The sequence below is a fragment of the Monodon monoceros genome, unplaced genomic scaffold (genome assembly GCF_005190385.1).
Source record: "Monodon monoceros isolate NGI ecotype Baffin Bay Population unplaced genomic scaffold, NGI_Narwhal_1 Super_Scaffold_11, whole genome shotgun sequence".
NCBI lineage: Eukaryota > Metazoa > Chordata > Mammalia > Artiodactyla > Monodontidae > Monodon > Monodon monoceros.
In genome coordinates, this window is record NW_021703767.1 from 60,012,505 (window position 1) to 60,258,610 (window position 246,106).

The 246,106-nt window shown below is 39.0% G+C and overlaps 5 protein-coding genes, 1 non-coding gene and 1 pseudogene across 19 annotated transcripts; 5 read left to right on the forward strand and 2 right to left on the reverse strand.

Moving 5' to 3' along the window:
• Positions 1-2,701: 2,701 nt before the first annotated feature.
• On the forward strand, positions 2,702-86,560 carry GRAMD1C (GRAM domain containing 1C). Of its 4 annotated transcripts, XM_029215429.1 has the most exons (17): positions 2,702-2,734; positions 24,000-24,084; positions 28,250-28,353; positions 28,947-29,042; positions 34,086-34,166; positions 55,003-55,121; positions 57,518-57,650; positions 60,931-61,090; positions 67,468-67,605; positions 71,785-71,903; positions 73,343-73,485; positions 74,248-74,351; positions 75,706-75,882; positions 77,012-77,069; positions 79,127-79,237; positions 79,458-79,563; positions 84,863-86,560. In XM_029215429.1, exons 1-17 carry the CDS (start codon positions 2,708-2,710, stop codon positions 84,941-84,943), a joined length of 1,842 nt encoding a protein of 613 aa, XP_029071262.1. In that variant the 5' UTR covers positions 2,702-2,707; the 3' UTR covers positions 84,944-86,560. The 4 variants fall into 4 exon arrangements, with proteins under 4 accessions (XP_029071262.1, XP_029071264.1, XP_029071263.1 ...); XM_029215431.1 differs by lacking the exons at positions 2,702-2,734; positions 24,000-24,084 and having other exon boundaries at positions 28,328-28,353; positions 82,419-86,560; XM_029215430.1 differs by lacking the exons at positions 2,702-2,734; positions 24,000-24,084 and having other exon boundaries at positions 28,328-28,353; positions 75,712-75,882.
• Positions 67,076-67,177, forward strand: LOC114891393. Its single transcript, XR_003792500.1, has one exon. It is a non-coding gene; the product is annotated as a U6 spliceosomal RNA (small nuclear RNA).
• A 404-nt stretch (positions 86,561-86,964) lies between the features above and the next one.
• LOC114890281 (proline-rich protein HaeIII subfamily 1-like) lies at positions 86,965-87,768 on the reverse strand. Its single transcript, XM_029213715.1, has one exon. The coding sequence runs from the start codon at positions 87,766-87,768 to the stop codon at positions 86,965-86,967; it is 804 nt and encodes a 267-aa protein (XP_029069548.1).
• ZDHHC23 (zinc finger DHHC-type containing 23) lies at positions 87,444-110,335 on the forward strand. Of its 3 annotated transcripts, none has more exons than XM_029214468.1 (5): positions 87,444-87,577; positions 88,159-88,353; positions 90,395-91,105; positions 92,062-92,229; positions 94,091-98,709. In XM_029214468.1, the coding sequence occupies exons 2-5, from the start codon at positions 88,193-88,195 to the stop codon at positions 94,356-94,358; spliced, it is 1,308 nt and encodes a 435-aa protein (XP_029070301.1). In that variant the 5' UTR covers positions 87,444-87,577; positions 88,159-88,192; the 3' UTR covers positions 94,359-98,709. The 3 variants fall into 3 exon arrangements, with proteins under 3 accessions (XP_029070301.1, XP_029070302.1, XP_029070303.1); XM_029214469.1 differs by having other exon boundaries at positions 87,457-87,577; positions 88,184-88,353; XM_029214470.1 differs by lacking the exon at positions 94,091-98,709 and adding an exon at positions 110,278-110,335 and having other exon boundaries at positions 87,477-87,577.
• Positions 99,602-203,206, reverse strand: CCDC191 (coiled-coil domain containing 191). 8 transcript variants are annotated; one of them, XM_029214467.1, is made up of 19 exons: positions 202,967-203,105; positions 200,464-200,502; positions 197,297-197,383; positions 196,301-196,442; positions 185,059-185,202; positions 181,521-181,699; positions 179,829-180,052; positions 176,302-176,455; positions 158,590-158,780; positions 150,179-150,425; positions 141,248-141,429; positions 140,325-140,437; positions 137,461-137,543; positions 137,154-137,183; positions 136,607-136,708; positions 117,276-117,419; positions 112,799-112,951; positions 112,112-112,257; positions 99,602-100,820 (listed from the first exon to the last, which is right to left on the reverse strand). In XM_029214467.1, the coding sequence occupies exons 1-19, from the start codon at positions 203,057-203,059 to the stop codon at positions 100,676-100,678; spliced, it is 2,598 nt and encodes an 865-aa protein (XP_029070300.1). In that variant the 5' UTR covers positions 203,060-203,105; the 3' UTR covers positions 99,602-100,675. The 8 variants fall into 8 exon arrangements, with proteins under 8 accessions (XP_029070300.1, XP_029070296.1, XP_029070293.1 ...); XM_029214463.1 differs by having other exon boundaries at positions 141,248-141,594; XM_029214460.1 differs by having other exon boundaries at positions 141,248-141,693.
• LOC114890732 lies at positions 127,366-128,318 on the forward strand (annotated as a pseudogene).
• A 163-nt stretch (positions 203,207-203,369) lies between the features above and the next one.
• On the forward strand, positions 203,370-227,524 carry QTRT2 (queuine tRNA-ribosyltransferase accessory subunit 2). 2 transcript variants are annotated; one of them, XM_029215450.1, is made up of 9 exons: positions 203,370-203,460; positions 209,883-210,103; positions 210,849-210,904; positions 212,600-212,676; positions 214,639-214,851; positions 218,852-219,051; positions 221,212-221,363; positions 223,054-223,168; positions 225,058-227,524. In XM_029215450.1, the coding sequence occupies exons 2-9, from the start codon at positions 209,904-209,906 to the stop codon at positions 225,287-225,289; spliced, it is 1,245 nt and encodes a 414-aa protein (XP_029071283.1). In that variant the 5' UTR covers positions 203,370-203,460; positions 209,883-209,903; the 3' UTR covers positions 225,290-227,524. The 2 variants fall into 2 exon arrangements, with proteins under 2 accessions (XP_029071283.1, XP_029071284.1); XM_029215451.1 differs by having other exon boundaries at positions 225,218-227,524.
• Positions 227,525-246,106: the final 18,582 nt, after the last annotated feature.

Below are 246,106 nucleotides of genomic sequence, written 5' to 3' on the forward strand. Positions count from 1 at the left end.
TTTTACTTCACGGCCAGCCATTTGTTCTGCCTAGCCAATGGGATCATCTAATCGTATCTTTTTTTCATTTTATCTATGAAGGGTCTTATTTTTTAAAATTACTTTTATTGAATATTGAGTAGATAGAATAATTATATGATAAGAATATATATATTATATATCTATATATATAAGGTATCCAGAATGACAATACAACAACTTTATACCCCTGTCCAGTTTGAAGTTCCCTATGCACCTCCCTGAATCTAACGCCTTTCTTTCCCTCTCAAAGGGAAATTGTGCTTATTGGGATTTTTTCTTCTCTAGAGTTTTATTATATTTGTGTCCTTTAACTGTATTTGGAGTGTGCTGTTTGGTTTTACATGTTTTGAAATGTTATAAACTGAATCTTACTGTATTTTTCTGACTCACCTCTTTAACTCAACATTATGTTCTTGAGATTCATCCATGTTATTGTGTCTTAATGTTTAATAAATTCTCTATGCATTTAAAGATACCAAAAGTCTTTGTCTTTTAAAAATGTGTTATTTTTTTTAACCTTTGGAATTTTATATTTTAATGGACATTATTAATTTTTCTCTTATGATATATTCTCTTGCTTACAACATAATTTTTACCCTTGCAGAAATTTGATATTCACTGCTATTCTCCTCTTCTTTTTCTTAAAAATTAGATTTTTAAAACCAATGCCATTCACTTTAAATTGGGTCTAAAACCTGAATAGTGATTCGCTCAGCCCAACCACAGGATCTTCCTTTATCAGATGATTTTCATTTTTTCAGCCTTTACAAATAGTTTAAACTGGGCTTCCCTGGTGGCACAGTGGTTGAGAGTCCGCCTGCCGATGCAGGGGACACGGATTCGTGCCCTGGTCTGGGAAGATCCCACATGCCGCGGAGCAGCTGGTCCCGTGAGCCATGGCCACTGAGCCTGCGTGTCCGGAGCCTGTGCTCCGCAACGGGAGAGGCCACAGCAGTGAGAGGCCCGCGTACCGCAAAAAAAAAAAAAAAAAAATACTGGCATTATTAAACTCTTTCAATCCAAAGAAGTGTGTGGCTTCTGGTTCAAAGAATAGACAGTCATTTTTTCTTCAGCCTATTCTTGTACACAACATTGAAGGAAAACACAGCTTATGCAAAGTTTTGCAGGACTAGGACAAGAACCTATCCTTTCTTGATTATCTTATTAGGTAATTTGTCCTTTAGCATGTATTATATATTTTAAAAATACACTCAATATCTGACTTTCTGTGGAACTGGATTTGACTCTTTCCTCCTCCTCAACTTTACATGATTATTTTCAAACATACAGAAATAGAAAGAATCACTGAACACTGGTATACCTGCCACAAAGATGCAATAATTGTTAACATTTTGCTATTCTGCTCTCTATGTATTCTCTTAGTACACTCAGACTGCCAAAACAAAAACACCACAGACTGTGTGGCTTAAACAGCAAACATTTATTTCTCAGGGTTGTGGAGTCTGGGGAGCCCAAGCTCAAGACAACAGCAGATTTGGTGTCTGGTGGGAGCTGGCATCCTGTTCACAGACGGCAGTCTTCTTCACTGCGTCCTCACACGGTGGAAGCAGACTATGCGTCAATGTATGAATTTGGGGGGACACATCCATTCTCTGGCATCTATCTTTGTTGAAGCATTTGAAATCAAGTTGCAGACATCATGACACTTCACTCCTAAATACTCGAGCACAAATTTTCTAATAATAAAGACATTCTCCAACATAACCAAAAGTATTAATTATCCATAAACGAATATCAATAAATTTATCTATGTCATTCATTATTTTGTAACACTAGCTCTAATAAACGTTTCGTATTCAATATTCCTCAATTGTTCTAGAAATGTCTTTTATAGCTTTTTTGGAACTAGCATCTGCAACAACATTCAATAGCTTTTTATCAGTAACTTCAATTGCTTATTTCTTTTAATTTTTAAAACTTTTTTACATCTTTATTGGAGTATAATTGCTTTACAATGGTGTGTTAGTTTCTGCTGTATAACAAAGTGAATCAGTTATACATATACAATGTTCCCATATCTCTTCCCTCTTGCATCTCCCTCCCTCCCACCCTCCCTATCCCACCCCTCCAGGCGGTCACAAAGCACCGAGCTGATCTCCCTGTGCTATGTGGCTGCTTCCCACTAGCTATCTGCCTTACGTTTGGTAGTGTATATATGTCCATGCCTCTCTCTCTGTCACAGCTTACCCTTCCCCTCCCCATAGCCTCAAGTCCATTGCTTATTTGAAGGAACAGCCCTTGCCATGCAATTCACTTTTTCTGCACATTGGAGCAGGGTACGTATAAATGAGAAGCAGAGTGGAGGCTTTTTGAGGAGTGACTTGTGCCTAGAAGCCACTTCACGGTAGGCACATGAGTTTGAGGTTGGGAGGTAGGTAAGGACAGGGACTCATCCTGATTTCTAGCGAAGATAGGCCTGCCGGCTAACAAATTAACATTACATACTGGGGTGGGGGTGTGTGTGGAGGGGGCGAGTCGTGAATGGCCGCCAGAGGGCGCAAGACGCGCCGACGGGACCCAAGGTGGCCCTCGGAGGGCGGGCGGGAGGGACGCGCCGGGCCGGGAGCCCGGAGCGCGCGCCGGGGGGCCGCGGGGAGCGCGCCTGCAGCCCCCTCCCCGCGGCGGGGCGCGCGTGCGCGGTACCTCGGCGGCGGAGGGATCCGCGATGGAAGGCGCTCTGATGGTCCGCCAGGTAAGCGGCAGCGCGCTGGGATGAGTTCCCAAGCGGGGGATGCACCCGGCAGTTTTCTTCACGAAGGTAGTTTGAACCCTCTCAGATTATGAAAATTATTTCGTCTTTTTCCTTTTTTTGGTGCTCTTTAGAGTAATTTGGCAAGTTGTTACCGAGGAAACGGTTTCCTGTGCTTCCTGGGAACCTTTCCGTCTGCGCGGTGGTGGGAAGATCTGCCTGTTTGTGGGCGTGGAACGCTGGCATTTGGTCCCGAGATGTCCTAGTCCGGACGCCCCAGCCTAAGGCCCCACTGTCATGATTCCGACCTGGGATCACGTCGATCCAGTCTCACGCCATTCCCTTAACTTTCAGCTCTTGATAAAAGGGCTGAGAACTATAGATAGTTTAAATCACTGTGCAGTCAACTACGTTTTTGGTTTCAGCTAGTTTTGTTTACTACCTTATTTGATTAATGGAAGAACTTGCTGATTAATCTCTAGGGTGAAAGCCCACTTTTGTTGCAGGAGAACCTGCATTTCTGAACACTATCCTCATTGCTTTTACCTTGGTTGTGTGTGTGTATTTTACTTTTAGAGAGTTGCAGTCAGTGCAGTCCCTTTTAATCGAGAGCATTTTATAGTTTATAAAACGGCAGAGGCACTCAAATAATTGTTGGATGAACAAATAAATGAATGTGCTACGTCAGTTGATTCTCAAAACATTACTACGAAATAGGCCAGGTAGATATTTATGGACCGAAGCAGTCACTCATTCAGCTATGTCCCTGGCACTGCGTGTTTGGGGTAAATGGGGAGCAACACAGACGTGATCCCTGCTCTCAGTGAGCTTATTGTCTAGAGTAGAGAGCACTGTTACCCAGACTGTGGAGTGGAGAAAACAGATTTAGAGAGGTTGAGCGACTGCAAGTGACCGCGTAGCTAATACCTTAGAGAGCTAGGATTGTGCTGTGGCCACTCTGTAAAGCCAGAATGGACTCCTACCCAACATTTGATTTGGAGAGAGAAACAGACGATGCCACACACACACCGTGAAGAGGTTTATTACTTTTATTTAAAGGCTTATTACTTATATATGTACATAGTGAAGAGGGAAGAGCAGGGCAGTCTCTTCAAGAAGATCCAAAATGATTTGAAAGGGCAAGGGAAGGAGACTGGCTCTGGGCTTTTATTGTGGTTAGGGGGTGGGGTCAGGGGTTCCTGTGTGCCTACAGGGTCTTGCTTGGTTTGACTCTCCCACCCACACCAAAGGAAAGAGCACCCAGGCTTTTTTTTTTTTTTTTTTTTACCAACTTGCCCATTTGAGGGACAGAGAGGAAGAAGGAGGGGGTGAGGCCTAAAAGCTGTCAGCAGGCAAACTTAAAAAAATTGAATGAGACTGATTACAATTCACCGTTGGTGTCTGACTGATGACTGAAATGTACCATTTTTCATTGAGTTTAATTTTGAACTTGTTTAAGCCATCATGGCTGTGGTATGAGGGCTGCAACCTGAAGTCAGTAAGGAAAACGTAAGTTCCATGGAATGCCTTGTTCAAGAGCCCAATGATGTGTATTTTGAGAAATAAAATGAGTACCTTGGTCACTATTAGTAATGTCTGGAACTCTTAATGGGGATAAAGAGTGTCTTGGTGAGGCCTTTTATTGTGGCTTTAGTATATGTATAGACATGTGGACCATGATTTATATTTTGAGTATCTGAAAGCAAGAGAGTTCCAGAGTTCTTTACTCCAAATGGTACAACTCCTAGGCAATGGCCCAAGAGTCTGTGAAAATGTGCAGATGGAGCCGATTGTTGGCCAGAGCATTCAGTGTTAAGAAAACTGTGGGAAGTTCAGCCAGTTGTGCTGACCTCTGGGTCCTTTCCTTCATCAGGGACATCCTGGTTAAGGGATGAAAAGCAGTAGGTCTCCAGTGAGCATGTGTAGGGGTCGTGATGCTGTCTACTGAACAGCAAGTTTGTCCATCAGACTTAAGATGGGAGTTAGAAGTGTTGAACTCCTATTGCTTTCACTCAGTTGAATCCAAACTGGTCTCCAGGTATTCAAGGGGTTCGGGAGAGGGGTGACCTCTTCTAGCACCGTGACATCTGAATGAGAACAGGGGAGGGCCATGCCTGCCTGTAGGTGGGATATGCCAGAGGGCCCAGATTTGTTTCTGTCCTGCAGCAAGGAGACCTTGGTGGCTATGCTGAGCTTGCAAGGAGTTGCTTCCAGGACCCAAGGCATAATGGGCAACTGGGTATGGAGGGTCATAGGCTCAGGGCTTGTGAGAGCCTCTACTTCTAGGAGGGTCCAGTGTGCTGTCAGTCATTGCTGTTTAAATGGCATATTGTGTGGAGGTGAGGAGAGAGTTTCTTGCATCAGAAGCCAGTGGACAACTTATGGACACTGTGGGTGGTCCAGAGACTCCAGGAGTCATGAAAAGAGGCTGCTAAAGTCTCTACAGTGAAGGATTCTTTGTGTGTTTATACGTGTGTTTGTGTGTGTGGTTTTTTGTGTGTGGGGGGATAGGGGGAGGAAGTACCACTGTTGGGAGTGTCTGTTATATTATAATTTTGACAAATTTTAGAATCTTTTTTGGGAATCCACCTATTAAGGGTGGATTGACCTGCAAGTAACAGCATAAACAGGCTTAAGTAAAATTTGTAAATGAGTAATATATAACCTCCAGTATCCAAAAGGACCTAAAAGATGTTGGACTTTGTTTTTTCTAATTTATTTTATTCAAGTGTAGCTGAGTTAAAAAGTTGTGTTAATTTCTGCTGTACAGCAAAGTGATATATACATTCTTTTTCATATTCTTTTCCATTATGGTTTATCACAGGATATTGAATATATATTGTTCCTTGTTGGACTTGTTTTAATGTTGCCCCTTGACACTGTAAGGGGTGGAGTGGCCCTTGGTTTACCAAATAGTTTTCACGAATGTAAACAAGGTGGCAGGCCTTACACTATGTGTGGGGCAGTGACCCATCCTCTTTTCATGAGTATTTGTAGGTCCTGAATGGGTGTGTCAAAAGAATGTCCTCAGAGGAGGATGTAATCAATGTAACATCATACCTGTGCTCCTGGAGAGAATTGGATACAGTTACCTATAAAGGTTGTATGTGGTGGCAAGGCTTTTGAGATGCCATATGGGTAGCCAGGTAAAGGTATATCATGTCCCTCTGTAGCGGAAGGCAAACTGTGACTGAGAGGTCACTGAACAGAACATATTTGTCAAAATTATCCAGATATTTACCAGTTTCTGATTGGACGGTGTCAGTAATTTTAGTAGTATTGGGTAGAGGGGCCTTCATGGGTAGGACCATAGCATCAGGGATACAGTAATCAACTGTGAGGCACTATGCATTTTTCCATCTTTACCAGGCCACATTGGGCTGTTAAATGGAGAAGCAATAGGGATAATCACTCTTTCACTAATTAGGTCTTATATAATAAATCTCAATCTTTGAAGGCCCTGTTTTATTTTACATTGAGCTATGTTAGCTATTTTAACTAGGGGTTGAGGGGTGGTCCATAGGGTCCGACTTTTATAAAAGCGTTTTGTAAGCCCCAAAGACTTGATATAAATTTATTACTCATTGGGTCAGAGCATCCTTTGCCACTACAGGATATTTTAGGGCAATGTGTTCTATGACCAGGGAGAATTTAGGCAAGATAGTAGTTCTGGTAGTTAAGGTGAGACATCCCTATTTGTTGTCTATTTTATGTTGAGTAATTCCTCTAAGATTATAGAGGGTAACTTGTTTAAATTCAGTTCTTTAGTTCTTCAGGTATAACTGTAGTTTGAGCCCAATATTGATTAGAGCCATGAAGATTTGCCATTCAATGCATTTCAGCAAATGTTGAAGTTCATTCAAAACCTATGCTGTAAATCCCACTCCTGTGCATATATCTAGAGAAAAGATACATGCACCCCAATGTTCATAGCAGCACTATTTACAATAGCCAAGACATGGAAGCAATCTAAGTGTCCATCGACAGATGAATGGGTAAAGGAGATGTGGTACATATATATATATGCAATGGAATATTACTCAGCCATAAAAAAGAATGAAATAATGCCATTTGCAGTAACATGGATGGATCTAGAGATTATCATATTAAGTGAAGTAAGTCAAGGACAAAAATCATACGATGTCACTTATATGTAGAATCTTAAAAAAAATGATATAAATGAACTTATTTACAAAACAGTAAGAGACTCACAGACATAGAAAACAACCTTATGGTTACTAGAGGGGATGGTGTGGGGGGAGAGGTAAATTAGCAGGTTGGGATTAACATATGCACACTACTATATATAAAACAGATAAACAACAAGGACCTACTGATGTTGAATATCTTGTAATAACCTATAATGGAAAAGAATCTGAAAAAGAATATATATTTAGAACTGAATCACTTTGCTGTACACCTGAAACTGACACAACATTGTAAATTAACTATACTTCAATAAAAAGAATGGTTATATATATTTTAAAAACACTATGCTGTAGAGGTATGAAAGCCCATCTTTACCTTTTGTTGTATAAATTATTTTAATACGTTTTGGATTTCCAACTGTGTCAAATTGTGGACCTCTGTTTCAATTTTTGTTTTGTTTTGTTTTTGGTTGGTTTCTTCTCCCTGTATCCAGCCCTGTTTGTTTCTTTTTTTCTCTCTCTCTTTGATGGTTAGTGAATGTACTTCCTGTGGAGGGGGTCCTCTGTATCCTTTCATATTTGTAAATTTCTTCCTCCAGAGAACCTCAAATCAGTATCACCAGGGTTAGGGGCTTCCCCCATGGCAGTGGTTACTTCGTAGAGTTTAGGAAACTCAAGCAGAAGTTGTGTTTGAATTACCCCTTTACTGTGCCACGTGGGTGCTGTGGGAGCTTTTCCCTGTAACCCTGAGGATCAGCATTTTTGTTAAAAGAGGCATAGGTGGTGACTGCAGTAGCGGCAGCAGTGTTTAAGAGTCCTGGTGAGCTTTGCGGTCTTATGATGGATGCCGCTCCACCCCCGCCCCTTTTTTTTAAACTCCATAGTGACTGCTTTTTCGTGAGTGACCACCCCATGGGCCAATATCTTGCATAGGGTATAACCTTTCCCCTAAGCACTCTATATAGGTTGAGGCCAGTGCCTGGTTGAGACATCTGATTCATTTATTTTATTTCTTCATGTTTGTATAAATCAGAGTTAATTTACCAGTTTCCCTACCAATGGACAGTAAGGTTGTTTCCACTTTCTTAGTATTACAAACATTGTTAACTTCATGTACATTAAATTGCTGGGTCGTAGTACATGTATACCCATCTTAGACCCTACTAGGCATTGCAAATTATTCTCCGAAGAGAGAATGGTTAACTCCCGTTACTTTTTTTTGTTGTTGTTGTTTTTTTTTTTAATTGTTCCTCTAGCTGACTATGAACTCCTGGTTCACTCTAGTGCCAACTAAACTACCTAATAAATAGTAGTAGTTGGAAAATATATGTTGCATGTATAAACGTATGAACTATAGAGGCAAAAACATATTAATTACTCTTTTCTAAAAGTTTAAATATTGTCCTTTTTATATTAATTTGAGTATTTTGAACATTAACTGTTTTCTTTTTAAAATGGGGCATTTCTCAGTAAGTAGTTTAATTGTTTGATACTTGTTTCCAGGTAATAAATGAAAGGGATTCAAACTTTGCTGCTGAGTTACAGGAAGAGTTAGAGGAAAATCTTAGTCCAGTTGTGGATGAGAAAAATATAGTGTCAGCTACAAAACAGGGGCCAAATTTACGTAACTGGAGTGGTGACTGGACCACTATAGTGGTGACTGACTATATTTTCTTTCTTATATCTTCATTTTAATCTTAAATGCAAGATTTCTTTGTCTATAGCAATTCTTATTTATAATATTTTCTTATTAACTTCTAGACTTTAGATATTTTAAGTTTTAATCCAGAGTCCGAAAGACATTTCTGATTATGCTCTCCTTTGGCCACTAGAATGCAGTGTTGTGGCCACTGCATTGTGATGCAGTGATGGAGTAGAATTATCTGCTTCAGTTTCCCTGGGAGAAAACTACACCACAGAAATGGATTCCACTTACATTGTTGTGCCTTATATTGGCAAGAGACTAATATCATACAGAAACTGTATTTCTCAATGTTACTGAGAAACCAGCCACTTTACATAATTTTGATTTAAAGAATTCGTTCCTGTACCTAAAAGGAGGTTTAACAATGTTTGACCTGTAGTGTGTAATGATTATAGGATAGGTTTTAAAGGTAGGAGTTTCATATTCTTTTTGCCCTGTGTTCACCTGGTTGTATATCCTGGATATGCTTCAGGTTTCCCCACTGTAAAATGAGACTCCTGCTTGTTGATTAGGAGCACAGAGTCTTTGGTAAGGACAACATTTCTGTTACCATATGAATGCCAGCAGTTATTATTTTAAAGGGCTCATTCTAAATCTAGCAATTCCTATGAGAGTTATGAGCCATTTGATAGAATCTGGTGTAATGCAACTGTAAGTGAAATTTACATAAGATTCTAAGGCATATGTAGTTCCAATACTAATTCATTAGAAAGCTCGTCTCTTGAGGATTAGGTGTACTTGGTTAGCAGAATTTCTTATAATTTTAGACTAGATTAAGAAAAAACAATATTAACAGGTTATAAGGATCACTTTAAGCACCATTATTCCGTTCATAATTAGCAGCTCATTTATTGAATGCTATTGAAACTTAGCATAAATAACAGGTTCTTACTGCCCATTAAAAAATTTAACATCATATTTTTTTGGAATCATATCCTAAGGAAAATATTTAATTGCTAAGAAATATACTAAAATAGCTACATATCCTAAAAATCATGTCATCTATATTGATTATATTAATTTTGGTCACATTTTGAGGAAGTTTATGACTGCTGTAGTGTTTTCACCCTTCTGCACTGTGATTTTTACAGCTTATGTTATAGTTTGGAAAACCTTTATAGCTCCAAGTGTTATCTACAGGACTAGACTGTAGCAGTTCCTGTGGCAGACTTAAAACAACAAAAAAGGGTAAAGCAAGAAAAGGAAAAAGCAAAGGAATGAGAGGATTTAGAAATAGAAGGAGAGAGAAAAATAGAGGTATGTGTTCTAGAGCTTTGCTACTCTTTAAGTTTAGTATGTGGGGCTAGCAGACTTGGCATTACCTGATTAGAAATGCAGAATCCAGGGCCCAACCTCAGACCTACTGAATCAGAATCTTCATTTTCACAGGAATTCCAGGTGATTTGTATGCACATTCAAGTTTGAGAAGCACTGATTTCGAGTGTCGAATGTTCACTTTGGCTCAGTTTAAGTTTCTATGATGATTGCAAACACTTTATTTTGAGGACTTTTTATATGAATTCACATGGAATAGATTTAGAGACAAATACAACATCTCAGAAGTTTTACTGACTTTTCCAGAGGTCACTTATCCAGAAACTAGAACTATCAGAACTTAGAAGCAAACAAAACCAAAAAAGAACCTGAAGAGCTAAATCAGAGTTCATGCGGATGGATCCTGTAAAAGGAGAATCCCTAAGCCTTCATTTGGAATTTCTTTAATGTATTTTTTGACGTGTTTTTTATAAGCCTAAATAAGTAGGTTCCCATTGTGTAATTGAATAGATTATTGGAGATGGGAATTATTTGGTGATGACATATGGACAGTAGCAAGAAGTGATAGCAGAAGCTCAAAAAGTGTAGGAACTTGGGCCTCTCAATGTGGAGGCCAAAGGTCTATGCAGATCATTGACTCTAATACAGTACTGTAGCTGGCAAAAATGGTTAAGAAGTCTGGAAAATAAATAATGCATTTTTTTCCCTCTGCCATTTTAAATCCATATGCTTCTACCACTCTACTCCACCATGTTGCCATTTTCATGTTCTCCCGGCAATAAAGTAGGAATTGAATGAATACAGTAAGATGGCAGAGTTCACCGACAGATCCAAAAGTAACAGAATGAAGACCAATAGCATAACAGGAAAATATTCATGAGGCACATGACTGGGTAGTTAAGCAAAGAATTAGTAGAGTGTCAGAGCCGTTTCACTGGAACACCCAAGGAACTTAGTTTTGCGCCTTTTCACTTTGGGAAAGTTTGTACCAAAAAAGATTGAGCACTTGTAAACTTTTGGTATTTAAAGTGTTAAGCCCCAGGGATCTGAAAACTTCACTTATGTGGAATATCTCGTATATTCTGGCCCGGCTAACTCTATTGATCTAACTGTAATGAATTTAGAGGCCAGCATGATATAATTGAACAAATTGGAGATCAGGAACAAAACATCTGGGATAGAGTACGTGCTCTGCCCCTGGTGATTTCACTGTGTAGTTCCCTTGAGTATGTTGTTTAACCTCTTTGGCCTCAGGTGGCTCACTTGTAAAATTCGAGATTGGGCCATAGTATTGCAGCACCAGTGTGTCTTGAATCAAGACAAAAGAGGTTTATGGCTAGCAAGTGCTCATAATTTACAGTCCTGAAAGCTTTGTGTCAGTCATAAGACAGTATGTTACATGGGGAACACCTTCCCTTAACATTGTCCCAGTTGTAAAAAGGTTGAAAAGTTCTAGATAAGAGGACATAATATTTGTACTACTGGAAAATTATTTTGATGCTTTTCCGCAAATAAAAAAAAATTGTGAAAACTTAAGAGGATACAAGAAAGTGAACCAAAGTTTAAGGTTTTTTTCCCCCCCCTGAAGTTGATTTCTTTTAGACCCTATCCATTTAATCTTGTGCTACTTAATAGAGTGGCTAGTGTCTTTCTGACAGTAGGACTTTAATTTAAATGAATATGATTAAATCACCGTAGCAACTGATACTGAGATCAAAAGCTACAGATTTTCAATTTCCATCTTATAATATAAACATAGGAATCTTGTTACATTTGTTTTATTTTTTTATTTTAAAATGAAAATATTTAACCCTAATATGTGGGAGATGAGTTTTGTCATTAACTTTTAAATCCTAATGTAACAATAAAAATGATGTGAAATGAAGAAATGAAATTTAAAATGAAGTTAATAGCAAATAACTATTTATGCTTTGCCCTTTATCGGTTAGCAAAAATACATAGCAGAAGAAAAAAACCCAAAATCATAAACTTTTTTTTTTTTTCCTGACTAAATAATGGCATAGTCCCGGTGGATTAGGTCCCAGAGGAAGAGCATACAGAGATCTGCAGCAGATGCATTTATTTAGTGTTAACTTCTCTTAGTGATGTAGAACTGGCAACTATTGGGAGTAGAAAAAAGCCTTTGAGATTTTCTGTTACGTATGTTTAGAAGATGACATCCTTTACTGGATTTTTAAAAATTTTTATTGGCGTATAGGTGATTTACAATGTTGTGTTAGTTTCAGGCATACAGCAAAGTGAATCAGTTTTATATATATATATATATATATATATATATATATATATATATATATCTCCACTCTTTTTGTTTTTTTAGATTCTTTTCCATATAGGCCATTCCTGAGTATTGAATAGAGTTCCTTGTTTTTAGATTCTTTTCCATATAGGCCATTACTGAGTATTGAATAGAGTTCCTTGTGCTATACAGCAGGTTCTTATTAGTTATCTATTTTATGTATAGCAGTGTGTACAGGTCAATCCCAATCTCCCAGTTTATCCCTCCCCACCCCTTATCCCCTGGTAACCATAAGTTTGTTTTCTACATCCGTGACTCTACTTCTGTTTTGTAAATAAGTTCATTTGTACCCTTTTTTTTTTAGATTTCACATATAAGCATGTGATATTTGTTTTTCTGTGTCTGACTTCACTAAGTATGAAAATCTCTAGGTCCATCCATGTTGCTGCAATACTGTATTTTTTAAATAGAAGCATTAGTGCTTTGAGTAAGGTACTTAATAAAGTTCCCATTTAAAAATATTTGTCACTTGTATATATTTATTCCTTAATAGCTGATTAGTTGATGTTTGCATTTTAAAAGTGGAAGGATTTATAAAGTTTTCTGAATTGTGTAAGTAAAATTAAAACTAAATTTGTTAAGAGGTCCTTGATGTGTTTTTCTTTAAATAATTGTGTATTTGGAAATCTTGACAAATATAGAGTAAAGAAGATATGTGATATCCGATCCCTCAGTTCTTTGATTTAGTAAGGGAAATAGGAAAAAGAAAAGGTGGAGTAAGAGAATTTTAAAAGAGATTAGAAAATTTGTTGCTTTTTTTGCTCTAAAACATTTTAAGAGCAAAACAAGTCTAGATTTTTAAATATTATCTACATATGTACAGATAATAAGTAGTATACCTATGTTTTAATAAAAAATATTATGTTTGGGGCTTCCCTGGTGGCGCAGTGGTTGAGAGTCCGCCTGCCGATGCAGGGGACACGGGTTCATGCCCCGGTCCGGGAAGATCCCACATGCCGCGGAGCGGCTGGGACCGTGAGCCGTGGCCGCCGAGCCTGCGCGTCCGGAGCCTGTGCTCCGCAATGGGAGAGGCCACAACAATGAGAGGCCCGCGTACTGCAAAAAAAAAAAAAAAAAAAAAAAAATTATGTTTGAAGTTTTCTAGATAATAATCTAGTTTTTCTAATTGTACAAGAAATCAGAAGTCTTGATTGTGTGCTTTGTCATTCACGTATTGCATGGGCATATTATTGTTATTCACAGGTAAGCTTTTCCACTTGTAACTGGGGGATGAACCAGATTTATAGGTACATCATGACAATTAATTAATGTTGCACTGTAAATTTTTTTAAAAAGCCCACGAGGATTAATTAGTATGTTTGTAACAAACTTTGGCAACTAAGAGGCTTCCTGTAATATGCTGTCCTCCACAACATATCTTGGATTTTTTTCAAGCTAAGAATGATATTTTGTAATTTCACTTTGGAAACTGATAAAAAGAGTAAACTCGTTTTCCAATTTCTGTTGGCTTAAAAAACATATTTTATGCAATTAAAAATTTCAATTTAAAAAAAAATTTCAATTATAGATAGATATTGTTTGAAAAACCTAGATCTCTTTTTAACACTTTTAGATTTAATTATAAAGGGGTAGGAACTAACATTTCTAGCAATATGGAGAGAGGACTGTCTAACTTAAAAGCTCTTTTGCTACCAAGTACCTAGAAATTCTGGGTGAAATGTTACAAACATCTTTTTAATAAAATGCTTTTATGGGCTCTCAAGACAGCAAGGGAAGTAACTAAGGGCTAAAGGAGAAGAGGGAACTGATTGCCAGAGTTGTAAGCATGAGAATTAATGCTGAGGCAGCCCTGAGGAGTTTATTAGTCTCAGTAACCAAAGGTTTAATGGCCACCCCGGGATAGGGGATGATGCCTTGCATTTGTAAGAATTGGAACTGAGAACTGTTTACAAAGCTATGACTCTTGAAGAGTTTTACCCTTTGTGAAAGGGCAGGTTGAAGACAAGGAAGTTTATCTGTCTCAACTTGGGCTTGGGGTGGTGGGGGAAACTGGGACTAACTGTTCGTCTCCCATGAAGTTTTGGGACTTGCATTTAATACTGTATGAGTGAGCAGAAGGAGATTCAATAAATAGCATGTTAGTCCCTCTAAAACTTCCTGTGGATCTACCAGAGTGAGCTTCTATTACCCTAGTCACACTTGGCTCAATCATTAAGTTATTTTAATTGCATTGTTTCTCTGGTCAAGATGTTACTAAGTAGTAAAATGGCCTAATGGTGGGCAGTACAAATAAGGGTACGGGGTATTGACATCTGAATCAGCATTAAAAGCACTTTAAACATTTGCCCCTCTTACATAGAATTAACACCTTTATTCTATCCCTACCAACCTTTCCTTCTTTTACTCTTTTGTTTTCACTTGTAGTTTGAGATAATTTTACATTCACATATAGTTGTAAGAATAATACAGATACTCTGTACCCTTTAAACAGTTTTGCCTAATGGTAACATCCTGCAAAACTGTAGTACAATATCACGGTTAGCATATTGATATTGATAAGGTCAAGATATGGAACATTTCTTTCACCACAAGAATCCTTTTTATAGGCACAACCCTTTTATAGACACAGCCACTTTATTTCTGCCCCTTGCCCCTACTTAACCCTTGGCAACCACTAACCTATTTGCCAGGTTAGTGGAAAACATTTTCCATTTTGATAATTGTTTCATTTCAAGAATATTATATAAAAGGAATAATACAGTTATGTAACATTCTATATTGGCTCTTTTCACTCATATTCCCCTGGAGATCCATCCCTTTTGTTTTATGTACCAATAGTTTATTCCTCTTTAATGCTGAGTGGTATTCCATGGTATGGATGAATCACAGTTTAACCATTCTTCCATTGAAAGAACATCTGGGCTGTTTTCCAGTTTTTGACCATGATGAATAAAGCTGCTATAAACATCCACACACAGGTGTTTGTGTGAACGTAAGTTTTCCTCTGGGATAAATGCCCAGGAGTGCAATTGTTGGGTCATCTGATCGTTGCATATTTAGTTTTTAAGAAGCTGCCAAACTTTTCCAGACTTGCTGTACTATTTTACATTTCCACTAGCAAGTGTGAGTGATACAGTTTCTCTGCATTCTTGCCTCCTTGTGGACAGTTTTTATCGTGAAAAGGGCCCTTACATATAAATTTAAATTTTAGAATATAGCCATACCTTGTTTTATTGCACTTCACAGATACTGCATACTTTACAAATTGAAGGTTTGTAGCTTGTGTTGAGCAAGTCTATCAGTACCATTTTTCCAACATTTGCTCACTTTGTGTCTCTGTGTCACATTTTGATAATTCTTGCATACTTCAAACTTTTTTTATTGTTATATTTGTTATGGTGATCTGTGATCAATGATCTTTGATGTTAGTATTGTAATTGTTTGGGGATGTTTTATGTCAGAACATAAAACGTTTACCTTGATCAGTAAATGTTTTTTATGTTCTGACTGCTCCACTGACCTGCCATTCCCCTGTCTCTCTTCCTCTCTGTGGACCTCCCTATTCCCTGAGACACAATAGTATTGAGATTAGGCCATTTAATAACCCTGCAAGTGTTCAAGTGAAAGGAAGAGTCATACATCTCTCACTTTAAATCAAAAGCTAGAAGTGATTAAGCTTAGTGAAGAAAGCATGTCGAAAGCCGAGATAGGCTGAAAGCTAGGTCTTTTGCGTCAGTTAGCCATGTTTCGAATGCAAAGGAAAAGTTCTTGAAGGAAACTAAAAGTGCTACTTCAGTGAACAGGAATGATAAGAAAACAAAATAGCCTTATTGCTGATACGGTGAAAGTTTTAGTGGTCTGCATAGAAGATCAAACCAGCCACGACAGTCGCTTAAGCCAAAGCCTACTCCCGACAAGGTCCTAACTCTCTTCAGTTCTGCAAAGACTGAGAGAGGTAAGGGAGCTGCAGAAGAAAAGTTTGAAGCTGGCAGATGCTGTTTCATGAGGTTTAAGGAAGGAAGCCATCTCCATAACATCAAAGTCCAAGGTAAAACTGCAGTAAAATTATCCAAAATATCTCGCTAAGATAATTAACAAAGGTGGCTACACTAAGCAATAGATTTTCAATGTAAACAAAAGAACCTAATATTGGAAGAAGATGCCATCTAGGACATTTATAGCTGGGGAGGAGAAGTCAATGCTTGCCTTCCGAGCTTCAGAGAACAGGCTGACTCTCTTGTTAGGGTCCAATGCTGCTGGTGACTTAAGTTGAGGCCAGGGCTCATTTACCATTCTGAAAATCCTAGGGCCCTTAAGAATTATGCCAAATCTACTCTGTGCACAGCAAGGTCCGGATGACAGTACATCTGCTAACAATATTGTTTACTATTTTAAGCCCACCGTCGAGACCTGCTGCTGAAAAAAAAGATTTCTTCAAAATATTACCGCTCATTGACAATGCATCTGGTCACCCAGGAGCTCTGATGGAGATATACAAGGAGATTAATGTTGTTTTCATGCCTGCTAACACAACATTCATGATAGATGTTCTTTATCAAGTTGAGGATGTTTCCTGTATTCCTGTTTTTCTGAGTTTTTAAGATCACAAATGGGACTTCCCTGGTGGCGCAGTGGTTAAGAATCTGCCTGCCAATGCAGGGAACATGGGTTCAAGCCCTGGTCCGGGAAGATCCCACATTCCACGGAACAACTACGCCCGCGAGCCACAACTGCTGAAGCCCGTGCACCTAGAGGCCGTGCTCCGCAGCAAAGAGAAGCCACTGCAGTGAGAAGCCCACGCACCACAACAGAGAGTAGCCCCTGCTTGCTGCAACTAGAGAAAGCCCGCGTGCAGCAACAAAGACCCAACACAGCCATAAACAAACAAATTAATTAATAAAATCACAAATGGACATTGACTTTTGTAAAATTTTATTTCTGTTTCAAATGATGTGGTAATGTGATTTTTCTTTTTCAACATGTTAGTATGGTGGATTACGTTGGTCGATTTGTGAATGTTGAACCTGCCTTAGATTCCTGGAATAAACTACAGTTGGTCATGTTGTATAATTTTCATATATTGCTTTATTGCAGTTGCTAGTATATTGTTGGGAATTTTGCATCTATATTTATGAGGGATATTGTTCTGTAATTTTCTTTTTTTTTTGTACTGTCTTTATCTTGTTTTGGTATCAGGGTAATACTACCTTAATATAATGAGTAGGGAAGTGCTCCCTCCTCTTCTGTTTTTTAGAAGAGGCTGTATAGACTTAGAGTTAATTTTTTTTAAGTTTTATAAAATTCTCCACGGAAGCCATCTGGGCCTGGAGATTTCTTCCTTGGGAGATTTTAAATTATAAATTCAATTTCATTAATGGTTGTAAATCTATTCAAATTATTTCATATTGAGTGAGTTGTGATAGTTTGTGTCTATTCATCTAAGTTGTCATATTTATATGTGTAGAGCTGTTTATAGTATTGCCTTATTTCCTTTTGATGTCTTTGGAGTCTGTAGTGCTATATACCTTGTTTTATTCCTCATATTGGTAATTCATATCTTCTTGCTCAAGGTTTTTTTTCCTTTGTCAGTCTTGCTAGAGGTTTGCCAGTTTCATTGATTATTTTAAAAGAATCATCTCTTTTTTCATCGATACTCTATTGTTTTTGTTTTTCTGTTTCATTGATTTCTCTTACCTTTATTATATATATATATATATATTTTTTTTTTTTTGCTCATGTTGGGTTTATTTTGCTCTCCCTCTTCTAAGCTTTTGAGTTGGACACTGAGATTATTAGACTTTTCCCCTTTCCTAATGTGTGCATTTAGTGCTATAAATTTGTTTCTCAGCTTCAATTGTGTCCCACAGATGTTGATATATTGTATTTTTATTTTCATTCAGTTCAGTATATTTTTTATTTCCCCTGAGACTTCCTCTTTGGCCCATGGATTATTTAGATGTGCATTGTTTAGTGTCCAAGTGTTTGGGGATTTTTGTGCTATCTTCCTGTTACTGATTTCTAGATTGATTTCATTATGGTCAGAAAACACACTCCGTATGGTTTCACTTCTCTTACTTTGTTGAGATATGGCTGAACATATAGTCTGTCTTGGTTTTTGTTCCAATACACTTGATATTATCAGTCTTTAAAGTTTTGCTAACTTTATACATTTGAAATAATACCTGAGAGAATGTAGATGAACTAGACAAATTCCTAGAAAAACACTAACTACTGAAACTCACTCAAGAAGAAATAGAAAATCTCAAAAGACCTATAACAAGGAAAGAGATTGAATTACTAAGAAAACCAAACCAAACCAAAGCAAGAAAACTTCACAGAGTAAAGCTCAGTAGCAGATGGCTTCACTGGCAGATTCTACCACATTGTTTAAAGGAGAATTAACACAAATCCTTCAAAATCCCTTCCCTAAAAAAAAAAAAAAAAAAAAAAAAAAAGGAACACTTCCTAAATCATTCACTGAGGCTAGTGTTACCCTGATTCTAAAACCAAAATTAATTGAAAATCTATACATTGCAGTGAACGACTTGAAAATGAAATTTAAAAAAGAATTCCATTTACAATAGCATCAAAAGAATAAAATACTTAGGAATAAATTTAACAAAAGAAGTGTAAGACAGGAACATTGAAACTATGAAGTCTCATGAAAGAAATTTTAAATTCTATAAATAAATGAAAGGATATTTTTTGTTCATGGGTTGGAAGATTTAACATTGTTGAGATGGCAGTACTCCCTAAAGTGATCTACAAATTCAGTGCCATCCCTATCAAGATCCCAACTGATTTTTTTTTTTGGGTGGGGGGTGGAAATTTACAAGCTGAATCGAAGTTCAATTGGAAATGCAAGGGCCAAGAATATCCAAGACAATCTTGAAAAAGAGTGAAGTTGGAAAATATAAACATCCTAATTTCAAAACTTACTACAAAGCTACAGTAATCAAGACAACATGGCCCTGATATAAGGCTAGACACATAGATTAATAGAATAGAATAGAGTCTAGAAATAAACTCTCACATTTATGGTCAGTTGATTTTTGACAAGGGTGCCAAAACAATTCATTGAGGGAAATAGTCTTTTCAACAGATCGTTCTGGGACAATTAGATATCCACATACAAAGGAATGAATTTGGACCCCCTATTTCATACTGAATACAAAATTAATTCAAAATGGATCATAGACCTAAATGTAAGAATTAAAATTGTAAAACTTTAAGAAGAAAACATAGGTGTAAATCTTCATGACCTTTGGATTAGGCAATAATTTCTTAGATATGATACAAAGCTCAAGGGGCAAAAAAAAAAAAAATAGATAAGTTAGACTTCATCAAAGTTATAAACTTTTGTGATTCAAGGAGTCCATTAAGAAAATGAAAAGACAACTCACAGAATTTGAGAATATATTTGCAGATCAAATATCTGATAAGGGACTTATACTGGAATATATAAAGAACTCATAGCTGAATAATAAAAACACAAATAACCCAATTAAAATGTGAATAGACATTTCTCCAAAGATATGCAAATTGTGAATAAGCACAGGAAAAGATGTTCAACATCAATCATCATTATCTAAACATAAATCAAAACTACAATCGGATACCGTTTCACACCCTCTAGGATGACTGTAATGAAAAAGACAGACATTAGGTGTTGGTGAGTATGTGGAGAAATAGGAACCCTTGTGCATTGCTTGTGGGAATGTGAAATGGTGCAGCCAATTTGCAAAATAGTTTGGCAGTTCCTCAAAATGTTAAACATAGAGTTACCATGTAAGCCAGCAATTCGACTCTTGGGTATGTACCCAAGAGAACTGAAACATTCACACAAAAATTTGTACATCCATGTTCATAGTGGCAGTATTCATAATAGCTAAAAAATGGAAACAACACTAATGTCCATCAACTGATGAATGCATAGATAAAATGTGGTATAATATATTCATAAAGTGGAATAATATCCATAAGCTGAAATGTTGTAATGTTTCATGCTACAATATGGATGAACCTTGAATACATTATGCTAAGTGATAGAAGACAGACACAAAGACCACAATATCGCATGGTTCCATTTATATGAAATTCCCAGAATAAGCAAATCTATAGAGACAGAAAGTAAATTAGTGGTTGATAGGGCCTGGGTGGAGGGGCAAGTGGGGAATGACTGCTAATTGGTATAGGGTTTCTTTTGGGAATGATAAAAGTTTTTGGAATTAGATAATGGTGATAGTGGCACAGCTTTGTGACTATACCAAAACACACTGAACTGTATATTGTAAAAGGGTGAATTTTATGGTATGTGAATTATATTTCCATTTTCAAAGTTGAGTGCCTTGTTGGCATGGAACTCTAAATGACTATTTTCTTCTTCATTGAATGGGTAGAAATTGGCTCTCTGAAGAGATTCATTGCCTCTCTAGTAATACGGTAATTCTTGATTTAGCCCATTCAGTAATCTTAAATAATCATTCATTCTGTTCCTCAGGATTTTTGTTTCATTTCCTTCTGGGCCCATGATAGATATTTGTTTCTCCATGTGCCTGAATTAAGTGTAGCCATGTGACTATTTTTTTTGTCAATGAAATGTGAACAAAATGATGTGTGTCATTTCTAGGGGGCAGCCGTTAGAGTTAGTACACTCTTTGCCAACTTCCTGTCCCTGGATGGTGGAGCCTTTATTAGCGTATGTCCCTCTGTTAGGACAGTGTGGAGCTAAGCCTTTTGCCAACCCACAACTGTTCATTTGTGTTTAAATGGGAAATAAACCATTGTTCTTGTAAGCACTGAGATTTGGGAGTTGCTGCTTACTACCGTACAATGTAGTCTTTTATGACTGATGTACCAAGTTAATTTACTCTTAACTTTTACACTTTCTCTTATTCCAGTCTGCTATCAAAACTGCTTTAAAAATCTGCTTATGAGGTTACGGAGTGCGCCATAGATACTAATCAGTGAGACTCTCCAGATCGTTTTTGACTAGCTGCTGCCAGCCATTAGGAGTTTTGGACTGCAAGATGCTAGTTTATTGAATTTTACTGCATTGACATGTATAAATATGCACCAAAAGCGTTGGAATTACTTAGAATGAGAAGATTGTTATATTTTGAAAATTATTTTAGAGAAAGAAGAAATTGGGACCTTCGAGGACGGATACTTTAAATATATATATATATATTTATATAGACTTCACACACACAAATATATATATATTTGACACACTGCGTGGCTTGTGGGATCTTTGTTCCCCGACCAGGGATGGAACCCAGGGCCCTGGCAGGGAGAGTGCCGAGTCTTAACCACTCTGATTGCCGTGGCTAGGACTTCCAAAACTATGTTGAATAATAGTGGCGAGAGTGGACATCCTTGTCTTGTTCCTGATCTTAGAGGAAATGCTTTCAGTTTTTCACCATTGAGAATGATGTTTGCTGTGGGTTTGTCGTATATGGCCTTCGTTATGTTGAGGTAGGTTCCCTCTATGCCCACTTTCTGAAGAGTTTTTATCATAAATGGGTGTTGAATTTTGTCAAAAGCTTTTTCTGCATCTATTGAGATGATCATATGGTTTTTATTCTTCAGTTTGTTAATATGGTGTATCACATTGATTGATTCACGTACATTGAAGAATCCTTGCAAACCTGGGATAAACCTCACTTGATCATGATGTGTGATCCTTTTAATGTGTTCTTGGATTCTGTTTGCTAGTATTTTGTTGAGGATTTTTGCATCTCTGTTCATCAGTGATATTGGTCTGTGATTTGCTTTTTTTGTAGTATCTTTGTCTGGTTTTGGTATCAGGGTGATTGTGGCCTCATAGAATGAGTTAGGGAGTGTTCCTTCCTCTGCAATTTTTTGGAAGAGTTTGAGAAGGATGGGTGTTAGCTCTTCTCTAAATGTTTGATATAATTCACCTGTGAAGCCATCTGGTCCTGGGCTTTCATTTGTTGGAAGATTTTTAATCACAGTTTCAATTTCATTACTTGTGATTGGTCTGCTCATATATTCTGTTTCTTCCTGGTTCAGTCTTGGAAGGTTATACCTTTCTAAGAATTTGTCCATTTCTTCCAGGTTGTCCATTTTATTGGCATAGAGTTGCTTGTAGTAGTCTCTTAGGATGCTTTGTATTTCTGCGGTGTCCGTTGTAACTTCTCCTTTTTCATTTCTAATGTTATTGATTTGAGTCCTCTTCCTCTTTTTCTTCTCATTAGTTCTTTGAAAATATTTTAAATAACTGCTTTGATGTCTTTGCTAGATGCAGTATCTGGGAACCATGAAAGACTCTATTGCCTGCTTATCTCTTTTCTTATTATGAGTCACATTTTCCTATTTCTTTTCATATTTCATAAGTTTTTTGAAAATTGGACAACATAGGGACTTCCCTGGTGGTGCAGTGGTTAAGAATCGCCTGCCGATGCAGGGGACACGGTTCAACCCCTGGTCTGTGAAGATCCCACATGCCGCAGAGCAACTAAGCCTGTGTGCCACAACTACTGAGCCTGCGCTCTAGGGCCCGCGAGCCACAACTACTGAAGCCCACGCGCCTAGAGCCCATGCTCCACACCAAGAGAAGCCACTGCAATGAGAAGCTTGCACACCGCAATGAAGAGTAGCCCCTGCTCACCGCAACTAGAGAAAGCCTGCGCAGCAACGAAGACCCAACACAGTCATAAATAAATAAATAAAATTAATTACAAAAAAAGAAAATTGGATAATATAGATAACATATTGTAGCAGCTGTGGATTCTGATTGCATCCTTTCTACCGCTAAAGCTTGTCATTGCTAATTTCTGTTTAGTAACTTGCCTAGAGTAAATTTGTGAAATATGTTTGTCCTGTGGTATGTGTAAGCAAATGTCTTTGCTCAGTTTATTATTATTGTTGTTGTTTTACTTTTAAGGCTGGTTTCTGGTGTCACCCCTTATATCAGCCAATCATTGGTGAGAAATTGTGCTCAAAGACAGAGAGCCAGTAAGGCTTTTCCCTTCTGCTGACAGATCTGTGTATAGATTGGGTAGTGCATTCGAAATTCAGATCATTTTCAAGTTTGTCCCAGTTTTAATGTTCCACTGAGACTTCTTGTATCTCCATCCTGGAATGTGTGGATAGTTTGGGATTTCTCCAGTCTCTGTTACACATGCGTGTAGTCCCTGTTTATTTAGGAGTACATGGAGAGTTTATCAAGTTCATCTGTGGCTGTCTCTCTTCTAAGGTCTCTCTGTTACACTCCCTACTGATCTGACAGTCTGCTTGTTTGTTGTCCTAACTGGGACTTCAACCTCCACACACTTGGATAGTTTCAGAATTTTTCCTTTCACTCCTGGGATAGGTTTTCTGCTTTCCACTCTGAATCAGCTGAGTCCTGCGCTGCTAGTTTTCATGGCCTGTTCCACCTTTGTAGAAGTAGTATACTGACTTAACTTGTGGGGGAGGAAGAGTAATGCGAGCAGGCCCAGGAAAGAGTGCCACAGGCTTCTGATGCTCATACGCAGGTTCAGTAGATTTTCCTGAGAAAATATTTCTCCATTTATTGTATGCCTTTAGTCAGTTTCCAATCATTTGAGATGATTGCTTTTGACAGTTGTTTTTTTTTTTTTTTCCGCAACTGTATATTTGACCTTGCAGGGAGGATTTGCCAAAGTCCTCACTCCATCATCCTGGAAGCATCCTTTGCTTCCTTTTGGTGTTTTTTGAAATGTTTATGTGGTTTTTCATATAAAGACAAACAAAAATATTGCATAAAAAGTGTATGATTTTAAAGTCCATTTTAATTTTATTTTCTAAGATACTACAATTCAGTTCATTTAATGATGATCATAATTAAACAGAAAATTAATTTTTTTATTTTTGCAGATTTCAGGTTCTGCTTATAAAGACAGGAATGAGGAGTATAAAAGACAGTTCACACATCTACCTGATACAGAGAAGCTGATAGCAGGTAAAAAACCAGGAAGTTACAAAAAACCCTTTTACTACCACATCAAAGTAGAGATGATGAGTAACAATATTTGTAGGAAATTTAAGCCTTTATGTTACATAGAAACTATTTTTTGAGATAAGCAGCGTCTTATCATCTGTAATTAGACAATGTAAAACTAAGTTGTAATTCAGGGAGGAGTGATTTCTGCGGTATTAAGTACAATCGACCCTTGACCATTGAAGGAGTTAGGAGCACTGACTCTGCAGAGTCAAAAATCCACGTATAACTTATAGTCAGCCCTTCATATCTGCTGTCCCTCTGTGTCTGTGGTTCTGCATCCATAGATTCGACCAACCACAGATCTTGTAGTACTGTAGTATTTACTATTTAAAAAAATCTGCATATAAGTCCAGCCACACAGTTCAAACCCATGTTATTCAAGGGTCAATTATACTGCTAAAAAATAGACCTAAGAGGAAATGATTTGTCAGTTTCTTCTAGTGCTTGTTTCATATGGTTTTGTAGGGAAAGTTTAAATTTGATGTTCAGTATATATTACTGTTCCTCAGAAAAAGGTGCTCCTTAGCAGATAATAGAGCAATTTTATAAAATATTTTAGGGCTTTATCATTATTCATATAGTCTTTCAGGTAGAATTTTTTTGAAATAGGCCTTAAGAGGAAAAATTTAGTCACAGAACTTACAAAAGTGCTTTATTTTTGCTATAAGTATAATATAGATTCTTTACCATCAAAATACTGAAGTTGGCTTTTGTTTTAGTACATATTTCATTTAAACCATTTATTCATGGGAATTTCTCAGATTTCTGGTGCTGTTGGTTAATATTCAATTCAATGTAACTGAATTTCTAGAGAGTTCAGTTTAGTTCTTTAAATATCAAAGAAATGAATCAAAACAATTTTTAAAAAGATTGGAATGTAATATAGTCTCACGATAATAGAGTGTATGGTAAAAAAGTGAAAGATCATTTCACCCAAGACCACTCTGACCTTCTTCCTGGGTGATAACCACTTTTAGCAATTTCTTATGTATATTTCCAGAAATTTTCTGTATGTATATCAAGAGAACTTAAATGGGAGCACACTGTGCTTACTGTTTTCAGTCTTGTTTAGAGCTCTATTAGCACTACTTATGGACCCACTTCATTCTTTTAATGGCTGCCTAGCAGTCAATTGAATGAATTTTGTACCATAATTTGTTTAATAAATCCCCTACTGATGGACATTTTGATTGCTTCCTGTCTTTTGCTATTACCACTAATGCTACATTGAACCTTCATGTTCATTTGTTTTGGCACGTATGTGCCACATGTATTGTAGGTTAAATTCCTTGAAGTGGAATTGTGACTAAAAGGTAATGAGCATTTAAAAGGTTTATACTGTTGCCAAGTTATCCTCCAAAAAGGCTACACCAATATTCATTCTCATCAACAGTGTATGTAAGTATCTGTTGTGGCACACCTCAGGAACTTTGCTTTAGCAAAATTTGGTAGATAGAAATTGTATTTAAATATGCATTTCTTTAATTATGAGGGAGGTTGAACATCTATAAATCATTTGTATTTTTCTGTGAACTTTTCTTTTCATAAACTTTGCCCATTTTTCTAGCAGTTATTTGTCTTTTTCTTGTAATAGCTTGTTAGATATTAAAAAAAATTAGATATTTTTAGGGCTTCCCTGGTGGCGCAGTGGTTAAGAGTCCACCTGCCGATGCAGGGGACACGGGTTCGTGCCCCGGTCATGGCCATTGAGCCTGCGCATCTGGAGCCTGTGCTCCGCAACGGGAGAGGCCACAACAGTGAGAGGCCCACATACATAAAAAAAAAAAAAAAGATATTTTTCACATGTTGTTGCAAATGTGTCTTGCCAGTTTTGTCACTTGAAATCAAATACTTTTCATGGAAACCGTTATAAAATATTTTATACTCATCATTGCTTTCTTGAAAGAAATTAATCTGATAATACAGTGATATATGCTCACTATAAAGCATTAAAGCCATACAGAAATGTATAAAGAAAAAATTGAAAATCATTGGTGATCCTACTACCTATATGTAATTTTGCTTAATATTTTGTAGATATCTTTCAGTATGTATATTCGCTTTTAAAAATTTACATTTTTTGTGTTTTTCCTCACTCACTGCTATAATAAACGTGTTCATTGTATAAAATTTGGAAAATACAGGTATTTACAAAGTAGAAATCTAAAACCACCTATAATTGTACAATCTGGAAATAATGTCAATGACACACATATCTATACAAATTAAAATATCTAATTGGTATCATTCTGTACAAATCGCTTTAAGTTCTTCGATTTAACCACATATTGGATCACTGTCTTCTGAAACAGAGAATCTTAAATTTAATTTAAAGTTTTATTTTAAAAAACAGCTCATTGTCATTTCAAATCCACAATATTATACTTTATAGGCTAGTTCAATAAATATTTATTAGTACTCAGTATGTGCCACACACCATACTGTTTCTGAAGAACTTGGAGTGTGGTGGGAGAGCAAACACATATAAACAAATCACTATGATTCAGGGTGATATGAACAGTTTTAACAAGGTACAGAAGTGGTACAAAGGAAGACATAACATGTTGGAGGAAGGCAAGTATTTTAATTTTGGGCATGTTGAGGTTGAGTTGCCAAGACAACTAAAAAAAAATATATATATATATACATATATATGTGTATATATGTAATATAAATATTATCTGGAAATAAAGATTTAGTGTACACCACAGTAACCTTCTAACTTGTCTCTCCCCTATTCTTATGTGCCTTCAATCTATTCAGTACTGTAGCTATAGTGGTTTTTCTAAGATGCAAATCTGATCAGATTAAAACCCTTCATGGATAGTATTCCAATGACCTTAGAATAAAGCTTGACTGCCTGACTTACGTGGCCTTTCATATATGTTAAATATCCTCTCATCCCTCATCCTCTCATCCATGTTTTGCTGAAGGAAGCACTGTGAAAGACTGCATTCCTTTGCTCTATTTTTAGTGTTTGCTTAGAAATTTACCACAAGCAAATTGAAATATTTTAAGGTTCATAACCTCAATAACTTTTTCCTAAAATTGCTAATCACTTTATATAGTTTTAAAATTTATCAATTAAACTAAATCTCTTCACAGCAGCTCTTTATATCTTATATTATTAATAATTTAGCAATGCTATTTACTTTAGTCACAGAGACAGGTCTTAATCTTAGAGGCATGGTATTAACTTGCTTGTAGACAGTGGCATTTACCAGAGCACTCTTGATTTTGCTGGATTATAGTGCTGAGGTAGAGAGGATCAAACTTGAAACTAAACTTAAAATGTATACAATTTTTAGAGTCATCCTTGCTCCCTCCCTCACCCTCATCCAACATCTAATTAGTTACCAATTCCCCATCAGTACTACCCCTTAAATATCTCTGAATCTAACTACTTCTTTCTCTAGTACTGTCATCTTTTGGTCTGAGCCACCATCAATTCCCCCCTGGATTTCCAACTGATTTATCTGAATCCATACTCACAGTGTGAATAAAGTGGTCTTTAATAACATACATCTGATCATGTCCTCCCACTTAAAACTCATCGATGGCTTTTCATAAAATCCACGCTATGCCATGGCCTGTGAGGCCTTACATGAGCTAGCTTCTCCAGCTTCTCTAGCAAGAGATCTATCTTTGTATAGTTGCTCAAAGATGTTGTTTCCTTCTACCACAGGGCCTTTGCACATGCTGTTCCCTCATGTTCCTGCTGACCCTTTATTGATCTTCAGATCTCAGTTTATAGATTACTTTTTATGGAGAACTTTTCCATGTATACTCTCCCTGCCCACTCCCCCATACCTGTATACCCTTTGCTATATGCTCTCAGCTTTCTCCACACTTTGGTCATTATACTTATTTTTCTATTTGTTTATTGTATGCCTTCCCCTCTAGACAGTGTTCCATGAGGGAAAGGTCCATTTCTGGTAACCCTAGTGACTAGCAAAATATCTGGTGTATAGTGCCCAAAGTATAGGAATAAGTGAATGAATGAATGAATGAACTAATGAACAAAGTGATGACTTTCCATGTGTTCAAGTAGTATAAGATTTATGAAGTTGCCACATTTTTTTGTTACTAACCTGTTCCTTATTATTATTATTTTTTAATGTAGATTATGCTTGTGCTCTTCAGAGGGACATTTTGCTTCAGGGACGACTATACCTTTCAGAAAACTGGCTATGTTTCTATAGCAACATCTTCAGATGGGAAACTACAGTAAGATGTATTTTCATTTGATTTGCTGATACAAATAGTTGCATAGATAGAAATGTATACAGTCCTTCTGAAAACAATGTACTTTAGATTTCAAAGTAAGTTACATGTATTTATCTATACTTGTATACATCTAAATATATTTATGTGTAGTATAAGTGTGTAATATATTTTTCTTAATACATTGAGCTCCATTTGTGTATATTTAATATAGTTGGGAAGAGAGATTTCAGGTTGAAAAAAGCTTGAACATACCTCCTTTTGGCTGCCAAAAGCATGTCTTATGTGACAGACTGTCTGAATTTTTTGTGTGTATTTGTGTGTCTTTGTGTGTGTTAATGTGGAACATAAATACCCATGTGTCTTTTCACACTTTATCCTAATATTAGGTATAGGAGCTGATGGAGGAAATTACTGAAGGGAAGAATATCTGTTCACCGTTTTTATCTCAGAGAATGCGGGCATGTGCTTATTAACTCCTTTAGGTTTTTCACCTGAATATTCTGGACTAGATTGATGTAATATTTGGTATTTTGTGTTGTGTATGTTTCTGAGAAATTCATTTTGCAATTTTTTATCCTTTTTTTTGTGTTTAGATTTCTATTGCTTTAAAGAACATAACCTTTATGACCAAGGAGAAGACCGCTCGACTCATCCCAAATGCTATCCAGATCTTTACAGAGGGTGAAAAGGTGAAAAACTTTTCTACCTTTGCCTTGTAATATAATGTGGAGAAAATCTGCCTCATACTGATCATCAATGTTGGGAATGTAAGCAATTCTTCTTGAAGTTAGGAATATTTAATAGTATTTAATACTAGATTTCTGTATACTTAAATACTTATTGGTGACTAACTTTAAATGACTGCTAAAATTTTTTGTAGTTTATAGTTTACAGAGAAATTTCTCCCATATTTTTCATTTCTTCATTATAAGAGGTAGGTAGGATAAGCCTTAGCAAATATCCTTATTATTTCTAAATACCCTATAATTCCATGATCGTTGTTTGGTCAATAATACCTGCACAATAGCAACTAATAAAAACCAGAGTGAACAGAGATTTGGTAGCATACAAATAAACACATAATCACTACAATCTTTTTTAGAATGGGGATTTTCTTTAATTGCCATCATTTTTATTATCCACCTACAATATCCATCATTTCTTGGTATGAAGAATCTTTTTCTACCCACCTGGAAAATTGATACGGGCTCTGTATGTGACATAAGAAGCATAATGCTGAGAAAGAAAAAGAAATAAGGAAGGAAGGAAGGAAAAAAGGAAAGTATGGAAGGGAATGAAGGAGAAGAAGAAGGAAGAAAGGAAGGAAAGGAGGAAGGAAGGAAGGAAATGAAAGAGAAAAGAGGAAAGAGAGCAGGGGAGAGGGGAGAGAAACACGATCATGAGATTGAATCATTATGATGATACTTTTTAATCTTGTAAAGTTTCTTTCACATGCGCTTTCAGTTTTCTTTTTAAACAATCTCATCCCTACAGAACACTGCCAGGTACAGTACAAAGAACTTTTACCCTCTGAACTATTTGAGAATAAGTTGTCACTCTGAAGACTTATCACTCCAGACATGATCCCAGATAGTTTATCATGTATTTCTTTTTTTCTTTTTTTAACATTTTTACAGTTTAATTTCAAAGAAAAATCTCAAGTTATATTTATTAGCAAACATATTTCAGCTAGGGAGTTTTTCATCCCCCAGAAAGATGGCAGTTGGAAATGAACCTAATATGTGTTTAAAGAAAATATCACATGTATTTCTAACAAAGACATTCTCCTACATAACCACAACATGACCATCAAATTCAAGAAATTAACATTGATCATTATCACTGCTCAGTTCTCAAACCCGCTTCGGTTTCCTCAATTATCCCAATAAAATCCTTTATAGCAAATAGGCTCAGTTCAGAAATACGTATTACATTTAGCTGTCATGCTCTTTAATTTCCTTATTCTGGACTAGTCCCTTAGTCTTGCCTTAACTTTTGTGCCCTTGATGCTTCTAAAGATTATAGGTGAGTTATTTTGTAGGATATCCCTCAATTGTGTTTGTCTGATATTTTCTTATGATTAAGTTTAAGTTATACAATTTTGACAGAAATAACACAGAAGTGATACTCTCTTCTTTCCATTGCATCCTATCAAGTGGTGCATGATTTAATTTCTACCATTACTGGTGATATTCACTTTGATCACTTGAATAAGGTGGTGCCTGCCAGATTTTACTGTAAAGTTAGTCTGTGTTCCTTTGTAATAATGTTTTGTGGTCAACTACTTTGAAACTATGTAAATATACTATGCCTCATAAAATGTATTCATTTATTTACTTATATCAATATGACCTCATAGCTTCTTATTTTATTCAATGAATTATAATCCATTGCTATCATTATTTATTTTGATGCTCAAATTGTCCCAAATTTGGCCAGTGGGAGCCCCCTCAAGCTGGCTCCGGTGTCCTTTTGACCATTCTCAGCATTATTTGAGCACTTTCTTGCTTTTTAGCACAAGATGTTACAGGTTTTCTCTGCCTCAGTCCTGGAATCAGCCATTTCTCCAAGAAGTCCTGTTTTCTTTTGGGGGAGACTGATATTTAGAAGCCAGTTTGTTCATTGCTATAGGGTATCACTGTTTGAGCCCTCTAATTGGGCAGAACAAGGGGATATACAATATATATATAAATTACACACCTATATACATAATACGCACATGTATATTCCCACTTATACATCTACGTTTATCTGTCTATCTATGAATGGTAAATCACCAATTCACATGAATACCTCTAATTCTAGTCCAACAACACAGAGTTATTTTTACTTTTCCCCTTCATTTTTTTTTGGCTGCACCATGTGGCATGTGGGATCTTAGTTCCCTGACCGGGATGGAACCCATGCCCCCTGCATTGGGAGTGCGGAGTCTCAACCACTGGACTGCCAGGGAAATCCCTTTCCTTTTGTATTTGTAACTCCCTTCCCTGACTGAGAGAAACCAGGCTCCCATTATCCTTAATATATTTACTTTGATCAGTGGACCTGTATGTAACGCATCTTCATCTCCTCTGCCGCCCCTTCCCTACACTTGATTTCTGACACGTAGAGTCAGGTTGCTGCCCATCCCACCACCACACTAGGGCTCTCATCCTGAAAAAGCTCTCCTCACCCTGCTTGGGCTCTGATACTCCACACAGGGCAGCCCTTCTACGAGGACAACCTCCTCATTCTTCTCTGGTGCTGACACCCTGCTTTGGGCTACTGCAGCTCCTCCGCCCCTGCCCTTACCTCTAGCGTGGATGCCTTGCTTTCCTCTGTTCCGCTAAACAGCTTTAGGGCCAAACTGTTCAGGAAGGGAACAAGACCTAAAATAAGCTTATTCTTTTATTTTTTTTTTGCGGTACGCGGACCTCTCACTGCTGTGGCCTCTCCCGTTGCGGAGCACAGGCTCCGGACGCACAGGCTCAGCGGCCATGGCTCACGGGCCCAGCCGCTCCGCGGCATGTGGGATCTTCCCAGACCGGGGCACGAACCCGTGTCCCCTGCATCGGCAGGCGGACTCTCAACCACTACGCTGCCAGGGAAGGCCAAGCATTTAAATTTTAATAATGATAACCACAGCTAGTATTTGCCAAACATACTTGTTCTAAATATTGTGCTAAGTTTTTTTTACATGTATTTTCTCATTTAGTTCTCACAAAAATTTGCTACTGAAAGTATTCTCATTTTGTAGGTGAGGAAACTAAAGAAAATAAAAGTGACTCAAAGTCATAGAACTGAGTGGTAGAACCAGGATATGAACCCAGGTAGTTTAATTGCAGAGACACTGGCCCTAACTACCTCACTGTATTGATTCAGTGATCTCTTTTACCATCATCATGGAGAAAAAAAATCTACACTAAGTATTTATCCCTCCATGCACTGTATGGTTAAGGGAAGGTTAATCATTGTACTTTTAGTTGTTTTCGTTTCTAGCATACGTTCTATGCCCCAGCAGCTTAGAGATGTTATTATGCAGAACTCCTCACAAATTAAGGTTATTATTATAATAATTATTATTTATTATTTGGCTGTGCTGCACAACTTATGGGATCTCAGTTCCCCAACCAGGGACTGAACCCAGGCCACGGCAGTGAAAGCCTGGAATCCTAACCACCAGGCAACCAGGGAACTCTCTAAGGTTATTATAGAAGCAAGATACATTAGTAAATTTTTTTTTTTTTTTTTTTTTTTTGCCGTACGTGGGCCTCTCACTGCTGTGGCCTCTCCCGTTGCGTAGCACAGGCTCCGGACGCGCAGGCTCAACGGCCATGGCTCAGGGGCCCAGCCGCTCCGCGGCATGTGGGATCTTCCCCGACCGGGGCACAAACCTGCGTCCCCTGCATCGGCAGGCGGACTCTCAACCGCTGCGCCACCAGGGAAGCCCTATTAGTAAATTTTTGAAGTTGGATATCTAACAAGGAATAAAATAAGATGATAATTTACATGGATTGCCCAGAAAGATGGGAGTGTTAAGGAGTTGAGAATGTGGTTTTGGTATATAAGAGTGGATAAAGTTGATAACAAAGTATTTAGTTTAAAAAGTGGGAATAATAAGCATAACACCATGGTGAAAAAGAGATGGACTAGGAGATTTTTCTTATCTATATATCTACATACAGGGTTGTAAGATTATTAAAATTTGGTCTAAGAAAAGGAGATAAAGGGTAGTAAATAGTGATCATTAGGTCACAATATTATATGTGTAACTGTGTTTGGAAGAGCTCCTAGATATATCCCCATGATAAAAAGTTTTGCTTTTTGAAGAATATTATATAAACTAGGTTTCAGTTTATTAACTGGAAAAATACTACTTTAAAACCTTTCTATGAAAAATATAAACACCTCAAATACTATTTTGTTTGGCATTTTATTTAATAAATCAAAAATGGAACTGAGCTTTCTCATTCCTAAATATAGCCAGTCAATCATGCAAAGTCACTAACTGGGGGATCAGAAGAGACAGTCCACTGAGAGACTGTATTTAGTGCTGCCACTTGTCATATTTTCTCATAAAAGCCTATTATAAGATACGACTTTGCAAAAATCATTTACATGCAGAGGAAGAGATGGGGCTAAAAGCAAACATGGAATTATAGATTGAAGTATGCTAGTTTTCTTATATAACATTGAAAGCAAAGTTTAGTGTTAACATAGGTGTTTTATATCTATCATTAATTGAGATTATGTATTTCTGGATTTTTTTAGAAGACTGTGAAAGATGATATAATTTTAAATTAGGATCCTTAAAATAAATCTATCTCTGAAGTCCACTTGCAGTTTTCTCTTATTCTTTGTGTATATTTGGCTCAAACGGCCACCAAATTATATCTCTCTGCAAAGTTCAGAATAAATAAAATTTTAATTTTTTCATAAGTTTATTTAGATTGATTTTAATAATTAAACTACAATGAATGTAAATAGCTACCCAGTTCAAGCTCCTTTCCCTAGTAAATATTGATAAAGTTTTTTTGCTGTAAGGTACAATTTTAAAAGACACCTTGTTCATGCACCAGTTATGTGGTTTTTTTCTATTATAATGAAAAGTTTAACAAAAATTAGTATATAAAGTAGGCAATGGTGACCTACTAGTTTGCTTTGACCATATCAAGTCACAGCAGACTGTCATGACAGATACTTTCCCTTTTTTTTCCATGACATTAAAATTGTCCTATTATTTGTCTTTGCAGTTTTTCTTCACATCTTTTGCTGCCAGGGATAGAAGTTACCTCAGTATCTTTAGGTTGTGGCAGAACGTACTGTTAGACAAGGTAAGTGTTCATACCAGAGGCTGGTGCTTGTTATAATAGCAACCTCCCAGTGTGTACCTAAACAGTGTTTGTGAGTTGAAAGCTCTTTTTTATTTTTCTGTGGTTAATTTTGACTAGACTATTCAAATCCAAGAAGAAACTTGAAGCAAAACAAAATCCATAGTTACAAGTTAAGATGTTAATTGTAATCCCCAGAGTAACCACCAAGAAAATAACTTAATAATAACTTACCATCCAAAATATGGTAAAAGAAACATAAAGGGAATGAAAATGGCACACTAGAAATATCTATTTAACACATAAGAAGGCAGTAATGGAGGAATAGAGGGACAAAAAAGACCTAATAAGATAGCAGACATTACATTAGCAAGAAGACAAATAGCAAGATAGCAGACATTACATTAAATCGTTAAACATAAGTGGATGAAACTCCTCAAGCAGAAGGCAGAGATAAACATGATCCAACTACATGCTATCTATAAGAGACACATTAGATTTTTTTATTTTTTATTTTTTTTAACATCTTTATTGGAGTATAATTGCCTTACAATGGTGTGTTAGTTTCTGCTTTATAACAAAGTGAATCAGCTATACATACACATATAACCCCATATCTCCCCCCTCTTGCGTCTCCCTCCCACCCTCCCCATCCCACCCCTCTAGGTGGTCACAAAGCACTGAGCTGATCTGCCTGTGCTATGTGGCTGCTTCCCACTAGCTATCTGTTTTACATTTGGTAGTGTATATATGTCCATGCCACTCTCTCACTTCATCCCAGCTTACCCTTCCCCCTCCCCATGTCCTCAAGTCTGTTCTCTACATCTGCACCTTTATTCCTGTCCTGCCCCTAGGTTCTTCATAACCATTTTCTTTTTTTTTTTTAGATTCCATATATAGACACATTAGATTTAAAGATAGAAACAGATGGGAAGTAAAAGGATAGAAAAAGATATACTATGCAAACAATATCCAAAAGAGAGCCGAAGTGACTATAGTAATATCAGACAAAATAAGCTTAAAGACAAAAATTAGTAGAGACAAGGAAGAATATTTTATAATAATAAAAAGGTCAATCCATCTGGAATTCATAATAATTATAGACTTATATGCACCTAATAAGAGAACTCTAAAATATATGGAACAGAAATAAATCACCACATAAACATAAGTAAATAAATAAGATACATGGAACAAAAACTGGCAGAACTGAAGAGAAAAATAGGCAATCTAACAATAATAGTTGGGAGATTTCAGTACCCCACTTTAAATGATGTATAGAATAACTAGACAGAATATCAACAAGGAAGTAGAAGATGAACAAAACTATATAACTAGAACTAAAAGACATCTGTGGAACATTCCACTCAAAACAGAATACACATCCTTCTCAAGTGTACATGGAACATTCTCAGAATAGACCATACACTAGGTCATAAAACAAGCCTTAATAAATTCAAAAGGATTGAAATAATACAAAATGTGTTCTCTGATCACAATGGAATGAAATTAGAATTCAGTAACAGAAGAAAATTTGGGAAATTCACAAAAAAGTGGGTATTAAGCATAACACGCCTAGAAAGCCAATGGTGAAAGAAGAAATCACAAGGGAAATTAGAAAATACTTTGAGTTAAATGAAAACAAAAACACAACATACCAAGACTTATGAGATACAGCTAAAGCAGGGCTTAGGAGGGGAATTTATAACTATAAACACCTATATTTAAAAAGAAGAGTGATCTCAAATCAATAAACTAACTTTCTACCTTAAGAAATTAGAAAAAAAGAGGAAACTAAACTGAAAGCGAATAGAAGCAAGGAAATAATAAAGATTAGAAGAGAAATATATGGGAATTCGCTGGTGGCGCAGTGGTTAAGAATCTGCCTGCCAATGCAGGGGACACGGGTTCGATCCCTGGTTTGGGAAGATCCCGCATGCCACGGAGCAACTAAGCCTGTGTCCCACAACTACTGAGCCTGTGCTCTAGAGCCCGCAAACCACAACTACGGAGCCTGTGTGCCACAACTACTGAAGCCTGCATGCCTAGAGCCTGTGCTTTGCAACAAGAGAAGCCTGCACACCACAAAAAAGAGCGGCCCCTGCTTACTGCAACTAGAGAAAGCCCGCATGCAGCAACAAAGACCCAATGCAACCAAAAATAATAAATAAATAAATTTATTTAAAAAAGAGAAATGTATGAAATAAAGAATAGAAAAATAGTGTTATTCAACAGAACCAAAAGTTCTTTATTTGAAAAGATCAACAAAATTGACAAACCTTTAGCTAGGGTTACCAAGAAAAAATTAAAATTATTACATTCAGAAGTGAAAGTGGTAACATTACTACCGGCCTTATAAAAATAAAGGGTTTATACTATGAACAACTGTATGCCAAAAAATTAGTTAACCTAAATGAAATGGACAAATACCTAGAATGTCACAAACTATTAAAACTGACTCAATCAGAAATAGAAAATCTGAATAGACCTATAACAAGGAAAGAGATTGAATTAGTAATCAAAAATCTACCCACAGAGAAAAGCTAAGGCCTAGATGGTTTCATTGGTGAATCCTGCCAAATGTTACAGTAAAATTAATACCAATCTTTCAGTCTTTCACAAAGTATTCCAAAAAATTAAATAGGAGGGAACACTTCCCAACTCAGTCTATGAAGCCTGTATTACCTTGATACCAAAAACAGACAAAGAACATCACAAGACCAATATTTATGTTCATTGTGTCTATGAATGTAGACACAAAAATCCTCAAGAAAATATTAGCAAACCAAAGTCGGCAACATATAAAAAGATTATATGCCATGATTTATACAAGGTTGTTCAACATATGAAAATTGATCAATGCAATACACTATATTAGAATAGAGGACAAAAAACATGATCATCTCAATTAATACAGGAAAAATATTTGACAGAATCCAACATCCTTTCATGATAAAAAATAAAACAGGCTAGGGCTAGCAGGAAATTTCAACAGCCTGATAAAATTCACACCTACATATTTAATGGTGAGAGACTAATGCTTCCACCTTAAGGTCAGGAACAAGGCACGGATATCCTTTTTTTGCCACTTCTGTTCAACATTGTAGTGAAGGTTCTAGCCAGGGAAATTAGGCAAGAAAAAGAGGTAAAAGACATCCACATTAAAAATGAAGAAATAGAGACAGCAGAAGCAAGAACTACAATCCTGCAGCCTGTGGAACAAAAACCACATTCACAGAAATATAGACAAGATGAAAAGGCAGAGGCTATGTACCAGATGAAGGAACAAGATAAAACCCCAGAAAAACAACTAAATGAAGTGGAGGTAGGCAACCTTCCAGAAAAAGAATTCAGAATAATGATAGTGAAGATGATCCAGGACCTCGGAAAAAGAATGGAGGCAAAGATCGAGAAGATGCAAGAAATGTTTAACAAAGACCTAGAAGAATCAAAGAACAAACAAACAGAGATGAACAATACAATAACTGAAATGAAAACTACACTAGAAGGAATCAATAGCAGAATAACTGAGGCAGAAGAACGGATAAATGACCTGGAAGACGGAATGGTGGAATTCACTGCTGCAGAACAGAATAAAGAAAAAAGAATGAAAAGAAATGAAGACAGCCTAAGAGACCACAGGGACAACATTAAATGCAACAACATTCAAATTATAGGGGTCCCGGAAGGAGAAGAGAGAGAGAAAGGACCTGAGGAAATATTTGAAGAGATTATAGTTGAAAACTTCCCTAACATGGGAAAGGAAATAGCCACCCAAGTCCAGGAAGCACAGAGAGTCCCATACAGGATAAATCCAAGGAGAAACACGCCAAGACACATAGTAATCAAATTGGAAAAAATCAAAGACAAAGAAAAATTATTGAAAGCAGCAAGGGAAAAACGACAAATAACATACAAGGGAACTCCCATGAGGTTAACAGCTGATTTCTCAGAAGAAACTCTACAAGCCAGAAGGGAGTGGCATGATATACTTAAAGTGATGAAAGGGAGGAAGCTACAACCAAGGTTACTCTACCTGGCAAGGATCTCAATCAGATTCAATGGAGAAATCAGAAGCTTTACAGAAAAGAAAAGCTAAGAGAATTCAGCACACCAAACAAGCTCTACAATAAATGCTAAAGGAATTTCTCTAAGTGGGAAACACAAGAGAAGAAAAGGACCTACAAAAACAAATCCAAAACAATTAAGAAAATGGTCATAGGAACATACATATTGATAATTACCTTAAATGTGAATGGATTAAATGCTCCAACCAAAAGACACAGGCTTGCTGAATGGATACAAAAACAAGACCCATCTATATGCTGTCTACAAGAGACCCACTTCGGAACTAGGGACACATACAGAGTGAAAGTGAGGGGATGGAAAAAGATATTCCATGCAAATGGAAATCAAAAGAAAGCTGGAGTAGCAATACTCATATCAGATAAAATAGACTTTAAAATAAAGAATGTTATAAGAGTCAAGGAAGGACACTACATAATGATCAAGGGATCAATCCAAGAAGAAGATATAACAATTATAAATATATATGCACCCAACATAGGAGCACCTCAATCCATAAGGCAACTGCTAACAGCTGTAAAAGAGGAAATCAACAGTAACACAATAATAGTGGGGGACTTTAACACCTCACTTACACCAATGGACAGATCATCCAAACAGAAAATTAATAAGGAAACAGAAGCTTTAAATGGCACAATAAACCAGATAGATTTAATTGATATTTATAGGACATTCCATCCAAAAACAGCAGATTATGCTTTCTTCTCCAGTGCGCGTGGAACATTCTCCAGCATAGATCACATCTTGGGTCACAAATCAAGCCTCAATAAATTTAAGAAAACTGAAATGATATCAAGCATCTTTTCTGACTACAACGCTCTGAGATTAGAAATCAATTATAGGGAAGAAAACGTATAAAACACAAACACATGGAGTCTAAACAATACGTTACTAAATAACCAAGAGATCACTGAAGAAATCAAAGAGGAAATCAAAAAATGCCTGGAGACAAATGACAATGAAAACACGAGGATCCAAAACCTATGAGATGCAGCAAAAGCAGTTCTAAGAGGGAAGTTTATAGCTATACAAGCCTACCTCAAATAACAAGAAAAATCTCAAGTAAACAATCTAACATTACACTTAAAGGAACTAGAGAAAGAAGAACAAACAAAACCCAAAATTAGCAGAAGGAAAGAAATCATAAAGATCAGAGCAGAAATAAATGAAATAGAAACAAAGAAACAATAGCAAAGATCAACAAAACTAAAAGCTGCTTCTTTGAGAAGATAAACAAAATTGATAAACCAGTAGCCAGACTCATCAAGAAAAAGAGGGAGAGGACTGAAATCAATAAAATAAGAAATGAAAAAGGAGAAGTTACAACAGACACCACAGAAATACAAAGCATCCTAAGAGACTACTACAAGCAACTCTATGCCAATAAAATGGACTGGAAGAAATGGACAAATTCTTAGAAAGGTATAACCTCCCAAGACTGAACCAGGAAGAAATAGAAAATATGAACAGACCAATCACAAGTAATGAAATTGAAACTGTGATTAAAAATCTTCCAACAAACAAAAGCCCAGGACCAGATGGCTTCACAGGTGAATTCTATCAAACATTTAGAGAAGAGCTAACACCCATCCTTCTCAAACTTCCAAAAAAGTTGCAGAGGAAGGAACACTCCCTAACTCATTCTATGAGGCCACCATCACGCTGATACCAAAACCAGACAAAGATACTACAAAAAAAGCAAATTACAGTCCAATATCACTGATGAATAGAGATGCAAAAATTCTAACAAAATACTAGCAAACAGAATCCAACAACACATTAAAAGGATCATACATCATGATCAAGTGGGATTTATCCCAGGGATGCAAGGATTCTTCAATATATGCAAATCAATCAATGTGATACACCATATTAACAAATTGAAGCATAAAAACCATATGATCATCTCAATAGATGCAGAAAAAGCTTTTGACAAAATTCAACACCCATTTATGATAAAAACTCTCCAGAAAGTGGGCATAGAGGGAAGCTACGTCAACATAATGAAGGCCATATAAGACAAACCTACAGCAAACATCATTCTCAATGGTGAAAAACTGAAAGCATTTCCTCTAAGATCAGGAACAAGACAAGGATGTCCACTCTCGCCACTATTATTCAACATAGTTTTGGAAGCCCTAGCCATGGCAATCAGAGAAGAAAAAGAAATAAAAGGAATCCAAATTAGAAGAGAAGAAGTAAAACTGTCACTGTTTGCAGATGACATGATTCTATACATAGAGAATCGTAAAAATGCCACCAGAAAACTACTAGGGCTAATCAATGAATTTGGTAAAGTTGCAGGATGCAAAATTAATACACAGAAATCTCTTGCATTCCTATACACTAATGATGAAAAATCTGAAAGAGAATTTAAGGAAACACTCCCATTTACCACTGCAACAAAAAGAATAAAATACCTAGGAATAAACCTACCTAGGGAGAGAAAAGACCTGTATGCAGAAAACTATAAGACACTGGTGAAAGAAATGAAAGGTGATACCAACAGGTGGAGAGATATACCATGTTCTTGGATTGGAAGAATTAATATTGTGAAAATGACTCTACTACCCAAAGCAATCTACAGATTGAGTGCAATCCCTATCAAATTACCAATGGCATTTTTTACAGAACTAGAACAAAAAACCTTAAAATTTGTATGGAGACACAAAAGACCCTGAATAGCCAAAGCAGTCTTGAGGGAAATAAACGGAGCTGGAGGAATCAGACTCCCTGACTTCAGACTATACTACAAAGCTACAGTAATCAAGACAATATGGTACTGGCACAAAAACAGAAACATAGATCAATGGAACAAGATAGAAAGCCCAGAGATAAATCCATGCACCTATGGTCAACTAATCTATGACAAAGGAGGCAAAGATATACAATGGAGAAAAGACAGTCTCTTCGGTAAGTGGTGCTGGGAAAACTGGACAGCTACATGTAAAAGAATGAAATTAGAACACTCCCTAACACTGTACACAAAAATAAACTCAAAATGGATTAGAGACCTAAATGTAAGACCGGACACTATAAAACTCTTAGAGGAAAACATAGGAAGAACACTCTTTGACATAAATCACAGCAAGAAGTTTTTTGATCCACCTCCTAGAAGTAATGGAAATAAAACCAAAAATAAACAAATGGGACCTAATGAAACTTAAAAGCTTTTGCAAAGCAAAGGAAACCATAAACAAGACGATAAGACAACCCTCAGAATGGGAGAAAATATTTGCAAACGAATCAATGGACAAAGGATTAATCTCCAAAATATGTAAACAGCTCATGCAGCTCAATATTAAAGAAACAAACAACCCAATCCAAAAATGGGCAGAAGACCTAAATAGACATTTCTCCAAAGAAGACATACAGATGGCCAAGATGCACATGAAAAGCTGCCCAACATCAGTAATTATTAGAGAAATGCAAATCAAAACTACAATGAGGTATCACCTCACACCAGTTAGAATGGGCATCATCAGAAAATCTACAAACAACAAATGCTGGAGAGAGTGTGGAGAAAAGGGAACCCTCTTGCACTGTTGGTGGGAATGTGAATTGGTACAGCCACTATGGAGAACAGTATGGAAGTTCCTTAAAAAACTAAAAATTGAATTACTATATGATCCAGCAATCCCACTACTGGGCATATACCCAGAGAAAACCATAATTCAAAAAGACACATGCACCCCAATATTCATTGCAGCACTATTTACAATAGCCAAGTCATGGAAGCAACCTAAGTGCCCATCGGTGGGCGAATGGATAATGAAGATGTGGTACATATACAATGGAATATTACTCAGCCATAAAAAGGAACGAAATTGAGTCATTTGTTGATACGTGGTTGGATCTAGAGACTGTCATACAGAGTGAAGTAGGTCAGAAGGAGAAAAACAAATATTGCATTATTGTATTAATGCATGTATGTGGAACCTAGAAAAATGGTACAGATGAACCAGTTTGCAGGGCAGAAGTTGAGACACAGATGTAGAGAACAAACGTATGGACACCAAGGGGGAAAGCCACAGGGGGGTGGTGCTGGTGGTGTGATGAATTGGGCAATTGGCATTGACATGTATACACTGATGTGTATAAAATTGATGACTAATAAGAACCTGCTATATAAAAAAAAATAAAATTAATTTTAAAAATTTTTTAAAAAATTTTAGGGACTATTTATTTTAGTTATTCAAACAGGAGAACTGCCAGGAGATAAGTTCTCTTTGGTAAGTTTATATTTCAACACATGTATCTATTTTATATGCTATAGAGATATACACAACATGAATTAAATAAAAGCTCTAAGAAAGATCTGTCATTTCCAAAAAAAAAAATGAAGAAATAAAAGTATCTCCATTGACAGATGACATGTTTTTGTGTATATGAAATCCTAAGGAAACCAATAAAAATGTGCAAGAACCAATAAATAAGTTCAGTAATGTTGCAGAATGCATGATCAAAATACAGATTACTTATATTTCTATACATTCACAATAAACAATCTGATAATAGATATTAAAAAAAATTCATTTACAATAGCATCAAAAAAGAATAAAATACTTGGGAATAAATTTAACAGAAGTATAAGACACGTACACTGAAAGCTACTGGACATAGGTGAAAGAAATTAAAGGAGACTTAAGTAAATGAAAAGAATCTTATGATCATGGATTAGAAGACTTAATATTGTTAAGATGGCAGTACTCCCCAAATTAATCTGCAGATTCAGTGCAATGCGTATCAGAATACCAACTGGCATTTTGGTAGAAATTGAGAAGTGGATTCTAAAACTCATATGCAAATGCAAGGTACCCAGAGTAGCAAGAACAATCTTGAAAAAGAAGAACAAAGTTGGATGAATTAGTCTGTTAGGTCTGCCATTTAAAAAATGCCATAGACTGAATGGCTTAAACAATAGAAATTTATTTTCTTAGAGTTCTGGAACCCAAAGGCGCCATCGCCAAATACATTGGGAGTTGGGGTTTCAACATATGGGTTTGGGGGGGACACAATTCGGACCATAGCAACTTCATTTAACCTTAATTTCCTCCTTAAAATCTCTGTCTCCAAGTATAGTCATATTGGGGGTTGGAGCTTCAGCATGTGAATTTGGGGGAATACAATTTGTTTCATAATATTGGAGGACTTAACACTTCTTGATTTCAATGTTTACTACAAACCTGCAGTAATCAAGGCAGTATACCATGTTTGGTTCATAACATTGGAGGACTTACACTTCTTGATTTCAGTGTGTACTACAAATCTGCAGTAATCAAGGCAGTATACCTGGCAAAAGTCTAGACATAGATTAATGGCATAGAATTGAGAATCTAGAAATAAAATCTTAAAATTAATTATCAATCATAAATTGATTTTTGACAAGGTTACCAAGATAATTCAGTGGGGAATAAATAGTCTTTTTACCAAATGGTGCTGGAATAACTAGATATCAACATGCAAAAGAATGAATTTTAACCCCTACTTCATACCATATACAAAAATTAACTCAGAATGGATCATAGACCTAAATGCAAGGTCTAAAAGTATAAAACTCTCAGAAGAAACTGTAGGTATAAATACTCATAACCTTTGGATTAGACAATGGTTTCTTAGATGTGACATCAAAAGCTCAAGTGACGAAGGAAAAAAATAGATAAATTGGATTTCATCAAAATTAAAAACTTTGTGTTTGAAGGAGTCCATCAAGAGAGGGAAAAGGCAACAAACTCATGGAGAAGATATCTGCAAGTTATATATCTGATAAGGTATTTGCATCCAGAGTTATATATCTGGAGAGGGAATATGTGCAAGTTAAGAGTATATAAAGAATTCTTAAACTCAACAAGAAAAAGACAAATAACCAATTAAAAAGTGGGCAAAGGATTTGAATTGTAATTTCTCCAAAGAACATATACAAATAACCAAGTGCATGCAGAGATGCTTAGTGTCATTAGCTGTTAGAGAAACATAAATCAAAACCACAGTGAGATACCACTTCACACCCACTGGGATGGCTAAAATAAAAAGACAGACATTACCTCATGTTGAAGATGTAGATAAACTAGAGCCCTCATGCATTGCTGGTGGCATTGTAAAACTTTGAAAAATTTGAAAAACAGTTTGGTAGTTTCTCAAAATGTTGAATATAGAGCTACCATATGACCCAGCAATTCCATTTCTAGGGCTGTATGCAAGAAAATTGAAAGCATATGTTCACACAAAATCTTGCAGTCAAATATTCATAGCATTATTCATAGTGGCCAAAAATAGAAACATCAACAGATGAAAGTATACATAAAAATATACAAAATGTATATTCATAAAATGGAATATTATTCAGCAATAAAAAGGAGTGAATTACTGATACATGGTACAACATGGTAAATCTTGAAACATTATGCTATGTGAAAGAAGCCAGTCCCAAATGAACACATATTGTATGATTCTGTTTTTATTAAATGTCCAGAATAGGCAAATTCATAGAAGTTGAAAATAAATTTGTTGCCAGGGGGAGGGAGGAATGAGGAGTGACTGCTAATGAATTTGGCCACCTTTTTGGGTTGATGAAAATATTCTAAAATTCATAGTGATAGTTGTACAACTCAGGATATGCTAAATACTACTGAATTGTATGCTTTTAGAAAAGTGAATTTTATGGTATGTGAATTATAGCTTAGTAAAGCTGTTATTTGTTATTTAAAAAATTTTTTTAAACAGACACTTATTTCTCTATAGCCATTATTTTGTAAAAACTTTAAAAAAGATTTTTATTTTATATTGGAGTATAGTTGATTTACAATGTTGTATTAGTTTCCGGTGTACAGCAAAGTGATTTAATTATACCAATACAAATACATGTATCTATTCTTTCTCAGATTCTTTTCCCATATAGGTTATTACAGAGTATTGAGTAGAGTTTCCTGTGCTATACAGTAGGTGCTTGTTGATTATATTATATATAGTAATGTGTATCTGTTAATCCCAAACTGTTAATTTATCCCTCCCCACCATCTTTCCCCTTTGATAAACACAAGTTTGTTTTCTAAATCTGTGAATCTGTTTTGTAAGTTCATTTGTATCAGTTTTTAGATTCCACATGTAAGTGATATCATATGGTATTTGTCTTTCTGTGTCTGACTTACCTCACTTAGTATGATAATCTCTAGGTCCATCCATATTGCTGCAAATGGCATTATTTCATTCTTTTTTATGGCTGATTAATATTCCATTATATATAGGTACCACATCTTCTTTATCCCTTCCTCTGTTGATAGCCATTTAGGTTGCTTCCATGTCTTGGCTATTGTAAATCTTGCTGCAATGAACATTGGGGTGCATGTATCTTTTCAAATTTTGGTTTTCCCTGGATATATGCCCAGGATTGGGATTGCTGGCTCATATGGTAGCTGTATTTTTAGTTTTTTTAAGGAACATCCATACTGTATGCTTTTAGAAAAGTGAACTTTATGGTATGTAAATTATAGCTCAGTAAAACTGTTACTTTTTTAAAAAATGGTTTGGGGGAAGAGTAGAGATTTCCAGCTGATAAGAAAGGCTCCTTCTTTGCAGCAGGAGCTTAAACACCACTGACAGAAACTTGACCTCCTCTCCTCCCCGCTACCCAGCTCAGCTCCTCACTGGAGTGCACAGCTTTTGCCTAAGGGCTCTTAGGATTGAATGACTTCCAGTTTTTCAGGCAGCTGCTGAGGTCTGGGTGTTTCAAACAGTGCTCTGCTTGGATGCCTTCACTTTGCAGGAGTGCTGGGGGACTCAAGGTGATCTGGAAGTTGGGAGATGGAGGAGAGAAGTGGGTGGGTGTGGGGGAACTTGCCAAGCACAGACCCTCCTCCCTCCTTAAGGGAACGTTTAAGGCTGGCAGGGCAGCCCCAAGCCCAAGCTCCCCCCACCCCCTTGAGTCTTTCTAGGAGTTTGGGCGCCCAGTCTCCCCATGCCCATGCTCCTAACCTGGGAGATGTTTAGGGCGGTGGGCCCGCGGGTGCCAGGTCCAGCGGTGCATGGCAGCCACCTGGGAGAGCACGGAGCAGATGTGCTAAGGCATGAGCCCCCCGCAGCTCCACTCTGCCCTACCAGTGTTGCTCTAGGGACATGGCATGGCTAACCCTTCCCCCAAATACCAATTTTTTTCGAGTACTCTGGGAGTCCCCCAGGTGCGTTCTCATGCTAACAAGGAACCAAAGACTGCTATGCAGCCTACGTTTGGTTATACCCTAGATCAGAGTGTCCTCTGCAAATCACTTTTGCGCTTACCACACTGGGGTGAGTTGGGATGCATCCTCACGAAAACAAATACCTCCTGGGAAATGATAAAGTTCAGGCTTACAGATGAGCCGGGGAGAAACTGAGATCTGAAATTTAATGAAAAAAGAAGAAAAAAAAAAGCTCTTTGAAGTGGGAGAAAGAGAGGGAATTCCAGACTACTTCTGAGGCCACCATAGCCAAGAAATGTCTTGTATGCTGGCTGGGAGTAAAATCTAACCCTCTTTGAAAAGATCCTCATGTCACCCGTGTTCTTGATGTGTACACGAGGAGTATCACCATCTTTACTGTAGTTATACCTTTCAGATCTTTGGATTATTTGGTTATCTTTAACATTGAACATGCAACTCTATTTCAAGTGGACACTATACCCTTTTTAAAAAAAATTTTTTTGGCCATGCTGCTCAGCTTGCGGGATCTTAGTTCCCCCACCAGTGATTGAACCCGCAGCCTCGGCAGTGAAAGTGCGGAGTCTTAACCACTGCGCCGCCAGGGAATATCGCTATACTCTCATTTTAATAAAGAGAACGGTTACCATTTCTGCTCTATACTATGAGAAAAATCAATGTTTATGCATATACTATATGTTAAGTGCTATACAGACTTAATGAAAGTTGAAGATGAGATGTCAGGTTTAAAACTGTCCTAATTGGAATTTTGAACACTGTAGAATCCACCCAGAAAAGGAATTAGAAAACAAAATCAACAACAAAGCTACCCTTCCTGTGTTCTTCTAGTAATCTTTGAAGAACAATTCTTTTTAACATGGTAATACGTATAACAATAATAGTAACTCCCACTTAGGAAGTGTTAGGTGCCAGGCATAGTGCTAGGTGCTTGGTGTAGTCTTAGTATTGTCTGTAATTTTACGAGCCTCAGTTGTCTTCTAGTTTTTTAAAGTGATAAAGCCACATTGGTTAGATTCTTTGATCTTTTGTAATACTATTTTTTAAAAGAGAAGGTAAAAACCAAAATTCATAAAATACACAGCCTAACTACAAAATTCTAGAAAACAACACAAGTAACTTGAATAATAAATTTTGTATATATTCAAACTATTTTAGGGAATTTAAGTTCAGAATATTATAATCATGTTTACTTTTAATTAGGGAATTTGAGAGTAAAAGTAAATATGTGTTACTTTTGCTTGCTGTTTGCGTAATAAAGCCTTAAAGGTATAGCATATTAATCTAGATAAAAGACTATTCCAGTAAGATTGATTAAGACAATAGAGTGATTTTAAATCTGTGTGTGTGTTTTATTTAATTCTCCAGTAAGATAAATCTACAAAAGGGGAAAAAGCTGGAGGCAAATATATTGCCTTTGAGAAAGAATGCTTTTAAAAGTACATTTGTTTTTAATTCGTAAGGTTCCTCTGATGCATTGCTTCAGAAAGGACAGTTTATTTCAGGTATTTGAGTTAGCTTACCATAAGTCTTCAATGTTTAGACATGTGTCTAAACTGTCACCATGTCATTGATGCTGTAATTAATAGCACTTCAGCTTAGTTCACAACCTTTGAGTTTAGCACCCTTCTTGCAGATAGCACATTGACTATTTGAGATTTGTGAGGCCAGGAGACTGTGGCAGCTCCATTCTCGATTACAAACAATTGATGTTTACTGTCTTTGTAAAGAACCTCAGCCCTTCCCCACTCCAGCCCTCCACATTTTTTTGAGTTTAAGCCCCGCCCCCTTCCATGCTTTGTGTCGGAGCCAGACAGTCTTCCTGCCTGTTTTTGTATGGTCCACAAAGTAGGAGTGGTTTTACATTTATATTTCCTGACAGTTATATGAAATTCAAATTTCAGTGTCCATTAATAAAATTGTATTGAAACACAGCCATGCTCATTCTTTATGTGTTGTCTGTGGTTGGTTTCACACTACAGAGGCAGACTTGAATAGTTGCAACAGAGACTAAATGGACCACAAAGCCTGAAATATTTACTCTATGGTCTTTTACAGAAACAGTTTTTTAACCTCTGAACAATATTAAACCAAACTCATCTTTTTTTGAAAAAAAAAAAATGCATACCTGCTAATGTTAGCTTCCTGCTTAATACCCATCACCCTTGGATAAAAATTTTTAATTGTTTATAGAGACTGTATGATCTGGCCCCAGCCCACCACTCCAGCCTCATTAATACTTTTATGTTTCTAGTGATATTATCATATTTTTAGATTTAGGATTACTCATGCTAATAATACAGGCAGGATGTGTACAGAATGAAATTGTTCTTTTTGTACTATTTTTTTCTCTGAGAGATGTAATAGTGGTATCTCTTGCCAGTACACGGGGGCTACTGGGAAGCTAGCTCTCCATGGAAATTTAAGAGTACATATCGAGAGTAGATGTTTAAATCCGGGGCCTAACAGAGCAGAAATCTGCGCTCATTTTAAATTCTAAAGCTTAAAGAGACAGAATGGCTTTCAGGCTTATTCCCAAAGGCCAGAAGTAGGAGGCATGTGTCAGAATTAGGGAGGAGGTTATGAGGGGTGTTTTGTCAATGTATACAGACCCACCGTCTTCCAATTTTGATACATGTCACTCCATCTTCTATTTTGGGAATCTCTAGTTGAAGGATGACAGGAGAGTATCCTGTTCCTCAAGTGGGTTGGGGAAAAAAGGATTTAAAACAGTTTACTGATTGTATTAGTATATATAAAGAAGGAATGTGTTGGTCTGAAGCGGGCTTGGCCAGACTTAGGCCAAGAACTTAAGACTTAGGCCAGAAAAGCAAAGTCACAGAGGCAGACTTTGACCACTAGAGAAATGTACAAAGATAGGACAGAGATGAATCATCAGGCTCCATTCAGTGTCACAGTAGTTTTTCCTTTAAAACTGTCTACCTTTGCTCTGACTTCATGCTTATCATGCAAATTTCTGATTACTAGTCTGATTTCCAAGGTATTCAGGTACCTGAATACCTGAATATTCAGGTTCTCCAGGTAGGATGAACGAATTCTGATGATTAGAAAAGATCGTTCTCCTACTATGCATTAGTATATTTACTACGGAGCACGTACATGCAGCTTGTGAGTGTGGCTGGTTTGAGTCAGCTGATCTGAGTGCATCTCTAGGATGTCAACAGTGCTGAGGCCATTCTGCAAACAGTGGTTAGTTTATCAAGTTAGTGTCACCTTTGAGACCTTTCAGAAGAGTGTCATACAGCTTTTTCCTGCAGACTCCTCAGCCTTATCAAACCCCTTATTACTGCTTATGCCCCTCTCCAATGATTCTTTCTTTTGGAATTACTTGGAAATCTAGACGTTTTCCAGTAGTCCTATAAATCTAATAAGTACAGTATTCAAATCTACCAGGAAAAAAATGCAAATTGCTAAGTATTTTAGTCACATATTCTATAATAACCTGGCAGTGTAGAAGTATTAGTATTTGTATATTGTTCCCTCTTGTTTACCTTTCTGGTTGGCAGAACTCCTCCACCTATTTTCCCTTGGTCAGTGAAGTATACCTCCTCCTGCCCAGTCACCCAAGCCAGAAACCTGGTGCATCCTTGTTTCTTACCTCTTCTTTGCCAACATGTCATGTTGGTCATCAAGGCCCTCATCATTTCTAGCTTGAACCATTACAGTAGTCTCCTAAGGATCTCTTTTTAACACTCTAATCTGTCCTTTAGGTCAGGGGTCCCCAACCTGGGGACCCCAACCCCCTGGGGGGGTTGTTAGGTTCCTGTTAGGAACCGGGCCACATAGCAGGAGGTGAGCGAGCAAAGCTTCATCTGATGCTCCCCATTGCTCACATTAGGTCCCTGGTGCCCAAAAGGTTGGGGACCACTGCTTTAGGTTGTTACCAAAAAAGAAGTCATTTTAAAAGTGGATCTTTTAAAAACGCACTTCTGAACTTGTTGCTTTTCTATGCGTGACTATTTGGTGGCTCTTTCTATTTGGCATGGAATACAGGCTCTTCATGACCTGGCTGCTTCCCCCTTCCCCACTGACTCTTTCCTTCTTCCTCTCTGTGTCTTCCTCTCCCCGCCCTCCCGAGTCATGGTGAACTGGCTTGCCAGGCCGCTCCACTTCTCTGCACACTTGCATTTGGTGTACATGAGTTCATCTTACTTGATATTTCAGCAGCATTTCACACCATGGCACACTCCCTCTATTTTGAAACACCTTCTTCCCTTGATTTCCATATCACTCTTTCTGAACTTTGCTCTACCTCTCTTGTATTTTTCTGTCCTTTTATCCTCCTCTTCCACTCAGCCTTTGCATGCCAGACTTTCTTTGGGCCCAGTCTTAGGTTCTGTTTTCCCTCTTAAACCTACTGAGCTCAATTCTGCTCCATATCCAGTGGTTTACTATAAAGGATTTTTATATTTAGCAAAAGTATATAAAAATCATTTACAGTACAATTAATGTATATTTTTCTCATAGCTATTTGGTTACCATGGTACAGTGAGGATATGTATCTATGGTTTAGGTCAGTAAGACCTGCCATAATATGCCAAGAGCACTGGTTTTTAGGGAGTAAAAGCTAGCCCCATAGTGAGCTCTCTTCAGTTTGAGCGAGTAGTATCCTCCAGTGTTGCTTTGGTCCCTCATTCTGCTGTTGTATAAAATGATTAGATTTTAGCAACCCTACCTACCCTCAAAAGGTTGATCCTTGCAGTCTATCAAGTAGCGTTTGACATGTCTACACACTTTACCAGACTAGATGGAACAGCTAGGTAGCTGTTTCTAGCTACATAGAAATTAGGGCAAGATTTGATTTTTCATTTAGAAGAAAATTTTTCTTCTGGGAAATAAATTAGAACTGGTAGATGAGACTCTCTATAGTGTTTATTATAGTCCAGGTAGGTCACTGCCAGGAAATTATTCTGAATAAAGGAAAAAATATTTCTAAAGGAAAGAATTATTGAGTAATCAACATGTAAACTTTTCAGTGATGAAAGATATGCCGCCTGCTTCTTGGAATTGCTCCACCTGAATAGCTCATTCTTCTTGACATTTCCTGACGTTCCATTTACAGTACTCAAGAGTTGCAATCCTTGATAGTTGTAAAGGGTTAATGCAGGAGTCTGATGGGGATGTGACATTAGTACTGAAGAAGTGGGCTATGAAGAAGCAATGACATTGCCAGAATTGAACAGGAAGTATTAGCATGGAGAAGAAAATTTAACCCTTAATATATTTAATTTTAAAAATGAGATTAGGGCTTCCCTGGTGGCGCCGTGGTTGAGAGTCCGTCTGCCGATGCAGGGGACACGGGTTCGTGCCCCGGTCCGGGAAGATCCCACATGCCACGGAGCGGTTGGGCCCGTGAGCCATGGCCGCTGAGCCTCCGCGTCCGGAGCCTGTGCTCCGCAACGGGAGAGGCCACAACAGTGAGAGGCCCGTGTACCGCAAAAAAAAAAAAAAAAAAAAAAAATGAGATTAAAATCATATTGCAATAAGCATTTTACATAATTGAGCATAGGCAAGATATTTTCATTTGCATTTTTTTGTTTCTAATCAGTGTGTAGAACAGAAGAAATTGGGAACTGTCTCTTTAATAAAACCCTGTTTACCTACCCTCTTCTAGTAGGAGTGGCTTAGGAACCTGTAGAGTGAGGTGTAACTTCCAATTCTGCATTCTGAAGGGCAGCCTTGGATAAGAGTGCTGATACTACAAACCAGGAAGTGACAAATCATTTGCCTTAAATTATAGTAGAGCTTGTCTTTTATAAGGAAAACTTCTCATAACAAAACTAGAAGATTGAAGCATGGTTGTCACTAAATGTTTGGAACTCTGCTGCAGATAAAGACTTTGCAGCGTACTTAGAATACAAAGCTTTCTGGGCCAGAAATTGATCTGACTTTTGAGCCTTATCTGATTACTGCTTGATTCCTCTTTATTTTGTTCAAGTGCTCAGCAGGTTGAACGGGGAGCCTTCCTCCCTATTGTTAGCAGGTAGGTGGTCAGCCTTTGTTTAAAACTTAGGTTGTTTTTTAAGGTTACTTAACCCTGGTTCTGCTGCTGATTATTGAAAGAATTATGAATATCAGTCTGGGTATATGTTTTAATGTTTGAATATTCAGCATGGCTGTAAATAATCATTTTTGTGACTTTGTAGAAAAAGTCATTTTTAACAAATTAGCAAATCTATAAGGTGACAAGTTAAATGAGTTCTGTTTTGTTTTCTATTAACCTTATATGTTTAAATTTAATTAACAGATTAAAAGTATATTGAAGTTACTCTGCTAATACTCTGCTATTACTCTGCTATTACTGCTATTACTCTGTTACTCTGCTATTAACTTCCTGATAGTATTTGATAATATATTTAAAACATTTATTGATGTAGTCAAATAAAATTGTATTTTGTTGTTACTATTTTACAACAAAAATTGTATTTTTGTTGTTACTATTTTACTAAGCTCATTGTTTATCTACTTGCTTTAGTTTGTTTTTGGAATACTTTGATACCTATTATTTCAGAAGACTTTTTATAAAAGGTTAATCTTCCACAAGTATATTGAAATATTGCTTGTTTCTCTTTATAAAGTTAACCATGTATTTATGACACTAAAATTGTTTCAAAGATAACATCTTTGGAATATTGAGCTAATTATTAGTATGAGCTAACTGCTATTGTGAAAAAAAAAAAAAGCCATTCACAAATGGTTCTTCTGGAGTGGGAATCAGAAGTGTGTGTGGGTACCTTTAGGATCAAGAACAGTGGTTTCTTTCTCTACCACTAGTGATCCTTTTTTTCTTCTATGGACACTATGCTTCAAAAGACTTTTTGTCAACCAAATAAGTGGTGTATATTAAATAATAAAATGTTAGAACTTTATCGTTTGTTAGGGATACATTATTTCCAATGAGAGTTTCTTATCAGCCTGGAATAACCACTCTAGGTTAATATAATTCAGCTCCGAACGAAGAGGCCTTACATTTTACCTAGATTGAAAAACTTTATTGTAGGTAACTGTTTGGATATTTTTGACTTTTTGAAATACTGATAGTAACATCTGAAGTTTCAACACCTGCTCTTATGGAATCTTAGTCATCTGGGAACTAGCAGTCTAAAGTGCAGAAATTCTGTTCTTAATATCTTTGAGTTTCCATGAAATGTAATGAAGGTCATCTAGTATAATGTAACAAACAAAGATACCATAGCTACTAGACCGAGAGGAGAAACAGGGAAAAAGAAAAAAGGAAATGTGGTATTTGTCATTGGGAATATCTGCGAGGAATTCAAGGTGTCTGTATGTTTTTGCCCCATAAAATTTCCCTATATTTATCGCTACTATTTACCCACTTAAAATTTTTACTCTGATTAGTCTGATAAATTGATAACTGACTTCAAAACAAATATTGCTTATGTTTTTCATGTATTTTATTCTATATTTTTATGTAGTTTCCCTCTCCCAAATTTTTTTATTTCTCCATTTCCTCTATTCATGTCCTTCCTTCAGCTTAGCTGAAGACCCTTCTGCAATGTGAAGCCTTATCTGATCACCCTAAACCACAGTAATATTTCTTTCCTTTAGATTTCTATATCATGTTGATTCTACCAGTTCTTTAGTACATAATAATGATATAGCTTGTCATATTTAACTTTTACTTAAAAGTTTGCAGTGTTTCTTCAACTAAATTATAGTTGTTTGAGAGCAAGTAGGACATCATTTTTATCTGTTTTAGCATCTAGTGCAGTGATACACATGTGGTAGTTCTAAATAAATATCTGTTGAATGAAAGAGATGTAAAGAATCTTGCCAACAGTTGCTTCAAGTGTTATGCTGCCTCCCTCTACCTTGCTTAATTATGTAATTAACCATCCATAATGTTTCTAAAAATCAGACTGTTGGTTGTCATACTATTATCGTTTTGGTTTTCCTTTGTAACACATGCATTTTAGATTATTTAACACTGATATATACCTACAAAGAAAGAACAAGCTGGACTTTATTAAAAATAAATAAAAATAAAAACGGAAATATTCTGAATTCCAGACTCTTGCATTTTATATTTTAGGAAAATATAATTTAAAATTTACTGATATGTGAGGTTTCAAATATAGTTAAAATATTCAGATACATTATGAATTAAGGGGAGGGATTCTGAACTGACGTTTGGTATTCTGAATGGTGATCCAGTCATCCTGGTAGACTGGTTGGATTGCAGAATTTAAATCACAGATTAGTAATTGCCAGAAAGGATGAACAAATTATTTTATAAAAAGAGGGTTTTAAATGTCTTACACCCATTGGCAGTAGTTATTATATTACACACTTTAAAATCATCATCTGCCTATTCCCAGTATCAACTATGTCGGATACGTTTTGTTAACCCACTTTTTATAGATACAGAAAACTGATATCTAGAAAGGTGAAATAACTAACAAAGCCATACACTAGTAACTGCATAACAGGTCGTTTTGACTTCAGAATTCATGTTTTGAATCACTATGTTGTATACTATGTTATGTTTTCCAATAGTCAGGGTAATCTTTCTGTCATTCTAGAGCTTGACCAGACAGGAAGTCTGGCAGCTGCTCCAGCAGAACTATGGCACTGAGCTAGGCTTAAATGCTGAAGAGATGGAGAACTTGTCCCTGTCGATGGAGGATAATGTGCAGCCAAGGTACTGCAAAGTGTCTTGAAATGTCAAGATTTATTCATCATTAATCAAAGCAGAATTATTTTAGACTTTACTAATTCAGGCTTTCTATTTATTCACCATCCAGTGAAATTTGCCTCTTGCTTCTCTGTAGTGGAATGAGTGAAAGGTGAGGACAGTGAATAGTTTGCTAAATTGGTAAGCAAATACAGGTCGGATGAGGAAATGTTCACTTTGTAACTGTGTCACCTAGGATTTGCTTAAAGCATGGGGTTAGTAAACCTTTTTATTAAGGATATGGAGAAGTACCTAGTGAAATCTCTGCACCTATAGATAACAATAAAGAAAATTAGCTGGAAGATATTTTAAGGGATAGAAAGATAATATGACTTTTCCTCAAGGATACCCTAGCGTAGTACTTGACATGTAGTTGGCACTCAATAAATATTGAATGCATTAATGAAAGGAGCTTATAGCGCTACAGGGAATGCAAATACATATAATACAGGGTTGGAAATGATAAGGGCCAAGAAGAGCAATAGATAATGTGGGAAAAATTCAGGGTGGAGAGAGATTATTTTTGACTGATGGGAATTCATTTGGAAGAGTGGACATTATTATTAACCTGTACAAATAAAAGTGCTTTTTGTCCAATGGTGATTGAGGTCAGAGCAACAAAAACAGCTAAGGATAATACATGAAAATTCTAGAGCAAACATTATGCTAAGTGAAAGGAGCCAGTCACAAAAGACCACATCTCGTCTTCATATTTATACGAAATAGAGTCCAGAATCAGTAACTCCATAGAGATAGAAAGTAGATGGGCAGTTGCCAGGGACTGGGAGAAAGGGAGAGTGGAGAGTGCAACTGCTGATGGGCACAGGGCTTCTTTTGGGGTGATAAAAATGTTCTAAAGTTAAATAGTGGTGATGACTGCACAACTCTGTAAATCACTGTATTGTACACTTTAAATGGGGTGAACTTTATGATAGATGAATTATACCTTAATAAAAAATTAGGTAAATTATTTATTTAAAAATTCTGTAGTAAATAAGTCTTAAGGTGGAAATCTTTCAAAGTCTCATGTGTGTACAAAGATTTTATTCTATCTAGATAAGCCTTCTAGTTATACTGATCCTATTTATATTGTGTCAGCTCAGCATTAATATTTTACAGTCTTTTTTACATGGTTACACGTGTATATTTTATTAGTTTAATGTAAAGTTAAAAATTTCCATTAGACTACTCTCCTTGTAAAGTTTACTAGGCTTGGGACTTCCCTGGATCCTCATTCCCTCTTCTGCTCTTTTTCTCATTCTTCCAATCTCTGAGAGAAGCATATCTACCTCACACTTGTACTTCCTCAGCTCTTCCATCTTCTTTCGTTTCACTTTCAATCTTTCCTTCACTCTCCTTCCTCTTTTTTTCTTCATTTCTCCACAATCCACCTCATCCTTAAAATCCTCAAGTACAGACACTCAGCTGGTGGTCTTGTCTCCAGGAGCCGTTTTCCTTGTTTGGTTCCCTCAGAGTCCTGCTATTCTGCCTGGCCAGGAGTAACTGAGTAGTAGACCTAAGTATTATTTGGGTGGAGTAGAATAGGCTTTTTTAGCTTTTCTGTCTCTTTGTCAGGATAATATGGATTCAGATGTCAGGCAGCCACTTTATTTTAGGAGCGCTTTAAGTCTAAACGTAGCAATGATTACATGGGAATGCTAATTGCTCAATAAAGTTGAGGTCTGGAAATTAGATCCATTGTGCTGCTTTTATATTTAATACACTTTCCTGTTTTTCCCCCCACTCCCTGAAAGAGGAAAAGAAGGTCCCAAGACATTTATTGTAATCTTGTTCCTATGACCATTTGAAAGCTTTTCCTTTAACCTTAGGAATTCCTGTTCTCAGGAACGAGAAGAACAAGAAGGGAGGCATGGACTGATGGATGGGCTCTGTGCTCAGACATCAGGAGCTTCCCCTTCCTGGAGTGATGTGCCATCTCAGCTGGTACTGAATCTGAAGGAAGGAGACGAGATCTAGGACTGCCTTCCGGTGTTGCCTGGCATCCAACTCAAACACCTACCCTGCACCTTTCGAAGCTTCTTCATTGTCCGCAACTGAAATTTAAATAAGCAACGTTCATTTTATTAGTTGCTGTTACGGCCACTTGTACTTGGTTAATTTCTTAATGGTTTCTGAAGTTTATAAAATCTTATATGAGCATATTTTATTTTCAGCAGTGAAGTCAATTTGCATGTGATTTAAGAAGATAGCTTTGTTATAAGTAGAAGCTTATTTGTTACATTACAAAAAGAAAATTTGTTGTCCAAATGCTTTGTAATAGAAAAGGACCTCAGTGAGGAGACTGAATCAGCTACTTGTGCGGAAGTGACCTTGTTTATGTTTCTATGATGTGTTTCTCACAGAAGTCCAAGAAGAAGCAGCTTGGATGGCTGTGGGGAGAGAGATGAAAAATTATCCAAGCCAATCAGTTTTACCCCTGAATCAATTAGTCGGGTTTCAGAAACAGAGTCAATTGATGGAAATCCACAAAAAGGGGTTAGTATATGATATCCCTTTTAAAATCTGTCTGATACTGCCATGTGTTCATCACAATGGAAGAGAAAATAAAAATACAATATACAAAATGTTTAAAAACTTAAGATGTCAGGCTGCTCTTGTATTTTAGGACAAGAGTTTTAAGCCTATAAGTTGCAGAGGTTGTATGGGAATAATATGTGGTTCTGTTCAGAGCTGGATATGGTGCAGAGTTACCAGGCAGCTCCCTGAGCATCAGTCTGTAAGGGGGATAGACATCATTAAAAATATAATAAGGTGGAGAAATTCATAGTTAGCAGAATTTTTCCCGTAGTAGGTAATGTGCGTAGTGGAAAGAATCTGTTTTGAAGGGGAGAGGAGAACTCTGAGCACCATGCTTGAATAACAAGAGATGCTTGTTAAGCTGATTACTAAAACAGGCACATCCAGTTAATTACTGGGCTTCATAGTTAGTTAGTTTCTTTATTTTTTCAAGTATTATTATAAGCCCTTCAATGTTTTTAAATTTCAGTGAGTTTCTATCACTTGAAGTCATTATTATTACTACCTTTTTTTTTTTTTTTTTTCCGGTACGTGGGCCTCTCAGTGTTGTGGCCTCTCCTGTTGCGGAGCACAGGCTCCGGACGTGCAGGCTCAGTGGCCATGGCTTACGGGCCCAGCCGCTCCGCGGCATGTGGGATCTTCCCAGACCGGGGCACGAACCCGCGTCCCCTGCATCGGCAGGCGGACTCTCAACCACTGCGCCACCAGGGAAACCCTGTTACTACTTTTTATACTCAGTTTGTCCTCTCTGCCAATGGGAGCCCCTTCAGGTTGGCTCCTTTGTCCTTTTGAAATAATCAATAATCTTTGATGACTTCCTTTCTTTCTGATACAATAATGTGTCCTAGGCATATTTTGTTTGTATACTTTCTGTCCCAGACTTAGTATCAGCCATTTTTTCTAATGAGCCATAGTTTTAATGAAGAATGGTACTTAGGCCACATTCTGAGTGCTAAGAGTGTACAACTTTTGTTCTTCTGATTGGGGATGCAAGTTTGGGGCCAATGCTGAATTTCTTGTTTTAGATCAGAGCATTGGCTTCAAATCCTACCTCTGCCACTTGCTAACTGTATGACCTTAAATAAATTAACTTAATTCCTTAACCTTTCTATGCTTTTGTTTTCTCAACTATAAGATGAGGACACTTACCCCACAGGGTTTTTTAATAAGCACTAAATGAATTAATATATGTGAAAATGCATTGAACAGTCCCTAGCACATATTAAGTATTCAATAACCATAAGCTATTATGATTGAAGGTGAATCTGTGTGTGGCCAGCAGTGGACTTTTTCTACCTTCTCTCGAGCTCCCAGCATCTGCTGTGAATAAATGTTGGGGAAACATTGAAACAGAATATATTTATGTAAAAGGCCACCAAGTTATAAACTTGTCTCAGGCAATTATCGCACACCTATCTCAGTCTGATTTTGTGTTGTGTATTTCACGTAAAACTTATTCATCAAGAGACCCTTGGGAACTTACTGCTGGTGTAAGGGAGGTGATTCTGAATGCTAATCCCCTTGTACGTTCTCACTGAGAAGACCAAACCACTCAATTTTGGGGTGGTAACAGGACAGGGGATCTCTTACAGTCCCCTCCTCCTTTTACAAAAGTCTGACTTTGAGGACTGGGTTCTCAGACAGTGTCTTCTGTACCTGCTCTTGGGACAGTTAACCTATTGGTCCTTGCTTCTAGTTTTGTCCCTAAAGGAAGTCATGTGTTCTCTAATGAAAGGGAATGGAATGTAGAGGAATAATTTAATGTTTTAAGATTGATTATATATTCATTGATGTTTAGTATAGATGTTTTAAGGTTATGGAATACAAGTAATTTAGAAGTTTGGTCCTTTTTTTCCTTTTGCACTCAAGAGCAGTAAAGTGAGATTCTCAGATATCATGAATATCATATGTCACTTAATTTGTTTCATTTTTACTTCCAACAAAGTTGGAAATAACAAAAAGTTAGAAATAACATTTTTTCCAAGAATAAAATAGGTTTTTCTTAAGTTATAAACTTAATACTCTTTGTAAAAAATCAGGAAATATAGAAAAATATACAAAGAAATAAAAATTGTCCAGATGCTAACCATTCAAAGATAGGGACTGTTACTTTTCCTATAAGTATCTGTCCATGTTCTTTATAATAGGAACTATATCTTAATTAGAAACAACAGGAGTAATATGTGTGGAAAGTTACTCTACTTAGCATCTAAAGAGACCCTGGGTCAGCTAATAAACCTGTTGCTTCGTAGTGTGGAACTCCGAAATAAATCAAGTCTTGATTTTAACAATACTCTCTGATTGAAAAATCAATCCTCGACTAGGATAGTATAATCCTTTAATAAATTGAGTCCTGGGGCCCGGTTGTTATTCTGCTTTCTGAGCGGCCAGTGGAAACCGGTCTCCTCCCTGCAGCTGCTTCTGTTGTTAAGTGCTGTTCAAAGATCTCATGGGGCAGGAAGTTATAGATACACTTTTGCTGTCTTTCATCTGCTTATACACAGACAATGCAAGAGAGTACATTGCTGTGTAGTTTATATTTATCACACTGCTCTTTTAAGCCTAATTATAATACTGTTCTACTTGAATACTACTAACATAGCAATAGCATTCATACTTTAATGCCTAGTATTAAATTTATTATAGAAATGACATATCTTTATTAAGCCATTCCCAGAAAGTATGGATAGCGGTATATACTGAATATATTTTAATGCCCAATTCCTTAGTCCCTTAACAGCAAAGCCAACTCTCTTCTTATGGGTTTGCTGTGAAATTAATTTTCCCTTTTAATCTTTTCTCCCTCACTGTACTCTTATGTGACTTTTATCTCTCTTTTTTCTTTCCCTTTCCCCTTTAGTTACTGGTCTTAAGAGATGGGTGAGTTCTCTTCCTTGAGGTGATGGGGCAGGTATTGTCTGGGGAAACTAACTGGGTTTGACTCCTTTCCTTTTCACACCCCAAAGAACTGACTGTTCTATTATTTTTGTCCTTTGTCCCCTTTCTCTTCGACCTAAGTGATTCACATGTTGTTAATTGTCTGTGAGTTCTTTTTTTGTGATGTTCTTCATAAATGTATTGTTCATTAATGTATAAGAAGATGACTTTAGGATAGTCTGTGTTATCTACCAATATTTTTTGGACTGAATTGGAAATGTGATACAAACATAACAATTTTTTCAAAAAGCCATATTTCAAAGTGTCTTTATTATTAAAGATCTCATTGTTTGCTTTTTAGGGGTTAGGGAAAGAGGAACCCCAGAGTGAGAAACAGATCAAAAATCCTTCACTAACTTCAGAAAAGAGGTTAAGTAGACTGTCATCAAAATCACTGGACTTGAATAAAAATGAATATCTTTCTTTGGACAAAAGCAGCACTTCAGATTCTGTTGATGAAGGTAAAGAATTTCTTATAAATTTTAGTAAAATTTCGGTTACGTCTTTTAATGTTTACTTTTATATTAGATGTGTGCAAATTGAGCATTTGGTTTTTGCATTAGATACAGTCTCACTCTATAATGAACCAAAAAAGGATGGAAGTTAATAAGAAATAGAGGAAAGGGGCTCATAATCTAACCTCTCTCCACTTTTCAGAAGCCTGGAATTTGAAAATCTTCATCACTTTTAGCTTTTAACGTCCCAAGCCTTAAGATGGGGGAGATGAAGCAGTAACAAGGGAAAAGCAATTTTTTTCTTTTTATCCATGACTCATTTGTAACTGGATGTTGTGCTAATCTCCCTCACTTGTTTTTCTCCTCCTCCAACCTCCTTCCCCTCTGGCAACCACTTGTTTGTTCTCTGTATTTATGACTCTGTTTCTGTTATGTTTGTTCATTGTTTTGTTTTTTAGATTCCACATATAAGTGAAAGCATACAGTATGTGTCTCTGTCTGACTTATTTCACTAAGCATAATACCCTCTAGGTCCATCTATGTCAAAAACGGCAAGATTTCATTCTTTTTTATGGTTGAGTAATATTCCATTGTGTGTGTGGGGGCGTGTGTGGGGGGGGTGTGGGTGTGTGTATATATATATATATATGTGTGTGTGTGTGTGTACACACACCCCCCACACACACACACCCCCACACATACCACACCTTCTTTATCCATTTACCTTCTTTATCCATTTATCTGTTGATGGGCACTTAGGTTGCTTCCATATCTTGGCTACTGTAAATAATGCTACAGTGAACATAGTGGGGTGCATATATCTTATTGAATTAGTGTTTTCATTTTCTTCAGATAAATACCCAGGAGTGGAATAGCTGGATTGTATGGTAGTTCTATTTTTAATTTTTTGAGGAACCTACATACTATTTTCCATAGTAACTGCACCAGTTTACATTCCCACCAACAGTGCACAAGGGTTCCCTTTTCTCCACATCCTCCCCAGTACTTGTCATTTGCTGTCTTTTTGATGACAGCCATTCTGACAGGTGTGGGGTGGTACCTCACTGTAGTTTTGGTTTGCATTTCCCTGATGATTAGTGATGTTGAGCATCTTTTCATGTGCCAGTTGGCCATCTGTATGTCTTCTTTGGAAAAATATCTATTCAGGTCCTCTACTCATTTCATTTTTTAATCAGGTGGTTTTCAGTTGTTGAGTTGTATGAGTTCTTTGTATATTTTGGATATTAACCCCTTATCAGATATATCGTTTGCAAATGTCATCTCCCATTCTAGTCAGCCTTTTCATTTAGATTATAGTTTCTTTCACTGTGCAAAAGCTTTTTTGTTTGATCTAGTCCCATTTATTTATTTTTGCTTTTATTTATCTTGCCAGAGGTGATATACACAAAAAAATACTGCTAAGAAAGCTGTCAAAGAATGTACTGCTTATGTTTTCTTCTAGAAGTTTTATGGTTTCAGGTCTTACATTCGAGTCTTTAATACCATTTGAGTTTTAAAAAATCATAATAAAAATCTTCATGGTGTAACACTATAATTTTACTACTGTCCTTAACCACAAAAAAAAAAGAGAAAGAGAGAGAGATTCAAAAGTAGAGAATATAATAAAAATAAAAAGCAGTTGCTTAAGGGAAACTTTATAGCAAATCATATTCTCTTTACTTTCTCTTAAGTTAGAACCAATAACCTAGGGCTTGTCATGCTTATCAAATGGGCATTTCAAGGAATTTGTTTTCTTTTTAGCTGTAAGATTATTGACACTGAAGTCAGTGAAGTGAGGAGACAATGGGAAAGATCTAGGGTAGTGACTACTTTCAAATTTCAAGAACGGAGTAATGCCAGTGGAGTTTTGCTATACCTGCTTTTGTACCAGCATGTTATATTAATATTCCTACCAGAATATTGGTGATGGGGATGTTGTAGTGGTTTGGATCTGTCTGGCATGATTGTATTTGCTAGTCCACTTACTGTTCGGCTTAGACCTGGTTTGGGAACCCCTGCAGGCTGTTTACTAAATCCATGAAGACTAAAACTAGATCCAAGGCAAATCTAAATCAAATCCAAATCACGTCCAAATCTAAAATCAAATCCAAATCCAAAACCAAACCAAGACCAAATCCTTGAAAACCAAATCCAAATCAGATTCACCCTTGGTTTGGAAACACTGAAGCATCTCTGATGAAAACTAAACCCACGCTCTTAAAAACGTAAATAAAAATAAACAAGTCCCTAAAATATCATAGAATGCATTAAGAAGACAGTTGATGTGTTCTTTTGAAAAGATAGTTGACAGGAAGTTTTTTTATAAAAGGGTCAAGCACCAGGAATGACTAGATTCTCTTGGTGTCCTTACCATTCATGCTTGGGTACGCAGCCCTGTGAATTACTTATCCCCTGCCTGCTTGAACCTCTAACTGTAGGAAGATCTACTCTGGCACCCAGTGGCCAGACACGTAAGTGACAGCAAAACAGGGATTTTTTTTCCCCTCTTTTTTCTCACCTGCTCTTTTATAAGAATGGTCCTTTAAAAAAAATGCCTTACTTTCTTTATTGAGTTCCTATAAAATTAACATTAATGATTAAAGGATAACATTAAAACTCACATAAGCTGTGTCTTTATCTAGAAATAAACAAAGAATAATAGTGATGTAGTTTCTGTATTGCATGTGAGCCCTAATCACCCATTTTTAGAAAATGGAAGATAAAAAAAATTGTGTGTCCTTAGTTACTCAGTTAAACTCCAAATTACCTAATTTTCTTGCATACCTACCTAATACATTTTTCACACATCCTCAAAATACTATCAACATCTGGTTTAAGTTTTATTCATGTCCAGGTCCTTTTCATACTTATGTCTCAATTTTCCCACAATTTCCACTGGCCACTTTCAAACTTATACGCTTGGAATAGTATTTCTTCTTTATTGGAAATAGTAACCTGCTACTAAGTTGAGCAGTGTTCCTTTCCCCATTTAAAATGCCACCTGCTAGCTTAATAAATTCCCAGCAATGTTATTGGTGATGTTATTTAGGTAGGAAGCTTTAAAGTACCATGAATTTAATAAATAAATAATCCCAGGGACTTCCTTAGTGGTCCAGCGGTTAAGACTCCACGCTCACAATGCAGGGGTCCGGGTTCGATCCCTGGTCAGGGAACTTGATCCCGCATGCATGCCGCAACTAAAGATTGTGCACGTCGCAACAAAGATTCCGCATGCCGCAACTAAGACCCGGCACAGCCAAATAAATAAATATTAAAAAAAATAATCCCAGGTGGAAATAGTTTATTTCATATCCTTACTTCCTCAAACACATTTACATACAAAAAGTATTACTGTTAATTTCCAGCAGCAATACCACAGATTATGTTTTATCAGTCATGATATAGAACATTTTATCGAATAATGGAGTTTAAATGAAATATGAAGATATTGTATTGAAATATTTATATAAGTGTAATTTATGTCCTTCTTAAATGTGAACAGGAAACTTACTTTTGAAAAATTATAGTTCCAGGACTCCTTAGAGAAATGGCTGCTTCTAGGGCCCAGTTGGGGAATATACAAAATGAACCTGGAACATCTTGTAGTGCCAGAATATAAAGAAGTGCTTGAAAAAGAAAAAAAGAGGCATGTCGAAAGGACATAGGAGTCAACCTGAAAGAACTTCTAATGGCCAAACAAAAAAAAATGTGAGCAGCAAAATAAATAATGATAATACTGCATTATAACCTAAAGTATAAAATAATTATTCATAAGTCCATACTGATACCAATGATTGAATAAATATATAAATGGGGGAGCAAGCATGAGTCTTCCTTACAGAGTTCCAAATAATATATGTAGATACTCCCCCTTCCAGGAGGTGGAGCTTAATTCTCCTCCCCTTGAGTATGGGCTGAACTTAGTGACTCATTTCTAACAAATAGAATGTGGAAAGAGGAAAATAATACTTTTGAAGTGGAGAAGCCTGCCAGACACCACCAAGTGATCAAGGTTAACATCATCATAAGTCATGCTGATACGTGTACACCCTGAGTTTGAAGAGAAGGGTACTTCATCTCTGTGGTATTCTTCCCCAAAATCCAAACCCCAGTCTAATCATGAAAAAAACCCACCTCAGATGAACCCTAATTGAGGGACATTCTATATAATACCTGACCTGTACTTTTCAAATGTATAAGGGCACTGAAAAACAAGGAAAAAGTGAGGGACTGTCATAGATTGGAGGAGACTAAGAAGATAACAACTAAATTCAACATGGGACTTTGGGTTGGGTTCTTGAACAGAAAGGGACATTACTGGAAAAAATAGGAATAAAGCCTAGTTTAATTAATTGTACCTCTAAAATTATTAAAAAATAAAAAGTTTAAAAATATGATTGCAAATTTAAAGTCCTATAAGTAAAAGTAGACCCTAAGATTTTTTGCGTTTTGAATAGTCACTTATTCATTCAAAAAGTTATTTAACACTTATTGTGTGCCAAACATGTAACGTACTTAGGTGTTTGAAATCAACATGATCCCTGCCCACATAGAACTTAGAGTCTAGCGCAGGAGAGAGACAATACACAAGTCACTAAGCCAATAAAAATATAATTACAAGTTGGGATAAGTTCTGTGAAGGTGACGAGCAGGATTAATAGAATCACGTGTACTTGTTTGTTTCTTTGTGAATACATGAATTATTTTTACAATGAACATGTATTACTTCTATGTCAGAAAAAGCTATTTCTCAAGCCTAATTAGGAAGTTGCCTCACAGAACCTTAGTTAATTGCCTAGTTTCAGTGATTCATTTCTGTGCCCAAGTAGCCATTACTTGAAATTGCAGTGAATAGCTTTTGCCTACACATAGTATTGTTGCAGGGAGAAGGTAAATCAGTGTCTACCCGATGTCCCTAAGTTCTTTGCACCTGTAGCAAAATAGGGAGACACAAACCATTTCATGAGGGAGAAAAGCCAACAGCTGGGGTGAAGGCAGAGCTAGAAGAGTTTTTCTGATGCATAAACCACTATCTTTTACTTCAAGCGACTGCTTCCCATGGCTTAACATGGACAGGTGCTTGACACAGATAATTCTTAGAGCTTGATTTGTGAACTGTGGGGAGCTTCTGTCACAGTTGTCATTCTGTACTGACAGGCATAATCCTTGAAATAATAAATAATCCCAGCCCTGAAATCATTAAAATTTCACATTGGATTGCTTTATTCTATTTCCTTTATTCTACCAGGCTCCTATTCCTAGATGTCCCTTTTTTTTTTTCATTTCCTTTTAATTCTTCTAAGATAAACTCCTTGAACTATAAAATAGAGGTTTAGTTTGTGTGCTCTGGAGCTACAGTGAATTCAAATTCCCATTCAGTCACTCACTAGCCACAGAGCTTCGGCGAGTTTCAGCAGTTCTCTCAGTGTCTCAGTTTTCTCCTCTGTACGATGGAGATGAAGATGTTAATACCTCTTATCTCACAGGATTGCTGTGAGAATAAGATGAGTGAATATTTGTAACGTGCTTAGCACAATACCTGCCATATGCTAAGCACCATAGATTCCTGGGCTCTTTTATGCAGTGTTTCCAGGGAACATGAGGAGAGGTGAGCAGATGTTGCTTCTTCATTTGCTACCAGGAGTTTTCAACATAATTATCGCTGTCAAATTCTTAGAAAAATGTAATATTCCGTTGGGCTTTATTTAGCTTTGAAGAATACTTTTCAGAAGGATTTCTTTTAATGTGTGGTATTGGGAGTAGGTAGTGGATACAGTGATACTTGTCTTGGGGGAGTGAGCTTCAAGTCAAATTTGAAACACTGTCCAGGCTAGTAAGTTAGTGAGTGCAGCAGAGAGATATTCGAGTCATTCATGACTTAGTAATTACCGAATGTTTGCGTATTCAGAAATAGGACCTGCTATTCACCGTGGTAGATACCACCCTATGTGTCTCAATACTGCCCTTGTCACTCTTGAAATATTTTTTTGAGTGCTCGCTTTGGCAGCACATATACTAAAATTGGAATGATACAGAGAAGATTAGCATGGCCCCTGCACAGGGATGACACACAAATTCATGAAATATTCTTTTGAATGATACATTAGGGGAGTTTGATATTCAAGTTAAATATTTCTATGTCTTTTGGGTTTTGACTGAACTATTGATCATGTATAGTTTAATTACTATATACTATTATGTATAGTTATACATAGTACATATGTATATAATACCAATTTAGAGCTTTAATAGTGTCCTGTAATGTGCTGATCATTGTAATCACATGTAAAAACCATTTTGTGCCCAAAACAAACAAAACAAAACCTTGAAATTACCTTTCCTTGATGTCTTCACTCTTTGTTCCATGTTTTTTGTTTCCCCAGAAAATATCCCTGAGAAAGATCTTCATGGAAGACTTTATATCAACCGTGTTTTTCATATCAGTGCTGAGAGAATGTTTGAATTGCTGTTCACCAGTTCACGCTTTATGCAGATATTTGCCAGTTCTAGAAATATAATAGGTTGGTCTTGTGTTCTTATCTAATGATAAATTTGGGAGAATTTTATTATCCTTAGAGGCTTGAGCCTATGTAAATTGATTTATGTTGTCAAGGGGAAAATTTAGACAGGCTTCCATTTTATTTTGGTGATGTATAAACTAGTGTTTAGGTGTTTTGGCTAAAATCACATGTAGATAGTATAATTGTCCAATTAGTCAGGTCCTACCTACAATTAAGTTCAGACCCTTTGAGAACTAAAACTCCATTCATTTATTAATGTAGCAGTTTAGTTGGGTTGAACCACCTTTAAAAGGCTTCTACTGTGGAAAAATTGGATTCTAGTAGAGTATAAATTGGTGCAATCACTTTGCTAAATGGTTTGGCAGTATCTACTAAAGCTGACTCCACAATTCTACTATTAGGTATATGTAACCTTCAGAAATGGGTACATGTGTACTCTGAATGACATGTACTGCAGTGTTCATAGCAGCGTTATTTATAATGGCCCCCAAACTCAAAAAACAGCCCAAGTATCCACCAATAATAGAATGGATAAACAGATTGTGTATGTTCACACAAAAGAATACTGTATAGCAATGAAAAAAAAACACCTGCTACTTATAATAATATGAGTAAATCTTACTGATATTCTGTAGTATTAAGCAAAAGAAGCCAGACACAAAACAGTACATACTGTGATTTCTTTATATAAAGTTCAAAAACAGGGAAAACTTATTTATGGGCATAAAATCAGCATACTAGTTAACTGCAGTTGGTAATTGGGTGGGTAAAGACTGGGAGGGGGCTTCTGGGATGCTGGTAAAGTTCTCTGTCTTGATCTGGGTAGTGGTACACGTGTGTGTTTTCTCTGTGCAAATTCATGGAAATTTGAGATTGCAGTGTCTATGGTCTACCTTAATGAAAATACCAAAAAAAAAAAAAATTCCAGTTAGGAAGTTAGTTATAAAAAAGATTTTATTGATTATGTATTAAAAGTTCTATTTTGGTAAACGTCTCAAATAAGCTTATAGTCAATTTGAAATTGAATTTATCCTAAATGTTTCAAGATATTTTAGAAACTTTGGGAGCATGTGGTTTAGCTTGCTATATAAAATTAGAAATCAGCAGTGGCAGAGATCCATATAAGCTGAGTCATATGCTATAGTCAAAGAGAAAGTTATTCTACAATCAATTTAAATATAGTTTATAATTTAGCCATTTTATTAACGATTAGATGTTATTCCTTTATTTGAAACTTTTATGTAAACATAATTACATATTCATAGATTATATCATTGATATAGATTCAGTTGTAAAGAGTAATTTTTCCTTATTATTTATAGTAGAGTAGCAAAGCAGTTTCTAATTGATAGCTATTGAGTCTTGTGATTATATTAAGAATGTCATGTTTTTAAAAATCTTTACTTTTTTCAGTTCTTCCAGTTTTTTTTTTAACTTATTTATTTTATTTATTTTTGGCTGCATTGGGTCTTCATTGCTGTGTGTGGGCTTTCTCTAGTTGTGGAGAGCGGGGGCTACTCTTTGTTGCATTGCGCGGGCTTCTCATTGCGGTGGCTTCTCTTATCGCGGAGCACCGGCTCTAGAGCGCAGGCTCAGTAGTTGTGGTGCACGGGCTTAGTTGCTCCGTGGCATGTGGGATCTTCCTGGACCAGGGCTCGAACCCGTGTACCCTGCATTGGCAGGCGGATTCTTAACCATTGAGCCACCAGGGAAGCCCCAGTTCTTCCAGTTTTAAAAATGTATAATACCTGAGGGATATAAATCTTTTCACTCAGTAGCTTATATTTAACTTACTATATCTGTTTTGAATCTATTTTGTATCTTTTTGCCATTCATGTCTACCTGGAGAACTTGCTATTTCAGAAGAGTAGGATACGTAATTTCTCTTAATTTTCTAAGATGATGCCTGTTGATGTTGCACCACTATTTTTATGGCTGAAAAGGCCCACAAGAAACTAGCATGTTATTCCACGCTGGTACTAAATGAAGTTTGTTTTTTGAATCATAGCTGCATTTGGTGTCTGATATCATATCTAGCTTCAATATGGATGACTGTGTTTGCTATCTGATGCTATAAATGGTTTTGGGCAGCAAAGCCTTCTGGCTAATCACAAGTGTAAATAGTTGTAGGCATGTTGCCTTTAGACCTAGAATTAGTCAGAAGGTTTGCCCCAAAAGAGATAATCTGCTTCTGATTGCACGCTATTATGTTATCTTCTGAACTTGTTACCTAGTAATCAAAGTTGTGTTTCTTGAGAATGGGTCTCAAAGGCTCCTTTCTAAAAATATCAAGAATTTAATGGGAAAGTTTAGTATGGTCAGTAATTTGTGGATTTAACCTAATTTCAGCATTAAAATGGCTACTGCTGGATCTATTTTTTAATAATGATTTTAAATTATTAAAAATGATGGTAATTCTTAATAATTTTCAATAGAAATTATCTGAATTGGATTCTTCTAAATCTTTGTTTACTATTGTATGACACTACTTTTGTAATTCAAAGCTCAGTTTTAAGTCTTTTTATTCAACTTTTTAATTTTGAAAAAAATGTAAACCTTCAGAAAAGTTGCATGAATAGTGTAATAAAACCTATACCCATTACCTAGATTCACCAATCTTTTTTCTTGTGGTAAAATGTACATAACATAAAGTTTCCCGTTTTAGCCATTTTTAAGTACAATTCCGTGGCATTAAGTACCTTCACATTTTGTTGTGCAGCCATCAGTATCATCCATCTCTAGAACTTTTTCATCTTCCCAAACTGAAACTCTGTACCTATTAAACAATAACTCTCCATTTCCCCCCTCTCCCCGACTCCTGACGACCACTGTTCTACTTTCTGTCTCTGAAGTAGACGATGTTCTGGCACATTATGTTCAGTAGGCTTGTTGGCAACATTGGTGAAGATACAAGTGGAAGAGACACTTTCATCTGTGTTGATAGTTGCTTTGTTGAATGGTGTGCAGTTTTAATGGCAGAATTCAATGATATCTTTAAATTCTGTTGCTGATTAACAATGGACTATTTGTATAATTTTTCTGAAACAGGCTGACATATGACTAAAATGATCTTTTGAAAAGTTTTATAATTAATTTTATATCGCTTTCTTGGACAACTAAATAAATCATTTTTACAGCAAATTCTGTATTGTAGATCCCATGGTTTGTAATGTTGCCTTTTTAATTTGCTTGCACAATTTTTCTAGATATGCAAAAGGCAGCTTCAGGATCCCTCATTAAATCTCTAGGCCTAAGTAAATGAAAGAAGTTGAGCAAAATTGGATATATCATAAAGCCTTGCTTCAATCCTTTGATGATGGGTAGTGGGTTAGATAAATGCTCCTATGTTTTAGGACATTGATGAATAGCAGCCAGATATACTAATTGCCTCAATCCACTGTGCCAACAACATTAGCCAGCTTAGTCAGATCTTTGAATAGAGTTCATGATGCTGTTACCTATATTTTCCTAGTGTTTCGCTTGTTAAAGGACCTTTGTTAATGTATGGTGCTATGTTCTAAAGATACGTTTCCGTTCAGAGCGTATTTTTACTCACTGTGTTGTTGCTAAGTAAATAAAAGAGAATTTTGACCAAGATCTTGCCATAAATGCAGAGAGATTATTCTATAGCTTTCTTCATATAGAAAAGGTTACATAGTTTATTTATATTCCATTGCTCCCTCCTTGATTAAAGATCTCAGCAGATAAACCATTAACACTACATGATTTCTCATCGACGTGATTTCCCCACAAGTTGGGATCAGATCATATTGCTGCATATCCAAGGTCTTGTCCTCAGTGATGGAAATGTTGAAGTGTTCTATCTCTGTTTAATAAGGCCAGCACCGTTACTTCTCTTTGTACGTACTGGGGACTTTAAAAAGAAGCCTACTGATGAAATGACTTTTAACTTTATCTTCTAGAGAAAAGAAAAAAGTTTTTTAATAGACTACAATTTAGAAGTAAATGGATCAGAGATGGGGCGTATGTCACATACAAGAAGAGTGCCTAACATGTGATTTTACTCGTTTAATGTTAAACTAATAACATAGTTATAAGGAAGTTAGGATTGGTCAAAAATAAAAATTGAAATAATCCAAAAACTCCCTCTTTGATTCCATTCCAAGCCATACCCCTCAAATTTCTAGAACTAACTCTTTTTATATTTGCTGTGATTAGATATAGTATCTACCCCTTGGAATGTAGAGCCTGGAGGTGACCAACTGAGAACCATGACCTACACTATAGTCCTTAATAATCCACTAACTGGAAAGTGCACCACGGCCACTGAAAAGCAGGTATGTCTGTGCTGCCAGTATTCCAAAAGAATCGTGCATGTGGGAAGAGGGAAGATGCCTGTCATAGGTCCTAGTCACCAATTTACAGGACAGTTTCAACAAATAAACAGCAAGGAAAAAAATAGAGGAGAAACTGTGTACAGGTTAAAAGAGATTTAAGAGTTATATCAACCAAATTAACTCAATCCTAATTCAGACAAACCAACTGTAAAAGGGTATTTCTGAGATTTAAGGAATTGTTCATTTTTATGTGCAATAATGGTATTGTAGCTATATTTTAAAGAAGAGAATATTTATCTTTTAAAGGGATATACTGAGGAATTTATAAAGAGATAAACTGATGTATTTTTGGATGAAATTATGCTGGTATCTAGGGTGTTTTTTAAAAGTAATCTAGTCAGGCAGAGGATGGGAGTAGAGGGAGGGAATATGGGGAGAGGTACAGATGAAACAGGACTGGGCAGGAGTTAATATTGTTGAAGCTGGTTGATGAGCTTATGAGGGTTTATTGTATAATGTTCATTTCTCCTCTTGTATATGTTTGAACTTTTCCATAATAAATGGTTTTTAAAAGAACACTACTGGAATCTGATTTACTGGATCATGTCAAGGGTTAGAGCCAAATAACTAGATGGCTGCTGTGACATATGAGGAAGAGATTGTAAGATATTTAATGCTCTGTCTACTGTGTGACCAGCATGTCACTGTCATACAGTGGGGTTTATGTTTGGCCAGTTGTTGTTGACATATAGTATAACTGTTCTGCAAAGTTAGAAAATATTTATTAACATCTGAATTAGTTGTGCTATCATAGTTTTTGTCCGTCAGTGTTCAAAAGGACTTAAATATTTTTCTTCCAAAGATTTTCAAACATTTAAGAGAAGTTTTGTATTTTGAATTGGAGAGTCTTTGATAACCTTAGAGGATGGGCAGAATCGGTAAGGTGAAAATGAGAAAGATTTGGCCAGCAACCACTTCTGATCCTGTTTAGGGAAAGCAGTGTTTTGTTTGGTTGTCTCCTTCCTTCACGTTTTTGGTGAAGGGTGGTTTTGTTAAACTTTGATGAATTTTAGAGTGGGGTCCTGGCCTTGTTCAATTGAATTTTGAATTGTTTCCCTACCAGGAACGTTTGCAATTCTTTATAAATTACTAACACACATGAGAGATTATGTAGTTCCTTTCTCCTCCTCATGCCTCAAAGAAAGGAAAAAAACAATTATACAGTGAAGTGACAGAGAGGTAGCAAATATTATTTCTGCAGGTCCCGTCTCAATTCATAGATCTCACAGCCAACATGGTGGTCCTTCTGGCTCTGTATATAGGCTTCTCATGTTTTTTGTAATTGGTGAGAAGGAATTCGAGTATGTAGGCACTATATTGGTGAGGAATTTGATGTATTAAACATGTACATGCAAAAAAACTTAATCTTATTTTGGCAGAGACTGTATAAAGAAAGTCGGGAAGCACAATTTTACTTGGTAGATTCAGAAGTGCTGACACACGATGTCCCCTACCATGATTACTTCTATACTCTGAACAGATACTATATCATCCGATCTTCAAAGCAGAAATGCCGGTTGAGGTGAGCTGCTGTAAATGAGTGTTTTAGTCAGGACAGGCTACATTGTGTGCTGGTAACGTATCAATCCCAAAATCTTAGTAGTAGCCTTACACAACAAAGCTTTATTTCTTGCTTTACGTGTCCACCGGCAATCCGCAGAGGGGCGGGGATCCTTACTTAAGGACCCAGGCTGATGAAGGCTTTGACCTCCCGGGGCTGCACAATCCAGAATATGTGTCATTTCATTTGCCACTGGAAGAGAGAGCTGTAGAGCTGTGCTCGCAGTCCAGTGGCCAGAAATGCTCACAGGACCCCGTTTAATGGCAAGGGGACTGGGAGACTTGAGGAGCACGTGGTGGGCGGTAAACAGCTCTGTTGCGATGGGAGACCAGAAATGTTGGCGTGTTGAAGATGGTGCTGGGCCATCACACAACTGGCCTAGTCTCAGCTAATGTAGTGACTTGCAGCTAATGTATGACCACTAGAGATTTTTTATACGAGGCATTTAGGAAATTTAAAATTTATTTTGAGCCTTTATTGCTATTTAAGTAAAGAAAATTCAGGGTTAGAGAAAGGAAAGAAATAAAATGCCAAGTTGATGAAATTTTAGCAGTGCCCAGTAATTTTTTAAAGAATTCATTATCAGTGAACAATTTTTTTTTTAAGTCTTAATGACTTTGAATCCTTTTGGCTTTCCGCTGAATTCATTCCTACATCTAATTGTAATGTTAATAATATAATTAAAATTTGTAAATTAAATATTCTTTCTTCCTTATCTATTAGAGTTTCAACAGATTTGAAATACAAAAAACAACCATGGGCCATTGTCAAATCTTTAATTGAGAAGAATTCCTGGAGTTCCTTGGCGGACTATTTCAAACAGCTTGGTTTGTAAATTTCTTGATTTACCTATTTTTGTAAAAATGGCATTTATTAACAGAATGGATGGATTCTTCATTTGGATTCGTAGCAGGAACTGGTAGGTGATGTTGGAATGACTCCTACTGAAGTGGTTCCAACTACTCCACTTGGAATTTCAAAACTTCTAATTTTCATTGGTCTACCAGACACTTATATAATGTCTATGATATGCCAGACGTTGTTCTGTGTGCTTTATAAATATCAACCTGTTTTTTACAACCCTGTGAGATATAAGCACTATTATTTTTTTTTCCATTGAAACACACAGAGAGAGAGGTTAAGTGACTTGTCCAAGATCACACAGTTAGGAGCTGTCACACTCCCTCCCTCTGTAAGGAGCCAAGGAAGCTGACTGCAGTGAGGGACTGGGTAATCCGGTCACAAGTATGCACTTGTACCCACGAAGGTCTGGAGCCTCCTCAGGCCCACATCTCCCTTACCAATGCAGCTCTCCTGGGTTTACGCAGGCCCACCTAGCAATGGTACCACGTACATGTGTGGATTTGGTGGAGGTGGGTACTAGACTGGGGAGGTGATGTAGTTGTTCTGTTTGGATATTCTTTAAAATATACATGAGGAAAAAACATATATATATATACATATGTGAGCATAATTAATTTTAGTTAAAGGAAAGGTGGTGGCCAATCAACTCAGGGTAATTTAAGGCTTCATCATCCAGCTTGTTGATTATTTATTTTCCTTGTTTCCTTGTCTTTGGTTATTTGATTATTAAGCTCCAGATCACTAGAAAAATGAAACTCAGAAATGAGTTTGACCACTAGATAATGAACTTCTAATGAAAAATCTGGTGAAGGGAAAGGTTAAAACAAATGTGGAAAATGAGGTTTTTATTGATAGGTTGTTGGCAGATTTTCTTTACTAGTGCTTCCTTTTTTGCAAACCCTCATTGTAAATTAGAACTATTATATGCTTCTCCTTCCTTTGAGATTGACAATCAAGTACTATAATCTGTCTTGGAAATCTTTCTAATGATCCAATGTAAGTGGGTTGTTTCCATAACTGAAATCTCTACATTAATATTTAATATAGCACATGGCAAATTTGCTCTGATGATCCTGTCATTAATTAATACAGTTCATTCTTCCTAGAATAATGCAGCCTCATTATGGGATCATCGTACACTCCAAAACTTTTCATTAAGAGTAAAGTTTGAATCTAGGCCATAAGAATCTGAGTAATAGTTAAAGAAAGTTACCAAGGTCTAAAAAAAAGCAAACTGAGAACAAAACAGTGACCAACCCCCCAGTATCTTATAGTTGAGAAGGTTTCTCCACTATCTAAGGATTTTTTTCTTCTTAGAATCAGATTTGTTAATGGAAGAATCTATGGTAAATCAGCCCATTGAAGACCCTGGAAAACTTAGTGGCCTACGAAGGAGAAGGCGAACAGTCAACAGAACAGCAGAAACAGCTCCTAAACTTTCTTCTCAGCGTTCTTCTGGAGACCTGGGCTTAGATGCCAAAGGGGATATTACAGGTAGCTGTTACCTGGTAAACAGAGATGAAAGTTTTTTTTCCTTATAAGTTTATTTTATATGAAGCCAAATATGCCTCTTGTTCATAAGACACGTCAGTTAGGAGGTCTCCCTTTCTCCTCTCCTTTTCCAATAATGTTTGTCGAACTCTGGTTTCCTTAAAGAAAACCAATATATAAGTATAAAGGAGCAGTTACAAAATGGCAGGCATGTGGCCAGTAGAAGTATTTTACTGGGCCCACATGGTATTTTAAACCTTGGACATTTTTATATAGAATCTCAGATCTGGCAGCCCTGGACCCACATCCCTTCGTAGCAGCAGGTGGCTGGAGCTTAGTAGTAGCTGCCCCATTTGACCGAGCGTGCACTCTCCCCAGGTCACCAGTCCCCACGACTCTTACCCTATTGCTGGACGCTTCACTCATTAACTTCCTGCCTAGCGTTTGTACACATTTGATTTCTACCCTTGAATCTACTACCATGTTTGTATGCTTTTAATCCTTATGTACTATCAGGGCCAGCCCAGCAAAATTGCAGAGATAGAAGGTGACTTTGATTATCTCTACTCTCAATTTTGAAGACATCTTGCCCCTACTAACTGTTGTTCCCTCCCTCTCAGTGCTATAAAGCTGTCATACCTTCTCATCCTTCTACATTATCAAATCCTTTTCTAAGGTTTACATCTTAGTGTGAATATGTTTTTCTACCATTTCAACTTAATAGCTCTTTAATTTTGGCACTTGGCAACAAAATTTGGGAAACAGAGAACAGGTGAGGATGATTAAAAAAGTTTTTTTTTTAAGGAGGGAAGCATTATACGTAAAACTATTTCAAATATTATTTGCAGAGATGGAACTTAGCTAGAGATCATACACGATATATTGAATTGCTTGTTTAATTTTAGAACAAATTAATCTGTAATATAGGCCAAATTTGCAGAACTGATACAGGATTTCTTTTTGTAGATTTGTTTACTAATACTCAGGATATCAAAAGTCAGAAGAGGGGTGCGGGGAATTCACTGTAAATCACTTTGTCTTTACAAATAATTTTAAAAACTTCTTTTCCAGTACTTTTCAAATGAGATTAAACAATCCTGATTCTAAATCGGCCTTTTTTTGTAATTTGCAGGAAAGAAAAAGGAAATTGAAAGCTATAACACCATCCTTATTGTGGTGATGAGTATTTTGTAAGTATTTGTGTTGAACGCTTAGTTTGCTGTGTCCTCACTTATCTTTTAATGGTTTCCAAAAGAATTTGAATGTATTTGTATATTATTATATAGAAATTACCACAATTTGACCAATTTTGGCCTACAAAAACAGTAATTTTATATGCTTCAGTCTGATAGTTTTTGAATGATTTTCAGAAGAACTGTTAAATTCGAGGGAATACCAAATACACGTTCAGTAAATGTTTTTGTTTTTTAAAGTAATCTGATTTGATTCTACCATCATAGATTTTTACGGAAGTACCATAAATTTAAAGGGAATTTTTTTTTTTTTTTTTGCGGTACGCGGGCCTCTCACTGTTGTGGCCTCTCCCGTTGCGGAGCACAGGCTCCGGATGCGCAGGCTCAGTGGCCATGGCTTACGGGCCCAGCCGCTCCGCGGCATGTGGGATCTTCCCGGACCGGGGCACGAACCCGTGTCCCCTGCATCGGCAGGTGGACTCTCAACCACTGGGCCACCAGGGAAGCCCAAGGGGATATTTTTATATGCAGGCTGATGAAATCCCAACAATGCTATTTTATTTACTCTACTTGGTTAGACCAGTGGTCCTTACCCTTTACTGTGCATAAGAATCACTTGCTGAAATACAGGTTTCCCAGCCCCAGTCCTACAGATCGAGTCAGTGGGTCTTGAGTAGGGATCAGGAATCAGTAGTATTCTAAAACACACATGCAGGTTATTCTGATGCGAATGATCTGAGGATTGTAGGGTGAGAAATACTGGGGCAATTAGTCTGAATCTGTGTTCTACCGGAATCTACTCAGCCAGTCTTATTTAGACTACTGTTTTCTCCATGGCTGTACTTGGATCTTGAGGTAGTCCATCACATTTAATTGAATTAGTTCTGACTGGATGATACACTCTGGGTTTTGGAATGAAGTTCTTATATCAGCTGTTTTTTCTAATTATAGATTTCAGAACATACAAAGTGTTTGTTGTGCCTTTTGAGTTTTATAAAAGGTTTTCATATTCTGCTTCCATTGGTTTGCTGTGACGATTTTGAATAGTAAATATTATCTGTGATCTTTTGTATTACTTTGTAGAAGATTTACAGTCAGATGTTGAAATGTTGATCTATACCCCATTTCAGTGACACAGTAATTTCATAGATTTGATTTTCTTGCTACTACCTTAGTTTTCATTCAAGAAAAATCTTCTGGATGGGTAAAAGTGAATATGATGTATTTTTAAGGGCAAGTCAATATTTTAACAGAAAAAACCAGAGAGATATGATGCCACCTATGTATTTGCATGTACGTGTAATGAGATACGTTCATTCGCTTGAAATACTATTGTGAGAACCAACAGAGTAAGTTTATTTAGCAGGTAATGTTTTATATGTGATCCAATTAACGTATGTTTGGGATTTGAAATTTTGTCTAAGTTGAACTAGAAGAAATTTTTGCTGAACGGTGATTTTGTGAATGTGAATTTGTTTTGGCTTCTGCTGAGAATAAGAGGTACATCACGATCTGAGATCAAATCCATATTGATCTTCATTTCCTTTCTGAAGTGCAGTATTATGTATGTGTAATTGCTTAAGACAAAATCACCCAAAAATAGATCTTGAAAGCTAACATGGTAGATTTCTAAGCCAGTGGTCGCACATCCACACTGGCTGGGATTCCTAGCAGAGAAGAGACGTCAGGGACAATCCCAACCTGCTTGTTTGGGGACTTTATTGTCACTAGTTATCTTCTAACTGTTCGCTCAACATCCACTGAATACTTACAAATAAGTATTTCATACAATAAAATAGGGGTAATTGATTTAAATAATAATAATTGGAAGCTAGTCTGGATAATATACATTTTTGAAGGTTTTGTGTGTCTATTCTGCACTAGCAGCGCTTTAGGTCTGAGTAATAGTGGATTAACCAGGTCTGATTTGCTCTGCCTAGTAATAGTGGATTAACCAGGTCTGATTTGCTCTGCCTAGTAATAGTGGATTAACCAGGTCTGATTTGCTCTGCCTAGTAATAGTGGATTAACCAGGTCTGATTTGCTCTGCCTAGTTTGCTGTTGCTGGTTTTATTGAATGTGACGCTGTTTCTGAAGCTGTCAAAGATAGAGTACGCTGCTCAGTCCTTTTACCGTCTTCACCTCCAGGAAGAGAAACCTGTCAAGTAAGTCTTCTTCCCTCGCAACCTATTATGTCAATAATTCCTTTGCTGCAGGGAACTTCATTCCAATTTTAGAGACTTTGGTCTGCCAACTCTTCTCTAGTCATAAACTTTTTTGTTTACTTTTTTGTTTTATTTGCAAATTTATAGGGCACTGATGATTTCTAGAGATGAAAGCCTAGAAGCTATTCCCTTGATCTTTAAGATGGTATTTTTCTTTCAGTTTAGCCTCTGATATGGTGTCAAGAGCAGAAAATATTCAAAAGAGCAAAGATCAGGCCCATCGCTTAAAAGGAGTGCTCCGGGACTCCATCGTGATGCTGGAACAGGTCAGCACCTCTGTGTACCACGTTACTTAGTAGTCATCCCAGTGAATCAGCTGCTCCTCTGGTTGTGAGAGAATATTTACTGTTCCATTATTTGAAGAAATCCCCCTCCTAGAGGCATCTACCCTTGCCAGTTTCTGGATTATACATTTTATAGTCACTGCTACTTTTTGTTTTTAACAAAATGGTAACGTACTGTACTTACCGTTGCATACCCTCTTTTTTCAATTAGTAATGTATCTTGAAGATGTTTCCCTATCAGCTTGTATACATATACCTCATTCTTTTTATTGGTCCTTCTATATAAAATTTCATGCTCAGTATCAGCTTTTTAAAGAAGTGGTAGATTGCTCATTATTTTGTTTTATCTATTAACCATGCTCATTATTTTGTTTTTAATCTATTACCCTGCTCATTATTTTGTTTTTATCTATTAACCATGTATCATGGAGATACTTTCATATCCTCTTCTTTTAACAGCTGCATTAGAATTCAACTGTACATATGTGGCATAATTATTTTACCAGTTCTCCACTGAAGAATGAACATTTAGGTGGTTTTGGTGTTTTGCTATAAGCGTTATCTCTTGAACTTAGTGTCATCAATGTGTGCTGCTCGGTTCTATGAACCAAAACTTAGGATTCCCTTTGAAAAATGAGGACTAATACTTCCATTATAATATAATACATGTGTACTTTTCAAAATTGAAAAATAGAGAATAGAAGAGAACCTACTAGCATTCAGACATAATCACTTTTAACATTTTGTTTTATTTGCTTCCATCCTTTTCTTCTATGCATTGGTTTGTTTTTTAGAAGATTCAATTATTGAGCATTTCTTAGAACATCATGTGGGGCACTAAAGGTGCTTCCGCTAGGCACTCTTCAGATGCAGAGTGCCTGCAGTTAGTAACTTTCTCCTCCCCCTCAGCAAGGAGTAGATCATACTCTCACTTTTCTCCTCATCCTCTCCACTCATTTCCTGCTGACTCTGAACTCATGACCATGCCTCAAGGAGAAAAGAGACCCTCCCTCTCCTTCTATAACCAGATCTACAGACCTTCCCCCGTCACTGCACCCGTACTGTTCAGCACTGCATTAGAAGCATCGCTTTGCCTGTGAGACGCAAGTCCCAGCACGAGTTGGCAGGAGACTCCATCTACCCCTCTAGCTTCCCCATCTTCAGACTCCCTCATTCAGCTGGATCTTTCCACCAGCACCTCCCCTGCTCTCTTATCTCCTACATTAGAAAACCCGAGCCATCCACATCCTTCTCTATCTGCTCATCTATCACTCTCCTCCCTTTCACCGTCAGGCACTCTCGGAGTTGCCTACTCTGGCTGTCACTCTTTTATCGTTTATAACTCCTTCACTTTTTTGAGGTTTTATTTTCACCAAAGTCACTCGTTCACATGAAGAGTTAACTTGTTCTACAGGGTTGTTTCAGAAAAATAGCAATCCTGGTATCCTCTTCTCCATTTCTTTCCCAAAGACTACAGTCTAACTCTCCTGGTTTATTCTTCTGGTGTTTACCTCCATATTTATAAACCACAAGCGTGTGTTGATACTTCTTGATTTTTCAGTTTTAGACGTTATCTTTTGACTTCCCGTTATGGAGACTGGGATTTTGTTTTCTTTCACCTCTTCATGCTCCCATTTCTAATCCCCCATCCTCCAAAGGAAGTTGTAATTTTGGTTGGATCAGTATTCAGTGTTGGCTTTGTTTTGACTAAGTTTACTGTTCTTAGCTGAGCCATAGAATGAACCGCGGCTACTTTTTCTTACCCCTGAAATTGTCTTATTACAGTTGATTATTTTATTGTATTGTTTATAAGTGTTTCATGCCCTGATGCTCTGTCTCCTCTCATCATCTTCGGTCACCTCAGGTTTTCAATCCATGGTGCCTCTGACGGGCTCCAGGCAGGGCCAGTGGCCCTCTCTGCAGGTGCACAGCTATCATCTTGGGGCTCCTGTTGCCCACCTCCTGTTTCCCATATCCCATGTTTTCTGCTTTCTTGGTTTCCTCCCTCCTTTTAATGGAGCATATCCTCTAGTAGCTTCCTGAGAAAGAGGGTATGGAGGTAAATATTTTAAGACTTCACCTGTCTGAAATGTTTTATTCTGTCCTTCCCCTTTGATTAATTATTTGGCTGGGGATAGAATTCTAGCTTGGAAATAAGGTTCCTTCAGAACACTGAAGGCATTGCTCCATTGCCTTTTGACTTCCAGTGTTATTACTGAGAATTCTGAGGCTGTCAGATTCCTGATCCTTTCGTCTGGAAACTGGTGCCCTTTCGTCCTGGGATATACTGAGCTGTGTGGCTGATGATTTTCTCTCCTCCACCTTCTCTCCCCTGACTTCCTATAGCACCTGTAATTAGGTGTCTGCCTTCTGTTGGACAGGTTGTCTAACCTTACCTTTTCTTTCCAGCTTCCGTCTTTTTGCCTTTTTACTCTACTTCCTCAGAGATTTCCTCAACTTAATCTTCAAATTCTTTTACTGAGTTTTTCAGTCTTTGCTAACAAGTTTTTAATTTCAAAGAGCTGCCATTTCTCTGAATTTTCTTTTTTAATGGCATTGTGAACTTTTTAAGTGGCCATAATATCTTTCTCTCTGACCATATTACTGATAATTAAAAACGATCTTTTTTTCTTCTTCTTGCATACCCACATTCCAGCAAGGTCCTTTCCCCCTGTTTTGATTTCTATCCTTAGGGTTAGAGGATTTCTTTAGATGTCTGTAGTCCTTTGCTGTCTGCTTGTATGGATCCAAAGTTCTTATCGCGCGGGTTGGGCTGGTCTACTCTGAACTTCTTGGTAGATCTGGCTGGGCCGTTGGCTAAGAAATCCTGATGTCAGTATCTTTAGGTCTTTTCTCTTGGATTGGTCAGCTTCCACAGAGAAGACTCTTCCAGTCTCCTCCCTGAAGGACTAAGGGCTGGCTGCCAGCATTTTAGGTGAGTGAGAGTAGAGAGATTGAGGAGGGCAGGGCAAAGGGATGATCTCAACGTGCGGTGTACACATTTTTGTATAATCCCCATTTTTGGTATGGTACTGCTGTCTTTAACGATGTATTGGTGTCCTCCTGGCCAGACTGCCAGAGACCCTCTTTTTTATCCTCTCCAGAAAGTAGGACTTTAGACTTCTGCCCAGGTAGTAGGAGAGGCCACATGTCCAAAAGTTCATCCAATCCTTATTTCAGTCCCTTCGTCTTTATTCCCATTTCCAGGGATGCCTGTCAGTCCCGAGGCTTTAGAGGATTCTTCAGGGTACATTTGGTTGGTTCTCAGCTTTCCCTACTGTTAGCTTAGGATTCAGTGTTTTCAGGGCTGCTAAGTAATCCATCCGCTATCCAGTTTACAAAGTTGTGTTGCTATTGTCACCTTTTCTGTTTTCCTCCGTCCTTGTGGACTTATGTCTTAAAAAAAAATCCCCTTACCGTGCTTTTGGTGGTGTTTCAGGAGGGAGCAAAATTGGATGCCTGTATTTAATCCGCTCACTCACTCTTCAGCTCACACTGTCTTGATTTCTTCCCCCATATCTTCCACTGATACTGCTCAAGCTAAGCTTCCCAGTGACCTCTGGCTTTTAAAGTTAATATACCTTTTTTTTTTTTTTAACTTTTCATCTTACAGTGCCAGCATTTGACAAAGCTGACCATTCCTTTCTTGAAATGTATCTAATCTTCCCTGCTTTGGAACCATGGAAAAAAACACAGCTTTATTGTGATATAATTCACATAACATAAAATTCACCTTTTAAAGAATTTTTAGTGCATTCACAGGGTTGTCCCACCATCGCCACTATCTAATTCCAGAGCATTTTATCGTCCCCCAAAGAAGCCCTGTACCCATGAGCAGTCATTCCCATCCCTCACTCTCTCAGCTCCTGGAAATCACTAATCTACTTTCTATTTCTTTGGGTTTGCCTATTCTGGACATTTCATATAAATGGAATCATATAATATACAGTCTTTCATGCCTGGCTTCCACCTAGCATAATGTAAAACTGCTTTTTGCTGGTTAAAACCATCTCCACTTCCTGAGCTCGTCCCCTCCCAGTGCTGCAGGCTTTTGCGTTAGATTCTCTTCCCTTCTCCTTTACTGCCCTCTAGGTGATCTTAGCTGCTCCCTTAACTTGGAATACCACATGCGCCAATGGCTCCCAAAGCATGTCTCTCACCCTGACCTCTTCCCTGAGTCCAGACTCACACAGCCACTTGCTGACTTGGCGTCTTTACCTCGAGGCTAGCAGGCATCCCAAACTGATCATATCCAAAAAAGAATTAAGTTTTCATCTTGAGCCAAACCTAGTTCTCCTCTAGTTGACCTAATTTCAAAAAATGATACTACTATCCTCCAGTTGCTCAAGTGAAAAACTTCATACAGTGTGTAAGTATATATTTATCTGTGTAATTATTCGTTTTAGTTCTGAGTCCCTCACTAGTCTGTAAGCTCCATGAAGGCAGGGACAGTGCCTATTTGGTTCACCATTGTATACCCAGTACTTAGCACAGTGCCCAGCATTTAACAGGTAAGCAAAAAATATTTGTTGAATGAATGAATGAATACAAAAAAGAAGTAATTTTTTGTTTTGTTTTGTTTGTTTTTTTATACTGCAGGTTCTTATTAGTCATCAGTTTTATACACATCAGTGTATACATGTCAATCCCAATCGCCCAATTCAGCACACCACCATCCCCACCCCACCGCAGTTTTCCCCCCTTGGTGTCCATATGTAAGACATAATTCTTGCTCTCAAGTTGTCTACAATTTTATTAGAGATGTCAGATGTCCATGTGTATTGTTAAAGACTGTAAAGAAAAAGTACAAAATTAAGCATCAAAGTAAGTAGTAAAGCTTTAGGAGTTTAGAGGCAGGATGATTAGGGAAAACTGCACGGAAACAGTGGGACGGGTAAGTTTTAGACAGGTGAAGATGAACATGAGCATAATAGCAAGCAGAGGCCTTGAGTGGAACTTGAGTTGTTTAGGGGATGGTGGGGAGACCACTGTAGCTTCAGAAACCATTTCAGTAAACAAGCCCTTCACTTTGGATCATTTGATGAATAGACTTATTGGGAGGTAAAGCATACAGTAATACGTTGTAGGAAGAAGTGCAACACTACAGCAAATGAAAAGAACGCTAGCAGTCACACTGACAGATAACCGAAGGAATCAGGTGTTTTATAGTTAGTCTTTTATTTGGGCATCAGTATAGACAGAATTTTATTAAATGCAAACTTTTGGCATACAAATAATCAGAAAAATTTAAACAATCTGATTTTGAAAATTTTCTTTGCAGTTGAAGAGCTCACTCATTATGCTTCAGAGAACCTTTGATCTACTAAATAAGAACAAGACAGGCATGGCTGTCCAAAGCTAGTGATCTTAAGGACCAAAATTATAGAGATATGTGGAACCAAAAGAAAACGTCTTGAAGAAAACTAGAGGGTGAAGGATTTGAATTGTCATAGGAACATTTCCATATTTTCTCATTATTTGTACTTCTAATATGAACATTCTTTTGAATAACATTTATTGGAGAATTAGTCTCTGACAGCCTTAGGAATCCATCCTTTCATTTCTTATACATAATTCTAAGCTGTGAATTTCTCCAGTGAAGCGTGAAATATATTGTGGATTTGAATTTCTATGATACAAAAAGAAAATGAGACATTCTGAACTGAGTGGTATGGCCTCATTTTCACAGTGAAGTTTGAAGTTTGACACTTTATCTGTTAGTACAGAATCAGTATGTGTCCAATAGGCTGCTTTCACATTTGAGATACATTCAAGAGGATAAAGAAGACAATATAAGAAGAAATCTCTAAATCATTACTAACTTTGAAGGATCAGTTTTCAGGCATCTATTATAACATTTATAGATTCTTGTACTATAAATATTATCAATACAATGCCTTCATTTATTTAGCGTGTAAATTCAGTAGTCAAACCTTTTGAATCTGCATGTTGATGATTATTATCTGAAAGGTTCTTCAGCCATGTGGTATCCTGATGAAAGAAATAGGTGTTTCTTCAGGTGGCTCTCAGAGGTGAGATTATCTTGCTCTTCATACATTATATGGCAGAAGAGTCAATTTTGGAAAAGGAAACATGTAGGATACCATCTCTCAAAACGAAGAACCATGCTCTGAGTTTTAAAAACTAGAAGATTATGTTAAAATCTGGGCATTTTAGTGACAGATCAAATGAATACTTGAACTAAGCTTGGCTTCAGCTTAGCAGACTTTCATGGTGGAAATGAGCCATCTGGTTGAAAATATTATAATTTGTGGACTACTTTTCAGTAGCCACGTATGGCTTCATTTACTCATTCACATGTGTGGCTTTAGTCAGTCAGTTGTAAGCCAGACAAACTTTAGCTCTTTAAGAAAGACTTTGGGGGGCATTTTCTCCCAATATAAGTGCACTGACAAGTTGTAAATCAGACATGAACTTTGGCTCTTCATTAAAAGTTTTTAGGCGTATGTGTCTCAATACAAGTGATGTCTGTGGAACAAGAGAAGGACAGTGCAGAATAATTTGTATATATTCTTACTGCTTGAATAACAATTGCCTTTAGTTAGATGTCTCTTTTTTGCCCAGTCACCCAAGCCACATGGGATTGCTAAAGTCATTTTCGAGATGCCCATAGGGAATGAAATTATTGACTGGATTAGAGGAAAAACGGGTTTCTCTGGGCGAATCTCAACTAACCTACCTTGGGATACCAGTGTACCTACCTGGAGGTTTTTTGATAAGGATTTATGATGTGTCTGAGCAAAAGTGACTGGATTGTAAACTTGAAACCTTGTTCTCTGTTAATTTCACAAAAATGGTCACTGACAAGCTGAGTATTTTTGTGATATTTCTTTAAAACCTGTACTTCATAAAATACCTCAAAGAAAGTTACCAAAGTTAAGTTGCTTTGTAAATTACAACTAAATATGTATGCATTCAATTAATTGTATTTGAGCCTATGTAAATTGAATATCAATAAAACCCCAAGTCTCTGAGTTGTTTTCCTTCTTTTTCGGTCAAACCCTCCCCAAACTAGAAAGCCTGTTTCTGTGAAAACGTATACATGGGCCTACACCCTTTAAAAAAAAATTTTGTTTAAAAGTGAAACCCAAAGAGGACTCTCATCTTAGGGCAGTTTCGTTTCAAATATGCAGCTTTCTGGAGCAAGAGTACTAGATAGGCCTGCTGGTCTCATGTAGCGACTGCTGGCCAGAAATCATGAAAATGAACAAGTTGGATAATTAACAGATCAGGGACAGTGACCTGGGCCTTTAAGAGAAGGTTAGCGAATTTGGGGGCGGTACGTCGGTAACATTTTGCCGTAGAGATCTCCCCCAACGCCTGTTGCTGGCGTCTGAACGAAGACCTGCCGACCCACGGGTCTCATGTATTTAGGAAACTCTCAGGGGTCCAGGTTTCCCGTATTTCCGCCTTCGCCGACCCCCCCCCCCCGCCCCCGAAGGCTCGGGAGGCTTCCCCCACGCGCCGCCCGCAGGCACCCGCGGGTCCGGGCGGCCGCCTCTGGGGCGGGGCGGAGGTGCGGATCAGCACCTGGACCTGCTGCAGGAGCCCGGCCTTCGCTCCTCCGCTCACCCGGGCGCCAGGGCCGCGGGCCGGGGGAGGGGCCTCGCCGAAGGGCTCCGCACGTGCGGGCGGGGGATGCCCGGCGCCGGGGGCGGGGCACCCGGAAGCTCGCAGACTTGCCGCGCTCAGCCGGGCCGGCCGTGGGGCGGCGGGGGACACGGCGGGGGTTGGCTGGGGGCACCGCGGGAGGCGGGCGCACCGCCCCAGCGGCGGCCCGCTGTGGTCACAGGTGGGCGGCGGCGGAGAGGGCGCGGCGGAGAACGGAGCCGGGGTCCCTGAGACTCCAGCCATCGCGTTGGGAGCCCCGTGGAGCAGAGACTGGCAGACGCGTCCGCGCCTCGGGAGGAGCCGACCCTTCTCCTCTCCGCCTCGGCCTCTTTGACTGCAGCTGCACCTCGGCCCGGGAGCGCAGGTAACTTCCCTCCCAAGGTCATTCTTCGGGCTGGGCGGTGTTCTCGGCCCACCCACGTCCTCACGATCGGCCGGGGCGGGAGAGGCGCGGCCACCTCGCGGCGGAGAAGTAGGTCTGGACGGCGACCCTGAGCCCTGCCCGGGTGCCGGGTGGCCTCTCCGGAGCCGGGTAGTCGGCCCCAGCGGATACATGCTTTGTCTCCTCCCGCAGCTCCGAGGGTGTTTCCACCCTCACCCTGGCTTCGGGCGGGGACAGCCCGGCCCTCCCCAGCCCGCACCCGCAGGTGAGTGCAGCCACCCATGCCCCGGCTGTCCCGGGCCGCGTAGTAGGCTGTCGTCATGGGAACGGCTAGCGCCCAGGCGGCGCCTGTCCTGGATGGGGACCTGGCGGTGAAGGCGCTTGGAGCCCTTAGAGCCCTAGAGCTTTGTGTCTGGCCACGCCGAGCCAGTAAAGCCTGATGAAAAGGGGACCACCTCCCCCTCTTCTCATTTTTGATTTCTCAGGCGTTGGTGGTTAATCAGGGATAGGCTTGGATGTGCTTACAAGATGTGAGTTGTGTTCTTTCCACTTTACTTCCTGAGGGCTTCTTATGCCTCGTGGTGACAGGTGGAAATCATGACCAAGAAGGGCAGTATGAAGCCAGGGAAGAAAAACAAAGCGGAAGAACCTGAACTGGAGCCCCTGTGCTGCTGCGAGTACCTAGATCGAAATGGGGAAAAGAACCACGTGGCAGCTTGTTTGTGTGATTGCCAAGATCTGGATGAAGGGTGTGATCGGTAAGAGCTGTGTGTTTCTTGATGCTGATCCCTCCGGCCCTTTTGAGAACTACCATGTATACTTTCAGCTTAGCCATCCAGAACACTAGAATTTGCTCTTCATTCTATTTCCACTTATCTCCAACTGAAAGTTGTCTTTTATGTCAAGTGTGAGGACTTTATAAAGATGAACTATTACTCCGTAGTGCACAACTGTCTGTTCAGCTCAGTTTACTAGGACATTATTTCTCATTTAAAGGGAGGAGGTGACAGAGAGAACAGGCAGGTAAAAGGATAGTAGGCCAGTTAAACGCATTAAAAAAAATAAAATGCAGGCCAGGAGAATCTGTAAGTTTAAAATGAACACGTTAGTACCAGAAAGTTCCTACAATTCTCAGTGGTCTCAGCATTCAGAGACTGACATCTTGGGACTGGATTGCACTTGGCCACACAGGGCCTTGAGGGTTGAAAAATCATTTTTCTGCTCTTGGAATTGGTTTCACCCCTTGTTTCTGGGGAGGTCCAGCCAGAAGGCATGTGCCTCCCCTGGACTGGCTGTTTTCAGCATGAGCAGCAACACAGTCCTGATTGATGCTATTGTATTTGGCTTTTATTTTCACCATTATTCCAAGTGATGGAAATTAACTATCCAAAGAGATGATTTCTAATATCACTGAAAAAATTTTGTGCCAAACAGTAATAACCTGGTTTTTATCTATTTTCAAAATAATAATATATTTAAAAATTATCACATGGAAAGCATAATGTGGGGAGAACACAGATGGTGGAAACTTGCTTTTCCCATCAATAATTCCTTCTGGTTAAAAAAAGTCATTGCAGTGGCACATTGCTGATTTGGTATGCTGCTTGGTATGTTCATCTCGCCATGAGAAGCGTTCTTGGGGACTACTGTAGTCTAGTATCCCATAATCCCTTTGTAATTCTTCCTTGACAGTGTCAATAGTCTCTTACAGGTATCTTTAAATGTAGGTTCTTTAGTCTTAGTCTAAAATCCATACTGAGAAAGTAGAACACTTTGGACTAATGAATGGAGAAATGATGCCTTTTCTGTAACCTCCATCACTCAAGACCACAGCTCTTCCATTGGCCTTCTAACTCTTCCTCCCTCCCAGCCCTTGAGACCTGGGCTGGTCCCTGAGTTTTCTTCTCTCCAGACCCTTCTGGATGAGATGGGCTCCCAGCATTTCTACAGACCTGCTGCTCTGTATGCCTCCCATATAGTTAGTTCCCATTCACTTCCAAGTCTAGCCCTAATTTTTAAAATTCTAAATTTTTTTTTAATTCTAAATTTCTAAAACCAATGTTATCCTTCCTTAAACTGTTCCTTTCCATAATAGCCTAATATGCAAAAAAAGTCAACAATACTACCTGTCCACCAAGCTCAGTCATTTGACTTGTACTAGTTTGACCCCCACGCTTCCTTATGCAGCCCCCTGCCCTACTGAACTGGTTTACTCCCCCGGCCCAGGACAGGTTTTGTGCTGCACATGCATCTCTCCACTGGAACGCCTTCTTGCCTTCCTCTCCACCCACAGGAACACTAGCCAGCCGTCAAGGTCGAGCACAAATCCCTTTTTTCCCACAAAGACCCCTGTGATGACTCCACCCAGAAGTGTGTCCTCTCCTCTGAGCACACCTTACCGTGTTTCACTGTAATAGTTCATTGGGTGATTTTGCTACTTTGTCACTTACCTAATATTTCTTGAATTCCCATGTTGTCTTCACAACTAGATGGTGAATTTTTTTGAGATTTTTATGTCTCTACGCCCACCCCAGTCTGAACAGGACTTACGTGGAATACGTGTGTATTCCTGTGTATTTGTTTCGTGGAGAAATAGTTCTGTTAAGTATCTAAACATTTTGTCATTCGTATTAAAAAATTATACATGAATCTGAAGAGCTCGTGTTTAATAGTAAGGAAGTAGAATGCTTGGTCTTTGGCATCTTTTATCATTTATCCTGCTGTCTGGCCTACAGTGTTGAGTGGTTTTTCATTCAACAAACACGTCAGAGGTGTCTTCTCTGTGCTCTCTCTGAACAGATGGATCACGTGTAAGTCCGTGCAGCCCGAGACCTACGAAAGGATCATGGATACGATCTCTGACCGCCTCCGGATTCCTTGGCTTAGGGGAGCCAGGAAAGTTAACATTAGCCTCCTTCCCCCACTCTTCCTGCTGCCTGTTTTCCTCCGAGTGGCTTCGTGGCATTTCCTCCTGGGGGTGGTGGTTTTGACCTCCCTCCCTGTGCTGGCTCTGTGGTACTACTACCTCACTCACAGAAGGAAAGAACAGACTCTGTTTTTCCTGAGCCTCGGACTGTTCTCTCTGGGCTACATGTACTACGTGTTCCTGCAGGAGGTCGTCCCCAGGGGGCGTGTAGGGCCCACTCAGCTGGCTCTGCTTACCTGCGGGTTACTTCTCATACTCTTAGCCTTGTGCCGAGCCAAGAAGGATCCAGGCTACCTCAGAAACCCAGCAAACGATGACAGATCTCTAAGCGGCAGCCAAACCGAATACCTGAACAGAACAGGGCCGGAGAAGCCCAAAGGGTTCCCCGGCGCAGACCCAGCGGGCGGTCTCAACAACCGCGGGCCCAAGGATGAGCCTAAGGGCTGCCCCAGGACGTCGGCCGGAAGCCCCGCCACGGGGAAGGAGGACTGGTGCGCCAAGTGCCGGCTGGTGCGGCCGGCCCGGGCCTGGCACTGCCGGATCTGCGGCGCCTGTGTGAGGAGGATGGATCATCACTGCGTCTGGTATGTTGGAAAAATCTGGAGGCTTGCGGAGGGTGCATTCACGTGAGACTCTCTAGCCGGGTTTGCTCTTCCTTTGTGCCATCCTCAGATTTCTCTCCTTCCCAGCTTTACACCTTGGAGATATTTGTGGGCTGTTATGATGTTCCCACTTAGTCATCAGTTTTTTGAGCTTCACAAATTTAGTTCTTTTCAGTCATTTCCTGAAGGTGTTTTTTTTTTTTTTTCCCCACTTTCTCTTTAGAGCTGCCCCTCATCTTCTCCTTTCTAAGAGAGAAGTATCTACAGTTGAATGACTTTTTAAAAAAGAATGTATCAGACATAGTAGAGGCACATCCCCCTGTGCTCACAGAGCTCAAGAAAGTGTTCCTGTACTTTTAGGTGACTCTTATCCTCTGACCATGTATCCGTCATCATTTTGATGCTACCAGTGATTTCTAGTTGACATTATTGACTTAAGGCCCTGCCAGATAACTCCCTATTTGGTTAGTGGTGCAGAAATGGGCTTTTTGGGTACCTCTTTGCTGGCCAGTGACAAACGAGGACACCTGAGGACACCCGTAACATGTGCGGTGCAACTTTTAAAGAAAATGTTGCAGCTTTACTGAATAAATCTTAAACTAAAGGAGCGTGATTAATTCAGATATGAATGCTGTAAGTAGCATGTTTGCAACTTGCTCTTATTAATACCTAGAAAGATTTGTTAGCCAGGTTCTGCTTTTTGACTTAGTCTTGTCCTTAAGCTAATGATATGATTTCACCTTGCAAAAGAGCGGAGAGTATAAGACTACATCTCTCAGCAGACAAGTTTTTAATTCCCTAAAACTGAAAAACAAGAGAACTTATTTTCTAATAACTGAAATTCACACTATCTCTGTTCTAAAAGCTTTCTTGTTTATTGAGCTATTAGAGAACTTTTAAAAACATGTTTGCTTTCTCCCCCTCTGTGCTGTCTGGAGGATAAATAGCTGTGTCGGAGAATCAAATCATCAAGCATTTATGCTTGCCCTTCTGGTCTTCCTCCTCACCTCGGTGTACGGGATAACGCTGACCTTGGACACCATTTGTACGGATAGAAGTGTCTTCACAGCTCTCTTCTATTGCCCTGGAGTTTATGCAAATTACAGGTGAGACATGGATACCCCATACGGGGCCCCACGGAAGCGGGAGTGGATTTGCAGTGAATGTATGGGGCTGTGATTCACTGCTAGGTTAGGGGGTCTCACCCAAAACACAGGACAGGTTCTGGGGATGCTGGGTATCCCTAAAATTGCCAACACACAGTTGTGCAGTGGATACGTGCATTTTTTTGGGTGATGTCACAAGGAACGTTGACCTTAAAAAGTGAGGAACCAGTGCTCTACAAGTAGGACTAGGCTTACTCAGGGACTTCAGAGTCAAACGACCACTAGCATTGCCCAAGGTAGCCACAGTGAAACTGAAATGATAACTAAAGTAGCAGTCTCTGGGTATGGATGTGGTCTCTTTTGTCGCTCGTTATTGGGGAAATTCTCACTTTATTGCTGTTTTCTGGTGCTTTGTAGCCCAGTCTTAATTTACTGCTTCTGACCCTTTCGTGAAATGCTTACAATCTCTGTAACCTTTCTTTTCTATTTAACCTCCATTGATTTTTTTTCCTGTTCTACTTTTTTTTTTTTTTTTTTTTACATCACCACTCATGATTACTGTGGTATCTAGGTCAGAATTTCCTTCAGTGTTTTTAGGTTGGGGCCCATTTATACAGTGTGATGATCTCCGTGCTGTAGCAGAAGCGGGAACTTTTTAGTTTTGGCCCAATCCCCTGCCCACCCTGTCCCCGAAAGCTCTGCTTGAGGACATTTATCACAACCCACTAAGAATAGTAGTCACTGAAGGATTTCACAACCTATGAAGACTCTCAACACAGAGAAGACAGGAACTTAACCTGCGGAGGAGGGCCCATCTGTTCTAATGCCCACGAATGTCTAGCTCTGCAGTGGCGAGGGGGAGATCTGTCCACAGACTGGTACAGACAAGGGCCCGCACAGGGGTGCTATGTGGACAAAGCAGGGAGTGTCTTGAAAACAAAGGGCGAGAAGAAAGCAGAGGCCCTTGGGGGTCGTTGTGTCTGTATGTTGGTAAGCATGAGTTTTCTAGGCTTTCTGTGGGCCCCGTAAATGAAATGAGGAACACAGTCCTGCTGCTGTGTTCTCAGTGCTATGGACCCACGATTCATGTCTCCTCACTGGGCCTCAGTTTTCCTCATCTTTGTGGCGATTTAATCATCCCTGAGGTCCCTTTCAGCTTAACAGATGAAGATTCTGAATGAATTTCCCGCTAACTCACGTGCAGATGTTTGAAAATAATCACTTGGCAGACGTTAATCGGCAGCCTCTCCTCACAGCCTTACTAATGAGCTGGAAGCAGCTTTCTTGTCCTGTGTGACCCTGTTTGGTTTTGGAAAGCGGGATTTGAAATGTGACGGTGCTCCTGGCGCTCCTTCAGGGCTGCTGGTGCTGGGAGCTGTCCTCTTACCTGTGCTCGTCGGCCTTGTACGGAAAAGAACGGGGATGAGCAACCTTAGCACTGCTGCTCGGTCCCACCCACAGCTCCCTTGAGGACGTTTACAGCAATCTCACGGCGCCTCCGTTTTCTTCTGCGTTAAGAACAATTTAGGAATTATTCATGCAACAAACAGATCTTGACTGCGGTTGTGTCAGACACTGTTGGCTGTGTGGGGGACACGAAACACACAAAACAGTCCCTGCTGTTCTAGTATCACATCCTAGAAAAGGAGGCACCAGTAATTATAAGAACATGTTAAGAGTCATAAGTGAAGCAGGTTATTTATTGGCACTCCGAGGAGAGAAAAGTGTCTTCCGAGTGGGGTAATCAGGGAAGGGGCCAGCGTCCTTAGGAGTAAGTACTACGTGTGTAAAATGTTACCATGGGGAGAGCTCTCTGAATGTGCAGCGCTGGCCGCCCTGACCTGCCTTTTCCTGCTCCCAGCTCAGCTCTGTGCTTCACCTGCGTGTGGTACTCTGTGATCATCATGGGGGGCATGGCCTACATCTTCCTGATCCAGCTGATAAACATCAGCTACAACGTGACGGAGAGGGAAGTGCAGCAGGCCCTTCGACAGAAGACGGGGCGCCGGCTGCTCTGCGGGCTCATCGTGGACACAGGCCAGTACAATCGGGGCTTCCTGCGGAACTGGCACCAGTTCTCCACCCTGGGCACGCACCCCTTCCACCACCCTGCTGAGGACATAGTATGAAGTGCCTTCTGTACGGCTCCGGGGGCGGGAGGGCGTCTCCTCCCTCTGCTCCCTTGCATCCTACACTTCGGTACGCGCAGGATGCTTGTGTTTATCCCCAGTTTCTTAAAGGCGTTATAGGGCCATGCTCAGGTTTAGGCACTGGACTGGGAAGAAATGAATTTTTCTGACTTCACAATTTAAGGGATTTTTATATCAAAGCAGTAAAAGTAGAGCCATTCCTTTCCAGTCACCTTATTAACTAACTCAGTCACCAGAAGTTGAAAAGGATGTGGATTGCTAATGCAGAAATTGATAGAAGCAATTCACCCATTAGTATGGGAGAAAGAGCTTTGGATTAGGGTAGTTTCTAGTCCCTCTTTCAACTCCTAATAGCCATGCGACCCTCGGTCAGGTCACTTCCCTGAGTCTCAGGTTCATTTGTCAAGTGGGGTACTGATGCTGCCCTGGCTACCTCACAGAGCGGTTGTGCGGGGGGACACGGGAGGGTCACGAGAGGGATGCGGTATGTGGAAAGCACTGAGAAACAACGAAAAACTAAAGCACCAGAGAGGTGTGAATTATTATTAGGAGACTCCTAAGACTGGAAAAAATATTTCAGGTCAGAATGTTGAAGCCAGTCCATTTTCAGCATTTCAGAGTGAAAAAACGATCCCCAAATACCATATTGTACGGTTATGGGGATTTCTCTTTCTGAAGTATTAGACATTAACTACTCAAACAGGGTAGAAGACGACCAAATGGATTTACGCTGTCATCTGATCTTGAAAGTTGATAATAATTACGAGCCTAATTATTGCTAGTGTAATGCACAGTGGTCATGAGTTTAGGTGATGAGTTCTCACATTGATCTTATTTCTTATGGATTTATTCTGTTTGGATTTACTCTTAAGTAACTCCAGTAGGCATCAGTGTTTTTTTCCTCTTCCCACATGTTGCCTGGTCAGGTGCTAGCACACTTGTGACAACGGCTGGACGAGAACAGACACTCCTATCGGGAAGATTTTACTCTCTTTGTGGGTAGGGTGGCTGGTTAATATCAAGAGCTTGACTTTTTTGTTGATATAAGTAATTCAGGCACTGTCAGTAATAGCACCAAGTTGCAAAAACCAGTATTCTGGCGTTCACATTATTCTGGCATGAGCTCCCTTTGAGAGGCTGATTGACGTCTTCCCACTTAACTTGCACATTACTTCTCATTCACCTTTCCCAAGATAAAAGTATCTCACTGGGAGAGAAGAAACAGGGTATATGTGGTTTCCACTAATTAATAGATTACTGTTCTTCCCTGGCTCTTCCTAAATTGTTTCTTTAATCCTACCTCAAAATGGAAAGCGTGTAAAGGATGAAATATTTAGCGATTCTGGCATAGAATTAAGATGAGGCAACTTAACGTGGGGAAAAATACCCTGTTGAAATATTTGGTTTTGTACCTGTACTTGTTTTTGGAACCCCAAAGAATTCATGAGCCCTTAAATTTGTTTTGGCTAATAGCTTAATATAGGGAAAATACTGCCAGCTTTTTCAGTCAGTCTTTCTGTGCATGCTGCTGTAGCAAGAGGTTTATAAAGGTCGAGAAGAAATATTGCTACTTCTACAGCATTGCCACCCTCTGCAGCTGGCACCATCCCATGTCCTGCCATTAATCGAGGCTGTCCTTAAGACAGGCACCACATTTTTATACAGGCTTGTCGTTGCTCTCCCTAGAGATGGATTGTTTACTGAACGATAGGCTCCGTATTCCACTAGGATGAGCCAAAGAGCAAGTCTGGGGATGTTAGCAGAGTCTGTGGTGTGTACAGTGGTACCCTGTCCCTGGTCCAGAATCAAGCATTTATTTGCAATTAACATTGGAGGTGATGTAACGAATTCCTCTTTGTGTGGGTTGGAGGTGAGAGAGAGAGAGAGTAATGATGTCAAGGACAGCACATGTGGCCAGAAATCTCTGCTTGTAGTCTCTTGAATGCCAGATGTATAGCCAACTCTGACTGTCTAGCGATTGATAATAAAATTCATAGAAATGTTAATATAGTCAGTAATCTTGGCCTCTTGCCAAATCTTTAACCACAATCAAAATATGATGCACTGAAGCTGAGGAGTACCCTAAAGACCAGAGTCATCTGGGAGAGTTAGGAATGACCATCATCCTTGTAACAGTGCACCCCTAACAGGGTTACCTGGATGGGGCAACTCACTGTTTCCCTCACTCAGATAAGAACTCCTTGTATATTATTCTGGCTGATTGGAATTCAGGTGCTTGTTTGAAGTTGAGAACTTCATGGTTGGCAGTTTACAGAAGAAAGCTCAACCCTTTGAAAAGCTCCGTGGTTCTGCGGAGGTAAAAGCCTACTGAAGTATTTGCACCAAAAGGAGCAGTATAACCAAGGCGCTACGTGTGAGCAGTTTCTGTGGGCTCTGGGATATCCTTGGTCTCTACTCCTGGACTTTCAACCCTTTTTAGGGTCTGGAGCTATCTGAGGGATTTCGTCCTTTTAAAGGACAAGGCCTCTGGGAACAAATGAGTCCCGGGCGCAAGTCGTGGTGGCGGCTGGGAGGATTGCCCTGCGGACCCGTAACCGCAGTTTCTTGGCCGTAGGAGCAGGCCCGCCCCGACGTATTTCAGATAAGTGCGTCCCCCCTTTCACCCCACATCCTCAGTTTCTGTTAAACATACTGGATGTGGAGTTGAGTAAATGATCTGCTGTAGTCTGACCACTTACATTACTGTCATGCCACTGTACACTCTTCGCGGGGGAGAGAAATGGGTCCACTTGAAAGATGTGAGGGAGAAATAGTTGAGAATCAGGATTGCACGAAGGGAGAAAATCCTTCAGTATTTAGAAATGTTTCTTACGCTACCCAAAGAGTACTTTGTGATTATAGCTGGGCACACCTAAGGTGAACTGACCACTGACAGCGGCCCTTTGGTAGGCTCCTCTGATGCTGCTGAATCAAGCCTGAAGCGTGTTTTGGGGACGCTGGGCTGCTCCTTTCACGTCAGCCACCTGCGTGCCTGTTTTTTGGATCCTGTAAATCTTTGCTCTCCAAGCACTGGTGGTCTCCTTTGGTGAATGAACTAAATGTTGTCTTCCACTGTACCATCTGCCTAGCAGAAAGACTGCTACAAACTTTCTCTTATGCAACAGTCCTTGGTACTTCTAAAATTTTTAGCAAGAGAAAATTTTCTATAATAGAATCTTCCACTGCCAGAAAACACAATGCTGGTCAGGTTCTCTGTAATAGTGACCATCTGCTTAATAGACTGTTTCCTTTGGGTAGGACATTAGCTTTTTATTATAAAACACAACTAATATAAGCAAAAATATGACATCTAGAAGCACAGTTTTAACCAGGATGTTTGAAAATTAAGGTGAGGTTTAAGCGTCCCGGTCAGCAGGTTTCTGTGACTTCATTTTTAGCTATATTTTGGTACCCTGCATTTTAAAAAGGAGCAGTTCCTCAAACAAGCAATGGATGATAGAGACTTTTGCTTGAGGCACCTGTTTGGAATCTGGTTTTCTCAGCAGCAGCTTGACAAGTATGCCATTCTGTATTAAACATTGCCAAGGTGATGCAGGGGGAGAACGAGAGCTATGCTTAACTGATGGCTGAATAAAATTCGGTATGCTCTTGTGGATGTTTGTTGTGATTAATATAAACTTTTTGCAAAATCAGCTACATTTAATCCTGTTTCTAATGGACAGTTATCCCCACTTCAGTTGGCACTAAGGGTTTCACTGTAGTATCAGCAGCAGGCCAGAGACTGAATGGTTTAGTGGAGACACATTCCTTAGAGGTTGTGACTGTTTCCGAGATGGGCTTGTGACGTTCCTAGCTAGCCTTCCCGATGGCACCATTAACTTCTAGAAAACTCATATACTTTAAAAGCAAACCTTTAAAAGCAGAGCTAGTCTATTCTAGTTATCGATGCAACTAAAACCCTCTATTTCTTCACATGGCGCCACTGACAAGATGCCGTGTTACAGAGCTCAGCTTGTCGCGATCCTGTGGTCTAGGTGATTTGCCGGTTGGAGTTGTTGGGGCCTCTGAGCCTTTTCATCTAATCTTACGTTTCTGGGTCTGATGTTAGACTAGAGGAAACCCAGGAAATTTTATTTAATATTAAATTTAACGTAACTGATTCAGCGACGTTAAAGGGGACTTGTGAAGCCAACACTGGACGCTGCGGGCTAAACGTTTTGCACTGTTTTTATACTTGTATTCATATCCTCTTATCACCTCAGACTCAGACACAAGGCCTTTTAAGTGGAGATTTTAAAAATTACTGCCATTTATGTAAAATAACGTACCGTGACCAAGTTGTTTAAATGGAAAATAAAGTGCTTTCTTTAAGGAAAATCGTTGTTGTTTCTTGGTGTGTCTCCTGAACTCTTTTGCTTTAAGAAAAGCGTGCATTAGACCTGGGCTGCCTCTTTGGCTACCTAGATGTCCCCATCCTGTGGACTTAAACCGTCCCTAGTCCTAAACTGTTCTTTTCCTTGCGGTTACTTTTCCGGTTCTGTAGGCCAGGGATACTGCTTATTTGGGCATTTTGTCAGCAGTAACACTTTAAATCATATCTTTAGAGTGCAGCAAGAAACGTCAGGTCATTTACTAAGTCACTTCCTAAGGAGGTCATTTTCTAAGTTATTTCCCGGTGTCTCTTTAGAAGGTTCTATAAGTAGATTAAAAAGTCCTCGCTGGCCCAATGAGAGTACGGGCTGCTGAAGACTCAATCTCTAACTGATGCTTGAGGTGAAATAAAACTAAAATAAAGCTTAAGAGAGGAAACTTAAGCTTTATGGGATTTATTTAGGCCCCTGGCAGGTTTACTTGAGGTAGTCACCCTTCCTTATCTACTGGCTTGGCATTAAAATAAAACTGATATTTTATTTCTGGGCGCCGATGCCGGCCAATATTCTATAACTGTGCTATTGGTAAGTAAAGATAGATAGTGATTTAGAGGGGAAGAGGTTAACTGTGAGTTACTTTTAGTCGCATTTCTTTAGTGGCCATTAGTCTTAAAAAGAGTTTTTAGATGATGACTTTATAATCATATTAAAGGAAAAGATGAGTGGGAACAGGGACATTGTGGAAGAAATAAAGTTCAGTATGGTATGTTTTGTCATATCTGAGTAAATCATAATACATTTTCTCTAGAAAAAGGATATGTGATTTTGCAGGTGGTGTAGCTAGATATCCCTTCTAGGAAGTAAGAGACAATAACAGAATTTATTGAACAACACACAGTTTTATTTTACCAACTCAAAGTTTCAGCTTATCAAATAATAGTAGTTACCTCAGGGCTGCAAGGAACTGTCTCGTTTTACTGTGTGCATTTACTGCCTGAATTTGTTGTAATGAACATGTGTTTTGTAATGAAAACTTTTTTTCTAGCAGGCAACTCTCTCAGACAATTCACAGGAGTGTCTTGTCAGTCTTTATATTCTTTAGCATCTTAAACATTAAAACATTCTTTGAATTCAAGATAAGGACCTTGATACATAGAGCAAACTGAGCTGAGGACTGGAAGACTGACCGAGGGTGTTATGCAGAAGTTGCAGTTGGGCGCACAAGCAGACACTTGAACAAATTGCTGGACTGCCTTTGATAGAGCCTTTAGCTTTTGGACTTCCCTTCATGCTTAGCAAAGTGCACCGAGGAGAAGTATCTCTGGTGCTCCAGCTTCTCTGGAATCAGGATACACTGCTACCCTTCGCAGCAGCTGCCTAGGATGCCTTTTGATCCACGGTTCTCCATCAGGTGGGCAAAAAGGGCAGGGTCTGGCAGGATGCCTGTTGCTGATGCTAAGGTACCAGATGACTGGCCCTCCTTTTCTAAGTGCCCACTACTTTTAATTTCTATTTAACTAAAGTTACATTTGTCAACAGTTCACATTAAGCTATAAGGACATATTTTTCTTCACAGTCTCAGGCAAGCAAACACTTGTCCTTTTTAAAGTTTATGATCCTAAAAATACATAGGGTACATTTGAACAGCAGAGCTCTAGACCGTTCCTTTGGATGATCCTGCTGTGATAAATGCGTTAGTGGACTGATTAGCAACCTAGGAGATATCAAAGAAGGGAATACAAATTCACGAAATAATTTCGTTGATCCAAGAAGTACGTGACAGAACATAAACCAGATATATGCGCGCATATGTGGGTGGGTGGAGATGACACACACACACACACACACACACACACACACGGACTGATGGAGATTCCCATTGCAAGCACTGCACTGGGCTGTGGCCACTGGCACACCAAGGACTCCTTACCCACGGGCTGAGCATCTGATTGCTGTACACCTGAGTCACAGCGGTGTGAGCATCTGGAAGTCTGGAAGAATTTCAGCTACCTTCCTACGGAGCTGCTCTCGCCTTTCTTCTTTTCCTCTTTCCTCTTTCGTAAATTTTGCAAACTTCTTCCATGTCTGAAATGTGATCCAGAGAATCCTCCTTTAAGAATAAAAAGGAAAAAAGTGAAATACGACGGAAAAGTTGACTTTCCATCTAACTGAATTGCAAACTTTACAAAAGTAATCCTTATGTGAATAAAATGTTATATGAAAGGTATGGAAATCACAATTGGGACTCGGACAGTAAGAATGCTGCAAAGAAAATGAAGCAACAAAAGAGGATGGAAGTGACTAATGGGTTATTTTTCTCTTGCATCAGGTGGTCTTCCATCACAGGTCACCCTCTGTGAGAAGGTGACATCTGAGCAGAGCACCTGGTGGCCTCTGAGTGCAGGCCATGAGATGTACTCCTCAGGGGGTCTGACCACAGCATGCACCTTGTGTGTGAGGCAGGGCTAGTGGAACAAAGGCTCCAGCAGCCAAAGTCCTTGAGATGGAGATGCTGGGAAAGCACGTGCAGCACGTGCAGCACATGCCACAGTTATTAGCATCAAGGTCCTGGTGCTTGGACGTGAATTGTTTAAAAAGCCCACTGGTAACCTCACCTCCAACAACGGTCTTGAATTTTAGTTGAGGAAAAAAATATTAAGCCAGTTGTCTGCTGATGGGCATTTGGGTTGCTTCCATGTCTTGGCTTTGTAAATTACGAACATTGTTGCTATGAACATTGGGATGTATGTATCTTTTTGAATTAGAATTTTCATTTTTTTCTGGAGTGGGATTGCAGGATTATATGGTAGCTGTATTTTTAGTTTCATAAGGAACCTCCATACTGTTCTCCATAGTGGATGCACCAATTTACATTCCCACCGACAGTGTACAACGGTTCTCTTTTTTCCACACCCTCACCAGCATTTATTATTTGTAGACTTTTTCATGATAATCATTCTGACTAGTGTGAGGTGACATCTTGTAGCTTTGATTTGCATTTCTCTAATAATTAGCGATGCTGAGCATCTCTTCATGTGCCTGTTGGGCATCTGTATGTCTTCTTTGGAAAAACGTCCATTTAGGTCTTCTGCCCTTTTTTGGATTGGGTTGTTTTGTTTTTTTCTCTATTGAGTTGCATGAGCTGGTTGTTTTGGATATTATCCCCTTGTCGGTCACATCATTTTCAAATATTTTCTCCCATTCTGTCCATTGTCTTTTGTTTTGTTGATGGTTTCCCTTGCTGTGCAAAAGCTTTTAAGTTTGATTAGTTCCCATTGGTTAATTTTTGCTTTTATTTCTTTTGCCTTGGGAAACTGATCTGAGAGAACTTTGCTACGATTTATGTCAAAGAATGTTTTGCCTGTGTTCTCTTCTAGGAGGTTTCATGGTGTCATGTCTTACATTTAGGCCTTTAAACCATTTTGAGTTTACTTTTGTATACGGTGTGAGGGAATATTCTAATTTCATTGATTTACATGTAGCTGTCCAGCTTTCCCAACACCATTTGTTGAAGAGACTGTCTTTTCTCCATTGTATATTCTTGCCTCCTTTGTTGTAGATTAATTGACTATAGGTGCATGGGTTTGTTTCTGAGCTCTCTGTTGTGTTCCATTGATCTGTAAGTCTGTTTTTTGTGCCAATACTACATTGTTTTGATTACTGTAGCTTTGTAGTATTGTCTGAAGTCTGCGAGGGTTATACCTCCAGCTTTGTTCATTTTTCTCAAAATTGCTTTGGCAATTCTGGGTCTTCTGTGGTTCCATATAAATTTTAGTATTATTCTACTTCTGTAAAAAATGTCATGGGTATTTTAATAGGGATCACATTAAACCTGTAGATTGCTTTGGATAGTGTGGCCATTTTAACAATGTTAATTCTTCCAACAAGAGCACAGGATAGCTTTCCATTTCCTTGAGTCACCTTCAGTTTCCTTTATCAATGTTTTGTACTTTTCAGCATGTAGGTCTTTCACCTCCTTGGATAATTTTGTTCCTACATATTTTATTTTTTTGATGCGATTTTATTTATTTATTTTTATTATTATTTTTTGGCTGCATTGGGTCTTTTTTGGCTGCGTTGGGTCTTTTCTGGCTGCACTGAGTCTTAGTTTCGGCATGCAGGATCTTCGTTGCGGCATGTGGGGTCTTTCGTTGTGGCACACAGTCTTCTCTCTAGTTGTGGCACGCGGGTTCCAGAGTGCGTGGGCTCTGTAGTTTGCAGCACGCGGGCTCAGTAGTTGTGGTGTATGGGCTTAGCTGCCCCTCAGCATGTGGGATCTTAATTCCCCGACCAGGGATCGAACCCACGTCCCCTTCGTTGGAAAGCGGATTCTTTACCACTGGACCACCAGGGAAGTCCCTTGATGTGATTTTAAATGGGATAGTTTTTAAACTTTCTGGTATTTCATTATTAGTGTAAAGAAATGCAACAGACTTCTGTATATTAATTTTGTATCCTGCTACCTTGCTGAATTCATTTATTAGTTCTAATAGTTTTGTGTGGAGACTTAGGGTTCTCTATATAGAGTATCATGTCATCTGCAAATAGTGACACTTTTACCTCTTCGCCTCCAACGTGGATACCTTTTATTTATTTTTCTTGTCTGATTGCTGTGGCTAGGACTTCCAATACTGTGTTGAATAGAAGTGGTGAGAGTGAGCATCCTTGTCTTGTTCCTGAATTTAGTGGGAAGGCTTTCAGCTTTTCACTGTTGAGTATTCTATTGGCTGTGGATTTGTCATAAGTGGCCTTCATTGTGTTGAGATATGTTCCCTCTATACCCACTTTGGTGAGAGTTTCTATCACGAATGGATGTTGTTAATGAATTTTGTTAATGCTTTTTCTGCATCTATTGAGATGATGTGGTTTGTTGTTCCTTTTGTTAATGTGGTGTATCACATTGATTTGCATATGCTGAACCATCCTTGTGACCCTGGAATGAATCCAAGTTCTCTATTTTGTCTGATATGAGTATTGCTACCCCCACTTTCTTGTTGTCTCCATTTGCTGCCCTTACTTTCAGTCTGTGTCTTTTGCCCTGAAGTGAGTTTCTTTTTAGGCAGCATATTGCAGGTTCTTGGTTTTTTATCCGGTCTACCACTCTATGTCTTTTGATCGGAGCATTTAGTCTATCAGCATTTAAATTAATTATTGATACGTATGTACTTACTGCCATTTTAATCCTTGTTTTCCAATTGTTTTTGTAGTTCTTCTTTGTTCATTTCTTCTTCTTGCTTTTACTTTTGTAGTTTGATGATTTTCTTTTGTAGTATATGCTTGATTCCTTTCTTTTTGTGAATCTATTGTATGTTTTTTATTTGTGGTTAACATGGAATTAAAGTATGTTGACCCATAAATACGTCTACTTGCTTTAAACTGATGGTCATTCAAGTTCAAACACATTCTAAAAGATATCTACATTTTTATACTCTCCTCCCCCACGTTTTGTGATTTCGATGTCCTACTTTACATCTTCATGCTTATCCTTTTATTGTTTACTGTAATTATAATCTCTTATAATTTTTTCATTGTTTTTTAATCTATGTACTGGCTTATTTGAGTGATCTTCAGTCCTTAACTATATATTTGCTCTTCCTATTGGGATTTTCCCTTTCCTATGGATTCTTCTTTCCATTTAAGGAAGACCCTTCAACCTTTCTTTTAGGTTAGGTTTGGTATTGCTGAATTCTTTTAGTTTTTGCCTGTTTGAGAAATTCTTTATCTCTTCTTCTATTCTAAATGATAATCCTGCTGGATAGAGCATCCTAGGTTGCAGGCTTTTCCCTTTCAGAACGTTGAATATATCACGCCACTTCCTTCTGGCCTACAGAGTTTCTGCAGAGAAATCAGCTGATAGCGTTATGAGGGTTCCCTTGTAAACAACTCTTTGTTTTTCTCTTGCTGCCTTTAGAATCCTCTCTTTAACTTTTGCCATTTTAGTGGGTGGGCCAATAGGTTCGTTTGGTTTTTTCCATAAGATGGCTCTAGTAGCACTTACTTGTCTTTAACTTCATTCGAAACAATTTTGTTAGATTGTATGTGACAGCTGTCATATCAGCATGCATTTAAAAAAAGACATAAAAATTGGTGAATTTTTATGTAGCCATTTTAATATGAAAGATGGAAGAAAGACAACATTTTTGGCATTTTATGCTTTATTATTTCAAGAAAGGTAAAAAAGCAACTGAAATGCACAAAAAGATTTGTGCAGTGTATGGAGAAGGTGCTGTGACTGGTCGAATGTGTCAAAAGTGGTGAGGTTTCCTGCTGGAGATTTCTCGCTGGATGTTGCTCCACGGTTGGGTAGACCAGTTGAAGTTGATAGCAATCAAATCGAAACAATAATTGAGAACAATCAACGCTATACCACGCGGGAGAGAGCTGATATACTCAAAATATCCAAATCAAGTGTTGAAAATCATTTGCCCCAGCTTGGTTACGTTCATTGCTTTGATGTTTGGATTCCACGTACGTTAAGTGAAAAAAACCTTCCTGACCACGTTTCCACGTGATATTCTCTACTGAAATGTAATGAAGGCGTTCCGTTTTTAAAACAAATTGTGACGGGTGATGAAAAGTGGATACTGTACAACAATGTGAAATGAACCGCCACCAACCACACCAAAAGCTGGCTTTCATCCAGAAAAGGTGATGTTGTGTATATGGTGGGATTGGAAGGGAGTCCTCTATTATGAGCTCCTTCCGGAAAACCAAACGATTAATTCCAACAAGTTCTGCTCCCAATCAGACCAACTGAAAGCAGCACTCAACAAAAAGCATCCAGAATTAGTCAAAAGAAAACGCATCATCTTCCATCAGGATAACGCAAGACCACATGTTTCTTTGATGACCTGGCAAAAACTGTTACAGCTTGGCTGGGAAGTTCTGATTCATCTGCCGTATTCAGCAGACATTGCACCTTTGGATTTCCATTTATTTTGGTCTTTACAAAATCCTCTTAATGGAAAAAATGTCAATTCCCTGGAAGACTGTAAAAGGCAGTCTTGCTCAAAAAAGATAAAAAGTTTTGGGAAGATGGAATTATGAAGTTGCCTGAAAAATGGTAGAAGGTAGTGGAACAAAAGGGTGAATATGTTGTTCAATAAAGCTCTGGGTGAAAATGAAGAATGTGTCTTTTATTTTTACTTAAAAAACTGAAGGCACTTTTTGGCCTGCCCAATAAGTATTATTATTATTTTTTAACATCTTTGTTGGAGTATAATTGCTTTACAATGGTGTGTTAGTTTCTGCTGTATAACAAAGTGAATCAGCTATAGATATACATATATCCCCATATCTCCTCCCTCTTGTGTCTCCCTCCCACCCCTCTAGGTGGACACAAAGCACTGAACTGATCTCCCTGTGCTATGCGGCTGCTTCCCACTAGATATCTATTTTACATTAGATAATGTATATATGTCCATGCCACTCTCTCACTTTGTCCCAGCTTGCCCTTCCCCCTCCCCATGTCCTCACGTCCATTCTCTACGTCTGCATCTTTATTCCTGTCCTGCCCCTAGGTTCTTCAGAACCACTTTTTTTTTTTTTTATTCCATATATATGTGTTAGTATACAGTATTTGTTTTTCTCTTTCTGACTTACTTCACTCGTATGACAGTCTCTAGGTCCATCCACCTCACTACAAATAACTCAATTTCGTTTCTTTTTATGGCTGAGTAATATTCCATTGTATATATGTGCACATCTTCTTTATCCATTCGTCTGTCGATGGACACTTAGGCTGCTTCCATGTCCTGGCTATCGTAAATACAGCTGCAATGAACATTTTGGTACATGACTCTTTTTGAATTATGGTCTTCTCAGGGTATATGCCCAGCAGTGGGATTGCTGGGTCATATGGTAGTTCTATTTTTAGTTTTTTAAGGAACCTCCATACTGTTCTCCATAGTGGTCTGCTGTTCTGATTGGGTGATTTCCATTATTTTGTCTTCCAGATCACTTATTTGTTCATCTGCATCATTCAGTCAGCTTTGCTTTTTATCTTGGAAATTGAATTATCTTTGGTTCATTTTTTTAGTTTCTAGTTCCTTGTTACAGTGATCTGTGTTTATATTGATAATCTTTCTTAATTCAGTTAGCATTTTGATTATTACCTTTTTGAACTTGAGTTCTGGTAGACTGGTGAGCTCTGTTTCATTATTTTTTATTTTAGGGGATTTCTCTTGCTCTTTTAATTGGGAGTAGTTCCTCTGCTTTTCATTTTAGTTAAGTTTCTCTGTCTCCATGAATTTAGGAGAAACAGTTATCTATTTTGGTCTTGAAGGAGTGTTTCTATGTGAGAGCATCCCTGTGTAGACTGTGTATGTCCAATGTTTTTGGTGTGAGGCCTGGTTTTGATATGGACACCAGCCATGTCTGTCCTCAGGGTGTACTGGCCGTTGTCACTCTGATAGGGTGTTGGTGTTGGGGGATCTAAACCCTGTGCAGGGTGTGAGGCAGGACTTCCTCTCTGCTCAGTGGCAGTCACCACCTTGTCAGGTTCCCAGTTGCAGCAGAAGCTCTGAGGGTCAGGCTTGATCAGGCTCCATTACCCTTGAGCGCATGCTCCGCCCCAAAGGTGGGGAGTGCTGAAGGAACTGGGGCTCGTGCACTTACAGAGCACCAATGTGCTGCCTAAGTAGGTGACGTCAGCTCTGCTCACACGCAGCCCAGGGTCACATCTCTTCCCCTGCTGTGTTTGTCCCAGATCGAGTGCAAGGCTGTGGTGTGGAGTGGGCGGGGCCGGGGCATTTGCTAGGCTGGGGCTGGGGGTCAGGGCACTGTGGCTGCAGGGACTGAGGTGGCCTGAGATCTGGGCTGCCTCTGTGGCAGCCTTCTTATGGGACCGGTCTCCCCCAGACCCAGCATCGAGCTGTGCTGTGGAGTGGGCGGGGCCGGGTGCTCCTGTGGTGCTGCTGGAGCGAGCTCTGACAGTGGTCGCCGGTGCCCCACCTGGATCACAGCCCAGTCCCCCAGGGCTGTCTCTGAGCAGCTAGGTCAAGCCTTCTCCCTGGGCCTGTCTGCCCCAGATCCTGCACCAAGCTGCAGTGTGGATGGGGGTGGGGAGTGTTTGCTCAGCTGGGGGATGAACCACTGCCTGCTCCTGGGGTGCTGCCCGAGTGCCCGCTGACAGTGGCTGCTGCCACCCCACGTAGATCAGAACCCAGGCCCCCCGGGACTTCTCTGTGTGGCTAGCCTGAGTCTTCTCCTATGGCCCGGTTGGCCCTGATCTCACACCAGACTGTGGTGTGGAGTGAACAGAGCAGGGGTGTTCGCCCCGTTTGGGTTAGGGATTCTGATGAGGCAGGAGCCACCACTGCAAGGCTCTCTCTGCCCTGGCTGTTGCAAGCCAACTTGTGTGCACTCCTTGTGAGTCGAGTTAGGCTTCTGCAGCCCTTCTATCTGTCCCAGCAGTTCTCCCAGCAGCCAAAGGGGCTTGTCTCCTCCGTTCTGGGTCCCGGGACTGAACACTCAGACTGTGGCTTGGCCTGCTCACTCCCCAGGGTAAGGGTCTGCCCATGTGGACCTTCTCCTTTCAGAGCCCTCCCAGGGACACAGGTCCCAATCTGATGCCTTTTTTCTGCCCCACCCGGTTAAGTGGAGATCTTTCTTGCAGCTTTGGTTGTACAGAGTTCTTCTGCCAGTTTCTAGTTAGTTTTCTGTGACAATTGTTCCACATGTAGACGTTTGTTTTGTTTTTTGCGGTACGCGGGCCTCTCACTGTTGTGGCCTCTCCCGTTGCGGAGCACAGGCTCCGGACGCACAGGCTCAGCGGCCATGGCTCACGGGCCCAGCCGCTCCGCGGCATGTGGGATCTTCCCGGACCGGGGCACGAACCCGTAGACGTATTTTTGATGTGCTTGTGGGGAGAGGTGAGCTCCATGTCCTCCTGCTCCGCCATCTTGATCCCTCCTAGGCAAAGAAAAGGCATTCCTAGAAGAGGGCATGTCTTGAGTAAAGGCAGAGGCAAGAATAGCTAAGTTTATATTTTCACAAGTAGAGGCATAGATGGGATTTATTCTGGCTTCATGACCTTCTGATGAAGCCCCCCTAGAATGCATTTCAGTCCCCATTAGTTTTATGGCTCATGGTTGGTTGACGCTTCTGATAATGTTGATTTTTTTGTTGGTGGAGGTATTACTGTTCAGTTAAAAAAGACTTCAAGGAGTGGAGCTGCTTGATTTGCTTTCTTCTTTCATCCATCCAGTCCACCATTTATAGCTTCCTGTACTCGGCTATATGACCCACTCACAGTCCTTGCCCCTATCTATCTCCCACTCTCACGTGCTGTTCACAACTTTCTTCTGGCTACGCTCCCATTTTCTGACTTCTACATTTTAGCTCCTACTGTTCTATCCTGACTGAAATGCTCTGCCCTCTGGGGGAATCTTCCTAGATCGTCTTTGTGCCTGCATTTATCTTCCTTCCTCTGAACTCCTAAAGCACATGGGCACAATCACTGGTTTGGTGCTTATTTATAGTCTCTATCTATCTACCTACCTACCTACCTACCTATGTACGTCTATCTACCTACCTATATCTATTCACCTGAGGTCCACCAACTCCTTGACATTTTGTGTGAAGTTGTATGTGATGTGCATATGTGCATTTTCTGGAGAGCAGGTCTGCGACTTTCATTACTACCTCACAGGGGTCTATGATTCCAAAGTGGTTAAGAACTGCAGTATCAAGGCAATACCAGACATATAAGAAGTACTAGTTTGGCTGAGAAGAACTGGCTAAGTGCATAGCTGAGCTCTAATTGCAGAACTATACAGTAACTGCTGACAATGAGAGACTTAGGTCTGGAGACATCTCTTAGTCCCACCATGTATATAAAAAATACCAGATTTGTAAAATTATAAATCTATATCCAATTACAAATTATATACACCTAGAAGTGATATAGATACGCAGAATTAAACTTCATGGTCTTACTAGGAATCATCTTTTCAGTGGTACTGCAGTTTCTCACCCACAGCTTTTCTATACAATATTCTTCCATTCAAATAAAATTAAGAACTCTGAATATCAATTTTTAAGTGTTAACGTTCCTTTTAAAAGATCCATTAGTGTCACTCCTGCCATAAAATGCATCTATTTGTGTACCAAATATCTATCATACACCCATGTACTAGGCTCTGTCATGCTGAGAATACAGTTGTACGCAAGATGTGATGGGGAGAGACGATAAACATGTAAACAGTAAATGACAATTTCAGAGAGTCTTACGTGCTGTGAAGACAATAGGGCAGGTTATTGGATAGACGGGAATGGAGGCAGGTGGCGTGCATCTGAGTGGAAACCTGAATGGTGAGATCTGGGTCACGTGAGAGCTGTGACACAGACGTGAACATTGTCCGTCTGAGGAACACTGTGGGAGGCTAGTGGGGCTGGACCATGGTGAACAGGGGCAGAGTGGGGAGAGACGAAGTCACAGCCATGCTCTTACATCAAGTGGACTCTGGCTGAGAATTTACTTCTTGTTGAGTGCATGGATTCACACACTGATTTTCTAACTAACTTCAAACCCTAAATAGGACCACTATCTTACTATTGTATTTTAGTTTACAAATGAGATTGAATTAGAAAAATGGGGAAGAAGACTGACTTAGCAAGAAGAGGATGATTTGGAGCCAGAAAACCTGATTTGGAGTCCAGGCTCCACCACTTGTTATTTGGGCAATTCATCGACCTGAGCGGCTCCACCATTTGTTATTTGGGCAGTTCATCGACCTGAGCACAGCTTCAGTTTCTTTGCTTGAAAATGAGAATCCTGACATCTGCCCCCTCCCCTCTGGCCTATACTCATCCATCAGCTGAGATGGCATGTGTGAAAGCCCTCTTACTGCCCTGTGTCACATAAGGCAGCTGTCCCAGTGAATCTCTTGGTCTGTTTTTGGCAGCTGAGAAACAGAAAACAAAGGCGGACAAAAAGGGTGTTTAATAGTAATACATTAACAATGACAATAAACAAAACAATAGCTATTATTTTGGGCCAAGCAGTACATTAACTGAGGTCCTATGTTACCTTGTTTAGTCCTCACAACAACGCTGTAAGACAGGTTCTGCGGTTATTCTCATTTTATAAAAGAGGAATAGGGAGGTTCAAATGCGAGCACTTCTTCAAAGGCAAGTCCTCTGAATACCCTCATTCATTGCCTATTTATTTTAGACAAAATTAGAATCAACTTGCTTATGTTTTTTCTGCCCACAGATTTTAGTACCTGTAAGTTAAACAAGGATGAGCAGGTTTTGCTGGAGGTGGGCACCCTACTGGCAACAAGATAGAAACACTTATAAAAAACCAGACACGCACACACATACACACAAATGAAAACAAAGCAACCAAAAGTGAATTGATATAGTGAGAAAAGGGACACTTCTACACCTTCACAATAGTCTTCACACCTCAGAACCTGGAGGCTTATGCCCACCACATTAACTGGTGCTCCTAAGGAATGACATTAAATCACCAAAAAAGGACAGATCGTTTGTTTACTCTCCAAGGGAAGGGCATAATGAAATTTAGAACATTTTTATCCAAAATGCTTAAAGTTATAAAACAGAGAAAAAGCATACTTATATGGAATACCTTATTCCCCAAAGACACTGAATTAAATGTCATCACTGTATTATAAATATTAATATGACATACAGTATGATTCTACTTATATAAAGTTCCAAGTCTTGAGGAGGTATAAATAAAATGAAGTGCAAGGAAATGTTTATCATAAAGGTCAGGAGAGTAGTGTACCTTCAGGAGGAAAGGGTGGGACCTGTGATTGGGGAGGAGCCCGTGGGGACTTCTAGGGGCCAGCAGTGTCCTACTTCTCAACCTCAGGAGTGGTGATAGGGGTGTCCACTTTATAGTTCATTAAGCTGTATTTATAGGATTTAAGCACTCATCTATATTTGTGTTATATTTCACAATAAATAATGTTTAAAAAAATTAAACTTAAAGAAAAAACTATGACAAAGAACACAGTACCTCTGTTTAGGTGTGTTTCATGTATTTCAAAATTCACTTTTAAAAAAAAATTTTTATTGGAGTGTAGTTGCTTTACAGCGTGGTGTTAGTTTCTACTGTATAGCAAAGTGAATCAGCTATATGCACAGTTCACTGTATTCTCTTGCTGGTCCTGTGAGGAAGGGAGGGCAGGCATCCTCCTCCCCTTCCTCATTTTAAAGATGGGGACCCTGGAGTTCAAGGGGGTTACTCTCTTGTCTTCACCCATGCAGTCAGGGGGCGAGCTGGGACTCCCACCCCTGCCGGGTATCTCCGAGTGCCCAGCTCTCCTAGCCTCTACCTTATCTTTTTAGAACATTCCAGGCATAGAATCTATTGCAGAGCAATTGTGAAATCAGTTGAGTGAATTTTCGTAGAGATGAAAACCTCACCTGTCACTGTGCTCCACCGCAACCTTGTGCTTGTTCTGGGAATCGATCCTGGCCTCCCTGACCACGTTATACCAGGCCCTGAAAATCTTCTTCTGAAGAAAACGTACACACAGTGTTTGTACTTCTTCCTCGAGGTCAGTCAGGTACTGGGGATGAGAACAGGGGAAAAAGTGAGACAAATAACAGCACAGACAAAGAATTCAAGCAAATAAACAGTACAAAAGAGAAAGAATCGAACCAGACACAAAACAAAGGACACTGGAGGCATAAGGAGAAAGGATGATGTGGCAGCCAAGGCCATATCCTCTGTAAGGTATTAAAAGATAATAAATGGAATCAGAGGGATAGAAACAGTTATAAGACTGAGGGCGTAGGTTTCTAGTAAAACCACTTGAGCAATTATGGGACAAGAAAGAAGAAATTAGTATAAAAACAAAAGCTGATGTGATGACACATTACAGTTTATAGGGATACTCTGTATGTGAAAAGAAACGTGCTTAAGATTTTATACTAACAAAACATTGATTTGACATTTTCAAATTCATTTCAAAGCAGTGAATTGAATTGCCTCTTCTATATTGTTCTTGAAAAAAACATAATGACTGTTGACATCTGGAGTGCACCTAATTTTCTTACATAGGGTTGGGCAGAGACATGTATTTAACACTCCCTTCATTGGGGCCTTACCTGTAGCCAGCTCCGGATGACTCTCCTAAGTAATATTTGGGAATAAAATCGATCAGCTTTGGCCATCTTCCTAGCCAGGCTTTCCTGACTCCACTGGAACCAGGTCAGCAGGCATTTCCTCTCTAGGGCCAAAGAGTGATGTCCTTTGGCCACCTGGACAGTTTTTTAAATGAGAAAAGGAAATTATTCCTTATATGTTAAATCATTTAAGGAAATACACATCACCTTGGCAAGTGATGCTGTAAACCACATACAGGCAGTTACTGGACAGAATAATCTTACGGACATTCACCTATGTCCTAAAAGCTTTGACTACTGACTGTATTACTGTATTACATGGGGACTTTAGATTCACATCATGCATAGCCTTTCAATGCTGACTCCCTGAAACCACAATGACTGGCTGGTTATTCAGGAAATGGAACAAACAACCTCCAAAACCATTTTGTCGCTCGCACTGAGCTTTAAAGTGCATGGGTGGCAACATTCTTGGTTCCTTCTCCTGGAGCTTGGGCAGCAACTGCATAACAAACCTCTCTTTATTATGTGCTTAACCACTGTCTAATTGAGGAAATGCCAATACTTTCAATTAGTTTTGTAGAAGGAGCTGTCACTAGCACTGAAATTTAGACATTATCAATAAACCACAAACCATTTGGTAGAAAAATAACATGATGAATAATTTCTTACCAACTTAAAGGGCTCAGAGTATCATTCTACCAAAATAAACATACAACTCAGACTTTATAGATTTTTTTAAAAGTAACTGTTACATTCTCTTAAGAGGCAGAGGGAAAAGCCCTTCTCTCTTAGTCCTCCCCATTAGACCTTTTTCTGAGTCTTGTCTCACTACTGAGCACTGTAATGTGACTGATCTGAGTCCCTTGGCAGTCACACATACTGGCCAAAATGACCATCACAGGAGGTCTCTGTGACACCTGGGAGCCAAAAGGCAAGGGGAGCCAGAAACACACAACCTCCTACCCTCTCTGCTCTCCATCTTCTAGGAAAACACAGAGAACCAGGGAGAAAAAGAAAGATAATCAGAAGATCCCTTAAAAATTCTGAAAACTGTTATTGGAACAAATGAAATATAGCACATGTGAGTTTAAGGGAAAATGCTAAATAACTCTTCTGAAAAAAAACCAAAAACGTTATAAAGAAGCCAGGAACTGTTTAACTGGACCCTTTTTCTTTCTTAAGTTTTTCTGTCCCTGCCTGGATGTCAGCTCTGCTGGATGAAGAAGATACTGCTTCCTCTTACTGTCCTCCAGAACTTTTCCCTTTACTCCTTTCTGTTTTTTTTCTAACTTTCTTTTTTTTTTTTTTTTTTTAAACTTTCAGCTGGTGGTTGGTATCTACATATACCTCTGATTCCTACACAGCACAAAAAACATGCCTGAACTGGGCAGGATTTTTGGAGGAAGGGGTTGCTGAGCTCCATTCTAGCTTTGTAACCAATGTGCTGTGTGACCTTAAGCAAGTCAGTTTTCCTAAGACTCAGTTCCCTTATTTACAAATTGAAAGAGAAGGAGAGGATTACTAACATTCTAAAATTCTATTATCTTGTGTGGTAGGATGAATAGTGGTCCTCAGGGATAGCCACAAACTAATCCCTGGAACCTGTAAATGTTACCTTACATGGTAAAAGGGATTTTGTTACCTTACATGGTAAAAGGGATTTTGCAGATGTGATTAAGTGAAGGATCTTAAAATGGGGAGATGATCCTGGATTATATGGGAGAGCCCTAAATGTAATCACAAGAGTTCTTGTAAGAGGGAGGCAGGAGGATCAGCATCAATATGAGATGTGACATGAATGTAAGAGATTAGAGTGAATTGAGGAAGGGGCTGTGGGCAATGGAATGCAGGCAGCCATTAGAAGCTGGAAAAGGAAACAGTTTCTCTCTTGGGAAACTCCAGAAGGCAGTTGTCTTGCTGACACTTTGACTTTAGCCCAGCAAGTCTGATTTTGGACTTCTGACCTCCAGAAATTTAAGATAATAAATTTGTGTTTTAAGCCACTATGTTTGTGGTAATTTGTTATAACAGCATAGGAAACTAACACACTTGTTACAAACTAAAGAGGTGATTCTCAAAATGTGGTGCTCAGACTACTTGGATCAGAATCTCCTGGGCTACTTTTTTTTTCCTTTAATATTATAGTTTTTTATTCTACTGTTTTTTTTTTTTTTAATTTTTTTTTTTTTTGGCCACGCCATGTGGCCTGTGGGATCCTAGTTCCCCAACCAGGGGTCGAACCTACACCCCCTGCATTGAGAGCAGAGTCTTAACCACTGGACCACCAGGGAAGTCCCTGGGCTACTTTTTAAAAATGCAGATTCCCTGACACACCGCCCCCAGCCCCCTGGCCAACAACCCAGACCTACTGAGAACACCTGTAGGTGGGAACAGGAACTTGCGTTTTTATAAGCTCTCCAGATGGTTTTATGAATAGGAAAATTTGGAAACGCTGGATTCAGATCTGTGTTCTCTTGTTTTTATTTTAATTAGGTTTTTCTATATTTAAGGCCTATAACTGTCATTTTGAACTCAAATTCCTGTTTCTTTTTATATTCTTTTTTTTTTTTTTTTTTGCGGTATGCGGGCCTCTCACTGTTGTGGCCTCTCCCGTTGCTGAGCACAGGCTCCGGACACGCAGGCTCAGTGGCCATGGCTCATGGGCCCAGCTGCTCCGTGGTATGTGGGATCTTCCCAGACCGGGGCACGAACCCATGTCCCCTGCATCGGCAGGCAGACTCTCAACCACTGCGCCCCAGGGAAGCCCTCTTTTTATATTCTTATAAGTAAATTTTTAAAAATTTAATTTGATTATTCACCCATAGATTATTTTGTTTCTAAATTTTATACCTTTCTTGATTTTACTCAGTCAAAAACAGGGACCAAAAAAGAAGAGCTGATAAGAATTTAAGAGTGAGTTTTTCTACTTCCTGTCTGCTTTTCCTTTGTGTATTAATAATTAAAAACAAAGAAACAGACAAAAGCCAGAGAGAATAAAACAAAACTAGGAGTGCTCAATTGGATAACAAATTATCTGATATGACTAACGTTTGTTGTAGTATATTGCAAGAAGCAAACTTCCATTCAGATTTCATTTCCAGACTCATTCACTCAGAAAACTAAGTCTCAGCCCTCCCATATCATTACCAGGAAAATAGCAATGCTTGGGGCACAGATGGGTCAAGGCCTCCAAGAGGAGGGATCCTCACGCCCTCAGGCCTGACCACCACAAATTGGCCTCCTTAGCTGGTTTGAGATACTCAGTGGTTCCAGAACCACCGGTTAGGAGGCAGAGGACAAAAAAATCAGAGACAGAAAAACAGTGGCGAGGGCATTTAGGGAAGATAAAAAGAAGAAAAGAAAGTGTGAAAATAGGAAGAGAACAAAGAGAATGAAGGGTGAATAGATTGGCTAGGGGAGGAAAAAGAGTAGCCTAAGTCACGTTCACAAAGGTACAACCTGCAGCATTACTGAGTGTAGTGGGATTCTTATGATACCACAGCATTATTGTTCATCTTTAATCCTGGTTTTCATAACCAAGAAGATTAGCCTTACTTTTCAGTATTAACTTGGCCAAATGTGTAAATAAAAGTGGTCATAACTGGTAGGCATTACTGACCTTATTATGAAATAGAATTCTAAAGATAACATTTTATCTATGTTGAGCTTTTGATCATTTAGTTAAATGCCCTGTTCTGTGCACTGGATAAATTTGAATTTCAGTGGTATTTGATTTCATATATCCCTGTGTGGTAGAGTGGATGACTATTCCAGATAATAGGATCAGACACCCACACACTTGCATGTGATTTCATCCTGTCTCCCACTGGAGTAAATGGAGCCTCTTTCTCCTCTCAGTGACCTTGAGTTTGGCCTTATGACTTGCTGTGGACATGATACAAACCAAGGTTTCATATGAGTTTACATAATTGGGTTTGGCCTTTGTATCTCAGACATTTGCCAGGTGAAAGCTTGCCCTGAATAACAGCTGGAGCCAGAAAGAGGCTGTGGAGAGATCTGAATTTGATCTAAACTGGCCCACAAACATATGAGTGGGAAATAAATACCTGAGTTGTAAGCCACGATATTTCAGGGCTGTTTGTTAGGCAGCTTTATTGCAGCAGAAATCTGATTAGTATACCTTACAGTAATTATTTTTCCTTTATTACATAGCTATACACTGCTAAAATTGAGAGAGGCCTCTATTCATCCTACCTTGGAGGTTCTCTAATAAAAAATGTACTCTAGTTTTTTCCAACCTATTCAGTTACAGAAGTCTTTCTCTACCTTGGAAGACCAAATTCAAACTTTTATCTAAAACAAGTAAATATCCACACTCAATTCATTTATCTCTCTGACTTTTAAATCTCCAAACGACCTCCAAAGCCTCATTGGGTGTTTATCCTATTTTAAAGTCCACTTGCTGATTTGGGGGGATAAGAGTGTGACACTGTACCTGGAGGTTCTGCTTGCTTTGCATTCTCAGTCTCTTCCAAGGCTCCAGACCTTTTTTTCTCAGCAATACGCTTTCATAATGTTCCTTGGCTATTGCTTCCAGCTGCTGGTTCCTCTTAATTCTCTTCTGCTTCTCTAGTTCTTTCTGGAAAAAATAAATAGGTAAAAATGCCAAGGAGGAACCAAAATAGTGACATAGGAAGTTCCTGAACTTCCCTCCTCCCTTGGATGCACTGAATGTATAGCTACACATGGAGCACTTCCCTCTGAAAGAAATCCAGAAACTAGCTGTGTGACTTTTCCACATCAAGCGAATGAGAAAATACCTACATTGATACTTCAAAAATATTGACAGGAAAGGCTGAGACACAGGCTTGCCATAAACGCCACCCCTGGCTCAGTGCCCTGTAATAGGGAGGGAACTCCCAACTCCCAGCTTCTTCCTAAGGAGTGAAGGATTTGGACTGCACATCTAGCACCCCAACTTTAAAGACAACCATTCAAGCAAGGGATGGGCCCCCAAAACACCAACAAGGCTTGTGTCCACGAGACACACAAGACTGTAGCAAACAATGAAACAGGTCTTATTGGATGAGAGTACTCACCGTGGCTATGGTCCTATACTCACTCCTGTGCTCTCAGGACTCAGTCCTGAGAAAGGCAAAAAGCCCATTCCCAGTCTTTCCCTGAAAGAGATTTGACTTCATACTTTACGAACTGCTGCCTGAGGGTCCAGGTTCTAATTTAGCACGCATCTAGGAGCTGGCTGAGATCCTCTCCAGAGCAGGAGGGAGCCTTTGGGTACTTCCTCTGCCTTCTCCCTCTGGCTCACTCCAAAGGTAAAACCAGATTGCTAGCATCTGTCTGAAAGGAGCTTGTACACACATTTTGCATGCTAACTTTTGTGACTGCCACCTGAGTGGGATGGGCTCCTGGACTGCCTGGCTCTGACAGCCAGTGGAACTTACATTCACAAGTCCCATAGGACTACGGCAAACAAGAAGGCTTTAAACAGGCACAGGAGAAACCCCCCCGCCCCCCCCCCCCATCGCCCTGGCCACCCAGCCCCATGGTTATACACCTGGGCTCAGTGAAAGGGAGCAGGAAAAACACACATCTCCTAGTTTCTCCCTGGAAGGGGCTTAACTACATATTTTCACAGCTGCTGCCTGAGGGTACAGCTTCTAATAATCAGTGTGTATCAAGGTGCTGACCGAGATCCTTTCTTTTGACAACTGTCTTTTGACCAGGAACCAGAATTTGCTGTAAGAAGCACAGGGCTGCTTCTGAGATCCAGGCCCCTATAGGGAAGGCTGCTGCCTCTAAACCAGCTCCTTCCCAATCCCGGCTCCTGGAGAGAGAGCCGCTTCTGCGCCCAGAGGATTTTTCTGCTTGCTTTCCCCAAGTGTCTCCCCTGTCCAGCCCCCTTGCCTCCAGCCTGAGGGTCTTCCCTTAGCCTGACCCTGAAGCCTGCCTCATTTACAGCCCTGCAGGCTGGCTTAAGAGGGTTCTGGGAGCTGGAAAGAGGTTCAGATGAGACTGCTGCATGGATTAGTGAAGAGCCGCACAGAAAGCACCTGCCCCAGAGTCAGCCCCCAGGACACAGGATGAACCAGCAGAGAGGGATTCCCTTACTCGGGCTCTGCATCTCCAACCCCAAGCGACAGGTCTTGGCACACGCTCAAATACGGGGAGCTACTAAGGACAAAGGCAGTGACAAAGGTTTGAGAGACAACCAGGAGCCTGGGCCAGGCTGATGAGATTCATCTTCTGCATGTGAGCACTCTGTCAAGACTAGCAGAGGTGACTGTTTTATCTAATGCACAGAAACCAACCCAGAGAGTCAAGAAAAATGAAGAAACACAGAAATATGTTCCAACCTAAAGAGCAAGATAAACCTCCAGAAACCAGTCTTAATGAAATGGAGATAAGTGATTTACCCAATAGAGTTTTCAAAATAATGGTCATAAAGATGCTCACTGATGTCAGGAGGGCAATGCATGAACAAAGTGAGAATTTCAACAGAGATAGAAAATATACAAAAGTACCAAACATAAATCATACAGCTGAAGAATACAATAACTGAACTGAAAAATTCAACAGAGGGTTTCAACAGCAGACCAGATCAAGCAGAAAAAAAGATCAGTCAACTTATAGACAGAGCAGTGGAATTCAACTGGAGGAACAAAAAGAAAAAATGAGAAAAAGTGAAGATAGCCCTAAGGGACTAATGGGACACCATCAAAGGGAGAATAAACATAGGAGTCCCAGAAAGAGAGAAGAGAAAGGGGCAGAAAACTTATTCAAAGAAATACTGGACAGTTCAACTTCACATGGTCAGGCAGCTGGAAAGATGCTTAGCATCTATAATCCCTTGGGCTTCAGTGATACAGTCTTTTCCCAGTGCCAGTTCTATATCTGCTCCATCCTGTAGTACTTTATCTGTGACTGTTTTTAACCACAAAATTCTGCTGATTAAAGAGGCAAATCCATATAAACCTGGCCTTTTAAACAATGCCTTCATTCTGTCGTAACCAGTCCCTCTTCCTTAACCACACTTTTCTTATTAAACAACTTAGCAAAAGAGTTTTCCCAATTTGCTCTTTTATAAAATTTTATAGATCTTTCAAAGGGAAAAGTACTTTATCTCCATCTTTGTCTCATATTTCTCTACCTCTACACCTATGACAATATACAGAAACACTGGTATACCCTGTTCTATAAAGCCAATTACTTCTTATTTTGCTCTAGTCTCATTATAACCACATTTTTTAGGTTTTGACCACTCCCTTTCCAGAATCTTGCATCATGAAACATGTGCACAGGGAACATTCCCCAGCACAGATCACATGCTAGGCCACAGAATAAGTCTCAATAAATTTAAGATTGAAATCATGTCAAGCATTTTTTTTCTGACCACAATGGTATGAATCTAGAAAAAAAAAAAAGAAAAAAAAGAAATACTGGCTGAAAATTTCCCTAACCTGGAGAAAGAAACAGATATCCAGGTCCAGGAAGCCCAAAAAGTACCAAATAAGATGAATCTAAAGAGACACACACCAAGACACTTTATAATTAAATTGTCAAAAATTAAAGACAAAGAATCTTAAAAACAGCAAGAGAAAAGCAACTTGTTAGGTATAAGTGCACTCCTTATACACTGATAGTATAAGACTATCAGTGGATTTTTTGGGCAGAAATCTTATAGGCCAGAGAAGTGAGATGTTATATTCAAATGCTGAAAGACAAAACCCTGCCAATTAAGTATACTCTACCCAGAAAAAATGTTCTTCAGAATTGAAGGAGAGATAAAGAGTTTTCCAGACAAACAAAAGCTGAAACAGTTCATCACCACTAGACCAGCCTTACCAGAAATGTTAAAGGCCTTCTTCAAGTTGAAATGAAGAACACTAATAAGTAATATGAAAACATATTAAAGTATAAACTCACTGATAAAGGTAAATATATAGTTAAATTCAGAATACTCTTAATATTATAATGGTGATGAGTGAATCACTTAAAACTCTAGTATAGGTTAAAAGACAAAAGTATTAAAAATAACTATAACTACAATAACTTGTTAATAGATACACAATATAAAATTGTGACCAACACATAAACTATGGTGGGAGAAGTGTAAAAGTGTAGAGTTTTTGTATGCATTTGAAGTTATCAGCTTAAAATAGACTGTTATAACTACAAGATGTTTTATGTAAGCCTCATGGTAACCATAAAGCATAAACTTATAGTAAATATACAAAATATTTATAAATCACAGCACAAATACATATAATCAAAGCACAAAGGAATAATTCAAGAGAGGAAGGAACAAAGGAACTACAAAACAGCTAGAAAATAATTAACAAAATGGCAATAGCTAGTCCACACCTATTAATAATTACTTTAAATGTACATAGATTAAGTCCTTCATTCAAAAGACACAGAGTAGCTGAATGGATAAAAAAAACAAGACCCAACTATGGGCTTTCTATGAGAGGCTCACTTCAGCTTTAAGGACACATAGAGACTGAAAGTGAAGGAATGGAAAAAGATATTCCATGCAAACAGGAACCAAAAGAGAGCAGGGGTAGTTATTTTACATAAGACAATATAGACATTAAGCCAAAAATGATATCAAGGACAAAGAAGGTCATTATATCATGATAAAGAGGTCAATTCATCAAGAAGATGTAACAATTTAAAATATTTATGCATTCAACATTGGAGCACCTAAATATAAAGCAAATATTAACATTTTGAAGTGAGAAATAGACAGAAATACAATAACAGTAGTGGATCTCAATAACCCACTTTAAACAATGGATAGAGCATCCAGACAGACAATCAACAAGGATATATTGGACTTAAACAACACATTAGACCAGATGGAATTAACAGACATATACAGAACATCTCATCCAACAGCAGCAGAATACATATTTTTCTCAAGTGTACATGGGACATTCTTCAGGATAGATCATATGTTAGGCCATAAAACAAGTCTTAATAAATTAAAAAAGACTGAAATCATACCAAGCATATTTTCCAGCTACAATGTTATGAAATTAGAAATCAGTTACAAGAGGAAAACTGGAAAATTCACAAATATGTGGAGATTAAACAACATGCTTGTGAACAACCAAGGGTCAAAAAAGGAATCAAAAGAAAAATAAAATAATTTAAAAATATCTGACAAAAATGAAAATGGAAACACAACATACCAGAACTTATGGGATGCAGCAAAAAGCAGTTCTACGAGATAAGTTTAAATGCTTACATTAAGAAAAAAGAAAGATCTCAAATAAACAACCTAACTATACACCTCAAGGAACTAGAAGAAGAACAAACTAAGTCCAAAGTTAGTAGTAAAAAGGAAATAAAGATCAGAGCAGAAATAAATGAAATAGAGAGTAGAAAGACAATTAAAAAGATCACAGAAACTAAGAGCTGTTTAAAAAAAAAAAAAAACCAAAAACAAAACAGACAAACCATTAGCTAGACTAAGGGAAAAAAAAAAAAAAAAGACAAAACCAGAAATGAAAGACATTACTACAGAAAACTGAGAAATACTAAGAATCCTAAAAAAACTACTATAAACAATTAAATACCAACAAGTTAGATAATCTAGAAGAAATGGATATATCCCTAGAAACATGCAACCTACTAAGGCTGAATCATGAAGAATTAGAAAATCTGAATAGACTAATTACTATAGACTCAATTAGTAATCAAAATCTTGGATTTGACACCAAAAGCAAGGGCAACAAAAGCCAAAATGAATAAGCAGGACTACATCAAACTAAAAAGCTTCTGAACAGCAAGGGAAACCATCAACAAAATGAAAAGGCAACCTATAGAATGGGAGAAAATATTTGCAACCACATATCCAATAAGGGGTTAATATCCAAAATATATAAGGAACTCATATAACTCAATAGCAAAAACCCCCAAAAAACTCATTTGAAAAAATGGGTAAAGGATCTGAAAAGACATTTTTCCAGAGAAGACACACACAAATGGCCAACAGGTATGTGAAAAGGTGCTCAGCATCACTAATTATCAGGGATACACAAATCAAAACCACAATGAGCTATCACCTTACACCTGTTAGGATGGCAATTATCAAAAAGACAAGAGAAAACAAATGCTAATGAGGATGTGGAGAAAAGGGAACCCTTGCACACTGTTGGGGAATGTAAACGGGTACAGCCACTGTGGAAAACAGTATGGTGGTTCCTCAAGAAATTAAAAATGGAACTACCATATTATCCAGCAATCCTACTTCTGAGTATATATCCATAGGAAACAAAATCACTGTCTCAAAGACATATCTGTACTCCTATGTTTATTGCAACTTTATTCACAATAGCCAAGGAATGGAAACAAAGTAGGTATCCATCAACGTATGAATGGATAAAAAAATGTGCTATAGATACACACAATGGAATATTATTCAGCCTTAAAAAAAAAGAAGGAAATGTGGTCATTATTGACAACATGGATGAATTTTGAGGACATTATGCTCAGTAAAATAGGCCAGACAGAGAAAAACAAAAATACTAAGTGGTATCACTTATATGTGGAACCTTAAAACAAAAATGGGTTGAAATTGTAGAAACAGAGTAGGATGGTGACTGTCAGGGCCTTTGAGGTGGGAGAAATAGGTAGGGCCTGGAAAAATGGTACAGACCTTCAGTTACAAAATGAATAAGGTCTGAGGACCTAATGTATAACACGGTAACTATAGTTAACATTTCATAATTGAAACTTACTAAGAGAGGAGAAAATAAGCGTTCTTACACACACACACACACACACACACACACACATATACAATAAGTATGTGAGGTGATGGATATATTAATTAACCCAGTGGGAATCCTTTTACAATGCCTACATATATCAAATCATGTTTTATGTACATTTTAAGTATCTTACAATTTTGTCAATTACACCTCAATAAAACTAAAAAAAAAAAGATGCAATGACCTAAAAACTCATGAATTTCATTTCAACAAATAGCTAATTATTTTAATTTGAATATGTAACCACTAAACAGCATGTTAATCATGGTAACAGAACACTGGAACATTAAAAAAAGGAAACAATTCTGCAAAGAGGGTGAGGAAAAGTTCCTCATGAATCCTGCAAGAATCAGGGCTATGCATATCCTTGGATTTATTCAGCATTGTTCACAGAAATGATTTACATCTCACCAAGTTACTAGAAAGTAAAACAGTTAGGAGAGCAATCAGTATTTTCCCCTTATTATTACGGGAAACGTAGCAATATAGCCCCTTCATTTAGATCATGGGGTAGAAATTTATATATGAATAATTCTATTCAAATTTAAAGATACTTCATACTCCATTAAAAGTCTAGTGATGGCTGTTATGCAAGTCACAGGAGCAAAAGCAAAGACTTCAGACTGTCTTCACAGTAGTTGTCAGTCTCTGCAGTAAAAATCACTTAATTTAAGCTTCTTTTTCTTTATTTGCCACAATTTCACTTCAAGAAAACGGTTGTGGTGAATTGGCTGATTCTGACAAGCTACTTAATTGCCTGAGTCTTCTCTGAGGAAAAAAAAAAGAGAGATAGGGCACTGGAACATTTCTAAGGTGGAAGGGAGATTTGCTCTGATCTTCCAATCCACACTACCTTTATCTGTACACATTCCTCAATGAATATGAAATGTCCATATTCTCTAAAGGATTCAACCAAAATTACCTTCATAATCTTTATTAGACAGTTGAGATATTGAATGGACAGAAAAATTATTTTCAAGAATTTTCTTATGACCAACAAGAGGAAGCTGAGAGTTAAATGGAGAGGAAAATGGAAGCTGGCCATCTTCACATCCACTGAAATGTCCCTGTAGCATCGAGGCAGCAGCTGCAACTTGTAGACAGGAATCTAACACAGTAAGCGTCTGGAGAAGCCCTCAGGCCCGGCCAACCCTGTTCACACACACACCTAAGTTATCTTCCTAGAATTACAACTCTATGGCTGGTGTCGTAGCCTCTTAAGGAAAACCATTTTCATGTGGCTTGTGAGGGAAAATGGCCTACTTATTTATTTAAAAAAGTTTTTATTGGCATATAGTTGATTTACAATGTTCTGTAGGTTTCTGCTGTACAGCAAAGTGAATCAGTTATACATATATCCACTCTTTTTTAGATTCGTCTCCCATATAGGCCATTACAGAGTATTGAGTAGAGTTCTCTGTGCTATACAGTAGGTCCTTTTTAGTTATCTATTTTATATATAGTAGTGTGTATATGTCAATCCCAATCTCCCAATTTATCCCTCCCCCACCTTACCTGCTGGTAACCATTAAGTTTGTTTTCTACATCTGTAACTCTATTTGTTTTGTAGATAAGTTTATTTGTACCTTTTTTTTAGATTCCACATATAAGTGATATCATATGGTATTTGTCTGTCTCTGTCTGACTTACTTCACTCTGTAGTGACAATCTCTAGGTCCATCCGTGTTGCTGCAAATGGCATTATTTCATTCTTTTTTATGGCTGAGTAATATTCCACTGTATATATGTACCACAGCTTCTTTATCCATTCCTCTGTTGATGGACATTTAGGTTGCTTCCATGTCTTGGCTATTGTAAATAGTGCTATAATGAACATTGGGGTGCATGTATCTTTTCAAATTATGGTTTTCTCTGCATATCTGCCCAGGAGTGGGATTGCTGGATCATATGGTAGCTCTAGTTTTATTTTTTTTAAGGACCCTCCATACTGTTCTCCATAGTGGCTGTACCAATTTACATTCCCACCAACAGTGCAAGAGGGTTCCCTTTTCTCCACACCCTCTCCAGCATTTATTGTTTGTAGATTTTTTAAAAGTATACTTTTCCATGGAAAAATAGAAAGAAAAACATTTAATAAATCAGATATCTGCTTGAGCCAAAGTTTTGTATTCATATGCAGCAATTTACTTTAAATGTGTATTTCCTCCCTTGATTAAGGTTTCCTCAATAGAGTTGGCTGTATTTCATTACTAATACTGTATTTTCCATTTCCTTGTATAGAAAATGTCCATAACACCTGCATCTAAGGTTTATTGGGAGGATTACATGAAATGATGCTGTCTGCCTTGAGACGGCACTTATACTGGGGATCTATGCAGCTAGGGTTTCACAGAGCATAATTCACTCAGGCTAAAAAAGGGACACAAAATCAGGGTATCTTTCTGATTTAAATTATTCAACAAACGATATGCAACAAATAAGGCTCATTTGAAATATATATATATCTCCACCACTACTGCTTTGAAAGAAAGACAAGGAATTACAGCAAGAATTAAGAGGAATACAGGGCAGTCGACACCATTCCCACACTCTGCCTTCCATCCATTACAAGCCACCCTTTCATTGTGCTCTGGGACGTATTCCCAGTTAGGTACTCCTGTAATTTATAGTCTTTGCCCTCTTGTATCATGAATTTCTCCCTCGCTACTAGATCATTCCCATCAATATGCATATATGTGCTGATACCTCCCATCTTTTAAAAAACAAAATAACACTCAAAAGACCAACTGCCAACAGAAAAAAAAAAATCCTTCTTCGACCTCATGTGACCCCTATTATATGGGCTCCCTTCCCAGCAGTCCACTGAAAACACTCTTGTCTATGTCATGAATAACCTCCATGTTGCCAAATCAAAGTTTCACTTGTCTGTCCTCTTTTTAATTGAACCCAGCAGCATTTAGCCCAGTTAAACACCATCACTTCCTTCCAGAAATACTTTTTTCTCTCAGCTTTTCAATAAACAATTCTCCTGGTATGCTTTCTACCTCACGAGTTCCTCATCCTCTGAGTAGTTATTCATATATTCTAGGACTTAGTCCTGGATCCTCATATTTCTCCTCTATCCAGACAGTCTCCCAAGTTGATTTCATTCACTTCCAGAGCATTAAAAACACTGACATGTTTTTGACTCCCAGGTTCCTTACTACAATCTTGATGTCTGGGCTTATATATTCAACTGCCTATTTGACATGTTCATTTGGATGTCTAATAGGTATCTCACATTTAACCTGCCCTTGTGGACCGTATAGAGGCCTCCTCAGCATCTAGCAGCTCAAATATCAGTTCTTCAGAGAGGCTTTCCCCATCTTGCTTTCCCCATTATATCTCTCCCTCTACTTCTTAGTTATTATCTTATTTATTGCCTGTTTTCCCCACTAGCATATAAGCTTTATGAGGGCAGGGCTATTGTCTGTCTTCTCCACTTCTCTAATATCTAGAACAATGCCTAGCACATAGTAGATGCTCTACATATATTTGTTAAATGAACAAATATGCTTGCTAAGCAATTATGAAAGACTTCAAATCTTGCCTGGTCTTCTCTGATAAATTTATCTTTCCACCATAAACTTCATCAACTGTCTATTAATACAAAGCATATTTACACAGCCATAAAAGTTACTGCCTGGTAAGTATTTCTAGAATACTTTTAATAAAAATAAAGCAATGGGATGTTAAAAGGAATTTAGATTATCTTAAAAAGATCATTGTGTGAGACCTGTGACTGGCCATCTTACTGCTGCATCTGATAGGCTATCCTGTCAGGGTCACAGGGATATTAAGCCACCACTTGGAGCATCACTGACCATGCTGCCATAGGTGGTACTTCTGCCATTGCTTAAGTGGCCCCTCTCTGAAGAATGCAGTACTTGTAGATACAGGCAAATTGCAGGTAACAAGAATCTTTCACAGAGGGCAGCCATGTCTAGACCTTGAACCACTTCTGTTTTGTTTTGTTTTGTTTTTTGGGGTTTTATTTTTTGGCCGTACCATGCGGCTTGTGGGATCTTAGTTACTCGACCAGGGATTGAACCAACGCCCTCAGCAATGAAAGCATGGAGTCTTAACCACTGGACCTCTAGTGAATTCCCACCTCTTTTTTTTAAATATGGAGGACAAATTTGTCATGGGCTTATCCCTGAGGAATTCTTCCAGTTCTGTATCCTAAAACTGGTATCACAGAACTGATCTTGTGTTTTCTACCCAAAGAAATATATGTGATTGCTAGAGACCTTTATCAACAGTAGGGTTGCTCATCTATGTAATTAGAAAGATGTATGGTACCTCTGTCGGACAATTTGCTGATAAACTTAATGAGCAAAAACAGTCCAACTAGAAGACAGGAAGCAGGCTTCCATCAAACACATCCAGGATGCAACTGATTTGGACAAGCCACAGCAGGCACTGGTTGAGAAGTGTCATTAACTTTTTTGATGTTCAGAGGAATAACACTGCTATGGCCTGGGAGGTTGCTTACTGGTAACGGCTATATAAAGTATATAGGAGGTCAAGAATCACCTGTGCAGAAAATGGTGCATCAAAAGGAATACAACCACATGATAAACTGGGTAGAAAAACACATTGTGCAGAGCATCTTTGCTCAGAAGCAAAAGGAGACAATTGCCAAGTGCATTTTAGATCTAAAGCTGCTCCCAAAGAAAGCTCAAACAAGTCAGTCTATAAATGCATCCATCTCAATTGAGACAGCTACAAACAGCTGATTTACTAAATGGAAACTAGTCTATGTGACAAAATCTTTTTGTCTGTTGTTGTAGACTGAACTTACATTTTACCTTTCATAAAAAAGAAAAGATTTGGGCTTGGATAGTGAGAGAAACAGAACAACCTATTGGCCAGTAATGTATTTCTCATCCCTCTTGCTCTGTATAAGCAGTTTGCTTCCAGCAAGAAACAAGCTGGACAGATAGATAACAAATTAATGACTTTTTATGAGCCAATCAGAGAACTGAAGCCATCCCCAAATCTGGAGACAGGCACCTTCAGTGAGACACAACACCCAAGCATTTGCTTATCTGAGGCAGAAGCTACCCTACACCATGAGCCAGTAAGATCATTAAGCTAGAAATCTGGCTAACTGCTGAAGGCCAAGGGTGGGCCGGCATGAGAAGGGTGAAGCTCCTGGGGGGTCACAGTCATAGGGAGGTTCCTACCTTTTTGCTCTAGGAACTCCACCAGGCTCTCACAGAGAGGATCAGGGAAAATCTGGATTAAAGTCCCCACCGTGGTTCTAGCTGGGGGAGAGGAACAGCAACCACTGCAAAATCTGCCCCTACTCTTCTCCACAGCTTCATCTGCAAGCAGCGCCACCTGAAGGCACTAGTGTAATGCCACTGCAGCTGGGGGAGGGGAACTCTGCCCAGACCAGCCTCCCTATCTCATTCAAGTGAAGAAGGAACCTCACAGAGGGAAGGGCTTTAAGGTCACAGACCAAGACAGTGGATACTGAAAGAAGGGAACACAGGGGCAGGGAAAAGCTCTGCCCCTAGAGTAGGAGCAGAAATTCTTCCGAATGGCCAATACGGTGCACTCCCAAGAGAACGTTAGAGAATGCTCCCCTCATCCACACACCAGCACGCTAGCAAACCTCTAGTAATAACAGAGGAGTACAGCTGGAGGATTGCGAGAGACAGGTTTTCTCAGGGAACAGCACAAAGGGAAGACCTAAAGCCAAAAGAGAGGACAAAAAAAAAGTCACTAGTGAACACTGAAGTCTATGGTGCCCATAGCAACAACAAACCTCAACAATGGTAACCATAGCAACAACAAACTTCAAACATAGCCCAACGCCTGGCTACATTAACACAAATCTCCACACTAAAGGGCCATTTATCTCAGTTTCTATTGCCCTGTACATGTCTGGCTTTCAACAACAAAAAAATCAGACATTAAAAGACAAGAAATAAACAAAGTCTGAAAAGATAAAGCCATCATTAGAACAACACTCAAATATGAAAGATGTTGGAACTATCAGAGAGGAAATTTTAAATAACTTATGATAATATTAAAAGCTCTAATGGAAAAGGCAGTCATCATTCAAGATTAGATAAGTAATCTTAGCAGAGATATGGAAACTATAATAAGGAGTCAAATGACAATGCTAGAAATCAAAAACACACGGTAATAGAAATGAAGAGGGCCTTCAATAGGCTCATCACTAGACCTGATACAGCTGAGGAAAGTATCAGGTTACTTGAAGTTGGGGCAATAGAAATTATATAAACTGAAAAGCAAAGAGAAAAAAAAGAGTGAAAAAAAACAACAGAGCACTGAAGAGCTGTGGGACAATATCAAACAATGCAATACAAGCGTAACTGGAATCTCAGAAGGAGAAGAAAAAATGGGGCAGGTAAAATATTTGAAGAAATAATGGGTAAAACATATCCTAAAATTACAGACACAAAACCACATACCTAAGAAACTTAGAGGCCACCAAGCAAGGAAAACAAACAAACAAACAAACTTACTATACCTAGACATATCATATTCAAATTGCCAAAACCCAAAGACAGAAAACATCTTGAAGGCAGCTGGAGGAAACCAATCGTACCTACTCTTATGGATTTAATGTTTTTGTTCCCCTCCAGATTCATATGTTGAAGTCCTAAACCCACACCACCCACTGCCCCAGTGTGGCTGTATTTGGACATGGGGCCGCTAAAGAAGTAATTAAGGTAAAATGAGGTTCTAAGGGTGGGATTAGTGTCCTCATAAACAGAGACACCAGAGAGCTCACACACTGTCTCTCTCCCTCTCTGTGTACATGCACCGAGGAAAGGATGTGCGATGACACACTGAGAAGGTGGCCTTAACCATGCTGTCACCCTGATCTTGGACATCCAGCCTCCTGGATTGTGAGAATGTTAATTTCTGTTGTTTAAGCCACCTGCCCTGTGGTATTTTGTTATGGCAGCCTGAGCAGACTACGATATCTACAAAGGAACAAATATAAGAATTAAAGCAAACTTCTTGCCAGAAACCAGACAAGGAAGAAGACAACAGAATGACATTTTTAAAGTGTTGGAAAAAAAAAAACTGTAAAACCAGAATTCTATCAATATACCCTGTGAAAATACCCTTCAAAAAGGAAGGAAAAATAAAGAATTCTCAAACAAGTAAAAACTAAGGGAATTCATTACCAGTAGACCAACCCTGTAAGAAATGTCAAAGGACATTCTTCAGGCAGAAGGAATATGACATAGCTTAAAAACTTAGACCTACACAAAGAAATAAAGAGCACCAGAAATGGAAGAAATGAATGTAAAATATAATTTTCAGCTTATTTTTAAATACACTGAAATATAACTATAAAGCAATAGCAGTGACAAGGTGATGGGTATTTATAATATACATAAAAGTAAAATATATGACATATATGACAATAATGGTGAGAGACTCAATCTTCCCCCTGAGATCCGGACTAAGGCAAGGATATCTTCTCTCAGTAGTATTCAACCTTGCACTGGAAGTGCTAGCTAGTACAGTAAGGTAAGAAAAAGAAAGAAAAGGCATACAGATTGGAAAGGAAGAAATAAACTGCCTTTATTGGCAGACAATATGGTGGACTATGTAGAAAATCCCCCCCAAAAAATCTACCAAAAAACTTCCTAGAATGAATAAGTGAGTTTAGCAAGGTTGCAAGATACAAGGTCAACATACAAAAATGAACTGTGTTCCTACCTACTAGCAATGAATAAATGGAATCTGAAATTTTAAAAAGATGTCATTTGCAATAGCACCACAAAAATAAGTACTTAGGTATAAATCTAACAAAAAATATATAAGATATGTGGAAAGCTATAAAATACTCATAAACAAATCAAAGATCTAAATAAATGGAGAGCTATATCATGTTCACAGATTAAAGACCCAATGTTGTTAAAATGTCAACTCTCCTGATTTGATCTACATTCAATATGATCCCAATCAATCTCAATACGGTCCCAAATGTAGCAAGCTTTTTTATACAAGTTGACAGGATTGCCAATTTATATAGAAAGTACAAGAAACTAGAATAACCAAAACATTCTGAAAAAGAAGAATAAAGTGGAAAAATTCACATTGTGAGACTGAAAGATTTACTATAAAGCTACAGCAATCAAAGATAATGTGGTACTGGCAAAGGACTACACATAAAGATGAACAGAACAGAATAGAGCCCAGAAATAGTCCCACATAAATGCAGTCAACTGATTTTTGACAAAAGTATAAATGTAATTCAATGGAGAAAAGAGAGCCTTCTCAACAAATGATACTGGAACAAATGGATGTCTATATGCAAAACAAATGGATGTCTATATACTTTACACCTTATGCAAAAATTATCTCCAAATGGACAACAGATCTAAATGTAAAACATAAAACTATAAAACTTCTTGAAGAAAATATAAGAGAAAATCTGAGTGACCTTGGATTTGGAGATTAGTTTTTGCATACAATACTAAAAGCACATCCAGTGAAAGAAAAAAAAAATCAATAAATTGGACTTTATCAAAATTAAAACTTTTCCTCTGTGAAAGTCGCTGTTAGGTGAATTAAAATACAAGCCACAGACTGGGAGAAAATATTTGCAGTCACGTATCTAGTAGAGGACTTGGTCCAGAATATATAAAGAACTCTTAAAACCCAGTAAGAAATAATAAGATAATAAGCAATAAGAAATAACAACTCAATAAGAAAATAACTCAATTGAAAAATGGGTCAAAAAGATCTGAACAGACACTTCACCATATAAGACATTTAGAAGGCAAGTAAACAAATAAGATGCTCAATATTATTTGTTGTTTGGAAAATGCAAATAAACACCACAATGAGATACCACTCATGACACACCTATTAGAATGCTTAAAATGCAAAAAACAAGCAAACCAACCAACCAACCAACAAAAGGACAATAACAATTGCTGACAAGGATGTGGAACAAGAGGAACTTTCTGGTGGGTATGCAAAACAATGCAGCGACTTTGGAAGAGAATTTGGCAGTTACCTAAAAAGTTAAACATAGACTTAGCATACTACCCAGGAACCACACTTCTAGGTATTTACCTAAGTGAATTTAAAACTTACGTCTAAACAAAAACCTACATGTGAATGTCTGTAGCAGCTTTATTCATAATCGCTAAAAACTGGAAGCAATATTAACAGAAGAATAGAGAAACAAATTATTTCAGAATAAAAAGGCTATTTTTAAAAAATGGCCTTCAGCATATAAATAAAAAGGTTTTGAAGAATTCTAAATAACAAGTGAAAATACTCATGATAAAGTCCTAAATGAAAAAAGCAGCTTAAAAACTATATACACCTACACACACAAATTATCAACTTAATTAGTAAAAGAGAGAGATGCATTGAGATAAAAGAACAGAAGTAAATATTCTAAGATATTAAGAGTAGTTACCTCATAGATTATTTTCCCCCATCTTTTTTGTATTTCTCCGGTGTTCTACAATGAACAGATACGAGAGGAGAAATGTTCTGTACTGTGTATTTTTTAAATGGTCTCACTTCTTTACAGTAGCATGCCCCCAGTTCTTCATGAGATGTTGCTGGCTGCTCTATAAAAAGGGTTCTTTGGTCAGCCATATGTGACTGCTTGGCACACTGTCCCTCTTCTGGAGACTCATAATACCTGGTAGGATGTTAAAGGTTCTGAGAAGGCAGCTAATAATGAAACTTGTTTAACTTGATTTTTTTAACCAGCATTTACCAAATTTTTTTGACCATAGAATTTGTATTTTCTCAAAACTACTTAATATCTCAGGAACTACTAGGATTACACAGAACACATGTTGGGGAAATGTTCGCTTAGAACCCCTCTGGTAGTTTTTTTTTTTTTTTTTTTAATAGTAATCTTTTATTTATTTATTTATTTATATATTTATTTTTGGCTGTGTTGGGTCTTTGTTTCTGTGTGAGGGCTTTCTCTAGTTGTGGCAAGTGGGGGCCACTCTTCATTGCGGTGAGCGGGCCTCTTCACTATCGCGGCCTCTCTTGTTACGGAGCACAGGCTCCAGACGCGCAGGCTCAGTAGTTGTGGCTCACGGGCCTAGTTGCTCCGCGGCATGTGGGATCTTCCCAGACCAGGGCTTGAACCTGTGTCCCCTGCATTAGCAGGCAGATTCTCAACCACTGTGCCACCAGGGAAGCCCCCCTCAGGTAGTTTTTAAGGGAAGTAACTGAGCTGTTTCTGGAGATTTCTTTGGCTGATTTAGCAAAGGATGAATTATATATGCCTTTTGCTCCATGGACAAGATGACCCATTATGTGGATACCAGTCAGCCTCTTCCCCCAGCCACTGCTGTCATTGCCCAATGGGCTCATGAACAAAGTGGCCATGATGGCAGGGATGGAGGATATACATGGGCTTATAAACATGGATTTCCCCTCACCAAGGCCAACTGGCTATGGCCATGCTGAGTGCCCAATCTACCAGCAGCAGGAGAAACTAACACGGAGTCTTCAATACGGCCCCACTCTCCAGGTTGATCAGACAGCTGTCAGGTGGCTGATTATATTGGACTGTTTCCATCATGTAAAGGGCAATGTTCTATTCTTACTGGAATAGACACTTACTCTGGATATGGACATGCCTTTCCTCCCTGTAATATTTCTGCCAAAACTACCATCCATGGACTTACAGACCATCCCTGGATTTACGGAATGCCTTATTCACAATGATGATTTCTGCACAGCATGGCTTCTGATCATGGAACTCACTTTACAACAAAAGTACAGCAAAGGGCCCATATGCAAGGAATTTACTGGTCTTATCATGTATCCCACCATCCTGAAGCAGCTGGCTTGCCAGAATGGTGGAATGGCCTTATGAAGACTCAGCTGCAACACCAGCTAGGTGGCAGTACCTTGTAGGTCTGGGGTTAGTTCTCTGGAAGTCTGTAATATGCTCTGAACCAGCATCCAGTACATGGTACTGTTTCTCCCATAGCCAGTATTCATGGGGTCCAGGAAGCAAGGGGTGGAAGTGGGAGTGGCACCACTATAACTAGCAAAATTTTTGCTTCTTTTCCCACAAATTTATGTTCTGTTGGCCTAGAGGTCTTGGTTCCAAATGGGGAAATGCTTCCACAAGGAGACATAAAATGATTCCACTGAACTGGAAAGAATGCCACCTAATCATTGTGGGTACCTCATGCCTCTGAATCAACAGGTAAAAAAGGAAGTGCTGGCTGGGGTGACTGACCCCGGCTACTAGGGGCAATAGGACTACTACTCCACAATGGAGGTGAGGAAGAGTATTCCTGGACTATAGGAGACCCCTTAGGGTATCTCTTAGTATTACCATGCCCTGTGATTAAGGTGAAAGGAAAACTACAACCCAATCCATGCTGGACTACTAACGGGCCAGACCTTTCAGGAGTGAAGGTTCAGGTCATCCCATGATTAGCAGTGATGCTTGCTGAAGACAAAGGATAGAGTGGGTAGTGGAAGAAGGTAACTATAAGTACCAGCTACATCAACTTGACCGGTTACAGAAATGAAGACTGTAATGGTCATGAGTATTCCCTTCTTATTTTGCTATGAATATGTTTGTGTGTATATGTATCTTGTTTTCTTTCCACTCTTATTCCCTAATCATGTAACATAAGATGTATTGACTTTGTGTCGTGGTTAGCAAGGAGAAGAATAAACATCATTCAAGGACTTTACCTCTTCTTCTGGGGAAGGGGTGTTCATGTTCAGTTGTATGCAGGATAGTTGTATCATGTTAGGCAGAATTATGATCTTGTTGTTTATTTGGAGACTAGGTATGGTTTAGGGAGATGTCTGTGGGTGCCAAGTTGATAAGGCATGGACTTATGATTTTATGTGTCAACTTGACTGTTCCACAGGGTTCCCAGATTAAACATTTCTGGGTGTGTCTGTGGGGCTGTTTCCAGGCGAGATTAGCCTTTGAATCTGCTGACTCAGTAAAGCAGGCTGCCCTCCCAAATGTGGGTGGGCATTATCAAGTCCTTTGAGGGCCTGAAGAGGACAAAAAGGCAGAGGAGGGAGGAATTTGCCTGTTTTTTGCTTCTTGCCTGCCTGTTGAGCTGGGATATTGGTCTTCTCCTGCCCTTGAACTGGGAATTATACCACTGGCTCCTCTGGTTTCAGGCCTTTGGACTTGGACTGGAATTACTGGAATTACCAGCTTTCCTAGGTCTTCAGCTTGCAGACAGCAGCTCCTGGGACTTCTCACCTCCATAATCCTGTGAGCCAGTTCCTCATAATAAATCTCTTCATATACATATATCTTATTGGTTGTGTTTCACTGGAGAACCCTGACTAATACAGTTTCCAATTCAAATCCTTCTTCTGTGAAAATACTTCTGATTCCTGTAAAATCTTCATGGATCTGGCCCTGTTCATATAACTCTCTTGATCTCTTTTGGTCTGTGAGGCACAGGACAGCATATGCTTGTACTATATTCTCTCTGACAGGTGTGTATTTTTAGGCCTTATCTTTCCAACTAGAATTTAATAACCTTGAAAGTAAGAGCTTTATCTCTTACTTCTTCTGTATTTTCTTCCATTTGTTCATTTGTTTGTCCATTCATTTTTCATCCATTCAGTAGATTTTCTGAGTTTCTACCACTAGCCAGTTCAATAGTGAGTAACATCTGAGCGCTCCCTTTATTCTTAGGGAGATTACAGTTTAGTTGGGGATACAGAAATGAATAAGATAATCAAGAAACAGATACATAATTATAAGCCCTGGTAGTACTTTGAAGAAGATATACTCAGAGTCCATAAAGGGGGACCTAAGCTAACTCTGGGTAGAGAGGAAGGTGGGACAAGGCAGGAAAGGCTAACCATGTTGAGTTAAGATCTGAGGAATGAATAAATTTTCATTAAATAAGGTAGAGAAAGGGTGGAGGCGAGAGAAGAGTGTTCTAGACTGAAGTTCTCCGGAGGGAAGGTGCACAGGACCACAGGATTGCACACAACAGGCTTCAAAGGACAGGTGGCTGACCAAATAGAAACTACTAACCATTTTCTTCAGTCTCTTCTCTTCTCGTTTTTTCTCAAGCTGAGCCTCCTTTTCTTCTGCCTCCCTCTTCCGACGCTCCTCCTCTTGGGCCTTTAACTGGGCCTGATCAAGATTAGAATTTGTAAAAATCAGAACCCTCAATTTGTGTGGAAATAAGATCTTTTATGTTGAGGAAAGTCAAGTATCTACCACAGTGCTCGCCCAGTCTCTGGAAGAAGCCTGCGCTTTGTGTTAAAAGTAGAAAGCCTGACCAGCAGGTGGTCAGTAGTGTAACCTAAATGTTTCTCCAAAAGAATTCTCTTCTACTTGGGAAGATGAGACTAAGCATGAATAAGACCATTAACTTTTCATTACAAAATGATTAGTTTTTAGTTCTTATTTTCATTTATGAAATACTAGGTCCAAATTATATATAGCGTAAGAAAAATTTTTCTTCCATTTCACCAAAAAACCCCAAAGCTGTTAGAACTATTTATTTTTTCTTAGTAGGTACAAAATTTACTTCTGGCAGTCCAGGTCAAAACTTTGGAAGATAAGAATTACTCACCTTTGTAAACTTATCAGGTTGGACATTTACCTGTAACACATTAGTCTTGGTTATGTGTAAATCTCCTAAGTTGCCAGCTCCCAACAACTTTCATAATATTTCCTTCCTGCTATACTAATGATGCTGATGTTTTTTCCCTTCATTTTCCTAAAATTATCACAGAGTTCAGGCCAGGAGGCAAAAAGCCATATCCAAAGTTGGTGTTACACTATTGCCTTAACGGTCTTAAACAAGCTAGGTTTCATCTTTTAATAAAGACCTATACAAATCCTTTTTCTTGCTTCACTTTGCATTCTTGATTTATTACCAATTTCTCCTCTTCTTTTTTTTTCTTCCTCTCTGCCAAGATCCGCCTACGTTCAGCTCGCTGAACTGCTCTCTCTTCCATGGCTAGAAAATAGTAATGGAGATCCAATATAAAAAATATAAGGAATGCTGCAAAAGAAATGTCTCCATTTTATAGTAAAATTTAGTGTTATTGTTAAAAGTTTTCTTTTAAGTTGAATGTTCACAATCTCAGAAATATATGTGTGTGCATAAAATTTATATAAAAATATAATTACAGGGCTTCCCTGGTGGTGCAGTGGTTGAGAATCCGCCTGCCAATGCAGGGGGCATGTACAGGTTCGAGCCCTGGTCCGGGAAGATCCCACATGCCGTGGAGCAACTAGGTCCGTGTGCCACAACTACTGAGCCTGCACTCTAGAGCCCACAAGCAACAACTACTGAGCCCACGTGCCACAACTACTGAAGCCATGCACCTGGAGCCCGTGCCCTGCAACAAGAGAAGCCACCGCAATGAGAAGCCCGCGCACCACAACGAAGAGTAGCCCCCGCTCGCAGCAACTAGAGAAAGCCGTGCACAGCAACAAAGAACCAAAGCAGTCAAAATACATAAACAAACAAATAAATAAAATTAAAAAAATATATATATAATTACAAAAACTGTAGGTATACACACACACACACACACACACACACACACACACACACACGCCCTACAAGTTAAAGACCTACAATCCCATCCTCAGCAATGATGAACAATTTGCAGATTATGTTTTTGTTCACATTTCTATTAGAATAACTGTTCACTGGTTTAAACAAGATAATCTGTCTTGATGATACTTTTAGTACGTGAAACCCAGAAACCAGAATTTTAATCTGATAATTCTTTTAATGAATGTAGAAAACTTTAATTACATCTAACAAATACTCTGAGAATAGAATCACTCCTCAGATCCCACTGAGTTTGCTACTTTTTCCTAAGTCACTATACATATGTCTGTATATGTAACAACAATGACAACAAACAAACTGAAGTTTGGGGTCATAATGATTACATTTTTAAACTAGCTTTAAGGCCTGGATATCCAGATGGACAGGAAATGGAATCGTACTAGGCATCTGAAGAACTGGCATCTGAATGAATTCAAGTGTCAGACTCCTGTTCTTGACAGTCTATTAAATATCCATCCAAAACAAGCAAATGTGCAAGATGGCTTGACAATACGACTCTGTAACCAGTTGGGGTTTCATAGGCAGGGGGGCATGGGTGGGAAGAGTATCAAGTTCTGCTCACCTAAGTCAGCCAATGGTTACTTTCGGTTCCTTGTGCTATGTTACAGAGAAGAAAATTTAAGTCCAAGTTTCAAGAATTAATAAACAAAAATCTCACCAGGCTATTTCTTACAGATATTAAGTGTCTGCTTTGCTGGAAAAAGAATAGTGGGTTTGGCACAGATGGCAGGAATGAGACTCTCTTTAAGGGGGCAGAAATAGACTAGAGGATTAAAGTGAGAGAGCCCCGAGAGGCAGAGTCTGTGGTAATATGGCCTTTTTCCATCTTTTCTAGAGCCAGTCATTAAAGACTACTTGAAAAGTAACCAGGTGTTCTAAAACATGCAAAGTCTTTGATCGGATAATAATTTTTTAAAAATAATCACACCAAACTGGGCATTTCCTGAGCATCCTCACTGGTGGACAAAGAGGGCATAAACTGCTGACCTGGAAGAGAGTCAATGTAAAGATGGCTGATTTCTTCATTAACAGGGATGGACTTCAGGCACAGTGTCCTTCAGGTGACATCACTTCCTGTTAGGGCAGCAATCTTACCATAGATGAAAGATCAGATTTACAAACCACAATGTAATTGTCAAAATGCCTACCACTTCATATAAACATATGTTCAGTGCATGACTAAGTACAGAGTAAAAACAACTGGCAGATTCACTAGGGGGGTTCTAAGGAATACTTCTGTTCTCATAGTATGGTTTGGTTTAAATAATGATTTCTATGCACATCAAGAATGTTATTAAAATGTCTGGTTTGATTTGTAGAGACGTGGATGGACCTAAAGACTGTCATACAGAGTGAAGTAAGTCAGAAAGAGAAAAACAAATATATATCAATGCATATATGTGGAATCTAGAAAAATGGTATAGATGAGCCGGTTTGCAAGGCAGAAATAGAGACATGGATGTAGGGAACAAATGTATGGACACCAAGGGGGGAAAGTGGCAGGGGGTGTGATGAATTGGGAGATTGGGATTGACATATATACACTAATATGTATAAAATAGGTAACTAATAAGAACCTGCTGTATAGCACAGGGAACTCTTCACTCCACTGTACAGTAGAAACTAATACAACATCGTAAAACAACTATACCTCAATAAAAAAAATGTTTTTTTAAATGTCTGGTTTGTGGATTTCATTCTAAAAGCCTATCATCAAGGCACAACCCATTATAAAATGATGTAATAACTTGATGTGGATTGCTGTAAACTGATCAATATTTTAATGTTAACAAAGTACAGTGATAGGTGATCTTTATCAGGTTTATTCTTAGCAGCTACATGGAATTTTTTATTTGTGTAATTGTTCCATTTCTAAAATCACAATCCAAATTACAGAAAAATGCTTAAACCTTTCAGCAATGTTTTGTTTGTTTGTTTTTGTATTGGCTAGGAAGACTAGAAAGTTTGGCAAAAAGGGTAGGAAAAAGTCGTGGCGTTCTCTGGTGTATCCACTTCTCATGTGTCTACCCATCTTAGACTTTGACTAGGTTCTGCCGAGTCTCAAAACCCAAGAGTTGCCAGGATTCAGTCCCAACACATTCTACTCCAAGAGGAAAGATAACCACAACCAAGGCCCCACCAAGACAGCCCTGCCTTTCAGTATGGGATGGGGTGCCATCAGCTGCCTTGGATTCCTTCTGGGTCCAGACAGAGAACTTCGGGAGTCACTTCTACTACCTTCAGTCCCAGGAGAAGCAACAGGTGAACTGCGGGAAAAAAAAAGGAACAGAATTCAGACCAATGACCAGCTTCATTCAAAGCCCTTGCATCTGAGGAACTCAACACCTTTTACAAACGTTAATTAATCCTCACTTTCTGAAATAACTATGTATTATTATACCCATTCAGTAAATTGGTGTAATGAGGTGTGGAAAGGTCGAGTGATAGGCCTGAGTCTACAATGTGAGTCAGGCGCTCTGATTCCCATCCCAGTGCTTCAAATCAATACATCACCCACTTCTTATCCTACCATTTATCACACATACTGAGTATGTCACAAGCATGTCTAAAACCATCTTAAATAGCTTTTGAGAAATTTGGACTCTAATTCTAGGCTCAAAGATGTTTACTTTTATCTCAAACAACTACAGACTTAAGCTAGGTAACTGGCCATAACCAAGGGCTGCTCCATTTGGACCTGATATTGTCTGACCTTGTTCTCAGCCCTAAACATACTCAGAAATCCAGAAATTGAGTTAGAGCAAGTAAGCATTTTTCTCTTTTACTGGTATAGTACTGCTATAGTATAGACAGAGCTCCTCAGACAAAGGCAGCCACCATACAAATGCTAACTATATAACGGGATCCTTATAGGCAGCCACTTGCCTTACATACGTTTTGGTACCTGTCACATACCAATCACCATGCACGGGGATTCTCTGCTTTGCGAGTGCACAGTAAAAGAAAAGGAGTAATTATAGAGTCTGGATGCTGGGTAAAGTTCAGGAGCCTTTCGATCACAAAGTAAAAAACCCCAAATAAAGAGTCCAAAGAGTGCTCTGATACAATGGACATACTTTGGAAGCACCTGGCAGGTTCTTTTTCGTTCATCTTCTCTGGGGTTTGAGAGTAGGCAGCTCTGTGTGTCAGCATGCCCTGCTGCCCGCCGAGCCTCTGCCAGCCGCTGGTTTTCCCTCAGCTCCAGAATTGTTTTCTGCTGTTCCTGAAGTTTCTTCTTCTGCTTTTCAATCAGCTGTTGCTGGAAGATGTGGCGGTTATGGAAATGACCCATGCACATAGGTTCTGCTTTCTGGCTGCTGGTTCTGAGCTTCTCTTTGTTGCCAGGCTGTTGGGAGGGCTCAGCCTCTAGGGCCTTGTGCGGTTTAGTGTCAGATGTATCCAGAGGGACATTCTGGAGGGGAACCTGCAAGATGTCCTTTGTTGGTCTTCCTAGGTGGGGGCTGGGCACATAACCATTGGTCCCCAAGGGAGGCTTTTCCCACAAAGAGGGGACGGCAGCCGCCTGAGAGAGAAGGAACGTGTGATAGCTCAGCTATTTAAAGGACTGTACTGGTGAGATCCAACTCTACCTGGTCAGCACTGTTCTGTTTAATGGCACAACTGCCCTGCACCCCAGCCAGAGCTGCCCTGTGCTCCTGGCCTGACCATCTCAGAAGCCACCAGCCTTAGCTCTGTGAGTCACTCTTAGAACGTGCCCTGCTGCTCACCACAGAAGCTGGTGGAAGAGTGGGTACAATCATACGAACCACTGCCATGGCCAGGATATGTGGAATCGGAAAAATGTGCTCTTAGAAATATCTAATTTGGATAGTTTGTTTGTGAATTAGGCATGATTACTCCAGATATATATTCCAGGAATTTAATCTGCATGAACTGACCCTGAATTTTGCAGGAAATTGAAAATATTGTGGCAAAGTATATACTGTTTCTCAAGAATGTTTGAAAACTAAGGAATAACTTTACAAATCAATAATAGCTCTTTAATAATAACAATAGCTCTTTATTTTTTATTTTTATTTATTTTTTACATCTTTATTGGAGTGTAATTGCTTTACAATGGTGTGTTAGTTTCTGCTTTATAACAAAGTGAATCAGTTATACATATACATATGTTCCCATATCTCTTCCCTCGTGCGTCTCCCTCCCTCCCACCCTCCCTAACAATAGCTCTTTAATAAGAGCTCTTTCAATGTCTCTCTTGCCACCAGTAAATTAATCACAGGGTTTTTGTCTATTTCAGGATCAAGGCCTAGATTAAAGCATACAGCTTTAATCCAGCTATTCCCAAACAATTTATTTATGGGAAATATTTGCAAGCCCACGATCACTGGGCAAACATCTGCATTATATAAGAATAATGCTACCTAATAATATTTTGTATTAGCATATGGCTTAATAGTTTTCAAAGCTTTATCACATAAATCTCATTTAACACACTGAGGTGTCATACTCAATTACAAATTCTATACAGATGGGAAAGATGCAGAATTCTTAATCAGAAAAATTTATCCTGGCTAAAATGATGTCACAGTTAAAATGTTTCTTCAAGAATAGTTTGATTCCATGCTCTAAGCTCTGATCAGTTTTTGATTCTGTCACCTGCAGTGGTGTAAGGAAAAAAAGTACTGTGAACTGTCTTATTATCTTAGAAGCTTCTAGCTCTAACAGGGCGCCATATTTGGGAACTCAAAGATATTTTTCAGAATGATGGAAATATTTTCCATAGACTCAGCCAAAGTGAAAGATGTGATATATGGAAGCTCTGAAATGTTAAATATTTTAAAAAATATCTTTTATTTCAGAAATGTCAGTGGACATTTATTCATGAGAACACCTGCTTAAGCAATTTAGCGTCAAGCAGGGTTTGTGTTTTAGGCCCTTTTAAACTTTGTGGTAATGATACATTATTAACCCAGCAAGACTGTAAAAGCCTTGAGTACAGCAACAAGATTTCTTTTGGATCATGGTAACTTTTTAAGGTGAAAATAAGAGAACGAAAGAAAATCTTAATGGTACAGACTGTACTTAATAGAACAGGACTGAACAGTCTGGCTCAATTAGAGAAAATCACCTATTAGCTAACTGATAATTTCAAAAAATTTCAAGGTATAAGATATGGGTTTATGCGTTCCTGTGACTGTACAATTAATGAACATCTAACTATAGATTTTATATTGTCATTTGTTCATGTTACACTATATACTCTGGACAAGATCAGAATTTATCAGTAAACTACAGAGTCTATTATAGCCTTTTATTTTAATTTGCTCTATTTTTCACAATTTTATCTTGATAAAATCTTTTGTCTTGACTTCAGAGATCTGGAGACATTTCTCTTGAGTCTAAATTATATATACATTTAGTAAGTTTTCTGTTTCATGCAGGTAACAAAAGATTTTCTGCTGACATTTTCCGTTTGAAGATAATAGTGGAACTTTGTGAGGTAAAAGGTTCCACAGAGCTATTGGGTGGAACCGATAAGATTCTCTTGGGTCTCAATGGAAACAAGATTATCTAACTGACATAAAGTTACATAAATTGCCTAGGGGAAGGGACCAAATAAGCATCCTCATGATCCCCCTTTGTTGAGACACTAAGCTTAAATTAAGCTTAAATTAAATTAAATTAAGCTTAAATTAAGCTTAAATTAAATTACTGGCAGTAATAACAATAATCACAATAAAAAGCAAGGCTGGGAATCATCCAAGTGTTCAATTTAACTTCACACATTTGAGTTAAGTATTGATACTTAAAGGCATTATGTAGAAGGTGGCAGGGGAAGGGTTGGGGGAAGGATAGATTGGGAGTTTGAGATTGACATAAACACACTGCTATATTTAAACAGATAACCAACAAGGACCTACTGCATAGCACAGGGAACTCTGCTCAATATTTTGTAATAACTTAAATGGGAAAAGAATTTGAAAAAGAATCAATACATGTATAAGTATAACCAAATCACTTTGCTGTACACCTGAAACTAACACAACATTGTTAATCAATGATACTCCAATATAAAATAAAACTTAAGAAAATGAGTTAAATAGGTTTCCCTACAGATTAATAATTCTGAACTTAGAGCACAGAATTTAAAATAAATGTACAATGTAAAAGAATGAAATTAGAACACTCCCTAACACCACACACAAAAATAAACTCAAAATGGATTAAAGACCTAAATGTAAGGCCAGACACTATCAAACTCTTAGAGGAAAACATAGGCAGAACACTCTGTGACATAAATCACAGCAAGATCCTTTTTGACCCACCTCCTAGAGAAATGGAAATAAAAACAAAAATAAAAAAATGGGACCTAATGAAACTTAAAAGCTTTTGCACAGCAAAGGAAACCATAAACAAGGCAAAAAGACAACCCTCAGAATGGGTGAAAATATTTGCAAATGAAGCAACTGACAAAGGGTTAATCTCCAAAATTCACAAGCAGCTCATGCAGTTCAATATCAAACAACCCAATCCAAAAATGGGCAGAAGACCTAAATAGACATTCCTCCAAAGAAGATATACAGATTGCCAACAACCACATGAAAGGATGCTCAACATCAGTAATCACTAGAGAAATGCAAATCAAAACTACAATGAGGTATCACCTCACACCAGACAGAATGGCCATCACCAAAAAATCTACAAGCAATAAGTGCTGGAGAGGGTGTGGAGAAAAGGGAACCCTCTTGCACTGTTGGTGGGTATGTAAATTGATACAGCCACTATGGAGAACAGTATGGAGGTTCCTTAAAAAACTAAAAATAGAACTACCATATGACCCAGCAACCCCACTACTGGGCATATACCCTGAGAAAACCATAATTCAAAAAGAGTCATGTACCACAATGTTCATTGCAGCTCTCTTTACAATAGCCAGGACATGGAAGCAACCTAAGTGTCCATCGACAGATGAATGGATAAAGAAGATGTGGCACACATGTACAATGGAATATTACTCAGCCATAAAAAGAAACGAAATTGAGTTATTTGTAGTGAGGTGGATGGACCTACACACTGTCATACGAGTGAAGTAAGTCAGAAAGAGAAAAACAAATACCGTATGCTAACACATATATATGGAATCTAAAAAAAAAAAGTAGTTCTGAAGAACCTATGGGCAGCACAGGAATAAAGATGCAGACGTAGAGAATGGACTTGAGGACATGGGGAGGGGGAAGGGTAAGCTGGGACAAAGTGAGAGAGTGGCATGGACTTATATACACTATCAAATGTAAAATAGATAGCTAGTGGGAAGCAACCGCATAGCACAGGGAGATCAGCTCAGTGCTTTGTGACCACCTAGAGGGGTGGGATAGGGAGGGTGGGAGGGAGACGCAAGAGGGAAGAGTTATGGGGATATATGTATATGCATAGCTGATTCACTTTGTTATAAAGCAGAGACTAACACACCATTGTAAAGCAATTATACTCCAATAAAGATGTTAAAAAAATAAATAAAATAAATGTATAACTAGGAAAGTTATTTGTATTCAAATATGACAAATAATTAAAAACAAAACAAAACAAAACTTAACTGTATATAGTACCAAACACCATAAATAAACCAAAAAGACAAAAAAAACAATGAAAAAAACCTGCAGAATATATAATAATAAAAGCATCAATAGTCTTAAAAATATAAAGAGCCCCTATAAACAAGAAAAAGTTATATATTCAAGGATAAAAATGGATAAAAGGCATCACTATTCATCTTTCTATACCCATTTTCAGATACATATATATATGTAAATGGAAAATATAAAAAATGTTTAACCTCACTAGTAATAAAAAATGCAAATGTTGAAGCAATAGTAACACAAAAAATATTTTACTTGTCAACTTGGCAAAAATGATAAATATGTTATCAGGCAGGAAAACAGGTACTTCTTTGACACAACCTTCCTGGAAGGGCAATTTGGTAAAAGTCTTTAAAATATGCATTCTATTTTTAGGTATTTATCCTAAGTAAAGCCTTATGGATGTGTGCAAAGACTTAGCTACTTGTTCACTGAAGCTCTGTTTATAATAGTGGCAAACTAGAAGCAACTTAAATGTCCAGCAACGAAAAAGGAGGTATACAGTCTAGCTCGTGGTTCATTATAGAATTTCATGCAGCCATTAAAAAAGATACAGAATGACAGTCCTTAACCGGGGGTTATTCATCAGGTTCACCTGTGGAACTTTAAAAAAAGTATGGTGCCCCACACCCAGAAATTCTGATTTAGTAGAATTCTGATTTAGTAAATTCTGATTCTATGTTATACTCTCAGTTGGGAACTACTGTTGCAGAAGTAGATTTAGTGACACAGAAAATTCTCGTTATATTGCAGAAAATAATTTTAGAAAAACAGATTATGTTATTATTAAGTAGAAAAATCTATTCTCATCAAAGTGGGTACAGAGGGAACATATCTCACCATAATAAAAGCCATTTATGATATACCCATAGCCAATATAATACTCAATGGTGAAAAGCTGAAAGCCTTCCCAGTAAATTCAGGAACAAGACAAGGATGCCCACTCTCACCACTTCTATTCAACACAGTATTGGAAGTCCAAGCCACAGCAATCAACAAGAAAGAGAAATAAAAGGTATCCAAATTGGAAGAGAAGAGGTAAAACTGTCACTATTTGCAGATGACATGATTCTCTATACAGAGAACAATAAAGACTCTACACAAAAACTATTAGAACTAACAAATGAATTCAGTAAGGGGACTTCCCTGGAGGTCCAGTAGTTAAAACTCCGTGCTTCCACTGCAGGGGGCATGGGTTTGATCCCTGATTGGGGAACTAAGATCCCGCATGCCATGTAGCATGGCCAAAAAAAAAAAAAAAAAAAGGAATTCAGTAAGGTAGCAGGATACAAGATTAACATACATAAATCTGTTGCATTTGTTAATACTAACAATGAAATATCAGAACAAGAAAGCAAAAAAGAAAATCCCATTTAAAATTACATCATATTGGCACAATACTGTAAATCAACTATACTTCAATAAATAAATAAATAAAATAAAGTTGTGTCCAAAAAAACCCCCAAAAACCTAGGAATAAACTTAACCAAGGAAGTGAAAGACCTATACACTGAAAACTACAAAACACTGATAAAGGAAACTGAAGGTGATTCAAAGAAATGGAAAGATATCCCATGCTCTTGAATTGGAATAATTCATACTATTAAAATGGCCATACTGGGCTTCCCTGGTGGTGCAGTGGTTGAGAGTCCGCCTGCCGATGCAGGGGACACATGTTCGTGCCCTGGTCCAGGAAGATCCCACATGCTGCAGAGCGGCTAGGCCCGTGAGCCATGGCTGCTGAGACTGTGTGTCCAGAGCCTGTGCTCCACAATGGGAGAGGCCACAACAGTGAGAGGCCCGCGTACCGCAAAAAAAAAAAAAAAAAAAAGGCCATACTACCCAAAGCTATCTACAGATTAAATGCAACCCCTATCAAAATACTCATGACATTTTCCACAGAACTATAACTAATAATCCTAAAATTTATATGGAATCTCAAAAGACCCAGTATTGCCAAAGCAGTCCTGAAGAAAAAAAACAAAGCTGGAGGCATAACACTTCCAGACTTCAGACAATACTACAAAGCTACAGTAATCAAAACAGCATGGTAGTGGCACAAAAACATACATACAGATCAATGGAACAGAATAGACAGTCCAGAAATAAACCCACACACCTACGGTCAATTAATCTATGACAAAAGAGGCAAGAATATACAATGGAGAAAAAAGTCTCTTCAGCAAGTGGCGCTGGGAAAGCTGGACAATCTCATGTAAATCAGTGAAATCAGAATACTCCTTCACACCATATACAAAAATAAACTCAAAATGGTTTAAAGACCTAAATATAAGACATGATATCATCAAACTCCTAGAAGAGAACATAGGCAAAACATTCTTAGACATAAATCATAGCAATATTATCTTAGATCAGGCTCCCAAAGCAAAAGAAATAAAAGCAAAAATAAACCTAATCAAACTACTAAAAAGCTTTTGCACAGCAAAGGAAACCATCCACAAAATGAAGAGACAACACACTGAATGGGAGAAAATATTTGCAAACAATGCAACTGACAAGGAGTTAATAACCAAAATATACAACAATGCATACACCTCAATATCAAAAGAGCAAACAACCCAATAAAGAAAATGGGCAGAAGACATAAATAAACATTTTTCCAAAGACATACAGATGGCCAACAGGCGCATGAAAAGATGCTCAGCATCACTAATTATTAGAGAAATGCAAATCAAAACCACAATGAGGTATCACCTCACACTGGTCAGAGTAGCTATCATCAAAAAGTCCACAAATAATAAATGCTGGAGAGGGTGTGAAGAAAAGGGAATCCTTATACACTGTCAGTGGGAATGTAAATTGGTGCATCCACTATGGAAAACAGTACGGAGATTCCTTAAAAAAATAAAAATAGAGCTACCATATAGATCCAGCAATCCCACTCCTGGGCATACATCCAGAAAAAATGAAAACTCTAATTTGAAAAGATACATACACCTCAATGTTCATAGCAGCACTATTTACAAGAGCCAAGACATGGAAACAACCCAAGTGCCTATCAACAGACGACTGGTTTAAGAAGATGTGGTGTATATATATACAGTGGACTATTACTCAGCCATAGAAAAGAATGAAATATTGCCATTTGCAGCAACATGGATGGGCCTAGATAATATCATACTAACTGAAGTAAATCAAACAGAGAAAGACAAATATTACGTGATATCACTTATGTGTGGAATCTAAAAAATAATATAAATGAATGTATATACAAAACTGAAATAGAGTCACAGACATAGAAAACAGACTTATGGTTACCAAAGGGAAAAGGAAAGGGGGAGAGATAAATTAGGAGTATGGGATTAATAGATACAAATTACTGTATATAAAACAGATAAGCAACAAGGATTTACTGTATAGCACAGGGAACTATATGCAATATCTTGTAATAACCTATAATGGAAAATAATCTGAAAAAAATATATATATAACTGAATCACTTGTGCTGTATACCTGAAACTAACACAATATTGGAAATCAACTGTATTTCAACTAAAAAAAAAGGAAGAAAAAATACATGGCCTTGGGCTTCCCTGGTGGCGCAGTGGTTGAGAGTCTGCCTGCCGATGCGGGGGACACGGGTTCGGGCCCCGGTCCGGGATGATCCCACATGCCGCGGAGCGGCTGGGCCCGTGAGCCATGGCCACTGAGCCTGCGCATCCAGACCCTGTGCTCCGCAACAGGAGAGGCCACAACAGTGAGAAGCCCGCATACCGAAAAAAAAAAAAAAAAAAAAAAAATGACCTTCCTTTTCCTGTATTATGACAGATTAGATATCCTAAATGACTTTACTGAAGAAAATTTAAAAGCTAAATACAACATTAAAGAGAAAAATCTGCATATGCCTGAATAGAGAAAAGACAAGATGGCTATACTTCAACATGTGGTTATTTATTGGTGGTTATCTCTAAATGATAGAATTATTGCCTACTTTTCTTTTTCCTCTGTCATTTTCTCCTGCCAAATTGCTACAATTAATACATAAGATTCTTCTTATTAGGAAAATAAAAACTTAAACATTCCCGTCTTATAAGTCACAAGCTCATTTAGAAAGGAAATGCCTGACAATCAAATAAGAGGTGTTCAAGAGTTGTAAACAATGCTTTATATATCTATTCCTGAAAGAGTCTTTCGCTTAGTTGTTTTAAATTCCCTGTCTATATTACGTCTTTACCAAGTTTCAACTATACCAGTTTGTATGTGATTATAAAAGAGGATTCATTTCAAGAAAATCAACACTGACTGAAAGATAAACTTTGTGCACTGTAGCAGCTCTCATCTTTTAGATAGCCCAGGCCAGGCAACCTGACAACAGCTAACATACCCCAGGCTATACAAGTATAAAGCTCAAAAGCAGGAAGACTAAGCAAAGGAAAAGCAACTTACCTCTCCATTTCTAGGTGGATCCTCCATGGCTGTTGCCTCCTCAAGTAGACTGATGCTTGATGACACGTTTGCACTGAGTTTCCCTAGTGATGCTGCCTTCAGCAGCTCATTCATTTTCTTCCTAGTTTCCTCCTTTGTAACAGCCAGCTCTCTGTTTTGGATCTCTGCACGATGCCAATGCTGCCATTCTGCAAAATGGTGTCGGAGAACTTGTTTCCGGTTATAGTCAGTGGCCAGTTGTTGTTTTCTAAGAAGCAAAGCACTTCCATTAAAAAAAAGAAGCCATTTACTGCTTTTTGGTTGACAATATAAATGAAATACAAGTCCAAAGGAGTCCCAGAAATGCTCCATTTTAGCTCCAGCTTATTCTTTTATTTAAGCTCAAAGGAATCATTTTATAAAGCTCCCCAAGGCAAAGGGTCTGCTCATAGAAGTCATTGGCACCTCAAGGCATTGCTTCAGAAGAGTGACTGTTCTGTTCTATCACATCACAAAGGCATATTAAATTTTCTGATTACCATAAAATAGTTTCTGAGAGCTTTTGGAGGGGAAGGAGCAGAAAGAATAGGTATTCAAATAACTGCTTTTAAAAAATATGCATACATGAGGGAGATATTCAGCTATACTTGCAAATCTAAGGAAGACAAGAGGTTTGGGAGAAAAAGAAAGGAACGAAACTTAACAAGTGAATTGTCAATAATTAAGTATAAGACTTATAAAAATCAACATGAAATTATGAGGGTGGATCTTGTGAAAGAAGGACTTGGTCAGGGAAAGGCTCTCATAGAGAAGGTCTCATTTACCAAAGCCATAAACTGAGCGAATGAAGAACTGCTTTGTGAAGACACTTGTTGAACATTAGAAACGTGTGAAGGGCATACACAAGGCACTTGCTCTCAGAGAACTCACTCACAGTCTAGTAGGGGGTCTGATTCACTCTATTCCTAAGGAGGAGCTCCTTTTGATTCCTGGAAACTTCATGATGTTAGAGGACGTGCCTGAGTGGAGTTGGGAACTGCCAGCTACATTCCCCTCCCAAAGGGACTCTCCATTAGGAGACATGTTTGTGGTAGCCAGTTGAGAATTCAAGTGTAGAGCTTTCTGAGATCAATCTATAAGTGGATGATTATTGTCTCTGAAGAAGTGAGCTGTAGAGCTTGGAACTTATGTCGCAACCGGGGTCAGTTTCGAGGTTTAAGATCTGATTGTTTAGATACCTACGTGATTTTATCTTGTAAAGATGACTGGAATAAGGTCTCTACAACACTATTTGCATATCCATCTCTGTTAAACATAAATAATGTTTAACCCACCTCATGGACTTTTTGGGGTCATATCAAAAAAATCGTAACATTTTAAGCCAATGAGTCAGAAGAACATTTCTACAGTTCTTAAATGCTTAAGTGACTTTTAAACCTTTTTTGACTGCCACCTAAAGAAAAAAGTGTCACACTATGACTTCAAAATAAGTTGATGTGTGTACATGTGCATGAAACAAAAGTATATATAATTGAAACAAAGGTTCCACCAAACGATATTCACCCTTACTACCAGAGATGTACTCCAATGTTTCTTTTCTAATCTTTTCTATTTTTCAAAAAATATGCCTCATCTTGAGCCTGATTTTAGGACCCATTAATGAGTTAAAACCCTTAGCTTGAAACTACTCTAGAGTCACAGAATTTAACATTATGTCGGAGAAGCTGGGTGAAACAACCAATTAGTGAGAGTAGTGTTGACTGAAATAATAGAATTCAGGGTAAATGCTAACAGCAATTCTGCCAAGAGCATATTTCATTATATATAATTGCTTCTTTCTAATGCAATGATAGATAATAAATATGATTGACTGATGGTTTTTATAATAAAAATACAATATAGGTGGTAATAAACATCTATATATAATATTTTACTTTGATGAAAAAAAGAAAGTATCTGAGGCTGAATAGCCTTGAAATAAAAATTTTAAAAGAAATAAGAATAATAAATCAGGTAGCAACACAGGGTAAGAACAAAGCTCCAAAAATATCAATGTCTAAATAGTGAAACAAACAAAACACCTGATGGCATTTTACTCAAGTAAGTGGAAATCATGTATTTCCACAGACTAGAAGACATATGTTGCTCTGTCTGATTAATGTAAAATTTGATTTACATCAATCTGCTTAGGAAGGAGGAGTGTGAAATTTACTTGATGAGTTAATTTCATGTTTTTACAGCATAAACAGCCAAAAGCCACACTGGAGTTCTGACTGACAAGGAGAGGGTTATTTGGACAGTATGAAAAGGCAAAGAGAAAAATATTTCTGGTAAATATAACAAAAGACTAAACAGTAAAAAAAAAAAAGGTGGGTTAAAAACTGCGTGTTAATTATTGTGTTTAGAGCCCTCTCTATCATGATCATGCAGGAGATTTGAAGATGTACTTAAGATATCTATGTTCATGGGAAGGGTAAGAACACAGAAACTAGGGATCCAGAGACAAGACTGGTTGTACTCTTGCTCGCTTGCAGTTCACTTCAGCAGAGTGACAATATTGCAGATAAGTCCATTTCTATACTTTTTTTTAAAGAATGGATGCACTTATAAAGTTATTTATTTTATTTATTTATTTTTGGCTGCGTTGGGTCTTCGTTACTGCACACGGGCTTTCTCTAATTGCCGTGAGTGGGGGCTGCTCTTCACTGCGGTGCGCAGGCTTCTTATTGCGGTGGCTTCTCCTGTTGCAGAGCACGGGCTCTAGGCACGCAGGCTTCAGTAGTTGCAGCACGCAGGCTCAGTAGTTGTGGCGCACGGGCTTAGCTGCTCTGTGACATGTGGGATCTTCCCGGATCAGTGCTCAAACCCACGTCCCCTGCACTGGCAGGTGGACTCCCAACCACTGCGCCACCAGGGAAGTCCCCATTTCTATACTTTTTAAATGATGACACTAAAAACACAAATATTTCTGAAAGTGAAAAATCACTTAAATTTCTTAAAAGCTTAGTCAGATGTGATTTACTTGGGCATGCTAACCCAAAGAAATGGTTCCACAGTTCCCAGATAATCATAAAATGAAGGACAGAGTTTCTTTATGGAAAACATCCTATCCCAATATGTTTCCAAGCTGAAATCAGGGAATTTCTGGCAAGGGTCTATAAACTGATCATTATAATTATACAACTGCATGCAGAGAAAGACTGTCTCTAAAGAACTAAGAATATAAGATATATAGGTTTAAATAGGAATTTAAATATGAACCAGGATGCTTAGAATCAACACCTCAAATGATACTCAGTTATTGATGCACATTCTAAAACACAGGAGTCAGAACAAGACCAACTAGATATAGGACACTGGGCAAGCAGCTGAAAGTATCTAAATTCCTCCTCGAAGATGGTGCCACTCTAAGAACAACAACAAGCCCTATGCTGCCTATCCTACAGGATTTTGTTTTTAAAGATGTAATTAAATTTTAAAAAGAACCTGAAAATATAGAACAAATTCACATGTAAGGTAATAACACTATCTTAGAACAAGACTACTAGATATCTAAAAAGTGTCTTGAATTTTTTAAAGGGAAATGAGAAATGACAAATAAATAACTACATACTACTGATCTGATTGAGTGCTGAAATCTGAACAGAACATAAAAATAGCAATGATGCAAACAGCTGCATTTGGGACGGGCAGGTTCAGCAGGAATAGGAATGCATAAGCTAATGCATTCAGAAATGCACCAGGTAGCCCCCCAGGGAAAATGTGGAAGATAACACAGTTCTGTTTTAAAGAGTTTTAAAGTGAGCCAGTCAATGCAAGTCTGGTCCTCCTGCCTCTCTGGCAGATACCAGGAGATTTATCAGCTTCAGATGCCATGCAATTTCTAGCCTCTCAACTGGATACCCAGGTGAGCACGGAGGGAAGGGCAATGGACCGTGACTAACAGAGGTGCTCCATAAATGACTGCCCTAACGCACGCTGAAATTAGGAGTGCTGGGAATGGGGAATATCTGACAATCTCTTTTCAATTCAGTCTCCCCACCCCTAGGCTAGCCTGGCGGGTTCACCCCAGCCTGTTCCCACACAAGCTGCATATGTGCTGGTTTACCAGTTTTCCCCTAAACTGAAAAGTGCTCTCTTCTACTTAGCCACGATCTGTCTCTCTCAGAAGATGGGACCAAAGAATTTCTATTTTTAAAAAGCTGCTTGGGGGATTGTAATGCATGATAGCCAAGTCTATGTCACTCCTAAGTTTTTATATTATTGTGCCTTCTGTTGCAATTATTTTTAGTATTTGGGTAAATTTTTAACTTCTTCACTTAGACTGAAAACTCCTAGAAGGCAGGAATACCCCTGCTGGTACTTAAGAAAGAGTCTAGGGACTTCCCTGGCAGTCCAGTGGTTAAGACTCCACACTCCCAATGCAGGGGGCCCGGGATCAATCCCTGGTTGGGGAACTAAGATCCCGCATGCCTCATGGCATGGCCAAAAAAAGTCTAGTACACAGTAAGCATCAGTAAAGCTGACTGACTGAATATATGCTATCAAACAGAATAAATGAATGAGTGAATGAATGAATGCCATGGTTTAAGGGACATCATAGGGCCAGTTTTTCTACTGGCCTGCCACTGTACCCTCAAATCCCCATCACTTACATTTTGGGCACTGTTTCCAGACAATGCCTATTAATGTATAAGTTTCCTGGGAGGGATAACATCAGTTGAGGAGTATGGAGACAGAGCATGAGGGGATAGAGGGACACAGGGAAGAGATAAAAGCCTGTTCCAGGAAAGGCCCAAAGTATTTGGTACTGAGTACCAAGGCTCAGGAAGGGTGGGTAGAGGATGTTGAAACAAACCCTGCTTCTTCCCAATTTGTCTAGGGCTGGCTGTAAATTGAGAGAAGAAGGGAGAGAGGAGGAATGAAAGATCTGGAGCCAACTTTCAGAAATGAATATGCTAAAGAATTTAAAAATACAGTTCAAATTCCCATACCACCATGTCCAAGGGTCTAATTTAGCATGTGTACCAGAATTTTGTTGTATTGCCTGAGTGACTGAATCCTTAGTTAGAGTTTGGGAATATTTGTTAATGTTGCAATTGTATTACAATATTGTATTGAAATTTTATAACACCATTACCATAACTACTTTTAAAAGAAAAGAGATGGACAAAAATTCCTATTAGGGAAAGCAAGGTACATTTTTTAGAAGAAATACATGGATGACCTTGGAGTGGAATGAGACTCTGAGCACAGGCTCAGTAAGAAAATATGGTGGCTGGACTTCCCTGATGGCGCAGTGGTTAAGAATCTGCCTGCTAATGCAGGGGACATGGGTTCAAGCCCTGGTCTGGGAAGATCCCACATGCCGCGGAGCAACTAAGCCTGTGCGCCACAACTACTGAGCCTGCACTCTAGAGCCCGCGAGCCACAACTACTGAAGCCCATGTGCCTAGAGCCCATGCTCTGCAACAAGAGAAGCCACTGCAATGAGAAGCCTGCACACCGCAATGAGGAGTAGCCCCCGCTCACCGCCAACTAGAGAGAGCCCGCGTGCAGCAACAAAGACTCAACGCAGCCAAAAATAAATAAATAAATTTATAAAAAAGAAAATATGGTGGCTAAATCGTGAATGAGAAGAAGTGAGGGATCTGTTGTTGCTCCAGAGAGAAAGTGGGAAGAACAAAAAGGAAAGAAGGCAAAGAAAGAAGCCCAAAAGGCTGGGCCCTGCATAGCCAGTAAGAGGAAAGCCCAAGTGGCAAAAACAAATGTGGATTCAAGAGCTGGAGGCTAAGGACACAGTTGACATCTGAGAAACAGACACAGCAAATGATTTCCATGTCCAGGTGGATGGGCCAAAGAACCACCTATGTCTTGTCAATCTGGTAAGAGTTTAGTTGCTACAATGAGTAACCCATTTACAATAAATGCGCTCTATCCCTCGATCTCACTATTTAGAAAAAAGTGCTTGAGAATATTATGGAGTTAAATTGCAGGAGAGGAAGCAACTGAGCTCTTCATTCATCCACTAACTCAGCTATTATTCAACAATTATGTATTTGGTGTCCACAGAGGAACTGGGAGAGGCTCCGATGAGCACGGTAAAGAGGGTCCTGGCTCTTCTGACACCCCCGATCCCACTGACATTTCTTGGTTTCTGCTTGTATTGATAGTAGCTACCTTTGAGCTTTTTTCTCCACCTCTATTATTCCAACCTTCTTTGAACAAAATCACCTAACAATTTCCTAAAACAATCTCTAGAACAAAGAACAACATGCAGAGAGCCTGGGATCTGTAGGAAAGCAGCATAAAGGACAGTTTGTATCTAATAGTTCCTTTCTTATATGTTTCTAGCATAACTTGTTATTTGTTCATTATTGCTCCTGTTTTACATCTACCATCATCTGAAGTCAACTGCAATATAACTGAAAAACATGACTGTCTTAGGGAGCCATCACCTACATGCTATTTAACTAGGAGCAGCATGTTATAGGAAAAAGCATCTGACTCAGCATCGAAAGGACCAGGCTCTAGTCCTGGACTGGCTACTCGTAACTTTATGACTTGAGACAGTTGTTTATCCTTTTTGTGCCTTACTTTTATCATCTGTAAAATGAGGGGCTGGATTAGATGCTCCTTGAGGTGCTTTCCTACTCTAAGAACTTTTTGCTCTAAAGTTTTATAGTAAAAAAAATTATTATAAGTTAAATATTTTCTAACTCTGACAGTTAAAAAAATGTAGCACCCATTCTGAACATTTAAAAATAGACACTTGAAAATAATTCACAGATATGAGACATGAAGTTCTAAGAGGATCTTTAAAAAAAATTGGCACATAATGCTATTATGAAATCCCCATTTAGTGCTTTTATATTTAAATAGTTTAATTGGAATGGAATCTGAAGTTCTTCAGATTTTTCTTCTACAAGTTTCTTCTGCCATGTAAATTTCACAGACCACTTTTACCTTTAATATCTTAGTTGCCACTCCCTCTATGCCCTCACTCATGATGCTTCCCCTTTCCAACACCTCCAATTTCTCTTCTTTATCCAACAAATCCAGCTTTGAGTAAGTTATCATCCCAATTCCCTGGATCAGTCACTAGGTCCTGAAAATTTAGACATAAATTGTGAAAGAGCTTTTTTTTTTTTCCCCACTGAAGATTTCTCCCAGCATAGTGTAGGAAAGGAAAACTGTCTAGGTCACCCTCCTGCTTAAAAACCTTCAGGAATTCACCTTTATTTACCTAAGAACGCCTAAACTCCTTGCCCTAGCATTTAAGGCCTTCCACAAGTTGATGAACTTGACAACCACATGCTTGATGATTTCCCGCCACACGTAATGCCATTATCTCATCTCCCTCTTTCTACCTAGGAATATCCTACTTACTCTTCAGAGCCCAGCAAGACCCATCTTCCTGATAAAGCCTTTCCGGACACTCTGTAGGAGCCTCCCCAGTTACTTCCCTCTACTAAGTTCTCAGCGGCAGAAGGAGATGCATTACAAAGTTTATAATGTTAATCCATACCTGTACTGTTTCTAGATCTCGTTTTCCCCACAAAACTGAGCTCTTTGAGGACAAGGGGCCATGTGTCAGGCTCCTAAGTATTCTCCCCAGGGCCTGATGCTGTCACAGGAATGCACAACTCCAGGGGGCGCCATTCCCTTCTACATGACGATACTTTCACATACCATTCATCCAATTTTTCACCCAGAAGGAATAACAGAGTTGCTCGTAGAAAAGTGATTAAACGTAAGACTGTGAACTGCTCCCTCCAGCTCCCCCAACCAATAAACAAATGGCTCCTTCTACATCTATGATTTCGGTTCAAGAATGCAAAGTTGACCTTGGAAATGAAAAGAAGAAAATGTATTTGATTTTAGGATGATGGAACAAAGAAAGTTTTATTTGAAGGCAAATTCTGTGTCATTCACAAGCCTAAGAGGGAGCTGATATAAAGGTGTCCAAAACCTCTAAAGAAGGTGTGGGGGAAGGGAGAAATCACCCTTGCCAGGTCTGCCTTCCCAGATGAATGTTCCCTGTCTGCCTAATTAACATTCCATGTGCAGACAGTGATTTCTCTCAATGAGAATTACTACCGCATAAGCCAAATTCTGTCTTCTAAATTGTAAGATGGTCCAGGGTGCAATGATACTACATCAAAGGATAAGGGAAAAAGCATAATACTTGCTTCCTTTAAAATAGGAAAGCATGTACATTGGTATATTTTAATCAAAAATTTTTTTTCACTTATAATTTTCCGTTACAATTTTCTAGTTTGGGATGTAACAGAGAAAAACAGTGATTATCATATATTATAAGTAGATGAGATGATTCCAGTGAACAGCATTTTTAGAGCTTATTTCTGGATTCTTCAGGAGGAAAGATGTCCTACATAAACAAACTAGAAGGATTTTCATGGCATAAGTACCTGTTTTCTTCCCTAAGGTCATTTTCCATGGCTTGAGTCTCCCGCCCCAACTTCTGGGATCTTGTGTAGTTTCTCCAGGCCCGCAGGACCTTCAGTTGCAACTTCCAGTCAGACAGGGTCCCAGCTTTCCCCAGCTTAATCCTATGATCAAGAATCAGCTTGTGCCAGGCAGAGAAATACCGTTTTTGACACTGCAATGGAAACATTGGAAAATCAGTACTAGGGTTTCTAATATCTACTAGTGAGAACCCTGTCCTCAGATATCCGCCTCACACTTTTTCTAACAAATCTAGGAACTATTGTCTTGATGGAAGGGGAACAGACAATTGCTTTATGCTCAAATGACAGGAAATATTCAAGCCATGCAACGAAGGCACCATCAGCCTCATGGCAAACTAAAACATTTAATTCTCATTGTAAGGCACCAGTCCTATGCAGGGCTGGAGTAACTGTCACAACTAAGATCTAAGTTAAGGGGCTTGTTTGAGAGACTTGAAAGGCCTGCTTCCAACAGATCTCCCCTGCCAGGCTGTCTTAGAGTTTAAAATACCATTAACCATTATCACCACTGATGTCCTGCACAAATGAACATGGGAGATCCCACAGGATGGAATGGGGTCTCTGGTCCCTGGGAACAAGATGGCTAAAACCAGCTTCAGCTGGGCTACCACTGACCACGTCAGGGCTTTGGTGAACACTCCTACAGAAGCTAGATACGCGGGCTGCTTGCGTTCTTCCACTATATGTATCTGACAACAAATCAGACAAGGTCTACTGACCCTAAGCATGTCTCCAGAGAAGTACCTACGGTCCTAGGCTAAGAAAATCTCTGCGATCTAGGCCTTGCCTACATCTTCTATCTTCACAGCAAACTTTATGCTCCTACTATATCAAATTACTTTCAGCTCTTGGTCTTATACCAACCACACTGTCCTGTGCTTTTCTATCTATGGTCATAGTAATTTCTCTGTCCTTTTCTGCCCTCTCTCTGCCTATTTCAAGAGTCACCTCTCTCAGGAAGCCCTCCTAATACCAATCACTCTCCCCACATGTAAGTGCCCTTCCACTGTGTTCCCAGAGCGACCTATGCTTTCTTTAGTCAAAATGGTCATCACACTGTGTTATAATCACCTGTTTACCAGTTTCCACAAGACTGTGAGCCTCCAGAAGGAGGGACTGGCAGATCTGAGAGTACCACATGTGAGGAACACTGAAACAGAAAGTAACCTCACAGGAAGTGACTCTGGGAGGTATAGGAGATGCCTGCTGACCAGCTTCGAGAACTTGGTAGCCATATCAGGGTCAGCCCTATTTATTGCTTCTTTCTCTTTAAAAATACTTGTCTTTCACTATTTCAACATTTAGTAAGCTGTGTTTGAATTTGGGAATTCTGAAAAAAGTTGTTTAAGATATAATCTCTATTTTTGAAAGGTTATAGGGAAAGAGAATATATAAATTAAAAGACCAATAACATGAGAGAGCACAGGCTAGACTTCTTAGAAATAGCCCATTTGGCCTGAAATATTTTCTACAAAAGAAACCAATTATATTCCCATTTAGACAAACTACAAAATCTTCTTTATTATAATTTTCCATTAGGAGAAACCATGGCAGTCTTTAAAAAGCCTTGTTCCCTTTCCATTATGTCAAACGAGAGCACGTTTCCTAGACCTTCACCTTAGATTCTGTGGAAGGAAAGGAGGGAAGGAGGGAGAGAGCAAGAGAACAGGGAGGAAGGGAGGAATGAATGAAGGGAAATTTGCTGAATATAAGATATGCCTTCAGTCATAACAAGGAAAAGACACACAGCTTCCTGGTTGAGAGGGTATGCTTTTTGCATTATTATTTGCTTATCTATCCCACAAAATACAGCATGGGGGGAAAAAAAAACAGTGTTAACATAGTCAAAAGAAAATCTATCTATTTACCAGATTCATTTAAGAGATTCTTCTTAAAAGACTTGATGAAATAGTCTATGTATGGGTAGTTATCTCTAATTTTAACTCCTGGAATATTTCTAATGATTAAATAGTACAAACATAATCCACCTTGACAATAACAGCACTATTAATAGTGTCCTTCTTGGATTTCCACATTTTTTTCTCTAGTCCAAAGCATTTCACGTGTACTATTTTATTGACTCATAGACCATCATTACAAAATAGAGAGGCTGCAGATATTATGATTTACCTTACCAAGCCAAACTTCAAATAGAGAACGAATAATGACTATATTCACAAAGCAAAGAGTTAGTGGTATACCTAAGGCTAAATCCAAAACATTCAGGCATCCTGATGACCCTAATCTACTAGGCAAAAAGTCTCTTTTAAAGAGGAAGAACAAATTACTTGCTTGTTTTCTGAAAGAGAAAGAACTTGATATACAACTTACTACAGTAGAAAAGCACTGCTGGAAAATATGTGAATTTAAGAGGGGGAAAATTTGAGTCTGTAAATGCCATAGTCAATATATTTCTTTAAAAATACTTAAGTTTAGACTGTGAGAGCAAAATGATCGGTTTTGAAGGTCTATAATTCAGTTTCACTACACAGAAGTTAATAGCAGCAAAGTGACATACTCATACAGTAACTGCTTTCTTGAAATCAACTTGCCATTGGTTTTTTTTTCCTGCCTACTCAAAAGAGCAATCCCATTTAAATTAAATTAAAAAAATAAAAGTATGAATCAAGAATAGCCACTTAGTTATTCTTGATTCACAGCAAACATTATTTAGGCAAACAGGAGTCCCATAAATGTGCTTGGAGGAAAATACTCGGGAAAGGAAAACATTCTTGGTCCTGTCTTCTCTGGGAGAAGATGCTAACACTCCACTCCTACTTAGAAGGGACAAGAAGTGGCATAGTTCACAGTCACCGTCTGTTCACATTTCCTATTACCCTCCCCCAAGTGGCGTCCCTGCAGCGCTCAGGCCTGCTTTTCCTCTTCAGTTCTACACTCGAACTACAGCAGTGCTCTATCCCTTTACTCTTTGAAACAAGAACTATTATTTAAAACCGCAACTGGTCAGAAGAGGAACACCTTCTGCTTAAGCCAAATAACTTAATGTTTGAACTAGATGGACAACTAGTCTGACCTTCCTCCGTTTCTTACCTAGTTCATTTATTTCTGCACCATGTTTTTATTTCTGATAGATTCTCAAATACAGTCATGCGTTCTTTTAGTAACTTCTACCATCTCTTTATTATAGTTGTGGTGATAATTACGGCTTGTTACAGGTAAGTAAAATACTGAAAATCACTGTAGGAAGAACTGCTCCTAAGTACATATCTACAATAATTTTTAAAATAAAATACTAAAAAGTGAAATTTAGAAAGTTTTTAAGTGAAATGCTTTTCTCTTTTCAAAATCAAAATCTTCCACGAGACATCATTTGGTCATTAAGGATTCCACTCAAGAGAAGAAATGACAGCTCACCCTGCTAAATTTATTACCTGCACTGGAGTTACCCTCGTTTTGTTGGCAAGAAAAACTCTTCCCTGAAGTGTAATCACACTGCTGTCACTGGGAATGATTGATGTTAGGTGGAACAGCAATTTGCTATCTAATCTTCATTGTAATTCTAACCCTGTCACTAGAGATGCTTGTTCTGATTAATGAAGTGGGTAACTCATCAAAATTCCTCAGCTATTTCCCTTTTGTCAGAAAGCTCAGTGATAATTGCATCAAAATTCTCAGTCATGGAAAAATAAACAATGAATTGTAAAGAGGACAAAAATGTCAACAAGTTTAGAGTTTATTTTTGACGAATGGAACTAACCGGTGCAACTGGTGGCCAAGGGGCGCCGGACAAGGACCAAAGGTTGGAGATAAAGGGCCCAGCTGACTCCTGGCTGCTCCCAGACCCAAAGGAACAGACAGATGCTCTAATACCACCCAAGAAAGCTGTCCTCCACTCCTTTTTTCCTTTTTGAGGACCACTACAGCTAGGCAGAAGACCCCACAGATGCTAAGAAGTATTTGATGGGTGGAGAGGAGGATCTTGTTCATGACGAAATGAATGCCCCTGGGAAGAAGCAGCACTGAAAAGCAGTCCGCTATATCCCATCATATCCCTGATTTTCATAATTTTGCCCCAAAGAAAAGAGAGGAAATCACTGTGTCCCCTACCGCCAACCATATACACTCCCATAACTATTATAGATAAATATATTAGGGAAAATACATTCAGTTTTCAGCACACTGTGCTAAGACCTGGACTTGCTGTTGGGTTCCATGGAAAAGCCTAAACTCTGACAACCACTGCAATGTGAAATGGTAACACTGGCTACAGATAAAAAGCTACTTTTGTTATATACTGGAAGCTGTGATGCTCATTTTACTTCTGGATTTAATTTTTTCCCCTTCATTTTTTAAACTTAAAAAAAACCCTCACTCTATTACAGAAATTTCATAAACATACGCAAAAGGAGAACAGAAGAATAAACCCCTCACTCAGCTTCAAAAATTACCAGCATTATGCTGATTTTGTTTCATTTCTCTTCCACTCACTTTTCTTTCCTGGAGTATTTAAAAATAAATTCCAGACATCAGACATTGTATCATTTCACCCATAAATGCATTGATATGTATTACTAACAAAAGGACATTTTATAAATTCTTCTTAATTCTGCTAAGAAGTTTCAATCAATAATATTGCTGTATTTATCTAATTCTGTTTCACTGCAGAAGTAGCAGAATTTCAGAAAGCAACTGCTTAGTCTCATCATATTAAATTCGTAACCAATAAAATGCTCTGGGATCTTTTAAAGAAGAATGACCACAATACAGCCTATAACCTGACTAGGATAGGGCTCCTTTCCCAACAAAGCCTGAACCAATTTTCATGACCTCATGTCTTTAGGGAAGGCAGGACTACTGCTCATCAGCTTCTCTTTCATCTTTCTTTCCCTTCTAGACCTTCTTCCTCCCTCTACAATCTCCACTCTCTGCCCATTCTCCCCACTCCAAGCATGCCCCACTATGCCAAAAGTACAGCTGACCTCAGAATGTATTAGACAAATGCTGGATTCACCTCTAGGGGTCTCTGACAGTAAGGCGATGATGTGATGTCATTTGTTCCTCACCCATATGGTTCTTAAGATCCGTATAAATATTCACCTGAAATTTCTAGTGTTTAGGGGAAAAGATACTCTACTCTGCATAATTTTAGAGAATGGGCTTCATTTATGCCAAAGGCTCTTTTCTTAACTTTTTAAAAGCAGAATTGAATCAGTACTTTTTCCAGAAGACAAAAAAAAGAAAATCAGATACTTTTGAATTACAACCTCTGGGATCAAAACGGTGTTTTTTTTGTTTTTTTTGTTTTTTTCGGTACGCGGGCCTCTCACTGCTGTGGCCTCCCCCATTGCGGAGCACAGGCTCCGGACGCGCAGGCTCAGCGGCCATGGCTCACGGGCCCAGCCGCTCCGCGGCATGTGGGATCTTCCCGGCCTGGGGCACGAACCCGTGTCCCCTGCATCGGCAGGCGGACTCTCAACCACTGCGCCACCAGGGAAGCCCCAAAACGGTGTTTTGAAAAGCAAAACACTCTTGCAATGTTTTGGTAAACTGGCTCTCACTGTCCCTTCTGTGAGAATGGAAAACCTGGGTTACTCACAGGGTAAGGAAGAGTACAATAACAAACTAAACAACCTCTTTACCAACACCAACAAAATTTTATTTGGAAATTTTCCACAGAGTGGCTGTATGAAGTTATATATAATAATGCATCAAAGCCCTCCTAAAATGCACAGCACACAATGTCCTTGGCAATATGTTTAGAGGGGAGAGTTACATGAATCCCAATATTCTTCGTGTGTGTGCCCAACACTTCTCTTACTCCGCAGTTTTATTTGCAAAGAGGTTTTTCCTTCATTTTCTTCTCCAAACGTAAGACAACACTGCTGAGACGACAGCAGCAACTGCTATGTTTCAGCTCAGGAATGGTTGTGTTTCAGTGCTATGTAGGCAGTCCTGCTAAAACTAAGATTTTTGGGAAGGAATCAGGCTGTATAAATGAGGTTCTTAACTACAGTTTTCAACACCTTGAAAGAAAGAAAAAAAAAAATGCAGGCTTCTCTTCTATGGATTCCCACATTCCCTCAGTTTAGTTCAGGACAGCCTCCTGGAAGGCACTATGCCACAAGCATAACATCAACAATGCCTCCTTAGGGTCATTATTATCTTATCCTCTAACAGAGATAGTAAACAAGCAACTCAAAACCTTCCCCCCCTAGAATTAAGATTTAGTTAGTGTCAACGCATCTTTCTTTGCTTTCAACTTTTACAAGCAGGAAAGAACACAGATTTTTTTATCTGAAGAAAACATAAAATGTATTTCAGAATAGGGTGAGAATTAAGAAGGCCACTTTCCAAACAGTATAAGAATTTCATACTTAATCCCTTGTTGTTTCTGCTAATTAGCACTGACATGTGGATTGCTGAATCTCCCCAAGAGATTTCACTGCAGGATCAAAGAGAAAGTAGGATAGGATGGAAGTAGAAAGTTTCTATATAAAAATAAGTGTTTTTGACAAAATAAAGAGACCTGGCAATGAAATGAGTGGGAAAGAGGCATGAACAGTGCTGCACCTGAACTTGTGTTTTGGTAAGAGAGCCTGCTCTGTTTCTCTCAGAAAGTCTCCTATTAAATAATGTGGCCCACGCATAGCACAGGGAGATCAGCTTGGTGCTTTGTGACCACTTAGAGGGGTGGGAGGGAGGGAGACACAGGAGGGAAGAGATATGGGGACATATGTATAACTGATTCACTTTGTTATAAAGCAGAAACTAACACACTATTGTAAAGCAATTATACTCCAAAAAAGATGTTTAAAAGTAAATAAAAATAAATAAATAAATAAATAAATTTCTGACCCACACACTCAAAAAAATAATGTGGCCCAAATGTGATGTTAAGAAGTTGTTTGGCAGAACAAACCCAGAGTCAAAGCACAAAGAATACAGGACCTAAAAGGGCCTGAACTAGAGCAACCCTTAGAAACAGATTCTTTGAAGTCTTCCTGCGAATTATATAGTTTGCCGTTGGGTTTGTGCCAGTGAACCATTCTGAGGGTGCTGACAGGAGTTTCCTGCTATCTAACCACTCACTGCAAGCCAGGTAGGCATTTTCCCGCTTTTTATTCTGTGGTCATATTTAGGCTGCTGAGTATCCAAGTTTCATCACCCAAGGGCAGCTTCAGCTCCTTCAGAGCCAGGCTAGGAATGTGGACTGGGACCAAGATAATGAGCCCAGGGGGCCTGCTACTCTGGCGGTGTTTACCAGAGGACATCCTGTCTCCAGCCAAGTCTACGTAAAAGCCTGAGGAGTGTGGAAAGTGGATTTCCCCCTGTGTCTCAGTTATACCCACATACACTGGGGAAATCTAAATTAGAGGTTCACTAACAATAATACACACGAATAACATAATCACATGGAAGGGGAAGGGGAAGAAAAGAACCAACCTAAGTAACTCTGGAAAACAATTTTGGCTGAGTAAGGCTGAAAACAAAAATAACTGTACAAATATTACACTGTAGCTAGTAAATTTGTTTCCACAGCAGTATAGGTTACCAATTCTGAAACTACTTTTATAGTATACTAGGACTAAACAAATAAGTAAATATAATTTAGATAATAAGCTCCAGGTATAAGCAAGCAAGGGGGAAAGGCCACACTAAAGCCTATGGTGCTAGATTAGGGTTGAAGTTATCGTTATGAGCTCACAATTATTTTAATATATATACAGATAGATAGAGAAATAAGTGACAATTAAGGAAAGGGGAGGAGAGCACGATCTCTGTGTTGCTTCACTGGAATTGGATGTATCAGTATGAATTAATGGATTTTAATGTGTACACATATAAATAGACACAGAAACGAATATAATGTGTGTGTATGTGTAGTTAGTATATGTACAACTATTTCCCAGCTCTGTCTGCTGAAAGGGCCCAGAAAACATGATACCCCAGTAGCAGTGAGCACAGCTAGTACCCAGATCTTGGTTTCCAAATATTATTCTCCAACAAATGGAACCAGGGTTCCATGTATTGATAGAAGTGGTTGATTCCAGAGCTAGGGCAGGGAAAATATAAGATGAGCCTGGAACATCTTGTGGTGCCAGAGAAATAAAGGATTTTTTCAAAAAAGGATTTTGAAAGGGCAAAAGAGTCAACCTGAAAATTTTCCCAGTGGCCAAGGTTAGAAAAATTTGAGAAACAAAGTAAAAATAATACTAGAATATAATCCTTAGGATAAAGTAAATATCCACAAGTTCATACTGATACAAATAAACAACTGAATAAATGAAATAAATAAATGGGGGAGAAGGGACAGTTTTTCCTTCTAGAAGAATTTAAATGAATACATGGAGACAAGAAGGGAAATACAAAATCATCATTAGACAAATACCACATTAGTTATTGTTACAGGCAAGACCCATCAATGAATGCTAAAATTAACAGGTGAAAGTTTACGGATAAACAGAATATTTGCATAGTTTCACAATATTTCCTCTAAGACATTTATGAATTACAAAGGGAAAAATAGTAACTTTACAGTGGAGAAACCCAGCAGACACAATCTTAAGTGATCAAAGTTAACATCAACAGTAATAAGACTTATTAACATTATGTGGAATTCCCTGGCAGTCCAGTGGTTAGGACTCCGCGCTCTCAATGCCGAGAGCCTGGGTTCAACCACTGATCAGGGAACTAAGATACCACAAGCCGCATGGCATGGCCACCAAAAAACAAAAACGAAAAACAGAGATTGGCTCAAGATGGTGGAATAGAAGGACGTGCTCTCACTCCCTCTTGCGAGAGCACTGGAATCACAACTAACTGCTGAACAATCATCAACAGGAAGAACTGGAACTCAATAAAAAAGATACCTCACATCCAAAGACAAAGAAGAAGCCACAGTGAGATGGTAAGAGGGGCACAATCACAATAAAATCAAATCCCATAACTTCTGGGTGGGTGACTGACAAACTGGAGAACACTTATACCACAGAAATCCACCCACTGGAGTGAAGGTTCTGAGCCCTACGTCAGGCTTCCCAACCTGGGGGTCCGGCAGCGGGAGGAGGAATTCCTAGAGAATCAGACTTTGAAGGCTAGCAGGACTTCGACAGGACTGGGGGAAACAGAGACTCCACTCTTGGAGGGCACACACAAAGTAGTGTGCACATCCAGAACCAGGGGAAAGAGCAGTGATCCCACTGGAGACTGAACCAGACCTACCTACTGGTGTTGGAGGGTCTCCTGCAGAGGTCAGGGGTGGCTGTGGCTCACTGTGAGGACCAGGACACTGGCAATAGAGGTTCTGGGAAGTACTCCTTGGCGTGACCCTCCCAGAGTCCGCCATTAGCCCCACCAAAGAGCCGGGTAGGCTCTGATGTTGGGTCGCCTCAGGCCAAACAACCAACAGGGAGGGAACCCAGCCCCACCCATCAGCACACAAGTGGATTAAAGTTTTTCTGAGCTCTGCCCACCAGAGCAACACCCAGCTCTACCCACCACAAGTCCCTCCCATCAGGAAGCTTGCACAAGCCTCTTAGATAGCCCATCCACCAGAGGGCAGACAGCAGAAGCAAGAAGAACTACAATCCTGCAGGCTGTGGAAAGAAAACCACATTCACAGAAAGACAGACAAGATGAAAAGGCAAAGGGCTATGTACAAGATGAAGGAACAAGATAAACGCCAGAAAAACAACTAAAGTGGAGATAGGCAACCTTCCAGAAAAAGAATTCAGAATAATGATAGTGAAGATGATCCAGGACCTCGGAAAAAGAATGGAGGCAAAGATCGAGAAGATGCAAGAAATGTTTAACAAAGACCTAGAAGAATTAAAGAACAAACAAACAGAGATGAACAATATAATAACTGAAATGAAAAATACACGAGAAGGAATCAATAGCAGAATAACTGAGGCAGAAGAAAGGATAAGTGACCTGGAAGACAGAATGGTGGAATTCACTGCTGCAGAACAGAAGAAAGAAAAAAGAATGAAAAGAAATGAAGACAGTCTAAGGGATCTCTGGGACAAAATTAAATGCAATAACATTCTCATTATAGGGGTCCCAGAAGGAGAAGAGAGACAGAAAGGACCCGAGAAAATATTTGAAGAGATTATAGTCAAAAACTTCCCTAACATGGGAAAGGAAAAAGCCACCCAAGTCCAGGAAGCACAGAGAGTCCCAGGCAGGATAAACCCAAGGAGGGACATGCTGAGACACATAGTAATCAAACTGACAAAAATTAAAGACAAAGAAAAATTATTGAAAGCAACAAGGGAAAAATGACAACATATAAGGGAACTTGAATAAGGTTAACAGCTGATTTCTGAGCAGAAGCTCTACAAGCCAGAAGGGAATGGCATGATACACTTAAAGTAATGAAAGGGAAGAACCTACAACCAAGATTACTCTACCCAGCAATGATCTCATTCAGATTTGATAAAGAATTTTTTTTTTTTTTACAGCAACCAAAATCTAAGAGAATTCAGCACCACCAAACCAGCTCTATAACAAATGCTAAAGGAACTTCTCTAAGTGGGAAGCACAAGAGAAGAAAAGAACCTACAAAAACAAACCCAAAACTGTTAAGAGAATGTTCATAGGAACATACATATTGATCATTACTTTAAAAATGAATGGATTAAATACTCCAACCAAAAGACACAGGCTTGCTGAATGGATACAAAAACAAGACCCATATATATCCTGTCTACAGGAGACCCATTTCAGGCCTAGGGACACATACAGACTAAAAGTGAGGGGACAGAAAAAGATATTCCATGTAAATGGAAATCAAAAGAAAGCTGGAGTAGCAATACTCATATCAGATAAAATAGACTTTAAAATAAAGAATGTTACAAGAGACAAGGAAGGACACTACATAATGATCAAGGGATCAATCCAAGAAGAAGATATAACAATTATAAATATATATGCACCCAACACAGGAGCACCTCAATCCATAAGGCAACTGCTAACAGCTGTAAAAGAGGAAATCAACAGTAACACAATAATAGTGGGGGACTTTAACACCTCATCTACATCAATGGACAGATCATCCAAAATGAAAATAAATAAGGAAACAGAAGCTTTAAATGACACAATAGACCAGAGAGATTTAATTGATATTTATAGGACATTTCATCCAAAAATGGCAGATTACCCTTTCTTCTCAAGTGCGCATGGAACATTCTCCAGGATAGATCACATCTTGGGTCACAAATCAAGCCTCAGTAAATTTAAGAAAATTGAAATCATACCAAGCATCTTTTCAGACAACAACGCTATGAGATTAGAAATCAATTACAGGGAAAAAACCATAAAAAATACAAACACATGGAGGCTAAACAATATGTTACTAAATAACTAAAAGATCACTGAAGAAATCAAAGAGGAAATCAAAAAAAACCTAGAGACATATTACAATGAAAACATGACAATCCAAAGCCTATGGGATGCAGCAAAAGCAGTTCTAAGAGGGAAGTTTATAGCAATACAAGTTTACCTCAAGAAACAAGAAACATCTCAAATAAACACTCTAACCTTACACCTAAAGGAACTAGAGAAAGAAGAACAAACAAAACCCAAAGTTAGTAGAAGGAAGGAAATCATAGAGATCAGAGCAGAAATAAATGAAATAGAAACAAAGAAAACAATAGCAAAGATCAATAAAACTAAAAGCTGCTTCTTTGAGAAGATAAACAGAATTGAGAAACCATTAGCCAGACTCATCAAGAAAAAGAGGGAGAGGAATCAAATCAATAAAATTAGAAATGAAAAAGAAGTTACAACAGACAGTGCAGAAATACAAAGCATCCTAAGGGACAACTACAAGCAACTCTATGCCAATAAAATGGACAACCTGGAAGAAATGGACAAATTCTTAGAAAGGTATAACCCTCCAAGACTGAACCAGGAAGAAATAGAAAATATGAACAGACCAATCACAAGTAATGAAATTGAAACTGTGATTAAAAATCTTCCAACAAACAAAAGCCCAGGACCAGATGGTTTCACAGGTGAATTCTATCAAACATTTAGAGAAGAGCTAACACCCATCCTTCTCAAACTCTTCCAAAAAATTGCAGAGGAAGGAACACTCCCTAACTCATTCTACGAGGCCACCATCACCCTGATACCAAAACCAGACAAAGATACTACAAAAAAAGAAAATTACAGACCAATATCACTGATGAATATAGATGTAAAAATCCTCAACAAAATACTAGCAAACAGAATCCAACAACACATTAAAAGGATCATAAGCCATGATCAAGTGGGATTTATCCTAGGGATGCAAGGATTCTTCAATATACACAAATCAATCAATGTGATACACCACAGTAACAAACTGAAGAATAAAAACCATATGATCATCTCAATAGATGCAGAAAAAGCTTTTGACAAAATTCAACACCCATTTATGATAGAAACTCCAGAAAGTGGGCACAGAGGGGACCTACGTCAACATAATAAAGGCCATATAAGACAAACCTACAGCAAACGTCATTCTCAATGGTGAAAAACTGAAAGCATTTCCTCTAAGATCAGGAACAAGACAAGGATGTCCACTCTCACCACTATTATTCAACATAGTTTTGGAAGTCCTAGCCACGGCAATCAGAGAAGGAAAAGAAATAAAAGGAATACAAATTGGAAAAGAAGATGTAAAACTGTCACTGTTTGCAGATGACATGATACTATACATAGAGAATCCTAAAGATTCTACCAGAAAACTACTAGAGCTAATCAATGAATTTGGTAAAGTTGCAGGATACACAATTAATGCACAGAAATCTCTTACATTCCTATGCACTAATGATGAAAAATCTGAAAGAGAAATTAAGGAAACACTCCCATTTAGCACTGCAACAAAAAGAATAAAATACCTAGGAATAAACCTACCTAGGGAGACAAAAGACCTGTATGCAGAAAACTATAAGACACTGATGAAAGAAATTAAAGATGATACCAACAGATGGAGAGATATACCATGTTCTTGGATTGGAAGAATCAATATTGTGAAGATGACTATACTACCCAAAGCAATCTACAGATTCAATGCAATCCCTATAAAATTACCAATGGCATTTTCTACAGAACTAGAACAAAAAGTCTTAAAATTTGTATGGAGACACAAAAGACCCCGAATAGCCAAGCAGTCTTGAGGGAAAAAAACGGAGCTGGAGGAATCAGACTCCCTGACTTCAGACTATACTACAAAGCTACAGTAATCAAGACAATATGGTACTTGCACAAAAACAGAAATATAGATCAATGCAACAGGATAGAAAGCCCAGAGATAAACCCACACATCTATGGTCAACTAATCTATGACAAAGGAGGCAAGGATATACAATGGAGAAAAGACAGTCTCTTCAATAAGTGGTGCTGGGAAAACTGGACAGCTACATGTAAAAGAATGAAATTAGAACACTCCCTAACACCATACACAAAAATAAACTCAAAGTGGATTAGAGACCTAAATTTAAGGCCAGACACTATAAAACTCTTGGATGAAAACATAGGAAGAACATTCTTTGACATAAATCACAGCAAGATTTTTTTTGATCCACCTCCTAGAGTAATGGAAATAAAAACAAAAATAAACAAAAGGGACCTAATGAAACTTAAAAGCTTTTGCAAAGCAAAGGAAACCATAAACAAGACGAAAAGACAACCCTCAGGGGCTTCCTTGGTGGCGCAGTGGTTGGGAGTCTGCCTGCCAATGCAGGGGACATGGGTTCGAGCCCTGGTCCGGGAAGATCCCATATGCCACGGAGCAACAAAAGCCCGTGAGCCACAACTACTGAGCCCACGTGCCGCAATTACTGAAGCCTGTGCGCCTAGAGTCCGTGCTCTGCAACAAGAGGGGCCACTGCGGTGAGAAGCCCATGCACCGCAACAAAGAGTAGCCCCTGCTCTCTGCAACTAGAGAGAAGCCCACACGCAGCAAGGAAGAACCAACACAGCCAATAAATAAATAAATTTAAAAAAAAAAAGGACAACCCTCAGAATGGGAGAAAATATTTGCAAACGAATCAATAGACAAAGGATTAATCTCCAAAATATATAAACAGTTCATGCAGCTCAATATTAAAGAAAGAAACTACCCAATCCAAAAATGGGCAGAAGACCTAAATAGGCATTTCTCCAAAGAAGACATACAGAATGCCAGGAAGCATATAAAAAGCTTCTCAACATCAGTAATTATTAGAGAAATTCAAATCAAAACTACAATGAGATATCACCTCACACCAGTTAGAATGGGCATCATCAGAAAATCTACAAACAACAAATGCTGGAGAGGGTGTGGAGAAAAGGGAACCCTCTTGCACTGTTGGTGGGAATGTAAATTGATGCAGCCACTATGGAGAAAAGTATGGAGGTTCCTTAAAAACCTAAAAACAGAATTACCATATGACCCAGCAATCCCACTACTGGGCATATACCCAGAAAAAACCATAATTCAAAAAGACACATGCACCCCAACGTTCATTGCAGCACTATTTACAATAGCCAGATCATGGAAGCAACCTAAATGCCCATCGACAGACGAATGGATAAAGAAGATGTGGTACATATATACAATGGAATATTACTCAGCCATAAAAATGAACGAAATTGGGTCATTTGTAGAGACGTGGATGGATCTAGAGACTGTTGTACAGAGTGAAGTAAGCCAAAAAGAGAAAAACAAATATCGTATATTAACACATATATGTGGAACCTAGAAAAATGGTACAGGTGAACCGGTTTGCAGGGCAGAAAGTGAGACACAGATGTAGAGAACAAACGTATGGACACCAAGGGGGAAAACGGCGGGGGGTTGGGGGGTGGTGGTGTGATGAATTGGGAGATTGGGATTGACATATATACACTCATATGTATAAAATGGATAACTAATAAGAACCTGCTGTATAAAAAAATAAATAAAATAAAATTCAAAAATTAAAAAACAAAAAAGAAAAAACAACAAAAGAAACCATTAAGTATACCTGACATTATAGTGTCAGGGCACAGCATCACTTCTTGTAGTATTCTTACCAGTAATGCATAATCTCAATCTAAACAGAAGAGAACATCGGGAAACCCCAAATTGAGAGACATTCTACAAAATACCTGACCAGTACTCTTCAAAACTGTCAAGGTCATAAAAGAAAAGCGAAGATTGAGGAACTATTACAAACTGAAGGAGACTAAGGAGACACGACAAGCAAATGCAGCATGAAATTACAGATCAAGTCCTGAAACAGAAAAAAGACCTTAGAGGAAAAATAGGTGACATTCTAATAAGTCTTGTTAATTGTACTTAATGGTATTTTACCAATGTTAATTTCCTAGTTTTGATAATTAAACTATGGTTATGTAAGATGTTAACATTGAGGAGAGCTGGGTGAAGGGTATTCAGGAACTCCATGTACTATTTTTTGCCATTTTTCTGTATGTCTAAAATTATTTCAAAATAAAGATTCAAAAATATAGGTTCAAATCAAGCAGAATCTGTGGCAAAGTAGAGATAATTTATTCATATTGGCTCATTTTTAAATATACCAGCTGATCCTTTTAAAGCTGAGTAATCTGTTTTGGTAGGCCACTAATTTTGTAAAACTCTTTTTGTGTGTCTGAAATTCATACCTAACACTTCTTTCTAAAACATATATAGTCAGCCCTCTGTATTTGCAAGCTCTACATCTGTGGATTCAACCAACCATGGATAGAAAACATTCGGAAAAAAAAAAATTTCCATGAAGTTCCAAAAAGCAAAACTTGATTTGCCGGGCTGGCAACTATTTACATAGCATTTACATTGTATTTACATCTATTTACATAGCATTTATGCTGTATTAGGTGTTGACCTGGAACAAATAGACTGCTAGGGTTTACTCCAGCAAAGATGGATTTATTTGGAATCAGCAAAGAACTGCAATTTGGGATCTCCATCCTTGGTAATCCATGTGCAAGCTCTTTCAGGGCAAGGGGAGGAGAACTCTTATAGAGGGAAAAGTAAGTTGGGAGGGCTGTAGTAGGCAGAGTCCATGGCTTTTTATTGGCTGAGTTTGTGCCAGGAAATAAGAGTTTTTCTTTTTCCTTTTGGGCTCTGCTATTGTCACAGGGCATGAGAGCTCCCCCTTCTGGTCTTCTGACTCTACTTAATTCAGGTTTCTATTTTTTAATTTTTTACATAGGTGTTATAAGTAATCTAGAGATGATTTAAAGTATACAGGAGTATGTGAATAGGTTATATGCAAATGCTATGCTATTTTATATAAGGGATTTGAGCATCCACAGATTTTGGTATTTGCAGGGGATCCTGGAACCAATCCCCCTTGGATACCAAGGGACAACTGTATTACTTCTTCTTGCACAGTGGACTTCAATAAAAGTAAAAACTTAATCTTATAGGGAACACACATCTTATCCATCTCTCATCGGTTGGGGAACAAACATATCATGGCCCTTTTTCCTTATGTCTTCTCAAGATGGCCCCCTCTGTACTCATTTCCTTTCCTATTTTCTTTCATAAATCTGAACTGTTACTGTAGGAGGACACATTAACTTCATCCGTCTCATGGAGGGGACACAGCATCCAAAAGCCTTTGCCCATCTTTCCCAAAATGTTAGTCCCAACTCTTAATAGTTCCTCCTATCACACTTGCCTCTGCCTATTCCTAAAGCCAAAACTCTGACCAAACTCGTTGTTTTATATTTGAATAATTATGACTTTTTGCCTATCAGTCCAAAATGCTACCATCAAACGTTTCTAGTTTTAAAGAATTGCTTTGACTACTTTACTTTTTCCCTCATATCTTAGTTATCCATATCATATTCACAGGCCTGTTTTTAATTTCTAGGTCCCTTTAAGTCTATCCTACATTTATCAAACTCCCTCAGTCTCTTCCTGACATTCTTTTCTCTTGTTAAATCCATTCATTTATACATTCATTCCATTAACTTTCACTGAATTTCATCAATGCCCAAGGCCTTGGAGTGGATGTTGTAGGAGATATAAAATATACATATTTATCTTTTCTCATCTGACCACCTCATTTACAAATCTTCCAAGTAATTCCTTTCACCTGAAATGTTTATAAACCCCAAATTTATAGTGTTATCAATCCCACTTCACTGAAAAAAATTTCTGCCTAAGTAGCCTGGGGAGGATGCTCATTAGTCAATAAAAAATTGGCCAGTTAATTTTACAAAAAGTGAAACTAAAGAAAGGGATAGAAGAGTAAAATAAAATGCAGACCATGAAAAGTAGAAGCACAAACATGTCATTGTTTAGGATCTGAGCTACCAAAAGGCAAGTAACTTTCTGAATAATTCTTCTGAATAATCCAGAACACAACGGTCTGTAAGACTGTCAAAGTGGAAGCTACGCTTTCAAACTGCCAGAGATCTACATTAGCACTTGCGTGCAATTCTAAAAAGGGTAATTTAGGAAGACATCCCAAATTCATACCCCAATTTCCCAGGATCACATGGAGTATATAAGAATAGCCCTGAATAGAGGATTGAAGCACTCCCCTGTGTACTAAGCCAGCTGGGTAGCACAGAACAAACGGTGTGGGCAACTTCGGTATTTGTAACGAGGCTCAACTGGGCTTAGCGTTACACTGTCCATCTCTGACAGAGCCCTTTGTCATTTATGCTACAGAATGCTGAAGAAAGAGACATTACAATTCCTACCTGGTGATTTTCCTTGAAAGTTTGGATTAATAACTCTTTCAGTTTCTTCTTTCTTTCTTTTGCCATTTTTTCTTCATCCAGAAGAGTATGAACACTTTGAAACATGCCTTTCTCTGGATTTTTTGGAGAATTTTCTTCTTGCTTTTTCTTCTCTCTATTAATAACAATTAAAAAACACAAGTATGAATAATAGACTTAACAGTGAGTAATTAGAACATACCATAGTGGAATGAACACTGAATTTTCCATCAGAAGATAGAGATTTTTAGATCTGGCCCTAAAACTACAAAGTAGGGTGATTTTTTTTGAGATTTAGTTTATTCCTTTATAAAATACAGTTAAATGAAATAAAATTATAATGTACTGAAAAGGAGAAAGCCTTATATATATTTTAGTAAGGTTTTGTGGTTTTTTTTGCGGTACGCGGGCCTCTCACTGTTGTGGCCTCTCCCATTGCGGAGCACAGGCTCCAGACGCGCAGGCCCAGCGGCCATGGCTCACGGACCCAGCCGCTCCACGGCATGTGGGATCCTCCCAGGCCGGGGCACAAACCCGTGTCCCCTGCATCGGCAGGCGGACTCTCAACCACTGCGCCACCAGGGAAGCCCCTAGTAAAGTATTTTTATTGAGTTTAAAATTGAGTGATACCTTGATCAAAATTTGAGAGATAACAACTATCAGGTATTCTCTAATACAGACATAAGTTCTCTCTCTTTTTACAAGGGGAGACAAAACAGGACCCTCAGGTGAGAAAGGAATGACATTTTTCCCACAAGGTTTTTACAAGGTTTCTCGGAAGAAAAATAATAAAAGAATCAGGTGTTACTGAATAAGGAGAAAATGAAATTTATATTAATTCTAAAATAGCTGGAAAGAGAAGAAATAGAACTTAGTAACAATAAGGAAAAGGACTTCAGGCAAGTTAACAAGAATCTCTTCGTAACTTTGTTGCTCATATTTCTGCTTATCTCTTTCTCACTCACCTACCTTTTCTTTCTCATCCAGTCATCCCTCTTACACTCAGCAATCCAAGCCAGCTCATAGCCATTGCCTTCTTATTGGAGTGTATTAAACTACACAGGTGTGTGTAAGTGTATAAGGTATATATTTTATCAATGATATAGTAAAGATAGCATCTAGTCAGGAATCTAGATTCATGGGTTCTGGCCACATATCAGCTGTGAAAACGCAGGCAAGTCACCAGTCTTTCTGAATTTCACTTTGTAGCTGTGGAAACTCAAATTGAGAGAGGGATGACAGAATAATCTATAGACATTCATTCATTAATTATCATATATCATACAGGGGGCACACAATCTTATTACTGGTGATATGAACCATCATTTGGTTAAGGTAGTTTCTCCAGTGTAAAGCTGCTATTTTTCCCTTTGTAATCAATAAATCTCTTAGAGAAGATACTTTGAAACTATGCAATGAAGCAGATTTAGGAAACCTTACAAATAAATTTAAAAAGCCCTACCAACAATAAAATTTTATTGACTCTTTCCAAACTTACTAATGCCATAACAATGTTATATTAGGTAGTTACAGACAGATCATAGTGGGCATTTAAAGAAATACAGTTCTAATACCATGGATGTAGTCTTTAAAAAAAATCAAAATACGTATCTGTTATGAAAGCAATGTTTGCTCATTGTGCAAAATTGGAGGTGTATAAAAGCCATCCATATTTCTACCCAGAAGAAAACCCTGATAACATGTCGATGCTGTTTCATTGTACAACTAGTATTTATTAATTTCTCCAATATTTATTAGTGTCTGTTATTATAAATAATATTATTTTCATTATATTTGTGTACAAATCTTTGGATTTCTGATCACTTTCTACACTTGATCTTAGCAAAAAGGCCTAGAAGTGATTCTGATCACTTTCTTAGGGTAGTTTTCCTAGGACTGGAATTCCCCGGTCAAGTGATAACATTTTTATGGCTCTTATTGTTTATTGCCAAATTGCTTTCTGGAACATTTAAACCAATCTGTCCACCTAGAAGTACTGCATATTACCTGTCTCACTGTATCTGTGGATAAGCTTTTTTTTTTTTTGCCCACTTTTATTTATTATTATTTTTTAAACATCTTTATTGGAGTATAATTGCTTTACAATGGTGTGTTAGTTTCTGCTTTATAACAAAGTGAATCAGCTATACATATACATATATCCCCATGTGGATAAGCTTTTAACTTTTAAAAGAAATGACTGGTTAGTGAATGTCTGTTGAGTGCCTACTGTGAGCAGAACTTCCTGCTACCATCAAATATTACTTGTTTTCACAATTTATTTTAGGTCAGCCTAGATTCTTCAGGGCTTGAGAACAGTCTGAAGAGCAAGGCTGACATTAGCAAGAACTCACTAAAAAACTGGAGATTGCTTTCTGAAAGGAAAGGCCTCTGGAGGAGGCTTCAGCCTGCCACTTGGAAGAATGAGATGCATGTCCACTGCCGAGCTGTTTTAAACTGGGTAGGATGAGAGCAGTCAAGAACACAGGGGGAAAAGCTGTGTAGGCTGATGGGGGTGGAAGGCGGTGGCAGGCTAATAGGCCTTTCTGGCCCTTCAGTTTGAGTATTCAAGCATTTCAGGCACATTGTCCTAAGGCTTTTGCAGTTTATGCACCAGTGCTGTTTCTCAGAATAAATACATTAGTTATTTCATTTATGAAGCTCATTTTCTGCATGAGGATACACAATAGTACTACATCCTGTGAGGACTATTTTGATTTCCCTCTTATGTCAGATATTCTTTTTCTTTATCAGTGGCAGTAAGGCAATGGTGACTCTCTGTATGATTATCAGAAGATAAGACACTGAGGCAAATCACAATAGAATGAGGCATAATTAGCAAACGTGCATAAGGAAACGTGTTCAACCTTACAAATGTTCAGGTACACAAAGAGATGCACACTAACCAATAAAATACCTATTAAAAGTGCAAAAATATTGAAAATGATGATCTCCCCCAATGCTGAGTGGGGCTCACTGTCAGCAATTGTGTAAATATGCACAACTCGTCTGGAAAGGAATTTGGCAATGTTTCAAAAGTCATAAAAAACGTACATAATTTACCTCAGTAATTATACTCCTATGAACATAATTCAAAAGAATGAAAAAGCTCTATGCTTAAGGATGCTCACTGCACTATTGGTGAAAAATCTGAAATTAGCTGAAATTCTTAGCAGTATAGGGAGTGGAGGTCATTACATAAATTATGGTATAGGAACTCAATGGAGTAATATACAGACCTTAGGACTCCAGGCGATGTGGTTATTACAACAAGCAGAATAACAAATTAAATGTACTTTATGGTTGCAGTTAAGTTCATAAAGGGACCAAGACCAGGAGGAAACATGGAAAAATGAAAATAGCTAACTTGTTAAGATGGTGGACTAGTGGGTGATTTCTCTTTTGTGTTTTATTATTGCATTGTCTGTGCATTTTAAGGACCTTTAAAGTACTTCCAAAATGACTGCTTAAACAAAAACACTTCACGCTGCTCATCATGGCTGGCTTACATTTTCCACGCTTCTTCCACAGTGCGTCTCCTCTCAATTATCTCCCTCCGCAGCTTTACCATCTCCCTTTGAATCTCCTCCTCCTCTTTCTTGGCCTCTAGAGCCTTCCGTTTTTTCTCTTCTTGCACCAGATACCGAGCCTCTAAGAAGACTGATTTTTTCAGGGTCTTTTCAATTCTCTGGCGCTCCAGTTCTTTCTCACGTCTTAAGCGATTTTCTTTTACCTTAAAGAGAATACAACAAGGGTGAAATGCAGCCTTTCAAGTAGAAAGGGATATGCAAAGCCTTAGAACACATTTTGAAGTTCAGAATACAACTACTTTGAAACATTTTGGCCCAGAACCCCACTGTTTACCAGAAAAATAGGGGAAATTCATTTGTTTACTGGGTAATGGCCTATACAAAATTTTAAATGAAGTCAGGCGAGATGACTCCAAACAATTTGGGAATGATCGGCACTACAGAAAAGCTGAAAATCCAATGGGTTGGATGCCAAATTCTGGATTCTTATTTAGTAATGATTTTCAATCCATAAGATTTTCCAAGGTGTACATTACTGTTATTTATTTAAGCTCTGTCTGTATGTTAATTATAATTTAAGAAAGAATAAGGATATTTTGGAGAGGCTACTTTGTGAAGGCTAGAACAATGATTTACTGCCTTAAAGGAGCATCATGACCTTTTATTCAATTCTATCTTTATTTGAATTTATCAATGATTCTGGATATTTGGAAATCAAAACCACAAACTTCACAGATATTTCTGAATAAGCACAATCATTTTTTTCAAACTCAATTCTTTAGACTAGCTATGAATTAAGGAGTGGTCCTTTCCTTCCTGCTTCATTTAACTTTACCCTTATCTTACTCTTCAGTTATGATAAGACTTCTAGATAATTGCTACCTCTTACCGAACATTTTCTCTTCCCTTTTATCATAAATCCAAACCAGGATCATGCATCTACTCCAGTTTCTCTCACACCCTTAGTGCTGCTTTGGCATACATTATGGTTTAAAGTAATCAGAAATTCAGTGTTATAAAAAGATAGCATACACACATATAGACATTAATACTACCCTGGTCTTGGCTCTGGACATGTGGAAAAGACTTGGTCTTTCAGACTTCCTTAAGTTCCTCTACAAAGTGTTGAGATGAATCTTTTTCCTATAACCTACTATTCCCTTTGGAGAAAAGAAAGTTCCCATACGCCTTTCTAATTCAAAACAGCTGAACTAGATTTAATTCAGCTCTGTTCTCCCTTTCAAATTATAATCACAAAATAAGTGAATTTTCCCACTGTCTAGAAAAGAATTATCATTATAACATTCACCAGAATATTCATGACATTAATATCTTGATCTCACAATACAAAAACCAAATTCAAGCAAAACCCAATCTACATATTTATAATAGGAAGTATCACATCCAAACTAATAAAGTTTAGCTCACCACTCTCATGGTCAAAATCAATTATTCCTCTTTTTGGTTTTATTAAATAAATTGTTTCCTATCTTCAGCTTATGAGCATTATTTTTCTTCTGAAGTTCTTATATTTTATTTTTATTCTTTCTAACCAAACCACAGATGGCACCCTTTTTCACAATAAAGCCTAAGTCTTTATTTAAGCTTATTAAATGTGTTACACAAAAATTGCTTCCTGTTATCCATTTTAATTTTGCTTTTCCCTCCCACCTGCTTATGTCTCATCTCCATGGTAAGATGAGGATCCTTCTGCCACATCTTGTCTTGGTTTTCATTCATTCCAAGATCTTCCAATATCCCAGAATCTACCACGTCTTTATGGAACAGATGGTCTATGAATTTTTGAAAGGTGGTACTTTCGTCTTCTTCCTCCAAATAACCACATAAATCTGGAGGAAACATAACAACAACAAAGAAGGAAAAAATTTTTAATTTTTTTAAAATTTAATTTTAGTACAATTTCCATATTTATGTAAATAATCCTGGTACAATAAAAATACAAAGCTGTGAGTGTTCGATAAATAGTAACTGATAATGCCAACTGGATGAATACAGCCCTCAGCAATTACCTTCAACTAAGAGGAAAAAACCTCCACTCATGAGGAATTGCCCTCACCCAAGTCACTAACTCCCTCACTGCCAAATTTAAAAGCTATTAATTTTACATTTATGTTACAAGGATCTAAACATCCTTGAGGACTCCATTGCCCTTTTTAAAAAAGGTTTTACCGTGGTATAATTGACATATAATAAACTTGTAAATATTTAAAGTCTGCAATAAGCTTTGACATATATAGATACCATTAAACATCATTACAATCAAGATAATGAATGTGTCTGTCAGCTGCAAAAGGGTCCTCACGCAGATTTGCAATCTCTTCCTCTCACTCCTCCCCATGCTCTTTGCCCTATCCCAGGCAACCCCAGACCCGCTTTCTGCCAATAGATTAGTTTAAATTTTCCAGAATTTGGTATCAATTAAATCATATACTATGTACTCTTTCTGGTCGTCCTTCTTTTACTCAGCATAATTATTTTGAGATTCATTCATGTTGTTGTATCAATAGTTTATCCCTTTTTATTGCTGAGTAGTATTCCACTGTATGGGCATACCACAATTTGTTCATTCATTCATCTGGGGATAAACATTTGGGTTGCTTCCAGATTTTGGCTATTACAAATAAAGTTGTTATGAACATTTGTGTACAAGTCTTTGTATGAACATTTGCTTTCTTTTTCTCTTGGGAAAATGCCTAGGACTGGAATGGTTGGATCACATAACTACGTGTTTAAATTTTTAAGAAACTGTCAAGCTGTTTTCCAAAGTGGTTATATAATTTCACATTCTCACCAGCAATGTAGGAGGGTTCCAGTTCCTCCATATCCTTACCAAAACTTGGTATGATCAGTCTTTTAATTTAAGCCATTATAATAGGTGCATAGTGGTTATTCATGGTAGTTTTAATTTGCTTTTTCCTAATGACTAGCAATACTGAATATCGTTCTTGATGATGTTCTATTTAGTTCCATACATTATTGAAAATGGGGTACTGAAGTCTCCAACTGTTATTGCTGAATTATCTATTTCTCCCTTCAATTTTGTCAGTTTATGCTTCACATATTTTGGGGCTCTTTTGTTAGGTGCATATATGTTTACACTTGTTATGTTTTCTTGATGGATTGACCCTTTTATTATTATAGAATGCCCTTCTTTGTCTTGAGTAACAATTTTTTATCTTAGAGCCTATTTTTTCTGAGACTAGTAAGCTGCTCTCACTCTCTTTTGGTTACTGTTTGCATAGTGCATCTTTTTCCATCCTTTTATTTTCAAGCTGTTTGTGTCTTTGACTCTAGACTGTGTCTCCTGGGACAGCATATAGTTAGGTCATATTTTTAAGTTCATTCTGCCAGTCTCCATCTTTTGATTGGAATGTTTAATCCATTTACATGTAATGTAATTCTTGATAAGGCAGGATTTACGCTTGTCATTTTGGTATTTGTTTTCTACATGTCTCATGTAAATGCCCCTTTCAGGATGAAAAATTTACCTTTTATTACTAGTTTGCTGAGAGTTTTAATCAGGAATTAATTTTGTCAAGTATTTTTCCTGCACCTATTGAGATAATCATATGTTAGTTAATAATTTTTTAAAAATAAATGTATTTATTTTTGGCTGTGTTGGGTCTTCATTGCTACACGTGGGCTTTCTCTAGTTGCGGTGAGTAGGGGCTACTCTTTGCTGTAGTGGCTTCTCTTGTTGCAGAGCATGGGCTCTAGGAGTGCGGTCCTCAGTAGCTGTGGCATGCAGGCTCAGCAGTTGCGGCGCACGAGCTTAGTTGCTCCACGGCATGTGGGATCTTCCTGGACCAGGGCTTGAACCCATGTCCCCTGCATCGGCAGGGGGATTCTTAACCACTGTGCCACCAGGGAAGTCCGTTAGTTAATAATTTGGATAAGCATCCTTTTTTAATGGCTAGGTAATATTTTTGTTCAATGTTTTGATCCCCCAAAAAAGTAATACTACAAGCATAAGATGAGTGAGGCCTGATAAGATACTAGAAGGTAATAACAAATCTAAGAGATATAACTAGATATATTAGCACCATATGAAAGTAGCAGTTTCATTATATTTCAGACATGCTTTAGAATAAATATTATGTACTGAAATGCCTCACTTTAATAATGATATCATTAAACTAGAAAACATCCAGAAGGTGGCAATCAGTATATCTAGAAACAATTTGATATAAAGAACTGTTGAGAGTACTGGTGCTATTTAATCTAGGAAGACTGATGTATATGAAAGACCAGATATGATTACAACTCCCACAAGAAAAGAAAAGACTTTTCTTGAGAGAGAGAACATGATATTATTTTCTGTTGCACAAACGGGTAAAAGGTACTGAGGACAAAATCCTAATTCTCCTAACTAAGAGAGAATTTATGAATATTAGAGCCTCACAACAGCTGAATGGGCTCCTCCCAGAGTGCAGGCTCCTTATCCTGGGAGGTGTTCAGGCAGAGATTGTATTACCCCATATTAGGGATACTACAGAAGAATCTCTGTCTAAGGGGGTGAAGAGGGTAGATCGGATTAGGTGATCTTGAGGAGTCCCCTAACTTTAAGGGCTCATGACTTTGTGATTTGCGAGCTGGGGATTTTGTAGTGTCCTAAACAAGGGAAATGCTGCAAGATGAGTTCATCAGGGGTGTCTGAGCCATGCATGGCAAGATGCCACCACCATCACTATGCCTATCCTTACGCTTAGGGAAAAAAATCTTAGACTCTTTGGGTACAACTGAGGAATCCTCACAAGTTAGCTATTTAACTTGTCTGACACTAACTCTGTGTACAAGTAATAACCTCCCTTATAAAGACATATGAAGCATTTTGTAAACACAAAATGAGATATCAATGTTTAAATATAGTAAAACATTTAAAAGCCATCAAAGTAAATGGTCATCCAACAATATATGGAAAGAGGCACTCTTAAACAGCATTAATTGCCATTATAATCATAAGAAGAATTACAAATAATAGAATATTTTAATTTAAAAAAACCCACGAATTTACTGAGGATATAGATAAGTAATTTAAATTGAATCAAGAAAAATAAAAGCCAATTAAAAAATAAGCAAAGCACAGAAAACTCAAATAACATATCATTTATTATTCAAAACAATTAAAAAGACTTCTTGGACACATTCAGTGGATGATAAAGCTTAGCACAATTAAATAAGTTCTTACCATCGAACTTGTCATATTTCAAATGCCCGTTGGCTTCTGGCACAGGAGGGATACGTGACACAGTGTCTTCAGTATCACTGTCCCCATCACTTGCTAGTTCTTGCTTAAGTTTGGTATCTAACCAGTCATTGACCAATTCCTGAGCTGTCAATAAAACAAAAACATCTTTTTACTTCTGAGACTTTCTTCATTTGCTGTTTTCATTCATTCAATAAACGTTAACTGAGCACTTATCATGTGTCAAGTACTGCTCTAGATGTTGGGAATACACCAGTGAACAAAACAGGAAAAATAAAACCTACCACCATGAAGCTTATGTTCTAATTGGGGAAGAGAGACAATGAACAAGCAAGTCAGAAAGACAGAGCAGGAGAAGGAGAAATGGTATACAAGAAATGAAAGATGGGTGTTGATACTTTTAAATTAATTGGGTGGTCAAAGGAGGCCTCACTGAGAAGACATTTGAGCAAAAAAGGGAAGGAAGTGAGGGAGTGAGCCATATGGCTATGTAAGGGAAAATTAATCTGTGCAGAGGGAAAACAAGTGCAAAGGCCCTAAGGCAGTAGAGTGTCTAGTGTATTGGAGAAACAGCATGGAGGTGGTATGGCTGGAGGAATGAGTAAAGGGAGAGTAGTTGGAGATGAGGTAGAAGAGGTAATGTAGGGATCAGGTTTAGAGCAGTGGTTCTAGAGCAGTGGGGGTGATCTTACTCCCCAGTGGACATCTGGCAATGTCTGGAGCCATTTGTGGTTATTACAACTGGGGAACTGGGTAGAGGCCAGGGATGTTGCTAAACATCCTACAATTCATAGGACAGGCCCCACAACAAAAATTATCTGGCCCAAAATATCAACAGTGTTGAGGTTGAAAACACTTTGTTTAGATAAGTCTTGCCAGCATTCTAGGTACTTTGGCTTTTACTCTGTATGTAATGGGAGGTTTTTGAGCAAAGAGGTAACATATTTTAAGAGCATCACTCTGACTACTATGTTAAAATAGACTATACGGGGACAAGCTCAGAAGCCAGAGACAACAGTTGGAGAGACAAATATCCAGAAAAGGGGTGATGATGGCCTAGACCTGAAGTGGAGGTAGTAGAAATGCTCAGATTCTAGAACATAATGTTTTGAGGTGGAGTTGACATGATTTGCTGATGGGCTGGATATGGGATGTGAGAGAAAAATCTGTAAGGGTTTTGGCTTAAGCAACTATAGAATGGAGATGTCATTTACCGAGATAGGGAAGACCAAGGGAGCAGCAGGTTTGGACGGAAGATCAGGAGTTCAGTATCAGATGAGTTGGGTTTGAGATGCTTATGAGACATCCAAATAGGGATGTCAAATAGGTATTGGCTATATCATCTGGATTTCAAGGGAGAGGTCCAAGCTGAAGAAATAAATGTGGGTGTTGTCAGCATACAGATGGTATTTAAAGCCATAGAAATGAATGAGATCGGCAAAGGAGGAAGGTAGATAGAGAATTGGTTCAAGGACTAATCCCTGAGGAACTCTAGTATTTAGGGGTTGAAGAGATAAGGCAGAACCAGGTAAGTAGACTAGGAAGGAGAGACCACTGAGGTAGGAGGAAAATCAAAGAGTGTGATATCATGGAAGCCAACTTCCATTTGGATTTCTTTCTTAGTGACATTCAGAAAATCTTCTTAATTATAGAGTTATGAGAGAAAATGTCTACTTTAGCATTACTTTCATCATTATCATACAGCTCTTATGGATAGGGCATGGGCGTTTCAAAGAAGAAAAATGTCTATTTCAGTATTATCTTCATCATTGTTATTATCATTATTGCACAGCTCTAAGGGAATGGAGTGTTTCCAAATACTAAATGATGCCAAGAGACATTTAACATAGATGGGAATGCATGATATGTAAAAATAGAAAAAAATGAATCAAGGTGATAGAAACTAAGTATAAAAAGTATGCTAGCGGGCTTCCCTGGCGGCGCAGTGGTTGAGAGTCTGCCTGCCGATGCAGGGGACGCAGGTTTGTGCCCCGGTCCGGGAGAATCCCATATGCCACGGAGCGGCTGGGCCCGTGAGCCATGGCTACCGGGTCTGCGCATTCGGAGCCTGTGCTCCGCAACGGGAGAGGCCACAGCGGTGAGAGGCCCGCGTACCACAAAAAAAAAAAAAAAAAAAAAAGTACACTAGCAACAGACACTACTGGCTTTCAGAGGAAGGTAGAGAAAGGGAGCAGATATTTACTGAGTAACCCTGTGTACAACAGTTCACATATTTATAATAAATTATGTGTAAAATAATTTGGATCTACTAAATGCCATTTATTAGTAAACAGAGGTATACTATGAAGTGCTTCGAAAGAACAAGGAAAGAGAACGTCTCTTGGAGGGTTCAACTGTAGTAACGCCTCATGTTGGATCAGAGGCTTGATGCCTACCTCAAAGCAGAGTTTCTCAAAGTACGTTCCCCAGAACACTAGTTCTTACTGAATATCAATAGACGGCTGATGAGAGGAGGAAAAAAGGATATAAACCTTTGAAACACATGTTCTATTCATACACGAGTACTTTCTAATGTGGATCATTAGTTTCTCAGGATATTAATATGTATTTCAAGATAAAAAGAGTTCAGGTTCTAGGAAGCTTGGAAAATGGGGTAAGTAAATATATATTTAACTACAGGACTTTTTGGAAACACTGAGTGGCTAAAGTTTAGTGTGTATTCCTATTGGTGGGGTGGGAGAAGGGGTGGGTAAGACATAGCCTTGCCAATTTCTGAATCAATCTCCTTTCTCCAACTCCAGTACCACCAACCACCCAAAACCAAGTGCCATTACAGCTCACAGAGACCACTGCAGTAGCCTCCCACTAGTCTCCCTTTTCCCTCTTTTTCTCCCCTATAATTCATTCTTCATATATTAAATAAATTATCCTACTACACCTCTGCTTAAAACCCTTCAGTGATGTCTAATCATACTCAGAATAAAATCTAAATTCTTTCACCAGGCCTATAAGGCCCTATGTGACACGTCCTCTGCTCACTCCTGCAAGCTCACTTTCATGGGGTAGCTGCAGCAACACTGGTCTTCCTTTAGTTACTCAAGCACACCAAGCTTGTACTTTAACTTTTTTGTTTTTTTAACATCTTTAATGGAGTATAATTGCTTTACAATGGTGTGTTAGTTTCTGCTTTATAACAAAGTGAAACAGCTATACATATACTTATATCCCCATATCTCCTCCCTCTTGCATCTCCCTCCCACCCTCCCTATCCCTCCCCTCTAGGTGGTCACAAAGCACTAAGCTGATCTCCCTGTGCTATGCTGCTGCTTCCCACTAGCTATCTATTTTACATATGGTAGTGTATATATGTACATGCCACTATCTCACTTCATCCCAGGTTACCCTTCCCACTCCTCATGTTCTCAACTCCATTCTCTACGTCTGCATCTTTATTCCTGTCCTGCCCCTAGGTTCTTCAGACTTTTTTTAAATTTAGATTCCATATATATGTTAGCATACAGGATTTGTTTTTCTCTTTCTGACTTACTTCACTCCGTATGACAGACTCTAGGACCACCCACCTCACTACAAATAACTCAATTTTGTTTCCCTTTATGGCTGAGTAATATTCCATTGTATATATGTGCCACATCTTCTTTATCCATTCATCTGTCGATGGACACTTAGGTTGCTTCCATGTCCTGGCTATTGTAAAGAGAGCTGCAATGAACATTGTGGTACATGACTCTTTTTGAATTATGGTTTTCTCAGGGTATATGCCCAGTAGTGGGATTGCTGGGTCATATGGTAGTTCTATTTTTAGTTTTTTAAGGAACCTCCACACTTTTCTGCATAGTGGCTGTATCAATTTACATTCCCACCAACAGTGCAAGAGGGTTCCCTTTTCTGCACACCCTCTCCAGCACATATTGCTTGTAGATTTTTTGATGATGGCCAATCTGACTGGTATGAGGTGATACCTCATTGTAGTTTTGATTTGCATTTCTCTAGTGATTACTGATGTTGAGCATCCTTTCACGTGTTTGTTGGCAATCTGTATATCTTCTTTGGAGAAACGTCTATTTAGGTCTTCTGCCTATTTTTGGATTGGGTTGTTTTTTTTTTTGATTTTGAACTGCATGAGCTGTTTGTAAATTTTGGAGTTTAATCCTTTGTCAGTTGCTTCATTTACAAATATTTTCACCCATTCTGAGGTTTGTATTTTCACCTTGTTTATGGTTTCCTTTGCTGTGCAAAAGCTTTTAAGTTTCATTAGGTCCCATTTGTTTATTTTTGTTTTTATTTCCATTTCTCTATGAGGTGGGTCAAAAAGGATCTTGCTGTGATTTATGTCAGTGTTCTACCTGTCTTCCTCTAAGAGTTTTGTAGTGTCTGGCCTTACATTTAGGTCTTTAATCCATTTTGAGTTTATTTTTGTGTATGGTGTTAAGGAGTGTTCTAATTTCATTCTTTTACATGTACCTGTCCAGTTTTCCCAGCACCACTTATTGAAGAGGCTGTCTTCTCCATCGTATATTCTTGCCTCCTTTATCAAAAAAAGGTGACCATATGTGTGTGGGTTTATCTCTGGGCTTTCTATCCTGTTCCATTGACCTATATTTCTGTTTTCGTGCCAGTACCATACTGTCTTGATTACTGTAGCTCTGTAGCATAGTCTGAAGCCTGGGAGCCTGATTCCTCCAGCTATGTTTTTCTTTCTCAAGATTGCTTTGGCTATTCGGACTCTTTTGTGTCTCCATACAAATTGTGAAATTTTTTGTTCTAGCTCTATGAAAATGCCATTGGTAGTAGTATAGGGATTGCATTGAATTTGTAGATTGCTTTGGGTAGTATAGTCATTTTCACAATGTTGATTCTTCCAATCCAAGAACATGGTATATGTCTCCAACTGTTTGCATCATCTTTAATTTCTTTCATCAGTGTCTTATAGTTTTCTACATACAGGTCTTTTTCCTCCTTCGTTCGGTTTACTCCTAGGTATTTTATTCTTTTAGTAGCAATGGTAAATGGGAGTGTTTCCTTAATTTCTCCTTCAGATTTTTCATCATTAGTGTATAGGAATGCAAGAGATTTCTGTACGTTAATTTTGTATCCTGCTACTTTATCAAATTCATTGATTAGCTCTAGTGGATTTCTGGTAGCAGCTTTAGGATTCTCTATGTATAGTATCATGTCATCTGCAAACAGTGACAGCTTTACTTCTTCTTTTCTGATTTGGATTACTTCTATTTCTTTTACTTCTCTGATTGCTGTGGCTAAAATTTCCAAAACTATGTTGAATAATAGTGGTGAGAGTGGACAACCTTGTCTTGTTCGGTTCCTGATCTTAGTGGAAATGGTTTCAGTTTTTCAGCATTGAGAACGATGTTGGCTGTGGGCTTGTCATATATGGCCTTTATTATGTTGAGGTAGGCTCCCTCTATGCCTACTTTCTGGAGGGCTTTTATCATAAATGGGTGTTGAATTTTGTCAAAAGCTCTTTTGCATCTATTGAGATGATCATATGGTTTTTATGCTTCAGTTTGTTACTATGGTGTATCACATTGATTGACTTGCATACACTGAAGAATCCTTGCATTCCTGGGATAAACCCCACTTGATCATGGTGTATGATCCTTTAAATGTGCTGTGTGATTCTGTTTGCTAGTATTTTGCATCTGTGTTCATCAGTGATATTGGCCTTTAGTTTTCTTTCTTTGCGACATCTTTGCCTACTTTTGATATCAGGGTGATGGTGGCCTCATAGAATGAGTTTGGGAGTGTTCCTCCCTCTGCTATATTTTGGAAGAGTTTGAGAAGGATAGGCATTAGCTCTTCTCTAAATGTTTGATAGAAGTCACCTGTGAAGCCATCTGGTCGTGGGCTTTTGTTTCTTGGAAGATTTTTAATCACAGTCTCAATTACAGTGTTTGTGATTGGTCTGTTTATATTTTCTATTTCTTCCTGGTTCAGTCTCAGAAGGTTGTGCTCTTCTAAGAATTTGTCCATTTCCTCCAGGTTGTCCATTTTAGTGGCATGTAGTTGCCTGTAGTAATCTCTCATGATCCTTTGTATTTCTGCAGTGTCAGTTGTTCCTTCTCCTTTTTCATTTCAATTCTATTGATTTAAGTCTTCTCCCTTTTTTTCTTGATGAGTCTGGCTAATGGTTTCTCAATTTTGTTTATCTTCTCAAAGAACCAGTTTTTAGTTTTATTGATCTCTGCTATTGTTTCCTTCATTTCTTTTTCATTTATTTCTGATCTGATCCTTATGATTTCTTTCCTTCTGCTAAATTTGAGGGGTTTTTGTTCTTCTTGCTCTAATTGCTTTAGGTGTAAGGTTAGGTTGTTTATTTGAGATGTTTCTTGTTTCTTGAGGTAGGATTGTATTGCTATAAATTTCCGTCTTAGAACTGCTTTTGTTGCATCTCATAGGTTTTGGGTCATCGTGTTTTCACTGTCATTTGTTTCTAGGTATTTTTTGATTTCCTCTTTGATTTCTTCAGTGATCTCTTGGTTATTTAGTAGTGTATTGTTTACCCTCTTTGTGTTTGCAGGTTTTACAGATTTTTTCCTGTAATTGATATCTAGTCTCATAGTGTTGTGGTCAGAAAAGTTACTTCATATGATTTCAATTTTCTTAAATTTACCAAGGCTTGATTTGTGACCCAAGATATGATCTATCCTGGAGAACGTTCCATGAGCACTTGAGAAGAAAGTGTATTATGTTGTTTTTGGTTGGAATGTCCTATACACATCAATTAAGTCCATCTTGTTTAATGCATCATTTAAAGCTTGTGTTTCATCATTTATTTTCATTTTGGATGATCTGTCCATTGGCGAAAGTGGGGTGCTAAAGTCCCCTACTATGATTGTGTTACTGTTGATTTCCCCTTTTATGGCTGTTAGCATTTACCTTATGTATGTGCTCCTATGTTGGGTGCATATATATTTACAATTGTTATACCTTCTTCTTGGATTGATCCCTTTATCATTATGTAGTGTACTTCTTTGTCTCTTGTAACAGTATTTAAAGTCTATTTTGTCTGATATGAGAATTGCTACTCTAGCCTTCTTTTGATTTCCATTTGCATGGAATATCTTTTTCCATCCCCTCACTTTCAGTCTGCATGTGTCCTTAGGGCTGAAGTGGGTCTCTTGTAGACAGCATATATACGGGTCTTGTTTTTGTATTCATTCAGCCAGTCTATGTCTTTTGGTGGGAGCATTTAATCCATTTACATTTAAGGCAGTTATCGATATGTATGTTCCAATTACCATTTTCTTAATTGTTTTGGGTTTGTTATTGTAGGTGTTTTCCTTCTCTTGTGTTTCCTGCCTAGAGAAGTTCCTTTAGCATTTGTTGTAAAGCTGGTTTGGTGGTGCTGAATTCTCTTAGCTTTTGCTTGTCTGTAAAGGTTTTAATTTCTCCGTCAAATATGAATGAGATCCTTGCTGGGCAGAGTAATCTTGGTTGTAGGTTTTTCCCTTTTATCACTTTAAATATGTCCTGCCACTCCCTTCTGGCTTGCAGAGTTTCTGCTGAAAGATCAGCTGTTAACCTTATGGGGATTCCCTTGTATGTTATTTGTTGTTTTTCCCTTGCTGCTTTTAATACTTTTTCTTTGTATTTAATTTATCATAGTTTGATTAATATGTGTCTTGGCGTGTTTCTCCTTGGATTTGTCCTGTATGGGACTCTCTGCTCTTCCTGGACTTGATTGATTATTTCCGTTCCCATATTAGGGAAGTTTTCAACTATAATCTCTTCAAATATTTTCTCAGTCCCTTTCTTTTTCTCCTCTTTTTCTGGGGCCCCTATAATTAGAACGTTGGTGCATTTAATGCTGTCCCAGAGGTGTCTGAGACTGTCTTCAGTTCTTTACATTTTTTTTTTCTTTATTCTGCTCTGCAGTAGTTATTTCCACTATTTTATCTTCCAGGTCACTTATCTGTTCTTCTTTCTCAGTTACTCTGCTATTGATTTCTTTTAGAGAATTTTTAATTTCATTTATTGTGTTGTTCATTGTTGTTTGTTTTCTCTTTAGTTCTTGTAGGTCCTTGTTAAACGTTTCTTGTATTTTCCACATTCTATTTCCAAGATTTTGGATCATCTTTCCTATCATTACTCTGAATTCTTTTTCAGGTAGACTGCCTATTTCCTCTTCATCTGTTTGGTCTGGTGGGTCTTTGCCTTGCTCCTTCATCTGCTGTGTGTTTCTCTGTCTTCTCATTTTGTTTAACTTCCTGTGTCTGGGGTCTTCTTTTTGCAGGCTGCAGGTTTGTAGTTCCCGTTGTTTCTGGTGTCTGCCCCCAGTGGCTAAGGTTGGTTCAGTGGGTTGTGTAGGCTTCCTGGTAGAGGGGACTGGTGTCTGTGTTCTGGTGGATGAGGCTGGATCTTGTCTTTCTGATGGGCAGGACCGCATCCAGTGATGTGTTTTGGGGTGTCTGTGACCTTATTATGATTTTAGGCAGCCTCTCTGCTAATGGGTGGGGTTGTGTTCCTGTCCTGCTACTTGTTTGGCATAGGGTGTCCAGCACTGTAGCTTGCTGGTCACTGAGTGGAGCTGGGTGTTAGTGTTGGGTTGGAGATTTCTGGGAGAGCTTTCACTGTTTGATATTCCATGGAGCCGGGAGGTCTCTGGTGGACCAATGTCCTGAACTTAGCTCTCCCGCCTCAGAGGCACAGGCCTGACATCTGGCTGGAGCACCAAGACAATGTCAGACATATGGCTCAGAAGAAAAAGTAGAAAAAAAGAAGGAAAGAAAGAAAAAATATAATAAAATAAACTTATTAAAATAAAAAATAATTTAAAAATTATTAGAAATAAAAAATTTTTTAAAAAAGAAAAAAAGAAAGAAGAGAGCAACCAAACCAAAAAACAAAGCCACCAATGAGAACCAGTGTTAAAAATTATACTAAAAACAAACAAACAAACAGAAATCTAGGACAAATGATAAAAGCAAAGCTATGAAGACAAAATCACAGAAAGAGGCATACACATACACACTCACAAAAAGAGAAAAAGGAAAAAAATATATATATATATATCTAAAAAGAAAAAAGGAAGAGAGCAACCAAATCAATAAAACAAATCTAACAATGATAATAAACTCTAAATACTAAACTACGATAAACATAAAACGAAAAACAAATTAGATGCAGAAAGTAAACTCCAAGTCTACAGTTGCTCCCAAAGTCCACCACCTCAATTTTGGGATGATTTGTTCTTTTCAGGTATTCCAGAGATGCAGGGTACATCAAGTTGATTGTGGAGATTTAACCTGATGCTCCTGAGGCTGCTGGGAGAAATTTCCCTTTTTCTTCTTTGTTCGGACAGCTCCTGGGGTTCAGCTTTGGATTTTGCCACACCTCTGCGTGTAGGCCGCCAAGGGCATATGTTTCCCGCTCAGACAGGACGGGATTAAAGTAGCAGTTGATTAGGGGGCTCTGGCTCACTCAGGCTTGGAGGAGGGAGAGGTTCAGAATGCAGGGTGAGCCTGCAGTGGCAGAGGCTAGCGTGATGTTGCAACAGCCTGAGGCGTGCCGTGTGTTCTCCTGGGGAAGTTGTCCCTGGATCTCAGGACCCTGGCATTGGTGGGCTGCACGGGCTCCCAGGAGGGGAGGTGTGGATAGTGATCTGTGCTTGCACACAGGCTTCTTGGGGGCTGCAGCAGCAGCCTTAGCATTTCATGCCCATCTCTGGGGTCTGCGCTGGTAGCCAAGGCTCGCGCCCATCTCTGGAGCTTGTTTAGGCAGTGCTCTGAATCTCCTCTCCTCGCGTACCCCAAAACAATGGTCTCTTGCCTCTTAGGCAGTTCTAGACTTTTTCCCGAACTCCCTCCCGGCTAGCTGTGGTGCACTAACCCCTTCAGACTGTGTTCACGCAGCCAACCCCAGTCCTCTCCCTGGGATGTGACCGAAGCCCAAGCCTCAGCTCCCAGCCCCCACCCACCCCGGCGGGTGAGCAGACAAGACTCTTGGGCTGGTGAGTGCTGGTCGGCACTGATCCTATGTGTGGGAATCTCTCTGCTTTGCCCTCCGCACCACTGTTGCTGCACTCTCCTCCGTGGCTCTGAAGCTTCCCCCCGCCAGCCCCCGTGTCTACCAGTGAAGGGGCTTGCTAGTGTGTGGGAACTTTTCCTCCTTCATAGATCCCTTCCCGAGGGGCAGGTCCTGTCCCTATCCTTTTGTCTCTGTTTATTCTTTTTTCTTTTGCCCTACCCAGGTACGTGGGCAGTTTCTTGCCTTTTGGGAGGTCTGAGGTCTTCTGCCAGCATTCAGTAGGTGTTCTGTAGGAGTTGTTCCACATGTAGATGCATTTCTGATGTATTTGTGGGGAGGAAGGTGATCTCCACGTCTTACTCCTCCGCCATCTTGAAGGTCTCTCTGTACTTTAATTCTTGATGCCACCTTTCCCACTGCCTGGGATGCTCTTCCTCCATCACAGCTCACCTGGCTCTTTCTTGTTATTCAGGTCCAAACTCGGATGACTTATCACTAACTGACCATTTAGTTTTCGTTTTATTTATTCCCACTCTAGAATGTATACTCCATGAAAGCAAGGACTTCATCTCTTGTTCATAACCTGCTCTTCCAGTGCCTAAAGTAGTACCTGGCACAGAGTAACAATTTAATATATATGTTGAATAAATGAAGAAACAATCTGAAAAACTGGAGACATAAATGATCCAAATGGAAATTGGCTTCCAGGACATGGCACCCTGGCTTTCCTCCTACCTCAGGGGCCTCTCCTTTCCAGTCTTCTTTGCTGGTCCCTCCTGATCTTTTCATCCCTAAACAGTGGAGTTCCTCACGGCATCAGTAACTAAAATACTGAATTCCAGAGGAGTAAATGTTTTGCGGAGGCAGGGAGGTGAGGTCAGCTTTAGACTCTCTTCATAAGGAACAAAGTTGATTTATAAACTAGTGGTCAGATTATCTATATGATAGTAGATCAAGTTAACAAGCTGCCCTCTGTGCCACAGGATTAATATCTTACACTTACTAGATAACTGTGTTATGTCAAAACTGCCTCTGGATGTGGTTCTACTTCAAGAGACAAAATAAGCCTTAAATGTAAACTGACTTGTAATATTGGAGTTAGAGTAAATTAGCTTCAGGGAAGTAGAAACAAAGAAAAATTAAGAACAAGAGAAAGAAAAGCTTTCATTTCATACTTTGAAATACATTATGAGTTACACTTTAGTAAGTTGTACTCCAAAGAATTGTTAACATCGCAGCAAAAAATGTATTCTCTTACCTTCTGCATAGACTTCATCATGATCCTCTATTTGCTCAGGTGTTTCCAAATCTACAATTTGGTTCCAAAGCCTTCTGGATAAATCTGAATTTCCAGCAGAAAATGCTTTTGAAACTGCAAATTCTGAAGCTTTCTCCACTCTCTTTAAAAAAAAGAAAAAATCCACTAAGATGACAGCTTTCTTCAGGGTTAAAGAATTTCTCTCAGATTTAAGAATCTGATTTTCTACCAACTACCAAGATACTTTCATTTTTCCATTTTTAAAGGAACTCTGAGGTTTAAACATCCACCCTAAATAATTTCATTCATTAAATATGCAATTAATTACAGTATTTTACCAAGTTTTAACAGGTGTTCACAATGTTTATATTTGAACAAAAGGTAATTTAAGCTTTAGATAACTTTTGTTTAGAGCATTAGTAATGGGATCCTGACACCTGGATATTTTATTTTAAAAAATATATAATATTTTATTAGTTTCCATGTCACTAGGACTTGCATATGAATATGAACCACAGGCAGGTAGCTACACTTCCTCAAATTACTACCTCTGAAAGGAACTTCCCATCATATATTAGGGAAACTGTAAGTTCAAAAAAAGTGGGATAAACAGAGTCATTGAACTGCAGTAATCAGGAATATTTTAACTCAACAGTGAGAATCTAGTAAAAGTATGGCCAAATTCACAGGAACGGGGAAGGGATTAGCAGAGGTGGTCAAACTCCTGGCATTTTGGTTTACCTGCATGGTATAAAAAGTGTATTTTACAATTAACCCCCGACTTCACCCCTCACCCCACAAGCTGGTTTTTCTCCATGCCTGTTGTGTTCCTAGCCTTCCAGCTCAGGTAGTGACAACTCTATTCTTTCAGTTCATCAGGACAAAAATCTTGGAGGCCTTCTTGAATCCACTCTCTGTTATCCCACACATAATCTGTCAGGAAATCTGTTGACTCTAATTTCAAAATATATCCAGAAGATGACCCCTTCTTGTTACCTCCAGGGCTATCAGCCTGGTCCAAGGCACCACCATCTCCTGACACGTTTTCTGGAGTAGTCTCCCACCGCAGCAGCCAGAGAAGCCCTTTTAAAATGAAAGCCGTCTCCTGTTAACTACACTCAAAACCCTTCAATGGTTCCCTAGCTCCCTCAGAACAAGTCGAAGTCCTCATGATGCACTCCGTGGTCCTCCAACATCAGGCCCTTTGTGAGCTCTCTAAGCTCGCTGGCCGCTCCTGCCACTGCTCACTCTACCTCAGCCACTCTGACTTCCTTGTTTATTCCTCCTTAAACGTGCCAAGTGCATTCCCACCTCAGCCTCTGTGCTTTCTTCCCCTCTGACTGCTCTCCTCCAGAAGGCTGTACTACTCTTTCCCTCCCCTCCTCAAGTCTTTACTCAAATGTCACCTTCGTAGCAAGGCCCGCTCTGACTACTCCTTAAAGAATTGTAAACACCCTCCTCCTGGCTCTCCCAGTTTCCCTCGGCAGTTCTGACTTTCTCTGTAGCACTTATGACCTTATAACATATTTTATCGTTTATCATCTCCCCTAACTCGAACATAAGCAGGGATTTTTGTCTTTTTCATGCGTGAAACCCCTAGCACCTAGAACAGTGCTTGGTATATAACAGATGCCCCATCAGTGTTTGTTAAAGAATGACTATGTTAAAGAGTTATTCAAAAAAGCCACACTTTCCCATAGTTCATGTTGTTGTCTGACCTATTTTGAAAATGATTTTTCCTCACGCCCTTCGTGGAAAGACTGGTAGTACAACTGTCAAAACCTGCCATGGGCTTTGCCTTTTAAACTCTCAAAGGTTTCGTATACTAAGTTTGAATTAGACAGAAGCACAGGAATAAAGTTGAAAAGGCAAGGGTAACTTGAAAAAGATGTAGAAAATAGAACATATGGGAAAAGATATGAATCAGAAGAAAAATGATCTAATCAGGGTTAGAGTCAAGAAAGTATCATTTACTCTTTATGAGGTCACTCTGGAGAGATCTGTTTCCCACATTATCTTTCCATATATGTCCCCCTCTTCCATTTTGAGTGAGTAGTCCACTCAAGTGGATTTGGAAATCTTGGTTCTAGAAGTTGTAACAGTTTAGGGTACATCCAGAGTTGGAATATATTAGGGAATAAAATCAGACAAGAAGACAGAGGAGTGAACAGAGAGGTATTAAGAGAAGCAAGAGGGGGGGCTTCCCTGGTGGCGCAGTGGTTGAGAGTCCGCCTGCCGATGCAGGGGACACGGGTTCGTGCCCCGGTCTGGGAAGATCCCACATGCCGCAGAGCGGCTAGGCCCGTGAGCCATGGCCACTAAGCCTGCGCGTCCGGAGCCTGTGCTCCGCGACGGGAGAGGCCACAACAGTGAGAGGCCTGCATACCGCGAAAAAAAAAAAAAGAGAAGCAAGAGGAAACAGTGTCACGAAAAAGTAATGGAGGAGAGAATTTCTGGAATAAAAAAGTGATAACTAGAATAAAAAAATGTTAACTGTATCAAACAGACCTGAAAAAGTCTGAGGACAAAGAACGGACCACTGGATTTACTCAGGAAGTCATTTATGACAACTTTCTGTGGAGTGGTAAGAAGTAGAAACTGAAGGAAAATAATTTTGGACACAAGAGGATAATAAAAACACAAAGGCAAGGAGTCCAGGCTATACATCCAAAGATACTGGAAAGGAAAAAGAAATAGTATGGCAATCAGAATGGACTGCATGGTGAAATGAGAACTTCTTGATTTTTTTCTAGATGGGAGATTTGAGGGTATAATGGAGAAAGAGCTACTGCAGAAGTTTTAGAGGAATGATAAAATCTAACCAAGTCAAGCTGGCTGACAGCAGCATGAAAGAGGAAAATGGTGCAGACAAGTCACAGCAGAATTTTATCCTTTTATTTTACCCAAATCTTCCCCTCTGGAGGAGACGGTGACTAAATGTCCAATTAAGCCCTGCAAAGGCTTGGCATTCTGACTTTCAACACTGACACGCAAGCTGAGCCTGATGGAGACTGAGAAGTGGGCTTCCTAGAGGTCAGCCTCCATGACAGTGGACCCATTTTATTGTCTTCTAAGTCAGGCCTTCTGCAGGAGCCAGGAAGCTTCCCTGGCCCCATTTATATGAGCGCCCCACGCCATGAGCTTCCACTGCATCCTTAATTCTCCCAAAAATTTAAAGTAAGTTGTTTAGCCCCCCACTGGACTATAAACTCTGGGAGGGCAGAAACTGTACCTGCCCCATGCACTGTTTTACTTCCAGTGCCCAACACAGTGGGCTAGTACTTGGCAGGAACTTAATAAATACTGGCTGGATGAAAAAATGGTTAACAGTGATTATATCTGTCCTAGGTTCCACCCGGCCTGGTGCTCATAATGCCTGTCAATTTTGATAAGTAATAACTCTTCAAAATACTACCAAGCAGAAGGATATTTTCCCAGGAAGGTACTGCATGATTTTGAAACAGGTGGTGCACAAATGAGTATGGCAAGTTGCCAAAAGGACAATCGGAGGCACGCACCAGAAGTGGTTTAATGGTACTTTCAACTTAAATGGTACTTGGACTCAAAAATATACGTCTCAGGCCTGGAAGAGACCTCAGAGGTTATCTAACACAATCCACCACCATCCGCCACCCCCACTAAACGCTCAAACATATTCCTCATTAGTCCTAACATTAAGTGACCACTTAGAACCCACTTGAATACCTCTAGTGATAGAAAATCCATCTGTTTATAAGAATGCCCACTCCATTTTTGGATTGCTTTAGTTACTAGAAGATTCTTACTTGTGATGCATGCATAGCTTTTACATATTGTATTGGTCCCACAGGTCAATGTAACTACAGTACGTTCTTTCCAATTATCTGGGGAAAGCCACAATGTCCTCTCCTAAGGCTTCTCCTCCCCTCCTCCTTTAATCCTCTTCAGATGATCCTCATGGCATTTGAAAGGGATGTCTACCTGTTATCTTGTCATTCATGCTTTTATAGAAGCCACAAAATCATGAAAATGTACTATAGTACAAAACTAAGGCAACATATATAGTCACATGGGAAGGAAAACAGCAAAATATATGCAAAATGGAGACCTATTAGTATTCCTATTCCATCCGACTATGTGTGACTCTTAATTCTCTTTCTATCTTAATTATGAAATATCCTTACCTTAATCCAGTGTTCCACATTGTCAGGGTCAAACACAGGCTGTAGATAATATATACAGAATATTAGTACCCAGCAATGTATCTATCAACTTTGCCATTTTAATTTGTCTTTCTGGTTGAAGCCTGTGGACAAGCGTCCTTTAGTCTTTCCCCAAAGCATTGCATTAGAAAGTTCAGCAACAAAAAAAATACAGAATGCTGGTAGGATGAAGAAAACACGAAGCCTTCTCTGGAACGACTTCTGACTGCTTTATCTCTTACTTAGGCCCATCTCCAGATTCTGATTTAATTGGTCTGGGGTAGGGCCCATGTGTCAGTATTTTTTTAAAGTTCCCCAGGGTTAAGAGCCAAGACAGAGGAATGCTACATATAATATTGCTTATAAAAACCCAAATAAGCACTGATTAATTAGCCAGGTTATCCAAGTGTCATGGAAGCAAATCTGCTTGGAGAAAGGTGTGCGCCTCTCCCCAGACCCCTCTTTTCATGAGTAACTTGTATTTGCCTAGAGCAAGGATATTGTTTGGTCCAATAAGAAATGGGGGGTAGAGTGAGGGATAACCAATCTTCCACTGTTTTACAGAGCAAAAATAAGGCAGAAATCACATAAATTTCTACCCAGGTCAGTCAGATATTAATCTGAAATTAGAAATCAGACCAGTAGGATACCTGCTTTCTTCACTCTCTGTTAAGTCTCAGAAGTTTGCAGAATTCCCTCTAATAGCAACTTAACAAATAGAGGTATTTGCTTTGCTAATAATTCAGGTGGGTTTTTCAATAAATAAGGGAATATCTAAACGAGCATGCTGACACATACAGGAGGGAAAGGTATAATACTATCCTTCACTTATATAACACTTCCCCTACAAAGCACCTTACAGATAACTAATTAATGCAGCTGTACTGCTGAATAATTTTGTGGCTGCAACAAAGAAACAGCTGATCCTATTCAAACACAATTGAACCTCAAGGATCTCTTGTTTTTTACCTTTCTATCCTCTAGGTAGTAACAATGAGCACTAGCAGCAAAAACTTTCCTTTTGGGGTCCCCAAAACTGTCCCCAGTTTTTACCTTTCATCATCAAGTTTATACCCATAACCTACTTTGGATCCAATCTATTATGGGACTGGTACAACAGGAGCAGACTCTGTTTCCAAGTCTCTTTAATGCTCCAGTCTGCACACTCCAGCATCTGGCGCAAGATATTCACCAAGTAAAGTATGTCCAGTGCATTATTTAGCTGGTATATTTAGAATAACCTGCAAGCACAATTGCCTAGGGGCCACAGAAACACCACATGTCTACCGAATATTTTTTAAGGAGGGGTAACTTAAGGGTGAAAACAGCTGTAAGCTGAGAAGTCCTCCATTTGGTACTCCCATTTACATTTAAAGCATTCATTTTTGTGACTGTTAAAAAAAGTAGTCTGTGGGGCTTCCCTGGTGGTGCAGTGGTTGAGAATCCGCCTGCCAGTGCAGGGGACACGGGTTCGAGCCATGCTCCGGGAAGATCCCACATGCCGCAGAGCAGCTAAGCCCATGCGCCACAACTACTGAGCCTGCACTCTAGATCCCGCAAGCTACAACTACTGAAGCCCAAGCACCTAGAGCCCGCGCTCCACAACAAGAGAAGCCACTGCAATGAGAAGCCCGGGAACTGCAACGAAGAGTAGCCCCCTGTCGCCACAACTAGAGAAAAGCCCGCGCGCAGCAACGAAGACCCAACGCAGCCAAAAATAAAGAAATTTTTTAAAAAAAGTAGTCTGTGTAAAGCACACTCCGTGTGACTGTGACTTTTCACATGTCATTTACACGTTTCAAGTTTACAGTGGGGTTATCAGTTTTCCATGTCTTTGGATGCTAATGCATCAAGGAAGGTGGCAAAAATAAAGAGGATCTATTTTTTGATTGTTTCTACAATTTAGATTTTCAAGTGAATCAAGTATTGATATAGTCAATATCCACTTGCATTTCTGAGTTCATTTTAGATACTTTATGTAAAACTAGAAGGGGAGGAATATGAGGCCGAGGACTTAAGGTGAAGATCTTACCCCTCCAACAAAGAAGTTTCCTATGATTTGCAAAACATTAAAAAAAAAAAAAAAAGAAAAAGAAGAATGAAAGAAAAGAAAAGAAAAAGAAATGAAACCGTGTGGGAACTTCCCTAAAACCAGGAGTGGTGGGGAGCCGGGATAGCTCTCGAATTCTCTTCACCGGGGTGGGCACTATCAAGACTCTCCGGTTTTCGAGAAAAGCGTTAGATGGAAACAGTTCTTCCACGACGCTGCCCATCAAAGCCGTAAGGTAACCAAGCCCCAAAGTTCCTAGGCCCCCTTCACTTAGCGCAGTGCTGGCTCTCAGTGGGTCATGGCAGGAGCGGACCAGGTAATGATGCCCCTGGGGCAAGAGGGAGGACGCGCAGGTGGGGCTGCGGCTGGCCTTAGGGCCGGTCCCCGCCTCCCCTCCCCTCTCCTCTCCAAGAGCTCCCGATAGGAATGGATCACCTTGGTGAGACTCGGCTTCCTTGTAAACTGTTTCCATCCATTCAGCCCCGACCTCTCCCTTGAGGAGGTCCTTTCCTGGGGCGCTAGAAGCATTTTCCAGGCTCAGGGCCGGACTTCGGCCAAAGCCGAAACAACCGCTCCTTTGCCTAGACTGCTTCCGGGTCTCCCTGGGAGTTGTAGTTCCTCTGCCCACAAAGACTGCAGGTGTGGGGCGCCGTCGAACCACCACTCCCAGGAGGCTTTGCGCAGGCGGAAACGTGTGTGCTCAGTTACCCATGGCGACGGTAGCAGTCCCTCGGTCTTGCAAACACCGAAGCTCATTTTCAATTACCTTTGCCTTTTCCTGGCGCCCGGTGATGACGCAATGCTCCCTGATTGGCTCTGCATCGGAGGCGGTGGTTCAGGGAGCAGAGAATTCTGAAAGCTGGACACGTGGTAGCGAACGGCGAGGAGCTTAAGGGGTCTCAAGCCCGAAAAAGTTGGGAGGTTTGCAGGTAAGTGCCCCCTTTTCCTGTTGGTGTGGGAGCTGCTACGCGTAAGGGGAGGCTGCTGCGAGAGAGTCGCGTCGCGTCTAGACGCTTCCTGGTTGTGTTGCGGTAACTGTGATTGTACTGGCGCTATGTCTCTTTCATTTTTCTGGGTCTCCTGGTGGATCCTGGCTTCTGTAAATCCAGATTCTCCCAAATCGTGTGAGCCTCACCGCATCTCAGAGAGAAAAGTGTCTCCTTTCGACCGGGCTCTGCTTAAAGGTCAAGTTTCCATGCGCAAGTTTTTTCTAGACTCCCCAGGATGCTTGGGAGGGTTGGACCGATCTCGAATACCTGATCTAAGCGCTTCGCGAGGTCTGGGGCCCCTGGAGATGGCCCATGGAGTGAAGCTAAATCCATCGTTACTGACTGAGCCTAAGTGTTCCCGGGGACAGTGCATGCTGGGATATGTAGGTTCATAAGGCAGGGTAGAGGTTTAGACCCAGCTACTTTGTAGTTGTATAACCTTACGCAACTTGTTTAATAACTCTCGGACCCTCGATTTACTCATCTGCAAAATGGGAGCTATAGTACCTAAAGCATTAGAGTGTGGTACCCATTAAAAAATCAATGTATGTAGAGAACTCTGCCAGGAAACGTAAACTGAAATAGACTTGAGATTTGTCAAAAAAATCAGGGAAGCTGTGCCCTCAAGACTACTGCAGCAATCACAGGACCTGTTCCGTAACTTGAGTGTTCATCAGAAGGGTGATGGTAGATTAAATTGTGTTACATCCAAGCTATGCAGTATCATGAAGTAGTTATTTTAAAGGGTAAGTTAAATTCTTTGTCTCTTCTTCAGGAAAAATATCCGTTGTGTATTCCTGGGCGAAAAGCAAATTTCAGAGAAGTGCTTATAGTATAGTATATTTGCATTTTTTAAATTAAAAAACACCCTTTCTCATACAAGTATATTTAAATGTTTGTGTGCATATATAGAAAGGTTGTACAGGTTGGAGGATGGATACAGGCAGAGAAGGGAGATAAAGGAAGACAAGAACAGTAATAACAGTATAGCAAAATGGAAAATATGACTGTAACATTATATCTTAACATTACAGTTAATTTGTAAACATTGCATATGTTTATGGACAAGATGGGACTTCTAATAGACTACCAGCCTATTAGAGTACAGCCTCTAAAGGCAGACTTCTATGATTTAAGTGGCTCTGCCACTTTGTAAATGGTCACTTTTTTAGCCTCAGTTTCCTCATCTGTAAAATGCCCGTAATAATAGCATCTGCCTTAGATTGACATGACAGTACATAATAGTGGAGTTAACATGTGAATAACAGGACCTGATACATAGTAAACACCCAATAACTGTTGCTACTGTTGTTGTTATTTCTTTAAATAGGTGAAACTAATTTAACTTTTATTGTGATTACTGACATATTTGGACTTACTCCTGCCGTCTTATTTTGTATTTTCTATTTTTGGTGTGCTTTTTGGTCTCTTTTCCTCTTTTTTTCCCTTAAGTATTAACCAATTTTTCTTGATCCTTCCCTGCCCCTCCCCAGCGGAATGGGAATTATCCATTTTCAGTAATCTTTTAATGCTTACTTAAAAATTTTTAAAATGCATACTTAAAGTTTAACATTATTCATGATCTCTCTCCTCCTCCCAAATAGTGTAAGAATTTTAGAATAGTACCTCTGAATAGTTTCCTCCTCATCTTCCATTACTAGTTTCTAGGATTTTAGAGTCCATCATTTCTGTATGTCTTTCTTAGTCAGCTCAGTGCACCATATTGTTTAGAAGTCCTTCAGACTTTTTTTGCATGCATATACAGCCAGTGTACAGTGTGTGTTTGTGTGTGCATATTTATAAATATATATACGCAATTTTTCTTTTGCAAAAAATATGTTCACCTAAGCTTGCTCTTTTCCCTCAGTGTATTGTGGTCATCTTTCCATGACAGTCTGTAGAGAATCCATTAAGAAACATTAAAAAATCCCTTTTTTCCTAAGGGGATGGAAGGAGGGGAGAAATATGTGGCAATGGAGGTATTAAGATATGTACAATGCTGCCACAAGTGCAGGGAATCTTGGTTAGCCCTTGTAAAAGCATAGATCTACTTGTCCTTAAAGTGATTAAGAGTTTTTCCATTAACCATTATTTCCAAATGGCTCTTTTAATGGTTTTTTAAGACTTTACCAGGAAGTGAAAATGTAGATGTTTGTATATTGAGAAAAGACAACCCCAGAAATCTTAGAAGAGACTCACAACAAGTGAAAGGGAAAAGGGTAATGATATGAAGCCAAATAAAAACCAGTTAATATTTTGGAGACCGTTAGTTTGCTTCTTGAGAACTTTGCTTGGATTAATAGACTGTATCACTCCAAAAGCATGTTTTAAAAATATGTACATGAGGGCTTCCCTGGTGGCGCAGTGGTTGAGAGTCCGCCTGCCGCCGCTGAAGGGGACATGGGTTCGTGCCCCGGTCCGGGAGGATCCCACATGCCGCGGAGCGGCTGGGCCCGTGAGCCATGGCCGCTGGGCCTGCGTGTCCAGAGCCTGTGCTCCGCAGCGGGAGAGGCCACAACAGTGAGAGGCCCACGTACCGCAAAATATATATATATATATGTACATGAATATGTGTATGTGTGTATATATTTACATTACTCCATAATAAAAACTTTTTGTGTTCAAGCCCCTAGAAAAAATGTGCAATTATAAAAACACTAACCGCAAATTGATCAGTAATGAGGGAAGGAAAGCTGGGTTCAAAGCTGGACAAAGTTGCATGTTATTTTTTAAATGTTGATTTCCAGCTAAAGTACATTCTCTGATGCTTTCCTCAGATTTCTTCATATTTGCATTCATCCTCACAATACACAGAATCACCAGTAACAATTTATCTATTACAATACTTTTCTTTAGACGCATTTGTCTACTTTTCCTTGCTTATACTTTTTCCTTTGATGCTGTGTCCATTTACTGTGATTAGGGTAGGACTCTTAAGAAACCCCAAACAGCAGAATGTGAGCACACAGCATCAGAGTCCCATACTGTGGAGAGAAACAAGTGGGTATTTCTCTCTAGCTGACCTAGTGGGTTCAGTACACTAAGCTAAGGATTTTCAATTTCATCCTTAAAGTTATGGAGGTTAAACTTTTGTGCATTGTATCACAGAAGGACCCATCTCTGCATCTAAGAGCATGGTGGCTGAGGTCCTCTAGAACTACTGTGGACCTGTAATGACAGACCTTGGGTTAAGAATGAAGGAAGCTATTTCTTCAATTGAGGAAAGAGTGGGAAGAGGAGATATGCATATACAGACATTGTATTACTCTCACTTCAAAGATGTAATCAAAAGCTCAGGCCTCTTGGCAGAGACCTGGGTTCTAGACTAAGTCTGATTAATCTTGCTTAGCCTCAGATTTGTTATTGTGGAACGGCAGAGGGGATGGTCCATGAGGAGCCCTCAGTTTGGCGTCTCTGGTAGTAATGGTCAGACTTAACTATTTTCAGCATTTCTAAAGTCTGATGGCAATCATACATTACCTGGGATGTTAAACAGAAGTTTACTAAAGCGCTGTGGTTTGTTGTTTTTACCTGGAATTGAGTTAACTTGACATGGAAAAGCACATTATCTCATGCTTGTCAGCAGCTTTGATTGTCAGTCTTTTATGTTATTTATTAATAAACTGGAAAAATGAAAGGAGGGTTTGATGGGGAGAGATAATAATAAAAATTGGTAGCATTCTAGAATCCTAAACTTCATTTTTCAAACATGCTAATTTTATCCTATGAAGACTCTTCGTACTTTTATATGGATTTAATTTAAAAAATACAACTCCTGTGTACATTTAAACTCTTTACAAAACTTAAGCAGCTCAGATGAGACAGAACTTTTGGAGTAAGGGGAGGAACCAGCAAATTCTTCTCTCTAGGCCTTTCTGAAAACACGCGGGACAATGCAGTGTCTTCCATTCTCAGATGTGTGTGAGGGTAGTAAGCGCTAAGTTGTTGCATTATTAGTAATCTTGGTCCATTAAATTTTCATTAGTTCTTATTTATGTTTCAAAAACCTATTGTTCCATATTTGTTGATTCTAATAGTCAGAATAATAGGGTTGATTTATTAACTTTGAAGTGAATTTCTTACTTTCGTGCTTCCCCCGCTTCAGTTCTCTAGAACTTACTTAGATTGCAAAATACATTCTTTAACTTTGCTACAAATGGCTTCCAAGCTCTGTTAGTTTAAAAGATTTTTATCACTTGAAACCAGAAGGTTATGTGTATTATTTGATATATCAATAAGGAGTATGAGGGACTTCCCTGGTGGTCCAGTGGTAAAGAATCCACCTTACAACGCAGGGGACGCAGGTTCGACCCCTAGTCAGGGAAATAAGATCCCTCAAGCCTGCGCACCACAACTACTGAGCTCGCACGCCTCAATGAGAGAGCCTGGGGGATACCCACGCGCTCTGAACGCCACCAGCCACAACTAGAGAAAACCCGCACGCCACAACTAGAGAGAAGCCCACGCGCCGCCAGGAAAGATCCCGCATGCCTCAACGAAGATCCCGCGTGCCGCAACTAAGACCCGATGCAGCCAAAAGTAAATAAAATAAATAAATAATAAATAAATAAATCTTTTTTTAAAAAAGGAATATGATTGTATAAACTAATGACTCTTCTTTTGTATTCTCTTGTATTTTCTATATTACATTCTCATTAGCCTGTAATTATATTTATTTTTTTGGTGTAAACTTTCTTTTACTTTAACAGTTTTAATGTGTAATAGCATGGCTTTAAAAAAATAGCTTTTATATTACCCTTTGTTAAAACATAATAACTTTTTTCTCTTAACACTCTCCATTTCTGTGGGTTCCAGTGAGACATTTAATCTTTGTGATAACTTGAAATAATGAAGGTAGAGTCACAGAAAATTGACCAGCCTTTCCCCAAATACTTATACTATTTTTTATAATTCATGTTTAACATGAAATCACTTATTGAACCATACGGAAAGTAGTTATTCTTATTTCTAAAATTCAAAAGTCTGTTAACTATTTTATTTCAATATAAAAATTTATAACTCCCCAAAAAGTAATATATACATCCCTGAATATTTTTTAACTAATGATAAATAATGCTTATTTATTTGGTAACATCTTAAACAATGGTTGACTTTCAGCGTGTGGTTTACGATAATGCTTAAGAGGATAGGATCTAAGGTTGGAACCTCTCAGAGAGCTGTATTAATTTATCTATTAATAAAACTGGGCCTAGCCTAACTGGCAAAAATTCCAGAGGGTATGGTATCAGTACTTGCTGCAGAGACGCTGGTATTTCAAAATGCTCAATATCCAGTGACATTTTGCAAATGATCTGCCATGCCTGGTCACTGAGTTTTACAGGGCATTTATGGGCTTCCCTGGTGGCGCAGTGGTTGGGAGTCCGCCTGCCGATGCAGGGGACGCGGGTTCGTGCCCCGGTCCGGGAGGATCCGACATACCGCGGAGCAGCTGGGCCCGTGAGCCATGGCCGCTGGGCCTGCGTGTCCGGAACCTGTGCTCCGCAGCGGGAGAGGCCACAGCAGTGAGAGGCCCGCGTGCTGCAAAAAAAAAAAAAAAGTGGGGCCCAGGATTTGCTTCACTGAATAATAAATTAACACAGTCCAACAAAGTAATTGACCATGGTTTCTGATTTTTTTCCCTGTGTATCTGTGGAATTTAGAATGTATATCTTTTTTGTTAATCAAATATTTTTCCTTCCCAATTATAAGAATAATGAAACGTTGCTTACGAATCGCATGGATGCCCACACAGTTTCTCACCTCTGTTTGGACACCGTATAAGAACAAAGTTGGAGAATAATCCCACCTCTCTGACATAACCTCTGTTTATCTTTTGATGTATGTTCTTCCATATATTTTAATAAACAGCAGAATGCTGTTTTGGAATCTGTTTTCTTCATTTAATTACATATTAGGAAAAATTGCTATGTTGCCTAGTATTCTCTCAAATTAGAGAAAGAAAAAAATAGATCAAATCAGTAATCAGCATTTCCTAAGCAGTATGACCTTTCTCTATACACATATTCATGGGTGAGAGCAATCCTTGGCTTCACAGTGCTCTTTCCATGATTAGTCTCTACTTCTGTCCTTCTGTTTGTTTGGTTTCCATCAGCTCAGACAAAATTTCCATGACTGAATTTAAATGTGGTTGATGTCATCATATTGTGCTGGGACTTTGGGGAAGGTGTCTTATTCTCTCTGTGTCTTTTCCCATTCCCCTATTCCTGATATCTAAAAAAATCCTAGACTGGAAGTAATAACAAACATGCTATCTTTTTTTTTTTTTGTAGTTTGCTTGGAAAAATGTTTAGCTTTTAGATGTCATGGAACTCCTTCTGAATGTAATGTACTTTTCTTATCAGGACCTAGAGGAACCCCTTAGGATGAAGCTAAGTCTTACCAAGGTGGTTAATGGCTGTCGCCTAGGAAAAATAAAAAACCTAGGCAAAACAGGGGACTGCACCATGGACATTCCAGGCTGCCTTCTGTACACCAAGACTGGCTCTGCCCCACACCTGACCCATCACACACTGCATAAGATCCACGGGGTTCCTGCCATGGCTCAGCTTACACTGTCGTCACTGTGAGTATGAGGCCTTATCGTTCACATGTCAACCCTGGCAGCAGCTTGGTTACCTTAATAAGGTGTGGTAAAGAGAAGACTTTTTTGCTTACGTGCAAAATCTGTGGGTTTTTTAGAATGAAATCAGAAGAGAGATATCAAATATTGTACATCATCTGGCCCTAATCTGGAATCATGGGCCAGACCTACGTGATAGAGCTGCTTCACTTTTCCATACCGCCCTCATTGCCACTGCTCCCAGGGGTGACAGGGCCTGGAATGCTCTATGAGGGCTAAACTTGGAACCTAGGGGCTGTCTTCACGCACCAGCCTCAAAGTTTTCTCTGTCTCTGCACATGTTCTACTCTAGGGAAACAACTAAAGAGTGAGATCATTTTGTGTAATGTACATACTGACCTCATCCCTAATTGAAGAATCTGCTGTAAGATCAAATAACTCTGTAAGATTGTGTTAATAACAGTGATTTTAAAGGGACAAGGGAAAGAAGAAAATCGAGATATTCTGAGGCCATTGCTCTTTGCCAATTTCTCCTCTCACAGAACCACTTGCAAATTGAAGAGCTTTGCTCTGGCTAATGAACCCAACCTAATGAGTGGGGACTCTTGAGTAATGGTGTACTTGGTGGTTTGAGACTACATTTACTGTCACGTAGCTTGTTTGGGTGAGCAGAGGACTTCAGTTGTTGCATAGAGTATCTGTAGAATGATTCATTATTATGTTACATAGTTTTCTGTTTTCCTTACAGGGCAGAACATCACGAAGTCTTGGCAGAATATAAGGAAGGAGTTGGAAAGTTTATAGGTAAAAATTAATCAAGTTATTTGTGTGTGCCTTGTGGTGTATTAATTTGGAGGTTGGAGATGCTGTTTATTCTTTGATCCTTCATCCATACATTTATTTATTGATTAATAAGCATTTAATGAGTATCTAAGAACCAGGAACGCCTTTGAACTGGGGATTCAAAGATGAGTGGGAAACAGCTGCTGCCCTCATGAAACTCAGAGCCTAGTTGGGATAAAGATAAACAGGTAATTCTAGTAGAGCGTGGTGACTACATTTACAGGATCAGGTGTAGATACATGTATCATGAGAGCCCAGAGGAAGGAACACATAACCTGCTGTTGGGTCCATGTGGAAGGAATAAAGGAAGTATTCTTGACAAAGAAGATGACGGGGCGCCTTAGCTGGGTCAAGGAAGAGTAGGAGTTAGCCAGGTCAGGAGGTGGGTGCAGTGGTGGTGGCAGACAGGTGTGAGCAGACACTCCAGGCAAAGAGCAAAGACCTAGAGGTGAAGGACTGCATGGGACACACCTAAGATCCAAAGCAGGCTTGTCATGTTTGCACCTAAAACATAAGGCAGAGGATGAAGAGTCTATATTCAGCTATATTCTGATATGTTAATATTATCTTCTGTTCCAGAAATAGGATTTTGAATGCTGATCTATGTGTCCATTTATTTATAGGAAGAGCTTAGCAGGGACAGCCAGGGAACCAATTCTTCTGTAGACCATTTTCTCTTGAAGCTTTTTCGCAATATCTAGGACTCACTTAAATGAATGAAAATCCTGCTTCCATTGGTTGTTCAGTCCTCTGCTTCTGAGGGAAACTGCATGACAACTTGGTTGTCACAAGGACCTGTGTTTCAGGAGAGGAATTTATATAATATCGTTTTCCTTGATCTGAGACCAATTTTAATAACCAGCTTTAAAGTATACGAGTGTATAATTAAGTGAAAATAGCTAATATAAGCTTTGTAGAGATAATTGTAATAATTGAAATTGTAGACAATAAGGTGGAGAACTGCAGAGATTTTTGTTTGCTTTATATTTTTGGTCTTTCTTCAGCAAAATTCTATTTTTTTCTTATGAAAATGCAGCATATGAAATTTAAGTACATATGGCTTAGTAAACTTTTTTTGGATTTTTTTTTTAAACAACTATCTTTTTGATTAAAGAACCTAAGAAACTGGCATCTTGAGTAAATGAAACTCATTGAAAATGAGATCCATTTGCAATGTCCTACAGCTTTTCTATAATTCTGTCCCTAGGGACCCATGGTGTGGGCTGGATTTATTATTAGTAAGATTACCTATTGACTGTATAATTTCATCTTTCCAGTAGCTAGTTCCCCTTGGATAGTGCCTAGAATGACCATACTTGGTATTAAATTCTTCAAAGCGAATCAAGTAGGGTCAACATATCATTAAACACTTTCATTGTATCATACTTCAGGTTATACCTTTCCTTTGTAGCAACTCTCTATGTCTTCAGACATGAACCTTTACATTTAATTCTTCTTTTAGATTAGTAGGTTTCAAAGTAATCTTTTCATTCATGTTGACAGGCCTCCTACAATTCTAAGATAAAGTATGAGCAATTTATTGTGTTTTAGACTTGCTTTATCCAGCAGTACACATTATGAAGCTGCTCTCTGTTACAACACAGTGTAATTGTTGATGTAAGTGCTCTCAAGGGTTCTTTTTTTATGTTTATATAGGCATGCCAGAATCACTCTTGTACTGCTCCCTGCATGATCCAGTCAGCCCTTGCCCAGCTGGTTATGTAACAAATAAGGTATGTTCTCAGAAGGTCCTCCAAGGCTGAAGGTTTTTCTCAGGAAGTCAGCCTATGGGATCTCTCAGCTGCAACGATCCCACTGCTTGGGATGCTGAACCATTCCAGACCCCTTTATGCCTTCTCTTTATTTCTACGACTATAGTGGGATGGTGTGGTTCATAGGAGTTAGAGTGGGGCAGCCCAAGGATAAGGTTAAGGTAAGGACTGTATCCTCAGCTTTTTCATTGTTGCCCAGAATTTGGGAGTAGAGAAAGGTCAAGTACATGCCAAAAAAAGAAATTGCTATGATGGTAGAAAACAATAGTCTTTTGATACCATGCTTTATTTGAAGTTTTAACAACCTCAGGAATAGTGGGGAAAGTTGCTGACGAGTATTATCACATGTATAACTATATATAGTAGAATCTCAGTATAATACTGCTTTTTAGAACAGAATTTGAAAAAGCTGGAGATTTTAGCTGGTGAAAAACAGTATTCAAAGGACTTCCTTAAAAGTTTTAACCTGAGATATGGCCCCATTGCATTGTCCCTGAGGACAGCATTCTAGAAAAGCTTTAGTATATATTGCCACTTTACAAACAGTTACTTTTCTTGCACCCACTTTATTGATATCAACAATATCTATTAATCTTACCTAAGGTAACTATTTTAAATTTGTCTTCTGTTTTACACTTCTTTTTATTTTGTAATTTGAATTCAAAAGAAAATATTTTGACCTCGGTTGTCTATTCCATTTATAGAGAAAGGGAGAAACGATTCATTTAAACAGTGTTCTTGTGCCAGAATAAAAAGATTATATGTGGCCCCGCATTTATGTCCATCTCTTCTAAGAAGAGAGATGCTGTAGGGAAAGGAGTAACCAAAAGTACATATAGAGATTCTTGTGTACTATGGGATTTATGTCTTTGCACATATTTCTGTATCTAACTCAATCTAGTAAACACTTACTAAACATTAATAATGTGTGAGGCCCCAGACTGTGCACTTGGGGTACAACCATGAATTCGGATACTCTAGTCAGACATATATACAATGGTGTGATAAGGACTATCTTTTCTTTTTCTTTCTTTTTTCCTTTGTTTGTTTATTTATGGCTGTGTTGGGTCTTCGTTGCTGCTCATGGGCTTTCTCTAGTTGCAGCGAGTGCGGGCTACTCTTCGTTGTGGTGCGTGGGCTTCTCATTGCAGTGGTTTCTCTTGTTGCAGAGCACGGGCTCTAGGCGTGCGGGCTTCAGTAGTCGTGGCACATGGGCTCAGTAGTTGTGGCTTGTGGGCTGTAGAGCGCAGGCTCAGTAGTTGTGGCGCACAGGCTTAGTTGTTCCGCAGCATGTGGGATCTTCCCGGACCAGGCATCAAACCCTTGTCGCCTGCATTGGCAGGTGGATTCTTAACCCCTGCGCCACCAGGGAAGCCCCAGGGCTATCTTTTCTGTGAAAGAAATAAATACAAATTGCTGAAAAATCTTATAAGAGTGAGCAATTGATTATGCCTAGTAACGTTTGGGGAACACAATAGAGTAGATGGTATTTGAACTCCTATGTCTTGAATAGTATTTTACCAGGCAGAGAAGTAGGGGAAGGCCATTTCAGTCAAAAGGAACAATGTGATCAAAGACAGAAGAATTAAAGTCTGTGGTGTATTCAGGAACAGCAGGGGGTGGCGGAGAATGGAAGACTGGGCTTCTGGAAAAGTAATTATAGAATTCTGAGCGCTAACTCAGAAGGTGGCTTGTGTGGCCGTTGAAAGACTCTATCGGAGTGCCTCTGAGCTATCAGGTCCTTAGAGAATTTGGAATATAGTATAGGAAACCTCTTTACCCACTGTGTCTAGGATATTGAATTGCCACCATCTCTCCATCTGTAAAGAAGAGTTGAGTTCAGGATTGCTTTGATCATTTTATTATTTTCTTTTTCTTTTCATGTTACTCTTCCGAATCCCTCATCGTCTTGTCCTGTGGCAGTCAGTGTCTGTGTGGGGTGTTGGAGGACGAGTGGAAATGACTGCCTCCAAGTTCATGGCAATTCAGCAGGTCCTTCAGCCAGACTGGTTCCAGTGCCTTTCAGATGGAGAGGCAACTTGTGATGAAGCCACTTCCATAAAGAGAGCCAGAAAGTCTGTTGACCGATCGCTTCTATTCCTGGATAATTGTCTGAAGCTACAGGAAGAGTCAGAGGTAAAGCCGTGCCGCTCACCACTCCTTTCTCTTAGAAACTCTCGCTCATTTACGTTCCAAGATACCACCCTTTCTTCTCCTTCTGCTTCTCTGCTCCTCATTTCTTGGAGGAAAAATCACCTGATTTTTTTCCTGATTGTTTTATTGCTCTTTAGGATTCTGTCTTAGGCTCTCTTTTCACCCCTCACTATTTGTTCTCCCTGGGCAGCTCCCCTTAGTTTAAATTGCTGAAAATTCTAAACTTGTGTATGTAATGGAGATCACTCTACTTAGCTTTAGAATTACATAACCACAGGCCTTTGCTAGGTTCTGTCACTAGAGTATTCCTCACATGCACCTCAAACTCAGAGATAACCAAACTCAGCGTCTCCCGTCCTCTCAACCTGCTCTTCCTTTGGCTCTCCCTCAATACTCTGTCTCCCTTTGTGGCAGCCCCCAGCTCCTCAGCCCAGAGATTTGAGTCTTTCAAGACCCCTTTTAATATCCAAATAATATTCAGTTTTTCACTCCACCTTGGTTCCAGTTCCCTAAATAAGTCTGGAATGTGCCCCTCCCCACCCTTCTTGTCTCCTTAAGGCACAGTAACCTCATCATCTCATGAGCTGGGGAAGATGAAGCTGTAGCAGTGAATAAAGGATCTTGATAGCAGAGTTAATAAAGCTGGAAGAGGAAGGGTTCATTAGGAGAGAGCAGAGGAGGTGGGAGAACAGGAGATACGACCAGAGGAGAAGCTGTCAGTGTCTGATCATTTATGTAGAGTAATCTTGAGCAACAAGTGGGCCCCACTACGGCAAAAGCGCACGGAGTTTCAAAAACATCATTATTTTGAGTTTACCAATAAAAAATATAATTTGGCTAATCAAGTTAATATACATGAAATAATTAGAGGAAGCTTACTTGTCGTTCTTAATAGAACTCTCAGTATGGGCAGTAAGGGTCCAGCATGGGGCCATGGCTGTGGGTCTGCATTGTTAGCTCTGCCAACAGTTGTTTGCTAGCAATTGTTTTGAGCCAGTAATTATCCTCGTAGGATAAGTAATGTTTGGATGAGGAGAAAGGGAGGACAGGGCGTGTGACGGAGCATGATTATTAGATGAGCCTCAAATCCCTCTTCTGTGTTCAGTCAGCCTGACCATTTCACGTTGTTTCTGTGCGTTGGTCAAATGCAGGGGTCCCTCTCTGTACCCCTTATGCTCACGCTATTGTCTTGACATGATTATTGATAGTGCCCCCTTTTACTTTTAAATGTGTCCCGTTTTAGACAATAAATTATATGGTTATAGTTCTTACACCGTGAAAATGAATTTCCCAGATGGGGCTGTACCGGTCACGGAAAGGGGCAGGCCGTGTAACTGTCTCCTTTGTATGGCGGCATACATCTTTTCCTCTTCCTGTGATTTCTTCCCCTCTGATTCACTGACTCCTCTTCCTCTGAATGCCCTTAAATGTTGAAGCTCCCCAAGGTTCTGTTGTCGGCTTTCTTTCCTTCTCCATGCATTCCCTAGGCCAGGGATGGCAAATGAGTTCCATCTCAAGGTGCTTGGAGCTGCTCCCAGGTGCAGCGGGGTGAGGGTGGCCCGCTGGCTGGCTCTGTCTGCCATGGCAGCAGGCGTGGGGAGTGGCAGCACTGTGTCAAGCACCTACCGTTCTCTCTAGGCTGGGCAGTCACACTTTATATACATATCCCTGACTTCCGGTCCATATGTTCAGTGGCTGATACCTCAAACCCAGAATGCACGGAAGAGAATAATCATCTTGCCTCACCCTCCACTGTTTTCTTAGGATTCCCTGTCTTTGCTCCTCTCGTCATCTCCCTGGACTTCTGAAATTGGAGCCAGGAGTCCTCCTAGATTTTTGTCTTCGTCCTCTCCCCAGGCAACTAATCGGTCAGGTTGAGTTGATTGTACCTCCTGATGAGGTTTCAAATCCTCTTTCTCCTCTTCACCCCCACCCCCCACCCCGCCACTGCCTTAGTCCAGATCTTCTTCGTCTTTCCCTGGATGATTAAAGTCGTCTCCTACCCCATCCTACCCTCCCCTCATTCATTCTCCGTGCAGCAGATGAAGTGTTCTTTCTGGAGGAGTAGACTGATTGTATTCCTCCTACTTAAACCAAAAAGCAAAATTCCCTCTTTATAGCCTTCCAGGCTCCCTCCGCATCCCTCTCTTCTACCAGAGAGCCACTGTTGATTGTGTTTTTCCCTGCAAACCTTATTTTTTACAGTTCCATACACATAACTATTACACATATGCATGCCTATGTGTGGTTTTTATTACATGAATATGATCATCTATTCAAAAATTTGCTTGTTTTTATTTAACAATATCTTGAAACTCTTTTCCTGTCAATGTATATGTTAATATATGTTCTGCTTTCTTTTTAAAACAGCTATATAGGAAGCCTACTATGAACATATTATATTGATACTTTACTGAAGCCTTTACTCTATTTTTTTTTTTTTTTTTTTTTGTGGTACACGGGCCTCTCACTGTTGTGGCCTCTCCTGTTGCGGAGCACAGGCTCTGGACGCGCAGGCTCAGCGGCCATGGCTCACGGGCCCAGCCACTCCGCAGCATGTGGGATCTTCCTGGACCGGGGCACGAACCTGTGTCCCCTGCATCGGCAGGCAGACTCTCAACCACTGTGCCACCAGGGAAGCCCAAGCCTTTATTCTATTGATGGATGTTTAGCATGTTTCCAGTTTTTCATTATTCTAAACATCTTTCGCAAATAAACCTTGGTACATATGAATGAATATATTTGTAGGAGATATTCTTAGAAGTGGAATTTTAGGATATATAAAGATAAAAGCATTGACGTTTTGGTAAGTGTTATCTACTTGCCCTCCCAAGAGGCTGAACTAATTTTTATTCTCTCTAGTTATCAGGGTATATAAATGCCATTTCTCTAACACTTTTACCTCTGCTATGTTGCTCTCTGTCTTTTAACTTTTTTGTCGGTGTGATAGGCAAAAATGGTATCGAATTATTTCCAGTTTTCATTTCCTTACTTGTGAGGTTTAGTAAGCTCTCCAGATATGTACGGGGCATTCACATTTGTTTTTCTGAAGTTCATAGTCACATATTTGCCTAGATTTCTATGGGGTTGTCATTTCCTTAGAGGATTTGTCGGAGCTTTACCTATGGTGTAGACATTTATGTGTTCCTCCAAAGAATAAGTTCCCCTTTGTCTTTGTTGATAGTATATTTCACTAGGGAATTTTTATTGTTTTTGTACTCAAATATGTCTGCCCTTTCCTGTAAGCTTTAGCTTGCTTTGAAAGGCCTTCCTTATCTCAAGACTATAAAAATATTCAACCTATTCTTCTAATACTTGTATAGCTATATTTTTTATGTTTAGATCTTAGGGCCATCTGGAATTTATTTATTTATTTGCGGTACACAGGCCTCTCACTGTTGTGGCCTCTCCCGTTGCGGAGCACAGGCTCCGGACGTGCAGGATCAGCGGCCATGGCTCACGGGCCCAGCTGCTCCGCGGCATGTGGGATCTTTCCGGACCGGGGCACGAACCCTTGTCCCCTGCATTAGCAGGCAGACTCTCAACCACTGCGCCACCAGGGAAGCCCTGGAATTTATTTTTGAGGATGGTGTACAGTAGTAATTTTTGTTTTATCTTTTTCCAAATGGACAGTCAGTTGTCCCATCCAAACAGTTTTGCAGTTCCTAAAGGTATTTCTAACTAAGAGATTTAGAAGTAACCTAAGGTAGACCAGGATAGCCATTTATAGAAATTAAAACTGTTGCTTTTGTTCTTTTCCTCTTATACCTGCTTGGTGTGTGCTTAATTTAATCTAAGCTAAAGCCTGATTAACTATGTTGATTGCCTCAGCTTCTCTTCAGTCTTTTCTTCCCTTTTTGAGTGGCTTTCAAATTGTGTTCTTTCGAGCCCTAAGGGTTCTTAGGAAGGCGGTAAGGCTCATTTAAACAAAGGTCTCCACTACTGGAAACAGTTAAAAGCGTTCAATCCTTTCTTACCTTAGGTCCTCCAGAAAAGTGTGATCATTGGAGTGATTGAAGGTGGAGATGTGATGGAGGAGAGGCTGAGGTCAGCACGAGAGACAGCCAAGCGGCCTGTAGGTGGCTTCCTTCTGGATGGCTTTCAAGGGACTGCAACAACCCTGGAGACTAGACTGCACTTGCTGTCATCAGTCACTGCGGAGCTACCGGAGCACAAACCGAGGCTAGTGTTCAGTTAGGGTGCAGGCCGAGCCTGGTGGGCTGCAGAGCAGGGGTGCTGCCGAATGTGTGGTATGCAGTCTGTACATGGGTGTGTCTTTTCATGTTTGGATTACGTTCTTTCTGGGCTGAGTCTGCTGAGGCAGACTGTGGAGGAAGTTTCCATCAAGGCTGTCTTGCCTTTGATTTCAGAATGTAGACCAGAGGACACTGCCATGTGAATTAGTTTATTTGATCCTCATTATAAGTGAGGGCAAGTGTTATATTGGTTCCCCTCATTCTTGTGTCAATTGTAGATATTGTTCTTTATTCACTATAACCTGGTGCCTGGGGACAGATAGAAAGTCATGTGGAACTCTGGCCTTAAGCAAGTAAAGTTGAGGACAGACCTGGGATGCCTAGTGGAATGAAGATGGGTTCTGTCAATAAGGTCCTTTAAGAAGTTCTTAGATTTGAGGCAGGTAGTGAGTGGTATTATTTTTTGAAATCAAGGGCACTGGCAACCCTAGTGGGGTTGGTTCTTTCCATCAGTCACAGGATTCATTATGTGCTGGAGAGAAGAGTGATCTGCAAGATTCAAAGCTAAAAATCCCCAAGTTTCTGAGTATAGCCAATGTCTTATTAGACTATTCAAATTTTTTCTTTCTAAAAAACTGTAGTCTTTTATCCCAGTTGATATGAGTATTCATGCTTTTTTCCTACAGATATATTAAGAGGTTTGATTATGGGGTGCTGCTTTATACCCCTTGGGCTGCTGGATATGTGTATGTAATTTTACTACTTTTTAAAAAAATCCAGGTATAGCTTGCAGTTAAGTATATGAATCTTATGTATACCCTGATGAATTTTTATTTGTATATATGCTTGTGTAAACACCAGCCAGAGCAAGCTATTGCCATCACCCCAGCCAGCATTCCCCCCTCCCCCCGCCCGCCCGCCCCAGTTTTATCCTAGCTCTCTGTGTTCATTGCTTTCCCTCCTGTGCTTATTTCATTCTGGTGTGGATGATAATTCAGCACTAGTATTTCTAGTCATTTTCTGGACTCCTTTTGAGTTAAGTGCTCACAGATGTCTGTTACTGGATTTGAAAGCTGAGATTGTTTTTCTTTCTATAAGTGTGTAGAAATGCCAGCTTCAGTTGGAGAGGAGTTCTAAAACATGACATTACTTGAAGGAAACTGTAGTCAGAAAAACCAGCATATATTTAAGGGTTCTAGTTGTTTAATATTACATAAGCCTTTTTTTGGACTTCTTTTAGAAATCAGGGAGTCTATAAGCTTTTCTCTGCCAGTTTGTGAAAGGGACCTATGAGTAGAAAAACAAACATAAAAAATAGCAGCCAGCCAGCCAGCCCTAGTCTAGTGCATTTCCTCATCTTGTTTTAGTGGCAAAACCTGGTTGAATGTTATTAACACTCAGAATTCATTACCCATTGCCTCTGGAAATACCATCTCATTCTACCATGCAGACATTTTATTAATGGAGAAAATATAAAGAAGCATAAAGAAAACTGACTAGATTCTTCGAGCCTGTGGGCAGAGTTGAAATTCCGAGAGCAAGAATTGCTTCGTAAATGAACCTGTGAAGAATACAGTAGATAAAAATGTCTTTCTTGAAGCAATTATGAAAAAGAATTATAAGCAAAATACAGTTAAAACATGGAAGAGTATTTGAAGGGGAAATAAAGCACACAGCTTTGCACTAAAAAAAATCTTACGTAGTGGATAGGAAGACTACAAAGTTCAGTCTGAGACTACGGAGGTTATTTCAGAAGGGATGAGAAGGGAAGGAAAACTAACCTTTGTTAAGCTTCTCTTTGGGGCAGAAACTACACTTTGTGCTTTTGCGAATATATCATTAATCCTTACAACCAGTCTATGAGGTATGTATTCTTGCTGTTGTTTTTAAAATGAGAAAACTAAAACTCAGAAAGGTTAAGAAACCTTCCCAAAGTAACACAGCAAGTAAATAAATGGCAGGGCTGGGATTCTGGTCCAGGTCTCTCTGCCTCCAAAGCTCTATGTTCTTTCCATACACCTCCTTATCTGCTGCCTGCCACGCTAACCATGATTTTTGTTATTATTACTGTTAATGCTCTCTGGAAAGACTCTCTGATTTCATTCCTGGCATTGTTCTTATGTCACTGTTCATATTATTTTCACAGGCTCATCTGCGGTGTTAGCCAGCCAGATGAGGTGCTCGAGTGTATTGAAAGAGGAGTGGACTTATTTGAGAGTTTTTTCCCTTATCTAGCAACAGAGCGGGGATGTGCCCTCACTTTCAGCTTTGATTACCAGCCGATTCCTGAAGAGACATGTAGGTCTTTTGAAGTTAATCTCTGTGTTACCCTTAAATTCTATTTCCTATCAATTTTTGCCTTGAGTTACAAGCCAGAAATATGTGCATACTATAAAGCCAGCCTTTTATAAAACTATGTCTTTGTTTCTTATCTGTACGCCCTGGCATGTTGGCACACAAAACCAGGCACTTAATACTATACACATAGCTCATCAATATTAGGAAGTGATTTTGTAGTGAGCAGAACCAAGAAAAACAAAACCTCTTCTATTAACAACCTGAAAAAAGAGCATTCAGAGTGAATAGTGATGAAAATCTAAGAAAAGAAAACCTTTGAACTGCTTGGTAAAAGTTAATTTGTTTTTTCACAAGAGAGTTCTTGTCTGCTTTTTGCAAACCCCATGCTATTAATATACAGGGAGTCTCATCCCCTCTGATCCTAGTGTTACTTTTGCTTTTTTGGTTTTTTATACATACTGAGATGTGAAAGCTGTTTTCCTCTGCTAATGGTGCTTTGAAGCACTGCCATTTTCTTTTAGTGTTTAGTTATTCAGAGGTCAAGAAAAGCAGTTTCAGATTCTAACATTTAACTGGCAGTAGAAAAGGAACCAGGATACAGACTTTGGGTTGGGGTCCCTTGAAGTGTCTCCACAGTGTTTCAGGAGAATGTTGTGTGCCTGGCCTTCCGTCTGGCCTTCAGAGTGTGCTTTCCTTTCTCTCCTCCTGCTCTCCGTTGAACTCTTGCTCTATCACCGCCAGCCTTAAATTTGAGTAGGGCCAGAGACTTCTTTAAGGGTTCATTTTATTCCCCACAAGTGATGAAAATTTCATTCAGAATATGTTACACTCCTATAAAGCAACTTAAGCGTTAATCTAAATGGAATTAGTTCTAGAAACAAAATCAATCAAGTTGATCAAATTCATATATAGAGGAGGTCAATTTTACTGTCTTTTAGACAGACTAGAACGTAATGTATTTGGATAGGCACACCATAAACCCTTTATACATGTTCATGACTTCATTTACAAGTGAAATTATCTCTGCCAGGACATAGGTGACATTCTGTACCGTGAATACGCAAAACTCTACAAAGACCCTGATATTGAATTCTCTGTAACAAACACGTTCCTTTTGGGCCAGAGAAAGCCAAATTTCTTTATGATTGGGAAAACTGAGTTTGAACATTTTTATGCAAATATTATGAATCACATTTGTGTGCGTGTGTGTGTATAGTAAATTGAGGCTTTTTGCCAATTACAAAGTGAAAATTCCAAAGGAATAAGTTGCATAATGTAGGCAGCAATTCCCCCTAGTAACACTAGTTACTATGCAAAGAGCCAGCTGCTCTGAAGAGAGGCAAGTAGATAAGTATTCCTGGTGTTTCTCTTGCAATTCCAGGAATGTTCTTTCTTAAAGCAAAGAGTTCAAGGGAACAACTCAAGTCCCCATTTAATTATAAGATATATACTTGTAACTACTATTCACTTAGACATAGTTGAATCTCCAAGTTTTGATACTATAGATAATAGGTCATTGATCATCTTGTTACATATTGCCTTGTTTTTCTTGTGCTATTTCCTTCGGATAAGTTCTGAGGAGTGGAATTACAGGGTCAAAGGGCATAAAATAGTAACTAAAATAAAATTCTCCCAATGGCCATTCTTTATCTGATCTTCATTCAAGACTTTTTGTTGGTTTGTCCTTTAGTACTGCAACAAAATGGGACAGAGGAAGAAGTAAAATATGTGGATCAAACAAAGAGTAAAACAACTAGTTGCAACCAAGAAATCACATCATTTGAAATTAATCTGAAGGAAAAAAAGTAAGGAATTTTTTTTTAAGTATGGATTTTGATTTCTGACTTTTTAATTTCAGTCTGTTTTGAAAGTTTATATAACTGTTCCCTTTTCAGTTCATGACTTCAAAAATATTTATAGTTGGATATTGTTTGGGCCTTCTCAAATTCAGTGCCAGCAGTACTCTTTTTTTCTGCAGATGAATTTGTGTACTTTGTCTTGTCAAAAAACTGAGGCTAGATAACTGCTGTTTTAGAAGAGCTGTCAGAAAAATTAGACCAGATCCATTGTTTGGTGTTCTTTACTCCTTATGATTACTTTAAATAATAACAGTGTAAAATAAGGATTTCAAGATAAAATATTACAACAAAATGTTTAAATTTTAAGGAATTTAAGCCATCTTGGTTATATACAGATTATAAATCTTAAATAAAATATTTGCCTCTATAGAGACTTAACTAAGATATCTTATAACTTTGTATTTGGCCAAAAGTGGAAATAATCAGTGAACCAGTGAGTAGTTTTTCTGTGAACTTGGTATACTCACTTTAATGCTGGGGTGTTTTTGGTCTTACATAAAGGGACATTTTAGGGACTCAGACTTATTTATGTCTATCTAGTAACAGGACAGACTTGAAAATTTATGAAAGAATATGAAATTCCTAGCTCTTATTTCTATAGTAATTTCTTGATTATAGGTCTGTAATGGTGACGTTTATCACATTTGACTTCTTGAAAAATAGCCAAGGAGATTCATTTCCATTTTTAAAAAGCTAGGGTAATATAAATGGTTACTACTAAAATTCACTTTACATTATAGATATAATTGGAAACTGCAGTATTTTTATCATCAGCGCTAGAAGTTTTGGAGATTTGGCGTTCAGATTGTAGCCTTGCTTGTGACTGTGTGACCTTGGTCAAGTCATTTAACTTCTTTTTAATAGCTGATAGAAAGTAGCACGTATATAGTGCTTAGCATGTACCTAGCAGTGTCCTTTACTATATTAACTTATTTAATTCTTGTAACAACTCTATTAGGTAGGCACTGTTACTGCCTTATTACATTTCAGATGAGAAAAGAAAGACACAAGGGGAGGTTAAGTGACTTTCCCAAGTGAGTTGTGAGCCAGGAACCAACCCCAGGCATTGTAGCTCCGTAGCCCTCCCTCTTAAACCCCTTGGCAGTCTTCACTGGTAAAGTGACAGGAAAAATGCCTATCTCGGGCTTCCCTGGTGACGCAGTGGTTGAGAGTCCGCCTGCCGATGCAGGGGACACGGGTTCGTGCCCTGGTCCGGGAGGATCCCACGTGCCGTGGAGCAGCCGGGCCCGTGAGCCGTGGCCGCTGAGCCTATGCGTCCGGAGCCTGTGCTCCGCAACGGGAGAGGCCGCAGCAGTGAGAGGCCTGCGTACCGCAAAAAAAAAAAAAAAAAAAAAAATGCCTATCTCCATGGGTGGTTGCAGAGATTAAATGAGACAGTGTATATAAAAGTTTTTTGTAAACTGCAAAAAGCTATGCAAGTAAAAGGTCGTATCATCTCTTCTAATATTAGCTCTGGTGGCGAGTGGGAGAAAAGTGTCATTCATCAGAACAGTGTCTCCTGACATTTTTGTGTGCCTTTACAGTGTGACTAACCCTGCTCAGCAGGGGGGAGCGAGCACGTGACTCTTCTGCTGCTCCTTGGTAAGCCTCAGTCTAGGAGGTTGTATCCATCTGAGGAAGACTCCTGAGTCTCCTGGCCCATTGTACTCTCTGTTAACTTTTGACCACATTGCCGTCTTAAGCAGGTGCCTGGCACTACGTTTGCCAGTTGTGTTACTAACTATTGGTTACGTGCCAGCAGAATAGGTTAGTCTAGGTTGTTGAGGTCTTGTTTTCCTCACTTTCCGGAATATCGTTGTAACTTCCTTTCTCAGGTACCAGGAGGACTTTGATCCGCTCGTGAGAGAGTGTCCCTGTTACTGCTGTAAGAATCACACTCGTGCGTACATCCACCATCTGCTGGTGACCAACGAGCTGTTGGCTGGCGTCCTGCTCATGATGCACAACTTTGAACACTACTTTGGATTTTTCCAGGCCATCCGGGAAGCGCTAAAAAGTGACCGACTGGCACAGTTGAAAGAGCTCATCCACAGGCAAGCATCTTGAGACCTGGTATGCATAACCTGACTCTTCACATTGAGCCTGCGCCACGGTTGTAATGTGGGAGGAAGACAGCAGGAAGTGATCTTCACTTTAATCACTTACATTTGAGAATGAAGTCTGCTCAAATAAGGAACATCTGTACTGTACTCTGCCCGCCTGAGGCTAAAGAGACTTCTTCATACGACTGAAATGACCTAGAATCACCTAGATTGATCAGAAAGAATTGAAACCTGACCTTGAATATTTCTGCGCTAACTCTTTTAGTCAACAGAGATTCGTTTAGTCAAAGATAAAAGCTTTAGATGTGAAGGGACAGCCTTGAAGTGGGGATGATGAGAATCTGAGGGTTCACTGAGTTGGATTGGAGCTTAAAGGGAATTGATTGGTCATGAGTAGCATGACCTCTGTGGACACATGCCTGTTGACCAAGAAGGAATTTGTCTGATTCAAGAGTTTTCTTCGTTTTAATCCTTATATTCTCAGGGGTCTCTTTTGGACACTTGTGCCTTCCAAGCCGTCCTGGCAGTGCAATCAACCTTGTGATTTAACCAGGCTCACATCTCCATGGAATGTGGAGCTCACACATTGCTCCAATGACCAGTTGGCCCAGGGCACACTCTTCGTTTGACCATATGGTCTTTCTGTGACTTGTCTCACTAGAGTCAGCGCAGTTGCCTATTAGGAGCTAAAAGTTTGCCTAGCTGCTTTCATCTGGTCGTACAGATCCACTGTGGTCTGCCTTTCAGGCTCATTAAGAGTCGAACCACATAATAACTGGAGCTACATCACCTGGGGAGATTCAGTCACCATGTGTTCACTTGGACGGAGCCCTGGCCTGCCAGTTAGAGGATTGGGTTTCAGTTCTACTCGACTAAGACACTTGGGCAAATCACTTAACCTCTCCATGCCTGTTTCCTCCTGAATAAATGGGGACAGGCAAAGTGAATAGTACTAAACGAATTTCTAAGTTTCCGTTTAGCTCTAATATTTGGGGAACAAGAAGTTTTAGATTGGAACCATAGCTTTATGTGTATCCTTGTTTATTGATCACTATTGGCCTGATGAAAAATGCAGTGGTGCCAGGAGTCAGGCAACAGTAGAGATATTTGAGAGCCTAAAAAGGTTTAGCCTGTGGCTTTTAAAGTGGTTGGTAAATTGGCATCAGCAGGTCCTGAGGCTGGGAAGACCTTCGCTGATCGCCTCTGATTCTCTGAATTTTTTCTGCTCTCGTCAAAGGAATGACATCATGTTGATGGTGTGAGAGGTTATTTTTATTTTCTTTGTGCTTTTCTATATTTGTCAAGTTTTCTATAAGCATACACATACATGCACGTTTCACACATAGTTTTTATAGAAACAGCAGAACCAAAAAGATGTCTTTGTTTTGTTTGTAGGGGTATAAAATATATTTGTTTTACATTCTTGTGCTACATTTTTCTATTTGTTCATTTTAGTGGGCATTACTGAACCTTGTTTTTAATTATTATGTGGTTACTATATTTTTACATGTAGGGTGCCCATCTATACTGTTTTCTTTTATTAGTGGTTTAAGAACGTCCATGAATTCCAAAGCTCATGAATTCCAGAATTCATGGATATTCTTACAACCTCTCCTCCAATTAATGGCAAGGATACTTATGAAAGACAGAGTTTCTGTTCTCAAGAATCTGCTTGTTTTGGGCTTCCCTGGCGGCACAGTGGTTAAGAATCCACTGCCAGGGCAGGGGACACGGGTTCGAGCCCTGGTCCGGGAAGATCCCACACGCCATGGAGCAACTAAGCACGTGCGCCACAACTACTGAGCCTGCGTACTGCAACTACCGAAGCCCACGCACCGAGAGCCTGTGCTCCGCAACAAGAGAAGCCATCGCAGTGAGAAGCCTGTGCACCTCAACGAAGAGCAGCCCCCGCTCAACGCAACTAGAGAAAGCCTGAGTGCAGCAACAAAGACCCAGTGCAGCCAAAAATAAATAAATTTATTAAAAAAAAAACAGAATCTGCTTGTTTTGAAATATATTGGATTGGAGTTGTTCATATGTTTACAACTCCTGTTCAATGCCAAACCCATTGTTGGAGGAGTATTAATAAATATCCCAGAATCCATATAAAATTTATGAGTTTTATTTGTGTTCAAAACCGAAAATTCTGTCCAACTTTGTCCATTTTTCTGGGTCTTTTTCTCATTAGCACATTTGAAAAAAATGTTCCTTTCCTTTAATGTAAATCTATTAAGGTCAATAGCCAATAAACATTTTTAATTAAAAAAATATACTAGTCTGGTTTCCTGTAAATAGTAATGAGTCTATTAAACAAAACGTTAAATTTCCATGGTACCAGAAATGTTCTCCATTAAATTTCCATGGTACCAGAAATGTTCTCTACTATTCCATCTGTAGTCATTGTTTTAAGTGCACTCACACTAAATGCAGAATCCCAAGAAATTCAGGGATGCACCTGTCTTTTTACATTATATAATCAAGGGCCTTAAGGCTATGCTAGCACATAATAAAAAAATAATAATAGCCACAATCTATGGAGTACTTTTACTGTGCCAGGCACCTTAGTACCTGCTTTCCACACATATCTCATTGACTCTTAGAGCATGGCTGTGAGGTGTTTATACTATTATTCCTAGCCTGAGTTTCGGGAAGGTTGAGTAGCCTGCCTGAGGGCGTACCAGGAATTTCTGGAAGGTTGAGTAGTTTGCCTAAGGACCTACCACTAGTCAGCTCCCAGGTTAGACTTGGCACCATCTGACTAAAGCTCAACAGTTAACCGTTGCACTAGCTTCTTCCTGGTGGCTTACTCCTGAGTTGAAGGGGCTATGAGAAGTGAGGACTGAAGAGATGGGTCTTCTGGCCCCGAGGTGCGGGGTGCTTCTGGAGCTTTGCTGCAGCTCAGTCCTGGTTTCCACTCCTCCACTGGAGACTAGCTGGCCCTGGCCTGTGTGGCCCATGGTACCATGTTGGCACCCGTAGGTCTGTAGGTGCTCAACGTGAGTTGCCATTCCACGTCCCCCAATCCTTCCTGACCCCAGTTTGGGGACTGTAATCACACCTTGAATGGTTTCGAGAGGGTTTCTGTCTGCGATCAATTAAAGTGGGGAGTCAATAGGAGTCTGAGGTTTCCTATATGCCTTGGGGGAAGGATATTTTATTATTCTCTGGGAATAAAGGGAAAAGATTCTTTTAAAACATTTTTCAAACTAAATACTTGTGTAATTAAAGCATTTTAATAAAAATTTCAAACAAAGACCATCAAAAGGTCAAGATTAGAGTGTGTAAGCAACCATCTTCTCCAGGATGTTTTTTCCTGTTGAGGCAGCTTGGAGCTCACTGAGAAACCACAGAGTTAAATGATTATCCCGTGCCTTCCTAATTAGGAACAGGCTGCTCTCTGCAGTTTGATTAGTCTCGCTGGTAGCGATGGGATTACAGCTTATTAAAACTGACAGTGCTGTCGGGGGCAGGGAGCCAGGAAGGTCAAACTTACATGCTGAGCCAGCCACCAGCAAGGCTCTGCCTTTACCTGAAGGTTTGGTGTTATTGGCATGCATCCTAATATTCTTTTTCATTTCTTTTATTTTTTTCAACTGTCAAGTCTCTTCCTCATTTTACACCTTTTCTCTCTCTTCTTCCTCATGGGCGTCCCTGACTTACGACCATATAACCCAAATAACAGTTGGCCAAACCAGAAAAGCAAGCCCAGTGTAGGCAGTGTGAAGTAGGGTAAACATACATCCTCGTTGTTCACAACAGTCCTGGTTTATGTCTGTGGTCCAGGCGTCATTACTAACAGCATGCCCTTCTACTCTCAAAAGTGCCCTGTTTGGACAAGTTATATGGTCACCCTAATGTGAGTGGTGGGGATGGTCAAACTAGAGAGCAGACGCCCATCTAAACAGGACAGCTGCTACCCACCTCTTGCTAACTGCTGCTGTGGGTCCAGTGCTGTCAGATCTTCCAGTGTTTCAGAGAAGCCAAAAATCTGGATTTTCACGTGAAAACTCACAATTTTTAAATGCTGGATCAATTTTTTAAAAATATCCTGCTAGCCGGACAAAACCTAGGTGTGCCTAGTTTGCAGCCTTTGGGTTAGAATCTGGAGGGAAGACTGGCATCTTTAACATTTAGAAGTTTCTCAGGGATGCATAAAAATATATAGAAAAAGCACCTAGAGTTTCTACTTCCTGCAGCTGATTTACAGATTTCCCCATTAAGAGGTCCCCATGTCAGGAACCAAATTATTAGTTATGCTTTTATTTAAAAAAATTACCAGTTTACATAATTAATCAGGATGCATTTTAATTTCTTTTTTTGTTTATTGTGTAATGCATCACTTGGAAATACCAAGGAAATATCCTTTTGTTTTTAGTGATGTATGAGTGGAACTAATGCTAGTTGGCAGTATTTGATTCTAAGAAATCAGTAAAGTAATTGTATTTTTTTTTTTTAAGAGATCCCTATGTTGTCCCAACTCCCTGGCACAATCCCCAGATAACTCCCAGAACCATTCCAAACCTGCCCAAAGGGAAGGTATGGATCGCCTTGTTCAACCTATTTTATGGTTGAGAAATGTCAGGCCTGGAGAAGAAAGAGTAGCAGTGACGGTGTCTGTCCTCTTAAGGAGTTTAAAACAGAAGCATATTTCTTTCCAGTTACCATTTTGGCTCTCCCCCGTCCTACCCTATTTCCTGCCGGGCTGTGCCCTTCCAGGGTCAGCAGTGATTTCCCAGTACCCGCTTTCCAAGGATCCTTTCTGACTCACAAAACCAGTTGGTACAAGGACATAAGGTCTCCTGTCACACCTTCCAGCATTAACAGCAATAGTCCTGGCGACACAGCTCAATTACTGTTTGTCAAGGGAACGAAGATTTTCAGAATAGTTGAGGCATTGTCTTCAGATTTTCGCCAGCTGAGCACTGGTTAGAAGTGACTGGTACAGCAATACGTGGTGGGACCTACGCTGAATGTCTTGTTAGTGTGGCTTTATCTCACTTTACGCTAGGCAAGCTCCCAGTGACCTGACACACTTTTATTCTCTTCTTTGACGGCTTTCTACCATTAGCATCTTCTAGTGCTGACCTCAAAGCAATTTCTCCTGCTCTGACAAGAGGAACTCAGAGTGAACTTTTCTTTTGTTCTTATTCCTCACAATCCACTTTGAGACCAGGCTGAAGTTGCCAAGGACTTCAAACGCCTGTGCCCCTGCCAGTGTGATTCAGAGGGATTAGGGCATCCCCACTCTGCACACTCTCCCTCTGCAATGTTCGCCTCTTTCTCTAAACTGCTGTCCCCTGCTGTCTGCTCCTTTGTCTGAGAAATACATTTTCTCTTATTATCCCCTTGTTCCCTGCCTCTTTCTGATGACTTAGGAACAAAATCAGGATGTGGCTATTAATGGTCTTCTTTCTTAACAGCCCAGAGTCACTTCCTTTTATTTAGTCCATTTTCCCTTCCCTCCCGAACAACATAATCATCTCTGCTTCAGATAAAAGTTTCATAACCATTTCATAACTACTCTTTATCGTTGCTATCAATAAGGCATATGAGAGAGGAGATAAAAGTAAGGGAAGAGAAGCCAAAAGGTGAGGGGGTGAGGGAATCTCCAAAACTGAGAAACGGGGCAAGCATCTTCGGGATGCTTCTTTCGTGAAGAAATTAGGTAAGATTAGCCCTCAGGACTGAACGTTACAAGCCCAGTGGTCTGGTGAAGTTTTCCTCTAATTTTTATGGATGGAATGGGAAGATGGTCTCCCCTCGGAGGATCTGATTTCCTTCCAAATGGTTAAAGTACTACTCAGAACCATCCCAGGATCATTTATGCTGGTCATAAATCCTTTCATAGAATTCAATTACATAATAGATATAAGAGTTTTTCAAATCACACCTCCCAAAAGCTAAAATATTTACCCACTTTTTCCAGCATTTTCCATTCCCTACTTTATTGTTATTTTCGTTTAACAAACTTATAGAACATTTCATGACACTTCTTTGTATCATTCCCCATGATGCCAGCTGAAGAAAATACAAACTATGTAAATATATTCAGTCCCCCACATAGTAATTACACATCAAAAGAGAAGAGAATGACAGAGCATGTTCAATTTTTTCTTTTTTTACCCTGTATCTGATTTTGGTTAGACTCCAATTTCATGTTGTCTAAGTAGAAAAGTCACTTCCAGTCATGTGAAAAAAGTCAGTTCAACTCCACTTTTCGACTTGAACATTCAGCTATTACCACAAATCCAACATGTCAGAATCTAGATGTATTGTGTATGTTCCTTCAATCAAACTAGTTCTCCACTTCAACTTCCTTGCCTCTGTCAATGGCACCTGTCTTCTAGTCAATCCAGCTGGGAAACTTACTCCTTGGATGAATGGTATAATTCATAAAAGGGATGGGGATAAGATATTTTAAGGGCGAGAGCAACAAGGCTTGATGACTGGTTCAGAGGATGCAGTTAAGTCATGATTCAAGGAAGATTACCACCTGTCCTGCCCTCATCCCCTTCTTGTCTGATCCCACTCCTCTCTTTCTCTTTTAGTTTTACCATTCACTGTTACTAGGCTAAGCTGTCATAAATGTTACCTTCACCTGGGACACTCCCTGACTAAAAACCTTCCATGGCCGTCCAATGCCATATAGATCAGCACTAAGCTGGCTGCATGAATGTCTAGGCCTGTCACAATCTGGTGCTATCCAGTTGCCATGGACTTCCCTCCCCTCTTCCCCCCGCAAAAAACAAACAATGTCTGAAGCCCAGTGTTTCCCAGTTTCACTCCTTGAACTCCCTAAATTGAGAGCATCTGCTCTCCTTCAGGAACAAAGGCCAGAGGTAGGTGGAAGCCTAGGCCAAACAAAGTTCCTTGTGTGATCACCTCTCCTGGTTGCCCTCTGGGCCACCCCCGTAATTACTGCCTGTTATTCTAGGACTGGTAAGTCGATTGACTTAGCAAATGTTTTCTTTTCCGTTGTGGTGTCCAGAAATCTGCAGCTGCATTTTAATGATGAGAGGACTGAGGAGTCACCCAGAGATGGTAATTTTGTTTTGGTCAAAGTCTCATACATTTACATATAAATGAAAAACAAAAGGACATTTAAATTGTAGAAGTGGGGGGAGGAAATTAGCTTTTCTCCTTGTCAGTAAAAGATTCTTTGGTGACACAGAGAATATAATAATTCATCAAACCCCTCATTTTATACACAGAGGTAGAACCGTGGCCCAGATAGAATATGACTAACCCAAGGTCCAACAGGAAATGGGAGGCAAGGCTGGAACAGGAGTTTAGGAGTTTAGGTTTCCTTTCTCAGCTCTTCTCTCTGTCCCTATCTCTTGTTCTGCCTCATGCAGGCTCAGTACTCTTAAGCAGCTCCTACGTCATATACTGGGTGCTTGTGATGGTTAATTTTATGTGTCAACTTGACTGGGTAAGTGATGCCCAGAGAGCTGGTAAAACATTATTTCTGAGTGTGTCTGTGAGGGTGTTTCAGGAAAGATTAGCATTCGAATCCACAGACTGAATAAAGATGATCTCTCTCACGAGTGCGGTGGGCATCATCCAGTTTCTTGAGGGCCTGAATAGAACAAAAAGGCAGAGGAAGGCTGAATTAGCTCTCTTGCTTGAGCTGGGACATCCACCTTCTCCTGTTCCTCTGGATATCGATGTTCCTGATTCTTGGCCCTTTGGACTCAGACTGGAACTTACACCATTTGCTCCCCTGGTTCTCAGGACCTTGGGTTTGGACTGGAATGACACCACCAGCTTCTCTGGGCCACCAGTTTGTGGATGGCAGATCAGATTGTAGGACTTCTTGACCTACATAATCATGTGAGCCAATTCCTATAATAAATCTCTCCTATCTGTCTTCTATCTATCTATCTATCATCTCTCTATCTCCTTTTGGTTCTTTTTCTCTGGAGAACTCTGACAGGCATGATTTTACCACTCTGGCAGTGGCTGTAGCCTCCCCAGCTGTTGGGATAATAGTGATTCTTGAACACAAAGGTCATTCTGTTTGCAGATACATTTTTAAAAGTCTGCATTGACCTCATTATGACTGTGGGCACCATGTTGGGTTGGCAAAGATGTCTCAAGCCTAGTTCAGAAAGATCATATTGACCAAGCTTTTCCCAATGTATTACATTATGCCATTTATAATCCCTTCTCTGGCCTATGCCCTTCCCATAATTGTAAAGGGCCCCACTGCTTTTTATGAATTTTGTGTCAGGAGAGGGGAAGGAGTGAGCAATGGTGTTTATCATCCAGGGCCTCATCAGGTGATCATATCTTTTTCTCATGTGTCCTTGATGATCTATGGAATTTGGTCCAGCTAAATCAATACATAAAAACAAATCTTGAGGGACTTCCCCATAATTTGGCACTGGGGACATTGTTCAGTCATATATATCCTCACCATCCTGATTCTTCCAATACCTAGCATTCGTTCATTCAGTCAGTCAAGAAAAAACTTATCCAGTTCCAACTAAGTGTCAGGCACTCTCTACACTTGGGGTTCAATGACAAACACCCCACAGAGAGCACCTACCTTCTTGGAATTTATAGACCAGGAGCAAACTCAAAATTACATACATTCTACAGTTAGAAAATTACACTTTGCTCAATAATCTATTAAATCATATTCCAACCATGAAAGAAGACTATGAAACTGTCCTAAGAAATGAGAGAATGTAGAAGATCACCAGATGATAATACCTATAGAAAAAGAAAATACAAATGTTAAAGAGTTTTCTACTATTCGTTAATGAAGAAATAGAACTGAGGGCCAAATTAGTGAGCTGAGTTTGCCTGGGCTGGCTCACACTAATTCAATTTGAGTGTTCTTCATTTTAAGACTCCCAACAAATGTACAATCCCTCAAAAAAGCATAATTGTTCCCATTTATATTTGAGAAAACAGGCTGGAACAATCAAATAACTACTTACAATTATGTACCTTGATTCCAGGAATATCTAGCTCTGGAGCCTACACTATAATTTTGACCTCACCCCCTTCTCACTGACACCTGGGGTCCAGGGTAGGGCACTGCAATGGATATATAGCCTGCCTTCTTTTAATAAATGTATTTCTACAGAGACGTGTCACTGATTTTTTTTAAACGGAATTTTGAAAGAAGTGATCTATTCTTGATGTCTAGAAGATAATCATGGGAGTAGAGACCTTTCCTAATGACCCAGCAATTATTCAAAACCTTCTTGGAGCAACATTTGGAAACAGACTTTGGGAAAGGAGTTCAGACTGGAAAGCACACCCAGCTGAGTGTTCGTAATGACAGCATTGTATATGTGCTTTACATTTTAGAAAATAACAGAAGGTCATTTGAATCCATGTCTCATGAGAAGGTCAAGCTAAGTAATTCTGGTTATGATTTTTTTTTTAAAGGGTGTGGGTGTATGGGTCAGAGTAGCTGCAAAGCAAACTACTACTGGTTTTCTCGTGTGATTTTTGAAGTCAGTAAAAAGATCCTAGCTAGAAAGCCACATTTGGAGTGTTCATCCAGAAAACAAAAAATTAAAGAAGTTGCCATTTCATACTATTAACCTGTTTGGATGCCTGATAATATTTGTCGATGGATGGTCTATTCATTCAACATGTATTGCCTGCTTATATGTCCCACATTTGCTGGATGGTGGAGATTGAAATGTGAAAATGTCAGGGGTTTTGCTTTTGAAATCACAGCTTAGTGGAGAAAATAAACATTTTACTGTGCAAAACAGCGCAGTAACCACATTGCTGGTGGGATATACAAAGTATAATACCATGGTATGAAAGTTTTACTCACCATGTTTTTTTTTAACCAAAATAGGAACATGTAGTTGGATGAATGTGAATCTACTTATGGGGACAACAGGGAAAATAGTTGACTTGGTAATTTAAAAAACGATGTATAGAGTTTTACCAAGGGAAGAAGATTCCAGGCCACTAACCAAGTGGTCCAGGAATTCCTCCCGGACTTGCCTGTGCTCTTTCCACGGTGCCATGTTGCCTCTGATTACCCTTCCGTTATCCATCCCTTACTCACCCACAATTTGCTGACTGACTAGGCAGGCAATGCAAGGGATACAGAAGAAAGGAATGTTGTTTCCTCTGATAAAATGAAACCCAGAATCCCTGAAGTTTAGCGCTGGAAGGAAGGTGGTATTCCACAAAGGGGTGGTTCACTGATTCCAGCCGTTCCAGCGTTCTCCCGCTGGGATTTAACTTCCCTCTGGAGGTTTCATATTCAAGTTAGCCCTGTCTCCATCATGTGAGCTTCTCCTGGAGGAACGCTGGCTCAAGCTGGATTGGAAACATTTGTCTCCTTCCCTGACAGCAGTTGGAATTTCTTCACTTTTTCACATAGATGATCTAAATCTTTAGATCCACAATCTTTTTATTAAAATTTATTTATTTATTTTTGGCTGCATTGGGTCTTCGTTGCTGCGTGTGGGCTTTCTCTAGTTGCAGCGAGCGGGGGGCTACTCTTCATTGTGGTGCTTGGGCTTCTCATTGTGGTGGTTTCTCTTATTGCAGAGCACAGGCTCTAGATGCGCGGGTTTCAGTAGTTGTGGCACGCAGGCTCAGTAGTTGTGGCTCAGTAGTTGTGGCGCACGGGCTTAGTTGCTCCATGGCATGTGGGATCTTCCCGGACCAGGGCTCAAACCCCTGTCCCCTGCACTGGCAGGCGGATTCTTAACCACTGTGCCACCAGGCAAAAGTCCCACAATCTTTTTTAAATTTCAGCATTGGGGGTGATGTAGGGTAGCAGAGGCAACGTGGGGAGATACTGCCCACAATTGGGTGTCTGCTTCAAAGCCAGGGGAGGTATTCTGGCCACTGTTACAACCTCTCCTGGAATCAGAAGTGATTGACTTCTGTGATTGACATAACCAGCAGCTAATCCTGGGTTTCCCTGGTGGTGCAGTGGTTAAGAATCCACCTGCCAATGCAGGGGACACGGGTTTGAGCCCTGGTCCGGGAAGATTCCACATGCCACGGAGCAACAAAGCTTGTGTGCCACAACTACTGAAGCCCATGCGCTGAGAGCCCGTGCTCTGCAACAGGAGAAGCCACCGCAATAAGTCCATGCACCGCAACGAAGAGTAGCCCCTGCTCGCTCCAACTAGAGAAAGCCTGCACGGCAACGAAGACCCAAAACAGCCAAAAATAAAGAAATAAAAATAATGAAGTTCCCTTTAAAAAAAAACACACATGTATTATAGCAGCTAATCCTGATTCCATTATCTCCTTTGCAGTGGATTCAATAAACAAGATCCTTGCTATTCTTTGACAGAAACTCTAAACAGCAAGCTGGTGCCATCTTCAAGAGTAAGAGGTACAGAAATTACAAAGAAGTTCCAAAATAGATCTTATTTTCAGTCAACATTTTTGATTACATAGGAAATCTAAGAGAAGCTACAAACTACAAGACTTAATCAGAGAGTCATTGAAGGTTTCTGGATACAATATCAATATAAAATGATCACTTGTATTTCTATATTGTGGTAATAAGCAAATTGCAGTTATAAAAATGATATTCCATCAATGATAGCCATAAAGCTATAAAGTGTCTAGGAACAAATAATACCCATTAGATTAACAAATTAAATAGTTAACAACTCAAACGTTTGAAAGAATATGGATAAATGGGAACTCATAAACTAAAGATGGGGAAGTAAATTAACACAACCACTTTGGAGAAAAATTTGATAATATCTACTAAAGTAAAAGATGTGCAAATCTTTCTACCAATAATTTCTCTTATAGGTTTATATCCTAGAAAAAATTCAGCACATCTGCTCAAGGATATATTATAAAAATATTCGTTATACCTTTTTAAAACAATAAAGATTTCAGAACAGATTATAGGATTATCAACAGGAGAATGGTATGTTTATATAGAGTTAAAATGAATGATTGAACTAAACTTCCATGTATCAACTAATGTAAAAAAACAAATTTTCAGGGAATAGTACTTATATATACTTTGAAAGCATAAAATAAAATGCAATATGGATACATGTGTATGTTGCAAAGCATAAAACATGATGAAAATGATAAACATTTAATGCCAAATAGTGATTCCTTCTGGGCATAGAAGGAGAAAAATGCTATAAAGATGATTAAGTGTTTTTATAATGTACTCTTTCTTTTAAAAGATCTGAAATGAATATAGCAAAATGTTAACATCTGATATAGCTATTAGGTGTAGTATTATTCTTTAAAGTTTTCTGAGTATTTGATACATTTTATGATATTTTCAAAAGTGAAATAAATCATCTAAGAAGACAACATTTTTAATCTCATGGACCACTCCCAGGGTTGCAGAATTTAATGTTTCTACCAGCTGGATGTTCCAGTTCCCCTCTCTGAGCTCCCTGTCTCCTCTTTAGGAAGTTCGTATGAGGTCATGTTTGTGTAACCACCAGGGCAGCCCAACAGAGAACCAACTTTTTATTTGTTCCCTATGGTTTTGTTTTCTTTTTCCTGACAAGAACTAAAACTCATTTTCTATTTCCACCCTGCTGATGTTGCTCACGGATTGACATAATTAAACGAACGAGAACCTTGAGATTTCTCCTACATTTCTTCAGAGTGAAACCTGATAAAGTTTGAAGGTGATAGTGCTGGGCCGAATGAGAATATGGGTGGGATGGCGTTACCAGGCAAGCTTTGTTTTCTTCTTCACTGAAAGGAATTACTCTTCCTAGCTTTCTTAGCTTCTTTCTAGCTTCTCACTGAATTCTTTACTAACATATCTCACAGCTTCTCTCTCTTTTCTAAACTTGAATTTATTTTCACTTGATCAAGCTGTTTTCTTACTTCCTTTCAATTTCTACTCTACACAGCACAACTTCCCTTATCTCACAGAATCTTTGCTCCCTCACTTTACCTCCCTTTGCAAATCCTGAGCAAGACTTGCCCTTATCTCCACTCCCCTCCCTCTATCTCAGTCTTCTGGACAGTTTTGTCTTTATAGTATTTTCAAAAGTGAGACAAATCCCTTCTGTCTCGATAATTTCTTCCATTCTCCCCTCCTACACCGCTCCCCCTACCTCCAGGCAACCAATGATCCACTTTCTGTCACTATAGATTAGTTTTCAATTTACAGAACTTTTTGTAAATTAAATCCTATAATATATACTTCTTATTTTTCCCTCTGGCTTTTTTCACTCAGCATAATAATTTTAAGATACATCTAGGTTGTGGCATGTATCTATAATTCTTTGTATGGATATATCACAGTATCCATTCACTTCTTTTTTAAAAATTTTATTAAAGTATCATTGATTTACTGTACTTGTGTATATTAACACAACTATATGTTGTGTTAATTTCTGCTGTACAGCAAAGTGATTCAGTTATACATATATATATTCTTTTTCATATTCTTTTCCATAATGATTTATCACAGGATATTGAATATAGTTCCATGTGCTGTATAGTAGGACCTTGTTGTTTATCCATCCTGTATATAATAGTTTGCATCTGCTAATCCCAAACTCCCAGTCCTTCTCTCCCACCACCCGCCCCCCTCTAAAAAAAAAAAAAAGTGAGACAAATCATCTAAGAGGCAGTAACCTTTTTATCTCATGAAACCCTCCTACGTCCTCAGGCTTTAATCCCCATATGTGTGGGGACAGGGCATTTTTTTTGTGGGGGGGACATCAGTAGTTTTATTGATAGGGGAACTTACACATCTGAAGAAAGGTCCTGGAGTGACACCCCACTGTGTGTGGCCGCAGGTGGCGGCAGGCTTCCCTGGGGGCGGAGGGGGAGATTACCAGTTATAGGGAAACTGACATGTCAGGTGGGCTCATTAGTTACCAGAGAAACCAATAGAGGGTCACACCCTTCACCGCCCCTTTGATAAGAACAATCACTAGCTGGGGCCTGAGATAAGTATGTAGGAAATTCAGTCGTATGAGTAAGATACAGGTGAAGCAGGCACTGGTCAGGCAGGGGATGTACGGAGAGCAAGAGAACAGCCATCCTGAGTGGCCTGACCACACACTCCACCCCTACATACCCTGCATGACCCTTATAATCTTGGTCTGCCCCTCTTCTGCGATATCCCTGGAGTCAGGTATGTAGAGGGGCACTGCAACCAGATACCACAAACACAATACAGACAGGCCACCCCTGGTTTTCACAAACCCAGGGCCACCCCCATGGGGAGAGGCGGGCACAGGGCAATTCTTGATTTAAAAAACTCAGTTCTCAGACTTGTGTTTGCCAAGAGGGGGAGGTAGGGGAGGAATGGATTGGGAGTTTGAAATTAGCAGATGTAAACTATTATATGTAGAATGGATAAACAAGAAGGTCCTACTGTATAATACAGGGAACTATATCAATATCCTATGATAAACCATAATGGAAAAGAATATGAAAAAGAATGTATATATATATGTATAACTGAATCATTTTGCTGTATGGCAGAAATTAACACAACGTTGCAAATCAACTGTACTTCAATAAAATAATTTTTTAAAAAACTCAGTTCTCAGCGTTCCTTGCTCAAGATTCTCCCTAAAGATTGTTCATTTCTACCCAGTTCCAACTCATAACTCCCATCCCTGATATTTTCAGGCAACATATCTATGTTAAGCGCAAGTAGTAGATATTCTTGTATAGATAGATCATGGTTTCCAGTTTATATTTTCTTACACGTGATTTTTCTTCAACAGCTCTGTAGACAGGACAGAGTTCATTGCCCTCACTGAGGAGGCTGAGGCAGAGATTTACCCCTTAGAGTTTGTCAGCTGAAGAAGGTGGACTTTAATTGAAGTTGATAGAAGCAGAACAGTTAGGAGATGGAAATCCCCAGCTGTCAGGGTTTACAGGCGGAGACAACCAATTCCCTGTAGAAGTGCTTTCTTCACTTACCTCCACTCATGAGTTTTCTGGAGGCAGGTGGTAGTTGAGTTTGCCTGGTACAACAAAGGCTCACTCCGATACATGAACAGAAGGTATTTCAGTCCAACAAAAGCAGTGTCTGGAAGAGAAGCCCAGGGGTCTTACACAGATCCCGAAAGGAAGCAGGAAAACAGAGGGGAAAAAGACAGGAGGGAAGGGGGAGGGGGAAGGAGAGTAAGTAACGGAGAAGAAAAAAGGTGTGAAAGAATTTGCTCCTAATTTGTCTTTATGAAAATTTGATATATGACAATTCCTACTTGAAAATGAGATAAATAAATAATAAAATGAGATAAATTATTTGCATTACAAATTAACTCTTCACTTCAAAAGAGTATTTACCACAGGTGTGATTCTGTGATGTGAGACTTTAGAATGGAATATGACTTGGGGGAGGTGGGAGATTTAAACAATAAAATCCTGATTATAATATAATAGGAAATAATCCAGGGATAAAAGGGGAGACATCTAAAGAAGGAGGTGGTTGTACAGGGAGCTCTCTGCAGAGCTCAAGCTTTTAAAAGGACATGCACAAAAGACAGGGAAAGTGGATTACAGATGAGCTGGAACACAAAAGACTGTCATGAACCTTCAAAAACAGAATAAATGAGGCTAAAGTTGGGAATAAACCTAGCCTTACAAAAAGTGCTAAAGACTGCTGTAAGGACCCTAAAAGCTTTGTTATGGTAAGGAGAAGCCCAAACATGGAGCAACTTGCTCTTTCAGTAAGTGAGATGGTATAATGTTAACATAAGTTAAGTAGTTCTTAATTTTTTCTATTGTTTATATTGCTCTGTCTTCACCGACATGCAAAAAGATGGAAAAAAATTGTATTTCTCTTAGCTAGTGTGGAAGGAGTATATTGATATTATCCCACTTGGAAAAGGAATGAAGATTTCCAGAGTCTGGGCATCAAAGACAGGAGAAGAAGAAAAAAAAAAAAAAAAAAGACAGGAGAAGACTTGGAAGCCCCGAGGCCAAATTTGGGAGAAAGGTGGTGAGAAGATACAGGAGAAAGACCAACCCAGGAAGATGGTGATCTGCCCCTCCCCTCTTCCCCACTGGGCTCAGATCTTGGGTAAATTCCATTAAGGCTTGTTAATTGCTTAGCGTGAGTGGACTTCTTATGGAAATAGAAGATGGAACTCAGCTCAGTTCCCTAGGGGGCCTGGGGAAAATAAAAACCAACTTTCAAATGTAGGAACCAGAGGAAGGGGGTACCAGGATATACCACATTCAATTTTGAAAGGAAGGTGCAAGGAGAATTGAAGTCCCACATAAGTGAGAAATTAAGAAAACATGGAACCTCTCTTAGTGGATTAAAGTTTCTAGAGCTGGAGGAATTAAATGCCAGGAATTGAAATAATGTGCAGTGCAGAGGGATTCCCAGTGCCTCTATCAGTAATCCATTGGGGGTTACAGCAAAAGGGAGAGGTGTCTGAAGGCTGAAGGCTTTTCACATAGGGGAACAGATTAGATTCTACCAACTATGGATCAGGAAGCCTGACATCGATTCCGTTGCAAATGACTGGTTTAAGGCTAAACCAATCATGGTATTCCATTCCCCTTGCCAGGATGGATTTTAGAGGGTTACAGACTTAATCCAAGGATGAGGGGAATTCTCTTTAAGGGACAAAGCCTCAGGTAGTATGCCTGTCAAGAGAAATACTTTGAGGTAAGAATATATATCACTCATGGGCAGTAGGGAATGATTTGGCCAGTTGATGCTTTACAACCTAAAAAACAGAATGTCTTAGCTAGTTGGTGTCAGCCAACTTCTATCAGTGCTGGCACAAAAGGCACATTAATGCACTAGTAGGTAAGAAATGGAGCCACCATCCTAGCAAGGCTCACTGACCTTTATCACCAGGAGAAGACAGTTCTGCTCTTACATAATGGAGACAGAAAAGAATACTCAGTTGCCCAAATATGATGGTAATGGACAAGTACAACAACCATGGCCTGTGAAATGGTAGCAAGGATGGAGGCTACGCATGGCCCCAAAACATGGGCTCCAGCTATCTAAGTCTGATCTAATTATTGCCACTGTTGAATGTCCAGCCTACCACCAAAAAACACCAGCAATGAGCTCCCAATATGGCTCCACCTCTTGAAGAGACCCATCAGCTCCTTAATGGAAAGTTTATTACAATGGGACCTTCCATCTTGTGATTCCTCTTGATAAGAATTAACACATTTTCCAGTATGGATTTACCTTTCCTACTCATACAATCTTAGCCCAACAGTGCTTATGTGGTACTTGATCCACTGGAATAGAATCCTGACAAACATTACCTCAGACCCAGGTAATTGCTTGTATGGATGGAGGGCTGGCCGTATGCACATGACCATGTGATCCACTGTTTCTATCACATATTACACCTCCCAGAAGCTGCTAGTCTAATGGATGTGCAACAGCTTTTTGGATGCACGATAGAGGCATCAGCTTGGAGATGATGCCTTCTGATGATGGGCACCAGACTTCAGACAGAGTATATACTCTAAACCAAAGACCCATATATGATGCCAATCCAATCAGTAAAACACATGGATCTGGGAAATGAGAAGTAGAAGCACCACTGCTTAACATTATTCTCTCTGATGCACTTGAGGAATTTTGTACTTCTTGTCCATGCTATTCGGGACTCTGCAGATTTACAGGTCTTTTTTTAAAAAACATATTTATTGAGGTATATTTTACATAATGTGTAATTCACATACTTCAAGTGTATAATTCAGTGATTTTTAGTAAGTTTACCAAGTTGTACAACCATCACAATAAATCAGTTTTAAAACATTTGTATCATTCCAGTAAGATCCTCATGCCCATTACATCTCCCTGCCCCAGGCAACCACGAATCTTCTCTCTTTCTCTATAAATTTGCCTTTTTGGACATTTCATATAAACGGAATCATACAATACATAGTCTCTTGTGGCTTGCTTCTTTCATTTAGTAAAAGTTTCTGACATTTGTCCACGTCGCAGCATGTACAACCAGTTTGTTACTTTCCATTGTTGAATAACATTTTGTTGTACAGATACACCACAATCTGTCTATCCATTCACCAGTTGATGGACATTTGGGTTGTTTTTAACTTTTGGGTATTATGGATAATCCTGCAAAGAGCATAATGTGCAAGTCTTTGTGTGGATATTCGTTTTATTTACTTTCTCTTGAATAGATGCCGAGGAGCAGAATCACCCGATGATACGGTAAATTTATATTTAACTTTTTAAGAGGCTGCCAAACTGTTTTCCAAAGTGACTGCATTATTTTACATTCCTATCAGCAATGTATGAGGATTCTCATTTCTCCACCTCCTCTCCAACATTTGTTATTGTCTGTCTTTTTAAAAATTTTTTAGTCATTCTCTAATGAAAATGATGAGTATCTTTTTCATGTATTTATAAGCAACTTTTCTATCTTTTTCAGTAAAATATCCATTAAAATATTTTGCCATTTTTAGATTGAGTTGTCTTCTTATTATTGAGTTGTAAGTGTTCTTTGTATTCTGGATACAAGTCCTTTATCAGATATGTGTTTTGCAAATATTTTGCAAGGCAGTCTGCTGTTTCTAATTAGTGTCTTTTGAAGTGCAAAGTTTTAAATTTTCACAAGATCAATTTATCACGTTTTTCTTTTTTAAGGTGCTTATAGTGTTATATCTAAGAAATCTTTGTCTATCCTAAGGTCCAAAGATTTCTACCTAGGTTTTCTTTTAAAAGTTTTATTGTTTAGCTCTTACATTTAATTCTATGATCCATATTGAATTAATATGGGGGGATGGTCTAATTTCATGTTTATGCACATGAATATCCAACCGTCCTAACACCATTTGTTTAAAAGGCTCTCCTTTCGCTAACAGATTGCCTTTTTTTGAAAATCAATTAACCATAAATGTAAGGATTTCTTTCTAGACTTTTAATTCTGTTCAGTTATCTATATATCTATCCTTATGCCGATACCATATTATCTTTTTTTTTTTTTTTTTTTTGCGGTATGCCGTAGGCCACCGTTGTGGCCTCTCCTGTTGTGGAGCACAGGCTCCAGACTCACAGGCCCAGCAGCCATGGCTCACGGCCCCAGCCGCTCCGCGGCATGTGGGATCTTCCCGGACCGGGGCACGAACCCGCGTCCTGTGCATCGGCAGGCAGACTCTCAACCACTGCGCCACCAGGGAAGCCCCATATTACCTTGATAACTGTCGCTTTATAGTGAGTTTTGAAATTGGAAAGTAAACATTCTCCAATTTTGTTCTTCTTTTCAAAAATAATTTTGGCTATTCTGAATCTTTTGCATTTCCATATAAATTTTACAATCTGCTTATAAGTTTCTGATAAAGAAAAAAAAAAAGAAGGTCTGCTGGACTTTTGAGATGGGTTACATGAAATATATAGATAAATTTGGAGAGAGAACTGCCATCTTAACAATACTGAGTCTTCCAGTCCAAGAACATGGGATCTCTAGGTCCTTGTTCATTTTTATTTCTTTTTAAAATTAAAAAAAATATATTGAGGTGAAGTTCACATAACATAAAATTAACCATTTTGAAGTGAACAATTCAGTGGCGTTTAGTACATCTAACAACTGTGCAAGCACTACCTCTATCTAGTTCCAAAACATTTTCATCACCCCCAAAGAAAATCATGTACTCAATTAAGCAGTTACTCCCCATTCCCTCCCTATCTACCCTTGGAAACCACCAATCATTCTGTCTCTGTGGACTTATCTATTCTGGATATTTCATATAAATGAAATCATACCATATGTGACCTTTATGTTTGGCCTCTTCCATTTAGCATAATGTTTTTGAGGTTCACCTGCATTGTAACATGTATCAGTACTTCATTCCTTTTTATGGCTGGATAATATTCCATTTACATATATATATATGTAAAATGGAATTATATATAATATATGTGGTATATATATTATCTATATAATGGAATCATATATACTATATATGTATATATATATCATATGTAATTTTAGCTATTATGAATAATGTTAGTATGAACATGTCTATGCAAGGATTTGAACATTTGTTTCCAATATGGGGGGTACATACATAGGAGTGGAATTGCTGGATCATATAGCAATGCTATATTTAACTTTTTGAGGTAAAGTCCTTGTTTTCAAAGGGGGAACATGTCTACTAGGGGATGAGAATCCCATTAAGCTCTAAGTTATAGTTTCCATCTAGTGATTTAGAGCTCCTTGTGCCAGGAGACCAACAGGCAAGTGATGGAGCATCCTGGATAATTGAATCCTGATCATTAGGAGAAGTTAGGGATGTTGTTACACAATGGGGACAGGGAAGAATACATCTGCTACCTGGATGATCCACTGAGGTATCTCTTTGTATTCCTTCGTTTATTTTGATGGTAATGGATAAGTGTAGCAGCCACGGCCTGAGAAAGTTGCCATGTCCCTCAGGATCACTCTACCAGGTAAGCCACCTGGACCAGTAGAGCGATAATCAATAGTGAGGGGAATCTAGAATAGACAGTAGAAAGGGAAATGATGAGAATTACCTTGTCTTTGAAACCATTTGCTGTGGCAGAGATTATAGTCCATTCCACTAACTTTCCATAGGAAGAGGACAACTAGATTCCTGAGGAAGCTATTTCTAGAATTTACTATATGAGGAAAAGTGAAGCCAAATGGTATAAAGGGTGAACTGTAGTGGATCCTGTGGTGTGCCACCCAGATCACTCTTCAGGAATGAGGAATTTGTTCCCCCAGTTGCTAGGAGTATTGACAGCTGAAACCTTTCAACTGAAGAGAGCTTCCTTGCCAAAGTCATGCCTCCTTCCCAGAGGTAGACTGCATCCAATTACTGGTTGGGACCCTGCTCCCTCAAGAACTCCCTGTAGGATCATCTAAGATTTTTGTGTGACTGC

What these genes read in the sequence shown, in the direction of transcription:
- QTRT2 (XM_029215450.1), top strand. Translation starts at nt 209,904, where the DNA reads ATGAAGCTAAGTCTTACCAAGGTGGTTAATGGCTGTCGCCTAGGAAAA. An exon ending in AGGAGTTGGAAAGTTTATAG is followed by an intron (nt 210,905 to 212,599) that starts GTAAAAATTAAT and finishes ATGTTTATATAG; the next exon opens with GCATGCCAGAATCACTCTTG. An exon ending in GCCGATTCCTGAAGAGACAT is followed by an intron (nt 221,364 to 223,053) that starts GTAGGTCTTTTG and finishes TTTGTCCTTTAG; the next exon opens with TACTGCAACAAAATGGGACA.
- CCDC191 (XM_029214460.1), bottom strand. Translation starts at nt 203,059, where the DNA reads ATGCTTCTAGCGCCCCAGGAAAGGACCTCCTCAAGGGAGAGGTCGGGG. An exon ending in CCAGGCTGATAGCCCTGGAG is followed by an intron (nt 196,443 to 197,296) that starts GTAACAAGAAGG and finishes TTTTTTTTAAAG; the next exon opens with AGAGTGGAGAAAGCTTCAGA. An exon ending in ATCCACCTAGAAATGGAGAG is followed by an intron (nt 141,694 to 150,178) that starts GTAAGTTGCTTT and finishes CTTCTCTCTCAG; the next exon opens with GCGGCTGCCGTCCCCTCTTT.
- ZDHHC23 (XM_029214468.1), top strand. Translation starts at nt 88,193, where the DNA reads ATGACCAAGAAGGGCAGTATGAAGCCAGGGAAGAAAAACAAAGCGGAA. An exon ending in CTGGATGAAGGGTGTGATCG is followed by an intron (nt 88,354 to 90,394) that starts GTAAGAGCTGTG and finishes CTCTCTGAACAG; the next exon opens with ATGGATCACGTGTAAGTCCG. An exon ending in GGAGTTTATGCAAATTACAG is followed by an intron (nt 92,230 to 94,090) that starts GTGAGACATGGA and finishes TCCTGCTCCCAG; the next exon opens with CTCAGCTCTGTGCTTCACCT.
- LOC114890281 (XM_029213715.1), bottom strand. Translation starts at nt 87,768, where the DNA reads ATGTATCCGCTGGGGCCGACTACCCGGCTCCGGAGAGGCCACCCGGCA.
- GRAMD1C (XM_029215429.1), top strand. Translation starts at nt 2,708, where the DNA reads ATGGAAGGCGCTCTGATGGTCCGCCAG. An exon ending in CCACGGCCACTGAAAAGCAG is followed by an intron (nt 71,904 to 73,342) that starts GTATGTCTGTGC and finishes TTATTTTGGCAG; the next exon opens with AGACTGTATAAAGAAAGTCG. An exon ending in GGACTATTTCAAACAGCTTG is followed by an intron (nt 74,352 to 75,705) that starts GTTTGTAAATTT and finishes TTTTCTTCTTAG; the next exon opens with AATCAGATTTGTTAATGGAA.